The sequence below is a fragment of the Acinonyx jubatus genome, chromosome E1 (genome assembly GCF_027475565.1).
Source record: "Acinonyx jubatus isolate Ajub_Pintada_27869175 chromosome E1, VMU_Ajub_asm_v1.0, whole genome shotgun sequence".
In the NCBI taxonomy this organism is placed as follows: Eukaryota; Metazoa; Chordata; class Mammalia; order Carnivora; family Felidae; genus Acinonyx; species Acinonyx jubatus.
The window spans coordinates 54848722-55128853 of NC_069397.1; the positions used below are offsets into that span (position 1 = coordinate 54848722).

Sequence of the window (280132 nt, forward strand, 5' to 3'; positions counted from 1 at the left end):
AGAGAGCTCACTTCCTTATCTTCGAGATTGGACAAGTGGCGGCAGCCCCTGGGAGAGCCGAGACAGGAAGGCTGCCTTCCGGAGAGCTCCAAGTCTCTTCCTGGGAGGTGGTGGTCAATGGAGGGAGGGGGCAGGGAGAAAAGAGGTCTAGACTCCAGCCCTGGGAAGAGCTGGGGTCAGGGGAGGGCCCCTTAACCGTGGACAGGGGAGAGGGAAGCAGACCCCAGCTGGAGAAGGCAGGAGGCGGAGATTTGGAACATTTGAGCTTTGTCTCCTGTCTGCAGAAGCTCTCCTGGAAATAAACGAGCGCCACAGGAGGCCTGCACACGCCCCAGCGATTAAGGCTAACTGATTCACTGCAAGAAAACCAAGAGGTGAATTCCTGGCGTGACTGTCTAATGCCGAGTCAAATCAGCACCCAGCTCCCCAGACAGGGGCTGACACGCAGGCAGGAACAGCCTGATCTCGGAGATGTTCCTAGTCAGATGGCAGTGATCCTGACCCCCAAGACTAAAAGCACAGGAGAAAGGGAAGGGACAAAGAAAGAAAAGATGTAGGGCTTTAAATATGTGAGCAAGCCAAGTGTCACTGAGAAGGCCAGGATGGGACAGAGCCTCCATGGAGACCTGTACCGTCCCACACGGCAGCCACTTGATTTCAAAGACTCAGTACGAAAAGATGTAAAATATCTCATTGTTTTTTTATATTGATTAAAGTCAAAATATTTTGGATACACTGTGTTAAATGAAATACATTAAAAAAAATAGTTTTATGGGTTGCTTTTCACTTCGCTTTTAATGTACGTTTCCAGAAAACTTAAAATTACAGATGTGGCTTGCATTTGTGGCTCACAGTAAGTTGACCCTTGAACAATGTGGGGGGTACAGGGTGCCAGCCCCCCGTTAAGTTGAAAATCTCTGCATGACTTTTGACCCCCCCCAAACTTAACTACTAACAACCTACTGTTGACTGGAAGTCTTACTGGTAACACCAATGGTCGATTAGCCCAGAATTTATATGTGATGTGTATTATATAGTCTCACAATGAAGAAAGCTGGAGAAGAAATATTAAGAAAGTCTTTAGGAAGAGAAAATCTGTTTATAGTACTGGACTGCGTTTATTTTCTTAAAAAAAAATTTTTTTTTAACGTTTATTTATTTTTGAGACAGAGAGAGACAGAGCATGAATGGGGGAGGGGCAGAGAGAGAGGGAGACACAGAATTGGAAGCAGGCTCCAGGCTCTGAGCCATCAGCCCAGAGCCAGATGCGGGGCTCGAACTCACGGACCGTGAGATTGTGACCTGAGCTGAAGTCGGAGGCTCAACCGACTGAGCCACCCAGGAGACCCTGGACTGCATTTATTAAAAAAAAAAAAAAAAAAAAAAAGCCCCAATAAGTTGGCCTGCACGGTACACACCCATCTTTTTCAGGGGCCAACTGTACAATTCTACCAAGCAGCTCTGACCTGGAAGCTGGACAGGGTGTCCCAACTTTCAGGCTTCCCAGGCCTCGCCCCTGCCACATCTCCTTCTGAAGCAGGCAGGCCGAGCTCCACCTGGCTCCTTGTCCTGCCCCCAGGGCCTCCCCTCGCCTGGAGCTTGCGTCCTCCTCTGTGGCGTGAGCAGCTGAGGTGGACTAGTCCAAGGTCTCCCCCCAGCACTGTGCCAGCTACGACTTCAAGCGGTAGCTGCTTGCATCCCCCAGCCTGGAGCATGCAGGCCGAGTGACGTGGGCCACTCGCAGCTCGTGGGGCCGGAGCCCAGAGCAGGGCTGATCAGAACTGAAAGCCGCCCAGGTCCCAGTTCCAAGGCCGCCATGCACGCATGCAGCTGGGCAACAGGGTGGCAGCTGGGACCATGTGCCAGGGCTTATGTGCCGCCTCCCCCCCCCCCCCAGGCTCCTGCAGAGAGGGGCATTCTTCTGCCTGATGAAGCAGATGGTGGCAATTGCCGACTTTGCCCTGGGACCCATCACCTGCCAAGCTCCCGTGTGGCCCTCGATCAGGCCAGACTTGCATCTCTGCAAATTGCCCTCTTTCAACAGAAGCTCTGCCACCAGGCCCGTGAAGCCGAGCTGACTGATAAGCTCTCCCGCCTCGCACTTCCTTGGCCCGCTGAGGATCGAAGGTGCCTCCACCAGCTGGGCCTGGAGAGGTGAGGGCTGCCGGGGCAGGGCGTTAGGGATGAGCCTCCCTCTGCCTGCAGGCGCCAGGGGAGGCAGAGCTGTGGGCCCCGGAAACCAACAAGCCTGGAGGTCAGCCTGGAGACAAGCAGAAGGTGACCACGGCTGCCTAAGAGCAGAACAGGAGGAAAAGGAGCTCTTCCTTTTGGGCCTTGTACAGGAAGAGTCTAGCAATTCAAACCAACCAACAAACGAACCCCACCTATCGCGAGATTAGGGCCCCCCCATACTGGATGGCGAGACAGAGAATACAGGGTGACCTCAGGAGTCCTCAAGTCCCAAGTTGGCCTGAGAGGACAAGGTCAAGGCGGCCTTCTGATGTCTGTTCCCCTCTAGGAGTGACTTCCCTTCCCTAGCCTTGGGCCACAGAGGCCGGCCCAGTCCAGGTGCTGGACCAGTGCTGGGACGGCCCCGCCTCTGGGCCGCAGTGAAGCCTGCTATTGCACAAGCAACCCCTATGTTCCAGAAAGTTCCAGAAGTCTGCAGCTGCCCACTGTCACCCAGGAACTGCTGGGCCTCCAGGTCTCCCAGGGTGCCCAAGGGCTCCGGGCTGCCACCTTGAAGACCTGCGGCCCACCTGTGAAGTTCAGGTCTGGTGGAGGCGGCGAACCTGCACGGAGCCCCGGGCACTGGCCTGAGGAAGGACGAGGTTTACAGAACAAAACCGAAAGAGCTAGCAACTGTCTTCACAGCTGAGGAGCAGCCCTTCCTAATTAGTCTTCCCTGCCAGGAAATTGGAAGCACCCAGGACAGGCAGCTCTGTGGACTCGGCTGGTTGTCCTGGTGACACTGTTTAGACCCAGCAGGGCCCGGCTCTGGAGGGAGGGCGGCAGAGAAAGGCTGTGGGATGCGCTGAGGGAAGCCCACCCCGGCCAACTCCCTGCACGGCAGCCCCGCTTCCTGGACCCGGGGTTCACACTGTCCCAGGAGAGAGCCGCTCGCTGTTGGGCTACAGTGAGTCATAGAAGAGACTTCTATGAACGGGTCCGAGCTGGGCAGGAGCTCCTCCCGCCAGGCCCCAGGTCAGAGCCCCGAAGGGGCACAGGTGCCAACGGGCTACAGGCAGCACTGGAGGGAGAAGCACGTGTTCTAATGCCAGCTGCGTCCACAGAGGAGCGAAGGGAAGTAAATTCCTCTTTGTCAAGTGGCTGTTGGGTACTAAGCCCTGTGCCTGCTGTCCTTCTCCATTAGAGACAGACGCCCCTCTTTTACAGGTGAGGACCTCCACACCCTCTCCACTCCACACACGAGCCAGAGCGAGCTACCACCACCAGCTTTCGGGGACCGGTTACCTGTCTGCCTCCTGCCTGCCAGATGTGGCTCTTTTCCACGTGTGAGGAGTCCTTCAACCACAGACTGAGCATGAGGACACACAGTGACAGTTAATGGAGGTGGAAAGAAAGGGGACCACAGAAGCCGGGCTCCCCCTCCAACACAACGCAGAGGGTGCGGCCGGGAGGAAAGCGGAGCCCCGCCTGCTTGGGGTTTTCTGCAGGTCCTGGCACCTGACCAGAGCAGCTCGCCAGACGCACGGACGGGCTCTGATAGGGCCGTGGAGGCTGTCACAGTCCCGCCTTAAAGCAAAACTAAAAATCAAACCTTAGATCCTGAGATCAGTCCCTTAACAGTTCGAAATTGAAAAGGTCAGACAAAAGGTTCTCGGGAACATTCCATCGGTATTCATCATCCGAGATCCTATTTCCTCCAACTCCTACCAACTGGTAACACCACTAACATTGCAGAGCGCTCACCGTGCTGGGTGGTGCTTGCCGCCGGGCCCGTCCTGCCTGTGCCCCGTGCAGGCTCCCTAACACCTGGTAGACCCATGGGCTAGATTCTTCCAGCTGGGGCTGTCAGGATGCAGGCAGCTTCCAATTTATCTCTCGGCTTTGGAACATCGATAAATTTTACAGCTAAACCTGGTTTCCGTCTCTTCCGTAGCAACAAGTGTCTTAAAAATAAAACTAAAACCAACACATGTTTTTCCGATCTTTGGACATTTTCCTAGGCCTCTGAAGGTTCCAAGCTTGTGAAGGCTGTGGATAGCCATGTGCTGTTTAGAATTCTGCCATCAGCTAGCTTTTGGTACGAATGATGCCAGATGAGCCAAATCGGCATCACAGTGGCCAGGCGGAGCACAGCCCCTCCCGGGAAGTCCCCGGAGTCCATCATCCTCTCCTAGAGGGGGTGAGGCCACCGTGGGGGGAGGGGTGCACTGCCACCACAGGCTGTCACCTCAGGGCCATGGTCAAAGGCTCAGGATGCCACCAGGAGATGGGACCCAGCCTGGCAGTGTTTCATTTCCAACAGGGAATCCAAGAATTCTCAGCTTAATGTAAAACCAGAGAGGCCCAGTACCCCAGGACAATCACAAGAAAGGAGGAAAAAACGTAGGAAACTGGTAAGGCAGGGCTTGTCTGACCCCAGGTGTCTCAACGCTCCTTTTTTCCAAACAGGACCAACAGATTCACGGGCAACAAACTTGGCCAAATTATGTCTTTGAATCTGATGGTCAGCATTATCCCCTGGGAACTGAAGTTAGCTTTTCACTACTGCTGCTTCTGCAAATCAAGACCGCCACCACTCAACAGACAAGCAAATAGAAACCATGAGCACAGCAGCTGTAGGTCATGTTCTAAAAGTGCAGAGACCATGGGCGCCCTGGGCGGCTCGGTCGGTTAAGCGTCTGACTTCAGCTCAGGGTTCGAGTTCCAGCCCCGTGTCGGGCTCTGTGCTGACAGCTCAGAGCCTGGAGCTGCTTTGGATTCTGTTGTCTCCCTCTCTCTCTGCCCCCCCCCCCCCCCCACCACTTGCACTGTCTCTCTCTCTCAAAAAATAAACATTAAAAAAAAAATTACAGTGCAGAGACCAAATTAAGCTTCCCTTACTTTCTGCAACTTGGGAGACTGAAGTTCTGGCAGGGTCCAAACCTGCTGACTAAGCGTAGCTCATCTGGGTGGAGGGAGGGGAGCCACAACTGCAGGAACGAGCACAGGAAGCAAAGCGGGTGCCCGTACCCAAAACTTATACCCCGAGACCTCACTGCATCTCTCGTTACCTGTGCAGGAAGGACTGAGTGGCCGCTGGCGTTTCATTCTGTGACTCTACCCAGCAAGTTGCGCCGGCCCAAGGAGCAGCCCAGGGCTCAAGTCTGAACCCATTCCCAAGAAGAGGGGAGAGCTGCTTCCTGGCCCGAGGACAGAATGGGGTCCTGCTTTTGGCCCTCTGTCTCCCGCGACAGGCTGTTTAATGTCAAGGGATCCTGTGTGAAGGGATGTACAAACTAACCGGAGACCTCGGCCCTGCCAGGTCTGTCTTCTTGTGTAAACATGTGCTCTTAATACTAAACATATCTTGTTACGGCCTCACTGGCCGACCACAGCCACCACTACAGAGCAGCTGCCAGGGACACTGGGACAAAGGGAATTTCTGGTGTCGCCACAAGAAAGGAAAAGCTTAGAAAAGGTCAATCAGAATGACTGACTCCAGACTCTGATCCCCCACTGACGCCAGCACTCTAAAGAGAGTGGGAGGGGCAGGAAGGGCCATCTGCAATACAAAGGGACACCTTCCCAGATGGGGGCAGGAGATGCAGGCTGGAGGGCTGCCTGCAGGTGGGTGCCCCGGCCCGGCCCAGCTGTGGCTGGAGGGTCAGCAGAGAATGTGGTGAGGGAAGTACAGAACCTAGACCACAGCCTGGTGCTGCTAAGCCGGGGAGCCAAGAAGAGGGAGAAGAGGGTGAGGAAAAGGATAAAGGCCCCCAGGGCTCCCTCAGACCATTAGAGACACTGCTCCAAGCCTCTGGGACCAAAACCCAAGATGTCAGGCTCAGATCATCCGCGCCGTATCGTCAGAGGGGGGGAGGACACCCCTCGACTGCGTGGCACAGATGGGAAAACTTTCCATTTAGAAACAAAATCCGCCTCCTAAGGCTCTCTGACCCAGAGCAGATCCTGAGGGGAGGAGAGCTCACAATCTGAGCACCTGGTGTCCTACACAACATTCAACTCTAACACAGGCGGCTGATTTGTCTTCCAGTCTCACTTCTGGCAATACCCACCCTCTGCAGCTTCCCCGGGAAAACACAAGGCACCGTGGGTTCCATCTTGAAAGAACAGTCTCAGGCTTTCATTAACTGCCCAACCTTCCCTTCAAGCCGCCCTAGGAGGCTCCAGGTCTGTGCCGCAGGGAAGCCAACACTGCCCGCAGTGGTTCTGCTTTCCTAAGGGGTGAGTGTGCGTCCCCAAAAGGGATTCAGTGGTTTCAGATACAGCTCATGTCTAAATCATTTTTATTCCTAGCTTTCTTACACTGCTTTTGGGACTTCTGCTATTGACGCTACGAAAGAAATAGAAAAGGGTCACTAAGGGAGGAAGTTTAAAAAGCATGGAAATTGATTCAAATATCATTTATGGCATCTAAAAATCTTGATGGGGGGCATCTTCTCGAACACTGCCCTATCTGGCCTCGGACATGGCCGAGTTGCCACAAGTCGGGGTACGCTTGACAGGACGGGATGGGTGAGGACACGTAAAAAATGGGCACAGTCTCCAGCATCTTTGCCTTTTAATATAAGATTTGTTTTCATCATTTCTGAGTGTAACACATTTCTTCTAAAAATAGAGCTCTTTGCTTGTTCTGAAACTTAACTTCCACTAGGAGGTGACAGGGAATAAGGCTGACCGTAATTTTGGGGTGACGCTGCCAGTGTTTCCTGGTCACAGACCCCTCACGGACTCTGGATGCTCAAAGCGAGGAGGAGTCCATTTCAAATCCATGGTACTGAAGAAACATGACAGAAAGTTCCGAGCTCCCATCCATGCCTGGTGTGGACCCACCCGAACGCGGCTGACACGTGGCCAGATGGCAACGGCCCTTCCTCCAGGAGGTGCGGACAGAGGGATCCCGCACACGTCCACCGGAAGACAGCAGGGTCCCCTTCTAGCACACCGGTTAAGAATGTAAGTGCACGAACACACGAGACATAGGGACGCAGCGCTGAGGATGTTACACTCTGGCCCTGGGCCGATGCAGACCTGGATTTAATATCATGGACCTCGCTGGGGTTTTCTCACAATACAGATGAAGAGTGAGATTCTCCCCCTGCCCCCAAGAAGAGCCTAGTTAGCTCCTGAATCCAAAGATGCCCTTGATGTATCCAGTGAGGCCACTCTTGGTCTTCTGCTCCAACTTGTCCTCGAGGGGTGGGAAAGCCACATGGTTGAGGGCCAGGTCAAAGAACAAAGGCTTGCAAGGGATGGGTTGGAATCCTGGCGGGAAGTGCACGAGGTTGGCTTGCTTGGTCACAAGGGATGGGTCCAAGCAGAAAGTCTCAAACCGTTCGACCAGAGGCTGGAAGGCAAATCAGAGGGAGGAACCCAGGCGTTAACCACAGGCCACCAGGGGAGCGTCATTCACTACGTGCTGAGCATCCAGTTCAGAGCCTACAGGGGCTCCCTCACTTGATCCCCACAAATCTCCTATGAGGGTGCCGTCATGGTCCCATTTCAAAGCGGAGAGTCACTGAAGCCTAGGGAGGGTGAGCGAGGGGTGGGCCAGGACCGGGGCACAGGCCTACCGGACGTCCCAGGCAGAGCTCCCAGCCAGTGGAGCTGCCCTGCACAGTACACGTTCCTACACCACACTACACGCTCCTTGTCTGGGCCCACCTAGCTGGCGCTAACCTTACCCAAGCAGCTCTGAGGTCTCTGAGTAAAAGAAGGGAGACAAGTATGGTGTTTACTTAGAAGTTAAGGGTCCTCTGCTCTGTAACCGAGCACACATTCCTAGTGAGTTATGAATCCTACTCTTCATTCCTCAAAAGCCCCAGACGTACCTTGTTATCCTTTACTTGGGAGGAAGTCTCCGTTTGGTGGGAGTCACTTGCATCTGAAAGTTGCATAGGGACTCCGTAAGAAGAGACACTTAACACACCACAGTCACATATGACACCTGTCACACGTATGGGCTCTAAATCCCAAGAGCCAACATGTGGGGAAGTTAGCCCTCTCCTTCCTGGGCCAAACTCTGCTAAGCACTGCAGACAAGCACATGATAAACCCAGAAGTAACGTCAGCCCGGTGGAGCTCCCACGGCCGTACGAAAATTACTAGGGAGAAGAGACGGCCTAACAGTTTCTCTAAATTCTTCTACACAGTTTGATGCCTTCATGTGGCAGATGTAACAGCAGAGAAAAAGAAAAATCTTACAGATTAACCAAAACAGTAGTGTACGGGGTGGCAGAGAGGAGGGATGGCAGCGAAGGAAATTCGGGAACACAGTCAGCAAAGCACAGGCAAGTGGCTCACCCAGGATCGCTGCCGCCTGCAGAGAACACTTCTCTGACCTCACTTGTGTGATGAGCTCTTGAACGTCAGGCAGGTCCTGTTAACGAGTCAGAAAACAGGTTCTCACGAGCCAGGGCCAGGTCAGAGACGGGCACCAAACTAACCTGACTGCGCTAAGTGATCCCACTGGTATTTTCGTAGGCTTGAGACTTTATAAATGGTCTGCCCTATTAGAAAACAAAACACTAGCTTGGGGTGCATGCCTGGCTCAGTCTGTGGAACGGGCAACTCAGTCTCAGGGTCGTGAGTTCAAGCCCCACTTAAAAAACGAAACAAAAACTAGCTTGTTTCAAACAGGAAAAGCTATGCCGTGGCTTAAGTAACATTGCCCGGAGAGAGTTGTGATGGTAACAATAAATAAGCAGATCAGACGCTAAATGCACGATGGGCCAGGCTGTGCTGAGCAGTTCACATAACTGCTAATTCCATCTTTGCAATAATCCTGACATAACCTGCACTCCCCTTTGCGGAGGAGGAGACTGAAGCATAGGGGGGCCACAGAGCGGGCTGCAGTCTCACGCCCGGCAAAATTCGGAATGAGCTGAACCCTCCCGCTTCCATTCCCAGACTTAGGTCAGACGGGCATTTGTAAATGCCTCTTCCTCCTGGGATAACTGTCCGCAGAGTCTGCTTCCACATCCCAAGGGCATCCCATGGTTACAGTGCCACCGTGCTGGTCACACGCCCCCCCCCCCCCCCCCCCCCCCCCCCGCCGACTCCTTCCTCTCTCTCCACCTTCACCGGAGGACCTGCTCCTTCCTGCTCGCCAGTCTGTGACTGAGACAAAACCACAAGCTCTCTGAAGGCAGAAGCCAGGTGTGCACGTTACCCTGGAACCCAGCACTGTTCTGAGGGAAGGGGCGGGCGCTTGGGGAGCAGTGGGTCCCGCCATGGGTAGTCCCGGCTTGCCTTTCCAAGTAGGCTCCACCAGTAAAATGTGTCTGGATTCCTTGGCCCGGCCTATGCTATGATCTCCACTTCATCCCAGCAGTCCGCAGCTTAAGAAGCTAGCTGTCATTCAACAAGCAGTAATACGAACCAAACCACCAGGTACTTTCCACAGGCAGGCAAGCTTCGAGGAGGTACACCCAGATTGCCCGGGGGACTCGCTAAAATGCAGATTTAAACCAAGCAGGCTTGGAGTGGGGCTGAGAGTCTGCACTTCTAGTAAGTTCCCAAATGCTGCTGCTGGCACAGGCACACTTTGTGTGGAAAGGCTTCGTCGGTGGATCTCAACTTGGCTGTGTATCACGATCACGGAGGGGCATTAAAAAATCCCGGTGCCCACCCTAAACACCACACTGATTAGAACCAGCATCTCTTGGGGTGGGACTCAGCCACCTTTTAACAATCTTCCCAGGTGACTGTAACATGTAGCTGAGTCTGAGAACTGTACTTCAGCTTTACTTTAACCAGGGAATGGCTTTCCTTGTTAGCACGTGAGTCCATGTGAGGCCTGGAACGCCGCCAGGAGTTACAGCCTGTGGCTCCCGGGCCCTCGGGGGCACACTACATCCCACGGCGGACCAGGCAGGACCAACCTGAGGAGGGGCCTCAGCCCCCACGGAGCCTCACAGCACAACTTCTCTGGGCCTGGAAACAAGGACCAACGACTCACCTTTAGGCTGTTCTTGAAGGCTCCGGCGTCAGAATTTACTTCATTTGCGTATTTCAGGACTCTGTCATACAGGACAAGGGCTTCGCTCCACTTCTTCACCAACACATAGGACTGAGCGATGAAAAAACACCTGAGGGGAACGGGAAAGAGCCAGAGTATTCTAGAGCAACAGTTACCTGAGATGAAGGCTTTCCTTCAAGTTAAGGCTAAATTTTACATTTGGAAACAGGTTTGTTTTTTAAATTTTTTAAATCTTTATTTATTTTTGAGACAGAAAAAGAGAGAGAGAGAGAGAGAGAGAGAGAGAGAGAGAGAGAACGAGTGGGGGAGAAACAGAGAGAGAGGGAGACACAGAATCTGAAGCAGCTCCAGGCTCCGGGCTGTGAGCACAGAGCCCGACGTGGGGCTCGACTCACAAACCTTGAGATCATGACTTGAACTGAAGTCGGTTGCGTAACCGACTAAGCCATCCAGGCACCCCTGCAAACAGGTTTCTTAACCTTGGGATCACTGCACACAAGATCCCGACTCCTCATCACTGCATGGTGACCCCGACATCCTCCATCCGGGCTCACCAGGGTAACCTAGCCTCTTCCCTGCCACCGCCGGTGACAGTGCAGGTCCCACTCTGTGAAAGACCCACTGTCTTTCATCTACTGTCTGACTCTGCCGCTCCCAAAGGCATGTGGCAGAAGCGGGGACAGGCACGAAGGAGGAACGCTGCCTGGCTCAAATATGAAATCCACCCGCCACGCACACGTCCGGGCCAGCTCGTTCATCCCTGCTCATCTTTTTCAAAACCAAACCCGAGAATCCTTTTCCGAATGGAAACTACTCCACTGGGGTCAACAGGGCCTGGGGCTGCCGGTCCCTAACAGAAGGGTCCACGTGGACCAGGAGGAGGGGTGACAAGTGCGACAACGAGGCACGCTAGAGAGTTAGCGCTAGGGCATGAGAGCCAGAAGGCGGGGGCACAATTTCACAACCGACGCTATTCTGCCATCCTGTCCATGCCCATCTTGCTCCACACTGCCCACCTCCAAGTCATAAATAACATGATTCACTTAAAAAACAAAATAAAATAAAACAAAACAGAGGCTTAGCTTTCTCCCAATCCAATTCAGGTTCCGCTCTGGTTCTGTTAACTAAACCCTTCCTACACTTGTCCCTTTTCCACTGGGAGGAAGGAGGGGAGAGGAGGGAGAAGACCTTTAGCAGGGGCTCCCCCATCCCCCTCACCCCATCCAAAGAGCAAACGAGGTACCCTGGAAACTCCCAGCCACCACCTTCAGCAAAGACGTCCCCTGAGCACGCTGGGCTAACTGTTCTGACCGCGGGCCAGGTAGGCCTACAGCCAACAACCCGATCTTCTCGATTCTGGTCCACGCTCCCAAGGCTTCCAGAGACAGCACGCGGCACAGGGGAGCCCCATCCACCTCATGGGACCTTACCTGTAAGCCTTGAACACCAGCGTCCTCAGGCCTATCTCCTTCTGGAAGGCTCTGTCCTCCTCTAAGCCAGGAAGCTGGAGCAATTCCACCAGATTCTGCACAAGAGAGGCAACAAGAGAACTCATGAAGAGCAGGCCTCTGACTGGGTTTTTGACAGGAAACCCTGTAAAAAACACACGTGGGCAAGGAGAGCCCGGGCCAGGAATGACGAGAAGGTCTGCGAGGGGAAGCTTGGCAGCAGCCATGCCTGGTGTCACCGCCGTCCCCTCTCTGCTACCGAAAGCCCGCTTGTCCTTTATGCCCCTGCTCACATCTCCCCTCCTTCTGAGGCCTCCCGGACCAAGTCAGCTAGAGGAGGCCTCTTGCCTCCTTCATTTCAGAGCAGCCCTCTGTATGGCATCTCCCACAGAGGCCTGGTTTGTGTGCATGTGTCTCTTGATCTTACTCACCGGCCAACTCCCAGGGGGCCAAGCCGGCGTGGCCTCAGGGGGTCCCACGGCCTGTGGGGGAGGATCTCGCACAGATAACACCTAAGGGGTCACTGGCCTCCACACATCAGCACGTGGCGTGTCGAGGCCCAGACTGCTGAGCTGGTAGAACGAGACCCTTTTTCCCGAGACACTAACAGCTGCTGCCTGTCACACCCCCTTCACTGTGCAAAGCCGAGTCGTTCTGTGTCCAACATGCAAAGGACGGGCCCTGGCTTCCCTAGTGCTCGTGGGTCACCTGCAGGATGATGTCATAGAGGCGGATCAGATCCTGGGGCCGCGGGGAGCGCTTGCTGTCGTCTTCTGGCTGCTGCTGCAGCAGTGCCTTCTGAAGACCTTTAGCCATGTTCTCGTTCCGCTTGATGGCCGTTGACAGCTTGATGTAAGTCAGGTAGCTGGAATGTACCACACGTCAGCTCAGGTTATGCTCAGAGAAGCTGGCGTTCTGAGAAGAGCACTGGACCACAAGTTGGGACTGACCTAGGGGAAGGGCGTGGGGCGAGGGCGTGTCACACAGTAGGGCCATTTGGCCTGGGCCTCAAGCTCAAGGGGCCCACGATTCTGGCTGCTATTCAGTGGCAAATCTGCGGCGAGCCAGTATGAGACCTTACGATGAAATCTGATTTTAGCTTGAATTATATCCCTTGTTTCTTTCTTAAAGAGCCACAAAGCTACTAACTTCAGGAGTCACTGTTAGTCCTTGAGATGATCCATGGACGGCAAGCTTGTCGCTGGAGCAAGGATTAATGACGTGCTGGCCCACACTACGAGGACACTGAGCTTGCACGACAGCTGCTCCTACTCATCCGATGACCTTCTCTTCTCAGAAAATACTAAGGGACAACTTCTCTGGATGGTTATGTGTACTGAACACACGTACACACTGGTGACTATGCCTGCTTATTGTAACTGGACCGCCTGGAAAATCTCTTTTAATACTTGGGGATATAAATGTGGTAACAATCGAAGACTGTTTAAAATGTATTTAGAGGGGGAAAGTATTTGGGCCTCTAGATCTCTGTCTTACTCTGGCAGAAGACTGGAGGCATCCCTGGGAGAGGACACAGCCTGGGGACAGGCACACAGGCATAGCTGAGGTCAGGATTCCACAAAGAACGCTGGGGATTACGAGACTGTCAGGTCCTAGGTGCTGCCCCCTAGCCTTCCCCTACTCGGCTTGTAGGATAAGAGTTGCTGGTACATTCTGGGGATCTGACCCACCCAAGAAAACACCCTCCGAGATTTTGGAGTCAGGGTCCCGGATGAAAAGGCAGAACCAGAACGTCTGTAGCGAAGCCCAAGCTGATGAGCCCCACGCACAAGTGGAGTTCCCACCAGACAAGGCACATTTTTTAACAGATGTCGAACACCGCATAAAGAAAACATCTAATAAGCCAGAAGAGGCCAAAACCAAGGGGGAAAAACAGCAACTTGGAAGAATCAGACTTGGCAGGAAGAAGAGGGAGGGAAAACTTTCTGGTCATAAGCTTAGAAAGAGACACTAAGCTTATGGGACACCTGGGTGGCTCAGTTGGTTAAGCATCCAACTTGATTTCGGCTCAGGTCATGATCTCATGGTTTGTGGGATCAAGCCCCCATTGGGCTCTGTGCTGACAGCACAGAGGCTGCTTGGGATTCTCTCTCTCTCTGCCCCTCTCCCACTTGTACTCTCTCTCTCTAAATAAATAAATAAATAAACATTAAAAAAAGAGAAAGAGACACTATTTAAAAAAATCAATATTCAAACAATACACACAAGCTCTTAGAAATTAAAATGGTATGAGAAATGAGGAAGCTTGTAAGGAAGCCAGCTGGGAGGGACCAAAGGAAGAGCGCGGGCCATCGTGGGAAGGGATAGGAAATACCTAAATCCAACACACTCATGTCATTTAGAGACGTAGAGGTAAATACCAAGAGACTTTGTTTAAAGAATGATAAGGGGCAATCCCTATCAAAATAACACAAGCATTCTTCACAGAGCTAGAACAATCAATCCTAAAATTCTAATGGAACCAAAAAAGACCCTCAACAGGCAAAGCAATCTTGAAAAAGAAAACCAAAGCTGGAGGCATCACAATCTTAGACTTTAAGACATATTACAAAGCTTTAATCATCAAGACAGTATGGTACTGGCACAAAAACAGACACTCAGAACAATGGAACAGAACAGAAAACTCAGAAACGGACCTGCAAACATATGGCCAAGAAATCTATGAAAAAGCAGGAAAGAATATCCAATGGAATAAAGACAGTCTCTTCAGCAAATGGTGCTGGGAAAACTGGACAGCGACATGCAGAAGAATGAACCTGGACCACTTTCTTACACCACACACAAAAATAAATTCAAAATGGATAAAAGACCTAAACCAAGACAGGAAGCCATCAAAATCCTAGAGGAGAAAGCAGGCAAAAACCTCTTTGACCTCAGCTGCAGCAACTTCTTACTCAACATGCTCCAGAGGCAAGGGAAACAAAAGCAAAAATGAACTATTGAGTTCTCCATCAAAATAAAAAGCTTCTTCTGCACAGCGAAGGAAACAATCAGCAAAACTAAAAGGCAAGCAGCGGAATGGGAGAAGATATCTGCAAACGACATATCAGATAAAGGGTTAGTATCCAAGATCTATAAAGAACTTATCAAACTTAACACCCAAAAACCAAATAATCCAGTGAAGAAACGGGCAAAAGACATGAATAGACACTTCTCCAAAGACGACATCCAGATGGCTGACACATGAAAAAATGCTCCACATCACACATCATCTGGGAAATACAAATCAAAACCACAATGGAGGGGCGCCTGGGTGGCTCAGTCAGTTAAGCGTCCGACTCCAGCTCAGGTCATGATCTCGCGGTCCGTGAGTTTGAGCCCCACGTCAGGCTCTGTGCTGACCACTTAGAGCCTGGACCCTGTTTCGGATTCTGTGTCTCCCTCTCTCTCTGACCCTCCCCCATTCATGCTCTGTCTCTGTCTCAAAAATAAATGTTAAAAAAAAACAAACAAAAAAAAACCCCACAATGGATACCACCTCACTCATACCTGTCAGAATGGCTAGCATTAACAACTCAGGCAACAACAGATGTTGACAAGGATGTGAAGAAGATCTTTCTTGCACTACTGGCGGGAATGCAAACTGGGGCAGCCACTCTGGAAAACAATATGGAGCTTCTCCAAAAAATTAAAAATAGAACTACCCTATGACCCAGCAACTGCTGTACTATGTATTTACCCACGGGATACAGGTGTGATGATGTTTCGAAAGGGCGCATGCACCCCAATGTTTCTAGCAGTGCTATTGACAATAGCCAAAGTATGGAAAGAGCTCAAATGTCCAACGATGGATGACCGGATAAAGAAGACGGGGCATACATGTACAATGGAGTATTACTCGGCAATCAAAAAGAATGAAATCTTGCCATTTGGAACTACGTGGATGGAACTTGAGGGTATTATGTTAAATGAAATTAGAAAAAGAGAAATATCATACGACTTCACTCATATGAGGACTTTAAGATACAAAACAGATGAACATAAGGGAAGGGAAGCAAAAATAATATAAAAACAAGGAGGGGGACAAAACATAAAAGACTCTTAAATATAGAGAACAGGGCTGCTGGAGGGGTTGTGGGAGGGGGGGTGGGCTAAATGGGGCATTAAGGAATTCATTCCTGAAATCACTGTTGCACTATATGCTAACTAACTTGGATGTAAATTAAAAAAAAAAAAAAAAAAAAAAAGGACAAGTGGCTGCTTCTGAGAAATGGGAAAGATCATGAGATGGATTTTCCTAAAGCTTTTCAGAAAAATGAGATTCTCAAAACAAAGTATTATTCAGAGTGGTAAAGGAATTTAGATACATCTTTACAAAGTTTTATGAGAATACAACAGCTAATTGATTCGTGCTGTCAATTTACCCCAAAGCTGGCTTCTAGAGCCTAATTTAAATCCAGAGTCCTGGTACCAGCTAGTTAAAATAAAAAATTCTTTTTTAAATGTTTGTTTATTTTTGAGAGAGAGTGACAGAGTGCAAGTGGGGAAGGGCAGACAGAGAGAGAGAGAGAGAGAGAGAGAGAGAGAGAGAGAATCCGAAGCAGGCTTCAGGTTTTGAGCTGTGAGCACAGAGCCTGACACGGGCTCAAACCCACGATCCGCAAGATCATGACCTGAGCCGAAGCTGGACACTTAACTGACTTAGTCCCATAGGCACCCCATCCACGGTCCTGGTACCAGCTAGATGTGCAAGTGGGAGAATGGATTCAAAGGCATGGAGGCATCACAATTTGAAGGTTTTCTGAGTCCTGTTGAAGCTCAGGGTCTTTTCAAGGATAGGAAGTTGGATCAACTCCTGACTCCCGACTCTCTGTGGCTGTTAACTACAAACACGCTCCCTAACCTCCTGGGCCTTGGCTTTCTCACAGAACTGCTGCGATACAGGACATCAAAGAGACGTTCTTGTTCGATACCCCTCCGAGTCATCTGGCACTCAATTTGACATTCACGTAATACTGAATTCTCTAATGTAGACAGAGGGTGTTTGCACAGTTTTGTTTTCAAAAAAAAAAAGGGAGGGGTTAGGGGAATGGCTGAAAATAGAGCCAAGTTCACTAAAAAAGTTACGAGCAACAACTAAGTAATTAAGATTTCAAGGTCACGTGGGGTAGAGAATCTGAGAAGTGCAGTGTTCCCAGGTCACTTTACTTCTCCCCATGAAGTTCCAAAAAGGTCACTCTTCCTTCCATCCTTCTTCTGTGAAAGAAAATGAGCCATACCTTAAAAAAAAAATTAACCTGACAAAGTGATTTAAAAACGTATTATGAAAGAGCAAAGGGACAGAAAGAGTCCAGCTACGTCTGAGGAAAAACCTGGCGGGGGACCTGCTCCACCAGACACCAAGGCTTACTACAAAGTCACAGGAAATCACAGTACTGGTGTGAGTACAGAAAATAAATCAGCAGAGCAGAAGAGGGTCCAAAAAAGAGCACGTGAGGAGAAAACGGGATGCACGCCTGACCGAGCTGGCACTGTAGGTTAGTGGGGGAAGGATGGCATAGTCAATAAATTGTAATGGAACAATCTATCATCCTAACGGAAAAAAGGTGAAGCAGATCCTTATGCTGCACTCAAAATAATATAGAATTAAACTTAAGTTGAAATTGAACTTAAATGTAAAAGGGATGATGGAAAACATTCAGAACACGGAGGAGAGTAACTTTAGGAGTCTGGCACGAGGAGGAGAGTGGTTACCTGTAGAAGAGAGGGAGGAATAACCAGGCTGGGGCCACAGGGAGCTTTGGAGTTACTAGCTGTATTCTCGTTCTTAACATACGACACTTAAAATTATACGGGTCACAGAATAACATACAAATGCAGTATATATACTCTTTTCCTTTTTCTTTTTTTCCTAAGTAGGCTTCACACTCAGCGCAGAGCCCAATGCGAGGCTTGAACTCACAATCCTGAGATCAAGACCTGAGCTGAGATCAAGGGTTGGACACTTAATCAACTGAACCACCCAGGCGTCCCGGTATATATACTCTTATGATAAAACGTGCATACGTTTGTTAGTGTTATTTACTATATAATCTTAAAATACACATAAACGTTATATATACTCTTTCATTCCAATGATATATTTTACTACATTGTGAAAAAGTAAAAAAAATGACAGCCCTTACCTGTGCAGGTACTGAAGATTAGATACCTTCCCCGACTCCCCCTCAAGGGTGTAATCTCTCTGTTTCTGCGGAAAGCAATAAAGGTAAAGGTAAAACAGCCGACCCTGTCCTTGGCTCTGACCCCTCATTGCATGGTGTGGTCCCCAAAGTGCCATGGAGCACAGGCACAGCTCTAGTAAATTAGGGATCTTTAAATATCAAAGATCTCCTGGGCATATTCTAGAACAGCAGGGCCACTCGGTTGTCACCAGCACCTGAAAACTGGACTTAAGTAAGAGAATTCAGAGTTATGGCCAGTCAGGCTTCCTATCCACCGCTCCCAGTGTCCAGACCCAAAGCATGAACAACAGCCAGTCCACAGCCCGTGGCTCCATTTTAGGGTCTGCACCTCGGATGCGCGTTCTGAGATCCAAACTCTGGGCTGTCAGCTCAGCCTTTCGTGGTTGGCTGAACAACGGCTCCTACAGATGTGAACATCCTAACTCCAGGACTTGTGAAGGTGTTACCTCACATGGTAAGAGATGTGAAGAAGTTAAGGATGTCTTAATCGGCCTGGATTATCCAGGTGGGCCCAGTGTAATTACAGGCTCCTTCTAAGAGGGAGCCAGGAGGGCCGGTGACAGAGACAAGGTATTGGGACTGAAGCAGAGGTCAGAGAGGAGTGAAGGGGCCAAGCTGCTGGCTTTGAGCATGGAGGAAGGGCCCACAATGCAAGAAATGTAGGTGGTCTCTAGAAGCTGAAAAACGCCTTCTCTGGAATGCTGAGAATGGATTCCTCCGCTAGAACTTCCAAAGGGATGCAGCCCTAAGAACCAGTCTTACACTAAAGGCCATCCGAAGGTGGGAGAGAATTAGATGTGTGTTTTTCAAAACCACTCAGCTTGTGTAATGTTACAGCAGCCACAGGAAACTAAGACACCTTGGTATCACCATATTCACCACACGCCGTGAGGGGTCCCTGCAACTGCTGTGGGTTCAAGGTGAATGATGGAGGGTGGGGCTCTGTATATACCTATTAAGTGGATGAAGAGAAGTATAAAATACAAAGGTGGCTTAATGATAAAGGAAACAGGTCCACAGCCTAACAAGTATTTATTAATGTTTTTTACTCAAAGCACCACGGCAGACGCTAAAATATAAAGTTGCTTTTAATGTGCTTATAATCTTGAAAAAACGTATTTAACAAAGTAAATATAAAACAATACGTAAGATGTTAAAAGGTAATTCTTGGCAAAGTACCAAACAAAAATTACAGCCACCAGTGCTAGATGTTTAGAACACGGGGAGACCTTCATGGGCCAGGACGGTGCAGGCAGGCTTCCCAGAAATGGTGAGCTCTGAGCTGGACGCTGAACACCAGGGCGGGGTTTGGACAGGTGAAGAGGAAGAGGAGGGACAAGCCAGGTGTGAGCAGGGAAAGGAGACAAGGGTAGGAATGCACGGAGGCGGGAAAGGCCTGCTAACAAGATGGTGAATACAGCAGCTTGAGGCACAGGACCCAGAGGGGAGCAGCAAAGTACAATCTGGAAATGGGAAGGCCCAGAATCCAGCTCACGGGGTTGGAACTGCACTTGCTAGACCAGTGAGCTCTCAAGCAGGGTGCACACAACCCAACGAGTGTGGTGTAAGAAGAAAATGAGAACTTCTACTTATGTTTACCTCATTTCTATTAAATAATAAATTATATACTTACAAGTAAGCGTATCAGAGGTACATGCTCAATTTTACTTACTGGGTGCACTATTACAAAAGTTTGGAGACCACTGCTCTAGAACTGGGAGCATCATTGGGTTTTTCAGTGAGACAGTGACATGGGATCAAGAAAGATCCCACTTTTTGCTACCAGCAGGAAAGACCTGGAGAACTGAACCCAGACCAAGATGGTAAAGAACAGTCAGACCTCTGTGGCAGTCTAAGACGTAAGGCTAATCAGAAACGGGGTCGGGGTTTGGGGGGGGGGGGGGGCGGCGGTGGACAAGTGGAGACAGAAGTCACAAAGAGAGTTAGCAGGGTTGCTGGTGATATGAAGAGATAAAAATGGTTCCAAGGTTTTCAGCCCAGATGCCCGAAAGAATCACAGTGATATTAAAAAAGGGAGCACTGGAGAATTAATTACCTGGAGCTATGAACTTGAGACCAAAGGCTTAATATGAACCCATTAAGAGGAAGAGGATGGAGAGAAAAATCTCTCAATCTGATGGGAGTTCACAGGCATCTGTTTGTCAGCAGACCACCATAGCTAAAAATACCATGGCTAAGAGTCCCTGCACTCAGACCACTGGACCCCCTGCCCCACTCCCACACTGAGAATGAGACACACAGACTGAGAAGGACCTCAGCCCCGAGCAAGAGCCTGGGGCCCAGATGAGAGTCCTACCTGATCTGGCTTGAGCTCTTCTCGAACGGCCTGGAGAGCGTCCCGACACTCACTGAGCATGGATTCAAACAGACGCTCCTTGGTTTCTTCGCTTTCAGCCTACACGAAGACGGAATGAAGTAAAAGATTTTCTTCTGAGTAAGCCACAGTACTCTAACGGGAGGAGGGCATAACAGTGCCTTGATTCCCATTACACATTGAACACACACATCCGAAACACCCTAAATCACAGACCATTTCAATTGTCACTCTTCTCCACCATATAAGATTTTTCTTACAGTCTTTCTCATTATTCGTATGGAAATGGAATTTTATATATATTCACATATAAATATAAAGCGAACATACTGAGAAAGAATCTGCATAACTGATCTGAAACTGTCAAACTGTCAAACGATAGATGCTTTTTTCCTATCATAAAACTTTCCACCACTTTCCTCCCACACTCCTACCTCTCTACTCAGGACCTGCGTCTGACATCCTTGAAGCACAGCACACCCCACACTGAAACACAGCACGCCAGAACAAATGGTCTGAAACTCTCCTGTGCGCCAGCAGAACTGCCCTTACAAATGTAACCCCAAGACTCGCTGATTCTGGATTTCTATTAGGTCCAAGCAAGTGAGTAATAGTGCCAACCAATACCCAATGAAAAACAGATTTCTCTTAAGTATCATACGAAGCTCCCTTCACCACAGAAATCTTGCACCCTGATATTCCCTGTGGCTATGCTGAGGCTGACAAGCACTCCACGACAGTCTCTGTACAAGTTCAAGGGTGTGGTTAGCCCTCTGCCAGCCAGCAGGGATAAGGGAAAAGTGATTCATGAACTGAGTACCTGCCAAACCACATTACCATTGTAAAGAATCTGATTGAGCAGGCAGGAATGGATGAGAGGCAGAAAGGAGATGGACTTGTGTTACAGGCAGACCCACTGTGACTTTAAAACATCAACACTCCATTATTATATCTGACTTTCCACAGATACATCCAATCTAATCTCCTGACATTCAACTGACCTTTAAGCCCAAAAGAAAAAACCCAGTACTGCCCACTCCTTGAAGAGGCTGGTAGGGGCTTAGAGAAAAACCTTTTCTTCTCTTGAGAACTCTTATGTTTTTCCTGGTTTCCCGTGGGAAAAAAAACAAAAAACAAAAAACGTCCTTATGAATTACCCAATATAAATCAAACATACTTTTCTACTTATATTGACTTTCCTGTTGATCACTAACTTAGGAAAAAATCAAGGGCACATTCTATAAACCTAGAAAGGCAAACATGGCCACCACTAATTTGCTGAAACCTGAAGAGCACTGTCCAAGAGAACTTTCTGTGAGGGGACACCTAGCTGGCTCAGTCAGTAGAGCACATGACTCTCAATCTCGGGGCTGTGAGTTCGAGCCCCGTGCTGGGTGTAGAGATTATTTATTTATTTTTACGTTTTTATTTATTATTTGTTTTCATCTTTATTTTTGAGAGAGAGAGACACACACAGAATCCAAAGCAGGCTCCAGGCTCTGAGCTGTCAGCACAGAGCCCGACGCGGGGCTTGAACCAAACTGTGAGATCGTGACCTGAGCCGAAGTCAGACACTTAACCAACTGAGCCACCCAGGCACCCCAATAAAACACTCTTAAGCAGCACCTCAAGTTAGCAAGATCCTCTGCAATAACTGAATCAAACCTGCTGGCCAAAGGTTTTGAAGTGTGAACCCTGTGGGCTGGGGCGGCCACGTAACAGTTAACAACCGGAGTAAGACCTGTAGACACACTTGCCACCGACCACGACCATGCACGAACCTCCAGCCACACTGTTAGCAGGCAGGGTGAGCCTGTGCGTCCAGCCCGAAAAGGGTTTCGCCTTTTCGGGCAAAAGGTATATGAAGTTAAGAGAAGGGCAAGCCTTGTTTCGCCAGCTACCTGGGAGCAGTCTGCCTTCCTGTAGAGAGAGCGTGGCTCAAGTAACTAAAACGATGCAAAATGCTCGGCCTCTTTACTGCCGTGGGTCACCCCGTTCCCTCTGAGTAAGGACACCTCGGCACCAAGGTGCTGAACACAAGCAAACTTTCCCACTGCTCCCACGAAAGCCTCCGTTCCAGCAGGAGTTTTACAGAAGCCTTAAACCACACTGCAGGAAAAAGCCCACGGCAAGGGAGGGCCCGCGGTCACACGGCACAGTGACTCAGAGATCGCTAATCTCTGCAGCAGAGCTTCTCAGGGTTCGCCCGGGACTGGGCAAGAGGTCTCCAAACAGAAAGGCTGAAACGTACTTTGCTACTTTCACCCGTATTTATAAGCCTATCTGGGAGGCTAATAGCCCTGAAGAGACAATGGGACAAGATCCACCCTCCGTGGAGAGGCAGGATTCCTCAGGATCTACATGCAGACCCCTCACGTCTGCCATGGAACCAACAAGAACGCGCTCCTGTACTCAAGTGGCAACCTCCCTGCCTAAGAGTCTGTGGTAGGCCTGCAAGTTTTCCAGGTGTGCCTATGAGACAGAGAAACCTTAAGCCCAGAAGTAATGTGTTACTCGGACCTAATAAGCTAAAAAATTCGAATCAGCATTTATAGAACTTGGGACACCCCAGGATGTGTTTTTCGACAGCCTCAAGACATGTCTCAGGGCCATGTACACGTGCAGAGGAAAAGCAGCTGCTGTGTATCCTGGGGTAGAGACCAGACCCCCTGCTATTCAAAAGGGCTTCCAGACTGTTTTCACTGGTCGACAAAGACTGCTGGAAGGTGGCGGTGTGACTAAGAGACTGACAAGACGAGTCTGACCACATTCTGCACTGCACCTGCAGGAGAACCAAGGGGATGGGACCAAGCCTTCCCCAGGCCACTAGGGGCCAGGAAACAACACATGGAAATCTGCTAAAGGAGGAGAACACAAACCCCTTAAGGGACAGATTAAAAAAAAAAAAAAAAAAAAAAAGAGAGAGAAGGGGACAAATGGTCTCCCTTCCACTCACACTTTAAAATATTAACCATGACCCGAGGATAAGACTCATCAAACCTGCCATCCTCCCCAAAAGAGCTGCCTGACAACATTTTCACAATGCAACCACCAGTGACAATTCAGGTATGATTAAGTATTAACAAAACAAAACAGAAACAAATTATACAGTAAGGCAATTATTTAGCACACGAAGACGTAAAGTCTGGCTCAGGAGACCAAGAATGTTGCAACTGGATTTTGGCAGTGGATTTATTCTCTGCTCCAGTCTTTTTGGTCTAACACTCTATCTCCCTGAATTATTTCTTCCTTCCAGGCTTTTCTAATATTTAAATGGCATAAAAGCTCTACAAGCAAACATCACTGGGCCTACCCAATTCTTGCATTCCAGTTCCTAGAGAGGGGCAACAGCAGTACTAGTTAAGAAATGCTCAAGACGTGCCTGGCCGGCTCAGTGGGTGGAGCACACAACTCTTGATCTCAGGGTTGTGGGTTCAAGCCCCACGATGGGTGTGGAGATTACTTAAAATCTTCAAGGGAAAAAACAAAAGAAAAGCACTGAAGCATTGAAACCAGGAGTCTGCATCTCCAAGGCACAGCTCTTGGTTCCCAGGGCAAAGAACAACTCCACATAATGAGAATGGGCAAGGTGGACAGGGCCTGTGTGATATCCAGCCAAATAATCTGGCAGGGGCACAAAGGGGGAAGTGGTTCTTCTTGGGATCAACCTCAAATGGCCAAAGGGTATTTTCCATAGTTAATAACCCATGTTTGATTCAATTCAATAGACATGTAATCAGCTACAGTGCACGGCCTGACATCTAAGGATTTAAGTAAACTTTATTTCATACTGTACTTGAATTATTTTATTTACCCGCTAGATTTGGTATATGTGTGACATACGACATTAGGCACTGAACTGTTTCTAATGTTAAAACCTTACCAGGATTCTCTGGGATTGACACACTTTTGTTCGATCAAGATCTTTTACATCTACCACATTATCTGAAGATCTCTGATATTCAGAAGTGACCCTAATGCACTACTGTAAGGTCCTTAATACCCAGAGATCACTGTATTCACTGCAATCAGAACATCAACTAGGCACTTGACAGGGGCTAACAAACACTACACATCCTACAAACACTAAAATCATAAGGGAATGTTATAAAGTTAATGTCAATAAATTCAACACTGTACATGAAATTAATATACCCTTTTTAAAAATAAGATTCATCCAAAGGACACAAGATGAAACAAAATCTGAGTGCTTTATCTAATAAAAGAATTATATTTGTTGGGGCGCCTGGGTGGCTCAGTCGGTTGAGTGACCGACTTTGGCTCAGGTCATGATCTCACGGGTCGTGAGTTTGAGCCCCGCATCGGGCTCTGACAGCTCAGACCCTGGAGCCTGCTTCAGATTCTGCGTCTCCCTCTCTCTCTGCCCCTCTCCCACTCATGCTCTGTCTCTACCTCAGAAATAAATTAACATTAAAAAAAAAAAAGAATTATATTTGTTTAAAACAAGCAAAAACAGGGGTGCCTGGGTAGCTCAGTTGGTTAAGTGTCTGACTTCGGCTCAGGTCATGATCTCGTGGTTTGTGAATTCGAGCCCCGCATCCGGCTGTGGTAACAGCCTGGAGCCTGCTTTGGATTCTGTGTCTCCCTCTCTCTCTCTCTCTGCCCCTCCCCTGCTTGTGCTCTTTCTCTCAAAAACAAATATTAAAAAAATTATTTTTATGGCACAAAAACACTCAGATCAATGGAACAATACAGAGAACCCAGAAATGGACCCACAAACGTATGGCCAACTGATCTTTGACAAAGCAGGAAAGAATATCCAATGGAATAAAGACAGTCTCTTCAGCAAGTGGTGCTGGGAAAACTGAACAACATGCAGAAAAATGAACCTGGACCACTTTCTTACACAATACACAAAAATAAACTCAAAGTGGATGAAAGACCTAAACGTTAAGACAGAAAGTCATCAAAATCCTAGAAGAGAAAGCGGGCAAAAGCCTCTTTGACCTCAGCCACAGCAACTTCTTATTCAATATGTCTCTGGAGGCCAGGGAAACCAAAGCAAAAATGAACTACTGGGACCTCATCAAAATAAAAAGCTTCTGCAGAGCGAAGGAAACAATAAGCAAAACTAAAAGGCAACTGACAGAATGGGAGAAGACATTTGCAAACGACCTATCAGATAGAGTATTTTAAGATTTATAAAGAACTTATCAAACTCAACACCCAAAAACCAAATAATCCAGTGAAGAAATGGGCAGAAGACATAAATAGACACTTCTCCAAAGAAGACATCTATATGGCCAACCAATACATGAAAAAATGCTCAACATCACTCATCATCCAGGAAACGCAAATCAAAACCACAATGAGATACCACCTCACCTGTCAGAATGGCTAACATCAACAACTCAGGCCAACAACAGAGGATGCAGAGAAAGAGGATTTCTTGTACTGCTGGTGGGAATGCAAGCTGGTGCGGCCATTCTGAAATGGAGGGTTCCCCAAAAAACTAAAAATAGAACTACCTTACGACCCAGCAACTGCACTACTGGGTATCTACCCAAAGGATACAGGTATGCTGTTTCGAAGGGACACATGCACCCCAATGTTTATAGCAGCACTATCAACAATAGCCAAAGTATGGAAAGAGCCCAAATGTCCATCAATGGATGAATGGATAAAGAAGATATGGTGTCGGGGCGCCTGGGTGGCTCAGTCGGTTGAGTGTCCGACTTTGGCTCAGGTCATGATCTCGTCAGTTCGAGCCCCGCGTCGGGCTCTGGGCTAACAGCTCAGAGCCTGGAGCCTGCTTCAGATTCTGTACCCCCCTCCCTCTCTGCCCCAACCCACTCGCATTCTGTCTCTGTCTCTCTCAAAAATAAATAAACATTGGGGAAAAAAAAAAAAAGGATGTGTATGTACACAGACACACACAATGGAATATTACTTGGCAAACAAAAAGAATGAAATCTTGCCATTTGCAACTACGTGGATGAAACTAGAGGATATTATGTTAAGGGAAATTAGAGAAAAACAAACATATGACTTCACTCATATGAGGACTTTAAGATACAAAACAGACGAACATAAGGGAAGGGAAACAAAAATAATATAAAAACAGGGAAAGGGACAAAACATAAGAGACTCTTAAACATAGAGAACAAACAGAGGGTTGCTGGAGGGGTTGTGGGAGGGACGATGGGCTAAATGGGGCATTAAGGAATTTATCCCTGAAATCATTGTTGCACCATGTGCTAACTTGGATGTATGTTACGAAAAAACAAATTACAGAAAAAAAAATTTTTTTAAACAAACAAAAACAAATTTTAAAAACCTTCCCACAAGTATCAACTCATTATGTTGTATACCTGAAAGTATGTTTTATGTCAATTACATCCCATCCCAAAAAAGAAAAATCAAAAACTTCCTACAAAGAAAACTCCAGGCCCAATATTTTCACTAGTGAATTATAACAAGTATTTGAGAAAGAAAAATACTGATATTACATAAACTCTTTCAGAAACAAGGAAGGAAAATCTCCAAACTTGTTTTTATGAAGTTGTGTGTAACCCTGATACCAAATTCTGAAAAAAGACATTATAAGCCACTATTCCTCATTAAAATAGATGCAAAATTCTTAAATACTACCAACTGAAATCCAGCAGTATGTAAAAAGTAATGTATCACAGCCAAGTGCGGTTACCTCAGATATACAAGATTGGTTTAACACTGAAAATTAACCAATGAAATTCACTATCTTAACATTCTTTTTTTTTGTACAGTTTACCCATTAACTTCTTTTTTCAATGATAATTTAACACTATTTTTTATTTTTTAAAATTTACATCCAAATTAGTAGTATATAGTGAAGCAATGATTTCAGGAGTAGATTCCTTAATGCCCCTTACCCATGTAGCCCATCCCCCTCCCACAACCCCTACCATCTTAACAATCTTATCTTCAGCCTTTACTCTCCCAAATTGAAATTTTGGTGGTTTTTTTTTTTTTTTTTTTTTTTTTGATGTTTAAAAAAAACATCCTCATATGGCTCCTTCTCTCCCTTTGATTTCTTTCACCCTCCAACACTCCACCATATCCCATGGAATAGCAATTAAAAACCCATATGATCTTCCTGGCGTACCTGCACATTACAATTTTCACTGGCAGTGGGTCAAGCCTTATGTTGGGTTTTCTAATGACCCAACCTGACTGAGGTGCAGCTACATTTAGCAGTGAAAGCTTGCAGGAGCTGGGGCAAGAAACCTTGGCTACTTATCCTGACTTACTCTCAAAATAAAATCCTAGACCAGCTCTCTGTGGAACTGCATAAAACGTGTCCAGTGGGAAGGGCTCTTTCCCTTGCGTTAAGAAGCACCTGCATGTTCTTAAACTGAGTAACTTTAGGGGCACCCGGGTGGCTCAGTCAGTTAAGCGTCCGACTTTGGCTCATGTCATGATCTCGTGGTTTGTGGGTTTGAGCCTCACATAGGGCTGTCTGTTGTCAGCACAGAGACTGCTTCAGATCCTCTGTCTCCATCTCTCTCTGCCCTTCGCCTGTTCTCTCTCTCAAAAATAAACGTTTAAAAATAAATAAATAAACAAATACATAAATAAATTGAGTAACTTCAGCAATGTAAGTAACACACAAAGGATAATGGATAAATGAATGGCGGAGATCTTTAGAAAATGATAAAACACAACAATGCACCACCTTCACTATTGAGCCTTTATATTATCGCAAAGAGCTACTTACTGAAGGACAGTCTTCTTCTTAAGGACTTCAAATACCAGTTAACAAAACATAGCTTATGAAGAAAAAACCCAAACTATCAAATACACTGACCTTTTGCTATCCTTCCACTTCACTTTTTTGGGCACGCACTTACTAACAGAATTTTAAAACAAACATCACCTCCAGTACATCAAGATTGAAAATTCTTTGCTGTTTTTTAATGTTTATTTATTTTTTAAGAGAGAGAACAGGGGATGGGGAGAGATAAAAGGGGACAGAGGATCCAAAGCAGGCTCTGCGCTGACAGCAGAGGGCCCGATGCAGGGCTCGAATTCACGAACTGTGAAATCATGACCTGAGCCAAAGACAGATGCTTAACCGACTGAGCCACCCAGGTGCCGCAATTCTTTGTTGTTGTTTTAAAAAAAAATTTTTTTTTCATTTTTTTTTTTTAACGTTTATTTATTTTTGAGACAGAGAGAGACACAGCATGAACGGGGGAGGGGCAGAAGAGAGAGGGAGACACAGAATCGGAAGCAGGTTCCAGGCTCTGAGCCATCAGCCCAGAGCCCGACGTGGGGCTCGAACTCGCGGACCGCGAGATCGTGACCTGAGCTGAAGTCGGACGCTTAACCGACTGAGCCACCCAGGCGCCCCGTTTTAAAAAAATTTTTAATGTTTACTTATTTTTGAGAGAGAGAGACAGACAGAGTGCAAGTGGGGGAGGGGAAGAGAGAGAGGGAGACACAGAATCTGAAGCAGGCTCCAGGCTCTGAGCCATCAGCACAGAGTGAGTTCGATGCAGGGCTCAAACTCAGGAACTGCGAGATCATGACCTGAGGCAAAGTTGCCACCCGGATGCCCCAAGATTGAAAATTCTTAACTTAGATAACTTGATTCAATCAAAAAAAGAGATTTTTTTGATCTACATGGTAAGTCTACATGGTATTTTTCACTTTACACAATTTATCCTACAACAGTAATCCAAAATACAGAAAAGTCCATCTAGTTTTCACTGCACCATCGTTTACAGTGCTTAAAAACTGTACAGAATGCGAATGCCCAGTAGATGTGCTTTGATTAAACAGCATTTTAAAAAGCGCACTTGCCATTATCTGTGTATATTAAAACGGATATTAAGTAGAATACACTTAACTACACAAACGCAAACACTGGCAATGAGGTGAGAACACAGGACTAGCAGATGTACTGAGATGACGGACTCTGAATACAGCTGACCCTTGAACAATGTGGCAGTCAAGGGCGCAGGCCCATGAAGTCAAAAATCCCAGTAGAAGTTCTGACTACACAAAAACCTAACTACTAAGAGTCTCCTGTTGATAGGAGCCTCACCAATAACATAAACAGTCTATGAACACCTATTTTCTGTGTCAGATGTATTAATACTACGTTTTCCCCCTTTGTGCTTGCCAAAGCCTTTTAATTTTCCTTCGTCTTTTCACAAATATCTAACAATTATAATTTGTAGAGCTATTGAAAGCATGGTCCCTGGACCAGAAGAATTAGCACCACTTGGAGCTTATTAGAAAAACAAATTCTTGGGCCCCAACTCAGACTTACTAAATCAAAATCTCTGAGGGGTGGGGCCTTGAGTATGTTTTGTTTTTTTTTAATCACTGTATTATTTTTTTCATCATGGTAAGTGTACTTTTTAATATTTATTTACTTAATCTCTACACCCAACATGGCACGTGAACTCACAACCCTGAGGTCAAGAGTCACAGGCTCCTCTGCCTGAGTCAGCCAGGCGCCCAGGTAAGTGTACTCGTTGATCCCTGTCCTCCTTTTCACCCATCCCACCCCTCACCACCTCCCCTCTGGTATATACTGCATTCTACATAGTACAGTCTCTGTTACATCCTATATTCTTATAATAAAATAAGTCAGGGGAGAGAAAACATTAAGAAAATCGTACAGAAAATATGTTCAAAGCATTAGATTTATAAAAAAAAATCCACATTGGGGCGCCTGAGTGGCTCAGTCAGTTGGGCGTCCAACTTCGGCTCAGGTCATGATCTCGTGGTTTGTGAGTTCGAGCCCCGTGTCAGGCTCTGTGCTGACAGCTCAGCCTGGAGCCTGCTTCAGATTCTATGTCTCCCTCTCTCTGCCCCTCCCCTGCTCACGCTCTGTCTCTCTCATTAATAAATAAATGTTAAAAAAAATTTTTTTTTTTAAAAATCCACGTATAGGTGGACCTGCGTGGTCAAACCTGTATAGTTCAAGGATCACCTGTATCTTTTTTTTAACCTATTCAAGGCTGGAATAACGTTGTTATTTTCTTGTCAATACTATCAAACTTTTGGCCAATCTTGAACTGCTTTAAAAGGAGTGGCTACTGGGCACCTGAGTGGTTAACCATCCGAGTCTTGATTTCAGCTCAGGTCATGATCTCACAGTTCCTGAGTTCAAGCCCTATGTCTGGCTCCACATGGTCAGCGCCGAGCCTGCTTGGGATTCTCTGTCTTCCTCTCTCTCTGCCCTGACCCTGCTTACTCACTCACTCTCTCTCAAAATAAATAAATAAACTTAAAAAAAAAAAAAAAAAAAAAAAAAGGAGCGGTTATGATCTAAAGATCCAGAAGTCGACCCTTCACGTATACTAACACCTGAGTTTAAGAGTGGTCCTTTTAAACACACACACAAAGCTCAACTAATCATCACATGACTGAAATGATCTTCAATTTCAAAAGCAATGGCTTCACATGCAGTCATAAAATGCTTTTACTTCATCTAATTTAATTCAAGTTAATTTCACAAATAAGGCAAAAAGATCTTCCCCCAGATGAATTTTTATTTTCTAATTATGTGTACAAAGCAGGAGAAAAGATAAATTCAGATAAAACACCACTATTCCTTCTCCTCCCACTAACTACTGAACTGGAGACGATTCCCCTGCCAAGGACTTTTTCTTTTTTTTTCTCCTGCTCTTCCTCTCTTTTTCTTTTTTAAGTAGTCTCCATATCCAGCATGGAGTCCAATGTGGGGTTTGAACTTGTGACCCTGAGATCAAGAACTGAGCCTAGATCAAGAGTCAGATGTTTAAACGACTGAGCCACCCAAGCACCCCAAGGACTATTTGTTTCAGTGAAGGTTCTGCTCATTCAGTCTTTCCCAGGGAACCAGGACTCTGCTTGTATACTGCATTAAGTAAGATTACATTAGCTGTTCACCAAAGCCAAGTTAAATGATCCTGCTACTAGCCTTCCTGGTACGCAGGAAAGTTCAAGGAACATGAGCTTAGGAGTCAAAAGGGCAAGATTTTTTATTTTCTTTTTTAAGTTTATTATTTTGAGAGACACAGACAGCAGAGGAAGGGCAGAGAGAGAAGGAGAGAGAGAATCCCAGGCAGGATCCATGCTGTCAGCATGGAGCCCAACGTGGGACTTGAACTCACAAACTCTGAGATCATGACTGAGCTGAAACCAAGAGTCAGATGTTTAACCTACTGAGCCACCCAGGTACCCCCCACCTTTAAAAAAAAATTTTTTTTTAATTTGTTTATTTTGAGAGACCAAGAGAACAGAGGAGGGGCAGAGAGGGAGAGGGAAGGAGAGAAAAAATGGCATGGTTTTAAAGGCAAGCACTGTTTTCCCATCTGTAAAATGAGAGTATTACCCACTCCCTAGAGTTAAAAAGGTAAAAACACAAAAGCTTTAGACAGTGTATCTGGGACATTAAGGAGGACCGTTCCCCTCCTTTGGTTATCTCTGTGGTGTGTCTGTCCAGGTGACCACTGTGTATTTTTACACTTTGTGGACTGATGTGTAAGACCATGGAAAATCCTTACAACACGCTAAGAAAAACAGGATATAAAACTGGATCTCAGTATGATTTCAACAAGTAAAAATAATACTCGACATCTTTTATAAATATAAAAAAGACTAAAAGGAAGTACATTGTCCTTTTTATCAATATAATGCAACATCAACGAAGGTATATGGGAAGTGGGACTAAAGGTTGATCTCTTAAAAAAACATTTCTCTTTTCTAAACATTAAACTAAGTAACTTTTTTAAATTAACAAATGTTAGCTTTTCTTCTCATTTGCCTAATATACATCTGTGGCCCTATTCCCAAGGAGCCCCCCACTTAACTCGCTCCTGGGCCACTCCCCACCCAGACTGCAGCCTGAACCCCCGCCCCATTACCAATGACGCAGCTCACCTCTTCCGGCACGTACCGCCTTGAAACAAAAGAATGAACCCAACTACATAATCTACAGGATTGCTACCAGAATCCTAGTCCAGAAGAGATACTACCACACAGCAGTGCCGATGAAATGCTCTCCAAAAAAATTTCTCGATCTTTTAAAAAAAAACAAAGCAACTTACTGCTATCGTTCTAGTCTCCTGCTCTTCCAGCAAATGGAAGGGAAACAAGAGGGGCAATATACGACATAGAGACACAAAGAAATTCTTCCACTGTTGAAGGCTGCCCCCAGCCCAAAGTAGCTGTTTTGGAACAAGTCACCTAAAAGTCTGGATGCTTAAAACAACTCACGAGCACAACGAGCAAAGCACTCCTACGTACGAATCATTCAGGGTGCAACAGTTTTCTGCCACGTGGCAGGAAACGCCCCTGGATCCTGGGGAGGCTGGAGACACATTCAGCAGCCTGTTTGTTTGTTTTTTAATGTTCTTCACCTCACACAGAGGAAGAGCTCCAAAAAGGGCCTTCCTCGTACCTGTCTACTTTGTAAAAACCAAGATCGCCAGGATCTCTCATCTTTTGGAACTTATTTGGTTGTTCACACCCATAAACAGGTAATAATTATGTCAGTAAGCACATCAAGTATACCGCTTTACATGAACATTACGTAAACACCACATGTACAACAAGATATCCTGGCTTAGCTAGGTGCTCCTGAAAAGGCTCAGGAACAAGAGGTGGCCCCTTTAGGGACAGAAGGCTAGGACAAGAGGTCACAACAGCTAAGCTACTGTACCACCTACTGGGCTGGACGGGACTCCTTGCATTAAAAGCCAGCCTTACTGCTCCCATTTCCACGTCGATAGCAGCTACTGCCAATTTCTGTGCCCTCTGTACCTAAGAACTCTTCTCCAAGGCCAGCCTTTACAAAAATTTGGTGACCAAATCCCAAATAGCATTAAGACAAATTTTTTGTTTTGTGAGAAATGAACACCAAGAAAACACTACACCTGGGGGCGTCTGGGTGGCTAAGTAGACTGTATCCGACTCTTGATTTCGGCTCAGGTCATGATCTCACGGTTTCATGAGTTGGAGCTCCTTGTTGGCCTCTGTGCTGACAGCACAGAGCCTGCCTGGGATTCTCCCTCACACTCTGCCCCTCCCCTGCTCACGCTCTGTCTCTCTCAAAATAAATAAACAAATTTAAAACCAAACAAAACCAACCACTACACCTTAAGCATGCAAGGGCAACCTCAGACACATACAGAAGAGAGAACAGGCACTTCCTCCTCACCTGAGCAATGGCTGCTTCGTTATCAGCCAGTCCCAATAAAAAGATCCTCACTTTGTCAATCTTCACCGGAACCGTCCTCCCTCTCCATTCCACCTCACTCATGGTGGCTGCCTGTTTGGCTCGAGTCTGAGTGATCAACGCCTGGAAAGTAGTTTTAAAAAATTACAGTTTTAACTGGTGATGGTTAAAGTAAGTAGAAACTACTAGTTGTCTGTTTCTATAATCAACACTGTTCACTTTCTAAAGCAGAATATAAATTGTACTTAAATAATTCCTCCTTGGTTATCAACTATCTTAGCTTACAGAAACTCAAACATTAAAAGAACATAACTGAAGGGGCGCCTGGGGGGCTCAGTTGGTTAGGCGACCGACTTCGGCTCAGGTCATGATGTCACGGTTTGTGAGTTCAAGCCCCGTGTCAGGCTCTGTGCTGACAGCTCAGAGCCTGGAGCCTACTTCGGATTCTGTGTCTCCCCGTCTCTACCCATCCCCTGCTCACGCTCTGTGTCTCTCTGTCTCTCAATAATAAATAAACATTAAAAAAAAAAACAAACAGAACAGAACAGAAGGTTAAAAAGAGCAACACTGGGGCGCCTGGCTGGCTCATTTGGTAGAGTCTGCAACTTTCGACCTCAGGGTTTTGAGTTGAAGCCCCATGTTGGGTGTGGAGCCTACTTTAAAAAATCATAATAAAAAAACTTTAAAAACTTAAAAAATAAAAACAGTGATACTAAGGGTGTAAGGAGAAAAGCATATCCATATATACTGCAAGGAAAAATGTAAATTAGTAGAAACTTAAAGATATTTGTCAAAATGAATCAAAAACTTGTATTCAATTCCGTTTTTAGGAATGTATCCTAAGGAAATAAGTGCTCAGTGAAGCAGACTTCAGCACAATGGAGCACAGCACCACGTGGCTTTCAAAAGATGACACTTTTGCTTACTAAAAATGTGTCAAAACAAAGATGTTTACTAAAGTGGGGAAAAAATGCTTGAGATGTTTTATTTAAAAAGCATGTTACTGGGGCACCTGGGTGGTTCAGTCGGTTGAGTGTCCGACTTCAGCTCAGGTCATGATCTCATGATCCGTGAGTTCGAGCCCCACGTCAGGCTCTGTGCTGACAGCTCAGAGCCTGGAGCCTACTTCAGATTGTGTCTCCATCTCTCTGCCCCTCCCCTGTTCATGCTCTGTCTCTGTCTCAAAAATAAATAAACGTTAAAAAATAAATAAATGAAAAGCATGTTACTAAACACTATACTGAGATCCCATTTAAAAAATATGTGCCTGGGGCGCCTGGGTGGCTCAGTCGATTGGACGGCCAACTTCAGCTCAGGTCATGATCTTGCGGTCCGTGAGTTTGAGCCCCACGTCGGGCTCTGTGCTGACAGCTCAGAGCCTGCAGCCTGTTTCAGATTCTGTGTCTCCCTCTCTCTGACCCTCCCCCGTTCATGCTCTGTCTCTCTCTGTCTCAAAAAATAAATAAACGTTAAAAAAAAATAAATTAAAAAAAAAATATGTGCCTGTTTTTCCTATGTATATAAAACTCTTCACGTTATTTGTAGTGATTACCTCTGATTTTACCATGTGATTTTTAGTCTTCCCCCATCTTTGGTATTTCCTACTTTTCTATTCGTCTACGTTACTTGCTTAGAAAATAAATATGAGATAAAAAAATACTGAACACTTTTAAATATTCAACGAAAAAATTTTTGTTAAAAATACACAGCAGTCGTGGGGGGTGGGGGAGCCTGGATGGCTCAGTTGGCTAAGCATCCAACTTTTGATTTCGGCTCAGGTCATGATCTCAGGATAGAGCCCGACATTGGGCTCTGAGCTAAGCATGGAGCCCGTTTAGGATTCTCTCTCTCCCTCTGTCCCCCTCTCCCACTCATCCACTCTATCTAAAAAAAAGAGGGGTGCCTGGGTGGCTCAGTTGGTTAAGTGTCTGACTTCGGCTCAGATCACAATCTCGTATTTCATGAGTTTGAGCCTCACATATGGCTCTCTGCTGTCAGTGCAGAGCTTGTTTCAGATCCTCTGTTTCCCTCTCTCTTTGCCCCTTCTCCACTCGCACTCTCTCTCTAAAACAAATTTTTAAAAATAAATAAAATAAAATAAAATAAAATAGGGGCGCCTGGGTGGCTTAAGCATCCGACTCTTGGTTTCAGCTCAGGTCATGATCTTAGTTTCGTGGGTTCGAGCCCCACATCAGGCTCCACGCTGGATTCTCTCTTCTTTCTCTGCTCCTCCCCCCACATCCACTGTCTCTTTCTCAAAATAAAACAAATAAACTTAAAAACATATATATTCTTAAGCATCCAACTTCAGCTCAGGTCATGATCTCACGGTTCACAGGTTCAAGCCCCACGTTGGGCTCTGTGCTGAGCTCAGAGCCTGGAGCCTGCTTCAGATTCTCTCCCTCTCTCTCTGCCCCTCCCCCGCTCACACTGTCACTGCCTCCCTCTCTCTCTCTCTCTCTCTCAAAAATAAACATAAAATGTTAAATATATATATATTTTTTAAAATACACAAACAAATCTACATATATTAATAGCAATTACACTAGATGATAAGAGTATAGCTTATTTCTTTCTTCTGGACTTTTTCAAACCAAAGGCTTCACAAAAATGTACGGGCCAGATTACCTCCAATTTTTCAGCCAGGAGACCCTCAGTGCCCCCAGACCTCAATCTCATCTGCATGAGTTCATTGATAGCCGATTGGTCCCCTGAAAAGAGAGAGAGGTGTTGAGTGGAAAATCCTGAAGGGTCTCTTCTCTTGAGAACCACTAGATTCCACTCCACGGTCTTCCCATCGCGTGAGCACATTTCAGTGAATCCCAAGTCCTTTGACAAAGCTCTGGAGGAGCACACACGTTGGCAGGGTGGAAATAAAGCACAGGAATTGCCTTCTGCAACCCTAAGCCGAGCTGATTTCAATAGCTCTACTTTTCTCATTAGCCAAAACCCATGCCACACATGGATGCAAGGACAAGATAAGAACGGAAGTTCAATAAATCCTCTAGGCTCTCCCGGATGAACCACCAATAACCTACCCGTCAAGACAGCTCAGCCCTTGCTCACCAATGTTATATGCACAGTAGCGGATGTTAGGCGAGATCTCCTCCACACGTTGGTTGTACAGCACGGCCTGCTCTTCTGTGAAAGCACTGGCTAGCTTCTCATAGATAGTTCTGCGAGGAAAGAAACATCTGGTTTCACAGCAGCCTTATTTAAGAAAATAAAAAGGAACAGTGGCTGAAAACAAAACACGGCACTTTGCGGTCCTTCTACCAACTATGAGAACTGGCGTATTCTAAAGATGACTGAGAAAAATCAATGTTTCTAAAGGGAAGGGAAAAAATTAAATAAATAAATAAAACAAAAGAAATAAAAATCAAAGAAACTGTACTTTCGTAGAAACAATCACTAAGTTATCTGCTGCTTGAATGGGACTATGTACAATCAAAACTGGCCATGGCTTCTGGACCGGAGGACTTACTTGCATTTGTTAAAAGCCTCAATGGCAGCTTTCCATTCCTGATGTTCAAAACGCAGCATTCCTGAGAGGTAAGCCGTGTAAGCCTGGGAGGGTGGGAAAAAGGAAAGGCTTCAACACCCATGAGTCGATGCCACAGCTCAGCCTCCTCCACCTGCTTTCAGCTTTGACATCAGGAATATAGACATATTCGGGGTAATTTTAAAACAGGAAACTTATGGGCGCCTGTGTGATTCAGTCAGTTCAACATCCGACTCTTGATTTCAGCTGAGGTCATGATCTCACGGTTCGTGAGATCAAGTCCCACACTGGGCTCTGCGCTGACAGCCTAGAGCCTGCTTGGGATTCTCTGTCTCCCTCTCTCTCCGTCTCTCCTCTCCCCCTCAAAATAAACAGATAAACATTTAAAAAAAAAAGAAAGAGAGAAAACTTATTTAATAAGATGTAACATACAGAAAATTCATTATGATTCATTTACTTCCCAGGAGAGAATTTCAAAATAAAGAAAATCTGTTTCCTTCATTTAACAACCAGCTTCCAGGCTATGACCTTCAGTATCAGAAGCTGAATGTAAATGTTCAGTGTCTATCACTCTTTAAAAATTCATTTCAAAAGATTCTTATTTTGTGAACTTCCCAGATCTAAGATTCCAGCTTTCCATATCCATTTCAAGAGAAATAGGAGCTTTTTTTTAAAAAAAGTTAAAGCTAATTATTAAAAACCAAGAGTTCAAAAACAAAAATAAGAGATGCCAACTTCCCCTTGAAAAAGCAAGACCATGTTTTTGCCTCTCCTATCGATTTATAATATCGGGAAGCTGTTCTGTTTAACCATAAGGTCACGTCTCTAACCTCCACAATGAAGAAGCTGATGTAAAGACACTAACCTGAGCCTCTAACTTGGTCTTGGCATCCACGCGATTGCTCTCACACAAGCGTTCCAATTCCTCTGCGTGCTTCACGGCTTTGCGCAGGCGAGAGAGCAAATGGAACCGTTTTCGGGGTTCAGTATTGGCTTCCTGTTTAAGCTGCATGGCATAGCTCCAGGCTCGCTCAGCGTCCATCAGAACCAGAAGCAAATACCTAAACCAGAGAGAGAACAGGCAAACTGAAGAATGAAGGCCAGGAGCGTGAGACTCAGATACTCTTCAAGACACAATCTTCAGCCTCTCATCTTTTCTCCACATCCTCCTGGCCTTCTTCCTCAGAACTACTCTTCTCCTGGTATCAACTATGGCACTCAATCAGTATCTGACCAGGATCTGCCTCCACTTTCTAACCTCCTACCAAACAGGAGATCAAATCCCGCATCAGGCTCTGCACTGACAGCTCAGAGCCTGCTTGGGATTCTCTCTCTCCCTCTCTCTGTCACTCCCCAGCTCGTGCACACGCACGTGCACGCATCTCTCTCTCTCTCTCTCCCAAAATAAATAAACTTAAAGGCTCTAGAGTAGGTGTTGGCATCTCAGTGCCACCCCCACTAGCTATGTGACTTTGAGCAAAGTACTAATCTTTCTGTGCCTCCGTCTCCCATGCAGTAATACAGGTAACACATTTAAACCAGAGTCTGGCACTTACTAAGAACTCAGCAAGTTAGCTGATTTATTATGATGATGATGAATCTTTTGTTAAACTGCTGCCTTGATTAAATATCCTTAAACATCAGCTTAATCTTGTCTCTTCAAAATAAAGAATCGCACCATCATAAGAGACCCTTCCTAACTTGTTCTCGACGAATTTAACCAATACATCCTGCTGAATCCCACCGTGGTCTCGACGCTCTAGTTTTCTGTGTCTCCATACACCAAGCTCCCAGCCTTTCAACTGTCCAGAGCATTATAATTCCTATAGTGCATTCAGACACCATGGCCTGCTGTTTCCCCTCACACAATGTTCTTTCCTCTCACAAATCCCTCAAGGTCCAGCCTCCTCCATGCATGCTTCCTGGCTTCTCCATCAAAAACTCCCAACTAACATCTCTCCTCCAAGACTTCAGAATTCTTAAGAGTAAATGACACACAATATGGTAGTTTCCCTATCTCGCAGTGCTCTGTTTTGTACCTGACTGATATCACAGGCAACAAGGTTCAAGAACTATGCCTCCCCAACTCTTCTACATCTAAGATGGTGCCTCACTCTGTCTTGGCCATATATTAGACTAGCACACAACAAACATTTTTTTGTAAAGGGCCCAATAGTGAATATTTTAGGTTTTGTAGGCCATATGGTCTCTGTCACAACTACTCTGTTATTGTGCTACTGTAGCACAAAAGCAGCTGTAAACAACACCTGAATAAACGGTGTGGCTGTGTTCCAACCAAACTTTGTAAAAACAGGTGGCAAAAGGGATCTATTTGGCCCACAGGCTAAAATTTGAGAAACTGGCCTAGAGACCTCTAATACATACCACTTGACAGATTGATCCTTCAGCAAATATTAAGCATGGCTACATTCAGCACTGAAATATAAAACTTTTCTGGAATAACTTGCACACAACTTTAAGATATACTGCCTTAAGTTAGCCCGTACACATTGAAATTTGCATTCTAGAAACCCCACCTAATAACCACTTAGATTCTAATCACTGACTTTAACATTTAGCATTTCGCCCTAGTTCTTGAAAAAGTTACTGAACCTCTTTGAGCCTCAGTATCCTCATTTTATGGCACAAGTAAAAATGCACACCCCCACAGAGCTGCTAAAATAAATCACATCAGGTAATTAAAGAGTTTTGGCACACTAACATAGAACTGTTCAATAAATGTGTTAGCCAGAAGTATTTAACAACTACCACTGAGGAGTCAATACCTGTTATCAGTCAGAAGATCTTCAGTTACTTTTTTCCCTGTGAATTTGTGTCTGTTCCCCATCTTGAAGTTGAGAGTTTTCCGAAGGCGTCTTTGTCTACGGGAACAGTAGCCCCTGAAAGAAAAAAACAAAAGTAATTCAGACAAGCTGGTAGGACACTCAATAGCAAATTCTATAATAAAGTCAAGTCGGAAGTTTGAGGTGTTCTACTTATGGTTACCACTGATACCACACTTCATCTTATAAACATTTAGTGAACTAAAACCTGCAGGGCAGTAGGACTGGTGTCACAGAAAACACATTTCAAAGCTAATCTAAGGCGTCAAAAGTCACAATTGTGGTGACCTTTGGGGAGGAATGGCTTGTGACTAGCAGGAGCAAAGGGGAACTTTAGGGATGCTGGTAATGTTGTGTCTTAATCTGGGTACTGGTTACAGGTTGTGAAAAACTCATCACTTTCTGTATACTTTTCTGTATGTAAATTATACTTCAATAAAATGATTTAAAAATCCTTCAATAAAATATTTTCTTAAAAGGGGAAGGAACAGATGAAAACAAAAGGGCAAAACGCTGATCGCTATAACTGATTTCCTTAGTAATTAAAAAACAAAAATAAAAACAAAAACTCAAGTCATAATAGTCTAGTTTAAAACTTTTTCGTGGCTTCCCACCATACCTAGATTAACACCTGACCGAGTTACCCTGGCTTACAGGACCCTACCCATTCTGGCCCTGCTTAGTTCTCCCCCTTTACCTCCTACCTCTCCCCACCTTGCTCAAGCTGCCCCAGCGCTGCTGACCCTTTACAGCATGGCCGACTCCTTAGAATCTGCAGAGTGTTTTGTTTCGAAGTAACTTTAAAAGTCTGGTAGTCAAAGCCTGTATCTATAATATAAGAGAGTTAGATACTTCTGCTTCCAAAGTTCTGAACTGTACCGTACATTAGACATCTATTCTACTTTTTTAAGAGTCATATTAAATTTGTCTCCTAACTTGAAGACTGTTACAAAGTTTACCAATAAGTTGTAATGACATCACAGAATTCTCCTTATATAGGAGTGCCTGGCTGACTCAGTCAGTGGAGCATGTGGCTCTTATCTCAGGATTTTGAATTCAAGCCCCATACTGGGCACAGAACTTAAAAAGAAAAAGTAGGGGCGCCTGAGTGGCTCAGTCGGTTAAGCGTCCAACTTCGGCTCAGGTCATGATCTTGCATTCTAGGAGTTTGAGCCCTGCGACAGACTCTGTGCTGACAGCTCAGAGCCTGGAGCCTGTTTCAGATTGTGTCTCCCTTTCTCTCTGACCTTCCCCCACTCACATGCTCGGTCTATCTCTCAAAAATAAATAAACATTAGGGGCACCTGGGTGGCTCAGTTGGTTAGGCGGCCAACTTCGGCTCAGGTCATGATCTCATGGTTCATAGGTTCAAGCCCCACGTCAGGTTCTGTGCTGACAGTTTGGAGCCTGGAGCCTGCTTCGGAATCTGTGACTTCCCCCCTCTCTTCTGTCCCCTCCCCAGCTCATGCTCTGTCTCTCAAAAAATAAATAAACGTCAAAAAAAATTTTTTTTAATAAATAAACATTAAAAAAAAAGAAAATTTGCATATATAATGTTTAAAAAACTGAAAAGCTTTGTATTTAACCAAGACTCTACTGACACGGTTAAGTTAAAAAAAAAATGATTACCATAACTGCTTGCCATTTTCAGCAGAAGCCTCCAATGCATCTACAATATTGTGAGGCACAATGGATAAAAAGATTGGCTCCTTTTATTCATTATGAAATTTTGAACTTTACAAGTATATTCTGAGCACTCAATATATTAAGTTCAAAGTGAGACTTTCTACGGATACTTTCTGATACAACAAAATAGGTAGGATATTAACAAAAGCAAACCAAATCTGAAAATTCCACAATAATTTCCATACATCTTGCCCATGATATTTACCTATACCTCTGAAAATCTCCATGCCGTAAACCATGCTGCTGCTGGGATTCCTTGATAATCTGAAGAACTAGAGCCAAGATTAAGGAAAAGCTTACAAGAGTAAGAATCCAAATAAATCAAAACCGGGTCCTGTCAGTTCATACTTGTACCAAACCATCAAACATTTCTGAAATCCCTAGTACATTAGCTACTGAAACCTCTTATAATCATTTTCAAGAGCTATCTTGTCATAGGACAGGGCTAAGCATGTAAAAAAAAAAAAAAAAACTGCCTGAACTGTTACCAGCTTTCAAACTAAAAAAGAAGAGTATCATTGGCCACTGAGGATCACTGAAACCCAACAGCTTAAATAAAGTTGCTGGATTCTAACTGCTGATTGTAACTGGAGTGGTTCCCACTGATTTACACCTGGACCCAGTATTTTACTCATTCAAGCAGACTCAGGTTATAAATGACGTGTACTACTCCTCTATTTGCATAACTTCCTACATCTACCAAACCTACCTTTCCTGAACAGCTGTAATGCTACACGAGCCCGTGGTTAGCACATACTAACCAACCCAGACGATAGCTTATATAAAGTCATCAGTTTTTCTTTTAAAAGAAAAAAGCCCTGACCATACTCTTTTTATTTTTGTTTTCCTTTTTAAGAATCTTAAAATATTTTAAGATTATGTACCAAACATTAGGAAGTCTAGTGACCTTTATCTACAGTTTCAATTCTTTTAGTCCTCAGTGCTTCTCTATAGACACACATTAAAATACTGAACACTAAGACTATCTCAACAACTAAAAAGGGAGAAGCCATAAGGTTCTTTAAAAAAAATCAAGTTATTCTAACATTCATTTGGAACTACACCAGTTCAAAAAGTAAAACCCCCAAACCCTTGAAAACTTCATTAGGATGTCAAGCTAAATGTGTTATTTCAGAAACTCACCTACACTTTCTCCATTTCTTATTCATTACAAAAAGCCACAAACTAGTGTCTCAGGCACTCAATTGTGATATTCTGATGGAAAATACAGACAGATTCCTCCAGCTCAACTGAACGACTCTCAACCAGATAAAATGCCTGCAAGCCTATTAAGAAAGTTATACAACCGATGTTAATCTACGTTTATATTCAACAAGTTTTTCCACAGAGCAATCAATCTTTGCCTCCATAGTCAGGACAAGGGTCCCCACGGCTGTGAGACAGAAGTTTTAAGCCAAAAATGTCAACGCTGTAATTTTCCCTCCTCAGTTCAGTGACTCAAGGTGCCAAGACAGGAGCTCACTGGGGTGGCCACAGTGTCATCCCTGTCACCAGCCCTCCAAGCAGGCAACTGAGGGGGGGACACTGCAGAAATCTGCCCAACCTCCTGGGGCCACGAGAAAGAACCGGACGTTTCCCCAGCCTGGAAGGCGAATGAGATGCGAGAAAAGGCCTGTCGAAATACAGACCCTGGAACTCTGAGCGCCAGAAAGTAACGGCGAGAGAAACTGCAACCCTCGGCCGCTCCTGTCTGGGACGTGCCGGGACCCGCCGCGTCTCCCGCCCCGGCCATGCATATCGACACGTAGTCATTGCGAGTTAGGCCCGATTACTCTAGGATACTCTCCAAACTCAGGCTATCCCCGAATTCTTTGTTTGCCTTCGATCCGGCTGAAGGCCGTTCGTTTTCCTTATTTTCGTCTCCTCCGGCACCGCGTCCACCGCCGCTACCACCACTACCGCCGCCGCCGCTGCCGCCACCGGGAACCTGTTTCTCGGCAGCCATCTTGCCCCTGCGCCGCAGAGCCAGACGGGATAGAGGAGGCGGGACGACGGAGGAGGAAAAGAGCGAGGCCCGCCCAGACGGCCTGACGGGATAGTGGCGGACTCCGCCGCCGACGTCCCGGGCCGCAGGCGAGACGCGTTTGTTGGGAGTGCGCCTGCGCGTCGGCTGGGGTTGGGGCGGCCTGCCGTGATGGTGAGCGGGTTTGGGGCTCGTCCGTGCCGGGAGGCTTGGGAGGCTAGAGGTTTTGAGATCTTTTCGGAGCAAACCCTCCTCCCGTCCTCCACCTAAGGCTGAGGATCGGGAGATGGACCCCCGCCCCCAACTCCCCGCTCCTGCCTCCCTGCACGGGGCATCGGGCTCACGTCTCAAGCACAGAGGGAGGGAGCGGTTAGCTAAGGACTGGATTTCGGGGTGCCCACCTCCCTGGATACTCGAGAAATGGGGTTCCCGCTCTACCCGAATGAAGCACTCTCCCTGTGAGGGAACCGCCTCTACGCTTTCCTCTGGGGCCGACCCTGAGAATGCCATGGCGCTGGTGGGGTCAGGGGGTCAGCAAGCGGCCACCAGGTGGAGGAACTTAGACTGCAGGGGACCTGTGTCTCTGGTCTTTGGAGCGAGCAATTCAAGCAGTTCAGGAGGAAGAAGTGTTGGGGCGAGGGATACTGAATCTTTGCTCTGCAGTATGGCACTGTGGGCTTTGGGGTCTGAGTCCTACGTCTCAGACCCTGTCTCCCCCATTACTGGTCGGAAGATGTTGGGCAAATAACTTAGTCTCCCTCTAAATCTTTTCCCTCCCCTGTGAAATGGAGATAACCAATTAGGACGGTTTTTATGAAGATAAAATGAAGCAATTTAAAGTAAGTCTCTACTCAGTGTCACTAATCGTTAGGGAAATGCAAATCAAAGCCACAATGAACTATCACCTCACACCCATTAGGATGATTGCTAGTTTTATTTATTTATTTTGGATGGTTACTATTTTCTTAAAAAAATAACAGAAAATAACATGTATTAGCAAAGATATGGAGAAATCAGGACCCTGGTGCCCTTTTGGTGCCAACGTAAAGTGGTGTAAAACAGTATGACTGTTTTTTGGAAAATTAAAGAATTACCATATGATCTGGCAATCCCACTTCTGGGTATATATTCAAAAGAATTAAAAGCAAGGTCTCCAAGAGATATTTGTACATTCATGTTCATAGCGGCATTATTCACAAAAACGCAACAGGGAGAAGGAACCCAGTGGCCCTCAGGAATAAACTAAAAATGGTACACCCATACAATGGAATAGTATTAAGCCACATGCTACAACATGGATGAAGCTTGAAAGTAATTGTGCTAAGTAAGCCAGTCAAAAAAAGACTAGTATTATATGATTCCACTTATATGGGGTATTTAGTGTAGTCAAATTCATAGAAAGTACACTGGTGGTTCCTGGGGGGAGGGGAGGGGGGAGGGGAAGGACAAATGGGGGATTATTGTTTAATAGATACAGAGGTTTGATTCTGCAGGATTAAAAAGTCCTGGAGATTGGTTGCACAACAATTTGCTTGTGAATTTACTTAATACTACTGAATCGTATACTATAAAGTGTCTAAGAAGGCAAATTGTATGTTTTGTGCATCTTACCACAATTAAACATAAATCTTAAAAAAATAAGTCTCAGGGCATCTGGCTGGCTCAGTCAGTGGAGCATGTGACTCTTGATATCAAGTTGTGGGTACAAACCCCGCATTAGATGTAGAGAATACTAGAAAATGAAATAAAATCTTTTAAGAAAGTCTCCTGGGGTGCCTGGGTGACTCACTACGTTAAGCGTCCAACGCTTGATTTTGGCTCAGTTCGAGGTCTCATGGTTTGTGGGATCAGGCCCCAGGGCAGGCTCCACGCTGGCAGCTCAGAGCCTGCTTGGGATTTTCTCTCTCTCCATCTCTGCCCCTCCCCCGCAAGATAAGTAAATAAACTTTTAAGAATATGAAAAAATTTAAAAAATTAAAAAATATGTCTCCTAAATGTCCATCGACAAATGAATGGGTAGAGAGAGTTGATATGACCATACAATGGAATATTATTTGGCCCTAAAAAGGCAATGAAGCACTGATACATGCTACAATGCAGATGCATCTTTAAACTATTATGCTAAGTGAATAAAGTCACACAGAGGACCACATACTGTGTGATTCCATTTATATGAAATGTCCAGGGGTGCCCGGCTTAGTCAGGAGTTGTAACTGGCTGCCTACGGCTGAGGTGGGGGTGGAGATTGGAGGTTGATGGCTAAGGAGCAGGGATTTCTTTGGAGAACATTCTAAAACTGATTGTGGTGATGGCTGCAAAACTGTGACATGCTCAGTCAGCAGAGCATGTGATTCTTGATCTTGGGGTCATGGGTTTGAGCCCCACATTGGATGTAGAGATTAAATTTAGGGTTAGGGTTAGGGATTAAACAAATAAATAAACCTTAAAAAATAAAATAAATAAAAATAAGTTACATTTAAAAGTAAACCTATATATAATATATATACATGTATATATATGTATGTATATATATACACACACATCAATGTTCAGAAAAGGCAAATCTATAGAGACAAATCTGTAACTGGCTGCCTAGGGCTGAGGTGGGGGTGGAGATTGGAGGTTGATGGCTAAAGAGCAGGGATTTCTTTGGAGAACGTTCTAAAATTGATTGTGGTGATGGCTGCAAAACTGTGAATATATTAAAAACCAAATGCAAACTTTAAGTGGGCAAATGGCATGACATGCGGATGATATTTCAATAAAGATCTTTTTAAAAAGTAAGTCGGATGGTATTAATCCTCTAGCTAGCCGGAAGTCTGCAGTGGCCCCTCGTTCTGCTCAGACTGGAAGGCACGTTCCTTGCAACCAACAAAGCCCTACCTGTCACCTCCTCTCCTGTCAATCTCGTTTATCAACTCAAGCCATAGCAGCCTCCTTATTTAGGGATACAGGGCACACTCCTGCTTTGGGACCTTTGCACTGACTGCTGTCTCTGGAATGCTCTTCCCCCAGATATCTGCTACTCTAGCTCCCTCACCTCCTTCAAGTGTTTGTCTAAATGTCACCTTCCTAATGAGGTCTGCCCGGCCCCCCTATTTCAAAGAGCACCACACCTACCACTATGGTACTCCCAATTCCCTTACCCTGATCTACTTTTCCTGCAGGAAAAAATGACCTGTTACTGAAGGGGCACCTGGGTGATTCAGTTGGTTAAGCATCTGACTTTGGCTCAGGTCACGATATCATGGTTCATGAGTTCGAGCCCCGCATCAGGCTCTGTGCTGACAGTGCAGAGCCTGCTTGGGATTCTCTTTCTCTCCCTCTCTCTCTGACCACCCCCGGCTCAAGGGTGCGTGCACCTGTGGGCGCACGTTCTCTCAAAATAAATAAATAGACTTGAAAAAAATTCATACTGAAAAACCGAATGGCAAGCAACTCATAAACATGAGTATCTGTTAGTATCTTCCTATTCCATGAGTGGGCAGGCAGGGCAAGGGTCTGGATAACGTTTCCCTGCCCAAAGGTGTAGGAGTAGGGCTTTGGGGGCTGAGATCCTGGGGGGAGTGGGGGGGTGGGGGAGTGGAGAGGAAAAAGAATGTTCCAGACTGGGACCCCATGAACAGGGCAGGGAAAGATGAAGCAGAAACCAAGCGACAGTGGCAGAGGGTGGTGAATTTCGGACCCAGTGAACCGGGAGAGGGGAGGTGGGTAATTCTATAGAAACAGTAATGATTCTGCGTCACCAGCGCTTGATGCCTAATGTGTCAAAATTAGAAACAAATATTAAGTTTTATTGCAACCTAAACACCCTCCTGGCCTTGTAGGAAAATGCTCCTGGTGCATGGGACTCTGCTGTTTAGTATTTCCTTCATGTTTTCCCTTTTTGGATATCTGACTGGGGCAAGGAGACAGAGAGGAATTTGATTCACTGAGATTCAACGAACGGGCTTCAGTTCACACATCTCATTCCATGCTCACCAGAGCCCTCCCGGAAGGGACTATGATCCCATGTTACAGCTGAAGAAACTGAGGCACAGCGCCAAGGACAGAAACTGACACACAGAAGGGGGGCGGCAGTGCCGTTCCCCCTAACCGGATGGGGAAAGCCGAGTCCCCTCCGCCCACCTCCGCCTCTTGTCACCTCCTACCCACCCCTTAGGGGCCCCCGAGGACGCCCCCAGCCAGACCGGGGAGGCCTGGAGCGCCGGCCAGACTGCAGGGCGAGGTATGCGTGGTCCCAGGCGCGCGCTCCCGGCCCCACGGCGCGCCCGCAGGCCCCAGGGGCCGGTCCCCCCACCACTCCCGCGCACCGCCCGGAGGTCAGTTCCTCTCTCGGCGCGACACCGGCCGGCTGGGTGCTGGAGCGCGCCGACGGGGGGGCAGGCACCAGCGGCCCCTGTCCCCGGGGTGGGCCACCCGAGAGCCCTTCCCCCCCAGCGCGGGGCTCAACCCACCCCTCGGGCTGCTCGCTCCTCCCCCTGACCCCAGCGCACCCCCACCTCCCCGCCCCAGCCAGGCGAGGCTCACTCCGCCCGCAGCTCCGGCGACTCGCCTGCAGCGGCTGGAGCCGCGGGAGCTGCGCGCTCGCCAGAACTCAGACGGCGGCAGGAGCCCTGGCAGCCTCGGGGTCGGGGACGCCATGAATGGCTCGGGTGGCCCGCGGGCCGAGGACGCCAGTGAGGCGAATGGCAGGGACAGCTGGCAGCCCGAGGCGGTTATCGTGCCCATGTTGTTCGTGCTCATCTTCTTGGTGGGCACCGTGGGCAACGCGCTGGTGCTGGCCGTGCTGCTGCGCGGCGGCCAGGCGGTCAGCACCACCAACCTGTTCATCCTCAACCTGGGCGTGGCCGACCTGTGCTTCATCGTGTGCTGCGTGCCTTTCCAGGCCACCATCTACACCCTGGACGGCTGGGTGTTCGGCTCGCTGCTCTGCAAGGCCGTGCATTTCCTCATCTTCCTCAACATGTACGCCAGCAGCTTCACGCTGGCTGCTGTCTCCCTGGACAGGTGAGAGAGCGCCCTGGCGGGCCCCCGGGGGGGGGGGGTGGTCAGACACCCAGGTGGGGGCCACAGAAGGGAGCGGGACTCTAGGAGGGACACACGGAGGGTAGACAAGGACACTAAGAAGGCAAAGGGACCGGAAGAGAGTGAAAGACAAACTGACGTGGAGAAGGAAAAAGGGGAATAAGAATGGGGGACCGCGGTGTCCCCTTAGGTGCGTCCTCACCGCCTCACGCTGGAGACCTCAGCTCTCTAGCGCCACCGGCACTGGAGAGCGCAGCGTTTTCTGACACAGAGCGTTTTCCCGTGTCTCTTTTGAGCTCAGTGCCCCTGTGAAGTTGGGATGGGAGGGATTACCGTGCCCAATCTACAGATGAGATCGAGTTCAGAAGTGACTTGTTCAGAGTGGCCCATCCGGTAATCGTATGCGTGGAACCAATGGTCTGTTTCCTGGCGTCAAACTCAGGCACCTCCACCTCGCTAGCCTCGAATCCACGGTTTGCTGGGCGCAGTCGACTCTAGTCCGGACTGAGGAATTTGAGTCCTTCCAAACGGCCCAGGCCAAAGTTGAAGCTGGCACACCGGAGGGTCCCTAGACACCCTCCCACCACACACACACCCCTCCAGGCCCAGGGTCAAAGGCAGAGAGAAGAGGGCGCCGGAGGGTCTCCTCTCCGCTGGCCACCTGGATGGTTCCTGGGGAGGAAATCTGGGTCTGACTCCATGATTTCTCCAGGTCCCTCTACCCTCACGTCCTCCCGACCTCCCCTGGACAGGCAGGGAGGTGAGGCCACCTCCCCCATATAGCTCCCACTTCCACTGAGCGTGGAGTGTGTTGGTTCCAGTTCTGAGAGCTCTGGTGGGGCCCATAGAGCATTGGCTTCTCTAAGGAATTCCCTCCAGGTACCTCGCGGTGCCTCCAGGCTGTCCACTAGAGCCTCAAGGCGCCTGGGTCCTACCTCTCTGGGCACAGGCACTCTTGGGTAATGACAGCCTTCCGGAACCCCAAAGCCAGTTAAACCTTGGGGTGCCCTCCCTGGTGGACTCTGACGGTGGTTATAGTCCCGGGAAGACCAGATGAGTGACCTACACGCACTTTCCTGCTGCCGGTCCCGCCCCGCATTTTGAGGCAGCTGAGAGTGTCTCGGATGCTCTGGCCGGTGCGGTGCGACCGTGCGCTAGGGACCTTCTTTGAGAGAAGGTGAGGTCAAGGTTTAAAGGTCTGACCCTGCCCCCTTCCCCACCCCCCCACCCCCACCTCCACCCCCACCCCCGCGAATTCACCTGTTCACCTGTCTCTCTTCCGGGCCTGACGCACAGGTATCTGGCCATCCGCTACCCGCTGCACTCCCGAGAGCTGCGCACACCTCGCAACGCGCTGGCTGCCATCGGGCTCATCTGGGGGCTGTCGCTGCTCTTCTCCGGGCCCTACCTGAGTTACTACCGCCAGTCGAAGTTGGCCAACCTGACTGTGTGCCACCCGGCGTGGAGCGCGCCTCGTCGCCGCGCCATGGACCTCTGCACCTTTGTCTTCAGCTACCTGCTTCCCGTGCTGGTGCTCGGCCTGACCTACGCGCGCACCCTGCGCTACCTGTGGCGAACGGTCGACCCGGTGGCCGCCGGTTCGAGCGCCCGGCGCGCCAAGCGCAAGGTGACGCGCATGATCATCATCGTGGCTGTGCTCTTCTGCCTCTGTTGGATGCCTCACCACGCGCTCATCCTCTGCGTGTGGTTCGGCCGCTTCCCGCTTACACCTGCCACCTACGCGCTGCGCATCCTCTCGCACCTGGTCTCCTATGCCAACTCCTGTGTCAACCCCATCGTCTACGCGCTCGTCTCCAAGCACTTCCGCAAGGGCTTCCGCAAGATCTGCGCAGGTCTGCTGCGCCGTGCCCCACGTAGAGCCTCAGGCCGCGTGTGCATCGCCGCACAGGGGACCCACCGCAGCAGCGTCCTAGAGCGTGAGTCCACCGACGGGACGCACGTGAGCGAGGCTGCCGGGCCCTCCGCCCCTGTGCTGGCACCTCTCAGCAGTCCCCCGGCCTTGAACCTGGTACCCGGGCCATCCTGGCGGGACCAAAATGCCCCCAACGGCATCCCAGCCGTGAATGCGACCTGAGGGCACTTATTGAGTATGCTTTGGTGTTAAAGGATTGGAGTCAGAGGTTGGGGGGGGGGGGTGCGGGGGGTGGGGGAGGGAGCGGTGGTTAGGGGAGGGAATTAAATCTGTTAATAAAATACGCAAACCTTTTCACATGCGGTGTTGTGCTGTGTCTCCACACATCTCATGGTTACGAGGCTCCGGGTTGGAAGCCTCTGGGACTTCACAGGGGAGCTGTGGATGGATGGGTGCAACGTGCTTTAATGAACCACAGGGAAAGAGAGTGGCAAAGGCACCAGAGGCAGCCGAGTTAAAAGTCAGCATGGAAATCCCTGAATCCGGGAAGCACAGGAGGACCAAGGCTCTCCGCACATGGCCAACCTGAGGCGCCAAGTATATATAGATCCGCCAACCAGCAGCCACCTATGCGTGCGACAAAGGCAGGCAGAGCGTTTAAGCTGGCGAGATAAGTTGGTCGATGAGCGAGTGCAGTGTTCCTAGTAACGCTCCTGAGCCAGCAAGTGTGTGTGTGTGTGTGTGGCGGGGGGGCGGGGGAGGTCCCTCCCTACTCCCAGCCTTCTGGGGCTCCTTCCCAGTGTCCACAGACTGATCAGTGCCTACTTTCAGCCTTGGGGTTTCCTTCTGTCTGGGGTCAAGTCTCCGGCAGCTAGGTATTTCTTCTGGGCCAGGGAAGGCGCCCCTCACCCGCCGTGCTCCAGGGTACCCAGGAGCAGTTCTAAGGCACTGCTGGGCTGGGGCAGGCTGAGAATTGCATGCTGGAGCGGGAATGCCACAGGGCTTTGCTGGGGATCCAACCTCTGCCTGCCCAGGGTTTGCCCCTCTCTTGGACTTCTTGAGCCTTTCGAGGCTTTTTACACGGAACCGGTTCAGTGTTTGAGGAGAGGCAAGAAAACTCCCAAGGATGTACGTATCTCATGGTGTTAATTGCAGGGCACTTTGGCAAAGGCTCGAATACTTAACCAGCCAGGCGCCCGCTTGCAAAAAGGCAGGGAAGACCCGTGGCGTCTGCCCGGATTGGAAGGACTAGGTCAAGGGGGAAGGCGGGAGGGGGAATCTGTGCTTGCCCACTCCCCTTGGCTATCTCTGAAGGGGACAGCTGATTCTAGGTGATGGAAATGGAGCGGGGCAGGGAAGCCGAGGCAGGTGCAGGATGGGTGGGGCTGGATCCTGTGCTTTGTCTTCAGGTGTTTGCGGAACCCCGGGTTGGGGGTGGGAGGGTGCTGACTCCAAGGCCCCAGAGTCCTTGCACAGAGCAGCTGCCTGACTGACTGCCCAGTCCCCCAGCAAAGCAACTGAAATAGAGGCAGCAGTTTAGATCCTGTGGCTCCATCCAGCCTTCCATGCAGCCACTGAAGATGGCCCTGCAGCTCCTGCTCCATGTGGCCTTCCTCAGGCTCAGCGCCACCGCCGGGCCCTCGGTCCAGGGGCGGGACTTTAGAACACCGGCAGTTGGTAGGTGGAGAGAGTAAAGTCGTTTAAGCTTTGGGATTTGAACCCCAGGGCACCCACCCAAATGACCTCCACCTCCGTTCTTCAGCCTGGCCATCCTACTTCGACCTCAACTGGCCCCAGGAGGGTCAGGAAACCATCCAGATTCCGAACAACGGGAGCGCGCCCCTGCTCGTGGACGTGCGGGTGTTTGTGTCCAACGTGTTTAACGTGGTAAGTGTCCTCAGGCCACGGAGGGAGCAGGTGCTGGGTGCCCAGGGGGGCGATGGGTGGGGTCTCTTGCCTTCTTTTGTCCCATAGCGCCCAGCCCCAGGTGACACACTGCCCTGCCACTTCCTCAGGACATCCTGCGGTACACAGTGTCCTCCATGCTGCTGCTTCGGCTGGTGAGCGCCCAGGGGCTGGGAAGGTGGGATGGGAGGACCGTCTCTTCGTCCAGCTCAGGAGTACCAGCCTTCATCAAACTGCCCGGGGGCCTGTGTATCTATGGGAGCGGGAGCCTTAGTGGCTTCTTTGTGTCCCCAGTCCTGGCTGGACACTCGCCTGGCCTGGAACGCGAGTGTGCGCCCACGGCGTGCAGTCACACTGCCCTGGGACTCACTCTGGACTCCAGGACTCACCATCCAGGAGGCGTAAGTGAGGTGGGAGTTCTTGTGCCAGGAAGCCCTCCTTAGGGACTATCCCCCTCCTGGTGGCTCTGCCAGGCCACAGGTGCACCTCACTGCCCCAATTCCCCCTCACCCTTCTGGAACCCAGATGGCAGCAGAGGGCAGCTGGGCTACGCTGGGGTCTCCCCCACGTCCCCCTTCTGAGAAGGGGCTGAGCCTCTGGCTGTGTGTCTTCCCCGTGCCCAACAGGCTCTGGGTGGACTGGCAGGATCAGAGCCCAAGGGCCCGAGTGGACCCCGACGGCCACGTTGACCTGTACTTGACCCTCACCACCGAGACCAACTGTGATTTTGAGCTCCTCCACTTCCCCAGGGACCAGAGTGACTGCAACCTCAGCTTCTACGCTCTCGGCAACACTGGTGCTGACGGGACAGGAGCTGGGGGGAGGGGGGAGGGGAGGGGGGAGCCTCTGGCCTTCTGCCCACATCCACCCGACACAGACATGGGGGGCAGCCGGCCTGTGCTCACACTAGTCTAGGGGAGCTGAAAAGATCCTAGAACAGAGCATGCTTCTCGCCTGTACCTCCCAAGTGGCAGCCCACCTCCCAGCTCTCCCCTGCTCTGGCTGCAGCCCCCTTTAGTCTCCCCTCAGCTACCCCAGTGCAGCTGCCCTCAACGGCCAGGGCCAAACCGCAGTGTCTGGGCCACTCTGATGGAGCCTGGAGACCTAGGTTGCTGCAGCCTTATTCCTGGAAGCATTCCAAAGGTGTAGCCACCCAGTAAAATACCCCACGGACTCAAGGATGACATCCAGCTTGGCCCAGAAACCCCACCCCTTGCCTCACCACCCCCCCCCTCCCCCCGACTCCAGCTAGTCCCTGCACCTTTACTCCTGAGAGAGATTCAGGGACAGGGGTACCTCCTTCCTACTTGGCCACTCTCACCCTCACCCCTTCCAGCCCTGGAGCTGGAGTTCCGGGCACATGCGGTGAACGAGATTGTGAGCGTCAAGAGGGAATACGTAGTTCGGGATCTGAAAACCCAAGTCCCACCCCAGCAGCTGGTGCCCTGCTTCCAGGTGACGGTGAGTCGCGGCGCGGCTGACAGAGGGCTGACGGGGGCATCACGCGAGCAGTCAGAGGCCGTGGTGTCACCGTGCAAGTGCCCAAGCCCCCCTGTACACCCCCTCCTCCCCCCAAAGCCCCAACTTCCTTCCTACCAGCTGCGCCTGCAGAACACAGCGCTGAAGGCCATCATAGCTCTGCTGGTACCCGGGGAGGCCCTGCTGTTGGCTGACATGTGCGGGGGGCTACTGCCCCTCCAGGCCACCGAGCGCATTGCCTACAAGGTGACCCTGCTGCTGGGCTACCTGGTCTTCCACTCCTCCCTGGTGCAGGCCCTGCCCAGCTCCTCCTCCTGCAACCCACTGCTCAGTAAGTCCCGCGCCCCTCCCCCGGCCCTGGGCTGAGGCGGGCCTCTGCTCAGCTCCCTGGGTGCAGAGGTGCAGGCCTGGCCTTGACCTGCCCACCCCGCCCTCCTGCCCCCAGTTTACTACTTCACTGTGCTGCTGCTGCTGCTCTTTGCCAGCACCATGGAGACCGTGCTGCTGGCCGCGCTGCTGGCCCGGGGCGACCTCAGGGCCAAGAGTGGCCCCAGCCCGACCCCTAGAGCGGAGCAGCACGGTCACGGGGACTCAGAGCCAAATCCTGAAGGTGGGCAGGAGCCCCTTCCTGGAACGGGGTAGAGGGAGGAATAAGGGTAGGAGTGGGTGTGACAGGGCAGGGCCGGGAGGCCCCACACCCAGGGCTGAGGCGGGGGTCACTAGGCTGGCGGCTCTGCGCATTCACTCTGCTAGCTCCACGGTCCCTGGGCTCCACCGTGTCCGTCCTTAGAAGACGCGGGTCTGGAGCAGGGAGCCAGGTAGCTTCCGTAAGGGCCCAGGTGACTTCAAACTCCCGGAGATAGCCCTATGCCTCTAGGAGCTTGTCTATGAGGGTGTTTCTGCAGCTCAAGATGGCCTGGAATGGGCCAGACCCCAATATTCATTAGCTGTAAATCTAAGGAAGGCACAGATACAGGCGGACGGCCCCCAGGGTTCACTCTTCTGCTCTGAGCCGGCATGTTGGGCAAGCCCCGAAAAACACCGCCTTTTCCTGCATCTCCCCCCACCAGGAGCCCCCAGAGTGAAGGGGTCGAGAAGGAGCCAGGCCGAGGCTGCTGACCACGTCTTCTTCCTGGTGTATGTGGTGGGTGTAGTGTGCAGCCAGTTTTTCTTCATCGGGCTCTGGATGTGGGCGACGTGCAAGTCTGACCCAGCTCCCGGCAAGGCCGTGCCCCATGGTGGGCAGCCCAGGCTGTGACAGCTCAGGGCCCGGGGCTACGCACCCAGGGGAAGGGCCATGACAGCGTCTCTGGAGAAAGGAGGAGGCCAACTCTTCTCCGAAGCCCAGAGGATCCCAGGCCACCCTGAGTTCTCCCTTCTGATAGCCGTGAAAGCAGAGCGTGAAATAAACCCCTTATCACCCAAGTGATGTGTGCACGTGCACCTCAAGCATCTGTCTTCCCTGAACTGGCTACTCATTCCTGTGCTATGCAGGTGGGGCCGACACCTGCACACAACCCCTACCATGCTCCTGAACTTCTCACCACTGTGCACCAGGCATCTGGCCCCCATTTCTGTGACTACTGCTGTTGGGCCTTGGGCCAGGAGGCCCTGGGCACCAGGAGACAGGGGCCTGAGTCAGGCCACATAGGGTAGCCAGGCTTCTCAGAACTCCTTCTGCAGGGTGCTGGACCCTAGAGACCACGGAGAGAGGGCACTCCCACTCCAGTCACCCAGGGGATGCCTAGGAGGCAGAACACCCCGACTTCCAGGCTGTGGGTGAGGGGGAATACGTTTTCTGCACCGAATCCACGAGTGGGTCGGTCCTGCTTGTTTTTTCGCCACACCCTCTGGCTGCGCTGTGGCCTGCCCCTCACTGGGCCCTACCGACATTTCTGGGCTCAAGGGGGCGTTCTCCACCCCCAGCTCTGAACTGGGCCAGCGGTGGGCTATTCACTCTCCTGCTCTTGTACACATGAGGCAGCTGTGGCTATAGGCCTTGGTCTTTCTTCTTTGTCCTTTCCTGTCTGGAAGCTAGCATGTGGCCCAGGGAGGCTCAGGGTCACAAAACCTAAGGTGTGAGGGAACCCCAGGGTTCTGGGAGAGTGGTGGTCTGGGGGGCTCCAGGAAGAAATGCAAACCAGGACCCCAGGGCTCGGGGACAGGGCGCCGGGCTGGGGAAGGGGTGGAAAAAGGCCCCTGGCCCCAAGGATGTCAAACTCACCAGGCCCAGAGGCAAGTTAACACTGGTTTATCTGTCCAATAACATGGCTGACCTGGCAGAGCCAGGCAGGAGCAGTAGCAGGCTCAGGCAGAGGTGTCAAAGAGGCGCTCGATCATGTCGCCCACCTGTTCCACACGGTACTTGATGTACTTCTCAGGGTTCTTGGTGAAGGGCACGCTGCCATACCTGACCAGGCACTGAGGTCAGGAGGCAGGCTAGCAACCCCCCAGGTCGGTCTCAACCTAAGGCAGTCCTGACAGGGCGCCCCTGAGTGACATCCCCGTCTGCCCCCCAGCAAAGCCCAGGGCGCCGGCTCTGCCACCCACACCCCCCAGCCCCTCCGTGGTTTTTTGGAAGGAGAGCAGAGACCCAGCGAGGGGGAGCGAGGGGCGTAGGGCTGGGAAGGTGGGGACCGGAGGGCTCACCTGTGCAGAAAGGCCCCATAGGTCTCTCTGACGATGTTTTTCTGAGCTTGGCGAATCTTGTCTCTCTGCTCCGTGTCAGGAATAGCCCAGGCCTTCTGGATTTTGCACAATTCTTCAAGGCCATCGTTGAAGCCCTGGCCAGCAAAAAGGTGGAAATAGAAGCGACCCAAACACAAAGACTCTGGGTCTGTGTCCCTGCCACAGCAGCGGGAAGCAGTGGAGGGGGGAGGACCCCAGCTTACCTTGAACCGCTCCTTGATCATCTGCCGCTCCTTGTCCCTCAGCTGGGGGTGGCGAGAGAGGGCAGAGAAAGCGTCCCTCAGAGCAGAGCCGCCCTGCCACTGGCTCCTTCCCCAGACACCTGAGCCTGGCCCTTTCTCCCGCTGCCCTTTGCTCGTCCCGGCGGAATGCTTGTCCATTTTTCACCCAGAGACGTGACAACCAGTATCACATCTGCTGGACAACCCTTCCCAGCCCGGGCCTTCCGCCCACCTTGACTCCTGGTTGGAATACAGGTAGATTCTTCTCAGCGATGTAGTCAGTCACCTTTAACCAGCTGCCAGGAGGGGAGAGAAGCGGAAGGCAGAGAAGGGATAGCTTCAGGCTGCTGCTGCTTCCCAGGGGCTGGTTTGGGGTGTGTGTGTGTGTGTGTGTGTGTGTGTTTAATGTTCATTCATATTTGAGAGAGAGACAGAGTGTAAGCTGTCAGCACAGAGTCCGAGGCAGGGCTTGAACCCACGAGCCGTAAAATCATGACCTGAGCCGAAGTCGGATGCTTAACTGACTGAGCCACCCAGGCGCCCCTGGTTTGTTTTGCTTTTTAAATCTCTTGATCTACTGAGTGAGGGGGAGGTCAGCAATCAATTGGGGTCACAACCAAGCAGAACACAACTGAGATTTTTCCTTGGAAAAAGAAAACGTTCAAGCTGCTTGCTTTTAAGAACAAGAAACGGAATTCAATACGTTGAACAGATACAACCAGCTACACTCACATCGATTTCACGGAGCCTAAGGGTGGAGAAGCAGATGAGAAAGAAAGGAGGAAGCAGAGGACAAAGGAAGGAGGGAGACCGCTCACGGAAAGAAACGCGCAAAAAGAGACCCGCCAACCAAGAGGAGCAGGGAGGAGGAGCAGAAGGGGTGCCGCAGAGCGAGGCTCCGCCAGTTCAAGAGCTCTCGCAAACTCGCTCTTTGCCTGGCCTCACATCCCCTTTCGATCCTTCTTAGCCTGCAGCCCTGGCAGCCCACCCTCCGGGGAGGCTGGCCACAGCAGCCCCGAGGACAAGGGCTGCGGTAGGGGAGGCGGCTTCCCTCTTCACCCTGCCAGTGTGGTTAAATAGCAAGTGGCGGACTGGGACTGGGTCCACAGGGGAGCGCATCCCCGTGACTGACCCCACTCTGCCTGAAGCTCGGATAGGAAGAGGGGGTAAGAGGAGGGCGCGGGGGGTGGGGGGAGCCCACCTGCGCTGGTAGGTCTGGATCTGCTGCTCGATGTGCTCCCGGTAGGAGCGCTCGGCAGTCTTCTGGGTCACGGCCACCAGCTGGATCAGCTCGGATCTGGGGCAGGAGCAGGGAGAGAGCAGAGGGGACGGGATCGGCTCTCAGGGCCCAAAGGTGGCCGGCCTCCGCGGCAGCACCGGTGGGGCGTGTCTCACACCACTCCAGGTCCTGGGGCCACAAGGGGTAAGGCCCTGCCTCCCCGCCTGTCCAGGCAGAGGGCACAGGCTGCCCCGCGAGGGTGGGCAGGGGACCGGGGAGAGATATACACCGGCACCTGCCGCCACTCACTTCTCCAGGGCCTTGAGGATGTAGTTGTAGTTGTTGTGCAGGAAGATGGCGCTCAGAGCCGGGTCCTCATACACCTTGGACTTGCTCAGCAAGTTCAACTGCAGGTTGCCCAGGACTTTACCTGCACAGGGAAGGACGTGGCTACATCCACCATGGCAGTCTGACCAAAACGACCCAACCCCTGGGCCGCGAACCGGCTCCTACCCCTCGTCCTTGTCCCTCCCAACTTGACTCCACAAGCATCGGGGGCCCCCTGCCCGCCCGGCCCCTCTGCCCCTAAGTCGGAGGTTGGGTTACGATCCCAAAAGCCAAGGGTGCCCAGGAGTGGACCGGCAGTAGCAGGAGAGCACGAAAGAAGGAAGAGGCGGCGGATATGGGGGCGGGGGGCTCCTGGCCGGCCAGACCGCACTCACAGATGTACGTGCTCAGCAGGCGCTTGCTGAACTCAGAGCTGTAGCTGGTGGCTGAGGAACTGGTCTCTGGGAGAGGAGAAGGGCAGTTACTGCACTGGTGGCAGCAGCTAGGACCCTCTCCGGCCTTCCCTCGGCCCCAGGAGCCACTGTGGAAACCCTGGGAGGGGCCCCGAGCCTTCCTCGGGTAGACTGGGCGTGGAGGCGCTCGGGGCAGAGCTGGTGTCTGCGCAGCCGCTGGGCTCCCGCCTGCTGCAGGGAGCCCTCCCTCAGACTCTTCCTGGAGCCCAGGGCCAGCCCCTCTGCGGTGACAGGGTGGCATGGTGAACGAGCTGGACTGTGATCAGCAGGAAGGCTGGCAGGACAGGAGTGGGACACCCCGTGCCCCCCCAGCCCCGACTCATGCTGGGTGCTGTCTACAAAGCCCACCTATCCCATTTGTGGGCTCCCCACGGCCTCTGCCCCTTCTCCCCCACTTCCCACAACCCCCTCCACCCGGCCCCTCTGAACAAGCAGAAGGCCAAGGGGGAGGGGGGGTGGACAGGGAGGGAGGGGGCGCACAGGTGCTGGGCTAGCCTGGAGGGGGCACTCAGGGTGTCGCTTGAATAAGCTCAGGGACAGAAAGTGGCCCTGTGGGGAGCTGAGACCATTAGGAGTGCCCCGAAGACACCCATGTCCCCTCCGACCCCCACTCCCCAGTAGGTCCTGAGTCTGTCCAGGGGCCTCTGTCCCCCATGGGGCTACACAGGGGCAGGATGGTGCTGCTTACCTCGGGGGTCTAAAGGAATATTGTATGTGTCCCCGAGAACTACGGAGTGAAAGGCAGTGCACTCAGAGGGGGAGGGGGAGAGACAAAGAAGGAAGGAAGACGCAAAGTGCAAACACAGGTTAGAAACCGTGTCCCCAAGTCAAGCAGACCCCTCCCCGTGACAGCCAGAACACAGACACTGGACCCCTGAAGGCAAGGGAGCATGCAGCGAAGTGGGGGTCCAGAGAACCGCAGGCCAGAGGCCGCTCCTGGCTCCTCGCCCCGAAAACGGACACAGGGGGAGGGCCCGGGGGCCCCAACACATCGGGTTGGTTCTTGGTGCTCAGAAATGCCAACCTCCCCAGCTCCAGTGCCAGGGCAGTGATCAGCGGGTAGACACCAGGCCGGCCCTGAGACGCCAGCCCACGGAACGGTCAGCTGTGTGGGACTAACTGGGAGGACAGGCGAACACAAAAGCAGGTGGAGAAACGCGGAAGGAGGGGCGAGCCAGGCAGGGCATCTCCGACCCAGGGAGTGCCACTCTCCAAAGCCAGGAGGGCAGAAGGAGCAAGAAGGGGGGGAGGCTGGGACAGGAAAGGCACAGTCAAACCCCACTCCACAGGGCTGGAGGAAATCTCTTTCGGAGGTGGCCGGTAACCCCTGTGTTTCCAGACAGAGGGAGGAGTGGGGTATGGGGTAGGGGGCCCCACTGGGAGGTACCGAGTACCTTGGGAGGCCAGCATGGCACCAGCCGTCTCCTGGAAGTCCAGGAGCTGCTGTAGGAAGAGGATGGCCTGTGTGGGGAGGAAAGAAGGTCAAGGGCAGGACCTAAAGGTCAGATTACCTCCCAAACGCATCCCCTCTGACCATTCCAGGGCAAATGCAGGGCCAGGGGTCTGCCCAGGGAATAGGGTGGTCGCAATACTGGGGACGCCAAGTACTTTGCCATGCATCCTGCCACCAGCATGCAGCTCTGGGCCACCCTAGGCCCCCTTCCCTCTCCAGGCGACCTGGGGCAGCACCTACGTTGCTCGTGAGCTCATGCACGGTGCCATCCTTGGGCATGTTGTATTCCTTGTCCGGGTCATTCTGTGGAAAAAACAGCCCAACTTCCAGAACCTGCTCCCGAGGCCTCGCCTCCCTCCCCACCCCGCCCCCAGGCCCCAGGCGGCCCGCTCTTGGTGCCACCTCCTGGCAGACAGGTGTCAGGACACCCGTCAGACACAAAGGCGAGCAAGACGGGACAGGACAAGTGGGGCAGGAGCTTCACCCCTTGGGGGCTCAGGAGCCCCCTGGGAGAGAAAGGGAGGCCAGTGGGTGCTGACAGGAAGCAGGCCCCTGGTGGTCCTGCCCACAGCCCCTAGGGCAGCGGCAGCAGCAGCGGACAGCAGAGAGCACCTTGATGTTGTCAGCAAAGTCTTCCAGTGCCTTGGCTCCGACGGTCTCCATGGAGGTGATGAGGCCGGCCAGCTTATTCTTGGTGCTGGCGGCCGTTCCCTAAAGACGCAAACACAGAGCAGTGGAACCCAGCTCCTTGCCAGCTGTTTCCCTGCCCCTCACCCCAGGGCCTCCCCTCTTGTCCGGTCACCCCGTGAGTGTCTCCATGTGCCCAGGGCCCCTCTGAAGCTGCTTCCACTCACCCTGCGAGCAGAGGTGTTAGGGCGGAGAAGGCGGCTCCCTCGGGAGACTGTGCCAGGCGGCAGGATCCCTCCTCCCCATGTCTCCAGGGGGTTTCCTACCCGCATACCTGGAGCACTTGGTCAAACTCGGGCTTGGTCTGCTTGAGGTGCCGCAGGATGGGGAAGACGGTGAGCACGGCAGAGAAGTCGTGCCGGATGATGGCTTTCCGGGCAGCAGACACGATGTTCTCTCCTTCCAGCATCAGCCCATCCAGCGCATCCTGAGAGAGTGGGGCGAGGGCACAGCTGACAGAGGCGCAGGGAGGTGAGAGCTGGCTCCCAGGGGTGGCAAGGGCTCCCGGAGGGGGGTGGGGGAAGACGGCATGCCCCGCAGAGGCAGCCGGCAATGGGGAGGCGCCCCAGACGCGGTGGTGGCTATGATGAAGGCTACAGATGACAGATCTGGCCCAAACTCAAGCTTCTGCAGTGACAGCTTTTGCTGGGGCATCTGGTCAGGCCCCCGGGAGCAGGGTGGGGCGGGGCAGGACCTGGATCAGGGAGTCAAAGGTCTTTTTCTGATGGTGCTCGGGGATGATGTCCATCAGCAGCTGGTACTCGCTCTGGGCCAGCTTGACGAAGGCGCTGACGCAGTGAATGTAGGCGTCAGTCTCCACGTCCAGCGTGTCGTCTCTCCCTGGGGGGACAGCAGTGCCCCTGAGCGGCTGGTCTGGAGGCAGCCATTCTCCCTGCAGGGCGTGGCGGGGGGTGGAATGGGTCTCCCCAGCTCCTGGCCTGTAGCCCAGGCCAGCAGCACATGGGAAGGAGGTAGACCGTTCTGGCAGAAAGCTGAGAGGGCTCTAGCGGGCCTGACCGGTTCAAGGGGAAAAACGGGGCTGAATCCAGCCTTTGTCCTGGCTTCACTTTCAGCTCTGCTGGACAGTATTTATATCCCAGAGCATCAGGTACTCGAGGTGGTAGGGAGACGGATAAACGGATGCAGAGGCAAGAGCCCTAAATCAGCTTCCTGGCTAAGGTGCACCTGACCCCAGGACTGAGGATGGTACTAGAAAGAAGCCACCCAGCCAGGGTGGGTGAGCAGCAGTGCCCACCCGTCTGAGAAAATGCTGGGCCACTGAAGGCAGTTATCAGCCCAGCCAGACCTTCTAGAATGTCTCAGGCAGCGGTGGGCCATGGGCTATGAGACTAGCCGGCATGGGGTCAACCTTTGAGAAAAGGTGATGTGAGTCCCAGAAAGGGAGGAATCCCTGCCGGTCAGCTGCCCCAGGAGGAGACCCGGCCCCGCTATTGGAGGCTGGGACAGGGGCACCTGCAGGCAACCTGGTCCTATCAGCAAACGAACGGGCTCCGAGTCAGAGCTTTGGAGCTGTTGTTGGAGTCAGATGTCAGGGCTCCCTGCCCTGCGGGGAGCCACCTTCCAAGGAGCAGCAACTTCTCCCCTTGGCCCAGGCCCTGAGAGCCAGGCATGCACTCCCATCTGGAGAGAGGCAAGGAGACCTAGTGCCCAAAAGACAGACTTGAGAGAGAGACAGAGAGGCAGATAGGCCTGGCTCATCCTCAGAGCAGAGCCCTCCTCGGCTGCCCTCGGGCTGGGCTGCAGTACTCACCAGCCAGCGGCCCGTGCTTGTCGTTCAGGGCCTCCGACAGGTGCTTAACTCGGAAATCGTGCTCGTGACCTAGCGAGATGTCGGCCGCACAGACGCGAGCAGCGTTTATCCGGGGGCCGGGTGGGCTGCCCCTCGGGGCCAGGGAAGAAGCCCTCCATCTCCCGGGTGGGGTGTGAGATGGGGTGCAGGGGAAGGGGCGCCGGAGTGGGCTCTGAGCCCCTCCTCTGCCTGGGACCACGTTGGGAACAGCCGTTTCAAGCCTGACTTGCAGTGCCCCAGACAGTCCTTGAGAGCTGCTTCTCCAAGCCCTGAGGCCAGAGAAAGCCTATGGGACCACCAAGCTCTGAAGAGCTTCTGACAGCTGCAGAGGGTCTGATGCTTGGCCCCAGGGGGGTTATCGACCTCACCCTATCAGGGAGAGAGACTCAGCCAGAGAAATGTCACTGCTGCATGAATGGGACAGCCTTCTTTTGTTTCCCAGGGTTATTCTTTCAAAGGAGGGTCAGGTCCACCAGGGCAGGGCTGTCCTTCCTCTGACAGGAGACAAGGAGGGACATGACCTACAGGACAAGGATGGAGAGCCCATCCCCCTTGTGGCTCTCACTCCACTTTCTAAAGCTGGGGAAGGAGGGGGTGGCCCGGAGGCCTAGGCCAGCTTGGTCCTGCCACTGCTGGTCTGAGCGTGAAAGGGCTGCCCATGACAAAGAACTTGCTCTGAGTTCAAATAGGAGACAAGGACAGAGACAGGGAGGGGAGGGAGTAGGAAGCCTCAGGGAGGGCAGAGCTGCCGGCAGCCAGACAGGACCAGGCTGAGGCCGTGAAAGCTGCCCCTGTGCCAGCTGGGACGGGTGGCACCAGGGACTTGCTGTTCCCGCCCCCTGCTTCCCTCTCCAGGACTCTCCCGCGGCCCTCCTGGGGGCTTGGAGGCTCTGCCCTGCCACGAGAGTGGACACATGGAGGAGGAGGAGGGAACAGGAGAGGAACACAGAGTGATTACCTTCCAGAGGAATGAGGTTAGAGCCCCCCTTTTTCCCATCTAGACCATGCTGGGAATACTGTTTCAGAAGGTTCTGAGCCTTACGGATCGTCCCTGTCACCAGAGCCACACAGAGAGGAGATAAGAGGACCTAGGAAATGAGTGAGAGAAAACAGCAGCGGCCCTCCACCTGCCCCCCGCCCTGAGCCCCACACCCGGATCCCCGACAGTGAGCATGCCCACACGCCATCTCTCCAGCAGGCCCCTTCCCAGGACCACCGGAGACGCTGCAGATGGGCAGGAAGGAACAGACACGGGTCGCTCTCCACACGGGGCTCCTGATTCTGCTACTGACCCTCATCGTTCTGGATCGAATGCTTTTTAGAAAGTGCAGCGGGTGAAGGAGAGGAGATGGGCAAAGATCCATCAGGGGAAGCCAAAAATAAAAAACACTACTGAGTGGCATTTAAGTCAGAATAAACCAGGGCTCAGGACGGAGGAGTTGGTGACAAGGCTCTACACCCAGAGGGCACAGCCGGGTTGGCAAAGCCTGGGGACCCCTGGAGGCCAGCAGGCCCAAGGCCCGGCCTGAAACCCCAGGCAGAGTCCCCGGCCCCAGGCATGCTCAGTGCTGGGATGTGGCTAAACAGAGGTCAACAGAAAACAGAACCCGGGAGTTGGTGAGACAGCACTGAGCTTCCTGGGACAGCAATGCCCAAGACGGAAGGCTTGGAGACCCTGAGGCAGCCTGGCCCCGTGCACCAAAGCCACCTGAACCCCCAAAGCAATGGGAAAAAAACTCAGAAGCTAGGATGGGGGGGGGAGGCGTTAACAGAAGCCACGGCACAGAGCCAGAGGGAGGGCAGTAGAAAGGGTGCACGCTCTCGGCATGGGGGGAAAAAACAACAGTTAGTATCACAAGTGAAAACAACAACGAAAACAAAACTGCAGTGCCTACAGCCTCCAGGGTCAGCCACCTCTGCGGGAATGAGACATCTCAGGGCAGAAAATGCGGGCAAATGAAATAGCTTTTAAAATGGACGAGGACAGCTCCCTCGATAATGAAATGCATGGGGAGGGGGGACGAGGTCCTCGTAGCTAACTCTGGTCCATCTTCCCTGGAGACTCCTGTGTCCCCCCACCCCCTCCCATGTCTCTGAACAGAGTCAGGCGGCTTGGGTCCTGGCAGCCCCCTCCCCAAAAAAGCTGGGGGAAAAGGAGCCAGTTCTGGAGTGGCTCATTTCTTTCTGTTTGTACCACATCACAATTAGCTACTAATGACCAGGTTCAGGGCCTCAGTTCAGCATCTGTCTCCCTGTGCTCTCCCCATTCGGCAAGCGGTCCTGCTAATGAGCGAATCAGATTCCTGCCCCACAAGAGACCAGGAACAGATGGGCTTGCAGACAGGCCTCGAGGAGCCTAGATAGCACGCTGCCATGGGTGTGGACGGGGGATGCTGATCGGGCAGCCGCCAAACCCATCAGGCACCCAATTACCGCAGAGACGCTGAGGCTGGTATTAAATTACCGACCAACTGAGGCCTCCCTGCTCCTCTCCTCTGAGTCAGGAATTGACGTCCCAGAGGCCCGATTCCCTAGTTTCCAACATGGGTCCTAACGTACTGGCGGCTGACAAGTCTGGAAACCCCACAGCAACTGCAGGGATCCTCACAGCCAGAGTTTGCTTCTGGGGCCCATAAGCCAAGGACAGATTAGGCCCACTGTGAGCCCCGGCATGGCCAGCCAGCACTCTCGGGCCACTGCAGACCGGGTCCCGGGGCCCCCCCCGACGTGGGCCTGTCAGAGAAGAGACAGGGGAAGACAGCACAGACTGGCCGAGGCAGGCAGCCTCAGAGCCTCGAGGCCCCTGCCCAACCCACAAAGGCACGGGGATAGATTGAATGTGTGCAGGCAGCTGCAGCCCAGCGGGCTGGCTTAGCACAGTCACTGTTTGGAGCCGGGTTTCTAGGTGACCGCTGGGACAGTCACCCTGGCGGGGAGAAGGCGGCGCACTTCCTGCCGGGGCCACCAGGCCCAGCTTCCCCAGCCCTCTGCTCACTTGGGCCCTGAGGGGCATGGGCAGGTCGGGAAGGAATGCCCTACACACAGCCTGCTGTCACGAGACGGGGGGGTCCCCCAGGTCCCCCAGGCCACACAGGGCACGTGCCTGCCGCCGCAGCTCGGCAGTGTGGGCTAAGGTGGAAGAGGCCCCTGGTTTCACGAGCTTTCTCTCCCTGGTGCTGGTCACGGCAGCCCCTCGCCCTGAGATATCCTAGCCTCTCTTTCAGCCGAGGGCTGCAGCTCTCGGCAGCCTGACACAGCCAGGCTTGCCAAGCTGCGGCTGGCACGTGGGGACGTTTCACCTGGAGCACGGAGCCTCGGTGGACGGGGCTCGCTAGGTGGGTAGACACCTGCTCTCTGCCCTGGGTACCTACGGTCAGGGGTCACCGTGAAGAGAGGCTCTGGAGGACCAACACTGCTAACCCCAGGGCGGCCGAAAGCAAGGCAGGCCCCACGCAGCCTTCTGGCTGGGGCGGGGGCTCACCTGGCCTCTTGGTGGGCTTCTTGGTGGGCGTGTCTTTCCTCTTGTTGGGGATAGCAGGGGAGTAGGGCACCCCAGAGGAACAACTGCTCTTCCGGAAGTGTTCCTTCAGGCCCTTGAGGGAGCGGTCTAGCTGGCTGGAGCGAATTTGGTAGTAGACATTCATGAAATCTGGGGAGAGACGGGGTGACAGCGCTGTGGCAGGTCCCTGCCTCTGCCCTGCCATGGGACCCTCTCTCCCACCTCCATATGCAGCATGCAGGGCAACAACAGAGCCCACTGTTTCTGCCCGCTAACCCCTTTGTAGCACCTGCTGTGGCTCCCAGCCACCCACATAGCCTGATCCCAAATCAGGCTGTTTTTAATTTTTTTTTTTTAACGTTTATTTATTTTTGAAGGAGAGAGAGACAGAGCATGAGTGGGGGAGGGGCAGAGAGAGAGGGAGACACAGAATCCGAAGCAGGCTCCAGGCTCCGAGCTGTCAGCACAGAGCCGGACGTGGGGCTCAAACTCACGAACCACGAGATCAACACCTGAGCCGAAGTCGGACGCCCAGCCGACTGAGCCACCCAGGCACCCCATCAGGCTGTCTTTAGAAAAGGAAAATATCCCCCAGAAAAACCGATGATTACGTTTCAAAGCTACGTTTTTTTTAGATAAAAAAATAGAAAACTAACATCCAGATTCACCTTGGTAAGGGGACAAAGGACGTGAGCAATTGACAGGAGGCAAAGAGACAACGGAATGTCTTGGTGAAGGAAAAACACGCTCTATCTTTAGCTGTTAATGAGGTGCAAATTAAAAAAAAAAAAAAAAGGACTGTGACAGCCCTAGATGCGATAAATGAAGTTAATGAAGACGAAAGAGCCATGGGACCGTCGTGGGACTGTCAACTGGCCCTACTGACCTGGAGAGGAGCTCACAATGGCAGAAGGTTACAGATCTGTTTGGGCACTTCTATCCAATAATTGCGTCTTTGAGAAAACGCCCAACAACTCCCTACGTAAGAAAAGCAACCCACACAAGTATGCTTACTGCAGCACTATTTATCAATACCAGAAAACGGGCACATCCAAAAACTCGAGTGAGCAAGGAAACACGCCATGGTACATTTCAGCAGGTCCCAACAAATGGGTCACGAGGAGCCCCGATGTAAAAAATGGGCCAAAGCACAGAGGCTCTGGCTGAAGGGTGCTGAGGGGTCTGGAGGCTATGCACTGGCCTCCCTCTTCTCCCCGGAGAGCCCCTAAAAATGCCCCGCCGACCCCGAGGCCCCCCAAAGTGCAGCTTATGAGCCATGATGGGTTCACAAGGTAACCACCTGTAGCCCTGAGACCTGTCACCACGCAGTCCGTGAAGGAAGGAGAGGGTAACAGTAATGCACACTGACAGCGTGTGTGTACATGCTAACAAATAGAAGGAGGGCTTGGGGGGGCTAAAAAACCTTAAAATTGAATATTCGTTGGAGTTTTTGTTTTCTAAAATTTTTGCTTGACTCAAGATTTTTTTTTTTTTTTAAATTCTAGGACCGGCTAAAGAAATGACGTTACCACCATACCGCAGAACATATGCAACTGTTAAAAAGGACAAAGGCTTTCTGCACTACTTGAAGTCTGTGACTGGGGGCGCCTGGGTGGCTCAGTCAGTTAAACGTCCGACTTCGGCTCAGGTCATGTCTTGGTCAGGTCAAGTCTTGCAGTTCACAGGTTCGAGCCTCGCACTGGGCTCTGCACCAACTGCGTGGTGGAGTCTGCCTCAGCTCCTGTCTCCCTCTCTCTCAAAAATAAATAAACATCGGGGCGCCTGGGTGGTGCAATCGGTTGAGTGTCCAACCCTTGGTTTCGGCTCAGGTCATGATCTCGCGGTTCATGAGCTCAAGTCCCGTGTCAGGCTCTGTGCTGGCAGGGCAGACCCTGCTTGGGATTCTCTCCCTCTCTCTCTGCCCCTACACCACTTGCTCGCTCTCTCTCTCTTTGAATAAATAAGTAAACTTTAAAAAAATAAATAAACATCGGAATCTTCATAACTAATCAAAAAAGTAAAGAAATAGGAGATTAAGGTATATAAAGAAAAGCCTGAATTTGGCTACATTCACAATTTGACACGTAAACTGTAGATTATTGCTCATGTGTGATTTCCTACGAACCTCCTTTTTATTAAAAAAACAACAAAATCCAGATGGATTAAAGAAATAAACGGGGAAAAAAAAAAAAAACCCACTCCGTCTGGCCTTGTCACCTGGGCCCTCTCACCTTGGTTGCGGCCGTATTCCACCAGCCAGCGGGAGATGCGGATCACATCCTGGAGCACTCCCTCGGGCAGGTGCTCCAGGGGCACCTCCTCCTGGACCTCCAGCTCGTCCTCACCGCTGATCAGATCCAGGATGAGCACAGGGGAGACAACCTTACTGTGCCTGGTCATCAGGCTGCGGAACTCGGACTCCAGAGACTCCTTCCCCCGCTCAAACAGCAGTTTCTAGGGGGACAAGGGAAGGAAGGAAGGGAGAGGGTTTGAGGCTGCTTCGGCATTCAGCTGGCCCCTCCTCTGCCTTCACTTCCTTTAACCCCGAGAAGAAAGACCATGAAGCCCCCCTTGCTTATGTCTTTGCCTCGTGTTCTCTCAAAGTGTAATTTCACGGGTGAAACTCAAAGTTTTATAAGATACAGGTGCTTCACAAATATTGGCTGACTGTTTTCTCACTGAGCCATTAATGTGTCCTCCTGTCAGAAAATGGTTTGTAGGGGCGCCTGGGTGGCTCAGCCGGTTAAGCATCCAACTCTGAATCTCAGCTCAGGTCATGATCTCACGGGTTCATGAGTTCGAGCCCTGCATCGGGCTACGCACTGTCAGTGCAGAGCCTGTTTGGGGCTCTCTCTCCTCCCTCTCTCTTTGGACCTCCCCCGCTTGCGTTCTCTCAGAATAAGTAAATTAAAAAAAAAAAAAGGAAGGAGAAAATGGTTTGCAAAAGAAAAAAATAGATCAATTGAACCATGTCAAACGAAAAACTTCTGGGCTGCAAAGGACACCACCAAAAAAGTGGAAAAACAGGGGTGCCTGGGTGGCTCAGTTGGTTGGGCGTCCGACTTCGGCTCAGGTCATGATCTCGCGGTCCGTGAGTTCGAGCCCCACATCGGGCTCTGGGCTGACAGCTCAGAGCCTGGAGCCTGTTTCGGATTCTGTGTCTCCCTCTCTCTCTGACCCTCCCCTGCTCATGCTCTGTCTCTCTGTCTCAAAAATAAATAAATGTTAAAAAAAAATTTAAAAAAAAAAGTGGAAAAACAACCCACAGGATGAGAGAAAACGCCTGCAAATTGTATATCTGATAAGGAACAGATATCCAGAACATCCAAGAGAAGAGAAAACATGTGTCCACACAAAGAGTGTACATGAGGGTTCACAGCAATGCTACTCATAATAGCCAAAAAATGGAGAGTCCATCAAGTGGAGAATGGAGAACCAGAAGAATGTGGGCCATCCACACAATTCGGTATTATTCAGCCATACCCAGGACTGAACACTGACATACAACACTATGTGCATGAACCTTGAAAACATTATGCTAAGTGAAAGGCAGACACGAAAGGTCACATATTATACGACCCGATTCACATCAGAAGCCTGGAAGAGACAAATCTGGGGAAAGAGAGCACAGACCAGTGACTCGCAGAAGCTGGGTGAACGGGAAGAGGGGTGGAGGGGCATGGCCGCCAGTGGGTTCGGGGTTCCTGTTCGGGTGATCAAAGTGTTCTCAAATCAGTCCCAGGGACGTCGTGCAACTCTGTGATTATAGTAGAACCAGTAAACTGCATACTTTAAGTGAGCAAACGTTATGGTATGTGAACTGTATCTCAATAAAGATGTTTCAAAAATGAGAGAGGAGGGGCACCTGGGTGGCTCAGTCGGGTGGGCATCCGACTTTGGCTCAGGTCATAATCTCGCGGTTTGTGGGTTCGAGCCCTGCATTGGGCTCTGTACCGAAAGCTCAGAGCCTGGAGCTTGCTTCGGATTCTGTGTCTCCCTCTCTCTCTGCCCTTCCCCTGCTCATGCTCTGTCTCTCTCTCAAAAATAAGAAACATTAAAAAAAAATTTAATGGCAAATTTTATATTATGTTTTTTTTTTTTTACCATAGCAGAAAAAACACAAATGCACGTATAAAGATCAAATGCTAAATTTATGGGGCGCCTGGGTGGCTCCGTTGGTTGAACACCCGACTCTTGATTTTGGCTGAGGTCATGATCCCAAGGTCGTGGCAGCGAGCCCTGCATTGGGCTCCTTGCTGAGCACGGAGCCTGCTTAAGATTCTCTCTCCCCCTCTCCTTCTTCCCCTCTCCCCAACTTGTGTTTGCGCACTCTCTCTCTCTAATAAAAAAATAAGTATAAGAATAAAACATATTTATATTTGATATGTAATTTATAGTTCAGTCAAATTATAAAAACATACTAAAAATGTGTTATCTATAATTCCTGAGGCAGAAATCTTAATGCCTACAGTATGCATATCGTATTACCTACTAGTGTTTCTTCCATACGTTCTCTTTTAAGCTGGTCCAGTGTCCCTCATGAGACCAGGACAGGGGCTGGTGTCCCCAAACCTCCCACATTAGCCCGCGGGCCCCTCACCACTTTGTTGAGCTCTGGGCTGTCTGGGCTATTGTCCTGGAAATACTCCACCGCCTTCTGAATCTTGGCCATGCTCCCCAGATACTCTTCCAGCCTGCCTGTGGGGCTGTGAAGGAGAAGAGGTACATTAGCTTGGGCAGTGGAAGATGAAAAGGAACGACCATGTGAATGGTATTTGGAAGAGAAGAGAATTAGCACAGAGAATTCTAGGCTCAAATATTCAAGCCCTCCTTTCGAAAGCCTAGGGTCACTGGCCCAAGAGGTGTTAGCCATGTGACCCTCTGGCCCTAGCTCACCCCTCCCTGATGATTTTCTCAGTGTCACTGGCCACATGGTAGTAGCTGATGACGTGGTCCAGGCAGGATAGAGTCTTCTCAACATTCTCCTGCAGCCGCTGCAGGTTCTCTGTCTGCTTGTGCACAGGGATGATGGAATTCTCCAGCTTCATAAGGCGGCTCTCAAAGGAGGACAGGATAGACACCTGCGGAGGGCAGCCCAGTCTCAGGACTCAGGGTTGTCCCCGGACTGCTTCTACCCACCCACGGGGTCTTTGGCATTTGCTGCCTTTTCTCTGGCTTTCTAGATAATAAAGCCCATGAGGGAAGGGAGAGGGCTTACTTGTTCACCACTGTACCCCCAGCACCCCCCATGTGCAGAGCACAGAGGAGGCAGTCCAGATAAACTGGATGAAGTTTGATTTGAGGGCAGGCCAAGCATCAAATGAACTCCTTCTAAGGTAATCACCCCAGGATGGCTTCCCTTCCACCCTCTGAAGCCAAATCTCAATTTCACCTTCTCTCTGAAGCTTTCCTAGATTGAACGGGAAGTGGTTTCATACAGAGTAGCCTCCAATGCATTGCTCGTACCTTCAAAACCCTCTCTCTCTAAGGGCGAATCTCATTAAATAAGGACTAGAGCTTTATGATTGTGTTACTTAACACATACCCGAGTTTGTATCTACTCAATTTGAGCTTTCCCAGTCTCTTCTAGAAATAAGGAAGGAAACTCGTATTTGTTGAACACCTATTGTAGACCAGGTACTATGCAAGATGCATTCCCATTGGCTCCTATGACCTTCACAGCCACTTTGGGAGGCTGGCATCGTCTCTTAGTAGACGAGTTAACTAAAGGTCAGAGTTACCTGTCAGGAGCCACACACACATAAGACGATCTGTCTGATTTCAAAGCTCCATCTACCCCTAAAGCCCTCTGAGGTGAAGGCTGAGTTTACTCTGCCTCCGAATCTCAGGCTAACCTGGTCCTCTGATCATCACTTGAATTGAGGATGACACAGGACCAGTACTACCTAGCCCACGTAAATCAGTCTCGCTAAATGACTGAGGAAGGGGGAAAGGAAGAATGGACAGCTTGGACAGAAAGCCGAAAAGTCTGCGCCAGCAGGGGCTACGGCATCCCCAGTGAAGAGGCGGAAAAGGGGAAGAGAGCTAGATAAGACACCCACACTGTTGCTAGAGAAACCCTCACATTACCACCATCATAACCCCTGGCCTTCTGTACCGTTACCGCCAGGAAAAGGGCTCTCCCCCAGGGTCTGGAGACCTGCCTGGCCCTCCCACCCGAGGGGTTACTCACCATGTTCTTGGTGAGCTGGTCGCTCTTCTCCAGGCTGTCTCTGATGAAGGACAGCGTCTCTTCCTCCTGGGGGAAGCGGGGGGAGGACATCTCAAGAAGCCGGAGGCTAAAGCAGACCATCGCGTCCAACCTCACGGCCTCGCCCCCAACCCCTTCTCGCAGGGTGTGCTCCCTCCTAGCCCTGTCTCCTCCCTGAGTAGAAGCTCTGGCCCGGATCTCGGCCCCTTCCCTCACCTGCTTCCCAGCCCCAGCCTCACCTGCTTCAGCTTGTCCTCGATCTCCCGCCGCCGGGCGGACGCCTCCTGCGGGGGGATCATCGCCTCGGCCCAGCAGCTCCCACTCCCTTGTGCCTGGCCTCTGCGAGCCTTCTCGGCTCCCGTCTGTGCCACACCCACTTCCGCCTTTGGTCCCTCCCCGGGGCGCGCTGGTGGTGCCATGTTGGGAGTGGCAGTCGGAACTGAGCTTGCGCGGAACTAAGTAACGGGCGGGTGCAGGTGGCCATCTTGGGTGTGGCAAGGGCGGGTTGCCTGCCTTGTCCTAAAAGGTTCACAAGTGGCGTTGTATTGCGCGGCCGGCAGGACGGTGACAGCTCGTTTGCCGTTTTCGTATGCATGCTGACCCTTTGGACAAAGGCCGCTGAGGAAGACCACAAATTTGTTTCCCTAGACCGCATTTTGTGTCCAGGCACCGATATCGCGTTCCCCGCAGACCGCAGCACGAAGCGTGTCACACCGCAGGCCCCAATGTGTGGCCATTTAATGAACTAGGGGCTTGCGTAGTGGCTTCTTCCTTCGTTCCTACAGTACGCAAAACTTTATGGAGCGGGCCGTGTGTGCAAGCCCCGGACTGGAAGCTGGGGACAGAGTGATCGCTCATGACCCGGGTGTCAGCCATAATCATAATCCTGGCTTGTGTGGGGCAGGCCAAATTCCAAGCCGCACCCTACAGCAGCAGTTTTGGAGAGTGCTCTGGTTTTATTTGTTGGGGGCGGGGAGGGGGTTAGGGAGGAACCAGGCTGCGGGTAGAGAAGGGTCTTCTGCTGGGAGCTTACCTAGATCGGGAAAAGGTACAAGGGGGAAGGCTGAAAGATCCGAATCCTGCCTGAGGGCTTGAGGCCCAGCATCTTAACTATTATCAGTTAGGGAAAGATGGGCGCCTGTCTGCAGGGATTCAGACCCACAGGGAGCATTTTTCACAGAGGCTTTGGGGCAATGAGATAAGGCTTGGAAGGCTGGCAGGGCCCCTTCTCCAGAGTTCCAAAACATCCTAACTCCTCTGCCCAGAACTTCCACTAACCACAGCTGCAGGGGCCCTGCGTTCAAGGTCCCTGCAGAGCGCTGGATGTTCTGTATTCACAAGACTCAGCTCCTGCAAAACCTAATGTCACTCCTTCCTCCATCCTTTCCCTGCAGATGGGGCAGATAAGAAAACAGATTCATTGTGGAAGGGCACCTGGGATGATTTCACTGAGGTATTCATCATGCAATCCTAAGAACTACGTAACGGGGAAAGTTTAAACAGTGAGGTGCCACGGTACAGAATGAAGGCCAGGAGGGCTACCGTGGAAAAGGCTTTGAGCTCAGCGGAGCAGCCCAGAGGGGGCTCCTTCAGCACCTACTTCTCTGAACAGTTCCTAGCCCACAGGAGATGCTCCAGAAAAGTATTAATAACCTCATGCTCTGTAAGTCTTAAGATCCCTGTGGTTGTGAACAAATACCTTGAACTTTGTAAGGTACCATTGCATTTTTGCAAATAAGTTACAGGTGTATATGCTTTTTTGTATTTTCTCAAATCTCCCTAAGTGTACTTTGGTAGCCAGCTATCCTGTACTGAGAGCCCTCTGTTTGCCCATCTCTGTGACAAATACCATCCTGACTCCTTATCTCATCTAATCCTCACAATAAACTTACAAGTCAGGCACAGCTGTTGTCTCCCTTCTGCAGATGAGAGAGGTCAGGTGCACTAAGTCAACACAGCTGGCTGGGAGCGGGGGCAGCTGAGGCGGCTCCCTGCCTCTGCACCGCTGGGTGGCTCAGGAGTGTTGTTTGTTGCCATGCAAAACCGCCAATCTGATTTTCGAGAAAATCCATTGTAAAAAGGAGGTTATGTTTATGACAACCATATCTAGTAAAAGTAGACAGAATGAAAGACGAGTTTAAATCATTCTCAGCCCAATGTCAGGCGTGTGTTGACAAGCAAACAGTGATTCAGTGAAAGCTGTAATTCACCAACTATAGTCGGCATGAGCTGCTTTGGCAAAAGGAGCGAGTGGTGTTTTGTTTGGTTACAGACTCAGAAGCCTTGCTTTTCATTCGGAAATTTGTGCGGAACACAAAGGGGGCAATCACAGCCAAGCCCCCCCCCCCGCCCCCCGTCCACTCAGAGACTCTCTTTCCAGAAGGAAGGAGGGTGGAAGAGCCCTCTCTCCCCCAACAGTGTGTTCTTTCGTTTGGTAGCTTCCTAATTCCAGACTTTGTGCTCTCCCTGAGGAACCAAGTGTAGAATTCCTCCAAACCAATGTTTCCTGGCCCTGTAGTGATACTGAACTTGTGTGTGCCAGGAAATACATGGCTGGCCTTACAGACATTGAAAATATGGTTGATGAGCTGCAAGAAAGACTTCAGGAAAACACAAAGTACGAAAATGTAAGCAGAGTAGATGGGTGATTCCGTTTCTCTAGTTTTGAAACACAATGAGTTTAAATTACTTTTCTATTAAAACACTTCTAAGAAAACAAATTTTCCTTTTTTCAGTAATGATCAAAAATAGCCTGTCTCAGGGTGCCTGGCTGGCTCAGTCAGGAGAGCAAATGACTCTTGATCTCAGGTTGTAAGTTTGAGCCCCACGGTGGGTATGGAACCTACTTTAAAAAAGTGGGGGGGGGGGCGCGCCTGGGTGGCTCAGTCGGTTGAGCGTCCGACTTCGGCTCAGGTCATGATCTCACAGCTCCTGGGTTCGAGCCCCGTGTTGGGCTCTGGGCTGACAGCTCAGAGCCTGGAGCCTGCTTCGGATTCTGTGTCTCCTTCTCTCTCTGCCCTTCCCCCACTTGTACTCTGTCTCCCTCTGTCTCTCAAAAATAAATAAACATTTCAAAAAATTGAAAAACAAAAACAAAGAAGTGAAAAACGCAAGTGCTATCCCATTAAACATCCTTTCCTGTGGCCTGTACCTTCATTCAACCTCAATCATCTTTTAATATGAGTATCAGAGATCTCCTGCCTCCTTTGCATAGTATTTCACTGAAGAGATACGTTATAGCAAAGCCATCCTCCACTAATGGGCACTTGGGTTTCCAGGTTTTTGCTATCGGAGCCTGCCCCTTACATAGATGGCTCATACATCCTGCACAGACCACCCCTATATACAGACATCTACACATTCCTAAGTTGAACCATATACTTTAAATTTTTTTAATGTTTTATTTTTGAGAGAGAGAGAGAGAGAAAGAGAGAGACAGAGTACACATAGCGGAGGGGCAAAGACAGAGGGAGACGCAGAATCTGAAGCAGGCTCCAGGCTCTGAGCTGTCAGCACAGAGCCCGACACAGGGCTCGAACCCAAGAACCTCGAGATCATGACCTGAGTCAAAGTCAGATGCTTAACCGACTGAGCCACCCAGGTGCCCCAAACCATATACTTTAAAAAATCTGTATAGATGTGTACAAATTACCATCCCAAATGGCTGAACTACTCTGTACTTCGGACACCACTTTACAAATGTGCCTCCTTCCCCACAGGTAAACCCACACAAAGTACTATCAAATTTTAACATTTTTGCCAATCTGATAGATGAGGAATGGCATCTCATGTTTAATTTTGAACTAAATGAAAAGGAAAATGCAATTTATCAAATGTTGTGGGATGCAGTGAAAACAGTGCTTGGAGGGAAAGTTATAATATTGAATGGATACATTAGAGAAGAAAGACCTAAAGTCAGTACATCTGGGGCGCCTGGGTGGCTCACCCGGTTAAGCGTCTGACGTCAGCTCAGGTCATGATCTCGCAGTTCGTGGGTTCAAGCCCCACATCGGGCTCTGTGCTGACAGCTCAGAGCCTGGAGCCTGCTTCAGATTCTGTGTCTCCCTCTCTCTCTGCCCCTCCCCCGATTGTGAGCACATGTTTTCTCTCTCTCTCTCTCTCTCTCTCTCAGAAATAAATAAACATTAAAAAAAAAGAGAGGTAAAAAAATTCTTTAAAAAAATGAAAAAGAATAAAATTAGTAAATCTAAGTTTCCACTTTAGGGAACTAGAAAAAGAAAAAAACATTAAATCCGAAATAAGCAGAATATCAGAAATAATGGACATTAGAAATCAGTGAAATTGGGGGCACCTGGGTGGCTCAATTGGTTGGGTGTCCAACTTTGGCTCAGGTCATGATCTCACAGCTCGTGGGTTCGAGCCCTGAGTTGGGCTCTGTGCTGACAGCTCGGAGCATGGAGCCTGCTTCCGATTCTGTGTCTCCCTCTCTCTCTGCCCCTTTTCTGCTCACACTGTCTCTCTCTCTCTCTTTCTCTCTCTCAAAAACAAATAGGGGCGCCTGGGTGGCTCAGTCGGTTAAGCGTCCGACTTCAACTCAGGTCACGATTTCACGGTCCGTGAATTCGAGCCCCACGTCAGGCTCTGGGCTGATGGCTCAGAGCCTGAAGCCTGCTTCAGATTCTGTGTCTCCCTCTCTCTCTGCCCCTCCCCCGTTCATGCTGTGTCTCTCTCTGTCTCAAAAATAAATAAACGTTAAAAAAAAATTTTTTAAAAACCAAATAAACATTAAAAAAAATTAGAAGTCAGTGAAATTGAAGACAGAAAAGTAATAGAGAAAATCAAGGAAGTCAAAAGTTGGTTCTTTCAAAAGAAAATCAATAAAATCGATAACTTCTACTCAGATTAATCAAGGAAAAAAAAGGGAGGACACAAATTACTAACATCAGAAATGAAACAGGGGTCATCATTACTGAGCCCATGGACATTAAGAGGATAATAAGCAATATGATGAACAACTCTATGCTCTGAAATTTAACTTAGTGGAAACAGACCAGTTTACCGAAAGACACAATCTACCAAAGCTCACGCAAAGAGAAAGAAATAATCTGAATAGGGCTATATCTGTTAAAGATGTTTAATGAATAATTAAGAAACTTCCAAAACAGAAAGCACCAAGGCCAGATGGGTTCACTGATGAAGTCTACCAAAAATTTAAGGAAGAAATGATACCAATTCTCTACACTCTCTTTCAGAAAATGGAAGCAGAAGAAATACTTCCAAACCCATTCTTGGAGGTCAGCATTACCCTAAAACTAAAACCAGCTAAAGGCATTACAAGAAAGAAAAATTGCAGGGGCATCTGGGCGGCTCAGTTGGTTAAGTGTCCAGCTCTTGATTTTGGTAATGTCGTGATCTTGCGGTTCGTGGGTTTGAGCCCCATTTGGGGCTCCACACTGACAGCACGGGGCCTGCCTTGGGACACTGTCTCCCTCTCTCTCTGCCGCTTGCTCGCTTGCCTGCTATTTTTCTCTCAAGAATAAATAAACATTAAAAAAAACTGCAGAACAATATCTCTCATGAATACAGATGCAACAATACTCAAAATATTAGCAAATCAAATCCAACAATGTATAAAAAGAATTATAACACCATGACTAGGTGGGATTTATTCCAGGTATGAAAGGCTGGTTCAACATTTGAAAGTCAATTGAAGTAATTCATGATATTAAACATATCAAAAGATACAAAAAAAGCATTTGACAAAATCTAACATCTATTTGTGATAAAAAATTTTTCATCAAAAACCTAGGAATGAAGGCGCTTGGGTGGCTCAGTCGGTTAAGCATCGACTTCAGCTCAGGTCATGATCTCAAGGTTCGGTTTGTGAGTTCAAGCCCCACACTGGGCTCTCTGCTGTCAGCGAGGAACCCACTTCTGATTCTCTGTCCCCCTTTCTCTCTGCCCCTCCCCCCTCAAAAATAAATAAGCATTAAAAAAAAATAAAACAAAACCAGGGGCTCAGTCAGTTAATCCACCGACTTCAGCTCAGGTCATGATCTCGCAGTTCGTGAGTTCGAGTCCTGCGTCGGGCTCTGTGCTGACAGCTCAGAGCCTGGAGCCTGTTTTGGATTCTGTGTCTCCCTCTCTCTCTGTTCCTCCCCCGCTCATACTCTGAGCCTGTCTCTCTCTCTCAAAAATAAACAAACATTAAAAAAAATTTTTTTAAAGCAACACAACTCTATTGTTCAATACATTCAATACATGTAATGTTTCATATTTCCTTTGGGTCTTTTTTGGTCTTCTCAGAAAAACTTCCTAGGTAGTCTCCATTTTATTTTTAGTTCATTTATTTTATTTTTTTTTTAAATTTTTTTTTCAACGTTTATTTATTTTTGGGACAGAGAGAGACAGAGCATGAACGGGGGAGGGGCAGAGAGAGAGGGAGACACAGAATCGGAAACAGGCTCCAGGCTCTAGGCCATCAGCTCAGAGCCTGACGCGGGGCTCGAACTCACGGACCGCGAGATCGTGACCTGGCTGAAGTCGGACGCTTAACCGACTGCGCCACCCAGGCGCCCCAGTTCATTTATTTTAAAATGAACTTTAAAATCATTTTCACAATTGCCCACCGAATGTCCCCTGAGTAAACTGGTTGAATGGAGGTCTTCAAAGAGGCTGGGAGGTCACAAGGGGACCTATGCCCACTTGAGGGCTGCAGGCAAAGTGTGACCTTGGAAAGGGGGTCTGGACCAGAGCTGGGACCAGAGAATTCCTGGTGGAGCCCGTGAAGCGGCCAGCAGAGAGCAAGACCCACCACCAGGAAGAGCCCCACAGGCAAGAGGGAGGGCTGAGGAGTGGCCAGGCCCCAGGGAGTCCCGTGGAGGGCAGCTCAAAGGCAGGCAAGAATCAACTGGTCCTCACAGTTGAGTGACAAAAGCCAGAGGGAAGCTCGGCCTCCAGGGCTGGTGTCAGGCATGTGACAGGAAGGCCTGGGCTGGTCTTCTAATGGACCCAGCACCCAGCCTTGGTCAGACACAGGGACATATCTATGCTAAACAAATAAACAAGTGCACCATGGCTAAATCCAAGAGGACAAGGGCGAAGCAGGGCATGGAGGGAGCAACAAAGGGGGGAGATAAGCTCGTGGGTGAGTGTCTGGGAGTGGAGAATCGGGGGGCTGGGGTGGGGAAGAGTCAGGTGTGCCTGGTGAGGCAACAGTGAACCTCTGTGCCCTGGGAATCACAGCCACCTACGAGGAGCAGAAACACTGGCAGAGACGTGGCTGAGACGAATCCCTACCCCCTCCTGCCCTTTTCTGGACCCACACTGCCTTCCCACTCCCCCTTGTCACCTTACCCAGAGCAGGTCTTGGGAGAGGTCCGTGCAGAAGGTGGGAGTCTGGCTTTGGACGCATCAAAGGAGTATGTTCCATGCGGTGGTTGACTCCTGTTGACATCACCGCCGGACCTACGATGCCGCAGAGTGGGAAGTGAGAGCCCTGCATCGGGGGCAGACAGGCCTAGCCTGCTCCCGGCCCCGCCAGCCACTAGCTGTGCTGCTTAAAGCTAAAGTCCCCTCTGAATAACACGCCGCTCGAATTAAGTGACACGGCATATATACAGGGCCTGGCATACAACAGGTGCTCAAGAAACGTTCAGCGGTGTCCACCGGGCTCTTCGCTGGCCTTTCTGGCTGTAAACGGAGCATATTAGGAATTAAATAGGTTTCTACAGCTACCACTGCTTAGACATGTGTTCTAAATCTCCATACAGCTGGGGTGGGGGGGGGGGGCAGGAATATGTTCTGAGTTCCAAATTGTTGGCTTATCCAGAACCTTTAGAACGCCCTACCTCCTTCTGTCTGCCCCAAACCCGTCCTGAATCACCGCCAGCACCCGGAACAGTCTGGCTGGTGCCATCCGGTGAAGTCATTCTTGAAGATCAAGGAGGCGAAATCAACCAGGCCGTGAGTGCCAAACATTGGACGGGTTGTTTAAAGAGCAGAAGCCACCAGGTGCTGGCTAAGGGGACATGGGAGTGACATTTCCCGCATTTCCAGGCCAGGGAGGAGGCCTGTGATATGAGAGGACCACCACGTGTCTAGCACCATGCTGAGCCCTTGTAATGGCTACGCCTGGAGTCCTCACAACAAACTGTGGGGGGGAGAAGGGGTGGTAATTAGTGCCCCTGCAGAAGAGGAAACCAAGCTTCTAGAAGGTGACAGACCCAGACCCGGAAAGCAGATGCTGCACTTTCCGCTCAAGATTTTGCGGGCTGGCTCACACACAGACACGTAAATGACCTTCCTGGGATAGCCGGACGCTCCGGGGCCACGACCGGAGGCCCACATCCCGGCAAGATAGTGCACCTGGAGGTGATAAGTCAGGGTTACTGGGGAGATCCGGAAGTCAGCTTGGCCAGGAGCCTTTCAGGTCCCAAAGTGGGATAGTGGGTCAAAGAGGCACCCGGCTATCACCCTACTCCCGGCCGCCCATGCCACAGCCACTGTGCTGTTCCCGGGCCTGGAGAACTTTTGCCTCCCGGACACGGGAGAGTCCTGGCCACCGGCATGACACTGGCCACCAGACAAGAGGCTCTCCACTGTGTGGATCTGGAGGATGACCAGCCCTTGAGGGAAATTCACCTGTTTGCTTTTCAAACTCAAGCTCCGGGTCAGCTCGGCTTAGAGGACCGGCAGGGATTTGCTTCTGATCCCAGGGTCAAGGCCTAGCAGGGAGCCAGCTGAGGAGGCCAGTCCCTAAAGGCCAGATGATTCTTCATGGCTCCAGGGCCTCCAAGGTCAGGGGGCCACTCCGCATCCCTTTACTCCTGACTCAATTCCCCATTTCTGCCCCTGGCACAACTCTCACTCCTTTACCCTCCGCTTCATTTCAGACCAGACTTCCCAGCACGTCCCCGCGCAGGCTCTACGGAAAAACACGTGAGGAAATTCAAGAGGCATTCCTTCCCTCTCTCTCTGCTTGTAGCAACACCTGCCCCTTCCCCAGCCTGTTCTCCCTGGGGCATCTTCTGTCTCAAGGTCCCTTTCTGGGGACGCCGCCTTCAGCTTTCCGGAACCCTGTGCGCGGGGGCCCCTGGGGGGCGCGCGATCCCCGCCAACCCAGGAGTTGCACCTCCGCCTCCCGCCGAGAGGGGACCTGGGGGGCGAGTGCCAGGTCTCCTCCCACCCCCGAGGCCGGGCGCAGGGGGTCGCCAGGGGGCGCCCGACACCCATGGACATCTCCGCGGCTCCGGGGAGGGGGGGGGGGGGTATGCCTGGAACCTGCGAGAATGTCCAGGGAAGGCACAGAAAGGGAGGAGAGAGGCCAAGGGCAGGTGGATGGGTGGAAATGGAGAAGAGGCGGCGAGAGGAGCCACTGAGGACAGCAACGTGGAGTCCGGGAGAACGCCAACAAATGAGGAAGGCTCGGGAAGGCACGGGGCGGGGGGGGGGGGGGGGGGGCGGTAGGGGCAGAAACGGGGCGGCCGGGGCAGGGGTTCGGGGCCTCCCCTCCCCCTATCCCCCAGACCGGTCCGCAGAGCGGGGTCGGGGCCAGCGGGCACGGTAACGTCAGCCACCGGCACCCGCCGTATTTCGGTCCCGCGGCTCCTGGCACCCGAGGACGCCGGTGGCGGGGCTGCTCTGGGCGGGGGCGCCGGGCGGCCCCTCCCCGACGGCCCGTGATTCCCCCGCCCCCTCGGGCGCGCCCCCGCAGCCCCAATCCCCGGGCGGCCCGCGCGCTCCCGCAGCCATGCGCCCGGAAGGCCGGGCTCCCCCGGGGCCACGTGCCCTGAACGTGACTCAGCGCTTTCCGGCGCCTCCCCGGCCGCCCGCCCGCGAGCTGGGCGGAGCAGAGACCCCAGTCGAGTGGTGGGACCCGGCCTCTTGCCATCTGGAGCGAGGGCCCCGGAAGCGCCCCCAGCCGAGCCCTCCCCGCAGGCAGGGTGGATCTTTCCCTGCAGGCAGGGTGGGTCATTCCGGTTGGAGGACAGCTTCAATCATTTGTGCGTTAACTCAAGGGCGCTGACCGAGAACCTACCGGAGGCAGCAGACCGGAAAGGACAGCCTGCCTCAAGGCGCTGACAGCCTGCCCAGGGTGCATCCAGTCCCTCTTGCTGGCTAAATCTGTAGATAAAAAGATAGTCCTCTTGGACGCCTATGGGCACTTAGGGTACAGGGCAAGCCTGTGGGAAACAGGCCACAGGAAGGACCAAGGGCTCTGGGCCTGGGCTGTCCCGGCAGGGGAAGCAGCATCACAGCCACCTGGGTAGATCAGGGAGGCCTTGGGAGGCACATTGGTATGGCCTGGAATTTGAAGTTGAGAAGAAGGACCCCAGAAAGAGGGTCTAACTAGCCTTATAGAAGCTGGGAAGTAGGGAAGGGGTGTCCAGAGAGGACAGTTGAGTTTGAGTTTGGCGGGGAGTGGCCTTGGGGACCATCAATCAGCTAAGGGTGGACTGGATTTGGTGACAAGCTTCTGCGGGGTGGCCTGAGGCAGGGACACGAGGGAGCAGGCCACCGGACCCATCTGGGGGATAACTAGAGTGCACGCGGGAGAAGGCAATGAGAGAAAGTGGCCTGGTTCGGGTGGTGGAACACAGAGGGGACTCTACAGCTGTTAGCCAGGGCACAGGGGACACAGAGGATGCCTGCCTGGAGCTGGCTAAGGGCCAGATCTTTCCCTGAGGCTGAGGACTGACTGATGGACCCTGCCTCTGTGGTGGGAAACCAGGAGGTCTTCCTCCCTAACCCTATGCTGCCTTGAGGCAGGGGATTGAATGAGGTGACCCTGCCTTGGGGGTCCCCGGTGCACTCTTGGGACCCACTTGCTCTTGCTCTGAGCATTTGGTCTTCTGTTTGTACGTGTCCTTCACACCTGGGGAAGGGTCTTCCCATCTGTCTGAGATCCACTGAATGAATGAATGAATGCATGAATGAATGAGCAGAGAGAAGCCAGTGACAGATGCACCTGTTTCTTGGTGCGCATTACCTGCCAGACACCACACACAACCATGTCCTCAGCAGGGGCTTTTTAACAAGGTCAAGGAGGGGGGCTAGGGTGGGAGACAAGGCCTAGGGTTCCCGAGGGCAGGCAGGACAGACCCGAGCTGTCTGTCCCCTGGCTCCCCACTGGCTCCCTAGCTCAGCGCTCTGACTGCTGGATCTGGCAGAATTGGAGAACTGGGGCACCGCCCGTCCGCCCCCTCCATCCATGCCGCTACACTCTGCTGAGCACACGCCATGTGCCACTCCTGACTCTTGGCGGGTGCCGCGGAGAACCGGGCACTGCCCCTGCGCTCCCTGGAGCCCCCCTCCCCCCCGCCTCTTGCAGCAGGAGAGGCACACATGCTGTCAACATGGTGAAATAAAGGGGGCACTCCAGCGCTGCTGCGAATGGAGAGGTGGCAAATGTCCCCTAGCTAACAGAGCCCAAGAGAGAAGCCAGCCTTAGCTGTGCAGACATCCTCAGAACTGCTCCTCTCTCTGTGCCTCAGTTTCCTTACCTGTAGGTGGCACCAGAAGGCTCCTAAGGTCTCCGGGGGACTAAAGGTACGTGCGTCTATGACTGAGGACCATTCCAGCTGCCCCCCAGCCTCCACAGAGAGGGCAAACAGACCAGACTCTCCCAAGAGTCGGGGCCTGCAGATCCCTCAGACCAGGCTCAGAACCTTGAGTCTGCCAGAGGCCCAGCCAGCTGATGTGGGCCACCTTCCCCAACCTTCAGCCCAAGACCTTCCCCAACAAATCTGAACTCCGGACGGCAGCCAGGAGCACCGAGGTGGGCAGTCTATGCTGAGAGCGGGGAAAAGGCGGGAGTATGAGGCAGGAAGTGGACAGATCCCCTGATACTTGTCCTGACTTTGAGTCACGCGACAACCTGCAGAAGTGAAGCAGAGAAAGGGATCGTGTTGGAGCCCATCCCCCAAACAGAGTTCTAGACCCACCAGTTAAAAGGGCTCCAGGTCAAGGGTGGCCTCCAGAACGCTGGCCAGCTGGAGTCACAGTAAGTTCCAGGGACGCTCGGTCCTGATGCTGTTCCGGCCGCCCCTCCTTTAAGGATGTGGCAGTGCTGGTGCTGTCATTGGTTTGGGTACCAGCCTGGGGACCCTGACATGTGCAACCAACTGCCTTTTCAAGCAGAGGTGCGGAAAGGATTGGTGTGAGTTCTCCCAGGGAGTTGTTCTACCAGCTGGGGTGGGGGGCGGCACCGTTGGGGACTCAAACCGTGGGAGCCTGAAACTAAGTCATGTAGGGAGTTACCCAGGTGAAGGGGGAGAGAGAGAAGGGGTTCATTCAGGGCGGGGGTAGGAGGTAGGGTGGGGATAGTGACTGTGAGTAACAGTGTGACTGGTCCCAGAAGGAGGGACAGATGGGAAGATGAGTGGGAGGAGGGGCTGATCTTGGTCATATTTAGAGGGCCTGCAGGTGAGGGGAGTCACTGCAGTGTCCTCAAGGAGAAGTGACATGGCCAGAAGTGCTCCTGAGAAGAGCAGAACCCTGGCTGCTCACCCTCCCCTGTACTGAGCAAGCCAGGCTGGTTCCCTGCTCTTCCCATTCTGCATGTAACTCCTTTCCTCTCTGATTCCTGCAGAATCCCCGGGACTACCCTTAAGGTGTGCCTCGGTGGCTCAGGCAGTTAAGTGTGGAGTCTTGATTTCAGCTCAGGCCATGATCTCACCGTCGTGATAGTGAGCCCCCTGTCAGGCTCTGGGCTGAGCATGGAGCCTGCTTGGGTTTCTCTCCTTCTCTCTCCTTCTGTCCCTCCTCCGCTTGCTCTCTCTCTTTCTCTCTTTAAAAAAGAAAAAAAAAAAAAAAAGAATTAACTCAGGACAGACCAGTCGAGCATGACAAGTGGACCGCATGTGTTTCTCTTTCTTCCTGAGCCCTATCCAAATGAAAGGAGATTAAAAAAAAAAAAAAAAAAAAAAAAAAAAAAGCTATACTACAGAAGCCCTGTCCAAGAACGTTCATAGCAGCTGTAATCACAATAGCCCGGCCCTGGAAACAGCCCAGACAGTCATCAGGAGGAGACTGGATAAAAAAAGCTTCTAGGGGCATCCAATGGAATACTACTCCCCTGTAAAAAGGAACAAACTGTTGACGCCTGCAACAATATAAATTTCAAAAATTACACGCTGAGTCAAAGAAGCCAAACACAAAATACAAACTGTTTGAGGTCATTTATATGAAATTCTAGAAGAGGCAAAACTTACCTAAGGTGACAGAAATCAAATTAGTGGTTGGGCACCTGGGTGGCTCAGTTGGTTAAGCATCCTACTCTTGATCTCAGGTCAGGTCTTTTTTTTTTTTTTTTTAATGTTTACTTATTTATTTTCAGAGAGAGAGAGAGGGCATGTACACACTTACGTGAGTGGAGGAGGGACAGAGAGAGAGAATCCCAAACAGGTTCCTCACTGTCAGCCCGCATGGGGCTCAGTCTCACAAACCATAAGATCATGACCTGAGCTAAAAGCAAAAGTTGGACACTTAAGTGACTGAGCCACCCAGGTGCCCCTTGATCTCAACTCAAGTCTTGATCTCAGGGTCATGAGTTCAAGCTCTGCATTGGGCTTTGTACTGGGTGTGAAACCTACTTAATGAATGGAAGGGAGGGAGGGAGGAGAAAGAAAGAAAGAAAGAAAGAAAGAAAGAAAGAAAGAAAGAAAGAAAGAAAGAAAGAAAGAAAGAAAGAAAGAAAAGAAAGAAAGAAAGAAAGAAAGGAAGAAAGAAAGAAAGAGAGGAAGGAAGGAAGGAAGGAAAGAAGGAAGGATGAAAATTAGTGATTGTTGTTTGGGAGGGGAGGAGTGGAGGGGCCAGTAAGGGTTGACTAAAAAAAGGGGCATGGGGCAAAAAGATAAAGCGATAGAAGGTAAGAGAAAAAGGACGGTGCAATTTAATGTTTAATGTCTGAAAATAGTTGTCTCAGAAAAAGAAATCGGGGCACCTGGGTGGCTCAGTCAGTTAAGTCTTGGACTCTTGGTTTCGCTCAGGTGGTGATCTCATGGTTCATGAGTTCAAGCCTCACATCCGGCTTCATGCTGTCAGTGGGGAGCCTGCCTGGAATTCTCTCTTTCTCCCTTTTTCTCTGCCTCTCCCCTGCTTGTACTCTCTCTCTCTTTCAAAATAAATATATAAAAACTTAAAAAAAAAAGAAAAAGAAAAAGAAATCAAAGGGAAAGAAATGATCACAGAAAGACTTTGAGACATTGTCGCAGATTAAAAGGCTTCAATGGTGCACTGCAAGTGAATGAAGAAAAGGCCCACAATGAGGGCCACCATCATGGACTTTCAGCACACCAGGTATAAAGCACAGACCCTAAGCACTTTCTAAGAGAGATAAATCAAATGCCAAGGTTTAAGATTCAAGGGGTAGCAGATTTCATAGCCACAGCCATGACCATGGCTTCAAGTTTCTGAGAGCGATTTTATACCCAGCCCAACAGGCAATCAGATATGAGAGTTGGCTAAAGATATGCATACATATTCAAGATCTCTTTTTGAGATCTTGCACTTCCTGTGCACCCTTTCCAGAAGTTTCTGGAAATAAATCAAACAAAGGGTAGAAGTAGAAACAGGGAATCCAGTACAGGAGAGAAGCAAAGAGAAGCCATAGGATAAGTTTGATTGCAGCTGAGTGGGAAGACGGTGTCTGGGAGGGATGCCTGCAAAAAAGAAAGAAAAGTAAAACTGAGATTCTCTGTTGCAGCTAAAATTTCATATTGATACTTATATGCTTGTATAGGTGTAAAATATTCCTGGAAGTCTGCAGGAGAAACTAGTAACTGATTGCCTCAGAGGAGAGCTGGGTGGCTTGGGGTTAGGACAGAAGGGACATTTGCTTTTCACTTGTCACTGAAGCCCCTTTTTGTATCTTTCTCCAATTTTATAGCATGGGTATTTACGGATTATTTAAAAAGGTATTCGAGGGGGTGCCTGGATGGTTCAGTCAGTTGGTTAAGGCATCTGACTTCAGTTCAGGTCATGATATCATTGTTTGTGAGTTCAAGCCCTGCCTCAGGCTCCTGGCTGTCAGCACAGAACCTGCTTCGGATCCTCTGTCCCCGTCTCTCTCTGCCTTTCCCCCACTCACACTCTCTCTCCCCCCCCAAAATAAATAAACATTATAAAAAATAATAAAAATAAAAATTAGGGATACCTGGGTGGCTTAGTTGGTTAAGCATCCGACTTTGGCTCAGGTCATGATCTTGAAGTTTGTGAGTTTGAGCCCTGTGTCAGGCTCTGTGCTGACAACTTGGAGCCTGGAGCCTGCTTCGGATTCTGTGTCTCGGTCTCTCTCTGCCCCTCCCCCACTTGTGCTCTGTTTCTATCAAAAATAAATAAAATGTAAAATAAATAAGTATAAAAATTTAAAAAAGGAATGCACAGAACCATTATTACACTAGATGTTAACTTAGATTTAAATAATAAATAAATAAATAAATAAAGTAAATAAATAAGGTATTCACAGGAGCGCCTGACAGGCTCAGTTGAAAGAGGCTCAGTCGAAAGAGTGTGTCACTCTTGATCTTGGGGTTGTGAGTTTGAGCCCCATGTTGGGTGTGGAGATTAAAGATAAAATCTTTTTAAAAAATGGAACAAAAGGGTACCTGACTGGCTCATTTGGTTGGCCATCCGACTCCTAGTCTCAGGGTCATGAGTTCAAGTCCCCCCCCCCCCACTGGCTGTGGAATGTACTTAAAGTAAATGAATCCATTTTCAAAAAGGTGTTAACAGATAAGAGAATAGTATTGATAAGGATTTGTAAGACCTTCTGGAACGTTTGTTGAAGATTTAGCCATAAGGGAACAGAAAACTAAGTAACTGATGAGAAATGAGGCACTTAGGACCACCTACATCCTACATGAAAAGGACTTAGAGCACACTCTTGGCTCAGCAGGGAGCAGGGTGAGGGACCTTGTAACATCACGTGATCTCTGGCTGCTTAACCCCACACCTGACCACGTGGGCGAATGGAGATGAGCTACATAAGAAGCCAGTACATAATGTCTAGATAAGCTGAAAATCCAGTGCTGGAAGTATTAATTAGAAAGATGGCAAGGCGTATTCTGAACAAGTGGAAGGATTAAAAGCGGTCACGGTTACTTCTGGGGATTTGCTTGAAGGGCAGGAGATTTCTTTGTACGTACGTATGTATGTACGTCTATAGGCTTCAATGCTCTGTGCGGAGCCCTGCGTGGGGCTTGAACTCACCACCCTGAGATCAAGACCTGAGCTGAGATCAAGAGTCAGATGCTTCACAGACTGAGCCATCCGGGAGCCCCTGTTGTTTTTACATAATAAGTCGTTTTTTTTTTTTTCAATTTTATTGTGATATAATTGACATATCCAAATCTTTTTTTAACAAAGAGAGAATCCTTTTTTAAAAATACCTTATTTTATTTTTTAAATGTATTTGTGTGTGTGTGAGAGAAAGAGAGAGAGAGAGTGTAGGGAGGGGCAGAGAGAGAGGGAGACAGAAGATCTGAAGCCAGCTCCGGGCCCGGTGCGGGGCTTGAACTCATGAACTGTGAGATCATGACCTGAGCTGATGTCAGACGCTTAACCAGCTGAACCACCCAGGCACCCCAAGACAGAGAATCTTAAGCAGACTCCACACTCAGTGCAGAGCCTGACACAGGGCTTGATCCTACAACCCTGCGTTCTTAACCTGAGTCAAAATCAAGAGTTAGATACTAACCGACTAAGCCACCCAAGTGCCCCCCAAATCTTTTTTTTTAATTAAAAAAAATTTTAAGTATTGGCTCCATGCCCAATGTGAAGCTTGAACTCACAACCCTGAGATCAGGAGTTGCATGCTCTATAACTCTTCTCTTTTTGAAAATATCTTTTAATGTTTATTTTTGAGAGAGAGTGAGACAGAGTGCAAACAAGGAGGGACAGAGAGAGGGTTAGAGAGAGAATCCCAAGCAGGTTCCACGCCGTCACCTCAGAGCCCAGTGCAGGGCTTGAACTCATGAGCCGTGAGATCACGACCTGCCTAAGTCAGACGCTCGACCGACTGAGCCACCCAGGGGCCCCACTCTGTAAGTAACTCTTTTTAAAACTGATTTTTTTAAGGGGTGCCTGACTGGCTCAGTCCATAGAGCATGTGGCTTTTGATCTTGGGGGTGTGAGTTCAAGCTCCGTGTTGGGTGTGGAAATGACTTAAAAATAAAATCTTTAAAAAAATGTATAAAACTGATTTTTTAATAGAAGCACATGTATCGTTATGGTAAAAAATTAAAACTTATATAAAAAGAAAAAAAAGAAAGATCCACTGGCTATTAGTTGGAGAACATGCTGGAATGAAATGGGCACACCAGGAGTTCCAGTGAGAGGGGAGGTGGGCTTGGTGCCATCGTTCCCAGAATGGGGAATGTGGCAGGAAGGAAGCCTTTCAGGGAAGGTGGGGACTCAGGCGGGGGGGGGGGGGGTGTGGAGACTTTGAGGTGCCCATGGCACAGGTGAGGGGTGCTTGAGAGGCTTCTGGGTAAGGAAGGAGGGTTTCAGGAGCGCCCTCTCAAAAAAGGAACCATACCCTGTGAGCAAAGCTCTGAGAATAAAATTCCCATCCTGAAACAGATGACTGGGGTCCTGAGAAAACGACTCTGCCTGCCTCTCGGAGTGAAATCAGAGGTCACGGCAACCAGGCCACCCTGCTCCCCAAATCAGTGTGTCAGAAAGAGTTAGGGAGACAATCAGTTTGGGGAGGAAGTGTGGGGGAAGGCACACAATGGCCACTGACACCTGCAGTATCAGCCTGGTTCTAAACACCCCCCCACCCCACCCCACCCCCACCCCTCGCTTGGCTCCCCAAGGCCACAGGGCCAGTCAACTCTAGAGTCAGGGATGAGAACGCAGAAGTCAGTTTTCTCCTCTGCAAAAAGAGGGCCCTGAGCCCGCTCAATGTCCGTGCCACAGGGAACACTTTCCCCCTCCCTTCCCTCTCCTCCCCCATCTGATTTTCTCCCGAACTCTGCCTTCAGACAAGAGCTCCCTAGGCCAGAGGGGTGGAGTCTTTGAGGAGCCTTTGAGGGGTGGGGACTGACCTCCCTTAATGACCCACTTCTTTCTGTGTGGAGGGGGTCAGACCTAGTTGATTCAGATTCCTTCCTGGGCTGGGAGACCCTCAAGGTCCCTCGCTCTCAATAAAACCCACACGGGAAGTAGGGAGTCTAGAGAGACCCAGGGAACGTGGATGGGGGTTGAGTCCTGGCCCTCTGTGAGGTCCACCCTCTCACACCCCCGACACCCCACCCCTTCTCTCCAAAACTGACCTTGAACCGGTGGTCCTGACTTTGCCTGGCCTTGTGGGACAGTGCCTGCCCCTGCCCAGCTGCCCAGGCAGTTCCCGCCAGGCCAAGGTTAATCTTTAACCAAACACCAGGCTCTGGGGGCTCCCGGGATCCAGGGGTGTCTGGCTCAGCGGCCCCAGGACCCCGTCCTGGTGCACTGGGACAGCTGGGACAGCTGAGCTGGGCACTGCTCTGTCCTGGTGACCTTGTAGCTGGGGCGCGATCAGGCAAGAGGCCCGTTTGCCTGCCACGCGGGTTTAGATGGGGTAATAACAGGTGTGGGGGATCCCTGAATGCCAGGATGTCCACACCAGCCCGGTCTCTGGGCTTCCTGTGATTCTCATTCCCGGGACCTGGGCCCCCGGTGGGGGAGGGGCTGAGCGGAAGAGAAGGAGGAAGCCAAGGCCTCTTCTGCCTCCTGCTCCTTCCTCCTACCAGGGTCCCCCCTCCCTCACCTGGCTCACAGCTGCCACACACCCCACTTAGCTTCAGCCGGCCTTCAGGGCCCCACCTCTTTTCCTACCCCATCCCTACCCACAGGCTCAACAAAGGAGCCTCTTCCTTATGTCCAGAAGAGGGTGGCATGGGGCTTTTCTCAAAGATCCCCCTGGCCTGAGGGCTCTCCCCCTGCTATCTCTGTACCCTGGGGGCCTCAGGAGCCTCTTCACCCCCAGCCCCCGGAGAACCCCTAGGTGGGCGTTGTCTGCAGTGAATATTTTCGCCCAGGCTCCTGGCGTGTTTTTCTACCTTTTATCCATCTGCCTTGCCAGTACATTCACTCAGTACTTGAGAAGTTGGGCACTGTCCTTGATCCTGCAAATGTAGGAATGAGCTAAGACAGATTATCTGCCCAGAGGGGTCCAGACGTGTGGGTTCTGAGGCTGAAAGCGGAGGCAGGGCCTGGGTCCCACTCCGCTCCCCCCCCCCCCTTGCCTGCCCTGCCAACACAGGGCCACGGTTCACGGTAAGCAAGTTAGAGGGACGAGGGATGCCTTGTGGGGTGAGGAGGGGCTTAGTGCCCCAGTGAGGCATGAAGGGGGGCAGGGGGACTGGGGGTGGGAATAGGCCCACGGGACAGAGCGGCGGTGGCTTGGCCGCGGGCAAAGGAGACTGGGCAGCCTCCGGGCCTCAGCTCTGCTCCCTGCGCAAACAGTAGGTGGGAGCTCCCCTCCCCCTGCCCTTCCCCCCCCATACCTGGGGGAGCCTATGGGGGGGAGGCTGGGCGGGTGGGTAGGCACACTGCCTGCCCTCCCCCCTCCCCACTTCCTGGAGCTCTGACGTTCACCAGAGCTCCGCCTCCTTCCTTCGAAGGGAAAGGGGGTCTGGGGCTCAGCCCCAAGCTGCCGCCCTGGCCTTACGGTGACGGGGCTGGGCTGGGGGTGGGGGCAGCAGTGAGACCTTGGGCCCCGTCACTCCCCCTGGTTACTGTGCACCTTCCTCTCCCTGCCCTGCCACTCAGGCTCGTTGGCTTCTGGGGGACAGTGCCCTCCAGCTGGGCCCTGCCTGCTCTGGACACTCAGGGAAAGTCCAGGCCCCAGCACTCCCATCGGAGCGGCTCTGACCTGTCCCACCTGGGAGCCACAGATGGGGACAGACACGTGTGCCTCCAGAGGAGGGTGACCCCCTCACCCCCAGGGGCTCCTCGCATGTCTCTGGCTCGCACTGTTCAGGGCACCCCCAGCATGGGTGGCCTCACACAGCCCCGGGGCCCTTCCCCAGGGTCCTCCCCTTCCTTGTCACCTGTATTTTCCTCCTCATCACACAAGGCCGTGTCAGCAGGACCTGGGGCCACTCTGCCACCCCATTGTTAATGCAGGCCTCCCCGCCACATCCCCACCCCCGACAGGCCCGGGCCTGCCCTGCGGGCCAGCCCACTGCCCCCTGCCAGGAGTCCAAATACACCTGTTTACCTTTGGGCCTCAGCCCGGGATGGAAGTGTGCCTGACTCATGACCGCCTCTCCCCCAGCCCTCTCTCCCCTCCCTACCTTCCAGCCCTCCGGCTGTCTTCCTTCCGCAGGTGTGGGTCCCCGGAGCGCGGATGGGGGTGGCGTAGACAGTCCTGCCCTCAGCTCTGCAGGGGGCCTGGCCCATTTGCTCCAGGACTGCAAGGTGCTCCGGAATCTCGGGGACCTTCCAGACACTAGAGAGTCACTGGAGGGGGTGGGGGTGGGGGCTGTCCTGTGGAACAGGATTCCTGGAGCCGGGACGGGAGGGCCCCCAAGGTCTGAGCTCCTGTCTGCCCCCTCCCCATCACATTCCTGGCTGGGGGACCCATGGGGGAAGGAGAGCAGGGGAAGATGGTGCCTCTGGAGACCGAATGCTGGCTCCCTGCTTCGGGAAGGCGCTGTCCCCACAGTCGGGCACGAAGTGGTTCAGGGGCTTCTCACCTCAAAGGTGAGGATCAGAGGAGATAAGGAGCCTGCTGGGAGAGCTTGAGTCAAGGGCGCCAAGCCACACAGCCCGAAAGAGAGAGAACCACGCAGTGCAACGTGTGAGCCTGGCAGGGGGGCAATCTGCAAATCTGAATAGAGTCTGTGGTTCGAGGGACCACCCGTGAGCGCTGGTTTCCTGGCCGTGGGCGCGGCGCTAGGCCTCCATGGGAGCGTCCTTGTTCTAAGGAAATACACGCTGAAGTATTCAGTGCTGACAGGGCATCGTGTCTGTAACTTACTGGCACATGGCGCGAAATCTATTTAGATTGGGATTGCATTGAATTTATATATAAATAGGAGGTAAATGAACATGGTTAAAAACCCACCCAGCCAAGGGCCAGAGCAGGGATAGATCGGGCTCTCCCCACAGCCTGTTGCCCCGGGGGAGAGTTTGTGAAGCTCAGCGGCCCAGCCCCTCTATTGGAAACATCTGGAGACCCTTAAAATCGCTGATGCCTTGGTCCGACCCCACCTGTCAATCCAGAGTGTACTCCCTTTTGGCCAGGACTGGAGGCTGATCCTGGGGGTCAATGGGAAGGCTGGGGCCCCCTTGTTCCCCTCTACTGGGGACCGTGGCTAGGAAGGCTGGTGGGGGTGGTGGGGAGAGAGAGGGAGGGGTGAAGGGAGTCTCAGTGGAGGCAGCCGCCTCAGCCTGCTGTGGGGCCGGGGTGGGCTGGCTTCTGGGCTCAGGAAGGCCCCAACCCCCTGGCCCAACAGTGTGTGCGCCCTCCCGAAATATTTGGAATAATTAGCAAGTGAAAGCCGCAAGTTAGCACAGGGAATGCCAGGTTGGCCTAGAGCCAGACTGGAGAGAAGGGAAAGAAAGGGGTTTCGGGAGAAAGGGGTCTGTGGAGGCTGGGCAGGGTTGTGCGAGACAGTGCTCGTTTGTGCCCCGGGTGTGGGAGGGGGCTGGGTGGAGAGGTGGGCTCCAGACAAAGCTGGGGGGAGGGACTGAAAGGTGCCGCTGTGCATCACCCAAACACACATTTCCCGTGCCTCAGTTTCCCCATTAGGACTCCGGTAGGCTGGTCCCTCGTGGGGGACCCCCCTGGTGGCCTTTTCCTCCTCTGGCCTGCGTTGGGCCCGGGAGGGAAGGCGCCTGGCTGGGTGAGCACATGCCGCGCTGGGGCCCTCTGGCCTCACACCCTGTCCCTCCAGGAGAGGACCCAGGGAGGGTGATGCTGGAGACAGGCCCAGGCCAGGACCGCAGACTCAGGCCGGCGAGCCCAGGCAGGCCCTCGCGGTCAGGGACATGTGAGCGTGTCCCTGGGCATGCTTGGCCCCTGTGAGTCCCCAGGGCCAGGGAGGGGGCTGCGTCTCCTTTGTCGCCCTTTCCCTGGGGACTATGGGTACAATTCTCCCCATTGTGCAGATGGAGGTGCTGAGGCCCAGGCTGGAGGGGACCCCTGAGGACTGCTCCTCAGCCCCTTCCTCCCAGGGTACACAGAGGTCACGGAGAGTTCATCAAGGGGCACTCTGGAGGCCTCAGCGCCCCCACATCTTCCTCCCAGCCAATCCCCTCCTCCCAAACTGGCCCTCGCCTTCTCCTAAAGTTGCAAGCAGGTCCATTTTCAGATTTTTTAAAATTTTATTTTTAAAAATGTTTTATTGTAAATAACTTTCCATGAAAAAGGTTAGGTTGCCCCACAGGGCAGGAGGGTGGATGTGGGAAGCAGACTGAGGGGCTCAGGGGAGAGCGGGACACTCCCCCCTCAGCAAGCGCGGGCAGGGATGCGGGCGATCCGTCCCCCCCACCCCCCCCCCCACCATTCCTGGTCCCAGAGGTTCTAGCAAGCTCCATCCCTCCCAGTTAAGCCTCAGCTACAGCTACACTCACTACATTAGTCTGTCTGTCCCCTCCCCACTGCAGCTCAGCTGCCCCTGCCCCCAACCCCCAGAACCCCAACTCCCCCACTGCTCTCTGCCTCAAAGATTAGGGATTTACACTCTTTGCCCCCACCTCTAGGGATGGGGCCAGGCAAAGACCCCAGAGGCCTTAGAAAACCTCCTCGCCCACCAGGCTCCCCGACCTCATTCTGTCTCTGCCTTCTGTCCCCTCCCCCCTCCTTCCCCAGGCCCAGGGGGAAGGCTTTGCCCGGAGGGGCCTCCAGGGGGTTAATTTGCTGTCACCTAATTAGCATTTGTTGTACCTGGGATCTTTCTCTGGATAGAGACCTGGGGAGGACAGCGGGAGAGGAGGGAGAGGTGTCATAGTTGAGGCACCCAGGGGCGGGCCCTGTACTGTTACTCCCCAGCTCAGGCCAGTGCCCCTCCACGTGCAGCCCCCACTGTGCGGGGCCGGAGCCCGTCCCTGGGGCAGGAAAGAGGAGGATCAATGAAACACTGTGTGTGCGGCAAGGGGCCGGGGAGGCAGCAGTTCTGGTCCTGGGCCTCGGCTCTCAGCCTCCTGGGCTGGAATCTGAAGGCAGCCCGGGCTGGGGGCCGCAGGGCCTCGTGGGGCCAGCCTCGGGAGACCTGGCCCAGCTCCTGCCCGGGGCGGTAGGGTGTCCGTGGGCCTGTGCCGGGTGGGTGGGTGGGGGGGTGCATTCTGGGCCCTGACGCGGGCACTGTCCGGAGCTGGGGGCGGGGCCTGGCCTCTTACAAGAAGGCGCCCACGCTGGCCCAGTCTTGCAGGTCGGCGGCCAGGGTGGCGTCCCCGGCCTCGAAGAGGGGCTCCGGGGGCAGGCAGCCACTGCCGCTCTCGTCCCAGGGGTGCTGCAGGAAGGACGTGGCCAGGAAAGTCTCGTCGAAATCCAGGCTGTCGGCCGCCTGCTCCACCGAAGGCCCCCAGGTCGCGGGGCAGTCGATGTGGCGGCCGTGGACGGTGAGGTCCACGTCCCCGTGCGAGGCGGGGCTCAGCGGCGGGCTCAGCTCCAGGGCCTCCAGGGTGCCCAGCTCGCCGCCCAGAGCGCCGGCCTCGAAGATGGCCTCCCAGTCAAAGTTGCCTTTGAGGGGCTCCAGCTCGCCCTGCTCCTCCTGGGTCAGCAGCAGGGTGCTGGGGGCCCGCGGGACCTTGGCCACCCGCTTGGGCAGCGGCTGCTTGCGCTTGTGCCCCAGCCTGCCCTCGCCCGCCTCCCCGGTGGCCTCCTCAAACTCCCGCAGCAGCTGCTGGGCCTCGGTGTTCACGGTCAGCGGCCCGGCCCACGGGGCGGCGCCGGGCTCCTGCGAGGCCTGGCGGGCGAAGGCCGGGTGGATGTGGACCGGGGGCAGCCGCCGCTTCTTGAAGGCCCCGCTCAGCAGCCGCTCGGCGTACTGGGGGTCGATGCGCCAGAAGCCCCCCTTGCCGGGCTCGTCCTTCTCCCGAGGCACTTTGATGAAGCACTTGTTCAGGGACAGGTTGTGGCGGATGGAATTCTGGGCACGGGGAAGGGAGGGGGAGAGGAGAGAAAGAGGTCGGCTGGGTGAGCCGGAAGGGCCGGCGATGGGGGGGGGGGCGACTCGTGCTCCTGCCCGCAGGGGAGGAGGGACGGACACAGCGCTCTGACCGGTGGCTCTGGGACACAGGCCACAGGGCACCGGCGGCCAGGAGTGCGGCCGGGGGGCTTTTGTTCCCTGTTGCCGGGATATCCGCCTGCTCAGTCATCCGAGCCCTGAGCCGCAGGGTGGCTCTCAGGGCCACCCCGGCCTGCCCTCCCTCCCTTACCCCACCGCTTGCGGTCTCTGGCCAAAGGCTTCAGCTCCCCCAGGGCCTGGACGGCCATCTCACTCCGCCTGGGCCTGGGCCTGGGCCTGGGCGTGGCGGGCCCTGTTTGTGAAGAGTGGGTGGGTTGAAAGGTGGGGGTGGGGAGTGCTGGGCTGTGGAGGGTGTGAGGGTGTGTGCTCTGAGCGTGTGTAGGGATGAAGTGGGGGGATCTGATGCCTTGCCCTGTTTGTTGAGCCCCTGCTGGCCTGCCCTCCCCACTCCCCCCCCCCCCCCCCGAAGGCTGTGAGGCCTCAGTTGATTATTACCCAGCCTGGAGCACAGCACTCATTCCTGACGCCCAAGTCCCGAGGCCTAAGCTTCACGGGCTTGGGGGAGGAGAGAAGGGGGGGGGGGGTCTCTGCTTTCTCATCGAGGGTACAAATGACACTTGCCCCAGTCAGGGCCCCAGCAAGTGTGGAATGGCCTGGGACTGGGATTCTGCAGCCTGCTCCCGGTGGGTGCCCCAGGGAAGAGTCTGGGCGTTCTGGGGCCTCTCTCTCCAACTAGACCCTGATCTAAAGTGGAAGGCTCATATCTGCTTGGCCTCAAATCACCACTCTGCCTTGTTCATTCCTAGGTGCACAGTCTTGTCCAAACCACGCCAGGGGACAGGAGTTTAGGGCCCAGAAGGCAGAGCAGGTGGGTGGGTAGTGGCCCCCCAGTAAGGCTGGGATGTTTACATGGAGGCTCGGGCCCCTTGGCTGCTCTGTGCCAGGTTCCGGAGACTTGGAACATGAAGCCAGTGAGTGCGGCAGGGAGAGCCCCTGTGGAAAGCACCTGGCCCAGGTAATTGTCCCCCCGGGGAGGTTGACTGAGAAGAGGGGGAGGACAGGAGGCAGGAAACTGAGGAGGAGTTGGGTGAGGGGCTGGGGCAGCAACGTTACTTTAGGAAGGCCCCACAGTCCCTCCAGGGGGACACAGCTGGCCTTCACATGCCATGTCCCCCCACCCCCAGCCCACCTCCACTGGCCAACTGCAACAAGACAGAATGCAGAGCCTGGCAGGGGCCATGCTCCAGCATCCCATTCTGAGTTGGGCCTTGACAGACTGTCCTTGGGCAGGGCGGTGTCTAGGAATTCTAGGACTTGGGACAAAAATGTGTCCCTTAGTCCATCATCCTCTCTTAGAGGGCCATGTCCGCGCATAATCCGGCCCTGGTCTTCGGGCTGGGTCTACTGGATGAGCGACAGGTGTTTTCCCCATGAATTTTGGGATCTGCATCCTTTCTAAAGCCCTTTCAACCTCCTCCCTCCTCTCTCTCTGAAGTCAAAGGGGGGGGGGGGGGCAGTTCCAAGCACTGGGCTCCCTTGAGGTCCTTCCTCCACGGCCTTCCTCCCTTGGGGCCCTGCCTGCACAGCGAGCCTACTCGGCGTGCGGACCTGGGACCTAAGTCCAGTCAGTCTGCCCCGCGTGGGGAGAAAGGAGGTGAGTGGGGAGGGAGCGGCCGCCACCTGCACCTCCCCTACCTGCCAGGTGGGATCAGCGTGGCGGAAGTAGCAGAAGTTGTCCGTGATCCACTTGTAGATGGCCGACAGGGTGATCTTGGTGGCCTTGCTGGCCTGCATGGCCATGCAGATGAGCGTGGCGTAAGAATAGGGCGGCTTCACACTCGGGTTGGTGGCGTAGTCCACGTCGTCGGGGGGCGGGGCCTGCAGCCCCGGGGGAGCGCTCCGCGACGTGCATGACGACGTGGGCTTACCCGGAGTGTGCGGCTGCCCCAGGCAGGCGGGATCGGCCGCCAGGGGCGACCCCGGCGCGACCGAGCCTGGCACCTGGTGATAGCCGTGGGGGTCGGTGCCCCCCGGCGGCAGGGCGGGGGCCTTGGCGTTGAGAATGGAGAATTCCTGCAGCCACTGCAGGCTGGTCAGGCTGTCGTCCAGGGCGTCGGGCTCCTCCAGGCCGCCCTCCGGCCCCGCCTCCTCCGCCTCCCCTGCACCCGAGAGGCGTAGCCAGCTCTCCGCCATGTCTGCGGGGACCCTCCGAGGGGGCGGTCAACATCCACGGCTGAGCCGGGGGTAGCCCGCCGCGCTCTCCGGCCCGCTGACTCCCGCGGCTCCAGTTACAGGGCCTCCCGGACGCGCGCTTCCATCCCGCGACCAGGGGGTCGCCTCCTCGGAAGACCGGTGTGGTTCCTGCGAAGGACCACGGCGGGAGCTGAGCACTTTCCCCACCCTCGATGGGAGAGTGTGTGCGAGGAGGGGGAGGCTCCTCTAAAATCGTCCCCGCTGCTGGGGAGGATCTTTGCTGGCCGAGGTCTGGGAAACAGAACCAGTGCCCTGGGGTCCGACCCCCGCTGTGTCCATCGCACTCTTTTCCTCTCCGAGGTTTTAGAGGAGACTTTCTTTACTGGGTATCCGAGGCTATCACCTTCTCCCCCAGAGCAGGAGATCAACCCTCTCACAACAAATGGAAACGGGGCGAGGGAGCCCAGGAGGGCAGAGGCCAGAGACGCGGAAGTCGTCTGATTTTTGAAGAGATATTAGGATGGGGGGTAACGGGGAAGGAAGGAAACAGGATAGGAATTACAGGGGGCGAGAAGTAAGTGTCCCCCAAACTCAGATGTCATGCCCGGGTCCACCAATTCACTCGAGGACGGATGGGAGAGCGGGCTGGTACAGACACCCTCCCTTCCCGCGGCCAGCAGCCGTCTCAGTCCCTTACCTGGCTCAGAGCGCAGCCCGGGCCAAAGGAAGGTTCTGGAAGAAGTTCCTCCCACCCCCCGCGGCTCTCTGTACCCAGCTCGAGTGCCCCGCCAGCGCCCCTTGTCGCCCCCCCGCCCGACGGCGCCTCTCTGAGCGCTGGTGGCCCCCGGACCGGCATTAAGTAGCCGCTGCAAAGGCTTCTTCTGCTGCCATGGCGACGCTCCGCCCCCATAAACAGCTTCCGCTGCTGCTATTGGCCAGTGCGTTTCTAAGGAGATCGCGGGCTCTAGCCACTCTCTCTGGCGGTAACTCTCCTCGAACTCCCTCCTTCTGCCGCCCTCTCCCGCGCCACCCAGCCCCCCTACCCGCCACCGCGTCCCGGCTCCGCGCATTCCCGCTCGAGGGCCCCGCGCAGGACTCGGAGAAGCGCGCGGCTCTCACCCGAGGCCCCCGGCACGCCCGCGAGCCGTCCGCCGGGGCAGCCGCACTCCCGCCCTCGCTCCCTTCCTGTCCCGGCTGCTCCGGGCGTCCACGGCTCCGCGGACGGAGCCAGGGGCGCGGGGGCCAAGGCTGGGAAGGCTGGGAGCCGGCTCAGGCTCGGGAATCGTGTGCTTGGGGTTTCCTTTCCTCTCCTCTGGGCTCACGTTTCTGTGCCCTTTCCCACCCTCCCGACCCTGAGTGTCGTCTGGGTGCCCGCGGGCAGGTCTGACTCTCCGATGCCACCTGCCTCTCAGGCCCGCAGCAATGGCTGCACCGATCCCAGGCACACCAAGGCGAGCAGGGTTTCCCGGTAAGCGGCTCCCTCCCCACCCCTGCATTCGGCAAGGTTCCCGGAAGCTGACTTTCCAGAGGCTTCTGCGGAAGCGCTCTCCCTCCTTTTCAGATAGCTGAGGGAACAAAGCCGGCGAGTGAAACTCACAGAGGTCACAGACTTGCGGAATTCTCCTAGCAGGGTCATTCGCCCCGTTCATTTCACCAGCTTTCTAGTGGCATGGACTAAAGGTAGGGGGACACCAGGGGCTGCTTCCTCCCCTCCTCCTGGTCTCTGGCCGGTCACCAGCTTTCCTGCTCTTCAATTATTGAGGAGCTGCAGTGACGGAAGTTCTCCGGTTTAAGGGTGAGGGTGGGGTGAGGGCTCCTTACTCAGGCCTCTGCCCAGAAGCTGGAGGGCAGGGCGTGGGAAGCCCGTGTCCTCAGGGTGGCCCCTCAGCTCCCACCTCCCACGCGGAGCAGGTCTTTCCCTACTTTCTGCCTCCCCCACTCCGCCATCTGGAGATTCTCTTGAGGAAAAATGTTTGAGTGCTGGAGAAAGTCGGACAGAAACTTTCACAAATGAGCCAAGGACACAGTTAATAGCTCTCCTTCCCTTGTAAACAGTTTTATTCGTTTTAAAGAATCATGCAGCAGTCCATAAATATTGCATCCTTGATGTCCCCACTGTAGTGTGCCCACGAGTGTACTCCAGGGAGTGAGGGGTACACAGATGGCACAAACAGTACACACACACACACACACACACTTGCACACACCAGGTGTGCAGGTCCTAAAGCAAAGTGATCAACCAGCATGCCAAGATCAGGTGGACAGGACACCAACTCTCCCCAGGCGAGACAGCTCAAAGTGTGCGGCTCTATGCCCAGGAGATGCCCCAGTGCGGGCATAAACTCCAATGGGTGGAGCTGGGTGGGGAAGGAAGGAAGGCTCCATGCGGCCGGGATCAGCACACCACCTGGAGGCCACAGGAACCTCGGGCCAGAGTTGGCAGGAGAAGCCACAGGCCTCCAGAAGTCTGTGCCCTTGTGCGAGAGGCCAGGCCCCATCCCATCCTCACTGGGCCAACTGCTCATAACACAACTGTCTCCGGATGACGGACTGGGTGCGGCAGGGTCAGGAGCTGCCCTGTTCCCTGACCAAGCTGACTAAAGACCAGCTCCTTTGGATGGGATGTTTCTGCTTGCCTCAGAGCCAAATGAGAACAAAGAGGTAGGGGAGACAGAGTGACGGAGACACAGAGGGATCGGTCTGAGAAACAGGAGTGAAAGGGCCATTTCTGACCTGGGCATGTCTTGATTATGGAACCAAGACCTTAAAGAATCTTTCTGAGCCTCTTGCTGGGGGAGGACCCAGCCTGTGCTGTAAGGAAGGACACAGACCCTCCAGGAGGGGTGATGATAATGGTTTTCTCTCAGGGCTCCCGGCCACTGTGGCAACTGTTTACCTACATCTCCTTCATCTTGGGTAACACCACACGGTGAATACTACCTGCCGAGAGGGGAGGGAGGCTGTGGGCCGCTACCCCCGGCTGAGGGAAGATCCCCATTCCCTGGGGCTTAAACTTCAAGGAAATCAGGCAGTGGGGTTATTGCTCTGACCTCAACCGCAGAAGGGGCCGTAAGGATGTCGGGGGGAAAGGACAGGAGTCGGGCCTGAAGCAGCAGGGTCCAGAAGCCCCGGCAGGGCCTCAGAGAGGGGGACATGGGGACTCAAGACAGAAGCTTAGATTCAGGCATGACTCACATATCGTGTCTGTTGGGACAGCAGGCCTTCCCCCCACCAGGGCAGGCCCTGAGCCATAACCACTAGGCTGGGCAAGGGTCACCACCGCCTGGCAGTGCAAAGAAGCCACACGGAAGGGGTGAAGGATTCCCTGGGCACGGGGCTCACTATGGGGTGTTGGGGACGACCCTGAAAGGCTCTTCCAGGGTAACAGTTCCAAATACAAAGACAGGCCATCATGATGGTCAGAGCCTAAAGGCTCTGTGGTCTCTGGGCCTCATAAATTGCTGTATCTAACTCTGCTACTCTATCTCATGCTCCACTAAAAGACCACCTTTTCCCAAAGCCAACAGACACATCTGTGCAAGAACTGTGCGGAGCCACCAATGACAACACTGTCCAGAGAGGAGGAACTCCCAGCAGCTTACAGCCTGGCCTCGCTGTTTTAGACTTTTGTTGACATGCCTCGCATGGGGCTGAGGAGAGGTGGCAGGGGTGGGGGTGGGGATGGTGCATATGATCTGAACCACAGAATCTCTGAATCTCTAAAGAGCCTGTGGGAGGAGTGCCTCCCCCTCCCCTGCTCAGGCTCGGCAGGTCTGGAAGGCAGGGAAGGGTAACACTTGGGGTGGGGAGGCCCCGGCTCCACGTGTGCCACTTCCTGTGGGACTCCTGGGCACCGACTTGAGAATCACTGTTCCACCCCTCTCTCAACCTATTTCTTCAACTATTGACAAAAAGGGGTGGGGACAGGGACAACAGATAGAAGACCACCACCGGACCGGGCTGTGGTGAGGGAATGTGAGAACATCCGACAGCTCCTAACACAGGTGCCTGGCACACCTGTGGTCAAAGGTGTGGTCAAAGATGTGTTTTCTGAAAGGTCACCTTAGGATGGAGTCCCAGGCCTTCATGAACGCACCTGCTCCTAAATAACCCTCCCGAGGGTCATCACGTAACTGGGGGATTCTCAGATTCGAGGCCTCCTTCCTAAGCACACAGATGCACGAGGCACAGGGGACCAGCTCTGTGACCAGACCAGATGTTCCAGAGACCAGAAAATGCCAGAGGGGTGTTTGTAATGAAGCTGCCAAGACTCCAGGTCTTCTTGGTTGTGCCCCCTAAGGAGAAAAAGATGCACGAGGAGCAACCAGCCCGTGGACCTGAAGGTCAAGGTGGGTACCTTCCAGAGAGTCTCTGCAAGAGGTCTCATGAGCTGCAGTTCACGGAGAGGCTTCGGCCCACGAGGAGAGAGGAGGCTGCCAGTTCCTTCTGGGTGGGTAAGGGTGGGGATTACGGAGGACACTGGGCCGGGAGCGGGGGCAGGCTGACCTCCACGTCTAGCTTGCATCTGGGTGTAGAGAGTCTTCGAGGTTTCGCTGAGGATGCCGAGGAGGCCAGCAGTCCAGTGAGGCCGGGATAGAACGTGAGGGTGGCAGGGAGCCCAGGGACGGGCTGGGGCGCTCACACGGCCAAAGGACCCCACACGCAAGGCCTGTCCTGGGGGTCCTCCAGGCTGCCGGATGGTAAGCGCGGGCGCTGTGTGTGCCGACGACTGACAACGTTGTCATCGGCCTGCCAGGTGCCTGGAGAAGAGAAAAGAAGGGGATAGGAGCCAGACCCCCGGCCAGGTCCGGATGGCATCTGCAGCAGGACAGCCCAGGAGTTCGGCACGGAAGCTAGCAGGATGCGTGTTACCTGAGACCCCCATGTGTGTGCAGGCCACAGCGAAGGAGAGAGAATTGGGCGAGGTGGGCACCCAGGGGGCAGGGGGCTGTCCCTGTCCTAATGGGCTAGGGACAGTCACGGCCACCATGGACTGCAGAGAAGAACATACAGAGTATTTCTCGTTCTGTGCACCTGCCCTGCAATCCACTTCTGTGTCTTTGTTTTGAAGTTTGCCTAGATGTTATGGGGGGTCGGGCTGAGGTTTTCCCCAGGGCAGGAAGCAGTGGAGGGGAGTGAGAAGAGCGTGTTAATTTGGGCTCAGTGTCAGTGTTTGCCGTGGGAGCTGGGAGGGGCAGGATGGGGCTGGTTGCTCAGCAGGGTGCCAGGGACAGAAAGGGGGGGGGGGCGCAGGTGTGACGGGGCCACCTGCTGCTCTTCATCTCTGTCCACCCGAGCAGCCCTCTGGGGTCACCATCAACCCTGGGAGACACCAGCCTGAGAGCCTTGGGGTCGCCCAGGCAGCACCCACAAAACTCTTGTCCTCCCCCAAACCCGCCACGGCTCCTGCACAAGGAGCACTGGCTGCCTGGTCTAGAAGCCTATTCTTGGCTCCTCCGTCCTTCGTGCTCTGTATTTCATCCGTCACTACCTCCTGTCTGTCATCAGAAAACCCGGGCTTCTCTCCTGGCTCATGACTGACGGACTGACCGCGTGCTCCTGGGCGGAAGCCTTGATTCACCCACCCATCGAATGGGAGCAGAGTGCTCTCCTCACAGGGCTGCTGGGACGACAAAACAAGGTGACATGGGAGTGTGCTGAGCAGGGCGTGCCTTATCCAGGCTGCCCTCTTCTCTCCCCGGGGTCTCCCCTCAACTCTCGTGCTGGCCCCGACTGCCTTTTCCCAGTGGCGCCCTCCAGCGCAGTGCAAAGCTCCCTGTGACACAGAGGCTCCCGGGGAAGACCTGACTCCACGGGGCCCACCGGACCTCCAGGCTGCGCCCCCCCAGGTGGTGCCCCCAGCCCGACTGCGGCCACAGTGTGCACCTCAGACAGCGAGGGAACCGCCAGGCCCTTGGCCTCCTCCGTCAGACTGCAAGCTCTTCTGGGCAGGCCTGGCCCTCAGAGGACTCATGCAGGGGACAGGCTGGGCTGAGCCGGTGCAGAGGGAGGGCCCAAGGCTCACTGTGCTCGTGTTTGAGGGGCTCAGCCTCACGCCAGGGCCCGCCCAAGACCCTTTCACGGCCCGCACACTAGGACTGAGTAGCTATAAACTGCGTATCTCCCAGAAGTGCCCTGGTGTGATCATCCATCTAAAGGCTCTGGCGGCGGTGTGTGGGGGGGGGGAGGGGGGGGGCCGGCCCTGGGGCAGAGAAGTGAGTGGAACAGAAAATTCGCGGTGTCTCTCGAATCTAGATGGAAGCTGGAGATTTCAATTCCCTGGAGTCTAGGACATGGGCCAAAGTGCATTCTCCTCTAAGGGAGGCTCTCTTCAGTGTGACAGGATGGACAGAAGGCAAGATTGCCCTTTAAGTCAGGAACCCCCAAATACAATGAGATGTTTGTTCACTTATATAATTTGGTAGATCTCATACCTATTCCTCAATGTTTATGGGGCAGGACTCCGGAACTGCGGCTGTTCGGTAGGAAAGACCAAAAGCAAACGGTGAACGAGAGAGAAGACACACATGCATGCACAAAATAAAATCCACGCCACCGCCGCCGCCAACCAGCACGCCACGAAACACCGGACCGACAGGCCGCCCTCACTCTGAACTCACACGAGTGCCTGCTACAGACTCCACCGCTCTAGAACCCTGAGCCAGGGCCTGGAACCATCCTGCCGTAACAGACTCAACACTCAGACCTGAAGGATCTGTTCTCGCGGCTTCTTAATTCACTCCGTGGCGAGGGGAGGGTTAGCAGCAATCACGTGGTGCCCTTCCTGCTCCCCCCCTCCCCCCCAAAAGGACTCCGAGGGGCCCTCAGCAGAACCCTGCTGCTGCTCCCGGGTCACGTGTGCAAAGGGGGAGCCTGGCCGCAGAGGGCAACCGGCTCACAGACGGGGCTTCCCGAACACATGCTCCCACTGGGTCCGGCCCTTCAGCCAGAAACTGGAGCTTGTTGACTGAAAATCTGTCGCGGCGACAGATCAAGGTGCCTTTCCATTTAGAGGATGGGAAACAGGAGGGCAGAGAGACCTCTAGAGGTAGATTTGGGGAGCACATTTAGGGGAATTCTGCACACCCCTTTCCCAGCTCTACCAAGCCCCTGATTAAATAAATGTAGGCGCTCTGACAGTTTGATTGTCTTGTGGAGTTTCCAGGGGAAAGAGAAACCTAATTCAGATTTCTCCTTCACGTCTAGGAAATATGAACTCTCCTAGGTGCATCTCAGCCTCGGGTTATGAGGCTTGAAGACAGGAGGAAACTGGATTGCAAGTTTTTGCCGGTATTGCTGTGCTTCGCTGGATATGTCCCCTCCTGCACACTGTGGTCATTTAACAATGTATCTCTATTTCCACTAACACACCCAAATTATGTTGGCTTTTTTTTCCCCCCTATCACCTACACTACCCAGAACCTTATCACTTACTCTACACAGACTTGTCACTGGTCCTCTGGCCACTATGTCGCCACCTGCGTGGTATGTCATCCAATTCCTTGGAGCCACATCCACTCAGCATGGCTTCACGGTCCCAACCTGCTCACCACCTGCACCAGTCGACTTAGGCTCCCTCCCCTTGAGACCTTTTAGAACACTCTCAGAACACACCACCCCCTTGGTCTTGGAGCCCAAGAAGGCCCAGAAGCTTCTTAGGGGAAGAAGGGCTGGAAGGCCACGGGTGCCCTCTCAGTGACACTCCCACAAGTGGGATAGGAGTGGTGAGGACGGGGACCTGCGTGGTCTTCGTCACGGGCCGGGTCTCCCGGCAGAGCACACATGAGCATGGGGAGCGTGGCATGTGGGGCGGGGAGAGCGCGGGATGCTCCCCTTGGCTCCGCTTCTCATCAGCCCTCCGCGACGGGAGTGGCGCCACCCGGAGAGGGAAACCGACTCGAGCAGAGACCAAGTGCCTGAGAAGCTGTCCTGGTGGCCGCGGAACACGGAGCTGAGCCAGCCTGTGGGTATCCCAGAGGATGGTTTGGACTTAACAGCTGAGCGCGAAGAGGCCTATTTATTCCACTGGACCTACCAGAGCGGATACGCCTGTTATTAATCCAACAGATGCTTCCAGAGAGTTCCCCAGCAGGCTGCTACCAGTGTGATGCTAACGGTAGAACCAGAGGAACATTTGGCCGAGAAAGCAGATGCGCCTTCCCTCTCCTCTAAGAGCCCTTGAGACCTGTGGTGAGAGGGCACAAGGGGCCACCTCAAGTGCTTCTACCTGAGTCGCTCTCCCGACAGGCGTCACAGGCATTTGGCTGCACATCTGGCTTGGACTGTGAACCTAGCTTAATCCCAGCGCGCTGGCTCTTGAGAGGAACCCCGGGCGTCCTTTCGTCTTCCCGCAGTCCCGCAAGTGGAATAAATATCAACAAGCAGGTTGGCCAGAGAGAGTCAGGAGGCGGAGGGAGCGGAAGGAACAAAGTCAGTTTCCACCAGCATGGTTGGCTAAAACCGTTCCTGGCAGCCCCCTCTGCCAGAAAACGGGGGTGAGGGGGAGCCCCTCGAGGGAGACAGGAGCCTAGCAGAAGGATGGCTGCTAGTGAGCTGCCACAGACACAGGGCAGAGAGGACAGAGATGTCATCAGTCCCGACTCGTGCCCCAGGATGCCAATTCAAAACGACTCGTCCTCATAATGCTTGCCACAGAAGCATCCCCATTTTTTGTGGAACAGGGACTCATCTATTTTGACAAATATTTTTTTCTCAGAAAATCTCCTACTGAGTGCAGGCCCTCGCCAGTTAGGACCGGAGACCTAGGCAGAAGCCTCTGGCATGTGCACACGCCCAGCAAGCTTGGTGTCGGGCACAGCATGGCTGGCGGGGGGGGGGGGGGGGGGGGGCGCGGGGACAGTGCTGGCGCAGAGTGAACATGAACTTCCATACGAGGTCTACATAACATAAATGAGCTTCAAAAGAAACAAACCAGACAGACAGATTTACATTTGGCAAAAAGACGTGAAAAACAAACGGACAGACGGAAGCAAGATACGGAGTGGGAAGGCAGGAAGTGAAGTGTGCCTGGGCCCCACAGCTCCAGTCCAGGCCTGACACGGCATCTTTTGTCCTCACTGAACGTGAAGAGTCCTGGGCAGGATCTTCAGGACAAACTAAATAGAAAACAACCGGAGAGGCCTTTGAAAGGCTGGAGAAAACGCCTTCTGGGGATTACGGCTTCCCCGCCACAAGCCTGTGTGGGGCAGGGCGTGCGAGTCCCCGTGTCTCTCCCAGGCTGACGGAGAGCGGCCACCACAGGAGGCTGTGCTGTTCCGACGCCTCTAGCTGCTTCGCTGAGCGAGTAAAGCACTGGACCCATGATGTGACGTGGCTGTTCTGAAGTTCAAATAAGTCTCCATTTCAGGGGATGTTGAAGAGATTTACAGACACCACAACGTGGATGACCATCTCTGCTGTGAAACCAGGAGGGCGGTTTTGACCTAGTCTACCCGGCCGTGACTCGGCTTCAGAGGAGGGGTTCGTGGAGCCCTTGAACGAGCACATGGAATAGAAGGGGGTGGGTGCTTAGCGGGATTAATGCGGTTCCCGTATAGGAAGTTATCCCAGGTTCGGCTTAGTATCATGAGAGGGAAAAAGGGGGCCTATCGATAGTCCTGACTCAACTCAAAGTCAGGGCTCCGGGGAGCATAGTCACCCTCGACCCCTGACTTCTCCCCTGGGATCCAAGTCTAGTAAGTACAATGCAAATGTAACCCAAAGCTCACTGGATCACAGAGCCATTTGCTAGTCTAAAAAATGTCGGCTTTCAAATTCCTCCCTGTTCCTCTGAAGAGCTACGGATCCCCTTTCCAAAGGCTCAGGCTATCTTTCCAAGACCTTCTTAGAGAGGCGGGGTCTGCCTCAAACTTCCTGTTGATGAAAACAAGACCAGGCTACCTGCCACGGGGCCTGCAGGATGGGGGTGGAAGGCTGCTTGGTCAGGCCAATTCGGAAGAAGGGGGGTTTTTTACTCCTGTCGTCCTGTCCTCATATTCTTGCTCAGGGCAGGGTGTGCTCTCTGCACAAGTTCAAGGACTCTCCCGAGGCCGCCTCACTTCCTTTCAGCATCTGGCTTCCGGCAGCCTAGCACAGCCCATGCCTTCTTGTAGGAAGGCCGGGGCAGGAGACAGGTGTCCCAGGGTGAGAGCAGGGGTGCGAGCAGGGGAGTATCTCCCACCAAGTTCATGTTCAGCAGACTGCCACTCACCGGGTAAGCAGACCTCAGGGCACAGCTTATTGTCCAGTGCTTTCACGCTTGCGATGCCAAAGTCATTGTTATTGTCACACTCCATACCTAGAAATGCGCGTGTCCTCTGGCCTGTAAGGGAGTTAACGCAGTTAGAGAGGGGCTGGCGGTATTTTTTCTCTGCTTTGCTGTCCTTAAAAAAAAAAAAAAAAAAATCTTAAGGATGGAGACAAAAAAAACCAAATCATATGTTTAAAAAAAAGACAGTAATTAAGTGGGTAAAGAGTGGACAATAAAGGAATCAAATTGTGTGAGGCTGCCTGTGTGCCTGCCCTGTCCTGCCCTGTCTCTCTAACTGGCTGCTTCCCAGCAGGTGCTCAGCCTGCTGGAGGCCGCGGGGCACCGGCTCATGCAGAACCGCACTGGTGTGGACTGCGGCGGGGAAAGCTAGGGAGAGCATCTGCTGAAGCTACCCCTGCTCCTGCCTGGGTCTGGTGTGTGTGTGTGTGTGTGTGGTGTGCACGCACGTGCGTGTTTATGACCACAAGGCTCTGTAAGATGATAAATACATACAACAGACACTAAAAATCTCAGTTTCCATAATTTTGCATATAAAATCAGAATCACCACATTCACAAAATTATGTTTTGTTTTCCTATGAAACTTGTTATTTTGAGGCTGCCTTAAGGGTCTGACCAGAAACCTACAGACATGTGAGGGGAAGGGGAGAGTTTCAGAAGTTATTTTTTCTAGCTCCCCCTGTGCCGCCGTTTTTCTCTTGGTGAAAGGGAGAGGAAAAAACGTAAAACCACCGTGCGGGCCGTGGGATGTCAGGCAGAAACCGCTCGCCACCCTGCAGTTTTCAGAAGCGAGTATTCTATGGGCGGGAAGCAATCACAAAGGGCAACTCAGGGACCTTGAGCGCTGAAGGCATCCACCGAGCAGACGACGCGCCGGGCCCTGTCTTGGGCTGGCGTGCAAGCGTGGCAGGGGCACAGCCTTGGCGGCCGTCCCCTCCTCCTTCAGGGCTTCCTGGTCAGGGGAGAGTGGTCAGGCCAGCATGCACACCCCTGAACTCCCCAAGCAATGGCCAGCGCTAAAGCAGAAGCAGGTAGGATGACATCTGCGTCCGAGCTGCGGCCCGGGTCTGCTCTGGAGGTGCCCTTCTGAGGGAGGAAAGAGACGCTGGCCCCTGGAGCACGTGGTAGTCCATTCCCAGGGGGATTCTCCCAGTACCCCCCACCCCCCGACTCTTCTCACTTCCCTGATCTGAAGATCATTCCTTCTCTCCCAGCCTTGCTAGAAACAAAACTCTTCCATCTGAAGATATAATGGGGGCGTGAGTTACAGTAAAGAAAATTGTGATGATAGCCTACAAACGCTCGTCTACATGGAGCAGCTGGCGTCTGTCGCCTTCTCACCCCTGCTCTGCGCCTACGGGCTCCGAAGGTCCCTCCGCTAGCGAAACGTCAGCCACCTTCTTCACCAAAGCAAAACCAGACCAACTGCCTGACGGTCCTTTCTCCCACGTGGAGGAAACTGTTCTGCTGCTGTTCCTAATCATTGGGGCTGCCAGAGCAGCTCTGGGGGGGCGGGGGGAGGGCTCAGCTGCAAAGCGGAAGCGGGAAGGAAGGAAGGTGATGAGGGTCGCCCAAGAAGCTTCAGAACTTAGTCCACGCGAATTTAGAGCTCCCCGTGCGCTTTGTGAAGCAGCTCCGTCCTGATGTCCTCGGCCCTGAGGCCTCCAAAAAGCCAGGAAGATCGCTGCGGCCCTCAGACCCCCTGCTTGCCTTGATATTCCATCAAGAAGGCCGCCTTTCCCCACCAGGCGCACTGGTGCCACCGAGTCATCCCGGTGTCCCTTTCTGTACCCTTTGAAGAATCCCAAGAGGGGAAATCTAATAAGAGGGAGCGAAAGACCAGGCCTTTTACCATCTTCTTGTGGGGGGGGTCCGTCCTCTTCCTCCATAACATCATTTCCCTAGGACAGAAGGAAGGCGCTATGAGTCTGTAAAAGCAGTAAAATGAATCTGTTGATCAGCTGAAGACAGAAGTAATTGGCCTAATGGTATCTCACTCCAGGGCCTACGTCAATGGCATACATCTCCCGTCGTGTCTGAGGGGCCCGGGAGGCTGAGCAGAGACAGATTTTCCTTGGTGAGGCATGGTCTGCCCGCAGGGACCGCGTCTGAGGCCCGTCACTGATGTGCCCGGGGAATGTCAAGAATAGCCTTGGTAACAGTTTAGCTCATACTGTCTCTGTCTCTTGAAGGTGGAAATAAAAGTTGTCAAATGAAAAGGTAAATAGTAAGATCATGGAACTTTCAGAAATTCCTTTGGGATCCCAAACCCCAACGGGCTCTACTCCCGTGAGAGCATCTGGCTCAAGAAAGAGTGCTAGTGCCCTCACTGTGACCTGGGCCTGTCACGCACTTCCCGAATCCCTTCATCAGGGCATTCTCATACTGAATTGTAATCCTGTCCGCACCATCTGCCATGGGGCTTCTAGACGAACAGGACATTTAGTGACTCTACACACAACATGGGGCTCGAACTTACGACCCTGAGATCAAGAGTTGCAAGCTCTTGTGACTGAGCCAGCCGGGCGCCTCTGCATGAGTCTGTCTATACAGTCAGGGTCGGGGGGGAGGCCAACACCAGGTCACTGGGGTCTTTGTGTCATCCCGTGCCAGGAGGTGCCTGAGACAGTCATTCTGTGTAAATACTGAGCGAACGAAGGACACACACGCTCAGGTGGAGGGTCCGACCCAGAACAGTTCCCTCTAGGACCCATTCCACACCTGCTACGCTGGGACTGGCGCACGGTGCCGTGGGACAGTCCACTGACCAGAGTGCGTGGCCACTCTCCCCTGCACACCACACCCCACCCCCAACCGAGCCAAGCTTGCCACCTTAGGAGGCCTCTTCCAGAACAGCACCCATCCTACCGCGCCCCCCCACCTCCGCCAGCGCCAACAGCCCCACCATCGGCGTTACCTCTGCGTCCTGCTCCTCGGCGGCGAGGCCGACGAAGTTGCTGTCCGGAGATGCTGCCGGCATCACCTGCCACAGAGCAACAGAGATCAAGGCACAGACAGACCCAGCTCGCAGGGCCGCAAAACCGACCTGAGCCCTCGGCACGGAAGTGGCACCAAAGAGAAGGGTCAGAGGTGAGGGGTGTTTGATTCAACGACCCCACCTCGTCTGCCAGGCCCTCCTTCCGAGCCCGGTGGGCACTCGGCAGCTGTCCCCCCGGCAGACCGTGGGGCGAGCTGCCCTGGCCGCGTGTGCCGAGTCACGGCAGCAAGGACTGTCCCCAACCCCGGGCTCCTCCCTCACCTCTCCTTCTTCTGAGGGGGCCCTGCTGGCGGCCCGGGGCGAAGGGAGCGCCTCTCCCTCTTCTTCAGTGCCGGGGGCGATGTAAGAGCCGGACATGGAGGAGACCGTGTCGGTGCTGATCTGGGAGTGGCGGCTCTGGGAGGACACCATGGACATGACGGACTGGGCCAGACTGCTGCTGGCAGGGTCTGGGGAGGCCGGAGCGGAAGGAAGGAGACGGGAGGTCAGGCTTCGCGAGCGGACTGAGGAGCGGACCCACCTCCCTGTGCTCACGCAGCGAGGACCACAGCGGCCACACCGCACCCTTACCTAAAAAGCTTCGGGTTCAAGGTTTTCCGAGGTTCTGCCCCTTTGCATTTTAGAGCTCAGGACTCTACCCCAGGAGCCAGGGTTTGCTCATCTCTGACTTAATGTTACAGGAACCACTGACGGCAGGCCGGGAAACAGACGAGGACTCCTGCCCCCCTGCCTGGCTGTCAGCAGGACCCCTTGCCTCTGACTTTGGCCTCGTTAGTCACGCAACTTAGGTATCAACCTGCTGGCCCAAGTCCATCCTGGAGGAACTGTCAGGGGTGCTGAGTGCTGGGCCGAGGGGCCGAGCGTGCAGTCCCCCTCCCTCATGTACCTTCTGGGGAGGAGATTGTGGAAGAGAGAGGCGTCCCTGTGCAAGACGACTGGTCAATAGCTCCCGACGATGACATGGTAAGATTCTCACTTTCTGGAGTTATGCCACATTCCTGGAGGGAAACAGTTAAGTACAAAGGGAAGGGTGTAAGGGTAGGGGGCTGGCTACGGAGGGTGAGGGGGGCATCGGGGGCGCTGAGGGCCCCTCCATCAGGGGGCTACGTGCAGAGGAGGGGCGGTTTCTCTTGTCCTCACTTGTCTGCCGCCCTGGCCTGGAATGGCTGTCTCCCAGGGGAGGCGCAAACTTCAGTCAGCACATCCTGCCTGAGGCACAGCATCTGCTAGGGCCATACAAAGACTGCAGCTCAGGTGACACAGGTCACCCAGCAGCTGTGACACGGGAACACCCCAGGTTTCCCCAGGATTATAAACCGCTTTCCTTCTGAAGGAGAACACAAAACCAGCAGAGGCCTCACTGCCTGCCAGGCACCTCCGCTTGGATATCGGGTTAGTTCCAGCTCAATCGACCTAACACAAACACTACCTTTGCCTCCCCACCCACTCCCAACACCCCAGCTATCGGTCACCTGGGCCAGTACCCTCACCCCATCCCAGGCAGATGGGGATTCTGCCCCTATAACCTTTTCTCCAGGAGTTTTGTTTGGTTTTAAGTAGTCTCCACACCCAACGTGGGGCTTGAGCTCACAACCCTGAGATCAGGAGTCACGTGCTCTACTGACTGAGCCAGTGGGTGCCCAAGGAGCTCTGTGTTTATTGTAGCTCAAGGATTCCCTCCCACCTGGGCCAGTGGAGTCATCCTGATGGCCTGCTGGAATCTGGGCGACCACTGTGTGCCTCCGTCAGGCAGGCCTTCCTACAGCAAAACTCTCCCAGACAGTGGGCCTGCTCAGAGCCCCGGCCTCCGCCCTACACCTCTGTGTGCCCTGCCCTGGCCATCTCAGATGCTTCTGTCGCCTTTCTCTAGGAGTTTAAAACACGCTGAGAGTCAGCTCAAATGCTACTACTCCACTCTGCTCCCCTGGTTTATAACTGCTCCTGTCTCTGCCACAGCACTTTACTGTCCCTTCTTCTCTATCGTTAAAATTCACTCAACGGGGCACCTGCGTGGCTCAGTTGGTTGAGCGTCCGACTTCAGCTCACGTCACAATCTCTCCGTTCAGGAGCCTGAGCCCTATGTCAGGTTTGCTGCTGGCAGTGCAGAGCCTGTTCTGGATCCTCTGCCCCTCTATCTGCCCCCCCCCCCCCAATAAATAAAACATTAAAAAAGATTCATCTATTCATCCATTCAGCAAACAGTGCTAGGCACAGCACTGATACTTGTGTGTGCGTCCTGTCCCCAACCAGACACTGAGCTCCCAAGGTCAGGAACCACTTCATCAGGTTTGCCTGTTCACTCTCCCTAGCTCACCGCCGTACAGAGAGCGGGGGTAATGAACCTGTTCAATGAAGCCTGTGGGGGGCACGGGTGGCAAGCCCCGCCCTCTTCCACCGGCCTCCCAACGCACCTCTGCTGGGCCTTCCTGCTGCCTGTTCCCACGCCCGCAACCTGCTCTCCTCAGACATCTGCATCGTTCACTCTCTCACCTCCTTCCGTCTTGGTTCACAGACTACTTTTTACAGACAGCAGCCCCCACCTCTGGCCTTGAACTCCCTTGTCTGACGAGCCAATCCACAGCACGGTCTGACACACCCCTTTTCTCCTGTCTTTGCGTCCATCCTAGCCCCGGTAGCAAGAATATCAGCGCCACCAGGGCAAGGACTTTTGTAGTTTCCTTACTGCTACTGTTCTCAGCATACAGAACAGTGCCTGGTAGAGAACACAGGCTCAATATATTGTTGAAAAGATGGACGTAATGAAATCTTTGCTGCTGTCTCAAAGGGTGTTCCAAGGTGCCCGAGGAACGAACGAAGGCAGACGGACCTGGAGAGGCCTGTGGGACTTAAGAACCTGTGGTCCAACGTCCGAGAAACGGAGGGGAATGAAATTACCTCTTCAAGATGCTGAGCTGAGGGTCTCTGAGAGAGCGGTGTCTCTGACTCGCTGCAAGAACGCTCGTCTTCCTCTTCACGCAACACAGAAGAGTTCTGGGAAACAGACCTGTAACAGTCCGGAGGGGAAAGCATCTGGCGCCAGAATCCACATGAAGAGGGGGACTGGCTTGTACTCTCACGAGCCGGACTCCATGGGAAGAAGAGGCCCGAGAGGGGACAGAAAGGAAGCCCAGGTCTTAAGGAGGAGGACGGAGGTGGGAAAGAGCCCTAGGGGTAGCCTGAGTGCTTTTCGGGGTGTCAGAAAATCTGGGCTTTACCTTTAACTCCTTTAGTAACTTGTGTCTGTACCTGGGGAAAAGTCACTGACATTTTTAGGGTCTCAACATTTTCATCTATAAAATACGCTCCTTAACTCTGCCACAGAAAGCTTATCATGACTTGTGCCTAGTTGGATTTAAATGCTTATGAGGTACAGGTACAGATTACAAGGTTCCTTCAGTCTTTAGACTGAGCGACGCTCCCCACAGGCGTCAATGACCCTAGGGATGTCCTTTTCCCCCCCAAAACACATGAGATTTGCCTGTCTGGATTCTCCTAAGTACCCACAGGTACCGTAAGTATCTTCCTCACCTACGGAATGGGGTAACCTTCTGCCAGAGTGTTCACCCCAGGTCTTAAGTGGGACAAAAAAGCTCCGGGAAGGAGGTCTACGCTGCCCTGGGGACCCAGGACGTGAGCCAGCACTGAGGAGGTGAGAGAAGGAGTGAGAGCCTATCATCAGGGCCTTGAGGGGCAACATTGTCGAGCACCAACCACTCACTTGGAGAGACTCTTTTTGAGCTCGATTCCTTGGCTGCTACAGTCGGACAGGCGGTCGAGTGGGGAGAGCGTCCTGACAGGAGGCAGGTGGCCATCACTGCCGTACGAGGGGAGCATTCCCGAGAGGTGGCCGTCTCCAAGCACGTGAAGGGCAGGGGCCGCTGGGGATGGGGTGAGGGGCCCATTGAGTGCCTCCAGAAGAGACACAACTTCATAACCTGGTGGAATGTTCTCTGAGGACTAGGGGAATCAGAGACAGGTTGAAAAATTAATTAAGTACTCTTTGTTTTATGACATGATCATGTTTCTCACTCTACACTGAAAAAAAAAATGTTTTCTTTTACAGCTGGTCTGGCAAGAACAGCTTCTGCAAAGGAGGCCAAAGAAAGACACAATGTTAGGGAACCTGCATATTCCTACATTCCGCTTACAGGCGAACATCTTCTCAGCAATGTTTATTTTTCTGATTGTAATGGGAATACAGGTTCGTTACAGGGAATACGTGTTCATTACCGCGAGATCACAACCTAAGCAGAAATCAAGAGTCAGACGCTTACCTGACGGAGCCCCCCAGGCACCCCTATCTGTAAATCACAATTTTATATCCTGCTTTATTTTAGCAAATGTAAGTACTTTCCTTCATACACGTCCCCTTGTCACAGATTCCATGTTTCCAACCTGTTCTCTGCCCGGGATTTAGCTGCATCCACCATTTCCTACTGTAAGCAACATTTTGAGGAACATCCTTGTGTATAGATCTTTTATTGTTTTTGGAGATTTAATTGGCTTCATTAAGCAATTCGTGAAGCGGGCAACATCCCATCTAGCAAGGAGAGAGATGCTACCACAAATCTTTTTTTTTTTTTTTCCACATTGTTTTCTTGGTATTAAATTCTTAGATCTTTGATGACCAGATACAGATGTTTTTAAGGCGCTTGATGTATACAGTTATATGGTTTTGTTTCTTCAAAGAGCCTTCTAGTCACACTTCTATAAGCAGCACAGAAAACCTATTTCAACTGCTTCTCTGACAGCATGGAGTATCTTTAAGAAGCTTTCGAATCTGGGGGCGCCTGGGTGGCTTAGTCGGTTAAGTGTCTGACTCTTGGTTTCAGCTCAGGTCATGATCTCATGATTGGTGGGTTTGAGCCCTGTGTGCAGACAGCGTGGAGTCTGCTTGGGATTCTCTCTCTTCCTCTCTCTGCCCCTTCCCTGCTCATGTTCCCTCTCTTTGTCTCAAACTAAATATATAAAACTTAAACAAACAAAGCTTTTGAATCTGGAAGGTGAAAAATGGTACCTCATTTAATTTTTTTTTAATTTTTTTTTTTTTTTGAGAGAGAGAGAAAATGACAGAGGGGCAGAGAAAGAGAGGGACAGAGGATCTGAAGTGGGCTCTGTGCTGACAGCAGCCAAGTCCAATGTGGGACTTGAACTCACAAACCAATGAGATCATGACGTGAGCCTAAGTTGGATGCTCAATGGACTGAGCCACCCAGGCGCCCTGGAACCTCATTCTAATTGATTGGTATATGGTGGATCTCTAATGTGGTTGACTTAAAAAAAAAAAAAAAAAAAGATTGTTAACCAGTTAAGCATCCTCTTCTGAGAATTAAAAAAAAATATTGTGGGGTGCCTGGGTGGCTCAGTCGGTTAAGCATCCGACTTTGGCTCAGGTCATGATCTCACAGTATGTGAGTTCGAGCCCCGCGTTGGGCTTTGTGCTGACAGCTCAGAGCCTAGAGCCTGCTTCGGATTCTGTGTCTCCTTGTCTCTCTGCCCCTCCCATGCTCATGCTCTGTCTCTCTCTGTCTCTTAATAATAAGTAAATGTTAAAAAAAATTAAAAAAAAAATCCTTTGTCCATTTATCTACTGTTTTATCATATGAGCCATGGCAAAGACATTGTCTTTCCTCTGATATAAATGCTGAAGACATTTTTTTCTCTAAATGATTTGTTGTTTACCTATTTTAATTTTTTACACATGTGAACTTTTACATTTTTTATACGGTAAAATCTACCCTTCTTCTTTTTTTTTTGTACTGTTCCTCTGCTTTTAAGCTTAGAGAGTCCTCTCCCATGCCAAGTCAATTAAAGAATCACCTATAATTTATTCTCAGTCTTTAATATTTGGTTTGGTTTCATTTGCTTTAATATAGTTACTCTATCTGGAATGTTAGTTGTTAATCTGGTAAGGAATAAAGTGCTAGGCTGATTTCTCCTCCCTAAATAGCTAACTAATTATCCTAATACCATGTACTGAACAATGGCTCTCTTCTACTGGTGTATGAATCTGAAGACGGTCTCTGCTACGAAAGCACAGCTTTGAGGCTGCGTTCTAATGCCATCACTTATGCTGTGAAACCGAGGTGAAATATTTCATCCACTCGGGTCGCAGTTGCTAAAGCCATGAAATGGGATAAAGAAAACAGTTACCTTCTTCGAGGACTCGGATAAAGACAGTAAACTGTATTCAAATCCAAAACAATCATCCCCTTGTTCCTGCTTGGGGGGAGTTCCAGAGCTGGACCCCACTGGGAGGAGGCTGCACGCAGACAGCTCTAGGCGTCGTAAATATTAACTGGACGCCCAGTTCCCAGGGAGGAAAAGGGGGATTTAATGATCAGTATCCAATTTTCCGTGGTAATACCGGTTGGTTTTAACACAATGTGACCTCAGCCAGCTTACCAAATACTGCAGCGTGCCAGGGTTTAATTACTTGTTGCAAAGTCAGGTAAAGAAGGGTGAGAGGTGAAAAAAAAAAACCAGCAAGGAGAGCAGAACGCCTGCCTCACAAACGGTCACGGTGCCCAGCCCAACTTACTGAATGCTCTTCCGAGTCAGACGTCTGAGACGAGATGATGGGGTTAAAGCCGGTTGGGGACAAGGGGCCCAGTTTTTTCCTCATGGCCCGGATCTGAAGCAGTGCCCGGAAGGCTGGAAGAAGGAAACAGGCCATCGGGCCATCCTGATGCAGGAGTCAGGCCACACGAAAGCCCGGGCAGAAACCACAGTCCCCCCACCCCCACCCCAGTGTCGGTCAGTTCGCAGACCCCGCTGTCGGGTCCCGGCCTGCGGTTCTGGCGCTTACGCAGTCGGCAGATGGGGCAGTTGTTGGCCTGGTAGCGCAGGGTGTCCGCACACGTGTTACACAGGCAGAGGTGGCGACAGGGCAGAATCAAGGTGTCGCGGACATCCGAGAGACATACCACGCACTCAGCGCTGTTATCGCTCACTTCATCCTCAGCCACCTGTCCCAGGAGACAGAAATTCAGCCGGTGACACAAAGCCCTTCGTGTCCTCCATTTTCTTCACAAGCAGCTTTGCCTGAAGAGCTGAGACAAGTGGTAAGAACAAAACCTTACATTTGCTTTGGACTTAAAAAAAAAAAAAAAAAGTTTATTTATTTTTGAGGAAAAGAAAGGCAGAGAGACAGAGAATCCCAAGCAGGCCCTATCAGCACAGAGCCTGACGCTCTGTGCCGGGGCTCGATCCCATGAACTGTGAGATCATGAACTGAGCCCAAATTAAGAGCTGGATGCTCAATGGACTGAGACACCCAGGCACCCCTGCTTTGACTTGACTTTACCGTTCAGCAAGTGCGTTCACATACTGGTCAGTATCACTTCTTCTGGGAACTATTTATCTCAAGCTCGTCTTATGGGGCTCAGATCTGTCCTCTCCGACAGATCTGGCGGGGCCCTAGGAGACCACACCAGGAAGGGCAGGGGCCAGGTAACTGAGTGACCAGAACTCTGCAGAACAACTGATCCCAGCCTGCCTGTGTTTTTCATTTTGGAAGTGATGCAAGCATAAGCATCTGAAATAAGGAACAAGAGAACACCCTCCTAGGACCAAACTGATTCCAGAGTTGGTCATGCTAAACCCCGAGATCCCAGCTTCATCAGAGCATTTCTTACTCCGTCCCCAGGGAAAAAAGTACATTCAGAATTTCGGATGGAACTTGCCTTAGAATCCTGGGTGTTGTACTTGTTTTCAATTCCATAGATCTCCTGAAGGAGGTAGCTGACCCCATCTACCTGAAGAGCAAACAGAGAAGTTCAAGGGCAGGCTGACTCAACAGAGATAAGTAGGAACTTGCCCCTCAACCTTCCCTGGTAACCAAGGACTACTGATGCACAATGAAAAAAAGCAAAGGCCTAGACAAGTAAGGATGCTTTTTTTTTTAATTAAAAAAAAATTTTTTTTTAATGCTTATTTACTTTTGAGACAATGCGAGAGACAGAGTGTAAGCAGTGGAGGGCAGACAGAGGGAGAAACAGAATCCGAAGCGGGCTCCAGGCTCTGAGCTGTCAGCACAGAGCCCGACGTGGGGCTGGAACTCACGAACTGTGAGATCATGACCTGAGCCGAAGTCAGATGCTCAACTCACTGAGCCACTCAGGCACCCCAAGGATGCTTTTATTTACTTATGTTTTCTCTTTGACAGAGAAAAGGAAATCCAATGTTTGATTCACCCACCATTATACCCAACAGGGAACATGAAAGTTCACAAATACAACACTAATCTGTGTACTGCAGCTCACTATTCCAGACAGTTAAGAAGGGATAGACTAAGCAAATGGAAGAATGTGCATCAAAACAGAAGCATCAGCTATGTATCCAAAGTTAAGTGTAGACATTACAAAACCAAAGGAATGGAAAAGAGAAAGCAAGAAAGCAAGAAAGCAAGAAAGCAAGGCAAGGGAAAGAGGGGAAAGGAAAACATCTGAAGCAAAGAGAGAAAGATCTTGAAGGGGAGGCCAATGGAGCCCCTCCATCTGCACGAGCCACCGTCACCTACAGAGCCAAGGACCCCTCTTGGCCCTGTTCCTTAAAACCCCAAGTTCAATGCCCACTCCCACTAGCCTAGCCACGTCCGAGCCAAAGCAGGCCCTTTTCTCGTTTCTTTACACGAGCCCACTCCTCCCTCGGCTTCACCTCTGTCCCACTGATCCCCTCCCCTCAGACCTAGCCTGTCACTGATTTTATACCTCACTCTCCGGTGTGACAGAGTCAGTTGCTAATGCCAAGCTAGCAATAGGAAAATAGACCATTTACCTTGAGCTACCGTAGCCTTTCCATCCTATCTAGGCATTCTGGGAAATGAGGCCTCCCCGTGAGACAACTCACCGAAGCCTGGCCGTGGCAGGCAGTACTCTGGGCCCAGGATCTGTTTCCTCCTGTGTCTCTTAAGACTTGTTTCGACCTACTGATTCTAATGGAAAGGATATTATCAACAGATTTAGACTAAGGTGTTACTGACTACTATTGGCCTCATTAATGAATAACTCAGAATTTCAGACACCTGTCACCCATCTGCAGGGGAGGCCGGCCAGTGCCACTGGCACCACTCTCCAGGACTCTCCGCTCATCGTTGCAAGAGTGGGAAAAAAAGTGCTGGCACACAGCAGGGGTTAGGCCTTTGAGCAGACATATGCGTGACTTGCTGGTCATCCCGGAAGACGGCAGATGGCCAGGAAACTTGGAATTTTAGAAAAACACTTGGTGGGATAAATTAAGCCAAGGGCCCTAACTGGCTCTGAATTGGACCCCGACATTTTATCCTTCAGCTCGGAATGTTTCTCGCCCTGGCATTTTCAATGAAAAGAGTTCTCCCTAAACCTAATGTCAAGAGACAAATCCTGTTCTTTCCTTTCTCAAGACCTTTGCTCAGATAATGGCTGCCTCCACGCCAACAATTCTGGAACAAGAAAGACACCAAAGTCAGTATTCTTTTCAGGCCACCCAAGGAGTTTCTAACACACAAAAGCACTCTTTTTTTTTTTTTATTTTAACTTTTCTTGGATTAAAAAAAAGAGGGGGAGTGGAAGAGAAAGAAGCATGCTTAGCAAAAGAGAAAAAGAGAGAGATGAAAAGAAAGAAGTCTGGGGGGGGGGGGGGGGGCAACGATCCCCGGCCCTCAGATACCTACCACTTGTTTCTGTTTGAGGGGCTTGACACAGAATGACCCATCGGTGTGCTGGAATGAAACACGACCGTTAGGACCAGGAAGCAGGGGCAGGAACCAGGCGTTCTCGGGCACTCCTCTCAATGACACCTGCGTGTGATGGCACACTCCTCACGCCGCGGGGCCTCATGAGCATCTAGTCTGACCCTTCCGTCTCGGGAAGAGGAGACTGCGGCCTCGAGAGCTGCAGGTCAGGTCGCGCAGCACGCGGGCGGCAGAGCTGGACCGAGGCCCGAGGGCGGCCCCCAGTGTGGTGCTCCTCCCACTCCGTGGGGAGCTGGGCCTGTCCTGCCGCGCTCAGGGAGCCGGCCAACAGGCCGCACGCGTCCCCGCACGAAAGACAGCTAAACAGAACCGAGTGAGGCCCTGTGAAGCTACTCACCTTTTCAAAAGTGCCCAGCAGTACATGGCAATGGCCAAAATACTCTGAAAAAAATAAAGGCACGCGGATGAAGGAGAAAGCCAAACAGCACACCTTGCCACCCATCTATCTTCCCCGATTCCCCCCAACCCGGAAGACCAGACGCTCTGGGCCGTCAGGAGAAGGGGCCCGTCCCTTCACCCAGGGCTGTTCTCATCAGCCTAAGGAGTGCAAGGGGCATGGAAACCGGCTGCCTGATCCCCACGGAGGGGGCGTGTTGTTCCCGAGGCCACAGCGACTGCCCGGCCTGTGCACCACAAAAGGGCAGCGTGTAGAGCAAAAGAAGACAGAGAACGCCCATTACCGTCTCCTTCATCCACCACGGCGTGGACCACTAAAGGGTAAACCTCTCGGTCCAGATCAAAGCCAAGCTGAAGGGAAAGAAAAGGGGGGGGAGGGGAGGAAAGACTTAACACGTTTAAATGGCCCAGTAGTCCATCAGAAAGGGAGACATCGTCAAGAAGCATTAACTTCATCTCTGCTCTCATTCGTCAACTTCGTGACCACCTAAGTCTGTTTAACTGGAGGCCACCGTTGCTTTCTAAAGTCTCATGGCTGTGAAGCCCTCTAACTGGCAGGTTCTTCTCTTTGAACGTGACTTTCTCAAAACACCCGGGGTGAATGCGCTACTTTGGAACAGAAAAGCTATCGACATGAGGTGTGTTTTAAGGGCAAGGAGAAGTTACAGTGCTGAAGAACATGGCCTCCCAGCATCTGGGCGGTCCGGGCACTGCCGGCCGGAGTCCCGACTAGGTCCACGTGAGGGACCTGCCCCCACGCTTTCTCCCAGCAGCCTGTCACCGCCCCCGGAGGCAGCTCACCTCCTCTTCCGCCCACTCTGAGGGGTCCACGGTGTGGGAGGGCAGGCAGAACTGCTGGCCGACCCCTCGCTTGTAGTGCACCGTCTCCGACTGGAGGCTGTTGTCCTTGGGGATGTAGCTGCCCATCAGAGAGGGAGACAAAGCAAAAGTCAGTATCTAGCCCGGAAGGATCTGACCGCTTCCTCTGTCCCACGCCTGGTCTCAGTATCAACGGGCTCTAGGTACGGAAAAGGAAAGGAAATATTTCCTTCTAATGTGTCCTTTGCTCTTGCTTGGGAACGCCGTTAAGACTGTATGTCCAACCCACACATCCGCACAAAGGTGGCTTAACAGATTTTTAGCAGCATCTTGATGAAATGCAAGGTTGTGCCACCATCTGCCGCTGCACAAGCTCGCCCAGATTGAAGGGAAAAGGCAAAGAGGTGGGGCTCTGCAGAAGAAAGTCTGAGCTCAGGAACCAGATCTCACCCGGTCCGTAGGTTTTTTTCCCACAGGTGAGCGCGGAGGGCTCGCCTGTCTGGGAGGGATGTGGCTCACCTGGCCTCTCGTTCTTACCTGGCAATCCCGTTCTGGAACTCTTCCGTGGCCTGATAGTAGATGGTGATGGCCACCCGAGCGTCAGTGTCAAAGGTGAACTCCACATTGTAGTGGACTTTAGCTCTGCCTGCCTCTTCTCCCAGGGTCTTCACTTCCTCGGCACACCTAGAAAACCAGAAAGACGTGGCATTTGGGAGCTCGCAAACCAGTTTTCAATTTACCTTTTACAAATTTTTACACTTCATACATCGTGAGCTTCTCTCCAGGGTCGGAAACTTAGGCCTGCACCTTCATTTCGAGTGATGGCTGAACACCCCGTGAGCACTGCTGTTGGGCATTTAGGTGACTTCTGATGTTTTGCGGTGCTATAATGAACATTTGTGCATTTGCCAGACCTGTTTTTCTTCTTTTTTTCTTTAGTTTTGTCGTAATCGAAGTTACTAATCACATAGCTTCGTTTCCGCGGGGCTTGTTACTATCACAGCAGGCCCTCCCCCCTCCTTTCCCCCTCTTCAGAGACAATCTTTACCTCGTTTAGCTGATCATTGTCGCATTTACCTATTTTCTATACAACATGCTTAGATTATCCTTTTTATTTTTTTGAAATGTTTTTATTTTTACTTTTGAGACAGAGACAGACACAGACACAGAGCACAAACAGGGGAGGGACAGAGAGAGAGGGAGACACAGAATCCAAAGCAGACTCTAGGCTTAAGCTGTCAGCACAGAGCCTGACGAGGGGCTCGAACCCATGAACGCTGAGATGGTGACTTGAGCCGAAGTCGGACACTTAACCGACTGGGCCACCCAGGGACCCCACGTGGATCATTCCAGACTCTTCAGTTCCAGGTGCTAGCCGCTGACTTCGTACTATGGGAACCAGAATTTCTTTCTCTTTCCTCGCGCTGCCCCATATGCAGTACCCACCCCCCTCCCCCCAGTACGCTCTGTCTCGAATCTGCTAGTTCAGCACATCCGCGTCTGTCTTACTGTGATTATACGGACATGGTTCCCAGCTTAGCCACAGAGTAATCTCTGAGTATTTTTCTTTCCCTTTTTCTTAAGAGTTTGTGCTCATTTCTCTTTCAGTCGCTCGGTTTCCTAGGTACTTTCTCACTAATTCAGACCCTAGCCCTCTGCTGGCCATCCGTCTAAATCTCTCCATGTCCAGAAGTGCCGGGTGTTCCATGCATTTTGTCTTCTTGAGGGGGGTCCTACCTGGACCCCAGGCCCTCTGTGCCTGGGTGCAACCACCCGGAGCCACCCTCCCCCCGTTAGCCCGGGAAGTCCCCTCCACCTCTTTCCTGCATCTCCTGGCTTCTTCTTCCTTGGGGCACGCTTTCACTGTGGCAGAGCACCTCTTCCACTAGCCTCCTGAAAAAGGACGTGTTGGAGGGATCAACTTTTTGAGAGATTTTAGTCTAGTCACACCACACTAAAAGTTTGGTTGAGGGGCGCCTGGGTGGGGCAGTCGGTTAAGCGTCCGACTCTTGATCTCGGCTCAGGTCATGATCACACAGTTTGTGAATTTGAGCCCCGCATCAGGCTCTGCACTGATGGCGCGGAGCCTGCGGCTTGGGATTCTGCCTCTCCTTCTCTCTGCCCCTTCCCTGCTTGTGTGCTCGCTTCTCTCTCTTTCTCTCTCTCTCTCTCAAAATAAATAAATACACTTAAAAATGAAAAGATTATTTGGTTGAATAAAGAGTGCTGGGTCATAAATACTTCTAAAAAGCCATTTGAAAATATTGCTGCATCATCCTCCGGCGTCTAGCACCGCCTCCAGAAGCCATTCCAACTGCTGGCCCTTTTCCCTCTGATATATAATCTCTGCCTTATCATCCATTGAACTCAACACTCCAGTAGTCCTTTTTTTTTTTTTTTAATTTTTTCAAATGTTTATTTTTGAGAGAGAGAGACAGAACATGAGTGGGGGAAGGGCAGAGATGGGGAAACACAAAATCGGAAGCCAGATCCAGGTTCTGAGCTGTCAACACAGAGCCTGACACGGGGCTTGAACCTGTGAATGGTGAGATCAAGACCTGAGCTGAAGTCAGACCCTTAATCGATTGAGCCACCCAGGCGCCCCTCCAGTGGTCCGTTCAATTTAGAAACTCATGCCCTCTGGTTCTGGGAAATTTTCTTAAATTAGTTATGCCATTAATGATGATTTCCTTCCTTCTATAGTCTCTGTTCTCTTCCTAGAACCATTATTGGATATGACACCTTGTAAACTGGCACTCTATGCTTTGGATCTTTCTTCTTCTATTTGCTGTATCTCAACCTTTTTGGCCCACCTTCTAGAAAATTTCAACTTTTCTTCCTCCATTCTATTGACATTTTCATTTCTGCTGTTTTTGAGTCTTGTTTATTTCCTAAATGGCCTGTCATTGCGTCCATGAAATAAGACAGCATCTACTGTCTCTGAGGCTACAAATGAGCTTTTTCTCTTCCTGCAGTTTTTATTTCCACTTAGTTATATTTTTTCCTGTTGGTTTGTTTGGCCCCTATATTTTGTATTTTTTTAATGTTTATTTATTTTTGAGACAGAAACAGAGCATGAGTGGGGTAGGAGCAGAGCGAGAGAGAGACACAGAATCTGAGGCAGGTTCCAGGCTCCAGGCTGTCAGCACAGAGCCCGAGGCGGGGCTTGAACCCACCAACAGTGAGATCATGACCTGAGCCGAAGTCGGATGCCTAACTGACTGAGCCACCCAGGCGCCCCTCTTTTGTCTTTAAGTAGGCTCCACGCTGGGTGTGGAGCCTAACTTGGGGCTTGAACTTAGGACCCTGAGATCAAGATTGGAGCTGAGTTCGAGAGTCGCACACTTAACCGACTGAGCCCCCCAGGCGCCCCTTGCCACCGTCTTTCATATTATAGGCACTCCCTATGCATCTAGGAATCTTTGGTTGTCTGCTCATATTTAAGAAATTAAATCTCCAGTTGGAAGTCTGAATGCATGGTGGGGTTTGGGGACCCTGGGCTTCCCCAGGGACCAATCCGGGTCTTTGGAGGAATCTCCAAGGCCAGTCTCTTTGGTCTTCCCATCTGGGAGAGTCCTGCTCCTCAGAGACAGTGTTCCTCTCTTTGGACAAGGGCCTGGCAGCCAGCATTCTGGGGGCAGACAGTGTTGGGTGGTGGGCAGGCTGGAGGGTTCAGCATCCAGTGTGCCCAAACTCCCTTAACCCCCATCTTTAGTACTGAGTCTAACTTTAGCCGTCCCTGGGTCTCCCAAGTCCACAGAGTCTCTGTTTTAACTTTGCACTGAGAATCGCCTGCCGGCCTTCTGCCAGGGTGTGCAGAGGGCAGCTCTGGCTGTGTGGCAAAGAGAGGATCCGACCGCCTCTCGAGCAGGCTTCCCACCAATGCTCTTCATGTTGGCCTTGCACCTCGATATCCAGAGGTCCTGGTACTGCCATTTCCTGAGCCTTTGGGGGGGTCACAGTTCCACTGGGTGATTCTCAGCTTTTCCTTCGGCTCACTTGGGATCCTGATTTCACAGGCCTGCTGCATTATTTAACTCTTACCATTTGTCCCAGCCTCTAAACTCAGAAGTTTAGTTTTTGCAGTTACTCCTCTCCCATTCCCCCACTTCTTCTGGATTTATGCTTTTTAAAATTGCTTTTTTTATTAAAAAAAATTTAACGTTTATTTTTGAGAGACTGAGTGCAAGCGGGGGAGGGGCAGGGGGAGAGGGAGACACAGAATCTGAAGCAGGCTCCAGGCTCCGAGCTGTCAGCACAGAGCCCGATGCGGGGCTCGAACTCACACACCGCAAGATCATGACCTGAGCAGAAGTCGGACACTTGACCGACTGAACCACCCAGGCACCCCAGGATTTATGCTTTTGAAAAAAAAGTTTGTTTATTTATTTATTCTGAGAGGGAAAGAGAGAGCATGAGCAGGGGTGGGGCAGAGAGAGAGTCAAAGAGAAGGAATCCCAAGCAGGCTCTTCACTGTCAGCACAGAGCCCATGCGGGGCTCCATCCCACAAACTGTGAGATCATGACTTGAGCTGAAACCAAGAGTCGGAAGCTTAACGGACTGAGCCACTCAGGCACCACTGGATTTATGCTTTTGAAAATACTCTTATTAGTGGGTTTTGACAGCAAGCGAAAGATGTTCACTCCTCCATTTTTACCTGGAAATCTGTGAATCAGTATTTACCCTATTCTCATAATCTCAGAAAAACAGACCCAAAACACCCTTCACCTTAATATTTATTGAACAGCAGGTGTTTTCTTCCTGTTATCTTGCTGAATTCTGACAAGAGCCATTAAAGGTAAAGTGTGGTGTCGCTCTCTACGTTACGGATGGATGGGAAAGGACTTATAGGGTGAGAGAAAGAGAGAGCGGCCGACAGCCGCTGGCTCCCGAGGGCTCACGGGCCACAATCCACTCTGCTGCGGCGGGAGCTGCCCCACGGAGGGTGAGCCCTCGCCTGCAGGCTGCTCTGTGCACAGAGCAAGCACCTCCTTGGCTGCCTGGTCCCCAGAGTTGACTCCAGGGCTGGGGAAATCGTTGGGGAAGCAGTCAGAACTTCAGGGACAAATGAAATACTGTATATAAATCAGGAGAGAAACACAGAAGTAAATTAGTGGTTGCTTAGGCCTGAAAGAGGGGTTTCAGGAGAAATGTGGAGTTACCACCAGTGAGTTCAGGGTCTCTTTTGGAGATGATGAAAATGTGCTAAAATTAGATGGTGGTGATGACTGCACAACCCTGAATATACTAAAAACCACTGAACTGCACACTTTAAATGGGCAAATTGTACAGCATATGAGTTACATCTTAAAAAGAATGATCAGAAATAAAACTTCCTACTGCTAACAGGACTGACCTATACGGGCATAAAATGGACTCATGAGTCATCTTCCTTGTCCGTTCAGAAAAACCTGAGATCTGCGATTTGCCCTAGCCAAAGCTGTCTTCCCAGGGGACCAGTGGGCATCAGATTAGCATGCTACCTGGAGGGCAGCATCAGTGTAAAAATTACACTATCTTACGGACTGTACAGAGAAGGTAAATGTTGAAGATACTTAATAATGATGATGATGATTAACCAACCAGACAAGGACACAAGGAGTTCCTCTGAGGAAGGACACATGAGATGAAGAATAAATTGAAAAGTAAATATAAGCAATAAAATAATGCTTTTATATTCCAACTGCAAATATCCCATTTTTCCACAAGCTTGCTGAGGTAGCTGCAAGATTCACTTTTTCCCCTCAATAATTTTATTTATTTATTTATTTAGAGAGAGATAGGGGCGCCTGGGTGGCTCAGTCGCTTAAGCGTCCGACCGGCTCAGGTCATGATCTCACGGTTCATGGGTTCGAGCCCCACGTCGGCTTCTGTGCTCGCAGTTCAGAGCCTGGAGCCTGCTTCAGATTCTGGGTTTCCCTCTCTCTCTGCCCCTACCCCGCTTGTGCTCTGTCTCTTCCTCTCTCTCAAAACTAAATAAGCATTAAAAAAAAAAAAAACTAAGAGACAGCGAGCACGAGTGGGGTAGAGGAAGAGAGAGAGGGAGAGAGAATTCCAGACAGGCTCTTTGCTGTCAGGAGCTCAAACTCATGAACCACGAGATCATGATCTGAGCCGAGATAAGAGGCTCTGACACTTAACCAACTGAGCCACCCAGGCGCTCCAATATATATATATATATATTTTTTTTTTTATCATAAAACAAGAATAAAGACTGCTTCTGGGAAAAGGGAAAGTCTTTCATAAACACAGACTCTCACATAAAGTTCTGGACAATCTGGATGCGGGAAGACCTAATCTACGTGGACAGGGGCTGCTCGATCACTGCCAGGGCAGTTCACATCCTTGAGGCCAGGGGAATGAGACTCTGGGTCTGGCAGCAAACTGCTCTGCTAGTCTCTTGAGGGGTGGGGGAGGGGAGCTGCTCGGCACCTAGAACCGGGCCTGGGCCCCAGCCCCAGGGGAACTTACTTTACAAGTCTTAGTGTGTCCTTTCGGATGTTGATCAGGCTTCTCAGAGTCTTCACAGGTTCTTGGGGAGGTGGGGCGGCATAAGGAAACTGTCGGAAGCAAAGTGAGAAGGCAGCATGTTTATAGAGACCAGTCACTGTCCCCGGCTGGTACACAGCTTCAAGGCTGTCAAACAACAGCTTTGGGAGGTGAGATGGGAAGGCGCCACTCTCCTAACTAAGTGAGGACACCCAGACCTGACATGTTAAGCGAACTTGCCCAAGGTCACAGCTAGTGGTAGAACGGGGATTCGATTTGGCGTCAAAAGGGCGAGATTTCTCTGCTTTTTCCATTAGATGCAGTTCATTTGAGTCAGGATTCAAAATGTGAGTAACTAATAAAAACTCTCACTGAAGTTCCAAATACCAAAGGACATACTGTGGCCGAGTTAATCACAAAAGGCTTTTCCATCTGACCTGAGACAACAGGGAGCCAGACCTGCAAGGTTTTTCCTTCAGTGAAGCCACATGGTGTCTTCGGGATTTAGGGACCGTAAATAAAAGAGAAGCCCATCCTGTGTACAGAGCTGAGGCTGCAAACAGTGAAGAACAAATTTTCCCTGCAGCTGGTTATATAAAGCAGACTCCTTTAAAATGTGAGCCAAGAGCTATTTTGGGGTCCTAAGAGGTCTGTGCTTGCCCGTCATTTACCTTATGCTTTCACTCTTGCCCCATTTAGAGGGCTGGATTTGGAGTTCTGTATGATGATAATGTGATAAGAAAGGGAAAACAGTAGAAACGTTAAGCGAGACTTGCTTTCAGACAGTTAAGAATGACTGTTCTAGTGTTACCTGGACAATCTACGTTTTTTACATATAATTCACAGAAAACCCACCAGTCTCTGTAGCTTGGCCAAACTGTGGTACTCCTGGGCTCTAAGAGTCTACCTCCTAGTGCTGGGATCAGAAAATAGGATACCCACATTATACTCTAATCGTGCCTTCACAGATTTTTGATGAATGTGGCTCTTTTTCTTGGGAAACATAATTTAACCCGCGGTACGTGTGATTTTATGTATTCAGTATGACTGCTGATAATTCACTTGTATGAAATGGGCCCCTTAAGAAAACACATTCAGTCTACAATCATGCGCCTTCAGATTACCCACCTTGTGGGTGTTAGATAGCAACATTTTACTTTTTCATGGATACATTAAACATGTATTCTTTCAAAATACAGGGTGGTTGGCTTTTCTAATTATAAAGCAATACGTGTTCAAGCAGAAAATCTGAAAAACACGCAAAAACTACAAAACCAGCCATAATTTCAGCACTCAGCAACACCAAAGTTAACACTGCAGAATATGTGTCTCCAGACAGGCATCTATCCCCTCACTCATCCATCGGCCCAGCTCTCTGTCTACTTACCCACCCATCTCTGTATCTCTGCACTGTTTCTGTGCAGAGATATCTATGCAGCCGTGCCCACTAATTTTTTCCGTTTTTCATTTAGAAAGATGCGGTAACCCTAACCCTAACCCTAACCCTAACCCTAACCCTATAGACTTTTAAAGTCTATAATCAATCTGCCAATGTGGCTACACACATCAGAGACAGCACTGTACTTTCTTTGACCAATTCCATATTATTCAGTGCTTTCCATTGGCTTTTTCTTCTTCTTCTTTTATTTTTTGTTTTTGCCGATACAAATGTTGTGGTGAGTGCCTTGTCCCTACATTGCTGCATGCTTGTTTGATTACTTCTTTAGGACAAATTCCTAGAAGTGGAATTACTGGATCAAAGAGTAAGCATATTTTGAAGACTTTAAAAAATATTTTGCCAAATTGTTTTCCAGAAAGCTGATTCCAATTTTGCTCTCCCACTGGCAGCGTACGAGGGGGCTTTTCTATAGGAAAGCTTCAATTCTGGTTCAGATCCTCTCTGTGGCCTGTTCCCCTCCCCCCCCAACTTCCCTAGGCTGTCACACTAAAGGAATTTAAAACAATTTTAAAACAAGCTTAAGCAAAAAGTAATTAGGCGAGAAAATCCGACACAAGTGCTAGTCTATTCTAAAGCCAAAATAAATGACTTTGGGATTAAAATTTTTTTCTGGAGTAGCAAAGTTAATCATATTCATTTGTACAGGTACTTGGGAGTTATCCATAACTCCTGAGTTTAAAAAAAAGAAAAAAAAAGGCGATTCTTCCTTCTTTCTTTACCCTTTACCCTCTATACCCCCAAAAAAAGAAAAACAAAAGGAAAGTGAAAAAGAAAAACTAGTGCTCTTCGTCCTCCACCTCGAATAATCCCTGAGCCTCAATTCTCGGTCATAAAGGTACTGACCTCAGAGGTTTTGTCCGTCAGTCCCTGACCAGACCAAACTTAATTCTTTGTCCACTAGTCTTTACCTAAACCCTGTCTTCGTTATGAAAAGTGAAGCAGAATCCCAGAAACTGCACTTGGGCGTCCCTCGTGAGGCTGTTCAGTTGATGTACTCCAGGATGATGCCTGAGGAACAGGAAGGCATTCCATACGCCCATCTGGAGCTTGAGGCGAGAAGTCAGGATATGCCCTGCAGAGGCTCGACAGTCTTCCTCCATCGGTGGGCCTGGTGGCATGCTTTGTCCAAGACAGAAAAGGCCACTTCTTCCCACTGACTGGGCTAATTGTGCCAGGGTACTTGTATCTAGTGGTCTTCCTTGTCACCACTCACTCCCGAACTCAATGGATGGTCACCGAGTGGATCCTGAGTCTACTATGTGCCAGGATCATGCTGGGTTCTTTGGATATTTTGTTTTTCATTTTACTTTACTTAATTGTGGTAAAATACACATAACATGAAAATTTTCACCTTCACCTTTCTAAGCACACGGTTTGGTGGCCTCCAGTACATTCACATGCCGTGCTTCCATCGCCACCATCCGTCCCCAGTTTAAATACATTTTTATTCAATAGGCTCAACACTGGGAGACGTGTTTGCCATGTACACTAGATTGTAAAGTCCCGGAGGAACTCAAAAATTATGCTGGTTGATGGGATAAATGAAGAAAGTCAGTATTAACATCCTCACTTTGCAGATAAAGAAACTGAGATTCAAAAGATTGTCTGATTACTGAAGATCCAGGCCTAATAGCAGAATCAGGATTTGAACCCAGAACCAAGAGTTCTGGTTCTTTCTCTTGTAGCTGCCTCAGGTAGTGCAGGGCAAGTCTATGGGTTGTTCTGATCCCGGGAGTATTCTAGGAACCTGAGCAGAGTGTAGAGAGCCTGATAGTTAAACACTCATTGCAGAAGGTACCGCATCCTGTTCAGGTTCTGCAAGTTAGAGTCGAAACCCTGGATCACATCCTTACGCTTACTTAGCCAGCAGTACATACAAAAGCATACCTAATGCCACACTCCTTTTAAATTCTAACAGGAGTATCTAAGGTCTTCTCAGAGAAAAGCTTTCTCGGAGCACAGCAAGACAAACTCCTTTTGTTTGTAAGATCTAACAGCACCTGCAGGAGACACAAATGTACATTCAGGGTATGGCCACAGCAGAGGCAGTCACTGCTCCTCTCCTGCCCGAGGTGCTCAGACGCATGGCACTGAGAGATATTTCTAGAGCACAGTGGGTTCCTCTAAACCATTTTCAAAGCACAAAGATGGGTACCCATCCATTCAACACTCTCGCTTCATCCTGAGTACTCCATGCTAGGCCTGGGATTCAATGAGGGACCCGGCACACCTTTCCTGGTCCTGCTTGTAAGGGGCCCAGAGCTGTGACAGCTTTTGTTGGGCCACTGCGCTCACTGGCCTGCTGCTTCTGCACTGAAATAAGACCAAATCTCAGAATAATTTAAACCCCAAACACCTCATGTCCAGGATAGGAGTATGGTACAGTCTCAGCCAAATGAACCCTTTCAATGAGCCCCAGGGGACTGCCAATCAGGGTTCCCTGTGACTACTGAGCAAGTTCCTCTTTGGCCTTTTATCCTGGTGTTCATCAGTTTCCTTTTACGTTAGCCTTACGCTGGCCAAGTGCCACCTAGTGACCAAATGTGGAACTGCCAGTTTAGACTCAACAGAAGCACGCGTTGCTGGGTGTGTGAGTGTGTGTGTGTGTGTGTGTGTGTGTATACGTACAAAGTATACACACGTATATATGTGTGTGTGTATCAACCATATATCCTAGACTTCTAAACCATTCTAATTTTCAAGTATTTTGTTAAACCACCCCAACGGATGCACACATTTTGTCGTAGAAAATATGGTCACAAGGCATATAAGGTAATAGCATATCTTATTTTAGTTGTAAATTATTAGGCAATTCCCAGTAGTCTATAAAAAGGGCAATAGCCATTCATAAAAATAAGTAATTAACTTCAATAAAAAAGTTTTTAAGTACATAATTTGCTAACGTTTACTATTAGATTTAGGCCTGATCAGATGCATACAGCCTCCCAGATTTGGCTGTGGGGGGCTCCTTCAAGGTGGTTACTGTGTGCTTTGACATGCCCCCATTGTTTTCTGAGCATTTCCTTACTTTCTGGTACCACAAGATATTCCAGGTTAATCTTGTGTTTTTCTCTGATCCCCGGAATTGTTCCAAGGGGCCCTGGGGTTCTTTGAGAGAAGTCTACCTCATGCCATGACTTAGTCACTAATCGTTCACTAATGAACACTTGGTCTGTTTCTAGTTTTCACTGTTACAAACAGTGATGCCATGAACATTCCTTGGAAGGAATCTTAATAGAAAAAAGAAAAAAATAGGGAAGAAAAAAAGTGGGGGGAGAAAAGCAAATTAAAATGCACTAATGCAGTTTTTATTTAGGAAAGCAAAGGCCCCAAATGCCAAAAACCTGCTTCCAAAGAGAGAGGATATTATTTTAGCCAATCTTCTATGATTAAAATAGAAAAGAACTCATTTAATATATTAGCAGTCTTGTAATATTTGTACTAAAGGATCAAGTAATAGTTACTATGGAAACCGACATCTGGGGTCAGACGAATAACTCATTTACAGCAGTACAGAAACCCTGTCTTTTATAGATTTTTTGGATTTTTATATGTAAATGTCACCTCCTTTTTATTTGATGTCTGCTTATGTTCTCAGCTTTCACTATTTCCCCTCTTCTCAGATGTGTAGTGTGTCCTAGACTCACCAGTGGGTATTTTTAGAATTGCGATGCTTTAGAACATTTTCTTAGATCGGTGTCAGGGGAGAACAGTTTAGTCTCGGCTTGAGTGCTCTGAAACGAATTTGCCTATTTACCAGCTGCAGCGCTGAGACAGACTGTATTGTCCCTGCTATAGACCAGAGCATCAAATAAGTTATATTCACAGCTGCTAAAAACCCCTTTTCACGAATCTCCCATCCAACCCTCGTGGGGAGTCAATCACCAGTGTAGAAAGACTGGCAATCACAAAGCTGACAACATACAAGACACTCTTTTCGCTTATATCAGAAATGTGAGCGACACACCAAGAGGGTGTCACACGATGACCTTAACACAAAGATGCTCTGTGTTCAGGGTTGGTTACCAAAGGAATCAGTCCAAGAAGGCAGCCTATTTATAGTCCGTTGACTCTTTTGCAAGGTCCCCTGGCAGGAAGCACACAGGACCAATGGCATGGCCATGTGACATCACATCTTATGCTGACCTTTCCCAAAATATTTAAACCCTAGTATGAGTGTGCCCAATTAACCGAGTCTCTCCAATCCCTCTAACCGGTGATAAGGAAAACATGGAAAATCCACTGCAGAGTAAAGCATCCACCATGAAACCACACGGATCTAGGTCAGTGACCATTGCTATGTACTGCTTTGGTGACAAATGAAACCTACTCGACTTTCAGTTCCCCACTGACAGAAAGCCCTCGCCAAAACCAGGCCCCTCCCGGGAGGGATCAGGACAAAGCACAACCCAATCCTACTGTGCTCCTAAAATAAAAGTACCCTCCTGAGGATGAGCTGTTTTTAGATATACAGGGTTTTGCCTAACACCAGCTCATTTTAAGGGGGGTTAAAAGGGAAGTAGTCGTGCTTTTATTAAAGCAGACACAGTCATCTTTTCCCTCCAGGCAAGTTGGTAAATAATGACTAATGGCCAGAGAAACCTACTCTCAGACAAGCACTCCATTCCAGACGCCTGACTTCCGGATTGCATCTGGTCAGAAGACTCATAACCCAGCTCACAAATAAGAATCCACTTTTAAGCAAGAGATTTTGAGATGCCTGACACTGTATGTGAAGAATGTGTCCAAAGAGACAAGCAGCAGTATTAGCTGAAATAGGTATTTTAATATACAACACCTATTTCTCCCCCAGTGAAGCATATGAATGTTCTAGTGCCACCAAATGCTAGTTTTCTGGTCATTTTTTAAAAATGTTTACTTCCGTGTTTTTAGAGACAGCATGTGCACGTGGGTAAGAGGCAGAGAGAGAGGGAGACAGAATCCCAAGCAGGCTCCTCACTGTCAGCACAGAGCCTGATGTGGGGCTTAAACTCCCCAATTGTGAGATCATGACCTGAGCCGAACTTGGGACGCTTAACGGACTGAGCCACCCAGGCTCTTCGTTTTCCAGTCATTTTGAGACAGGCATTTTCAAGAGGCCAATCCCTAAGAAGGGCAAGAGGAACAAAGCCTTCTTCATTCCATATTTCAAAAAACAAAAAACTGGGGCGCCTGGGTGGCTCAGTTAGTTAAGTGTCTGACTTCGGCTCAGGTCATGATCTCATGTTTCTTGAGTTCGAGCCCTGCATCAGACTCTCTGCTGTCAGTGTGGAGCCTGCTTCGGATCCTCTGTCCCCCTCTCTCTCTGTCCCTCCCCCGTGCTCTCTCTCAAATAAATAAATGAATGAATGAATGAATGAATAAAAAATAAACATAAAAAAAAGCAAAACCAAAAAACTGTAAACTGCTCTGCTGTCTTTCTGTGCCCCCACTGAAATATACGGACTCTAAAACTATATAAATGAGGTCCAAGGTTAATCACAAGAGTTGTCAAGTCTCCTCTCACATTCCTGGAAAGAAAATATGCTCTTGCTTGAAAAAACAACAGTATGAAATACGGAAATAGTTAAGTTTATAAGCCAATCAGTTACAGGATTCTCATCCCTGGTGCGGTCTGGAGACTTTGGCGAGGCTATCTATTCACAGATATAGCCCTAGGAAGAAGGCCATTACTCTGAATCGGTGACCCTAATGAGATTTGATTTTCTTTAGCTAACCACAAGATATGGAAACCCCATATAATTCGAACTAAATAGCATACAATAAAAATCTATAGCTCATGTCTGATGGTTTTAATTTGTGAGTTATTAACATTACGATCTGTAGTCTGCAGCTAATTTAACAAGGTGATGAGCTCCATGTTGCCCTGCTAAAGTTCCAAAAGTTGTGAGAGCTCTGATTATTCTCCAGTCACTCCTTAGTAGCAGTGAATATCCAAGGTTCCATAACCCAACTGAACTACTTTATTTGGCTCATATGAAAGTCTAAGCTCATTCAAGTACTGTATATAGTGAAATCCAGCAGCTAGAACCGTAACTATTGTCCTGGATGGTGAGTCTCAGAGACAAAATGCATGTATTACAATAAACCATGTTCAGAGTCCGGCCTAAAGTTCGATTTTTGTCACTGGCTTCCCTCTCTTCGTGGGATCCGTCCCCGTCCCTTCCTTGGCCTCCTACCTGAGATCTCTGCACCTCTCCGTGTCTGTCATCTCTCAGCCTGTTCTTGCAAATCTCCACTTCGTCAGCCACACGCTTTAACATCTCCAATTTTCCTATTCCCAGCAACCGTGTCTCTATGGCTCTTCCTCTTTTCACCGATTTCCTGCATGCTGTGAAGACCCTGAGCTTCCGATTGTATTTCAGGGCTTGTCAGAGGTGATTCCAGTTCATCAAGAACAAATAGGTGTCCCAGTGTTAACCAAAAGCTTCCTGAGACTAAAGACGGCCAAGTTCCAAGTTGAACCATGGTGGGACAGAAAGATGGACACAACGGATAATAATTCCCCAAGAAGCACTACGCCATCGCATCTCCCAACACCACGAATCTGACTCCTAGGTTTGTAATTCGTGGCCATGAACACAGAGATCCTTTAAGCGCCGGATAATAATCTGTTCGGAAAGCACAGCCCCATAATTAAGTGGGCAGTCAAACGTACAGCACGAGGATTTGGTGGCTGGCTTCTAACAAATAAATTATGGAAAAGGAAAGGCGTAAAGTGGGTAAACCTGACAGATCCCACTTGGACCAAGTGATCAAGGCCACCATCGCCAGTAGTAAGTCATGAGCTATCAGGTACCTCTGAGGTGATGCGATCAGAGGAGCACTTCCCTCTGTGGTACTCTTCCCCCAAATCTGCAGCCTTGGTCTAATTACCAGAAAACCCAAACCAAGGGAAGTTCTAGAGAATATCTAACGGTACATCTCAAAATTGTCACGGCCGTGAGAAATAAGGAAACACTAAGACGCTGTCACAGATGAGAGGTGACAACCAAAGGTGATGTGGGATCCCGGATTAGATTTGGGAACGGAAAAGAGACATGGAAAAACTGGGGTGGTCCTAATAAAGCCTGTAGGGTTTTTTGTTTTGTGTTTTTTTTTATGTGTGTGAAAAGAAAGCTGGGTAAAGTCTGTAGTTTAAAATAGTAATGTACCTATGCTAATTTTTAGTTGGGATAAATGTACCGTGGTGTGTAAGAGGTTAACAGTAGCAGAAGCTGGAGGAAGGGTATTATGGGAATTCTCCACTATCTTTACAATTCTTCTGTAAACATAAAATTATTTCTTAAACAAATGTTTATTTTTGAGAGAGCGAGTGGGGGAGAGACAGGCACAGAGAGGAAGAGACAGAGGATCCCAAGCAGGCTCCACACTGACGGCACCAAGCCCAGTGCGGGGCTTGAACTCACGAACCGTATGATTATGACCTGAGCCAAAGTCGGACACGTAACCGACTAAGCCACCCAGACGCCCCAGGATAAAATTATTTTTTTTAAATAAGTTCGGGTGGCACCTGGGTGGCTCAGTCAGTTAAGCATCTGCCTTCAGCTCAGGTCATGATCTCACGGTTTGAGTTTGAGCCCCACATCAGGGTCTCTGCTGTCAGTGTAGAGCCTGCTTTGGATCCTCTGTCCCCTTCTTTCTCAGTCCCTCCTCCGCTCATGTGTGCATGTGCGCGCTCTCTCTCTCAAAAATAAACAAACAAACAAACAAACAAACACACAAATGGAAAGTAGAGGATCTCAAAGTGGAAGGTGCAGGTCCTGGCTCGTGTACTACTGGTTGTGTACTTTCAGATAAATCACTGTACTTCACTTAAGTAAGTCTCCATCCCTCCCCAGTAAAATATGCCTCACAATTTGTGACATTAAAGGCTGTATTCATCAAGGGCAGATTAGGAAAACAGAAACCACACTGGTTACTTTAACAGAGAGAATCTATTCTAAGGCACGGGTTAAACAGGCACTGGAGAACTAAAACACGAGAAGGGGACCCTGAGCTGACAGAGGGTGACCTCAGGAAGCAGCTACCTCCCCTAAGGGCTGGGAGAACAGAGGAGAGAGTGGGGGTTATCAGATCCCAGAGGCCCTGTGAAGCTGGGCTCAGACTGCTTCTTCTTTTTGGATATAGCTGACAGAAAGAAACTGAAGATGACACAGACCGAAAGGCAAATATTCCATGCTCATGGATTGGAAGAATTAATATCGTCAAAAAGTCCACGTTACCCAAAGCAATCTGCAGATTCAGCGCAATCCCTACTAGACTTTTGAGGTGGGCCCTTCTCTTCCTCCAGCCCTTCCAGCGCTCCCTGTTGGTAGAGCCTGGCAGGGAGCAGCGGGTAACGGAGAAACATGACCCCTGGACGCCAGTTCCAGCCTCTGGGGTGGTTAGGGGCCAGGAGACAATAGCTTAGCTATTAACTGTGAGATAGTTTTGTAGACAGTAAACTCTGCCCCCAGGTATTTATTATTATCATTACTTCTATGAAGTGCTTAGGCTCACTCTGTGTTCTCTTTCTTTTAAAAAATATTATTTATTTTGGGGGGCGCCTGGGTGGCTCAGTTGGCTGAGTGTCCGACTTCGGCTCAGGTCATGGTCTCGTGGTTCATGAGTTCAAGCCCCGCACCAGGTTCTGTGCTGACGGCTCGGAGCCTGGAGCCTGCTTCGGATTCTGTGTCTCCCTCTCTCTCTGCCCCTCCCCTGCTGGTGCTCTCTTTTTCTCTCTCCAAAATAAATAAACATTAAAAAACATTAATAAACATTAAATAAATACTATTTTTTATTTTTAAGGTTGACAATATACACTTCTAGTGTTTATAGCATTTAACATTTTATTTTTTTTATTTTTATTTATTTATTTTTTCAACGTTTATTTTTTTTTGGGACAGAGAGAGACAGAGCATGAACGGGGGAGGGGCAGAGAGAGAGAGAGACACAGAATCGGAAGCAGGCCCCAGGCTCTGAGCCATCAGCCCAGAGCCCGACGCGGGGCTCGAACTCATGGATCGTGAGATCGTGACCTGAGCTGAAGTCGGACGCTTAACCGACTGAGCCACCTAGGCGCCCCCCCCCCTTTTTTTTTTTTTTTGCATTTAACATTTTAGTGAGTAGAATATATGGCTAGGAACTACATTCTATTCTATTCTTAGAGCAACCTTTACTGCAAAGCTTGCTTATCACTGTTCCTTCTATAGATAAAGCCTATGTCTGATTGACTTCTGTAATAATCAGGGCTATTTTATGTGATTGACCTGGTAAGGCCACTTGAGAGAATGCAGAGAGCGTGCTCCTTAGGGATGCTGGTATGTACGTGTAACCAACTGTTGTTCGACTCAGAAGCCTTTGAGTTTTATAGAATTTGTGGAACAGCTTCATGACGAAATAAGGCCACTATGCATCCCTTTAAAAGCTGAAAAAATTAACCAAAATTTTCTTTGAAATGCAACAACAAGAAGCATAGTTTCCCGTAAGGTGGGGTGGACGATGACAACAGGAAACAGAGGTGAGAGTGTGTACGCTTGGCTTCAGTAGGTTTCAAAGAAATTTCGAGGAAATTCCTCCAACACAGAGGCTTTAGTTTCACTGCCGAATACCACAGCAGTTCTTAGCACTCTGGTTTGTCAAGAAACAGCATTAAACAACAAACCACAAGTTCAAGCGCTTTAGTGGCACTTTCCAAGTCCGCAACACTGATGTCGTAAAGCGCCTTTCTCAGGGCTTCTGTGAAACTGTACAATTCGCGATCACGTCCTCTCTGTGTGGTCTGTGTCTGCTCTTCCTGCGAGATTATAAACTGGAGGGAGAAATCCATGTTAGAGTTGTCTTTGTATGGCCCAGAGTGATTAGACCAGAACACGGACAAGACAGGAGGAGGGATCTGTAGAACGAATACAAGAGTAAGATCTTCAGAAAAGCATGTGTCCACGGTGGCTCTCAGGATTCTGAACATTTGCCCCTCAGGCTACGTGGCAGGCTGGCACAGACTGTTCACAAAATAACTGGACAATGCGCACTGCCACGTGTTTTTTAATAAAGGTTTGTGGGGCAACATTCATTAAGTTTAATGAGGCGTGAAGACCCTCCGGTCCTGCCAGTGAACTGTGTGCAAGACTGGAGAAGGAAAATGAAATTATTTCACGAACTGATGGCAACACCAGGAGCTGGAAGACCCGGTTTCGTGCCTCGGTTCTCGCACTTACTGGTAAGTGAGACCTCGGGTGAATAATTTATCGTCTCAGCCTCAGTTTCCTCGTCTGTAAAATGGGATTTACAGCCCTGTCCATCTCCTAGGGCGATTAAAACAAATAAGAAATGTTTTAAAAACCATACAGTGCTATGAAAATACTGGTGATCATTAGCGACCACTGTTAGTGATAATACTGTCTCTTCTTTAAAGAATTCTACCTGTCATGCAATCGTGGACACAGGCATACTTCGGAGAGATTGTGGGTTCGGGTCCAGAATGCTGCAATAAAGCAAGTCAAACGAATATTTTGGTTTCCCAGTGCATACAAAAAAGATGTTCACACTATGCTGTAGTCTCTTAAACATGGAATAGCATTCTGTGTAAAAAAACAAAAACAAAAACAAATGATGTACATACCTTAATTTAAAAGTATTTTATTGCTAAAGAATGCTAACCATCTTCTGAGCTTTCGGTAAGTCATAATCACTTATCCCAGATCACCACAGCAAATATAATAATGGAAAAGTTTGGAATATTGTAAGAATTACCAAAATGTGACAGAGACATGAAGTGAACAGATGCTGTTGGAATGTGCTCGACGCAGGGTTGCCACAAACCTTCAATTTATTTATAAAAAACTCAACGTGTGCCAAGTGCAATAAAGAAGCACAATAAAACGAGGTACGCTTGTGCTTAGAAAAAAGAACGTACAAACGAAACGTCGGCAACTCGATCTCCCTCTCTTAACTGTGAATCCCGAAGCACTCGGGAGTAAATACAGTTAGGATGCATCTCACTTTGTTGTGACCCAGGAGAATTATTCTAAATGTGCCACTTACTCTATTGGAATTCTAACTCCTGGGAAGAGCAAACTCCCAGGGAGGTACGGAAGTTCCTACCACAGTGACTGGTAGGCTCTTTGAGGTTCTCAGCTTGTGATTAGACGGAAATGGAAGAAGACACTGGCTAAAGTAAAAGGACAGTTAGGCAAGCTCTCCTCTTGCTGTGTCCCTGGTGGCCGAACACACAGGACTTCTGCAGCATGACCCCAAACAGTCGTGAACCAATGAAGAAAACAAAGCACGGGTCTGGGACGAACAGCTTCTGTCCTGCAGCGAGACACATGCACCCGTTGCTGGGGAGCTGGGATTAATGGCTGTGACCGAGGGCTGCCCGTGACCGAGGGCTGCCCGTGACCGAGGGCCGCCCGTGACTGAGGGCTGCCCGTGCAAAAGCCAGGCTGACCTCCCACCCCTCCCACCACCACACTGGGATCTGCGCCTGTCCACAAACAGGGGCTCCCTGAGCTACGTGGAGACCAGGCCTGAGAGAGAACGCTGGCATATCTATGAACCCCCGCTCCCTTCCAAGATATATTCTTTTTTAAAGTCAGGCTTATTGGGGCGCCAAGGTGGCTGAGTCAGTTAAGCTCAGGTCATGATCTCGCGGTCTGTGAGTTCAAGCCCCTCATCGGGCTCCGTGCTGACAACTGGGAGCCTGGAGCCTGCTTCGGATTCTGTGTCTCCCCCTCTCTCTACCCCTCCCACGCTCATGCTCTGTCTCTCTTTGTCTTTCAATAATAAATAAATGTTAAAAAAAAAAAAAAGTCAGGCTTACTGAGATATGATTTACATCAAAAGTAAAATTCACCCTTTTCAGTATGCAGTTCTATGAATTTTGACAAACACATACAGTTGTGTAACCACCATCATAATCAAGATACAGAACATTTCCACCACCCCTAAATGTTTCTTCATGCCCTTCTGTGGGCACCCCCTCCCTGCACCCCCAGGCCCTGGCAACCACTGATCTGTTTTCTATCCCTATAGTTTTGCCCTTTCCAGAATGACAAGACATATTCTTTACAACACTTACATAAAATAGCCAAAGGCCTCTTCCAACTCGCACACAATGCTGTGTGTTCAGTTGCCTTATGACCCTCTTGCGTATGCTAGGAGGGAGAACCCAGGGTCTGAGGCTTACAAAGGGCAAGAAAATTCACTGCATCTTGAGAAGCCTACACATGGTCTCCTGAGAGCAGGACACATCCTGGTGGGAGGGGGAGCCGCTCTTTAAAGTCCAAAAACAAAGGCCTCATTTTAAACTGTCCCCGTGTAAACCTCCCAGCTTCCTCTTCCCTGACTGCACAGCATTAGACACAACTAGGTTTCCTTCCGGTTTAGATGAATTTCTGGGTTAAAGGAAAACGTGAATTACTGTGGCTGGAACTGGATATAGATGAGTAAGAAAATTCTGCTAGGCTAAGAAGCTTGAGTTTCAGTAGAATATTCTTCCTGTCAGAGCTGGCTTGACCTCACACTGAGTTATTTGGGCCTTGCAAAAGACTGAAGTTTTACTGAATTCTGCAGGAAGCGCTCAAGACCTAGGCTGCTCTTGGGTTAGGGTTGAGGTTAGGGTTCTATGCACACAAAGGAAATAATTATGTGACCTGATAGAGATATTAGCTAAAGCTACAATCATACTGCAATATAAAAATATATCAGATCAACACACTGCATACCTTAAACTTACACAATGTTATACGTCAATTATATCTCAGTTAAAATACATAAATTAAAAGAAAGGGAGAATGAAAGGCCAGCAGAGACTTTGTAAATATAAACATATATTTACATACATCTATCTGAGAAAGGACTCCTATTTTCTTAGTATTTCCTTACCAAGAAAGAAAAAGCAGATGACCTTGTAGAAAAATCAGATAAGCTAATGGAAAAGATTTGAACGGACACTTCACAAAGGAGGAATCCAAATGGCCAATAAACAAACATAAAGGTGCCCGTCCTCATGAGTCATCAGGAAAATGAAAATTAATTCCTGGGGCACGTGGGTGGCTCAGTTGGTTAAGTGTCCAACTCTTGATTTCAGCTCAAGACATGATCTCTCAGTTCATGAGATGAAGCCCCACTCTGGGCTCCGTGCTGACAGCGTGGAGGCTGCTTGGGATTCTCTCTCTCCCTCTCTCTCTCTCTCTCTCTCTCTCTCTCTCTCTCTGAGCCCCTCCCCCCCCCCACTGTCTACCGATTTGTGCTTTCTCTCTCTCTCTCAAAATAAATAAATAGAAGAAAAAAGAAAAACAAAATTAATTCTACACACCCACCAGAATGAGAAAGAGAAAATACGAGGTGCTGGAGATTTCTAAACCACGCAAAATTGGTGTCAAAAAGGTGTGGGAAACGGTTCAGCAGTTATCCACAACAGCGTCCTCCCGTGCCCTGGCAATGCCCATCCCAGGTATACTCGGAACAGACGTGGGTCCACGTGCGCAACAAAATACACACAATGGGATGGTCACAACGGCACTATTCGCGACAGCCCGGAACAGACGGCCGAATGCTGTAAACCGTAGGGTGGATAAACTGTGGTGTACTCACACAGGAAACACACATGCAACAAGCATAATCGCTACATGCGATGAGGTGAGCAAATCTCACAAACACTGAGTGAAAGGAAGCAGACATAAAAGGGCCATATGCACGGTTCCACTGACATAAAGATCAAATCAGGAAAGAAGAGAGGATAGAGGACAGGCTGAGTTACAGGTAGTGATAGGAAGGGGTATCAGGGCAGCTTCTGGGAGGCTGGCCCTGTTCTAGTTCTTGATCTGGATGCTGGTCATAGAGGTGTGTGGGCTTGTGAAAATCAGGTGTACATACGATGTTACCTTTCAGTGTATCCGTTATACTTCAGGAAGCATAATTTTTACTTTTATTTAAAAAAAATTTTTTAATCTTTATTTTTGAGAGAGAGACAGTGTGTGAGCAGGGGAGGAGCAGAGAGAGAGGGAGACACAGAAACTGAAACAGGCTCCAGGCCCCAAGCTGTCAGCACAGAGCCCGACGCGGGGCTCGAACTCACAAACCGTGAGATGATGACCTGAGCGGAAGTCGGACGCTCAACCGACTGAGCCACCCGGACGCCCCCAGAAGCATAATTTTAAAAGGACAAGCCAGCCCCATGTAAATAGATCCGGAATGATCTCCAAGATGTGCTATTCGATTAAGAAGCAAGAAAAAAAAAAAACAACCAAGGGCTGAAGTGGGAATGGGGTGTGCAGTGACGCTCTAACACCCGCCTCCAGTCCCTCCCGGCATTCCCACTCTCCAGCTGCTGAGAATGTTGGCCACTGACAGCCCACTGCGGCTCCTTCGCCAGGAATCAGGAACCAGAGCCTCCTGGTCCAAGAAAGTGCCCTGGACTTCCCCTTCATCAGACCACCACAGGGCAGTCAGCAACCAGCGAGACCTGGGCAGGGCATACGAAAGGCCAGGCCCCTTGCCTCAAGGTAGGGCGACGCTGTGACCCAAGTTGTCTTCCAAAGCTTCCCAAGGAACCAGGCCGAAGCGAGTGTCTACCAAGACCCCACTGTTGTTCAGTTTTGCTCCCCTGCCCCACCTGGCTTCTGCTGTCCCCGTTCTCAGGACAGCCTTCCTTCAATAAACAGATTTCACAAAGGTCTCCGTCTCACGTTTGTTTCCAGAGAACCTGGTATCAGCAGCTGCCTAAGGAAGCGGACTCTGCGGGTGCAAGTTGGGGGTAGGTTACCTACCAGCCAGATGGCAAGGAGGACCCATCCCCCGACACGGTCCCTGGCGTGTTATGGTAAGTGTACCACTGGCTGGCTTACGGGAAATGCAAGTGAAATTGTTTCCATAAAACTGTAGAAGTGGGTGGCTATTATTAAGACCCATCCATTCACCAAAACGGGAAGAAGTCTCGGACACAGCAGTCAACAATTTAAAGCCAAGTAGGACAGGCAGTCAGCCTCCTTTGGCAAATTTTAAAGACCGCCATTTCCTGCAGCCACAGGGACCTAACTTTAAGGAGTGGAGGACAAAAAGAAGGCTGTGCTCTTAGCCCAGGTAAGTCTATGAAGGCAAAGTCAGGGCTCTGATGGGGAAAAAGTGGCCTCTAAGGCTTGAGAAGGGGATATCTATGTATACTCACTGGAGAACCATGAACCCCAGAGTCCCTCGACTCCCTCTCCTTGGAAGACAGGCGACACGGCGCTCTCACACAAGACAAGCTCCTTACAAGACAATGCTTGCCCTGCAAAGGACCTGCCCATCTTCCGTCTTCCCCCATGGCCATAGACCATAATTAGGGTCAAATCTCAGCATTATTCGCTTGGGGCCCGCTAGGCCTGCTAAGGGTGGGGCGGGGGGGAGGGGGGGTGGCACGCAGATTTTTATGCCAAAGATGTGCAGGCCCAGGCTAACATGGACACAGATAGGACTAGAAGCATACGTGGGAGTGGTCCGAGGGCACTGGGGCAAGGAGTGTGGAATATAAAGCTGGATGAGGGACAGCCCACTGGTTACGGGGACATTCTCTCGTGACACAGAATTAGCACCTTGGCAAGCTCCCTGGGTCTAACGTGCTGGGGAAGGTGGCCTCTTGGGAGCTTAGAAAAGCAACGGACCATACTAAATGATATCAGAACTGGTGCAGCAGTCGCCGGAAGAAAAGATCAAAGCCTTGCAGGAGCAGGTACACTAGGATGGGTCTGCCACACAGGAAAACCCACCAGCTGGCCATGTCCTGTGGGGGAGCCTAGAAGAGCCCAGTTACCAAAGGCTAGATGCTGCCGCTCACACTGGTTGCCAATGTGAATCCTGCCTCACGTATCAGGGCCTTCCTCTTCCTTGGCCCTGCAACCCGAGAGGAGACCTCCATCAAATCTCATTTGGACAACTGGCTCTCCTTCACCTGTCCCCACAACCCCCTAAATCATCTTCTACACTGTCATCTGAGTGATCTTTCAAAATGTGTATTATATGACACCCAGTTTAAAACCCATTAGTTGGGACACCTGGGTGGCTCAGTTGGTTGAGCATCCCCACTCTTGATTTCGGTTCAGGTCATGACCCCAGGGGTTGTGGGATTGAGCCCCAAATTGGGCTCATGCTGAATGTGGAGGCTGCTGAAGGTTTCTCTCTCTCTCCTTCTGCCCCTTTCTCCCACTCATACTCTCTCTCCAAAAAAAAAAAATTTTTTTTAAACCCATAAAACCCATTAGAGGTTCCCCATGGCTACCGGAGAAAAGTCCGAAGCCTGCAGAAAAGCATACAAGGTCCCTCCGTCTAGGTCTGGCTCCACAGCCCTCTGGATGCTACACTTCAGTTAGATGGAATCATCTGGAACACACAAACCACCTTCCCTTCTTTAGATGCCTTTCTGCCTTTGCTCATCAGCCCCTCCTCCGACATGTTCAGGTTTCCTGGCTCGTGGATAAGTTCCTTAGGGCAGGGACTGCATTTGCTCTGCCTTTGTGTCTCTCGTGTTCACCATTAGTCTGGAATGTCACAAGTGTTCAATAAAATGTTAAACGAAGGAAGGAATGATTGAGTCAGTCAATCAACGATCTGTGTCACGGGGAGGGGAGAAAAAGATCAACAGCATGGTGTAATGATTAGTAAAGAAAACTGTATTCTCAACCAGTACGGACACCAAATTAAGGCAAGAACAGAAAAGAAACTATTTCTTCCTCTTCCTTCTCTACTTCTCCCTTTTATAGTTCCCTTCCATTTATAATCCAACCTGATTTTGAAGTACTTTTTTTTTGAGCTTTATTTATTTGTTTTGAGAAAGAGAGAGAGAGAAAGTACGTGAGAGACAGCAGGGGAGGGGCAGAGAGACAGACTCCTAACAGCTCTCTTGGAGCTCGAACTCACCAAGCATGAGATCATCTGAGCCAAAATCAAGAGTAGGATGCTTAACTGACTGAGCCACCCAGGAGCCCCTTGAATATAGAGAAGGTAACCCACTAGCAGTCAACAGCTACTAAAAACTACTGTTCCTCATTCATCTCCAGCAAAGTTTCTTCTCCAGAGAATTTCTCTCCTTTCTATCATAATCTCAGGTTACGCTACAACTGCCTTCTATAGCTTCTCTTCATATTACTATACCCTGAAGTCCGCACACCAGACAGATAAAACCACGATCCCTGTCTTCCATCTCAAAGCAAGGCAGTACGTCTAACATGGAACATCCTGTTTCACTAACCTTGGCCAATGCAGAAAATGTAGCTAAAGGAAGGAGCAAACGTAGTTGATGTTTTTTTGCATTAAAAAAAAAAAAAAAAATCCAGGCAGTACTTGCAAACTATCTTCCCCAAGATACTTATCATTTATCTGCACAAAGCTGTTATTTAACAAAGTAATACAGATACAATCAGGGTTAGGCACGGGGAGGTGGTGCTGGCAACATTCCACTTTTTGATCCGGGTGGTGGGTAAAAGGGCGTCTGTTTACGGTTTCTTTAAACTGTAGGCATATGGTTTACATAGTTATGAATATTTCACAAGTCACAATAAAAAAGCGAGAAGAAAACTCATAGGAAATAAATTAAAAGGAGTTGTTTTTTAAAACAAAAAAAAGAAAGTAAGGGGTACCTGGGTGGCTCAGTGGGTTGAGTGTCTGACTTCAGCTCAGTTCGTGGTCTCGCAGTTCATGAGTATGAGCTCGTTGCTGTCAGCATGGAGCTTGCTTGGGATTCTCTCTCTCTCCCCCTCTTCTCTTTCTGCCTCTACCCTGCTCACAAGCTCTCTCTCAAAAAGAAATAAGCTTTGTCCATCTGGGTTGACTCAGTCGGTTAAACATCCGACTTCAGCTTGGGTCACGTTCTCACTGCTTGTGAGTTCGAGCCCTGCTTCGGGCTCTGTGCCGGCAGCTCAGAGCCTGGAGCCTGCTTCAGATTCTGTGTCTCCCTCCCTCTCTGCCCCTCCCCTACTCACAATCTCTCTCTCTCTCTCTCTCTCCTTCTCTCTCTCTCAAAAAATAAACATTAAAAAATTTTTAAAAAGAAGGAAATTCTGACACCTGCTACAACATGGATGAACCTTGCAGACATCATGCTAAAGCCAGACACAAAAGGACAAATACTGTAAGATTCTACTTATATGAGGTAGCTAGTCAGATTCAGAGACAGAAAGTGAAGGGTGGACGCCAGGGGCTGGGGGTTGGGGAGAATGGGGTGTTAGCGTTCAGTGGGTACAAAGTTTCAGTTTTACAAGATGGAAAGTGTTCTGGAGATCTTGCACAAGTTTACCGCTGAACTGTAGGCTTCAAATAATTAACATGGTATGCTTTATGTTATGTGTATTTTGTCACAATTTTTAAAAAAACTATTAAAGCTCACTTATTGAATTGAGCAGTATGGTCACCGCTGGGAGGAAACTAGGAACAGGGAATAATAAGGAAGCAGGAATATTAATAACGAAGCTATTTTTTTAAATACTTAAGTAAGGGGTGCCTGGGTGGCTCAGTCAGTTGAGAGACCGACTTCGGCCCAGGTCATGATCTTGCGGTCTGTGGGTTCGAGCCCCACGTCGGGCTCTGTGCTGACAGCTCAGAGCCTGGAGCCTGCTTCGGATTCTGTGTCTCCCTCTCTCTGTCCCACCCCCACTCATGCTTTGTCTCTCTCTGTTGCAGAAATAAACATTAAAAATAAACAAATAAATAAGCAAATAAGTAAGTAAATAAATAAATAAATAAATAAGTAAATAAAATACTTAAGTAATACTGTCTATAAAGCTCTAAACCGTATTTAAAAAACGGGATTATTCATTCTCCAGTTTAGGCGTTTCATAGTCTGGATTTTCTTTTACTCTCAGATTATTAAAAACTAGGCTGTATCCATCATGAATCAAATGGTTCTAACAGTGAATCATTGCACACTGGCACCAAGAGGATGAAGCCACCTGATTCCATATTCCTCTTCATGCTGATTCTGATCTTGTTACTGTTCTCCACAAGCCCCCAACCCCACTCAGCAAGCCACACCCTTTCTGTAGTTCACTAAACAATTAAACCATTATTTTATTAATTTCCTTAATTTTCCCACTCTATGTATTTTCCTAGAACTGTCTCCTTTCCTGCTCAGCAGTGGGCCCTTTTCCTAATTTTTTTTTAATGTTTATTTATTTTTGAGAGACAGAGAGTGAGCAAGGGAGAAGCAGAGAGGGAGACACAGACTCCGAAGCAGGCTCTAGGCTCTGAGCTGTCAGCACAGAGCCCGACGCGGGGCTCGAACCCCACGAACCGTGGGATCACGACCTGAGCCTAAGTCGGACGCTTAACTGACAAAGCCACCCAGGCACCACCCTGTTTTTTTTTTAATGTTTATTTATTTTTGAGAGAGAGTGAGCAGGGGAGAAGCAGAGAGAGAGGGAGCCCTTTTGCTATTTTTACAAAAAAAATTTAAATGCTTCTATTTTAAAAAAAATTTCAAATTCAAATATATATTCACACAGAAAAATACAAAGTCAGGAGTATGTACCTCCCCTCACTGATGTAGCCCGAGAGTTACCACTGTTAACGGGTAAAATGCATTATTCTCTTATGTATTTTATGCACCTACAAATATAAATACACAAAAAAGCATACAAATACACATATATTGTTATGCACTGCAATTTTTATCAGAAATGAAACTGGATTCTATAGGATACATAACAACTTGCTTTTTTCAGCACACCATGTGGTCACAGACGTATTTTTATCTCAGTGGGGTACAAATCTACTTTATTTTTGGTTGAATACCAGTTCTTAGTGTAGACACACTATAATTTCTTTAACAACTCCTGCCTGATGTGTGCAAAGCCCACATGTCTGGTGTCAAAAACGAGTTAGCATTGTGGCAGAATATTGAGAGAAGAGGAGTAAGTTTCTCCTTTACTCAGAGATTCAGAGAAATGAAACAGGTTGGCTAAAGGGTATGCATAACTAGAAATGTAATAAATATGGCCAAACTAAATGCCAAAGACAGCTGTAGTACAATTTATAAGGGAAGGAGGAAGGAAAGACAAGAGCATGCAAAAGGCAAGTAACTCAATCTACAACACACACCCACATACACACAGAAAAGAGGCACATTCCTGTCATGGACTCTCATATCAAAATTCTTATGTTAAAGCCCTAACCCTCAATGTGACTATATTTGGAGGGGAGGCTTTTGGGAGGTGATTAGGGTTAGGTGAGGTCATAACGGTGGGCCTCTCAAGATGGGATTAGTGCCCTTATAAGGAGGGAAGAGAGAGAGCACTTTCTTTCTGCCATGTGGGGACAGAGCAAGAAGACAGTCACTTGCAAGAAACCCTCACCAGAATGAAATCTGCCAGCACCTTGATCTCGGCCTTCTTGCCTCCAGAACCTTGAGTGATGGATACCTGTTGTTTAGCCCCCTAATTTATGGTATTTTGTTTTAGTAGCCTGGGTAGACCAATCCAGGCTCTAAGGCAACGCATGCCAGGGTACCTGTATTGTGACCCACCTGTCTGATTACACTGGGGCCAGGGCACAAACGAAACGGCAGATAGGGGGCGCCTGGGTGGCTCAGTCAGTCTGACTCTTGATTCCGGCTCAGGTCACGATCTTGCAGTTTTAAGATCAAGCCCCAAGTGGGGCTCTGCACTGAGCATGAACCTGCTTGGGACTCTCTCTCTGCCCTTCTCCCACTTACGTGGGCTCCCCCCACCGCCCCAACAAAATAAATAAATGTTTTTAATGTTTATTTATTTTTGAGACAGAGAGAGACAGAGCATGAACGGGGGAGAGGCAGAGAGAGAGGGAGACACAGAATCGGAAGCGGGCTCCAGGCCCTGAGCCATCAGCCCAGAGCCCGACGCAGGGCTCGAACTCACGGACCGCGAGATCATGACCTGAGCTGAAGTCAGACGCTCAACTGACTGAGCCACCCAGGCGCCCCGAAATATTTTTTAAAAAGAGTAAAACTGCAGGGGCTCCTGGGTGGCTCAGTCAGTTGAGCCTCCAACTTTGGCTCAGGTCATGATCTCACGGTTCATGGGTTTGAGCCCCATGTCGGGCTCTGTGCTGACAGCTCAGAGCCTGGATCTTGTTTCAGATTCTGTCTCCCTCTGTCTCTGCCCCTCGCCCACCCATACTCTGTCTCAAAAATAAATAAACATTTAAAAAAATTTAAAAAGGAGTAAAACTGCAGATAAAACCCACACATGGTATCCAGTTGAAGTGCTAGCTGTCCCACAGAGGCTGTTCCTCGTGTCCTTAACTACGCCCTGCCTTCGGTTCAGACTGCCCACAGTCCTGGAGTCTGAACCATCTTTACCGTTAACGCCACTGTTCTAGTTCAGGCACCGTGTATCTTCCTTCCTATCTAAAACAAACCACGACCTAACTGGCTCCTTATCTCGTCTTTCCAATTCACTCTCTACACCGTGAGATGATTTAAAGAATTAATTTTCTGGGGGCACCTGGGTGCTCAGTCAGGTAAGCGTCCAACTTCGACTCAGGTCATGATCTCAGGGTTCATGGGTTCGAGCCCCACGTCAGGCTCTGTGCTGACAGCTCGGAGCCTTGGAGCCTGCTTCGGATTCTGTGTCTCCCCTCTCTCTGCCCCTCCCCTGCTCACATTCTTTCTTTCGTTCAAAAATAAATAAACATTTTTAAAAATGTAAAGAAATTCAGTCACAGTAGGGTGCCTGGGTGGCTCAGTCGGTTAAGTGTCTGACTTCAGCTCAGGTCTTGATCTCAAGGTCCATGAGTTCGAGCTCCGCATCAGGCTCTGTGCTCACAGCTAAGAGCCTGGAGCCTGCTTTGGATTCTGTGTTCTCTCTGCCCCTCCCCCCAAATAAATAAACATTAACAAAAAAATTAACTTTCTGGGGGTACTTGGGTGGCTCAGTCAGTTAAGCATCCGACTCTTGATTTCGGCTCCAGTCACGATGTCAGTTATGAGATTGAGCCCCAAGTCGGGAGCCTGCTTAAGACTCTCTCTCTCCCTCTCCTCCTGCATCTCCCCAGCTCATACACACGCATGCTTTCTCTCTGTCTCTCAACAACGAAAAAGAATTAACTTTCTGAAAGGCAAATCAAATCATAATAGCTGTCATTTTTGGAAAACTTAAAATATATCTGCAAGATAGGTATTTTTATAGATGGGGAAACTGAGGCTCCCTGATGGCTAATATGTTAACCAACACCAAGAAGCTACTCAGTGGCAAAGCAACTTATGACTATGACCTTCTTTACTGCCTTAGAAAGAAAGGCATAAACTTCTCAATACGACCCTCATCGCCCTTCCAACATGGGCCCAGTCTGTCTTTCCAGCCTCACCTCCCACCAACATACCTCATGACCCAATCCTTACAGCCTGCTCACCCTTCTGGAAACCCAATCTTAGTCGCTTCCTCACGTTGCTTGTTAATTCTGCCTTAGTGACCTTCCCGACACCCACTAGGGAAATCCTGCTCATCCCACCCGGTTCAAGGAGTCGTCTCTCAGAGCCAGCGCCCTGGGTGGAAATCATCCTCACTCCCCTCTGCTCCCAGAGCACTCTGGCCCTGTCTCTCACACAGTCACACAGGACTTACCGGAACACATCACAGTCGGGAGCAACCTGTCTACCCCATCATACCGCGAGCTCCTCAAGGCAGGGGCAAGCCTTCTTCATCTTTGCACTCCCAGCTGCTAGCGCAGTATATGACCCACAGATATTTACTGAACAAATGAATGATCGTGACGGACACAACGCTCTGTATGGCCCAAAGTCTACTTTGTAAATGGATACATTGCCAAGTTGTGTTAAATAGCTTGCTCTCCCTGCACACCTGTGGATAAAAGGGCTGAATTTACAGAGACTTGATGCAAGTACAGCTTTTAGGTGTATCTCTGTTGGGGGAGAAGAAAGACCCACCTGTGCCTACCTTGATTCTTACGGCCAGCCGTGCAGCCCTGGCTGCAGGGAGCAGGACACAGAACCCGTGTCAAGGGGGTCTGGTGACACAACACGCGAGATGACGCATCAGAGGCCGGACTGGAACTCAGCTGCTTTCCTCTAAGGTGAGATGATAGATCTGAACTCAGGTAGGGTCGAGGTATCACTTGATTCTTGGACAATCCTGAGGTCACCACGCCTCTAAATAACTTAGAGTTTTAGCAGTAATCTGCCTCAACAAAAGAAGCCCTCGCTCAGTAAAGGAGCAAAAAATCAGCACCAGCTCTTCCACCCCGTAGGAAGGCGAAGGATGGTCTTTATTTAACATTTTACAACGGTGATGTACAAACACAGGGATCTCAGCTCCTCTATATATGGGGACCAGAACAGAAAGACCATCAGAAGCCCTGTTGACCGCTTAAGACAATTACTTAAAAACCAGTGACTATTCTCTCCACGCAAAACTATCGGTAGCTGCAGAAATAACCAACCTGAAAGGGTAGCAGTACAGCCAACATTGTTTTTACCCTGGCTTCTTTTTACCCAGCAATCCCAAGACATTCTTCAAGCATCACATTCCCATAAAGTCAGAACTTATCCCCTTTACCAGTGGGTAATCTGAGAGCCTCAGTGATAGATTTGCCAAGGTTGCAAAGAGTCTAGTGGTTAAGATGTAAACAAAACCTGAAATCTTGACTCCAGCCTCTCTTCAACCATCCATGTCTATGCACGCTCTAGTTCATTAAATCTGACCCCTGGGACTTGATACTAAATTTGACGTTGACGGATTATCCCAAGTGGGAGATCGGCAGGGCTCCAGTAAAAACTACAGGCTGAGTGATGCGGTATTCTTTTTAGTTTGACCATTCAGAAATGACAGGAAATACCACAAGTCCCACAAGCCAGGAAGTCTATGGCACTTATATTTTATGTAACAATTTATTTCAACATCTTCCACTCCTTATCTTCATTCTCCCTCGAAGGAGGAGCTGCTCGGTGGCTTTAAAAGGTTGTTCCCGGGGTGCCTGGGTGGCTCAGTCAGTTGGGCGTCCGACTTCGGCTCAGGTCATGACCTTGCAGTCCGTGAGTTCGAGCCCCGCATCAGGCTCTGGGCTGACAGCTCAGAGCCTGGAAACTGTTTCGGATTCTGTGTCTCCCTCTCTCTCTGACCCTCCTCTGCTCATGCTCTGTCTCTCTCTATCTCAAAAATAAATAAATGTTAAAAAAAAAATTTTTTTTTTAAATAAAAGGTTGTTCCCTTTCCTCCGCAACCAGATGCCCACATACTGACCCTGGGGGACATGTTGCTAGAGAGTAGAAGTCAAGTCCTCAGAACTCAAGCTACAAGTCCATGTTCAATCTCTGGGCCGTCCCCCAAACAGGTATGATGTGCAGTAATGACAAAACACAGAGGTCAGACCAGCAGATGGAATATACACCAAACAGCAGCTCTCTCAAGGGACACTCAGAGAGAACATGTCCCTGCCACTCGGTCTACTTTTAGATCTCTGTCTGCATCTCACAAATTACACTTGATGATCTACTAGGACAGACTCACAGACAGGATATGCACAGAGTTCCTGAGCACACGTGCTCTGAATAGCAGAAACCGGAGTGCTTCAGGCTCTGGGGCTGGACGGCTAGGTTCAAATCCCAATTCAACCACGTACAGGCTTAGTGATCCTTGTTTAAATTCTTTGCGTCCATGTTCCTCATCTGTCAAATAAGGACCTTCCTCACCAGGGTGTGAGGACAAAATGACATAACATGTATGAAGAGCTTAGAGCAACCAGGCCTGACAAATAGTAAGTGTTCAATGAATGTTAGCCATGATCATTATGAAATAACGTGTGGGGAAAGAAAAGGAAATGTGCCACGTTTGTTCTGTATACCTTCTTTTTTTTTTAATTTTTTTTATTAATGTTTTATTTTTATTATTTTTGAGACAGAGAGAGAGTGAGCCAGGGAGGGGCAGAGAGAGAGGGAGACACAGAATCCAAAGCAGGCTCCAGGCTCTAAGCTTTCGGCACAGAGCCCGAAGCGGGGCTCAAATTCATGAACCGTGAGATCATGACCTGAGCCAAAGTCCGATGCTTAAACCATTGAGGCCCACAGGCGCCCCCTGTATACATTATTTCTATATATATCTGAAGTTACTCCAATTTGCTTTATTAACCTGAAATGATGATATCTCCTGAAAACATCTGCTCTTACAACATTAAGCATATTTAATGATGACTACATAGAAACAACAACCAAAATGTCAATACTCCTTTAGAAAAAGCCTCAAACTTCAGGTCAGGGCTGCTCTTTAGGGCTTCAGGAAGACCTCAGTCCTTCACAGGCTCACAGAGAAGCATAAACAGGGCAGCTGAACCAGGAGTCTGCCAGCCAGAAAAAACCTCAGTAGGAATCAAAAGAAGTATTTATTTGTTTTAAAATAATCTTTATGGGGCGCCTGGGTGGCTCAGTCAGTTAAGCGTCCGACTTCAGCTCAGGTCATGATCTCACGGTTCGTGGGTTCGAGCCCCACGTCGGGCTCTGTGTCAACAGCTCAGAGCCTGGAGCCTGCTTCAGATTCTGTGTCTCCCTCTCTCTCTGCCCCTCCTCCACTCGCATTCTGTCTATCTCAAAAATAAATAAAAACATTAAAAAAAAATCTTTATGGTCTGAAAAGGTCAAAATTAAAAAAAATAATACACTATTCTCACACAAGAAGAAAGAGGAAAAGAAAGGAAGTAATTGACGTAAAAAGAAAGGGCCATTTTTCAAGCACGAATTGACTCCCAGGGAGGGAGGCACAATTCTTACCTGTCTCTGTCAAAACAAAACAAAACAAAACAAAACAAAACAAAACAAAACAAAACACCAAAGATTCTTCTACTCTAACTGCTAAGGCACCAGTAACAAAATCAGAGAGCGGACATTTGGTGAGCATGAGCTGGCATGACCGAATACGAAGCAAGAAGGATGTGGTATTTTGAAAGCACTCCTGGTCTGTGAATTAGGGGAGGGGGTCACTCCAGATAGAAAGGGAGAAACCAGTGAAAACCCATCATCAAAATATGTTTTTTAATTAAAGCTCAAGATGGGAGACAGTCACTGGATGAATCTCCCTAAAGGAAAAAAAAAAAACTCTCCAGGTCACTTATCCACCTAAAAGTCTTCAATATTCCCCACAGCCTACAGGTAAGAGTCAAAAGCCTTAGGGGTAATGCAGCCCCCACCTACCTTTCCAATCGTGTCTCACCATCAGGAAATGTCTACCCCTGCCAGCCTGGCTTCCTTATTTGTTCCCAGGAGAAACAGACCATGCTCATTTCAGCTTGGTGTCCCCAGCGCCCATCACAGTACCTGGCACACAGCAGTCGCTGGGTAAAGGTTTGCTGATTTGACAACAACGGGAAAACATTCGGGCCTGTGCTCTGCACCCGCTCCCGGAAAGCCCCTTCCCCACCCGTCTGGTAAAAGCCTAGGCCTCTCCAAAGGCTCGCTCAACACCGTCCGCCTCTTCTCAACACGAGCATGAGGGGGTCAGGCCTGCCATTCTCCTCTCCTGCTCGCAAGCCCCACAGCATCCAATCACTTCGGACCTCTGCAGCTATTTACGCATCTCCTGTTCCTGTGTTTCATCTGCCCCACTGACCCAGGAGTTTCTGGAGGAAGGCAGGGCTTTTTGAAGCAATGAGAAGCAGTGGAAAGGTCATCGACCTGTGGCCAGGCAGACCTAGTTATTGGAGTTTGGGAAAACTTTATGTAAATAAACACTTAGAACAGTGCCTGGAACAGAGCATGCACTATCATTGGTCATTTCTTAGAACCTCAGTTCTCTTGCTTATGAAACGGGATTAATAATTGGGGCACTGGGTGGCTCAGTCGGTAAAGCGTCCGACTTCTCAGGTCACGATCTCATGGTCCAGGAGTTTGAGCCCCCGCTTCGGGCTCTGTGCTGACAGCTCTGAGCCTGGAGCCTGCTTCAAAGTCTGTGTCTCCCTCTCTCTCTGCCCTCCCCAACTCACGCTGTCTCTCTTGGTCTCTCTCCAAAATAAATAAACATTAAAAAAAATTTTTTAAAAGGATTAATAATAAATCTTCTGGTGCACCTGGCTGGATCAGTCGCAGAGCATGATCTTGAGATCATGAGATCATGAGTTCAAGCCTCACATATTAGGTATAGAGCTTACTTAAAAATTAATAACAATAAATCTTCTGTCAGGTGGGTCTTACGAAGATTAGGAATAATGTCTGAAAAGTCTCTAGGACCTTCCTTAGCCACTCACTAGCCATATGGCAGGCTATTCTTCCAAAGCCTCGGGCTGGGTGTGGAGAGGATGCTACATACGTTTATGGAATGAGCTGAATGAACAGAGACATAGCCTAGTATCAATTCAGATATGAAGGGAAACCTTTTCAGTCATTCATTCAACAGCTCTTTAAGGGCTTGTCAGTACGTATCAGGCTTTGTTCTAGGTGCTAGGACGCAACAGTAAAAATAGTCCTGACCTGTGAAATATACATTCTAAATTTTTTTTTTTTTTAATGTTTATTTATTTTTGAGAGAGACAGAGACAGAAGGCAAGTGGGTTAGGGGCAGAGAGAAAGAGGGAGACAGAGTCCGAAGCAGCTCCAGGCTCCGAGCTGTCAGCCCAGAGCCCGACGCGGGGCTTGAACTCACAAGCTGTGAGATCATGACCTGAGCCCAAGTCGGACGCTCAACCGACTGAGCCACCCAGGTGCCACCCCCCCCCCTTTTATTTTAATTTTTTTTTAATGTTTATTTATTTTTGAGAGAGACAGAGACAGGATGCGAGTGGGTTGGGGCAGAGAGAGGGAGACACAGTGAAATTTACGTCCTACAAGGAAGGGCAGATAAAAAACAGAGGGCGAGACAGAGAAATACAAGCTTATATGGTATTAAGTGTTATGAAGAAGAGAAAAAGAGGTGGCATTTAGCAGAGACAGGAATCTTTCGGACATCCAGACATCGGGAACCTGTGAGATGTCCTCCCCCTTAGGCAGACTCCCGCAGTCTTTCCAGGGGTCAGCCTCTAGTGACTGGAGACCCAACGCCAGCCAAGGGGCTGTGGCCTGGCTCCCAGGGACCCTCTCAACTCACACCGAGCTACAGACACCTCTGAACCAATGATTACAAACTTATTTTTATAAGACTGTTTGTATTGGCCACTGAAGCCCCACGCGGAAATAAACAGGTCATAACCATACCGCTACTGGTCTGTTCCCCAGAAAGTTCAGATCACTGTTCTCTCCAAATAGGTAACCTTCGGGGTGCGTGGAGTCAAACTTCTCTCCTCCCATAATGAAGTGGCTGGCAAAATAGCTTCCTAGACAGGGAGACACAGAGACATCAAACAGAAACCAGTCAAACTAAACCAGGTAAAAAAACTGACTCGAAAAAATGTTAATCCTTCCAACAAATAATCAGTGCAACAGTTAATAACTGTTAGGGATTTTCTCTTGATTTGGGACAATGGCACAAAGTACGCCAAACCACAGCAGCGAAAACCCAAGCTACCAACCATAAATAGATGAATTTTCCTTTTAACGTTGTTAATCGAATCCTTATTGTGACCTTATTATTTTACCATCAGCCAAAGACCAGAAGGCCCCACAATGCACATTAATGAACACATGTACGTATTTTGTCCCTGTTTTTTTCCCTTAAACTTGAAGTGGTTATTTTCTATCCCCTGTATATTCAGGGATCTTAACTATAGGCACCAGCATGTACACACACACATACATTTCTCTGCCTGGATCTTCGTAAGCCAGTTCATACCTAAACACACACGTCTCAGTACCTGCCCACTACTACATACGTAATTCCATAACCCTCTACAATGCAGGCTCTTTCCTTTTCACATTTGCTTCAAAATGATTGTTGTTGTTTTTATTGAGAGAGAGAGAGAGAGAGAGAGAGGACACATAAAGGCGGAGACAGAGAGGAAGAGAGAGAGAGAGAGGGAGAAGCAGGGCTCACCCAAAGCAGGGCTCGTGCTCATCCCACGTGGGATTCGAACTCACTCACTGTGAGATCATGACCCGAGCCAAAGTCACATGCTTAACCGACTGAGCCACCCAAGTGCCCCAAGATGATTACTAAAATGAATTTATATAATACAACTGTCCTTGGGGGCACCTGCGTGGCTCAGGCGGGTAAGTGTCCGACTCTCGATTTCGGTTCAGATCATGATCTTGCAGTTCATGGGATTGCGTCAGGCTCTAAGCTGACAGCACAGAGCCTGCTTGGGATTCTCTCTCACCCACCCTCCCTGCCCCTCCCCTGCTCTTGCACTCACACTCTTACTCTCTCTCAAAATAAATATCTCAAAATAAATAAGTAAACATTTTTTTAAAACATAGCTGTCCTTGGGGCTCCTGGGTGGCTCAGTCGGTTGAGCGTCCGACTTCAGCTCAGCTCATGATCTCACACTCCATGAGTTCGAGCCCCACATAGGGCTCTGTGCTGACAGCTCAAGAGCCTGGAGCCCACTTCAGATTCTGTGTCTCCCCCTCTCTCTGCCCCTCCCTTTCTCATGCTCTGCCTCTCTCTGTCTCAAAAATAAATAAAAACATTACCAAAAAAATGAAAAAAATATATATATATAGCTGTCCTTGACTTTACCTACCAATTACCACACAGATTATGGAGTTCGACAGGACAATAGTTTAGAACTATGAAAAGACACATGTGCACACACACACACACACACACACACACACAAAACACACACCCTCAGTCCCAAATTCACTAACGGTGTGAATGGCCAGGGTTTCAGAGACATCAGTCATGTCTTGGCCCCACCTTGACTGAGGAAGCAGGGATATTTTTAACACTACAGTAACTAGAGGCAATCGGTACTCAGGGGTCAGAATCCCCATCTGCCTCATCCAGACAAACTAAGGAACTGTACCAGGACGTGAGGGCACTGATAAGTCACCAGGGGAGGCTTAGGTAACACTGCAAATTCCACCTGGGAATACTTTCCAACCTAGACTTAAATGAATGCCTCTTAACATAAATTTCTTTCTTTTTTTTTTAAGTTTATTTATTTTGAGAGAGAGGGAAAGTGGGAGGGAGGAGCGGGGCGGGAGAATCCTAAGCAGGCTCTGCGCACTGTCAGCGAGGAGCCCAACGTGGGGCTTGAACTCACAAACCGTGAGATCATGCCCTGAGCTAAAATCAAGAGCTGGACGCTTAACCGATTGAGCCAGGCAGGCACCCCAACCCAAATTTCCATAATCTAATTATCCCATGAAGATAAGCCATCCGAAGGAAAGGATTTATCCCCCAACACGCCTTCTCACAGCTCTCCTCACATACCCCAATTCCTGGATGAATTCAAAAAACGTATGAAATGGTGAGAGGCTTCGTCGTTATCTGTCACACAGCAAGAGTATAGATACATTTTCTAAACCAGTTTCAATTTTTGTCGAAGGTTTATAGCAAACTAAACACAGTGAGATTCAGCACTTTCAGCTGTGAAAAAGCCATAGGAAGGAAGACAGAGAAGCAAATTCCAACAGAAAAACTGAACCACATGTTCATTCGCGGGTGTTCTTCCCATGCAGCTTTACAAACACTTATTACACGAGGCAATGTGGATAAAAATCACTCACCACAAAGTGAGGCGATTCTTTAATTGAACAAAAAGTAGGAAAACATTATTTGAGAGAAAAAGCGGCCAAAATCAAAGCATCACTGAGGAACTCGCGAGAGTTACCCACCAAAACCGAAAAATACAAAGTGTATGTATCTGCGGTGACAGTGCAATTCATCATTTGGGAAAGCTTAATTATCAATTATTTATGTCTCGCACTTGCAAGCCCTATTTTCCAAGTGCATAATTTATAGAGGGGGGAGGTGCCGAGTTGCCCTAAGTAGAAGCTGCCATCTCAAACAGTGGAAGTCATTTGCTGTTGAACCTTAGCAAAATATATTTTCTATACGTTAGAGACCATATAGTTATCATCCATTCGCTGAAATTTTAGAAGTTAAAGATTTTGGGGCGCCTGGCTGGCTCGATCGGTGGAGTGTGCGAGTCTTGATCTCTGGTCAGGAGTTCGAACCCCACGTTGGGGCAAGAAATGACTTAAATAAATAAATACCATAAGATAAACAAAAAGTTAAAGGTTTCACGCTGAGGGATGGCTTGCCCAAGTCATGAATAAAGAATGGAGGGAGGAAGGTTTGGTGTCTGAACTGTACTGTTGAGTTCAGTATGGGACACGCTGAGTTTCCAGTACCTGTGAACAGTCAGGTGAGGGATATAGGGACAAAGAAATCCAGATAATCAACTTACCGATGGTAGTGATTATCCTAGCAAGAGAAGAGCACTGATGTCTTGGGGGGTAAAGGGCTAAAGATGGTGACAGGGTTCTTTTGGAAATGCCTTTTTTTTTTTTTTTGCCATAATATTAAAAGAGAAGAAATTACCAAGAAAGTAGGGTACAGCTAGCTGTACCTTTGCCTTACATTAAAAATCAAGAGCACAAATATACACAGATTTAAAATTAGGGTCAATATATCACAGGTGAAAAAAGGACTTCTGCATTTCAGTAGAAGAGTCGATGTAAAATTCCTTTAAAAAGATGATCTCTGGGGGCGCCTGGGTGGCTCAGTGAATTGAGTGTCCGACTCTCGGTTTTGGCTCAGGTCATGATCTCACAGTTTGTGGGACTGAGCCCCGCACTGGACTCTGTGCTGACAGTACTCTCTCCCTCTCTCTCTCTGCTCCTCCCCCCAGCCCGTGTGCATACACACGCGCGCGCTTTCTCTCTCTCTCTCAAAAATAAATAAACTTAAAAAAAAAAAAAAAAGATGATCTCCTTGGTGCACTTAAAATACAAACACCTTCTCTGTTAAAAAAAATAATAATAGTAAGCTTAAAGCAACCAAAAATTTGCTCGTTCCTCTCTTTGAAACGGACCCCTGTAATAACTTGCCCTAATTAGACTGGCAAGAAAGAGCAAATCTGCCTCTGCGGCCTGGATAAAGCCTTCTGTCTATCTGCCCAGCTGTCTAAAGGGACAGATCAGCGCACAGTCATGTGCCGCTACCGCATCAGCAGACGGTAACGCCGAACACACTAACGGTCTCTGAAAACGATGCCTTTTGGCATATTTGTGCACAGTTTCACTTTTCAGCATGAACTACACTCTAAAATCAGAAATGGTAAGGGGGAAAGAACTGTACTCAAATACTTTGCCTGTTTGCTAACAGGAACACACATGACTAATGGATAAACTGCAAGCTTTTCATTATGAGTTAGCTAGAATTTCTTAATCAGAATTCGTATTCAAATTCTTTGTGGGCTTGAAGAAGGTATATCTTGTGGTAATCATTTTACGAGATAGACGTGTGTCATCTCATCGCTTTGTACACCTTAAACTTCTACAACGTCAATTATATCTCAGTAAGGGGGGAAAAAGAAGACACATCATACACGGATCTCCAACATTATATTTAAAACACAGCACGAGTGGGAGGGAGAAGGGGAAATGGTGTTTAATGGGTATAGAGTTTCTGTTTTGTAAGAAGAAAATTTCTAGAGATCTTAACACTACTGAATTGTACACTTGAAAGTGGTTGAGATAATAAATTTAATGCTACATGATTTTCACTACAGTAAAGAAAAAAATAATAATAAGGTTTGGTCCAGAATGCCCAACACTAATTCAAGTTCAGGATTAAAGGAAAAAAATATTAAAGAAAAAAAGGCATCCAGGCAAAAAAGTAAAACTATTTCTAAGGGAAGAAAATTACACTAGCACTGTTCCTCCAGATCAGGCCTGTCCAATAAAAATATACCACAAGCCAAAAGTGCAAGCCCCCTACGTAATTTTTAAATTATCTAATAGCCGCATTTTTTAAAAAGCAAAATTAATTTTAATATATTTTATCTATCCCAATATTGGATATCCCAATATCCCAATAGATCCAAAATGTTTTATCAACATGCAAATCAGTGTAAAAATTATTAACAAGCTATTTACATTCTTTTTTTTTTAAGTATGGAGTCTTCAAAATCTGGCACATATTTCCTACTGTTTACAGTGCATCTCATTTTGGACTGGCCAGGTTTGGTTTTTTTTAATGTTTATTTATGCATTTTGAGAGAGTGAACGAACAAGCAGGGGAGGTGCAGAGAGAGGGAGAGAGAGAGAGAGAGAGAGAGAGAGAGAATTCCAAGCAGGCTCCACACCATCAGCACAGAGCTGACATGGGGTCGTGAGATCATGACCGGAGCTGAAACCAAGAGTCAGACGCTCAACCAACCGAGTCACTCAGGCGCCCTTGAACTTGCCACATTTCAAGTGTTCTACGGCTACATGAAGCCAGTGGCCGCCACAGTAGAGAGCACAGCTCCAGACACTATTCCTCATCCTCTGATTTAATCTTTGTCACCATCAACACTTTCTGGCTCTACAAAAACTTCAGAGTAATTCCAAAGGAACTTGTGTAGTACCGAAGGAATCCTACCCTATCAAAGACAACTTTTGAACCAAGAGCTCAAATGAGTAAATTGACTTCAACTGTCCACAAAGAAAAATACAACTATTTGTTCCTTATGTGAAGAAGAGAAAAACCTCAGTTTTTCTGAGAAAACTGGTTTTCTGGTTTTCAGAAAAACCAAAGAGAAAAACCTCAGTTACAATTCACTATCTTAAACAATTTGCCCAATGAATTTAAGCTATTGGGCCATATTCCGAACATCACAGTGAAACTAAATATTGCTCAATTGATGCCATAATTTACATATGATCCAATGAGACATTCTGATATATGCCACCAAACTGCTATGAACTATAACATCACACAATAAAGAACAATTAGACCCACTTCCCATTTTCCTGCAACTCTGTATGCCTTTTATAAGATATACATATATCAAATCATCACATTGTTCACCTTAATCATTATGGGTACCCTATATATTAACAAAAACTCTAATTTAAAAAAAAAGGGGGGAGCTGGCTGGCTCAGTCCCTAGAGTATGTGACTCTTGAGTCAGGGTTGTAAATTTGAGCCCACGTTGGGGGTAGAGATTAATGAAAACTAAAATGTAAAAAAATAAAAACTGAGCCCGGGTGGCTCAGTCTGTTAAGCGTCAGACTTCGGCTCAGGTCATGATCTCACAGTTTGGCAATTCGAGCCCCGCATCAGGTTCTGTGCTGACAGCTCAGATCTGGAGCCTGTTTAGGATTCTCCCTTTCTCTCTGCTCCTCCCCCACTTGTGCACAATGTCTCTGTCTCTGTCTCTCTCTCAAAAATAAAAAAATAAACATTAATAAAAAAGATTTCAAAAAATAAATAAGAACTTTTCTCTCCAAATCCATGAAATTACTGAAATGTCTGCCTACAGAAACCAGGTGTAGGAAAAAAAACCCAACTGTTTAGGCCTCTAAGTAATGGCACATTGCAAATCAAAGATTTTAAACTCAAGTCATGGAAACTTTATATTTTACAAAACAAACAAAACTCAAAGATGAGCAAGCAAAAAATTTTGATAATTTATGTGGAGTAAATGATAAAGTAAAACGTATTTGGGATTTTAGCCCCTATCTTAGGCTAAGTGGGAGTTTTTATTGCAAGATTTATAAACAATCTTCCCTTCTTTTTGCATTTTGGATGATGTCACATAAAACAACTATTCTGCCTATAAGTGAAAAATATTAATCTTCAACTTAATGGAGGTGTATGCTTGATTATTGCAAAAAAATGGAATTATATTTAAAAATAACTTTAGGGGTGCCTGGGTGGCTCAAGGTTAAGCATCAGATTTCGACTCAGGTCACGATCTCCCAGTTCATGAGTACAAACTCCTCATCCGGCTCTCTACTGTCAGTGCAAAGCTGGCTTCAGAGCCTCTGTCCTCCTCTCTCTGCCCCTCCCCCATTCTCTCTCTCTCTCTCTCTCTCTCTCTCTCTCTCTCTCTTTCAAAAATGAATAAACATTTAAAAAAGTAAATAAAGGGGCGCCTGGGTGGCTCAGTCAGTTAAGTGCCCGACTTCGGCTCAGGTCATGATCTCAGGTTTGTGAGTTCGAGCCCCACATCTGGCTCTGTGCTGACAGCTCAGAGCCTGGAGCCTGCTTCGGATTCTGTGTCTCTCTCTGCCCCTCCCCTGCTCGCTCCCTGTCTGTCTGTCTCTCTCTCTCAAAAATAAATAAACATTTTAAAAAAATAAATAAAATAAAAATTAAAATTAAAAAAGTAAATAAAATAAATTAAAATAACTTTAAAAATAAAATAATAACTTTATACAAAATTTAAATATGAGAAAATTGGCTATAGGAATCCTATTAGGTTTCCATGTATTTGAAAAAGCTTCATCTACACAATATTTAAATAATATACTTTAAGCTTTTGGTCACAAAAATGAAAAAACAGTAACAAAATTTTTTCAAACATCTCTAACTATTCGACTCAATTCTTTAAAAAAAAATTTTTTTTAATGTTTATTTTTGAGAGAGAGAGAGAGACAGATTGTGAGCAGGGGAGGGGCAGAGAGAGAGGGAGACACGGAACCCGAAGCAGGCTCAGGAACTGTCAGCACAGAGCCTGATGCGCTGCGAGCCGTGAGATCATGACCTGAGCCGACTAATGCTGTTCACTCAATTCTAATGCCACAGCACTACTTTTGTTATTTATGCTTTTATTCACTTAAAAAATTACAAAGGGCACCTGGCTGGCTTAGTAGGTGGAACGCAGCGACTCTGGATCTTGGGGTTAGGAGTTCGAGCTCCATGTTTGGTGTGGAGATTACTTAAAATAAAGCCTTTTTAAAAATTACACAAGTAAAACATATCCTTTGCAAAAAATAAAAAACAAAAATACACAGAAGCGCGTAATTTAAAAAGTGATAATCCAACCCGGTTATCCGTTCTGTGAGATGTAACTCTGCTATTAAGAATTGGTTTGTGGCCTTCCAGATTTTCCTACACAGATGTAAACACACTCGGATTTTCTGTTTTACTTTGTCTTTTAATTTAATTGGAATATACACATATCGATCTGCAAGGTTTTTTTTGTTTTTGGGGGTTTTTTGCCTATCGCACTCTATGCATCTTTCCATGTCTGCCCTTATAAATCAAACTCATGGGGCACCTGGGTGGCTCAGTAGGTTTAAGTGTCCGACTTCAGCTTAGGCCATGATCTTGCGGTTTGTGAGTTCGAGCCCCACATCGGGCTCTGTGCTGATGGTTCGGAGCCTGGAGCCTGCTTCGGATTCTGTCTCTCTCTCTCTGCCCCTCCCATGTTCATGCTCTGTCTCTCTGTGTCTCTCAATAATAAATAAACGTTAAAAAAATTTTTTTTAATCAAACTCATTATTATTATGACCACATTATAATACCTCATAATAATAACCTCAATGTAATAACCCCATATCGAGGACTCACTCTATACCAGCACTGTACTAACAAGTACCACATAGGTTATTCCTCACAACAACCATATAAGGTAGGCGATACAATCTTTTTTATTTTGCAGAAGAGACGGTAAATGCACAGAGAGGGTAAGTAATTTGTCCAGGATCACACAGCTAGTAAGAGGCAGTGTCAGGTCCCAAACCCAGCTATTTTTGTTACAGAGTTCCTATGTGTACTCTTAACCATTGTACTATATTCCCATTGAATGCCCAGATTTAATGAACCGGTTCCCTACTGATAAACATTCCCTACTTTCTAGTTTACATTGCTTGCATGCTTTTTTCCCCCCTCCTGGGTATTGTTGTTGTTGCTATTTGATCTGAAATTTGTCCTTATAGACTGTGTGGGATAAGGGGTTAGTCTTTTTTTTTTTTTTTTTCCAAACGGGAAACTTTACTAACACCATTTATTGAATATTCCATTACCCCCACTAAACTGAAAATCTATTTTTATCATGCTATATATACATACCTAGCTCCAGACTCTATTCTATTCTGAATGAGCACAATGAAGTGTTTTTGTTTGAGTACAATATAGTTTTGTTTTGTTTTTTAGTAGGCTCCATGCCCAATGTGGGGCCCAAACTCACAACCCTGAGATTCAGAGTCGCATACTCTACTGACGAACCGGCCAGGTGCCCCTGAGTACAATATAGTTTTAACAACTGTAGCTTTCCAATATTTAGAGCAAGGCGCACATCGACAGAGCCAAGCCTTCCCCCCATTTTCAAGGTACCAAACCTGCCTCTTCCACTTTGCGACATCCCCTCAAAATCCTTCAACGTCACAAAAGCTTCACCACCTCGGGGTGCCGGGGTGGCTCAGTGGGTTAATCATGTAACTCTTAACTTTGAGTCAGATCATGATCTCACAGTTCTTGAGTCTGAGCCCCACGTCTGGCTCTGTGCTGACAGTGCAGAGCCTACTTGGGATTCTCTCTCTCTCTCTCTCTCTCTCCCTCTCTCTCAAAATCAATCAATAAAAAAATCCTTAAAGAAAAAAACAAAAACAAAAAACCAAAGTTTCAACACCTTCCAACTTCCCTATATTTCTACCCATACATTCTTCCGATCTCAAGAAGGTAGTGCTTTCCCCATTCCAAGGTTAACTTTTCCGCTTGAGTTCCCATTCCCAACTGCCTCTCCCTCCTGGAGACCTCATCAGCAACCTCCCTCTTTCTCAATATTGCTGTTCCTCTGTCCACCATCTTTTTACTTGCCTTGCGCTGAAAGCATATTCTGGTCTCCCCAACTTAAAAAGCAAATACAAAAAGAGTTTCATCTGCCATGCCTTAAAACCCGCCCCCTGGGCCCACATCCGTCATTCCTGCCTGCTCCCACCCACGTCCAGTAACTCCGCAGCTCTTCCAGTGGTTTCCGCCGCTCTAAATTCTTCCCTGCAACACCAGCGGGCCAAGTCTGTTCTCACACTTCCTTCACCCTTTTGACCGCTCAGAAGACTTCCACACTCATTTCTGAGGCTCCTTGTCCCTTGGCTCCCCAAACCCTCCCGGTCCTGAATCTCTTCTTACCTACCACTTGTTCCACGCTTTTGTGCAGCCCACAAACGCGGAAGTGTCTCTAAGAGCTCAGGTCTCTCCTTTCCTTTCATTCTTTCTCCCTCTCTCTTCCTCATAGAATCAAAGCAGAGGCTCTGACTTAAGGCACACATGAATTTGCTCCTGGTGCCACCTTCTACCACTGTATGACCTAGGACAACTTATTTAACTTTTTTGAGCTTTGGTTTCTTTATTTGTAAAACGGATAGTAACACCTCTTTCAAAGGACTGTTGTCAGGCCCAGGGAGCAATCAATACACACGGGCTCCTCCTTTCCCATAACGCGACTCCCAAACATTTTCCTCTGATCCTTCTTTGGAGTTTCAGCCCAAATCTTTAACCACCTGCTGTATCTTTTCATCCGGGTAACCCCTCTTTGCTTCAAGTTCAATGAATCACCTTTATTGCTGGGAGGAGGGGGAATAAAGAGCATTTTATCTCAAGACCTGTCAGCACAACTCCTCTGGGTGAAGGCACAATCTTTTTTTTGGAATATACCTTAATGAGCTTCTGAGAATGAAGAACAACACACCAAGGGTCTGTGTCCTTTTGTTACTGGTTGCAACTCAAACTGTCTTGTAACTTTTCTTCTCAGGAGAAAGGGTGAGAAGAAGAGTCAAAAAGGCAGAGGAATGACAGGATGAGAAAGGCTGGGGCTGGGGAACCTAAGAGCCAGTAAAACTCCGTAGCTGAAGTTCAGTTTAGGGCGATGCTGCTTGCTACTCCTTTGTATTTCTGCGACGTAAACCCCAACTTCATTGCCCTCCACAGATCTTTAGCAGAATCTATACTTTGTTGGGGGTTTTTTATGTTTATTAATTTATCTTTGAGAGAGAGAGAGAGCGAGTGCTCGTGAGCACAAACATGCATGTGAGCAGGGGAGGGGCGGAGAGGAGGGAAAAATCCCAAGCAGCTCCAAGTTGCCAGCGCAGAGCCGGACTCGGGAGGGATCGATCCCACACGACCCGGGAGATCATGACCTGAGCAGAGACAAAGAGTCCGATGCTTAACCGACTGAGCCACCCAGGCGCCCCAGAATCTACGCTTTGAGGGCTTTCTGTGAATGGAATTTTTTGGAGAAACTGAAGAATGGACCGAAGTCACATTTACTGTGGGGCAAAGACAGCAAGCTGGAGCTCCGGAGCCAACATGACTGTACCACGGGACATGCAGGAATTCGCAGAAATCTTGGAAGTGGCATTAGAAGTCTACACTCTATGATTTGGGGGGATTGGGGGGTTTCTGTCTAATTCTTCTAGATTCTAAGGAGCAGTAAAGCCCTGGATGACATTTGGAACTCACTTTAAAATTCTTTTTTTATTTTTTATTTTTGAGAGAGAGAGAGGCAGAGAGAAAGGGAGACACAGAATCCAAAGCAGGCGCCAGGGGCTCGAACTCATATCATCACGTGAGCTGAAGCTGGACATCTAACTGACTGAGCCACCCAGACGGCCCGTTTGGGACTCACTTGAAAAGCAGTTTCTTCCCCAGATTCTCAATTTCTGTCAATGGTGCTCACTTCTCTGGTCACCCAGCCTAAAAATGTCATAGTCATCAAAACCACAAAAACACTCAACGTGTGCTTTGTGCCAAGCATCCTTGTCAAGACCTCAGCCCTTTCCAAGTTCGGTTACAGTGGATTATCAGGTTATACTTCCCTAGCAAATCTCCATGCTTCTAGGTCTTTTTCTCCCTACAACCTATACCTCTAAGAGATAAATCTTCCTAAGAACACCACCTGGTTCCTCTCTCTTTTGGCTCCTACCCACCTCCCAAATTTTATTTCACGCTATCTTTCTACTAGAATTCCCTGCCTCAACCAACTAATCTATTCGGTATTCTCTAAATCCATCAAGAATACTGGCAAGTACACCTGAAACTTATACAACACTAGATGTTAACTGACATTAAAACAAAAACGTATAAAGGCCAAAACAAAACAAAACAAAAACAAAGCACACCAGCAAACTTCCAGGCCATTACTAATACTATTCTCCCTCTTGGGCTATTTGAGTGTTCTACCCTGCCTTCGATGTGTTCAGAACCATTGCTTTCTAGAACTCTACGCTTACTGATCAAGCTCTTTTCTGTATTTTACTCACTTAGCAGAAACCCCTGTGTAGTTACTTTTTTTTTTTTTTTTGAAAAAAAAATTTTTTTTTCAACGTTTATTTATTTTTGGGACAGAGAGAGACAGAGCATGAACGGGGGAGGGGCAGAGAGAGAGGGAGACACAGAATCGGAAACAGGCTCCAGGCTCTGAGCCATCAGCCCAGAGCCTGACGCGGGGCTGGAACTCACGGACCGCGAGATCGTGACCTGGCTGAAGTCAGACGCTTAACTGACTGCGCCACCCAGGCGCCCCTGTGTAGTTACTTTTAACAGCTTTACTGAGGTATACTATACATCACATAAAATTCACCCATCATGGGGCACCTGGGTGGCTCAGTCGGTTAAGCGTCCGACTTCGGCTCAGGTCATGATCTCACGGTTCGTGGGTTCGAGCCCCGGGTCGGGCTCTGTGCTGACGGCTCGGAGCCTGGAGCCTCCTTCGGATTCTGTGTCTCCTTCTCTCTCTGCCCCTCCCCAACTTGTGCCCTGTCTCTATCAAAAATAAATAAATGTAAAAAATAATTTTTTTTTTAATTCACCCATCGTACATTTTAATGACTTTGGTAACTATCACCACCATCCACTTGAAAACATTTCCACCACCCCCAAAATGTTCCCTCGTGCCCGTTTACAACGAATTCCCACTCCCTTCCCCAGGCTTAGGCAAACACTGCTGTTTTCTAGCTCTATAAATTTGCCTTTTCTAGCCATTTCGTATAAATGTACTCACACAATATACAGTCTTAAATCTGGTTTCTAGCACTTTGCACAATGTTTTCGAGGTTAATCCGTGTAGTGCAGCATATATCACTAGTTCATTCCTTTAAATTGCTGAATAGCATTTCATTGTATGAATTTATCTCATTTTATTAATCCATTCACCAGCTGATGAACATTTGGATTACTTCCCATTTCTTGCCTATTCATAGATACAATGCTGCTATGGACATGCACATACATGTCTGTGTGTGAATCTTCTGGACACATTCGTTGAGAGCGGAATTCTAGATCATAAGGTAACTTTATGTTTAATTTTTTAAGACACTCCCAAACTCTTCCAAAGTGGCTGCTACCATTTTACATTCCTTTCAGAGACGTACTAGGATTCCATTTCCATGCATTCCCACTAGCACTTGAGATCTTTTTCTTTTTTTTGACATCTTCTTTCTTATTGTAGCTCTCCTAGTGGTTGTGAACTGCTATCTCCTTGTGGTGTTTTTTTTTTAATTTTTTATTTATTTATTTTTGAGAAAGAGACAGAGAAAATGAGTGGAGGAGGGGCAGAGAGAGAGGGAAAGAGAGAATCCCAAGCAGGCTCCGCACTGTCAGCACAGAGCCCAATGTGAGGCTTGAACTCACAAACCTTGAGATCATGACTTAAGCAGAAAGCAAGAGTCAGAGGCTTAATCGGTTGAGCCACCCAGGTGCCCCTCATTGTGGTTTTGACTGTATTTTCCTAACGACTACTGGTAGTGAGCATCATTCTATGGGTTTATTAGCCATTCCTATATCTTCTTTGGGGACATACCTATTCAACTCATTTGTCCATTTTTAAATTGGGTTGTCTTAACACTGTTGTTAGGGACGCCCGGGTGGCTCGGTTGGTTCAGTGTATGACTCCAGCTCAGGTCACGATCTCACCGTTTGTGAGTTGGAGACCCGCATCAGTCTCTGTGCTGACGGCTTGGAGCCTGGAGCCTGCTTCAGGTTCTGTGTCTCCCTCTCTCTCCATCCCTCCCTCACCCACGCTCTGTCTCTGTCTCTCTCAAAAATAAACATTATAAATAAATAAATAAATAAATAAATAAATAAATAAATACTGAGTTGTTAAAGTTCTTGGTATATTCTAGATGCAAATCCTTTATCCATGTGTTTTGCAAATATTTTCATTCAGAAGATGGCTTGTCTTTTCATCTATCTTAATGTTTTCTGAAACAGAAACATGTTAAATTTTGGAGAAATCCAATTTATCAGTTTTTTCTCTTCTGGATAGTGTTTTTGGTGCTGTATCAAAGAACTCTTTCCCTAATCTGAGTCAAATAAATAATTTCTCCTGTATCTATATCTTCTTTTAGGGGTTTTAGAGCTTTAGTTCTTACATTTAGGTCCATTTTTTTAAACAGCTTTATTGACACATAATTCATACACCTTACAATTCACCTATTTAAAGTACACTGTCCAGTGGCTTTTTAGTATATTCACAGAGTCATGCAACTATTCACCATGATCGTATTAGTGGACATTTTCATGATCCCAAAAAGAAACCCATTAGCAGTCACTCCCCATTTTCCCCTCCCCCTGTCACTGACACTCACTAATCTACTTTCTGTCTCAATGGATTTGTCTTTTGCAGACATTACGAATAAATGGGATTATTCAATGTATACCATTTTGCATCTGGCTTTTCACTTAACATTAATGTTTTCAAGGTTCATCATGGTGTAGCAAATACCCTGTTATTGCCACATAAAGTCCCATTGTGTGGACTTGTCACATGTTATCAGTTGTTCCATTTGCCAGTTGACGGACATTTGGGTTATTTCCACCTTTTAGCTATTACGAAAAATGCTGTCACGAACATTCATGTACATATTTTGGTGTGGATTTTCCCCATTTTTCTTGGGCATATATATACCCTATGAATGGAATTGCTGAGTCATTTAAGGACTGTCAAACCGTTTTCCAAAGCAACTGTGCTCTTTTACTTTTCTACCAGGAGGGTACCAGAATTTTAATTTCTCTACATCCTCACCAACACTTATTATTTCTTATATTGATTATGGCCACCCTAGTGGTTGTGAAGTGGTATCTAACTGTAGCTTTGATTTGCATTTCCCTCATGGCTAATGATGCTGTTTTCATGTGCTTATTTTCCATTTATGTATCTTTTTTTGGAGGAATGTCTATCAAGACCTTTGTTCCTTTTTTAAGGTCTGTCTTTTTCTTTTTTTCTTAATTTTTTTTAATGTTTTATTTATTTTTGAGAGAGAGACAGAGCATGAGCAGGGGAGGGGCAGGGGAGAGGGAGACAGAATCCACAAAGCAGGCTCCAGGCTCTGAGCTGTCAGCACAGAGCCTGACATGGGGCTTGAACTCACAAACCGCGAGATCATGACCTGAGCCAAAGTCAGAATGCTTAACCAACTGAGCCACCCAGGCGCCCCAGGTTCTTTTTCTTATTGAATTGTACAAGTTCTTTATATATTCTTGATACAAATCCCTTAACATATATATGAATTGCAAATATTTTCTCCCATTCTGTGACTTGTGTCTTCATTCTATGATCCATTCTGAGTTAATTTTTGGTGAGGTAAGAAAGAGTTTAAGTTTATTGTTACTATTATTTTTTGCTTGTCATTATCCAAATGTCCCAGCACCATTTGTTGAAAAAAACTATTCTTTTCCTGTTGATAGGTCTTGGTACTTTTGTCAAAATCAACTGACCATGAACATAAGGTTTTATTTCTGCCTTAAAATTCTGTTCCATTGATCTATATGACTTTTGTTGTGCCAATACCACACTGTGGTTTTATAGTAATTTTTTAAATTGGGTAGTGCAAGTCCTTTAACTTTGTTAGTCTCTTTCTTTCTCTTTCTCTTTCTCTCTCTCTCTCTCTCTCCCTCCCTCCCTTCCGTCCTCTCTTCCTCCCTTCCTTTTTTTAAGATTTTTCAGGGCACCTGGGTGGCTCAGTTGGTTGAGCATCCAACTCTTGATTTTGGCTCAGGTCATGATCCCAGAGTCATGGGATCGAGCCCTGCATCAGGCTCTGTGCTGAGTGTACAGTCTACTTAAGACTCTATGTCTCCCTCTGTCTCTGCCCCTACTCCACTCGTGCTTGGCCTCCCTCTCTCTCTCTCTCTCAAAAAGAAATGTTAAACAAAAAAAAATTAAAAAGAGAAAAAGAATCAGTTGGTCAATCTCTTTAGAAAAAGTTTGTTGGGATTTTGACTAAATTTTTAGATCAATTTGGAGAATATTGGCATCTTGACAATACTGAGTTTTCCAACATGAAGTGTTTAATTATTTAGATCTTTTAAAACTTCTTTAGTTAAAGCATCAATCTCGGTAACATTGTAGAATTTTCAGTGTACAACTTTTATACTTTTTAAGTTTATTTATTTATTTTGAGCCACAGTGTGTGCAAAAGCATGCAAGAGTGAGCAGGGGAGGGGCAGAGAGGGAGAGAGAATTCCAAGCAAGCTCTGCGCTGCCAGCACAGAGCCTGAACCAGGGCTCAAACTCACGAAACCCTGAGATTATAACCTGAACCAAAACCAAGAGTCAGACACTTAACTGAATGAGCCACCCAGAAACTCGAGGATGAATTGCTTTCTTTCTTTCTTAAAAAAAATATATATATATTTTTTAAATGTTTATTTATTTTTGAGAGAGAGACAGAGTGCAAGATGGGCAGAGGCAGAGAGAGAGGCACAGAATCTAAAGCAGGCTCCAAGCTCTAAGCTGTCAGCACAGAGCCTGATGCTGGGCTCAAACCCACGAACCACAAGATCATGACCTGAGCCAAAATCCGACACTCAACCAACTGAGCCAGCCAGGTGCCCCAGCTTTCTTAATTTCATTTTCAGATTATTCCTTGTGTATAAAAATGCAATTGATTTTTATATATTGATCTTGAATGTGCAATCTCCCTAACTCATTTATTGATTGTAGTAGTTTTGTGTGTGTGTGTGGGTTCCTTGGTACTTTCTCATACAGGATCATGTCACCTGTGAACAGAGTTTTACTTCTTCCTTTACATTCGGGTGCCTTAAAAAAAAATTTTTTTTTAATATGTACCTGTGTTTATTTTGCCGTACTAGTCCGAATTTCCAACCAACCCTAAATGACAAAAGCAGACATCCTTGCCTTATTCCTGATCTTAGCAGGAAAGCATTCTGTATTTCATCATTAAGTATGATATGAGCTGCGGGCTTTTCAGAGATGCCCTTTATCAAATTGAGGAAGTTCCCTTCTATTCCCAGTTGGCTGAGTGTTCCTCATCTTGAAAAGGTTGGATTTGTCACGTTTTATCTCCATTTATTGAAATAATCATGTAGTTTTTATCTTTTATTCTACTAATATGATATATTAACATTAACTGATTTTCAGATATTAAACTAACCCTGCATTCCTGGGAAATACCCCACTTGGTGACGGTAGTCTGTATTCTTACTTACCTCTGTATGCCTGCATTCCACTTCTGACACTAGATTATAAGCACTGAAATTCTGGAAGAAGTGTAATTTTTAAATAATGATTTCTAAAGGTTATAACTTTTAATTTTTTTTTTTTTTAATAGGTTTTGGGGCACCTGGGTGGCTCAGTCAGTTAAGCCTCCAACTCTTAGTTTTCAGAGGCTTGGTTTCGGGTAAGGTCATGATCTTGCAGTCTGTGAGTTCGAGCCACATCTGCACTGTCAGCACAGAGCCTGCTTGGGATTCTCTCTCTCTTCTTCTCTCTGACCCTTCCCTGCTCATGCTCACTCTCGCTCTCTCTCTCAAAATAAATAGATAAACTTAAAGAAAAATTTTTTTTAAAAAAGAGGTTTTCACAGCACAAGTACTCTTTCATCAATTAAAACCTCGAGCTTAGCACCTACTTCACAAGAATAATTAGTTAAAATAGGAAGCCACTATAGTTGTAAATTTTATGTGTCTTGGCTGGGCTGTCATGCCCAGCTGTTTATCCAAACGTTAATCTAGATGTTGCTGTGATGGTATTTTGTAGATGTAATTAACATTTACAATTAGTTGACTTTAAAGAAAAGAAATTACCTTGATAATGTGGATGTACCTCATCCAATCAGTGGAGGCCTGTAAGAGCAAAAACCGAGGTTCCCCAGAGAAGAAGGAATTCTGTCTTAAGACTGAAAGAGAAATCCTGCCTGAGTTTCCAGTCTGCTAGCTTGCTCTACAGATTTCAGACTCATGACTACATCAATTCCTGTCTGTTTCCAGCTCCCTGGCGGGCCTTATAAATTTTAGACTTGCCAGCTCCCACAATCACAGAAGACAATTCCTTAAAATAAAAAGTAAACATAAAAAAATAAATCTTTTTATTTTAAGGAACATACATATATTTTTTAAATATACATATATCTCCTATTGGTTCCGTTTCTTTGGAGAATCCTGACTGATACTGCCACCAAATAGCTTGTGTTGTTAATACTCCCTTCTGTGACCCATATCATGAATTACAAAGTTGATTTGAGAGCTATCCTGCTGCTTGCCAAAGGAATCAAAATCACTGAGCACAAGGATCAGAATCTATATACTGGTGCACAGTACAATGCATGATACATAGCAGGTGCTCAGTAAAGGTACATAAATGGTAATAAACAGAAAGAGAAAACATGCTAAAGAACAAAAGGACACAACAACCATCATATAAGGAAATCAAAGGCCCTAAATCTTAGAACAAAATCAAGAAGTAAAAGAAATCGGTCTGCTTTTAATGAAGTATAAATAAAACAAAAACACTGGAGGTTTCAGGGGCACCTGGGTGGCTCAATTGAGTGTCTGTCTGACTCTTGATTTCAGCTCGGGTCATGATCCTACAGTCGGGGGATTCTCTCCATCTTTCCCTCTGCCCCTCTCTCATACTCTTTCTCTCTATCTCTCAAATAAAAAATAGAAAATTAAAAAAATTAACAATAAATACTGGAGGTTTCAAGAGGAAAATCACTACATTTTAAGTGTTTGAAAAATAATGCTGGCATTTGAACTCTTGACCTTGATGACCATCATTAAATGGAGGAACGTTTAGGTTTTTTATGGTATTCAGTGTATTTACTATGAATTTCAGATTACTTTCTTTTTTTAATGTTTATTGCGGGGGAGGGGCAAAGAAAGAGAGAGCCTATCAGAAGTGGCCTCTATGCTGACAGAGTTCATGACCTGAGCTGAAGTCAGTTGCTTAACCGACTGAGCCACCAGGCACCCCAAGGAACTTACTTAATTTTAAAGTTATCAAACTGTCCCAGAACTGAACAATTCTTTATTTTGTAGTGAGTTACATATTTTCAACTCCTTGGCTTCGAAACTAATATTAAATTGATGTTCCTAAAAACTAAGAGAAATTGTTATAACTATTTCACAGACAAGAGACGTTATCCCTGCTTAAAAAACTGCTCTTGGGGCACCTGCGTGGCTCAGTCGGTTGAGCATCTGACTTGATTTTGGCTGAGGTCGGGATCACAGGGTTGTGGGACAGAGCGTTGCTTCTGGTTCCACACTCAGTGTGGAGCCTGCTTGGGATTCTCTCTCTCCCTCTCTCTCTCTCTCTCTGCCTCTCCCCTGCCCACACTTGCATGCTCTCTCTCTAGCTCAAAATAAATAAACATTTAAAAAATAAAATCTTTGGGGTGTCTGGGTGGCTCGGTTGGTTAAGCATCTGACTTTGGCTCAGGTCATGATTTCACGGTTTATGGGTTCAAGCCCCACATCCAGCCCTGCACTGACAGCAAGCAGTCTGGAGCCTGCTTCAGATTCTGTGTCTTCCTCTCTCTCTCTGCTCCTCCCCCTCTTGTGCTCTTTCTTTCCAAAATAAATAAATAAACAAACATTAAAAGTGTATACAAAATAAATGATAAATAAAATCTCTACAAAAAAAGGTTTTAAAAAAAGGTGCAGAACAGCCTAAATAGCATGTTATGCTTGTATTCGCACAAGAAACTGGAAGAATTCCAAAGAAACCAAAAGTGGTTACACAGGGATGGGAGGAGGTGTATGGGGAGAAACTGGGTGATGAACAGAGCAGTGAGAACAGGACTTTCACTTTATGGCTTTTCATTCTTTTAAACTTTGAATCATGTAACTTAGATTACTTATTCAAAAAATAAATAATTATAAAACAATTTAGGCTATCTCTCTCTAAAAAAAGAAACCTAATTTTTTAAAGAAACTTCAGTTTCAACATGAAATCAGCTGTTTTCAGTAATTTCTAAAAAAATTTTTTAGGGGCGCCTGGGTGCCTCAGTCGACTTCGGCTCAGGTCATGATCTCGCAATTTGTGAGTTCCAGCCCCGCGTCGGGCTCTGTGCTGACAGCTCAGAGCCTGGAGCCTACTTCAGATTCTGTGTTTCCCCCTCTCTCTACCCTTCCCCTGCTCATGCTCTGTGTCTCTCTGTCTCTCAATAATAAACGCTAAAAAAATTTTTTTTTAATTATTTTAATATTTACTTTTGAGACAGAGAGCGAGAGACACAGAGCACAAGGGGAGGGGGGGGCGTGCAGAGAGAGGGAGACACAGAATCCGAAGCAGCTCCAGGGTCTCAGCTGTCAGCACAGAGCCCAACACGGGGCTCGAACCCACAATCATGACCTGCGCTGAAGTCGGATGCTTAACCGACTGAGCCGCCCAAGCGCCCCTGTTCTCAGTAATTTCTAAATGTTTCCATTTCAATGAGCATACAAAACTAAGGGGTTCCTCTAAAGACACAAACAAAAGAAAGCAATTTCTGCCGGGCACTGTAACTATCATCACAGGGCCAGATGACAGAGTTGCTTTCTGAAACTCTTCCACGGGCAGCAGAGTCTGAGACTTTCCAGGGAGTCAGGGCACGGTCTCAGTTTAGCTGGTCGCCTGGAGAAAGCTGACTCTGTTATCTGCTTTGTCCTACTATCAGTACTGAAGATAAGAAGGCTTAAAATCAACCCAGTCTGATTCCTCAACAAGGACAGGCCTTTGAGTTCTGTTTCAGTCCTGATGCAGAGCAGCCTCCTTTCCACAAGTCAATTCCTTTGCAAAAGGCAGAGGCTGATGGCTTAGAAAGAAGTGCCCTAACTTGATGGGTGACCTGGCCAGACTAATTTACATCTCTGGACTTCCACTTTCTTACCACCGACATGAGTGGGTCTTGGGCCAAATTCTCTCAAAGGTCCCTTTCAGGTCTACAATACTATCATCCCCATAAAAAGCCAAGTCGGTTTAAAGATCAGATGAAGGAAGGGGCACCTGGGTGGCTCAGTCGGTTAAGCGGCCGACTTCGGCTCAGGTCACGATCTCGAGGTCAGTGAGTTCGGGCCCGAGTCGGGCTCTGTGCTGACAGCTCAGAGCCTGGAGCCTGTTTCGGATTCTGTGTCTCCCTCTCTCTGACCCTCCCCCTTTCATGCTCTGTCTCTCTCTGTCTCAAGAATAAATAAACGTTAAAAAATAAAAAAATAAAATAAAGATCAGATGAAGGGTGGGAAATGTCTCCAGACTAGAGCATATATGCAAGTTCATGGAAATTCTCAAGTACACAAAGATGTGCTGGCTGGGACATGAATGTTCTGGTTCTTATCTTCTGTGTTTTATCTTCAACACAAATAATTTGGCCCTTTTGCTGTAAAGATTTCTCACATATAGAACTTCCAATTAGAAATGAGCTACGACTACTTAGCACTTTTAAAAGACTGGTGGAGTGGAGAGGATTACGTCAGACTGTCAGTACAAAGTGTGTTGCATAAGGAAAGTTTTAGTTTGGGGATACCTAGGTGGCTCAACTGGCTGAGGGCCTGACTTCGGCTCAGGCCATGATCTCCCAGTTCATGAGATCGAGTCCCGAGACGGGCTCTTCACTGACAATGTGGAGCCTGCTTGGGATTCTCTCTCTGCTCCTCCCCCAGCCTCTCTCTCTAAATAAATAAATAGACTTAATAAACAAATCTTTTTAAAAAGTTTTAGTTTGGTCCATTTTCCTTTTATGATCATCACCCAAGGCTCATACTTGTATTAATATCCTTTGGGGAACCGCCTTCTAGAGATTTACCCATGCTAATTCCCACACGTGAAGGGAGGGTGAATCCTCTTCTGAGACTGCAAACTCTACTGAAAACTCCAAGCTCAGCAAAACATGTTCCATACTCTGATCAATAAAAGCTAAGTGATTTCGGGGGGGAAAAAATCCCCCCCAAATACTTGTGCATATTTCTGTCCATTAAAAAGCAAAGTGCACGCTTCTAGGAGCATTTTTTCACACAGTCCTAATTAGCTAGGGTTTTATTAAAACACTAGAGATCCCGCAGCTTTATCTTAGACTGTTCTAAAACAGCTCTTAATCATATTCAGCAAGGATTCATTCTTTGGCACAGCAGCAGCAAGAAACAGCGCTGGCAGACAGTCTGCAGGGCGCAGGTTCATTGTCTGGTCCCTGCTTCCACCTGGCACACACTGGACACACTGCTGAGAAACCAGCTCATCTCATTAGCATGTCTTTACCCTGAGGCTCCCATCCTGACACCTCTCCAAGATCGCCCAAATCCTCATTAGGTCCCAGGCCAAAGAGAAGATGGTAGCCATCCGTCCCCCAGAAGTCTTGGGAAAAAGCAATGAAAAATCGCGAGCAAAGAGATCATGCAGCAAGCAGTTCAGAACTGGCCGGTGCTCAATCCACTTGGGATCCTCTCCCCCTCCCTGGCAAAACCCTCCTCCACCTCCAACGCTTAGGCCACAACCCAGGGGCTGCAGACATCGCTCTTTTCAATGATTCTGACCACACACATAGTAACTTCTAGACATTCTAAATGCCTGTGCCCGGTCCCCTAGCTCTCCCCATTCCAAAAGCCAGGCCTGCCGCCACTCTGGCAAAGGGACAACCCGGGTGACTCTGATACTCAGATGCCCAAACGTTTCTGTGAAACACTTCTTTCTGCTTCTGACAGCTTCCTGAAAAGCGCCAGCCTGCAAACGCATTCTGGGCCTCCATCCTCCCGCAGGCAATGGAAGCTTTCCGCCCCCCCCTCCCCCCCTGCCCCCTCGGCCACTCCACCCCTCCCCGAGAAACCTACTTCAAACCTTGCGTCCGCGCCTCCCTCTCCAGAGGCCTGGATGCGCGGCCCCCGGCCCTCGGCCCCCGTTTCGGACGCCAGGCCCGCCTCACCTAGCCCTCAGCACCCCCCCGGCGGAAAAGGCGCACCGGGCGCCAAGAAGGGCCCCGCGGGCACCCCGCCCCTCCGGAGCCGCAGTCCCCGCCGCTCGCGTCTCTGTCACCGGGCAGACGGCCTGCAGGCCGCTCGCGTCCTCGGGCGGCGGGCCGGCCGGCCACCGCGGCTACCCCGCCAACGGCCCCGCCGCACCGGCCCGCAGACCTCCCCACCCCCCGGCCCCGGGGCGCGCCCAGCCCGCGCCCGCCGGCCCTCACCGGACTTGGGCGGGTAGCGGTACACGGAATTGGACGGGATGTCCACCTCCTCCACGCCCGCGTGCTGCCGGCTCGTCAGGGCCCCCATGGCGCTGCGCCCGCGCCGCCCTCTCGCCTCACCGCGGCCGCTCGCCCCGCGCGCGGTGCGGGGGTCGGCTGTCCGCCGCAGCCGGCTCCGCCTCGGCGCTGCGGCTCTGGCGGCGGGGAGCCCCCGGCGCGCCGCGCACCATCCTCCGCCGGGCCCCGCGGCGGCGCCTCTGCCGAGGGGGGTCTGCGCGCTGGGCCGGGGGCGCAGCCGCCGCCGCCGCCGCCGCCGCCGCCTCGGGCCGCGTGATGTCAGCGGCAGCTGGAGCAGGGGGCCCGAGGCGGCCGCGGCCAATGGCGGGGCGGGGCGGGACGGGGCGGGGCGGGGCGGCGGCGGCGCGCCAGCCAATGGGCGGGGGGATGCGGCGCGAGCGGCTGCCATCCGGGCGCGGGGAGACGGCCGGGGGCTCGCGGCCGCGGGCTGGGGCTGTGGGCTGCGGACCCGGTTCCTCCGACCGCCCGGCCCGGAGCCTGCTCGCCGTCGACCCAGACACCTGAAGGCGGCGCGAGGCCGCCGGGCGGTGGAAAAGCTGCTCCAGCCCCGCCCCCGACACGAGCGAGCCGGCGGCCAGAGCCCCGCAGAGGGGCGTCCCCAGCCGCAGCGGTCCGAGCGCGCTCCAAGCAGAGGACTGCGTGGCATCGGCGTCTCTCTCGCCGCCCCCCACGCTCACCGCGCCTCTGCTCTAAAGTGCCCTGCTAATCCCATCTCCCAGGGGCCGGGGAGATTACTCAAGGCTGGAGACCCGCTATCCCTGGGTCGCCAGGGGTATCGCCATCCCTCTCACGTAGCTCCTTTCGGAGCGCCCAACTCTATACATGCTCCCTGTGGGTCCCTGGGGCGGCTCCTGCAGCTTCGAAGTTCGGAGAGCATCAACCCACGTTAAGATCAAGACATCCAAGCTCTGATTGCACCTTTTGGGGGCTCTTGAGGACTGCGTGTGCGAAGAGTCAACGCAGGGGAAGGCGAATGGGGCCAGGCAGAGCAAGGGGCCTCTCTTGATGAAAACACTTAAGACAGTGAGAAGCTGGGCAGAAGGCGTCATTCTAAAAACTTAATTATAGACATTTGTATTTTAAACCTTTTATTTTATTTGTGGGTCGGGTGTTTCGTTTTGTTATGTTTTTCTGAAAAGGTGGGCTGATCAGCAGAAATTTCAACTGCCAAACTATGACTTCAACAACTTTTCACAATGTTTAAAGTACCGTGTGGAGTGTCCAGTTCCCTTGATTAGGTTTGCAAAGGCTTTTTATAGTCTTTCCTGGTTATGTTTTGCGTTGTTCATTGCCCTCTTTTGGTGCTAAAGTCACCTAGGACAAGTTGTCTTGGTTTTCTCCAAGGTCTCCAGGATGGCAGGAACATGTCTCTGTTATTTATGTTGACTGATGCTATGAGGAGGGCTTGAGCTACAGGGTAAGTCCCTGGCCCAGACATGTTGGTGGGCAGCCTTCTCCCAAGCTCCAGGGCTCCCTGGCAGAGTCCAGAGCCTTCCCTCCAGCCCCTGGCCCCAACCACTAGTAGGCTCGCAGACATATCTCTGGGAGGGAACTGGTGTCCTCCTCGATACTCCATTCCCCACATGCAGGTCCTACCTTATAGTAATAATAAGGTAAAATACGAGTCATGAAGAATCTACAACAACCTCAAAATAGAAGGCCTTCAGCACATCGCAGAGTAGAATTTAGCCTTATAATCTTGGGCTCCATTCAGAAACTTTTGTTCTTCCTGCTCTCGGCATTTTGTAAAGGGGGTACTGTCCTTTTTATGAGTTTCTCTGCATCTAAGGGTTTCAGTCAGAGCCGGGGGGGGGGGGGCGGGGGGATGTGTCTCAATAGGCAGCTCAGGGGCACCCGGATAGTTCAATCATTAAGCATCTGACTCTTGGTTTTGGCTCAGGTCACAATCTTGAGATTCGTGAGTTCAATCCCCATGTTGGGGTCTGCACCGGCAGCACAGAGCATGGTTGGGATCCTATCTCTCCTTCTCTCTCTGCTCCTCCCCTGCTTGTTCTCTCTCTCTCAAAATAAATAAACTTTAAAAAAAAAAAAAAAAGGGCAGCTCAGTTCTGTTGCTTGCAAGGATCTGTTCTGGTCCCACCTCAGCCTGCGCCGAGTCTGGGAAACAGGTTCATTCTTCATCTTGGATAACACTCTACAAGCCTGTAACCTGCTTCCTGCTCCCATGAATAGTCAGGAATCCAATGCTTGGAAGAGTGAAGAAAAACAGGGCATAGCACAAAAACATTAGCAGACATTAACTGAACACTTTCTATGTGCCATGCCCTATTTTAAGTGTTTTTACATATTAAAACATTCATCCCGCCACAGCAACCCTACAAAGTACGTGCTATTAACCCTTTGGTTTTACAATTGAAGAAACGGAAGCAGAGGAAAAGCACGGACTTTCAGTTGGACAAATCGAGACCCTAGCCAGTTATGTAACTTTGGACTAGGCTCTAATCAAGTCTGTTTCCTTGTCTGTAGAATAGCCCGGCCTTCATTGGTTATAAAAGAACCAATGAGTGAATCAAGAGGCAGTTAAAAAGAAACCATAGAGGTGGTGCCTGGGTGGTTCAGTCGGTGAGGCATCTGACCCTTGATTTTGGCTGGGGCCATGCTCTTACAGTTTGTAAGTTCGAGCCCCATGTTGGGCTCTCTGCTGACAGTGTGGAACCTCCTTGGGATCCTTCTCTCTCTGCCCTTCCCCCCACCTCAAAAATAAATACACAAACTTTAAAACTAAACAACAACAAAAAAGAGAAGCAATAAGAAAAAAGTAAACATAAATAAATAATTAAAAAGCATCAATAAGGGTGCTTAGCTGGCTCAGTTGGTAAAGCATATTAATTCTTGATCTCAGGGTCATGAGTTCAGGCCCTACGTTGGGTGTGGAACCTACTAAAGAAAAAAATGTTTTTTAATTAATTACTGTTTTCACAAAAGGGGTAAAGGAGCCTCAGATCAGCCTTTAATCAATTCAGATCAGTTTGTACCACCAAATTTAGGGTTTTCTGAATGTCTGGGGTTTTAGGAGTTGCAGATAAAAAAAAATAGTGGAGATCGGGGCGCCTGGGTAGCTCAGTTGGTTAAGTGTCTGACTCTTGGCTCAGGTCAAGATCTCACAGTTCATGAGTTCCAGCCCCAAGTCAGGCTGTGTGCTGGCAGCCCAGAGCCGGCTTGGGATTCTCTCTCTCCCTCTCTCTCTCTTTGCTCCTGCCCTACTCGCACTGTCTCTGTCTCTCTCAAAATAAATAAATAAACTTAAAAAGAGAGAGAGAGAGAGACTTTCTGTGAATTAATTGGGTTAAAGTCCCACTTTCTACAACATAATCACATAATGTTAAGGTTTGGGAAAAGAGAACTTCAGCCAGTGCCCAGGGCAAAGGAGAGAAAGCTATGCAACCAAGCCTTGGAGCAGCCACCTCTGGGGGGGCCAGTCCTGCATTCCTCTCTGGTCCTTCCTTGGCGCCACTTGGCCCCCTCGCCAAAGATCTGGGCCAGGGAAAGGGCCCGAGGGAGAAGACGGCACAGACAAGAGGAAAAATCCAGAAGTGATTGCCATCAAGAGAGCCATAAAAATGCTTTTAACTTGAATAAACGGTCTGGTGAGGGGTGGCAGAGCAGTGAGTGGGGAAATTACATGCAAATACCATGCATCCTTTGTGTAAATAGCCTCACAGCATCCTCTCTATTTGCATGCTACAGATGCACCCTTGGGAAAATCCCCGCAGAGAACCCAGCATTTAAGGGTCTCAGGGGCTTCCTCTAAGCATCCACTCAAGGCTGGGAGGTAAAAGCCACATATTTTATCACGTCCCACCCCTTCTCAACCTTGGGTCTAAGGGAGAAAGGAGAAGCAGGGAGAGGGAGCACAGGGATTAGTAATTTCGAGGTCAGCCGGTCCCTTAGAGCTTTCAATTTTGTTCATTTGGGCTGTCCTGATTTCAGCTCAGATGTTCATTTTCCACCTTTGTAACACATCCACTCATTTGAACGATTCTCACAGATTCCTGTAACGGGAAGGAGAGAGAGCCTGCCAGTGAGAAGCTGACAGATGCTGGTCTGTTTGTAGCACAGCATTCCCATGATAGCAGGGGAAAGGGGCGGGGGGGGGGGGTGGGGATGCCTCCTGGGAGCCAGAGGAGCTAAGACAGGCCCCTTATTGGCTGTTGGCTTGGCCCTTCCGCCCCTGGTAGGGCGATAGGAAGAATAGCCCTCTGGCTGTTCTGAGCGAGTGCAAGGTCTCTCCAAAAATGGGGCCCAAGCAGCAATATACGGCCCCTGATCCCTCTCTAAGTCCATGGGCCATGGTTTCAGTGGGTTAAAGCTCAAGCAACCAGAAGAAAATTTCACACGCTACCCCAGATCAGCCGACTAGGCTGACACTGACAGAGGGGTCCGATCCTAAATGCTTTGGGACCCTGCAGATGGTTCCTTCGGCAACCTTAAGGCTCTCCGTTGAGGAAAAGAACCTTGTCCGTTAGGAAATCAGCGATCAGGCTTTCATATCTTGCTTCTTGCCAAATGTGAATTCCTCATTGTTAATTTCCTCCTCAGCTGCGAGCCGCCGCTCACAAAGGAAAGCTGTTCAAATGGCCCCGAACTTCGGTTGGGGTTCGTAGCTTCTTAATCTACTTTTCCATTCCAGACTGTAACCGAAGACGATGCTTGCACTGCCCAGTGTGGCCGAGCCCTGGATGGGGAGAATAAGGTGTTAGGGTGCATGACCCTTATGTGGCGCTCACACTCACCGCCATGTGGGTGCCTCTGCTGCCTCTCCCTAGTTTTAGCCCTGCTGCCTGGGCATCTGGCATTTGCAGAAATGAGGCACCTAGGACATGAATCCCATTCAAGAAATTAGGAGAGTCCATTCTACTTTATTATTATTTTTTTTAACGTTCATTTTATTTTTGAGACAGGGAGACACAGCATGAACGGGGGAGGGGCAGAGAGAGAGGGACACAGAATGTGAAGCAGGCTCCAGGCTCTGAGCTGTCAGCACAGAGCCTGACGCGGGGCTCGAACTCACGGACCGCAAGATCATGACCTGAGCCGAAGTCGGATGCTTGACCAACTGAGCCACCCAGGCGCCCCTATTGCACTTTATTTTAGTTTACTTCCTGACTGTTCTACCAAAATACCAGACCCTATGTAAGCTTGTTTCAGTACAGTCACTGCTGCCTTCATTTGTCTGGCCCTGCTTTTGTATTTGAGCTCAACCCCACCTGAGGCTGCACATTCTACACGATGAAGTCAGGGTAAAAAGAATGCACCTCTAACATTTCAGCCCAGTGTCCACTCAACTGCCTCTTCTGCCCTTCTCAGGTAAACACACCAACACCGGGCAGGCAAAAAGCCCAGCATCTGTCACCTGCGACACAGAGAAGCCGGAATGTGAAAGAGGCAGGGAGGCAACAGCCCTCAGACCTCCCTTTAACAGACGTTCCCCTGTGGTTACTTAGACAAATCAAAGGAAGAAAGGAAGAACAAAGGCTCTTCCTTCTCCTAGGGCTTCCTGACAATGTGTGTCCTGGCTGAAGCATCAGATCTGGAAGAACTCTAAAGGTCATCTAGTCCAGCCCCCTCCCCTGACAGATGAGGCAGGTGCAGCCTGGAAAGGGAAAGGGGGACTGGCCCAAGGCCACACAAGTGGCAGCACGGCTCGGAACTCAGGGATCCCAGGCTCTATGCGCTGGGCCCGGCAAAGGGAAACCCATACTGCTGGTTTGGTTTCTATTTATTGCAGGGTAGACTGTCTTCTAGAGCCAGTATACGAGGACAAATCAACTCAAGGAAAAAGCTCAGACACCCAACGCAAACACAGTACCAGTATGGACGCGGATGTGATGTGCATTTGCCTGGAAGCTATCCATAACCATGCTCAAGTTGGAATAAGAAAGCCATGGAGACTCTCTCACCTGGAGTCTCCCCACACTCCCCCTCTACTCCTTGGAAACTGGAACGGAGGTCAGATCTGTCACCTAACTCCTTGCAGGCAAAGGAAGCAAAGCTCAGATGAGAAAAGGGAGGGAGAGCAGCCACCACCGAAGGGATCAGATTCTTATCAAGCGGGTTAAAAGTGTCCTATCCCACTGATGTGTCTCTGCTAAAGCCTGAGCTAAAGTCCAACACAGGCCAGGGATTCGATGACTTCATTTACAATGACACATTCATTCCTGAGCTAATTGCTTATTTATTTAAGTGATAACTACTGTCCTCATTAGGGCACTTCAAAGACTGTGTTGAGCTGAAGAGTAATCAACAGAGATCCTACCTACTGTTGTGGTTCTCACAGTTACTGTTGCAAACCCTAGATCTTTTTTATGCACCATGAGGTGCATATTTATTATATCTCTTGGTTGTATATACTGTTGTCTTTTATATTGCAAGATGAAATCTGCGCATGAAAAGTGGTCTGGCAACTTCATTAGCTTCCTCTCTGGTCTTCCTGCCTCTTGGTCCTGCCCCTAAAAATTACTCTCAGGGGGGCGCCTGGGTGGCTCAGTCGGTTAAAAGCATCTGACTTCGGCTCAGGGTCATGATCTGACGATTTGTTAATTTGAGCCCCGCATCAGGCTCAGCATTGACAGTGTGGAGCCTGGAACCTGTTTCAGATTCTGTGTGTGTGTCTCTCTCTCTGCCCTTCCCTGCTTGCGTGTGTGAGCTCTCTCGCTCTCTCTCAAAAACAAATAAATAAATAAACTTTAAAAAATAAAAATAAATTGGGGTGCCCGGGCGGCTCAGTCAAACATCTGACTTCGGCTCGGGTCATGATCTCACCATTGCTGGGTTCAAGTCCCGCATAGGGCTCTGTGCTGACAGCTCAGAGCCTGGAGCCTGCTTTGGATTCTGTGTCTCCCTCTCTCTCTCTCTCTGTGTCCCTCCCCTGCTCATGATCTGTCTCTCTCTGTCTCAAAAATAAATACACATTTAAAAACATCGGGGGAGGGGGGAGGGCGCCTGGGTGGCTCAGTCAGTTAAGTGTCCAACCTCAGCTCAGGTCATGATCTCACAGTTCATGTGTTCGAGTCCCACATCCGGCTCTGTGCTGACAGCTCAGAGCCTGGAGCCAGCTTCATATTCTGTGTCTCCCTCTCTTTCTGCCCCTCCCTGACTCTCACTTTGTCTTTCTCTGTCTCTCAAAAAACGAGTAAGTGTTAAAAAATTTTTTTTTTTAAATTAAGTTAGCATTCTAAAAATGGTGGGGGTGGGGCGTGCCTTGGTGGCTCAGCGGGTTGAACATGAGACTCTTGATTTCAGATCAGGTCATGATTTCACAGCTCGGGGATGGAGCCCCGAGTCAGACTCCTCACTGAGCTTAGAGCCTGCTTGGGATTCTCTCTCTCCCTCTTTCCATTCCCAGCTTGAGTGTGTGTGTACTCGATCTCTCTCTCTCTCTCTCTCAATCTCTCTCTCTCAAAAAAAAAAAAGTTAGCATTTATTGAGAACATGCTCTATGCCAGGAACTGTGCTAGGGCTTTTTTTTCTTTCCAAGATTTTATTTAAATTCAAGTTAGTTAACATATCATGTAGTACTGGTTTCAGGAGCAGAATTTAGTGATTCATCACTTACATATAACACCCAGCGCTCATCACAAGTGCCCTGCTTAAGCCCATCCCCCTGCCCACTCCCCTCCAGCAACCATCATCAGTTTGTCCTCTATGGTTAAGAGTCTCTTTACGGTTTTTGTCCCTCTCTGTTTTTGTTGTAGAGTGGTTGCATTTTAAAGGTATTTTTTATGTCAGAAGTCAGGATTTCTGAGCCAGGATGTGCATTCCAGACCCTGCCTTCAGTATGCACGTGGTAAAACTGAGGTTGGCATCCCCCTTGGCTGAAGGCAGCGCCCAGGGGTTGGATCCCCTGAGATACCATCTTCCCGTGCCCATTGGAACTCCAAACGCCAGGGACGCATCTCCCCCATCACGCTGCTGAATGGCCAGAGAAAAAGCCAGGTTTTTTTCCTCCTCAAAATGCAGCAGCCTGAGTCCTTACACTCAACGATTGCCACCCTAAATAGCCCTGTAGCTCCTACAATCTGGATCAGCCCTCTGTGGACAGGCAGGGGGAGGGTGTATCTGTGAGTCTGTAATGTTAACTTTTCACTTATGTGTCATTTGCTAACTGGAGAGAAAGCTCATTGGGTTGGGGCCTGCTCTCTAGAGCTGATTGTTCAGTTTTGCCAGCCAGTTGTTAAACTGTCAGTAGCTTGAAATTGGCCGTAATGAGACTATTTAAACCACAGAAACCATCAAATGCTGTGTATCAGGGCTTCGCCCACTCCCTGCTTGGGTTTACCGCCCACTCCTGGTCTTAGGTTTCTTCGAATTCACCCCCTCTACATACACACAAGGACTGGACACATTGTTTCCCATATATAAGTACTCATTACATACATAGCTATTGAAATACATATGAAGAATAATCTTTTTTTTTTTCAAGAAAAAATTTTTTTTTTTTTTACTTGTAAGGAATCTCTGCACCTAATGTGGGGCTCAAACTCACAACCCTGAGATCAAGAGTTGCATGCTCTACGGGTGGAGCCAGCCAAGAGCCCTAAAGAATAACCATTTTTTTTTAATGTTTATTTTTTAATTTATTTTGTGTGAGAGAGTGATAGAAAGCGAGCGGGGAGGGGCAGAGAAAGAGGGAGACAGAGAATCCCAAGCAGGCTCCGGACTGTCAGCGCAGAGCCCAATGTGGGGCTTGAACTCATGAACCTGACCTAAAATCAAGAGTCGGCACCACCCAGGCGCCCCAGAATAATCATTTTTGAGCAATCACCCCATCTAAGCATTTATTGAATAGATTATTTCATTTAATCTTTAAACCAAAACTAAGAGATAATGCTCCCATATCCCAGATGGGGAAACTGAAGCTCCCTCAACTACAGGTAGGGAGCAAGAACTTGCCTGAGGCTCATCTGAGTCCAAAGTCCCCAGTCTTCCCCACAAATTGCCTGTCCTACCAGCTTCCATGGGTACCCTGGTCCAGGGCCAGGCCTGCTGGTCACCAAGCCAGCAGAGTGGCTCTCTCTGCAGTGGCACCAGTAATAAAAGACAATGCATGGGGACTTCCCTCCCTCCAGCCCCACCTTCCCACCTTGCCTCTCTCCATATTTAACCTGCCTTCCTTATCCTACCTACGTCCTTCTACATCATCGCCTTATCTGAATTAGAACACTTTGTATTTCTTAGGACCATTTTTCAACAAGCTTGATGCTCCAAACCCCCTATAGAAATCCTTTTTGGCCTTCAACTTCTCTCCAAGAGCTCCGGCAGACGAATAACCTCCTGTAAACTCTGTGGACCCTGTGCTTTGTAACTGTCTCCAGACCTGGACAGACGCCCTGTCTTCTTAAGGAATCCCTTCCGATGGCTGGGCTCCATACACAATGTGGTCAGTGGGGCAGCTCCGGTCTGGAGGCTCCTGAAGTGCAAGGACATGGCATTTTCCCTGACTGCTCTCAGGCCCCAGGGGCATGCTAGGCATGGATGCTGCTGGTGATGAGGAACATTCTGGTGGTTTCCCAATTCTGCTGTGTACAACCCAGTGCTCTCGTTCTCAGCAAATACTTCCTTCCTCTTTATGCAGAAGACTGTCCTGTGTTTATTTACAGCACCCGTGCTTGGTCCAAAAAATGATCTGTGTGGCCTGGGCTTTTGGGGTCAGGAAATAGCACGAGTGTATCCTTTGCCCCAAGGTGCCCTGTGTTCCTGAAGAAGGGCACCTATCATTGCCAAATTTGAAAAAAAAAAAAAAAAAGATCAGGGTATTTATTTCAATCAAATGCTTCTCTTCCAGGACTTGCTAGCTTTTTTTTTTTTTTCGTGTACCCTGACTTCCTGTGTTCCTGAAAATTTCTGAAACCTCAAGCCACATCTCATCAGAAATTCCAGACCTCTTCAACATTGCCCTCCGCTCTGCTGAGTCCTCTGCAATTTAAAATCCCTCTGCAGCTCTGGGATTTAGAGATAAACAGGTAAAAATAGGCTCATCCTCACTGCCCAACAGTCTGGTGCCTGTGGAAGAAGAGCCCCACGGTGGTTGTTTAGACTAATGCTCATCAGTACTCTGGGCTCCCCTACTTTTTGCTTCCCCCTGAGTTAGGAGAGGCCGTGTGATTCTTCTGGACAAGGAACCATGAACAGAGGCGTGTTACTTTCAGGCTAAAGCAAGGAATTGCCAAGGCTTGACTCTCCAGCACTCTCGCTGCCTGCCTGCAGAAGGTTCCACGTAGCACAAAGGACAGATCGGAAACCTTTTAGGCTTTGTGATCCATCCCGCAACCATTCGGCTCTGCTGTAGGATAAAAGCAGTTATAGATAACACAGAAACAAATAATGGGTAGCCGTGTTCCAATAAAACTTTATTTGTAAAAACAGGCAGCCGCCCAAGGGCCGGAGTTTACAAACTGGGAGCTACAACATGTGGAAACTCCCACAGTCTGGATCATCATGTCCCTGCCCAGAGGGCAGTTCTTGAGAGTTACCAAACTTGTATTGGTGAGAAGTAGAATTTTAGGATTGCAGCGACCTCGACACAGCTCAGCCTAACCTGATTAACTTCAGGAGTCTCTGCAGCACCTTGAGAAAGCATGTGCCATTTGGGGGGAATAAAGGAAAGGATACTAACCACCCTCTTCCCCCACTGCCCACGCTAACATTTGCCCATCCAAGCTTAGCGTCACCGCTACCCCACTGTCTCCCAACAGATGCCCCCAACAGTCCTTGCTATAAACTCGCTTTCAAAGTAACTTCTGTGCTATAGTTAGCACTGTTTCCTGTTCTGAAAAATACCTTTCGTTCTCCTTTCTACCTACCCCAATCCTTCCCAGCTTCACTTCTTCCTCCTCAAAGGAGCCTCCCTATCTCCTTACCACCTGTGATGCTAGTTTGGATCAGAGCTGCTGTCTGGGGTCATGGAAAAGAGAACAAGAGAGCCAGCCCCATCTGCCAGCGGCCCATATTGGTAAGGAGGGTCCACTGAGCTCACCCAGCAGAGTTAATAGAGGGAGAGACTAAGCACACAAAAGGGGCGAGCCACTTATGCAAAGGAAGCAATCCAATCAGTCACACCCACAGTGCATTGTTTGGAGATACCTACATACAGGATTAAATGACAAAGAAAAGCAAGGGAATGATTAATGCAAATTTGAGGTTTAGGAGTCTTTCTGGGAAAGAAAGAAAGGTATGCATTTGGAGAAGCTCTTAGGAACGTTTTCAAAGGTGCTAGTCTTGGACATCTTAAGTTCTATGTTGGGTGTGTGGGTGATTGTTCGATATTCTTCGAACTGTGCATAGATTATGCACAAACTCTTGGTGTATGATATATTTCTCAGAAATCAATCAATCAATCAAAGGGTGGGTCAGGGGGCGCCTATGTGGCTCCGTTGGTTGAGCTTCTGACTTTGGCTCGGGTCAGGATCCCATGCTTTGTCAGTTCGAGCCCCGCGTTGGGCTCTGTGCTGACAGCTCAGAGCCTGGAGCCTGCTTCAGATTCTGTCTCTCTCTCTCTCTCTCTCTCTCTCTCTCTCTGCTCCTCCCCTATTTGTGCTGTCTCTCAAAAATAAATAAATATCTTAAAAAAATTTTTTTAAAAAAGGAAAGTTGTCCTCTGCCCTGCCTTTCTCTCCCCCTTGGCAAAGACCTAGCTTCTGGCGTCCCTTCGATAAGTTGCCAGAGCCTCACCTACCGTGAGACATACCTGGCAAGCAGGGGCAGGGCCTCCTTATCGCTGGGCTGGCGTAGGACAGAGAGTACAGGCCATCAGGGCTGCTTTTGGGAAATGCCATTAACTATGTTGGGAGTGGTACGGCCTTTGTCCCTTGTGGGACATGTGACATTTGGTGAAAATGTAATCTGGTATAAACCAGCAAGAACTCATCACCTGGGGAATGGCCTTGACCTACCTGCTACTTCCAGCAATGGAGACAAGCTTTTCGATGATCTGATCTTTTTAGTACCACTAAGGGAGACGCCAAAGTGGATTCCAGGGGAGTAGGCAGAGCTAGAAAGTAGCATGTGATATTTAAGAGCACCAGGTTTGGGTGCAAACACAGGTACCTGAGTTCAGAGCTCAGTTCCACTCTGAGCTAGCTGAGTGACCTAGAGCAAGTCACTTAACCTCTCTGATCCTGCTTTTCTCACTTGCTAATTGGGGGTGTACAGGGTTTCCCACCTCACTGGGTTGTTATGTCAGATCAAGTAATTCAAACAAAGGAGTCAGCACAGAGCTGGGTTCATAGTACCTTCTCCACAAACACAAATCTCAGTTATCAGAGTACTGGGATTTGCCTGGAGTAGAGGAAGCACTCCTGTACTAGTCCCCATCCTCTTTAAGGAGACAGACCAGAAAAAACTTCATGCTTCAAAGTGGCAAAGTCAACCGAACCTTCCATATAGTAGAAATAGCGTACATTTCCACCGAAAAGGAGTAGCACGAAATAGGTTGTGTTAAGCAAGCAAAGGCTAGCGATAAATAGCATGGGAAGTCCGAGACGGGGGAAGGGAGCCATCCCACACCGGTCAGTACCTGAGCCCCACTTGCTGAGCCGGCCCTTCCCTTCCTCCGCCAGCTGATGCCCCCTTTTCCCCACCGGGGGTTCACTCAGTGGAAATCCCAATGTCCTTGACAGCCCTCGTGTGGAAAGGGCAACCACTCCGGCACGAAGGCGGCCAGCGTGCTATAACGGGTTACCGCGAGGTTCTGGAACTAGTCTGGAGCCAATGCCTCACCCCACTGCTTACTACTGTGACCTTGGGGAGGCTCCTCCCCTCCCAGGTGCCTTACCTGCCCAGCTGGTGCTAGGGGACTCCGGATTGTGTGGATTGAAAGGAGTCCACTGACATCGAACTCTTAGAAAGGTGCCTGGCCCACTAGAAGTGCTGGGTAGGCGGCAGTGGTTTGCTGCGGTCCAGCTGTTGCTGTCCTGTCTCAGCACCCAGTCTCAGCACTCGCCGACTTACATTCACAATTTCCTTGTGAGCCGCCCGAGGAAATACTGGCTAGGTCTGTCTCTCTTCCAGGTGCCGCATCACGGCTCGTTCTGGAGTTTAGACCATTGATGGGACCAAGAGTTTGTTCCTTCGGAGGCTCCTACTGTTTTGTTATTAATGGGCATGTTTTTATGGCTCTGTTTTACGTGCTGCACATGGTCCTCTCAGATTAAAATAATGATACCTTCAGTTAATAATACGTTGCACTGGGAGAGTCGCTTTCATCCCAGCAGCTCAAAGCCCTCTACAAACATGACCTCACTCATTCTCCCTGCGCTCCCAGGACAGGGACACTCCTATGTTAGCCAGCCTGGGAAGAAGACGCCCTCCCCCCCCCCCCCCCCCCCCCGCCTCCCCCGCTCATCTCCAACCAGAGTCTCAGAAGCCAAAGTATTGACAGAGCGTTTCCACCTCTCACGGCCACAAGTCAGAGGCAGAACTCGGTTGCTCTCCCTCTCTCTGCCCTGAGTGGCCTTACGCACACACAAGTGGAGCCCCTCTGGCTTGGGGGGGGGGGGGGGTTGTCCTCTACGCCTTTCTCAGGTGCCCGCAGCTGTGATCAGGGTACCTGCCAATGGTAAACCTTGAAGAAACCTTCAGAATTAACTGCCTTGAGAACCGGAGTGGGGGTGGGGGCAGGGGAAGGTTTGGCAACCTTGGCGTTTTCAGGATTCTTGTCTTTCTGGAGAATTTCTTCATTAAGACCTAAGGGCTCCTGCAGGCTGAAATGCCTCTGCCCGGGTCAATCCTACTACTCACGGTCCTGACACGTTTGCCGCCTGTATGTACTTGTGAAAACTAGAGCCCCACAATGACAGTACTTCCTTGTTCTGAGGCTGCTTGTGGCCTGAGCTCCCTGGCAATACAAGCTGCTGGCTGCTCACTTTTGTTTTCACCTTGCAATTACTGGAAGGGAAGGGCTGCAAGCCGTGCTCGACTCTCCAGCCACGCTGGGTCTCAGCCCATGTGCACTTAATTATGGCGAAAGAAGCAAAGAGCTGACTCCTTCCCCTTCAAAATAAACAAACAAGCAAGTAAACAAACAAAAAGACCGAACGGGATAAGCTCACTGTGACACCCGAGGCTGGGGCTGTTTTACATCAGGACATAAACACTGGGTGTAATTTCTTTCTTATTTTTATTTTATTTTTTTATACGGTCAGGTTTTCTTAGCTAGAGACTTAAATCCGCTGTAGGCAAAGTCAAAACAGACCCGTGGCTTGCTTTCTTCCAGCCTCCTATTCTGCAGACTCTTAACTGATTTAAAAAAAAAAATTTTTTTTAACGTAATATTTTATTTTTGAGAGAGAGATACAGATGCAGCATGACTGGGGGAGGGGCGGAGAGAAAGGGAGGCAGAATCTGAAGCAGGCTCCAGGCTCTGAGCTGTGAGCTGTCAGCGCAGAGCCTGATGCGGAGGCTGGAACCCACGAACTGGGAGATCCTGACGTGAGCTGAAGTCGGACACCTAACTGAGCCACCCAGGTGCCCCAACCCTGAACTAATTTAAACATAGTGTGTAATTGGTATTTCAGATCCAAAACTTACCAAGTTTTTCAGAAACTGAAATTCTAACAGTGAATCCCTAGTAATATTTACCTTCCTAACTTCTCTGTCCCTTCCTTAATCCACTTAAACTCCTAGTTCTTTCCCCACCCCCACAATATCCAAACAAAGCCTGGAAGGTCAATCCTTTTTTTTTTTTTTTTTTTTAAGATATTATTTTTAAGTTATCTCTACACCCAACCTGGGGCTTGAACTCACAACCCCGAGATCAAGAGTGGCTCGCTCTTCCTACTGAGCCAACCAGGTGCCCCTAAAAGCCAAATTTTTATCCAGAAGATGATAGCTCAGCACATATAAACAAATCTGGTTTTTAAATGGCTAGGGTTGAGAGCCAGTAGCCATATAGAAACACTGTATTCAAAAAGATGGTAGAAATTTAGCTTCAGCTAGGCTAATTGATTTAAGGAAAAAAAAATTCGCAGCTTGGGCTATTAGTGACTGAGAAAGTCTCATTTTTCCCCCCTTGCAATTATACTTAGTGTATGTTAACATCGGTTTATATCTTTAGAGAGCAAAAGTTTTTGGTCTAAAAACCAGGAAAAGTTTGTTTGGCCTTTGGGGAGGGTAATGATCGAAAGGCAGAAAGTAGGTAACTTATATTTCAATAAAAGGCTAAAAAAAAGGAGAGCTGTTCGAAAGTTTTAAAAAAATAAACAGCTTTGAGACTTGAGCAGCTGCAAAGCCTCTGTTTTCTATTTTGATCATTCTGTTTCTCGAGATGACCACATCTTTCAGAGGAAATGAGTCAAAGCCACTCTGTCTTGCTTTTCCAGCTGAGCATGTACAGTTTCAATGAAGTAATGAATGAACTTGGCCGCACCACCCCCAAGCCTACAACAGCAAACACAGGGCCCTCGGCCAATCAGCAGACACTCAAGGTTTTCAAGTTGAGTTCAAACAGGCCCACGGGAGGCCAATCAACGAGCGCGGCTCCGCCCCAAACTCCCGGCCGCGGCCAACCAGGAGCCCGGAAGAGCCAAAACACAGCGGCCGACCAATGCCGGGCGGCTCCACGGCGCCGAGCTCCGCCAATGGGCGCGGCCGGGCGAAAAGAGAAACAGTGCGGGCCGCAGGCCGCAGGATTCGAATCGAACGTCCGCACCGGAGCCGGGCGCAGGCCGAGCGGCGCGGGCCAATCAGCGGCGGCGGCTCGCGGCCCCCGAACGTTGGGACAGCGGCCCCGCCCCGCGCCGTTGTTTGTGGTGTCGGCGGCCGCGGGAGCCGGGCCGGGACACTCGCCGGGCGGGCGGCGGGCGGCTGGGGGTCCGGAGGCCGCTGGCGGGCGGGCGGCGAGCGCGAGCCGAGAGCGGCCGGCTTCCCGCGGCCGCCGAGCCGGAGTCGCGCGGCGGCCGGAGCCATGTCGGTGAACATGGACGAGCTGCGGCACCAGGTCATGATCAACCAGTTCGTGCTGGCCGCGGGGTGCGCGGCCGACCAGGCGAAGCAGCTGCTGCAGGCGGCCCACTGGCAGTTCGAGGTGCGCGCGGGTCGAGGCCCGGGGCGCGCGGCGCCGGAGAGGGGGCGCTCTATTTGTGTCGCCCCGTCAGGCGATCCGCGGCCGGGAGGTGTCGCGTGGGGCCCGGGGCCGGGGGCGGCGCGGAGGGGCCCTGCCCGCGGGGCCGACGGGTCGGCCGGGGGCCGATGGTGGGAGGGGGGGTGGCTTCCCGCCCCCGTCCCCGTTAACCGCCGCCCTGCCGCTGTGTTTGTCCGCAGACCGCCCTGAGCACGTTTTTCCAAGAAACCAACATTCCCAACGGCCACCACCACCACCAGATGGTAAGCGCGGCCGGGTGCCGGCGGGCGGGCGCGGCGCGGGCGCGCACCCCGGCCCGCAGCTCACCCGGAGCCGAGGGCGCGGGCCGGGGGCCGCTGTCAGCCGCGGGCGGTGACAGCCATGTTGCCGGGGAGCGCCGCGCCGCGATGTAAACAAAGAGCCAAAATGTCTTCCAGGAAAGAGCGGCTCCCGGGGCCGGCTGGCTCGCCCAACTTCGTGGGCCGGCCTCCCAGGCGACTGTACCTCGACCTCGGGCCTGGGCCGGGAGCGCTCCCCGGGGCCGGGGGCCGGGATGGCCGGGGGATGGGGCGGGGGCTCGGATGGGATGGTAACGGGTCGTCTGGGAAAACTGGGAGCCCGGGTGAAGGACCCTGAGGGGGCTGGGAGCTGGGGTGTCTGTGTTTGCGGAGAGCTCCCCCCCGCCCCACACCCCAGCCAAACAACCCAGCCCTGCAGGGAACAGGAAAGGGATAAATCCACCCAGGCTCGGGTAGAGCTAGGCTCTACCCGGAGAGGTATGTTCACTCTTTCCTGTTGTTGGAAAAGGGACTTGCCCTGAGCGTGGAGGACATACGGATTTAGACAAGATAAGGACAAGAATTTGCATTTAACCCCAGTACGTAAAGACACATAAAAGTACAGGAAACAGAAGCGGTTGGGGTCTGGGTTTGCTTTCTTTTCCAAGCCGGCCCCCCGGGGCCTGAGGCTTTGCCCTCCTGGCCAGCGGGGGTGTCCTGCTTTCCAGGGGCACAGGACGAAGCTTTCACTTTAGAGGCTTGAATGCCTTTCCCTCCCCACCCCTAGTTACCTATTAGCTCTGTTGGGGGGGGGGGGGCGGGGAGGGACGGGGCTCCGCAGTAGGGATTGTAAAACATTATTCCCCAGGAGATCTGTTGTGGCTTTTGGAGTACATTTTTGGCATTTTAACACTTGGTGTCCTTGCCCATGGCTCCCTTCTCAGCTGCTCCCTTTCCTGCACGTGGTTCTGTGTTGTGTCTTATCCTTGGGGCCCTGTTTTCATCTAGGTGAAAGGACAAGTAGAAGGGTCCGTCTTGACCTTTTAACCAGCTTCTCAACTTGGAATGGTTTATGCTGTATATAAATCAAAGGACAAAAACGTCTTGGAATATGAGGGGAGAATTGTGCCAGCTGCAGGGCTGTGGCAGCTAAGGCCAGGTTCCTTGTATAAACCGTGAGGGGTCATCTCCAGGAGACCTTGCCCTGCGTGTGACCATGGGAAAGCTCTGGCTTCCACCTTGCACTAGAACCTGGGAGCCCCCTGCCTCCCATCTCTCACAAGAGCCTTGGGGTTTGCTCCACCAACTGTAGCCATTCCAGAAAGCCCAGGGGCTTCCAGAACAAGCATTTTGTGGTGCAGTGAACAGGGAGAGCTGGGACTAGCGGCCCTTTTAGGTCCTGTAGTTCCTTCTCTGCAAATCCCAAGGGATTATAATCTCCCTCCCTCTCCCTCTCCCTCTCAATCTCTGTACCCCACGTGAGGCTGGAACTCACAGCCCCAAGATCAGGAGTCCCATGCTCTTTCAACTGAGCCAGCCAGGCGCCCAGGGATTATAATCTCTTAAAAGCTTCCCTCAAGGCAGGCGGCAGATTTTGTAACAGACTTTATAATCTTGGGTATCCATCAGCCCACCATGTATTGAGTACTTAATCAGCACAGTGGAGAATGCCATTCCTGCCCTCAAGGAGTCTAATTTTAGAGAGAATCCAAGGAAAAAATTTAACAACAAAGAGAACAGTAGTGGCATAATACCAGAAGTGACCCAGGGCACAGGTAGCTGATAAATGATTGTCCTGTAAATTACTATACAGTCACACAGCTATAGGCATCTTCCCAGACAAGGCGGGGGGTGGGGGTGGGGTGCTTTGGGCAGCTCTAAGAGTAAGGTACTGCATCGCAAGCAGGGTGCAGTGGACACTGGGTGTGCTTGAGGGCTGGAAGCTTCGTCCACAGTTGTTAGAAGCAAGGAGCTGCAGGGGCTTCGGGAGCATGTGGTCCAAACCCCTGCGTTTACCAGAGTAGAGAGAGAGAACCTCAGAAAGGTGAAGGAACTTGCAGGAGCTCACCCAGCCAGGTGGGCACGGGATGCGCCCGGTCCCCGCGAGCCAGACCATTCTCTGCAGCGGGGTGGTTCATCGAGGCCAAGCTTCGCTGGCTTGGTCAACGGGGGAAGTCACGATGCTGTGATGCAATTGGCCTCTACCCCCACCCCCCATTCATTGTTTCCTGCTGCCGAGAAGTCAGCCCTGGGGTGGGGGGCGGGGAACAGAAGGGAGGAGGGAAGCGGTCGGTCTGGGTGGGGCCGCCCCTGAGGAAGACAATGGTTGGTGCTCCCTAGCTGCTGGTAGGGAGCTGGCCCAGTTAATAGGACTGCTTCTCCCTCCTCATTTCTGCCTGGGATTTAAAAGCAGAGCTGTGAAAGCGCCCTCTGCGAGGTGAAGAACCCTAGAATCTTGTCTCCCCCGCCCCCCCAGCCCCGTGCCTGGGGGAGGGGCTGGTGTTGCTAAAATTAGGAGAAATTCAAAGAAGTACTCTCCTGGCTTCCCCGGAAAGGGAGAAGCTGCTGGTGAGGTCAGAACAGGCTTTGTGTAAGGCCTTGCTCTCTGCTGCCCTGGGCCGGGTGCCCCTGTGGGACGCTTCTAGGTGGCACCCTCAGCCCCACCACGCTGCACTACCCCTCCCCCCCATAGGCGGGGAGAGTCCGCCACCCTACCCCAGCCCTTGGCCCTTCCTGGCGGGGGTCCCTGATCAGAAAGGGTGGCGGATACTGGAGAGTTCGGGGAGTTTCCCTCCCAGGGTCGTGGCAGAAGACAGCAGGTTTTGCGGTGTTTGTAAAGGTACCCCCAGGAGGCGGGCTGAGGGACAGAACAGGCCGAGACTTCTGGCAGCCTCTGGCTGCCACATCATGGGAGAGATGCTGGGGACACAGGAAACCCAAATCCCTCCCTGGTTTTTGTCCTCCGGGAGCCGAGGCATGAAGTTGTACTTAACTCTTAAGTGCAAATGACTCAGGGTTGGGTAGAGATTAAGAGCTGGGGCCAGGAAGATCTGGGACCCCACCCCCAGGAATTCGAGCCTGGGAATCCCATCTTCTCAGCGTGTAGTCTGCCGCGGTGGATGTGCCTTGGTCACTTGACTTGAGCTCCGGGCCTCAGTTTCCCCATCTGTGCCCTGGCGTCGTGAGAAGTGGGATAACAAAGTGTCCAGGGCCTGCTGGCTGGTGCTGTTAATGCCGAACGAACCCAGACACTGAGAAAGTGTAGCTTCTGGGCATCGGAGGGAGACCCTGGGTCTGGCCGCCTTCCTTTGACCAACAACCTCAGAACATCTGAGGGCGGATTATTGAGGGAGCCAGCTGGTTTCTTACCCAGGGTGAGGCGCTAAGCAATGGTGTCCCGGGCTGCTCTCTTGTCCTCACTTGAATCTGACACCCTAGCTTCTGGTTGGAATTAACCCTTTACTTCTGACGCTCCTCGGGATGTCGCTTCCTGGCATCATGAAACTCTCTTTGGTTTTGATGAAAATCGTTGGGGTTTGTGTGTATCGATTGGCTCAGGGTGGAAAGGGTGCCTTTTTCCTGTAGAAGCTCCTGGTGGACTGGAAAATGGGAATAACGGAGGGGCTGGCCTTGGGGGAGCACCACCAGAAGGCTCCGGGCCCAGGGGGCGTGGCTCCACGTTGGGGGCGGGGAGTGTGCCGGTAACCCTCCCCACACCTGTGTTCTCTTCCAGCAGATGTGCACCCCCAGCAACACACCTGCCACGCCGCCCAACTTTCCTGATGCACTGGCCATGTTCTCCAAGCTTCGTGCCTCGGAGGGCTTGCAGAGCGGCAACGGCCCCATGACGGCCGTGGCCTGCTCCCCCCCTGCAAACTTCAGCCCCTTCTGGGCCTCGTCCCCCCCTGGCCACCAGGCCGCTTGGATCCCACCCTCCTCGCCCACGGCCCACAGCTTCCACCACCTGCACCACCCACAGCCCACGTGGCCCCCCGGAGCACAGCAGGGGGGCTCCCAGCAGAAAGCCATGGCCGCCATGGATGGCCAGAGATGACACTGGATGCTGCCAGGCGCTGGGCTGGAGCTGGGGGGCAGCCCAGGGTCGCGGAGACACAGGAGGGCCAGGGTGGGGGGAGCTGGGGCGGGCGGGGGTTTCCTGAAGATCGCACTGGAAGATTTTATAAAAAGAATTGTTGTGGGGGGGCGGGGCTAGTAAACTTCCTGAGCCACTTGGGTCCTTCAGGAGTTTCTCTTCAGGCAAGTTTTTTCTCTTTTTAATATATAACTATAATATATAAATATATAAATGTAACTAATGTATGTGAGAATGGAGCTGGCTGGTCGGGGTCAGCAGGGAAGGGCTGGAGCGTCCTCCCCTTTGGGCCAGCACCCCTCCCTCCACCCCTGGTGCCGGGGCAGGTGCTTGGGGGCCAGGTGTCTTGCTAGCTGCCTCCCCTCAAAGGTCATGCCTTCTGGAATCAGAAGAGGACCCCCGTGGAGCCACTCCAAGGAGTTCCGTGGCGGCAGGGGCTCCCAGAAGTGCCCGGCGGCCGGAGGGGTGGAGGCCTCCTCGCCATGGGGCGCTCTCCCCACCCCTGCTTCCTCAGCGGCCCCGCAGCTCCCGGGGTCCCCCCATCTCCAGCTGGATGTGCGGGGCTCGTGCGGAACTAAGGCGCCGGCTTGGGTCAAAGGCCCAGGCTCTGCCTAGCCGGGGGACCCGATTCTCCACGGCCACCCTGCCTCTCCCGCTGTGCGTCCCGTCCGAGTGGGTGACAGAGTGGAGAGCTTGCCTTTGGATTTAGTTCCCAAATCAATCATCTCACCAGGGTGAAATTTTAATTTAAAGACTTAAAAAGAGACTTTTCTAACTTTCCTGGTTTGCGGTGCCTTTATTTGCCTTGGTAGGAAAAAAGCGCTCTCCTGGGGAAGGGGGGCCGGGGCGCCCCGGCTGTGCTGTGGTTGGAGGGGAAGGGCTTCCTTGCTAGGTGGCTGGGCTGGATATTCTGAGGAGGGGTGTCCAGACCCCGGCGCTGAGAGGACAGGCTGGGTCCCGTTAAGTATGGAAGGGAGAAGGGGAGACGGGGCCTGACTTGGTGACCGCGACCCTCTCCCCTCTCCCCTTGGCCCTTGGCAGTGGGGAGTGGCTGGTGCTCAGCCCTGGAGCCCTTGTCTTGTCCGCGGTGAGGGGAGCTACCCCTCCACTTGGTGGCAGCCCTGTCCTCTGCCCCTGGCCCCAATCTGGACCCATCCCTAGTATTCTGTCCTCGGCCTTCTTTGGGGCAGCCTGTCCCTGAGTGCGTGTTGACTGGCCATACCCCAAAGGTCAGCCCAGGCTGTCAAGGATCCAGAGAGACGTGTCCCCACAGGAACTGACCTCCTTTTGTTTCGTGCCTTCCCCACAGCCTCCAGGCAGTAGAGTGGAGGCAGAGATTCCTGGCCCAGTGGGCCCTTTCCTCGGGTGACCCTGCCGTGCGGGTGGTCTGGGTGGCAGGAGCCTATTAGCTGGCTGGAGGAGTGGGTGGCTGGCCCCAGGGTCGGGGCTCCTCCGTGAGCCTCATGCTAGGGAGGAGGGATGCTACCTTGAGTCCCTTGTCCCCCAAGAGCTTGTTTTCTCCCTCTGAGCAGCCAGAGCCCGGGAGTGGGCCCCCGCTGTAGCTTGGGGACAGGAAGGTCTGGGAGTTCACACCCAATGCCTGCTAAGCCAGCCCGCCCTACTCCTGGGTCTTCCCGCACCTTCTCTCGCCGGGAACCCTGTAGCAGCTCCCCTCTGCTTGTGATGGTTTAGGGGCTGGGTCCGTCCTTTCGGTTTTGTTTCCTGGTTGGAAACCCCTGGGGCTCCTCCTGGCCTCCCCCCACCAGCCAGCCCACCTGTGCTTTCCCAGACTGCCGGGGAAGTCCCTGCGGGGCACGTGGGTGGCCTCGGGACCACAGCCCGGGTGAGGGTGGGCGGCCGGCCCAGGTGCGGGGAGGAGGGTGGGCCTCCATTCCCTGTCCTTTCGTGGGCGTGGGGGAGGCCTGGGTGCGGCGGGCCGGCTGTCCTGCTGCTGCCGCCCTTCCCTGCCAAGCTGGTGAGTTTGGATTCTAGGCCAGGGACACGGAGCCAAGCAACCTTCTGACATTTCTCAGGGTGCGAAATGGGAGCCCGAGCAGGAGCAGAGGGGCTGGCCCTCCCCTGCCTCCTGCTCCAGGAGAAAAGGGCACCGGCTGTGAACCCGGGACCCCACACCCCGGACCCCGGGGTTCAAGCTGCTCCCCTCCTCTCGTCCAGAGCATTAGGTCATGCATTGCATGATGCGTGAAGGTGAAAGCATCTCAGGAGATGGGGACAGGAGGGGGACGTCCCCTCCCGCGGGGAGCCAACCCCACCCTCCGCTTGCCCACATGGAACTGGGGAGAAACCCTTTTCTGGGCAGTTTCCTGCCACACTTTCCTTTACGGTGTGATTTGTCACCCCATCTTCTCACACCGTAAAGCAGGCCTCCGGTGTCAGACATCCCTTTCCCATGTCCGGGAGATGGGGACTGGGGCGGGGAGGGGGGGGCGGCGTGAGAACAGACCTGAAGATGGTTAAAACTGCTCTCAGGACTTCAGAGGCCTTAGTGTGAGGGCGGCCCCCTGCCCGGGGTTGGGGGGGGGGGTGCTCCTCCCTTGCGATTGCTGTACCTGCTGAGCTCAGCCCTGCCCTTGCCCCTCTGTCCCCTCAAACCTGCCGGGACCTTTAGCACAAAGGACTCGGGATAGCAGTGAGAGCTCTCTTGTCTGTTTGGGGCTGGTGGAGCAGGACAAGGGCTAGGCCTCGAGGCCACCTGGCAAATGGCTGTCACCAGGCTAACCCCCTCCTGACACACTTCTCCGTCTCCCTGGGGAGGGAGGAGGGGAACAGGGAACCGGCCTAGGCCAGCCAGGCAGCACCCCGCCCCCTGCCTCGTCTAAGCCCCTGCTTGCCTCTGCAGCAGCCACCCAAGGGTACACTGCACAGGACAGCAAGCAGGAACCTTCCCGGGCGCACTGGTCCCCCCTGGGACGCCGTGCCAGGAGCTGGGCACTGCCAGAGCCATCTGTGGGGGAGCAGCTGCCGGCTGCCACCCTCATCTCTGCTTCAAGGTACAGACACTGGGAGCCCCAACCTCTCCAGAAAGCCCCAGTGGGCCCAGACGGGAAGGCTGCAGCCTCTGGGCCCAGCTGAGGTCCAGAGTGAGCTGGGGTGTGGCCTCTGTTGCCCCTGCCGACCCCTGGTGCAATGCTCAGCCCTCCTGAAGCCCTTGGAGGGCAGCTTCATCTGTTGGGTGAGGGGGTCGCGGTCTAATTCCCAGGCTACAGGTCATTCCTGGTTCTCCAAGAGAAGCCCCCCGCCCCCGGACCTGGGGGCAGTCTGGAGGTGCCTGGCCTGCAGGGGCCCCTCCCTTTCCACCCCATCTTCCTGAGCCCAGACCAGAGAAGCCTCGCTGCCCCAAGCTTCTTCCTAAACATTTATTTGTAGCTTTGCTCAGTGAGCAGTGGTGGACCTCGGCCCCCGGGTGGGCTCCTCGAGACCCTCCCCCGGCGGGACATCCAGGTGCGCGTCCACATCCGCTGGCCGGTTTCCCATCTCGCTGGGGCTGGGCGGGTGGGCCACATTCGGCTGGGAGAGGAGCCCCTCGGAGGAGACGGGTCTGTCTTTGCGCTGATGGGAAGGAGCTGGGAGACACGGGTGGCTCTGTTTCACTGCCCACGCCCGCCGCAGCCCGCCACAGCCCTCCCCAGCTCGCCCAGAGCCCGGGGCGGGGGGGGGGGGGGCGTCAGGAGCAGCCCCACTAGCCAGGCAAGTGGGGGCATAACGCCAGAGAGGGGGCCCATCGGGCTGGGGTGCTCAGCGCAAGCCCTCATTGGAGCTCCCGAGCAAAGCTCCTTTATAATCTCCGTGAGTTAAAAATAATCAGGCTCTCCGTCAGTGGCCAAGAGCCTGCCTCTTAAGTAATGTTTCCTCTATTAATACAGGGACTATTTAGGCAATATTCACATAAATAGGTGCAGGAGTTTTTCCCAAGACTGCCCTGCCTCCCTCTCCTGCTCCCGTAGCATTTGAGGTGCCCTCACGGTGGACAGTGGGATGCCAGGGAGAAGGAAGCAGAGTTCCCCCACAAAAACCGTTTTGGAAGCCAGGGTCACAGACCTGCACCCTCCGTCCACTACTGAGTCCTCTACCCCACCCTGCTACCCTCTGTTACCAGGGCAGGTTCTGGAGGCAGACAACTTGGGATGGAATTCCTAAGAATTTAGTTCTGCTGCTTCCTCCCTGTGTGACCTTGGGCAAGTACCTGAACCTCTCTGTGCCTGTTTTCTCAACTCTAAGTGAGGCTAACGATTAGAACGCGTTCCTACATGTAAAGCTCCTCACAGTGGCCCAGCTGGTGAGGAGCCCTCACATTCAGGTCCCCTTTCTTGGGGGCCGTGACACTAAGGGCACCAATCCAGCAGCGCCCCTTTATGGACAGATGAGGAAACAGGTCTGGAGAGGGGGGAGGCTTGCTCAGAGTCACTTGAAAGTGATCTGGCCTCGTGGCTCCAGGCCAGTGTCCTTCTCTGGCCCCACATGTGGCTGGACCCTGGGGGCCCCTGAGCACCCCCCACCCCCCGACTTTCAGGAGAGATTTAGCCCCTCAGGGGAGAACAGGGACTCTAGGGACCTTTCAGGCCTGGGAGTGAGGAGAAGCTCCTCCCCAGACAGGGTCAGAAGGAGGGATTCTCGGTGGGGAGAACCACCCATGCCCACCAGGAGAGGGAGCACACAGGAGTGCGGTGGGGGGGTGGGGTAGGGGTGGGGAGGAGGGCTTGGGGGGTGTGGCTTGGGCCTGGACCCAGAGCCTTGGGCTATAGCCCTGCCCCTATTTCCGGTTCAGTGAGATGGGGAGAGTAACAGCATCTACCCCACAGACCTGGCGTGTGTGGAGAACTCAGTAAGGACGATTTTCTCTCTCCTCCCTCCCATCCCCTCTCTCAGCTCCCAGGCGATTCTTCTCTCCAGGGAATTGAGGGCAGCTACCAGGCCTGGGCCGGAAAGGGGGCCGGCAGGGCAAGGAGGAGAGGCCCCGGGGGAGGAGGGCAGTGGTGGGGCCACCTGGAAGGAGGCTCCAGCCAGAGGGAAGCTACCTGAATTGTTGCCAGCCAGCATCTGAGCACTTTGTGGCCGGGAGGGCAGCTGGCTGCTGACGCTGACGGACTGCTGCCGGTGCGTGTGCGGCCGGGGCTGCTTGGCCTTGTGCTTTGTCATCCCCGAAGCTGAGACCGGGGCTGGTGGGGACAGAGGATGGGAGGGTCAGTTCTGAGACACTGAGGGAGAGCTCTGCGGGGCCCCATGGGGACCTGGAGTGGGCTGCAGGGCAGATGGTCACGGCCGGCCCCAACTGGGGTCTTTGTAAGCACACCATTCATTCCTGTGTCTGTCCGTCCATCCGTCCACCCGCCCAGATATCCTCTGAGGACCCACGCGCACCAGCCCCGTCTTGGGTGCGGGGTGAGTTCTGACCGGGGCTCACAGTTGAGGAGGGGAGGCAGCGAGACAGGTGCACACGTGGCTCTGAGACCAGGTGGGGAGTGGGGGGGGGGGGATCAACGGGGCCCCGCAGGTCTGGCCAACTGGAGGTGGGCATCATGGGGACGGGAGATTCACTGAGTGGTGGGGGGCTCAGGAGGAGCATTTGGAGCTTTGTAAAAGGGGTAGGAACTCGGCCCCGGTGGTGCTGGAACAGGGGCTGAGGCAGTGAGGAGAGGGAGCCTGGCATAAATACGTGGCCGTGATGTCCCAGCTCATGGGCTGAGGCCGGACAGCTGTCCCCCACCCGCAACACTGACCTGGAGCTTTCAGAGCCCTGAACGCTTGGGATCAGGGAGGCTGCAGAGGAAGGCAGGCAGCCAGATCCAGTGGCCCCATGGCCTTCCAGGAACTGGACAGAACCCCGGGGACCCTTGAGCAAGGAGGCTGAGGAGCCTCCGGGCCACCTGGACACTCACTGTCTTTGCTCGGGATGCCCGGCAGCCTTGTATCTATCCGTCCCTTGTAAATATGTCCATCCAGGCCCAAGATATCCACCTCATCATGCTGTGGGGATGGGTGGGCATCCGTTACCATGCGGCACCTTAGGGCTCGCCCTCTGGTCCTTCCTCCACGAGGGCCTGGGGCACCGAGTGACGTCCTCTCCCGACTCCCGGCACCGAACAGTGCTCAGAACCCTCCCCAGGGCTCTGGCAGCACCAGGATGAAGGGAGGGCCCACGGTGGGGTGGGGGTGCCAGATGGGCTGGCGGCCAGGATGCCATTTCTCCCAACGAGGCACGAGGACCAGAGGCTTTAGCTGGGACTGTTTAAGAAGCGGCCTCAAGGCAGAGGGCTGGTCATCCGCCCTTCTGGCGACTGGTGGTGGTTTTTCTAGAATGACTGGAGAATTCGGGGTCATGTCAGGGCCCTGCTCCCAGGCAGCACCCCCAACCTTCATGGCGATCTGGATCTCCTCGGTGGGGTACATGCCCTGTGACAGGTGCTGCAGGCGGTTGCGGCGGTAGGGGTAGGTGAGGGTGTGGCTGCCCCCGCAGCGCCGAGGTGCGCTCGAGTAGGTGTAGTCGGCCATATCTGGCACCCTGGGATGAGGACAGCAGGGTCACCGGGAGCAGCTGTGACCTGGGACACACCTAAGGGGATGGGGCAGTTGTCTTGGGCCGGGGCGGTGGGGGCGGGGGGGGGGGTGTCTCTGGGAGCCAGGGCAGGAGCAAGGGATAGGAAGGGGCGAATGCATGAGGAAAGCGATCCTGAAGACCACTCTTTCTCCCCCTCACCGCCCCCCCACATGTGCACGCACACCCACACGCACTCTCCCTCCCTCCTTCTCTGGCAGGGCTTTCCCCAGCAGTGGGTGAGACATTCACAGGGCCGTGCCGTGGGCGGGCCGAAGCCGAGCCCCATGGGGGGACGGGGGGCCGGTCCCTGTGGTCCTACCGTCTGTGGCAGGGGGAGCTCAGGCACTGGGCCTGCAGCAGCTCACGGATCATCTGGCTGCTGGCCTTGACTGAGCCTCCAAAGTGGATCTGCACCTTCTCAATGTCCATCAGCATCTTGGAGTGCATGGTGCGCAGGCGTCCCACGCTCCGCTCCGTGTGCGCCAGGTCGCCCCGAGGGAAGGGGGCACAGCCCAGCTTCAGGCTGGGGGGGGTGGTGGTGCAGGCAGATGGAGGGGTCAGGCGACTGCAGCCACCTGAGCCCACACTCACACAGACCCTGGCCCCCTCCCTCTCTGTATGCCTCTTTAAACAGGACCCTGTGTGGGCAGGAGCCCTTTCCATAGCACCCTGAGGGACCACAGCCAGGCTTCCCCAGGAAGGATTCCTGAGATGAGATCGTGCAGAAGAGCCAGATGGGGAGAAGCCCAGCGACTCCAGCTAAGGCTGGGGGTCCTTGGCCCCGCACACTTGGCCTTGCCTACGTGGAACACCTATAGGGCTCCAAAGCGCAGTTTGAAACGATCCTTACTGCTGAACCCCCAGCCTTGGGAGGAGGAAACGCAGTGGGGAGGAGGGCAGGAGCCTGAGGGCGTGTGCAGTATGTCCCCACCTTCTCCCCCCACATTCACTGAGCCAACCCTCTGGCTGGCTGATGTCGGACCCCTGCCTTCCCCCCACCGTGCTGGGGTTGCTGAGACAGCTGAAGCATCTGGGGGGTTACGGGGAGGTAAAGAGGAGCTCCCCCAGCCAGCCAGCACCCTTGGCAATGTCCCACCGGGACCCCCAACAGGGACTTCAAGGCAGGTGATTACGCCAAGGCAAGTAAGATTACTCTTACTCCTTCTGCGAAGAGCTGGGGGGGGGGGGGGCGGCTAGCCCAGAAAGTACTCTAGTGGCTCCCACCATCCCAGCCAGGAGAAGGAGCCCTCCACACCCACCTTCCAGCCTCGGCCCCTGCCTCCCTTGCAAAGGGGACCCCGCTGCCCCGTCCGTACTTGCGGCTCTGCTGCCGGACCTGCTCCAGTTCAAAGACCGTGTAGGGGCGGATGGAACGGTGCCCGGGCAGGCCTGGGCCCATGGGAATCACAGGGATAATTCTGGGCAGGGACAGAGGGGAGGAGGAGGGTTGGAGAGTGAGAAATCCCATCGTCCAAATCTGGCACTCCACGTTCTACGTGCCTGAGGAGCCTTCCTGTCCAGGGTCTGGCGGAGGGCAGGTCGGAGGGCCGGCAAGCAGTCAGGCATACAGGAATGGACCCATGGGAGAGGAGACGAGACGAGGGAGGACAAGACTCGGAGGCAGGTAGGGAACAGGCGAGATACAGCCCCCCTGTGCCCGCCCTCATTATGGCCACCAGCTGGGGTTGGCCAGGGGGGAACACTCACTGTCCGGTCACAGGTGTCTCCAAGGGACGGTCGCACGAGAGGCAGTGGAAATGTGCCAAGAGCTGCCTGTGGGGAGTGGGATACACACAGAGGGTGAGAGCCCTGCCCAGGGGCTCTGGAATGGGAGAGGAGAACGCAGAAGGGCTTGGCCCCCTGCAGGCCAGGCAGCTGGAAGCTCGGCTCACCAGGGTGGCAGACCCCAAGCCACCAGAGGCAGATCCAGCCCTGTTCCCTGGGAAACACACTAGCTTCTAGCCGTGCCTGCTTCTGGGCGCTCACCCAGCACCCACCTGCCCTAACCCAAAGCCGGCCGGGTTTCAGAGGGTCCCTGAGGACCTGTGTGAACCTCGGGGGCCCTCTGGCGGCCAAGAGTGGAGCCTGGGATTCGAGCCTGCTGTGGGCTGGGCCCCCCAGGGCCAGGCTCAGACCTGCGGACCTTGGGCCCCTCCCTGTCACAGCGACCCAGCGGAGCTCGCCGGCTAACCGGAAGCCTTAGCCTCTCTCCCCTCCCTTTGTCCACTGCGGTCGTCACTAGCCTGAGCTGGAAGAGCTTTTCGAGCTCTCAGATTCAGTCACGCCAACTTTGGGGGGGTCCGGTGGGATCGGCCATCCTCCCAGAGCACACTGCGTGGGAGCTGTTCATCTGGGGACCCCCAGAACCCACCCGCCCCCCCAGTCCGCAGCGTGTGCCAACCCCGCCCCCACGCGTGGGCCAGGCCTCACTTCCGCATGGCCGCTGCCTCGTCTGCCTGGTAGAGGGGAGGGCGCTCTTTAAGCTGTTGCCGCAAGGCTTTCCACCGATCCTCCAGCAACTGCTTCACGGGGTCCAGCTCCAGGCGGTCCAGCTGCGGGCCGGGGTGGGCCACCGGTGAGCTCCGGGAAGGCGGGGTTCGGGGCGGGGGGCGGTGGGGGGGGCGATCTGCGGCCCCTGGAGAAGAACTGGCATCTGCCCTCACCTTGCTGTCCATCTCCACCAGCAGCTTGTCCAGCATTTTCTGCCAGTCCCGCTCCTGCCCGCTCATTTTAGACGTCAGCTCCTGCATCATGTGGTTCAGCTGCTCCGTGGTGGCGTCAAACTGGACCCGGCTCACTTTGGCCTCCAGGGCACTCTTGTCAGCTTTCTGGCCGTTAAGAGAGGAGGGGGTCCCCCAGATGGGAGAGAGAGCCACGGAGGGGCCGCATGGCCCTGAGGCACCAACCCTGGACGTTGAGCTCCGCCCCCTTCCCCCGCCCCAATAGGCTCCTCCCCTCCCGGCCTTCCAGAGCTTCCAGAGAACGACCAGCGAGATCTCCTGGGACACAGGTGGCTCTTCCAGGCCGGGCCCTTACCACGTCAATCTCCATCTCCAGGTGCTCCCTGTTGGCCTTCTCCTTCTCGAGCTTCTCCAGACCCTGGTACAACACCTGGGAGGCCGAGGGAGCAGAGAATGAGGAGCGGGAAGTGAACGGCCTCACCCCCCGCCCCCCAGCCGCCCTGCCGGCCCCTCACGTCAATGTCCTTCTGCTTCTGCCGATGGTCCTCGATGAGGCTGCCGGTGGTGATGTTGAGTTTCTCGCAGTCGCCCTGTACCTGCAGGATGGCGCTCTGGATGTGGCCCAGCAGCTCTTCGTCCTGCGGGGAGGTGGCACACAGGTGTTGGGCGCCGCCCCTTAAATCATCGCCCAGCAGGTGACGCTGACTTCAGACCCCTTTTCTGGCTCTCCTCCGCAGTTGCCCCCTGCAGTGGGGAGGCTCTCTGCTTTTTTCCAAGTGTCCCCCTAACTGGACATGAGCTTCAGTCTCCCACCTCCCCACGGACTAGCCTCCAGGGAACTGGCCCCCCTTTGGGGGAGACCAGAACAGGCGATCGAGAGGCTCCGGAGTGGCTCCCGAGAGCTGGGATGTGGCCTACGGTCTCCCCATCTGCCCTGAGCTGGATCTGAACTCCAGAGTCCAAGAGGTAGGACTCAGGGATTTGTGCCTGTCCCTGCCCCCACCAGCAAGCCTGCCCTTCTGTGGGGAATTAAGAACGGTGCTGGAGGGCTGGCATGAAAGGGACTTAATGAACCCTAAAGCTATGCCAGCGTCCCCGAGGCACACGAATACATGGCTCTTCACCTCAGCCGGCTCTGCCGTCCCACCCCTACAGAGCCAGCTCTTCCCCATGGTCTCCTGTCCCCAGAGCCAGCTCTGTTGCTGCCCCCACTGTGACCCCGTGAAAGGACCTGGGACTGTTGTGGGGTCAATAAAGAGCTCCACAATGGAAAACTGGCCCTTAGGCCTGTTAAAGCTCCACCAGCCACTCCCTGCTCTGTGGGCCTCTGAGCTGTGGCTCCCCCGCTGGGGGCCGTGTGTGGCCACACGAGGAGGGAGGCCAGCGGGAATCACCTGGCTCTGCAGCTTGGCTTTCTTGGAGGGCCGGGTGGCAGCCAGATTGGTGACCATGTCCTGGAGCTGCTCGTAACGCTGCACCAGCATGCTGACCTGATGGCCCAGGTCCAGGCTGCAGGCCGGGCAGGTGGTCTCAGGGTCGATCTGGCTAGGTGCCGAGGCTGTTAGGATCTTGCGAGGAGTCATGCTCATGGACAGCAGTGTGGAGGATGAGGCCAGCATGCTCTCGATGATCGTCCTGAGCTTGTCCAGCTGGGCGCGGGCGAGAAGGCAGGTGCAGGGCGGTGAGTGAGGCACGGCCACCTTCTGTCCACACTGCCACTGCTAGCGTGTGCTTTCTGCCCCTGGCCTGTGCGATGCAGGCGGTCGCTGCAGCCTCACAGAGAGTGCGGCCGATGGGAGATGCCCGGTGCCTGTCCTTTGAGTAGTGAATATGGTGCTCAGGGAGTGAAGCATTAATGCTGAATAAAACCCTTGCAGGAGGGAGGTTTCGGGACCTTTCTCCAGCCAGCTCATTGAGTCAAGGCAAGGACATAGCTCTTCTAGCTAAACCCTAGGGTGGTGATGTCAGTTAGCCAGTCCACAAACACTGAGAGGAGCCTGACGACACGCAGACACGGCTCCGGGCCCTGGCGACAGGAGGGGTGGGCTCACACATGCTCTGTCCCCATCCAGCGTGTTGGTAACAATAAATCAGTGGGGTCAGAGCTACTTCTGCCGTGGGGGTCTCTCACGGTCTGGGCGGGAGCAGGTTCCTTCTACTGGCTCTCTTGCTCTCTTCTGTTCCCCACAGTCCCGGTTTGTCACCACAAAGGACTGGTCTCAGGTCAGCACCCGATTTGGGGGCAGCCAGTCCCACAGGCGTTTGACCTTTTGCCTGGCTCAGAGAGGGGCTGGGCCAACCTAACCCCCTCTTGGAAGTGTGCGACGTTGTCGGGCCTTGGCAGCCACTGTGGGCCGTGTGTGAGAGATAAGAAAGCTGGCCGAGAGTCCCGCGGAAGAGAGATGTGGAGGTATTTGAGAGAAATGGAGAAGGACAGGGACACAGAAGCACAGGTACACACAAAAACAGACACAGAAAGACAGACAAGCGGGGGGGGGGGGGGGGCCGGTGAGACTGCCCCCTGGAGGTTCCGCTCTTTCTGAGCCCCCGTAACCCTGTGCCCTTTCAACCGAGCTCCCTTTTGCCTGAGCTCAGTGAGACTCTTTTGCTCGCGCCCGGAAGAGCCCACACTCTTCTGAAGAGCCCATGATAGCATGTCAAAGGGCCCCTGGGATAAAAAGGATGGATTAATTCTAGAAGAGAGGATGATGCAGTGGAGTTGGGAAGAACGAGTAGCAGTCGTTTGGGTAAGAAGGGGTGACGGGGACATTCCAGGGAGAGCGGCAGTGTGTTCAGAGAAACGTGGGAAGCCCAGGTGGCTGGAGAATCGGGCGTGTGGAGGCTGGGGCCTTGAAGAGGCTGTGGCAGGAGGCCAGGCCGGCCCAGCAGGGAGCGGCTTCTCTCTGAATATGCCCTCCCACTCCCACCCCTGACAGCCCAGAGGTGGCTAAGCTCAGACATGAGCTTTGGAGTGACGACTCTGGGACACATCTGCTGCTCCTCAGGCCCCACACTGGACAGCTGGCTTTGGGGTCACGAAATGGAACACGCAGGTGCTCTGGCAAACTTGGAAATGGCCCAGAATGGGGCCTCCAGCACCGAAGGGCTCCTGACATGAGTCCCCTTGGCCCAGTGGCTTTTCCTATCTGATCCTTCCACAAGTGCTCAGAGGGCTGTCCAGACACTCCTCAGTGGGGACCCTCCGGGGTGACCAACGGTTGCATCACTCAAGATTTAAAGGTAGACATTGTCAAGAGCGTGTAAAGGGGGGCGCCTGGCTGGCTCAGTAGGTTAAGCGTCCAACTTGGGCTCAGGTCACAATCTCAGAGTTTGTGGGTTCGAGCCCCGCATCAGGCTCTGTGTTGACAGCTCAGGGCCTGGAGCCTGCTTTGGATTCTGTGTCTCCCTCTCTCTCTGCCCCTCCCCACTTGTGCTCTGTCTCTCTCTCTTAAAAATAAATAAACATTAACAAAAAATTAAGAGCGTGAAAAGAGAGTGGGAGAAAGTATTTGCAAATCATATGTCACGTAAGAGTCTAGTAGCCTCACCGCCCACGGCCAGCTCCGAGAAGGGGCCTGGTTTCTGCCCCTGAAGAGTCTAGAATCCTTACCTGGTCCTGCAGGTAGAGAGAGGCTTCGGAGACTGAATGTTCCATGCTGACCTTGCCCCGCTCTTGGCTCTCCCTGAGCTCGGCCAACTCCTTCTCAATGTCGGCCACGGTGACTCTGAGAGACGGGCAGGAGGGTTGGCCTGGCCCCACCGGCCGCCCAAAGGGCCCAGGCCCACCGGGTCCACCAGGGGCAGAGTAAGATGCACACCAGGCCTCTCCCAGCCACCCTGCAGCAGGTTCCGTCTCGGGAGTCCCAGGTGCTGCGTGTCCCGGAGGTGTGTGCCCCCGCCTGCTGGCCTGAGAGGTTTCTAGGGGGTGAGACCTGACATCACAAAGTGAGGGCTCTTGAGGGGCTCTGGCAAGTGCTCTCCTACAGCCTCCGACTGGGGAGAGAGACTAGCCTCTTTTTTCCTTCCTAGCCCTGGTGCTGAGCTGTTTTAAGAACTTAGGAAATTTTCACCAGCAACTTGAACTAGACACGGACACCCTGAAGGGCAGACACAGCCCGGGTCAAAGACAGGGCCCAGTTCAGACTGTGAGTGAACCCAAGGCTCCTTGCCTGGGAATACGTGATGCCAGGACACAGGCTGCCCTTGGCAGGGGCGTTTTACCTGAGGATTCCCAGCTGCGTGCTCAGCTGGTCGTCTTTCATTTCTTTTCCGATTTCCTGTTCCCTTTCGCCCTCCAGGAGCCTCTGTATCTTGTCCAGCTACAAACCCAACAGAAGAGGACGGTCAGGCGGGCTTGAGTTCTTTGCTTTCTGAACATGCTCCTGCAGCCCGAACAAGCCCCTTTCCCCAGTCCCGGTCCCGGTCCTATCCTCTAACAAGAGCCATCCATCAGGGTGTCCCTTCCGGACATCCATCGATCCATCTGTCCGTCCATCCTGGGCATGTGGACAGCTGGCATTAAGAGAGCAGCTGAAGGTCTAGCAGCTCCTTGCCATGACCACTGGCCCCAGACAGTCCCACAGACTTGGCTCCAAGGCTGCTGCAGAGACAGTGGGCTTTGCTGGAAAGGGCCCCATGTGATGCAAGGAGCACAGGCCTCCTCGTTGGCTCGGCTGAATCTTAACAGCTTTGAGCGTCAGGTTTTAGATGCAGGAAATGAACACGGTGATGCTTGAGGTGCGTTTCCTATCTGATGGGTTTGTAAAGATCCAACGAGATGATGTCAGCGAGAGGACTGTGTAATCTATCGAAAGACAAGTGCAAAGTGGGATTGCTGGCTCTCAAAGGCAAAGTGGGTGGACCTTCCCTTACTTACTTTGGCTCTTTCCTGCCGCACTTCTTTGGTCAAGGCCTTTAAGGTCTTCAGCTGTTCGTGCAGGTCAGGTGGTATAGTCTTTTTGACTACGAAAAATGGAGGCCTTATCGTCAGAAGGGTGGGATCGCCGGCAGGCCCCCCGTCCCAGCCCCCCCACAGTGAAACTACCCTGGAAAGAGCAAGATGTACCTGCTTTTCCTGGTGGCTGGGTGGAGGCGACGGGAAGAAAGCAGAGAGGGGGTGTTTTCACCCCATAAAAACCCACCTGATGCTTAATATTCTAAAGGGCTTTGGGACTACTGACCCACACTTTCCACCCAGCTCTCAAATCTTAATTATTCTCTGGTCCCACGGCTGTGAACAAAGGTGAAGTTGAATCCTTCCAGGTCCCCCCACCCCCCCCCCCACACGCCCCTGGGTGCTACCGCCACCCTTGCCCGCTGTCCTGAGCTGCTGTCCAGAGAGTCTGATGAGGCATCGGAACCACCTTACTCTTCTGCTGAGGCTTCTTCACCTCTACTGGTTTAATTCCAGCTTTTGGCCCCCAAAGGCTATGGTAGAACCCAGAATGGCTTTTCAAGAAAGGATATGCTATTGGCAACGACTCAGGAAGAAACTCAGCTGCCAGGAGAGGAGGCCAGGGGGAGGGAGGTTACAACACAGTGGTCCCTCCTCCACATAAGTGGTACCTACCCATGAGTGAAAGCAAGTACTGTAACTTCTCTAAGTCGGTCTGGCCAGCCTTCTCCTCATCCAGCTCCTTCATGTTCTCCTTGAGCTCTACATAAAGGCCAATGAGCTCTCCCATCAGACGAAATGTTTCCACTGCTATAGGGAAGCTGGGAGACAATTTATCCAGGGAATCATGTCTTTCGCTCTGGATATCGACCCTTTCCGATGAGGCTCGGTAGAGATCGTTGAGAAAGACTGTACTCTTGGCAAAGGTGGCTTCTTGGCTTGGGGTAGTCCGGACAGAAATTCCAGCTCGGTCTGAGGTATATGTTTGTTGTGGATCCACACTGACCTGGAGCTGATCTGCCCCAGGAAAGCCTGGGCCCCGAGGGCCAGGATACGTGAGGTCACGGGATTCTGGGATAGAGTATGACTGGTCGTGCTGGTCTGCACCTGGTTTTATTTGGCCGCCCTGGTCTGTGCCCGGATGTATCACGCCTGGCTGGTAAGTTTCTGATAAACCCTCTTGGTCAGTACCTGGTGGTGCCAAGCCTTGGCCGGAGAGGAGCGGTGACACCCGGCCATGCTGACCTCTGCTAGGAGGCATTACACCATGCTGATATGGATGTGGTGATATAAATCTTAGAGACTCCGGGTGGAATGCTGGAAAGCCACGAAGCTCTGTGCTTGATGGTATTGAGCCTTGCTGATCTCTACCGGGTTGCCTCAAGCCACGCTGATCAGTAAGAGGCTGCATGAAACCACGTGGAAGTGCACCAGGCTGGACCAAACCACGAGGATAGGCACCAGGTGGAACCAAACCTTGTGGATAGGCACCAGGCTCTACGGAACTGGGAAGATATGCACCTGGCTGTAGCACACCAGGTGGATAGGCACCAGGTTGAAAAACGCCACGTGGACCTGTGCCAGGCTCTACCAAACCACGCTGCCCCACTCCACGTTGCACCAAACCAGGCTGACCTGCACCAGGTTGTACCAAATCAGGCTGACCTGCACCAGGCTGGACCAAACCACCCTGATCAGCACCAGGGTAGACCAAACCACGCCGATCCATTCCAGGTTGCACCAAACCAGGCTGACCTGCACCAGGTTGACCCGCACCAGGCTGGACCAAAGCAGGCTGACCCATTTGAGGTTGTACCAAACCAGGCTGACGTGCACCAGGTTGGGCCAAACCATACTGACTCGTTGCAGGTTGCACCAAACCGGGCTGAGCTGAACCAGGTTGGGCCGAACCACGCTGATCCATTCCGGGTTGCACCACACCAGGCTGACCTGCTCCAGGTGGGACCAGACCAGGCTGTGCTGCACCAGGTTGTGCCAAAACACGCTGATCCATTCCAGGTTGGACCAAACCACCCAGATCCATTCCAGGTTGCACCAAGCTAGGTTGACCTGCTCCAGGTTGGACCAAGCCAGGTTGACCTGCTTGACCTGCTCCAGGTTGCACCAAACCAGGCTGGGCTGCACCAGGTTGGACCAAACCACGCTGGGCTGCTCCAGGTTGGACCAAAACAGGCTGAGCTGCACCAGGCTGCACCAAACCAGGCTGGGCTGCACCAGGTTGGACCAAACCACGCTGGGCTGCTCCAGGTTGGACCAAACCACGCTGAGCTGCACCAGGCTGCACCAAACCAGGCTGAGCTGCACCAGGTTGCACCAAACCAACCTGAGCTGCTCCAGGTCGGACCAAACCACGCTGACCTGCTCCAGGTTGGACCAAACCAGGCTGAGCTACACCAGGCTGCACCAAACCAAGCTGAGCTGCACCAGGCTGCACCAAACCAGGCTGACCTGCTCCAGGTTGGACCAAACCAGGCTGAGCTGCTCCTGGTTGGACCAAACCAGGCTGACCTGCTCCAGGTTGCACCAAACCAGGCTGAGCTGCTCCAGGTTGGACCAAACCAGGCTGAGCTGCTCCTGGTTGGACCAAACCAGGCTGAGCTGCTCCTGGTTGGACCAAACCAGGCTGACCTACTCCAGGTTGGACCAAACCAGGCTTAGCTGCTCCTGGTTGCACCAAACCAGGCTGAGCTGCTCCTGGTTGGACCAAACCAGGCTGAGCTGCTCCTGGTTGGACCAAACCAGGCTGAGCTGCTCCTGGTTGGACCAAACCAGGCTGACCTACTCCAGGTTGGACCAAACCAGGCTGAGCTGCTCCTGGTTGCACCAAACCAGGCTGACCTACTCCTGGTTGGACCAAACCAGGCTGAGCTGCTCCAGGTTGGACCAAACCAGGCTGAGCTGCTCCAGGTTGCACCAACCCAGGCTGAACTGTGCCAGGTTGCACTAAACCATGCTGATCCATTCCAAGTTGGACCAAGCCACGTTGATCCATTCCAGGCTGCCCCAAATTGTACTGATCCATTCCAGGTTGGACTGAATCTTGCTGACCCAATCCAGGTTGCATCAAACCAGGCTGATCTGCACCAAGCCGTACTAAACCAGATGGATATACATCAGGGTATACCAAATCAAGAGGATAGGCACCAGGCTGGACCCAGCCAGTGGCATATGCACCAGGACGAACCCAATCAGGTAGATAAGCACCAGGCTGAACCAAACCCCTTTCATCTACAACAGGCTGCACCAAACCGCGCTGATCCATTCCAGGTTGGACCAAACCAGGCTGGACTAAAGCATTCTGATCTGTGCCAGTTGGTCCCAAACCATGCTGAGCGATGAGATGTGGAACCAATCCGTGCTGATCCATGCCAGGCAGTGCCAGTCCTTGCTGATCCATGCCGGATATTAAAAATCCATGCTGATCCACGTGAAGAGGTACCAATCCACGCTGAGCCACATCAGGCTGTTGGTCTGTGCCAGGAAATGTCATGCCGTGCTGATATGTGCTAAATGGAACCATACCAGGCTGATCTGTGCTAGGTAGCTGCAAGCCTCGCTGATCTCTGCCAGGTACCAGTGGTGGCATCATACCACGCTGATCCATGCCAGGTAGCACCGATCCCTGCTCATCCATTCCAGGTGGCATCATACCAAGCTGACCCATGCTGAGGGGTACCACACTGTGTGGGTAAGTGCTATGATTGAGCGATGCAAGCTGATCCGTGCCAAGCGGTGCTATTCCATGTTGGTCTGGCCTTGGATAGATTTGACCGTAGCGAACGTGTACCCCCCCATGCTGATCTGGGTACACACGAGGATGCTGATCTCTGATCGCGGTGGCTGAGGGCAAGTCCTGTTGAACTAGACCAGGGTGTGCCTCTCGTTCATCTTTTCTTAGATATGCTGAGGTGTGCGGCTGCAGCTCTCTAGTCCTGTGACGATCTGACTCTAGTCTGAATTGGGACACAGATGGGTGACGGGACTTTGCCACGCCAGCCTCGTCACGGGCCCTTGGGTGCTGTTCTCTACCAGGGGATGCAGTGGTGGGGGTGCTTTTCTTTTGTTCCCTGCCAACTCCTTCAGAGGGGTATCCCGTGGCACTGATTCCTGATAAGGTCCGATCGGAACCATGACCATGTGCAGAATCCACAGTTGGGTCAGCACTTGAGTGCTTGGTGGAGGCTCCATCATCTGATGTTAAGGAAGTATGCTTTTTGCGTTTAAGGAGTCCCATTGTTGTCTCTGAGCCCTGGTTGAAGTGGAAGAAAGAGGTCAGTAAGTGTAAGTAGAAAGTCCTCACTATAAGACACGAAGGAAAGAAAACCTGGGACATCTGACAAGGATGACTTAGGGCCTTTGGAGAAACCTCTGGTCCCTAAGACTAAGCTGGACACAAAGACTTTGACGTTCTTGAAGGACAGGTCTCCAAAGCTTTGAGAATCTGCACATTTGCAAGTGGCCTCATAAGATGTTATTTTTTCAGTTTCTTTATTTGAGAGAGAGAGGGTGCGTGTGTGCGCGAGCGCGCGTGCACATGAGTGGGGGAGGGGCAGAGGGAGAGGGAGAGAGACCATCCCCGGCAGGCTCTCCACTGTCAGTGTGGAGCCTGACATGGGGCTTGGACTCACGGAACTGTGAGATCATGACCCGAGCTGAAACCAAGAGTCAGATGCTTCTCCGACTGAGCCCCTCCCCCCCCCCCCCCCCCCCCCCCCCCCCCGGTGCCCTGCCACCATAATATGTTAATTCCCTTCATAAAGGACAGCGGGAACACTACACAATACAAGTGATCCACTCCAACTATTGCTGGGTCTACAAATAAAGGACATGAGTAATTTTATTAAGTTTAAAATCTAAAGTCTACCCCATCAGTGGCCCATTGCTGATGGCAAAAGTATACACGGCAGGGCGAGTAAACCATGTCTCCAAAATGTGAATGCACCAACTCTTGTACCCGGAAATTCCATAGGTAAGATTTTCTCTGCGGACTCTTACAAAGGGCTGCCGGGATATATATACAGTCTGCAGCACTGTTTATGAAAACAGATTATCAGTAAGGGGCTGATCGAGTTAGGGGACACACTCATACAGGAGAATACTAAGAATCCGTTAAAAGAAAATAGGGACTATTTCCATTTCCAGCCCAAATGAAGTGACAGGAACTGGATTTACCCTCCTGTCTGTAATAACCAAAAATCAAAAACCAAAAGCAACAACAATGAAATAGACACGCTGGATACCGGCTAGTGAAGGCTGCCAACCCCGGAAACATGGGCAGGCCAACTACGTGAGCTCTACTGCCTTAAGAGAGTTTCCAGGCTACATACAGTGCCAGGCGAGGGACTCCCCGAGTTGGGGAGAGAGAGTTGAGCCTTCAGGGAGACTGAGGCCACAAGGGCTCACAGGACAGAGTATCAGAAAGAAGGGACATGCACCTAGAGAGGACTCCGGAGCTCTGCAGAGGGCCCCCTTTGGGTATCCAGCACAGAAATGATCAGCATGACTATGTGAGGAAGCTACCCAAGGTTGGGAAGGGAGCCATCTGCAAGGCTGCAGGGAACCGTGCCCAGACTCTCCTGGGGTTGGGAACGGTGCCGGTTTCTATCAGCCAGTTTGGAAAAAACTCCTAATTCGGGGGAGAGTGCTCAGAAAGGTGTTGCCTCATTAATGGAGAATAAGCGGCTCTATGCCGAACGCTGCTATGAACCCCCTAAGAACCCCAAAACATATACAGAAAAAGAAGCAAGGGAATGAAAACAGCGCATGAGAATACATTTATGTAACACCAAAGAGACGCGATTGAGGAATGGGGGAATGGAAAAGACCTAAGATATATGGAAAACACATAGCAAATGGAAGACGTAAATCTATTTTATCAGTAATTAAACACCCCATCCAGGAGGCACCTGGATGGTTGGTTAGGTGTCTGACTCTTGATTTTTGGCTCAGGTCATGATCTCACAGTTCATAAGATTGGGCCCTGCGTTGGACTCCATGCTGATGGTGCAGAGCCTGCTTGGGATTCTCTCTCTCTCTCTCTGTCTCTCTCTCTCTCTCCCTCCCTCCTGCTATGCCCCTCCCCTGCTCATGCACGCACTCTCTTTATCTCCCAAAATAAATAAACTAAAAAAAAAAAAAAAAAAAAAAAGAGGAAAGAAAAAAAGAAGCACTCCAATCTGAAGTCTCCCATCAGAAGGAGATTTGCAGAATGGATTTAAAAACCTGATCACCGTGGGGCACCTGGGTGGCTCAGTCGGTTGAGCCTCTGACTTCGGCTCAGGTCATGATCTCACAGTGTGTGAGTTCGAGCCCCGCATCGGGCTCTGTGCTGACAGCTCAGAGCCTGGAGCCTGCTGCGGATTCTGTGTCTCCCTCTCTCTGCCCTTCCCCTGCTTGTGCTCTCTCTCTCTCTCAAAAATAAACATAAAAAGAAAAAAAAACTGATCACCGTGTGCAGCTTTTTCTTTTTGCATCTGGAGGCACATGAGACCTTGGCCAGGGAGGACACAGCAGCAAGTACCAGCGTGTGTGTCCTGGGCAGGGGTGGTGCCGGCACAGTACGTGTTCACCTTAAAGAGGAACGTGAGGCAGAAGTCCAAGATCACTGAGATGCCTGTATCCAAGCCCTGCATCTCTGGATGTTGCATATTGTCTATGCTATTGTTCTAGGACAAGTTTAAGAACAGAACTCGGAGTGCCTTTAAGGACAACTAACCAAGAAATAACTAATAAAAAAATCTGCTGTGTATGTGAAAATGAGGTCAGAATTCCAAAAAAGTTCAGGTCATATCAGGAGCCTTATAAGAAATGATCTGTGGTCTTATCAAAGAAGGACCCTGCCAGCCTTCAGGTAATAATAGACCCCGATAGGACTCTAAGTGGGTTTTCCTAGTTCCTAAAAAGGGAAAAGATGCTCACCAAGTCATAATATCATTGACAATTATAAGCTGGTGACAAACGGAGGTCTAGAAAAGTTACTTCAACAAAAAGGAAAAGATTATGCTACAAAAATTGATCCTGTTCCTACCATAGAAGAGAAGTACCCCTAATATGGTTGAATGGAACCCTAAATCACAGGGTTTGCTTATTAAACAAGCTCTACCAAGAGCTAAACTGAAAGAAAGAGAAATTGTGGCAGAATCTGATGTATGTTCAAGGAAGGATACAAGAATTTGATAGTCTTTGATAGTCTTTGATAAGCTCCAACGACACAGTCTCCCTGTGTTCAAATTTCAGCTGGGTGCTGATGATGTACTGCAGGAAGTTACCCATCAGGTTGGCGTTTATCACCCAAATGTCAGAATCATGACCGACTTCATGGATTTTGATGAAAACGGGGTGTTCGAAGGACTTAAAGGAGAACCAATTCATGAATTTAACAAACATGGTGCCTTGAACAACACAGAACATTTTGATCAACTACAAGACAGTAACAACATAATTCTGGGAGACTCCCAAGGAGGCTTGAGGATGGCAGATGGTAAACAGCCAATGCTGAACACATTCTGGAAACTGGATTTCAAAATGATAGGGTGGGTGAACTCTTAGAAAAGTACATGCACTCTTATGATATTCCTTTAGTAAAAGATGAATCATTGCACATAGCCAACACTGTCTTACAGAAGATTCTATAAACAAGCATTCTTCAAGAAGACCTCTTTCCTCTGGAGGCAACTGATACAAGACCTGCTTGTCCATTCATCTTGCTACAAAACTCTCATTTATAATATATTCTTGCCCTTGAAGGTTTCCTTTGCACTACTCAAGTATCTTCAGACACACTGAATCTATCGACTGGAAGTTCCTTTTTCTTCACCTCGCTCAATACACTCCTCACCATATTTTTTGACAGATTAAAGAAACAAATAAACCTTAAAGCAAAATTTGAAAAGTAACGCCCAACTTATCCAAAAATTAATTTTGTAGTTCATGTTATCACAAAGTTTTTGAAGACTTTCTTTTTTATACTGGCCAAGTTGGTAGAAGTTAAAACAGAAGTTTTATGAAATGGTGAAATAATGTGCATGATTCTAAGTATTGTTCTTTTTATAATTTGGTGAATTATGCTGATGCTATATATTATCCTGAAATTGTGTTATGTGTGATTATTTTGTTTTAGGAACATATTTATCAGAAATGATTGGCACTTGGTGTTGAAAAACTCTGGGTGCCCACATGTCACTGATCTTCACAAAATGTTCTATAGCGGAAGTGCCTGGGTGGCTCAGTCAGTTAAGCATCTGACTTTTGATTTTGGCTCAGGTCATGATCTCAGGGTTGTGAGATTCAGCCCCTTGTGGGGCTCTGCACTGGGTGTAGAGCCTGCTTAAGATTCTCTCTCTCCCTCTACCCCTCCCCCCTCACTTGCACTCTGTCTAAAAAAATAAATAAAATTTAAAAACCCAAAATGTTCTATAATGAAGCACTGATAATACACATGAAATGAAAAGCAAAAACAAAAAACCAAAACTGATTCATGACCCAATTATATGCTGTCTGTAAGAGACATATATTAGAGTCAAAGAAACAAACAAGTAGAAAGTAAAAAGATAGAAAACAATAAACCATGCAAATACTAATCAAAAGAGAACTGGAGGGATGCCTGGCTGGCTCAGTCAGTGAAGCATGCAACTCTTAATCTTAGGGTTGTGAGTTTGAGCCCCATACTGGGTGTAGAAATTACTCCCCCCACCCCCAAAAGAAAAGAACAGAAGAGAGCTGGAGTGACTGTACTACTATCAGACAACATTGTTAATAGAGACAAAGAAAGACATTTTATACTGACACAAGAGTCAATTCATTAGGAAGACATAATAATTTTTAAAAAATATATGAACTGAGCAACAGAGCTCTAACATACATAAAAAAACGGACAGGATTAAAGGGAGAAATAAACAATTTAACAATAATAGTTGCAGACTTCAATACCCCACTTTCTTTTTTTTTTTAATTGTTTAATGTTGATTTTTGAGAGAGAGAAAGAGTGCCAAGTGGAGGAGGGACAGAGAAAGAGGGAGACACAGAATCTGAAGCAGGCTCCAGGCTCTGAGCTGTCAGCACAGAGCCAGACATGGGGCTCGAACTTATGAACCATGAGATATGCTGGGTGGGACACTTAACCGTTGACTGAGCCACCCAGGCGCCCTGATACCCCACTTTCAATAGGGATAAAACCAATAGGTAGAAGATCAACCAGGAAACAGAAGACTTGAACAACACCATAGACCAACTGTACCAGCAAATATCTGTACAACACTTCACATAACAAGATCTGAATAAACATTTTCCACAATAGACCACATGTTAGGCCACTAGAACGCAAACAAAACACAAAACACAGGAAAAAAATAAAGATGTTTTCAGTCATATAAATACAAGCTGGAATTCATCAGCAGCAGACTCACACTATAAGAAATGTTAAATGAAACCCATCAGGCAGACAGAAAACGATACCAGATGGAAACCTGGATCTACACAAAGGGACAAAAAGCACTGGAAATGGAAACTACATGGATGAATCTATAAGACGGTTTTCTTATGACTCAAATCTCTTTGAAAGATAATTGACTGAACAAAATAAGAACAATGTATTGTAGGGTTTATAACACATGTGGAAGTAAAACGCAAGACAACAATAGCACAAAGCATGAGCTGGCAAACAACGGCCACGGGCCAAATCTAGCCCATCATCTGTTTTGTTAATGATAGTTTATTGGGACACAGGCACACTGATTCATTTATGTATTGTTTATGGTTATTTTCACATAATAACAAGAGTTGAGCAATTGTGACAAAGACTATATGACCCACAAAACCTAAAATATTTACTTGCCTCCTCTAGAAAAAGTTTGCTGACCCCAGAAATAAAAGCCCCTGGAAATATGCCATTGTAAAGTCCTTATACTATGTGAAGGTGGACTGTGATTAAGCTAAAGAGGTACAAATCTATAAACCCTAAAGCAACCACTAAAATAACAAAGACTTGGAGTGCCTGGGTGGCTTAGTCAGTTGAGTGTCTGACTTAGGCTCAGGTCATGATCTCACAGTTCGTGAGCTGCTGTCAGCGCAGAGCCTGCTTCGGATCCTCTGTCCCTCTCTGTCTCTCTGCCCCTCCCCCCACATGCTCTCAAAAAAATAAATAAAACGTTAAAAAATAACATAAAATAACAAAGACTTATAGCTAATAAGCCAACAAAAGAGGTTACAAACAAAAACATTCAAATAATACAAAAGAAGAAGACAAAGAGGGAAAAAGGAACAAAAAGCAGATGGAACGACAGAACACTAATAGCAGGACGATAACTCAACCCTAATTATATCAATAATCACACTAAATGTAAATGATCTAAACAGCCGGATTAAAAAGCAGAGATTGTTGGATTGGTTAAAAAAGCAAGACCAACTCCATGTCACTCGTAAGAAAAAAACTTCATATAGAGAGACACAAATAGGTTAAAACAAAAAGAATGGGAGAAAGTACACCACACTCACACATGTATAAGAAAAAAAAAAGCTGGAATCACAGTATTAATATCAGACGAGGTAGATTTCAGAAAGAAAAATATTACTAGGGATAAAAAGGTGATTTCTTCATATAAGGAGATCAATTCATGAAGAGAGCATAACAATCCTAAATATTTGTGCACCTAATAACAGAGCTTCAAAATATGTGACAAAAAACCTGACAGAACTACTACAAGGAGATATGGATAAACCCACAATTATAGTCAGATATTTCACTACCTTTCCCTCAGTAATTGACAAGTAGGCAGAAAGTCAGCCAGGACACTGTCTTCATTTTCTGGAGCTGTTACAACAAACAGACTGGGTGCCTTGAACAACAGAAATTTGTTGTCTCACAGCTCTGGAGGCGAGGAGGTTGAGATCCAGGTGTGGCAGGGGTGGTGCCTTCTGAAGCTGTGAGGGAGAATCTGTTCCATGCTTTCTTCTAGGCTCTGGTGGCCTCAGGCATTCATTGATGGCTATCTTCTCCCAACCATCTCCGGACAATCATCTCTCTATATGTGTCTCTTTCTGTCCAAGTTTCCCCCTTTTATACAGACTCACTTATATTGGATTATGGCCCACCTTAATGACCTCATCTTAACTTGATCTTCTGCAAAGACCCCATTTCCAAATAAGGTCACATTTACATTGCAGGGTTAGGACTTCAACACCTTTTGGAGGGGTGGGGGTGGGGGGACACAAAGTTTAACCCACCAGATACAGTAAACTTGAACAAAACTATAACCCATGTGACTTGACTGACATTTATAGGATACTTGCCCCAAGGATAGCAGAGGACACATTGTTCTCAAGTGCACACAAGCATTTACCAAGAGAGACCATGCTCTGGGCCATAAAATATACATCTAACAATTGAAAAGGATCCAGGTTGTACATATTATATTTTTTTACCATAATGGAATTAGAAATCAGTGACAGAAAGATCCCTGGAAAATCCCCAAATATTTAGAAACAAAATAAGACCGCTAAATAGATCATAGATGAAAGAAGAAATCAAAAGGGATATAGAAAGTATCTTGAACTGTATACTAGAATTTGTGGGCTGCTGCTAGAGCAATACTTAGGGACATATTTATATAGCACTAAATGCCAATACTGAAATAGAAAAAAGTCTCAGCTTGCACTTCAAGGAACTAGCAAAAGAAGAGCAGATTAAACCCAGAACAAGCAGAAGAAAGGAAATGTTAAAGGTCTGAGCAGAAAGCAGCAAACAACAAAGAAAATCAATAAAATGAAAACACGAGCTATTTGGGTAAAGCAACGTGATTGATAAACCTCTAGACACACTGATGAGGAATAAGAGAAGACATCGATTACCAACATCAGGAATGTCATCAAGGAAATGCAAATTAAAACAATACCACTACACAACTATGAGTATGGCCGAAATCTGGAACACTGACAACAGCAAATGCTGGCAAGGATACGGAGCAACAGAACTTTCCATTCGTTGTTGGTAGGAATGCAAAATGGCACAGCCACTGTGGAAGACAGTTGGCGGTTTCTTACAAAACTGAACATATTCTTTCTATATCCCAGCAATCACGGTGCTTGGTATTTACCCAAAGGAGTTGAAAACTTATGTCCACACAAAAACCTGCACACAGATGCTTACAGCAATCTTATTTATAATTGCCAAAACTTGGAAACAACCAAGATGCCCTTCAAGTAGGTGAATGGATAAACAAATTGTGGTCCAGCCCAGATAATGGAATATTATACAGCGCTAAAAAGAAATGAGCTATATCAAGTCATGAAAAGACATGGAGGGAACTTGGGGCGCTTGGGTGTCTCAGTGGATTGAGTGTCCGACTCTTGATTTCGGCTCAGGTCATGATCCCAGGGTTGTGGGATTGAGCCCTGCGTTGGGCTCCATGCTGAGTGTGGAACCTGCTTCATATTCTCTCTGCCTCCCTCTGCCCCTCCCCTGCTCATGCTCTGTGTCTCTCTCTCTGTGTCTCAAAAACAAGTAAACATTAAAAACAACGTCACTTTGAGTGACATTATGAGCCCATGTAGGTTCACCAGTTGTAACAAATGTACGCTCTGTTGGGGGATGTTAGTGGGGGAGGCTATGCAGGTAGGTGTGGGCAAAAGGCAGATGGGAAATCTTTATACCTTCTTCTCAATTTCTTTCTTTCTTTTTTTTTTTTAAGCAGGCTCCATACCTAATGTGAGGCTTGGACTCACAATCCCGTGATGAAGAGTCACATGTTCTACTGGTGGAGTCAGCCAGGAGCCCTTATGCCTTCCACTCAATTTTGCTGTGAACCTAAAACTCTAAAAAGACAGAGTCTAGGGGTGCCTGGGCGGCTCAGTCGGTTAAGCATCCGACTTCAGCTCAGGTCAGGATCTCCTAGTCCGTGAGTTCGAGCCCTGTGTCAGACTCTGTGCTGAGAGCTCGGAGCCTGGAGCCTGCTTCAGATCCTGTGTCTCCCTCTCTCTCTGCCCCTCCCCTGTTCATGCTGTCTCAAAAATAAAAACATTAAAAAAAAAAAAAAAGATAAAGTCTATTTTTTTAAGTCAATTTTTAAACGTGGGGGGAAAACATGCCATTCCATAAGTCCCACTACCCTCTTTCAGGCACATCTAATCCTGACCAGAGGCTGTGTTGTGATCCCCATGACTATCATTTTTTAGTCAGGATCCAAGTTCCCGTGATTATAATCTTTATTTTTTTCTCCTTGAGTTTTTCTTTTAAGCAATCTCTACACCCAATGTGGGGCTCGAACTCACGACCCCAAGATCTAAGAATAGCATGCTCTACAGACTAAGCCAACCAGGGGCCTCCACCCCCGCCCCTCCCCCCAACCCCCAGTGATTATAATCTTAAATGCCATCTGCAACTTGTTCCACATCGGTTGAGCAGCATCTGTAAAGCTGCAAAAACGCACAGCTCTCAGTAGGGGACCCTGGCCAGGGTGAGGCTGGCACCACCCAGTGTTAGTGTGTACTTACTCCTTGGACCCTGGGAGACCTTAAAATCTTTGCGAAACAATTTCCTACTCTTCCCAATCACCTACAAGATCCCAGGAAGCACGAAAGATTTACAACGTCTTAGGGCCTCACCTTGGCAGAGCGCAATACTTCCCTCTGAGGTCAGGAGCCTCACTGGTGACACTTGATGGCCCACCTGCAATCCTAGCTCGGGAACTACTCGGTGAGGCCCCAAACCATTTAACAAAAACACCAGTTCAACGACCTGGACTCGTTTTCTCCTGCCGTCTCACAAATTGCCACAGACATAGACACCGAAAACGACACGAGTTTAGAGTTGATTATCTCACTGTTTCCATGGGTCATGAGTCTGGACATGTTTTATCTGTGTTCTCCATCAGGGCCCTCAGCCTGCAATCTAGGCCAAGCTGCGGCCTTATCTCAGGCTCAGCATTGTTGCCAGAAATCAGCTCCTCGTGCCCGGCTGTAGCTCTTAGCTCCTAGAGGCCACTCTCGATCTCAGCCACTCGGCCCCCTCCACAGGGGCCAGACTCGGGTTTCACTTGCTTGAGAAGGGTTCACCTGATTAGGTCAGGGCCACCCAATCCCTCCTGAGATTAACTCAAAGTCAGTGTATTAGCAGCCTAATTATGGGAGAGGTACCAAATCATATCCACAGGTTCTGCCCACACCCGAGGGGATTATACAGGTGTGCGCAGCAGAGGGCAGGAGTCTTGGCAACCATTTTAGGGTTCTGCCTGTCACCTAGAGAGGCCTACTGGAGTTAAAATCAATCACTGCAAACAACAACAAACAAAAGAGGAAGGGAGGGAGGGAAGAAGGAAGGAAGGAAGGGAGGGAAGGGAAGGGAAGGGAAGGGAAGGGAAGGGAAGGGAAGGGAAGGGAAGGGAAGGAGGAGAAAATTGCATGCAAAGATTTTGAAGGCAAATCTTAAAAGACACCCAATGTACTAATGTATTGCTCGTGTCAGAAAACCATTCCAGAACCAATTGCTGTGGACTTTGTGTCCGTCCAGGTTGCTGCCTGACATTCAGAAACAATATCGGAAAAGTTCAGCTAAACCTACAAGACTTAGACAATCATTCATGAACTGCCCTCAAGAGGAAGAAGGGGACTGTATTAACCTGCTCCTGATGGCTGCCTTTACAAACTACCCCACAACTTAGTGGCTTCAGAGAGCACAGATTTCTTATCGTACAGGTCGGAAGGGCAGAATTCCAAAGCTAGTTTCACTGGGCTGGGGTCAAGGTGACTGGCAGGTGCTGACTGTGCAGGCTCTCGCCTTCTCCAGCTTCTTAGACTTGCTGGCATTCCTTGGCTTGTGCCTGCATGGCTCCAATCTCTGCTTCTGTGGCCACATTTCCTTCCCCTCCTCGGTAGTAGAATCTTCTGCCTCCCTCTCATCAGGACCTTTGTGATCACACCACTGGGCCCACCCAGATGATCCAGAATAAGCCCCCATCTCAAAATCCTTAACTGCTTCACATCCACCAGGTCCCTTTTCCCACGTAAATCAATGCTATTCAGCTTGCCACAGTGCCTAAAACTAAAGCTACAGTTTGCAATCCTGGAAAAATGGATATAACAGTTATAGTGGGGGGATGGAATGGGGTTTTCAAAGAGTTGGTCGTTTTGGTTTTGGGGGCGCCTGGGTGGCTCAGTTGGTTGGGCGACTAACTTCGGCTGAGGTCATGATCTCGCAGTTTGTGAGTTCGAGCCCCGTGTCGGGCTCTGTGCTGACAGCTCAGAGCCTGGAGCCTGCTTCAGATTCTGTGCCTCCCCCTCTCTCTCTGCCCCTCCCCTGCTCTCACGCTCTGTATCAATAATAAACATTAAAAAAATCATTAAAAAAAAAAAAAAGAGAAAAGTTGCTCGTTTTTGTTACTGGCGTCAGATGAGACCCACATCATAGCTGAGGATCACGGGAATTGAAAATAATGGGTGCCAGGCCTGACCTCCTAACATGAACCATACTTCAGACTCATCTCCTAGATTTCTAAACAACACACTGTAACTACTCACCCCCCCTCCAGCTGGGAAAATCTGGAAAACAGCCATCTGTGGCTCTGTCCCTTACACCCTGCACCAAGTTCAAGGATCTTGGAGGCAGAGATGCCAGGTGCTCTATGTTAAGACCACTTATCAACTCTCGCCTTCCAAGATAGTCAATACCATAGGACTTTCCTACCAAAGTGTATCTCGTGCCGGCTCTCCTCACTTCAGCAAGCCTAAGGTGGTGTCGTTTATGATGGACCATCAATTTACGTACCGGTAGAAAAAGGAAAATGCTGCCAATCAATTACAAAATACCATCAACTCAAAGACACAACCTGATTTCAGAGACGCTAAAATATGAGTGGGGGGGAAATGTACATCTTGGAATCAATGGGTCTATTTCGAGTCAAAATACATTTCTTTTTTTTTTTTTTAATTTTTTTTTAACATTTATTTATTTTTGAGACAGAGAGAGACAGCGCATGAACGGGGAAGGGGCAGAGAGAGAGGGAGACACAGAATCGGAAGCAGGCTCCAGGCTCTGAGCCGTCAGCCCAGAGCCCGACGCGGGGCTCGAACTCGCGGACCGCGAGATCGTGACCTGAGCCGAAGTCGGCCGCTCAACCGACTGAGCCACCCAGGCGCCCCAAAATACATTTCTTTTAAGCCCCTCCTTCCCTGTTAGCCCGTTCGGTTGTGATCTGAACGAGGAAGGATTCATCTAGCGCTCCCTCCTGGACTGGGGCTTTCAGTCCTTCCTGCCTTAAATGAGATCTGCACCCCCAATCCACAGAACCTACCTACTATGTCCATGACGCCGAGACATTACGACATTTTAATTCCAGTTTCCCCGGGGATGGGCCATTTTGCCCAGGTAGAGGGGAGCAGGGTCAGTCTTGCGAAGCCCTTCCTCACGATTGCTCCACTGTTCTTTGGGTCCTGAAGCAGAAGATATCTAAATGCTGATCACAATTTCACAGTTGTACTGGAATACAAGTTTTAATTTTTGCTTTCTACTCTGTTTAGAGGCCACAAAGCTTTGAAGAGAAATAGCCCTTGGACATGCTATTTCTGCAAGAGAACGTCTGTGCTCAAGGTCCGTGGGCTGGTAAAATGGTTGCTGAAAAATTCTTCCATCGTTAAATGCCCGTCACAAAGGGATCTAGCTGGAAATTCAGATTCGACACTGTGATGACAGGAAAGTGAGGAAGCTTTTTCCTCCCTTAACGAAAGTTTTGATTGGTGGGCTAGGGTAGGCTCTTCTTGGTTCTGACCCCTAGTAGTAGGACAGGAGGAGGGAAGAAGGAGAAGCAGCAGAAGCAACATCATCATTCTTGGATATATGGGAGAATTAAAGCCACCCACCCAATCAAAGGAGGGAGGCAGAGACTCCGAGCACAGTGAGGCGAGGTGTTGATCACCAAACCTTAATCAATGTCCTTACAAGAGTGGGCATCTGACGGACGGGCACACTCTGGGCAGTTACAGCAGACAATTTACCTCCTAGCACGCAAGTCCCTCCCCTGGTTCCTCATTGGCTGAGTGCTACAGAGGTGAGTCCCTCCCCTGATTCCTCACTGGCTGAGTACTAGGGAGGTTACAGCCTTACCCGGAAGTCGCCTATGCCCATGTAAGGCAAAAAGTAGTCTGACTGGAACAAATGTACATTCTTTGAGCTGACGCAGAGACTTCAGTTTTTTGGCGCATGCTCATTGCAAAGACCACAAAAATAAGGCCTCGAATCAGAGACGGGAAGGGGGGTGGGGTGGGGAGAACCAGGAAGTGACGTGTCTAAAGGTTTGGGACTCCATTATGGCGGGGGGAGGGGGGGTGGTTCATACATGTTCCAATAGATTGTAAACCTGTTAGCACAGCTTTTATCTGGTATTTCTGAGAACGAATCATCTCCCTTACTTCTTACGGTATACAAAGTTGTAAAGAACACCCTGTTGCCCATCAGAATACGCCTTTGGCTGGCACTGGGCTGTGTCCCCAAGTACATTCAACTCCTGGGACGGGCACCTTCCTCCTCAGTTCTGAGCTCCCATAACTGTAGCTGCTACGTGTGTGCTTGCAGCCTTCCTCCTCCAGATCAAAACACAACTCCTTTCCCATGTCTGGCGTTCCAGATATGACATTGACTCCTCTGTGCTGATCACCCCTGTACTCACCGTCCCAGTGTGTGTCCTGACCCCCTACTTAGGATACAGGCAGATGCTGTGCCTCAGCATCGCCTCAGAGCTACCGCCCATCGGCCAAAACACATAGTTGACCTTAACGATGCTGAGTTTTGGGGCGCCTGGGTAGCTCAGTCAGTTGAGCATCCAACTCTTGATTTTGGCTCAGGTCATGATCTCGCAGCTCATGGGTTTAAGCCCTGCATCGGACTCTGCGCTGATAGCATGGAGGCTGCTTGGGATTCTTTCTCCCTCTCTGCTTGCTCTGTCTTTAAAAAAACTTTAAAAAAAAAACCACGCTGATTTTTTAAATCCTAATTTCATAAAGGGTCCCACCAACAGTGCAAGAAAGATGGGGCTCTGGCATGTCTGTCGTGTTTTCTCAGCCTGACACAGGGACGCTCTCCACGCGTTCATTTTGGTCTGTGCGGCAGGTGGACTCGTCATTACCAGAACTTGTTCTCAAAGATGTTTTCATGTTTATAATTTATCCTCATTTGCTCCTGGGGTTGTTCACAATTACGAGCAACTGTCAAAACACACACACTTTCTTACCTCCAGAGAAGCGAAAATGTCTAAAGGAGCTTATATTGTGCTTAGTTTTAGGTCTGGCAGGTGTCTCCTATGGCACCTTGAAAAAATGCGTAGTTCACTTAAAACAGGATACTCATACGTGCACAAAACCTTTGGCTTAAAACACACACACACACACACACACACACACACACAGAGCAAAAGCAGAGGCAACCTTTTTCTAGGCCATTCCTTTCGTTTGCAGGGTCCTCTTCCAACTCCTCTGAAGATGCACCCCCATTCAAAAAGCACCCACGTAATAGTGAACGTACCCCAGATGGCCACTTGGTGGCGCCAAAAGGTCCATTGTCTCCCTGGTTTGTGTGAGTAGTGGGGTGCGGGGAGAGGGTGGTCCTTTCTGAGTAATCCAGAGGCACAAGCCAGGAGAAGGGGAATGTCCAGACCAAAAGGGCAACTGATCCTCGTCCTTGAGGGCCATTTGAGAATACCCATTTTATTCAGGCGGAGACAGGGTGGGGATCTAAAAACAATTTGGTTATCCTGTGCACTTAGGACGGACAGATGATTGCATGCACCCATGTGTCAAAGTCATCAGCACAGGGCCCCCTAAAGACGTTTTATTTCCAAGGTTGGTCATCTTTGTCCACTAAGAGTGAAGGGACTCAGGCATCTCAGAACAGACTGTAAAGGAACTTTGAAAAGCTACAAAAGCAAATCAAAACTATACTCAGGTACCATTTTCCATCCAATTGGGGAAAAAACGGGTACTGGAAGACAGGGCTGGTGGGAACTCAAGAAACAAGTTCTCTCCCACATTGTTGGTGGGGGGTTAAATTGGAAGCATTTCCACGGAGGACTGTTTGGCAAAAATTAGCCAAATCACAAACCCACATTCCATTTCTGGGAATCTGCCCTGAGGGTATGTTTGCATGTGTGAAGGTCACATTGGAGCGTGGTTTGTTACAAGATAGGAAAAAAACCACATAAAACACCCATAATAGGAAACATGAAATTATTAACATCCACGTAACGGAATATTGTGCAGTAGTAAAAAGGGAGAGAGGTTCAGGGGAGCCCCACCCGAGACCACGGCCCAGGTCCCCCCCCCCCCCCCCAATTTGTTCACCGCTTGTGAGGCCCTCCAGCCATCAGTAATTGCTTGCTCTAGCTCCTCCCAGGTGACCATGGTGACTTCTTCTCCAACAGGCATCAAACTCAGCTTCCGGCCCACTAGATCCTGACAGTAATCGACAACAAGAAGACAGACAGACAGACAGACACACACCCCTAGTTTAGTCTCTGAAAGCTTCAGGAACAGAACTGAGCTAACAGAACCATAGCTCTAGCCCTGAGGACAAGTCACTGTCCTTCATGTGACCAGTGACTCTTGGGCAGCCAGTTTCCTGTCCCATGACGGCTCCTTGTGGGACACCCGGACAGGGATGGGAAGGATTTCCCCTCAATCCAGGGGCAGTGCCCAGAGGGCAGAAGGCATCATCAAACCCCAGAGGGACACAGACCTCTGGGGTGGGAGTCTAGACATCTTCCCCTGCTGCCTCCTTGAGGGCCCTTTGTCACAGAGCTTGCCCATATTACCAGGAATTTGTCCCGTTCTCTGATTATCTTCTCTAGTTCATCCATCCGTTGGAAGGCTTTCTGGAAGAAGAGTTCAGAGACTGAGGATCAAAACAGCTCCTCTTGTGCCCCCCCCCCCACCCCCCGCACAAGGAGAAGAAGAAAGGAGGTGTGCTGATCTAGGAGGGGAGGAGTAGAGGTGGGGCTGGTTAAGTCAAGGCTCTTCTTTTCCTTTCCAGCCAACTAGAGGAAGGGAAGTGGGGGGGGGGGGGGCACTGGAGGAGGGACTGGGGGACAGCGGGTCAAGAGCAAATGCTAGCACAGGAATGGAGCCTTGGGTCCCGGGATTCATTTCATCCTACCCACCAAGGAAACATCCCAGCCCTGCTGACTGAGGCTGATTAAGCCTCTCAAGGACAAAAATTATCAGGCACTTCCAGGGTGTCTGAACGTCTGTGTGGTTGAAAGAGAAAAGCACCCCGAAAGAGCCAAGACAAATTGCTAAAACTTAAGTTGCTCCGTATGACTTCTGCAAACCTCCAGAATGTAGGAATCTCAAGGTAAAACAAGCCTTTAGTCTAAAAACAAAAACAAAAACCACAACACCCTACCCCCAACCCCCAACACTACATTTCAAAAAGAAAAGCTTCCCAGAGTGAAAATGAGTCCCGCTGGGCGCTCAAGGCCTGGGACCCGAGGTAGAATGTGGTCACTGGCTCCCACCGTCTTCTTTGAGCTGTTCTGCGCACCGCCCCCCACCCCCCAGCCTCGGCGGGAGAGGGGGAGGGGGGTGCTTCTTCCTAATTGCCCCTCCTCCTCCTTCCAGCTCCGAGCCCCTGGGTGGCACTGCCTCGTGCTTCCGGTCCCTACAGTGCGTCTGAAAGTTCCACTTCCTTCTCCAAGGAAACCGAGACCGAAGTGCAGGAGCGGATGCCCGCGGCTGCTGTGTGACCACGGCGCTCTCTCCATCTCGGGCCCTCCTCTAGGACGGAGATTGGGCTTTCACCCACCATCTTACTTTATTCTTGTTTAAAGGAAATTGGCTCAAAGAATATTCTGAGAGGTTGTCAGCTCCCCGCCCCCACCCCCCATGCCCCACCCTGGGCCGGCTCAGGATCCCTAGGTGTCTGAGAACTGGTGGTGGAGCGACGAGGAAAAGCGCCGCGTGGGAAGGGGCGACTCATCCGCGAGGTGGGGGTCCCCACCTCCCTCACCAGGGGACCTCACCTCGGAATGCTCCTGCGCCTTTTCCTTGGCTTCTTTCAAGGCTTTCACATCTTCTGCGACATCGTGCAGCAGCACCGTGGCCTGCAAGGTCGAGAAGGGCCGCTCGGTGGTCTGGCGCCCCAACCCCTCCGCTTGGGGAGAGGCCTGTTGGCCACCCGCGCTCACCTTGGTGACGCTGGCCCGCTCGCCGTCCTGCTCGCCGTCCTTCCCGATTTTCATCGACCCTCCTCGAGCCCTGTCCGGCAGCAGCACGGCCATCTCCTCCTCCAGCCAGTCCTGGGAGTCCACGGGCAGCCGGCCCACGGGATAAGTAAGGTGCTGCACGTGGCCCATGATGCCCTGCACCTGGCTTGTGACGGTCTTGAGCTGCTTGCTGAGGTCCTTCACCTGGCTCTCCAGCGCCGGCGGCCTGGCCGAGCTGCTGCGCGGCTTCTCTTTGGGCACAGCCAGCTGCGGGGCGCTGAGCACGGTCCGCGGGAGCTCCGAGGAGCGACTCGACTCGGGCGACGGCGACTGGAAGTTGATGCGCACCTCCTGCAGGTTGAGGCTCCGGAGCATGGCCACGATGAGCGTGTGCAGGGCCGTGAAGTTGACGGCGCCCACCTCCGGGGTGCCGATGGCCAGGTCGGCCAGCTCCCGGAGGGAGACCCTGGCGGTCGCCGTCGCGGGCGGCATCGTGAGCCTTCTCAGCGGGGGTCCACGCCCGCCACGTCCCCCTCACTGCCCGCCGCGCCCCTGGCGCTCTCCGGAGCACGAGTCACCGTCTGCAGCCCTCGGGAGACCGAGAGGAAGGGCCCGGCCGCCAGGCTTCCCACTCTTTGCTCCCAGGGACGGGCGCCCGCCTCCCCGGCGGGGTCCGGACGCCACCTGCCCTCCGCAGTCCGGTCTCCGCTCTCCCGTCTCCCAGCTCCGCGAGCTCGAGCCCTGGGCCGCCCTCCCCTCGCGCAGGGTCGCGGCCGGTGGACGTTTGGAACAGGAGGGACCGCCCCGTTCGCTGTCCGGTTGTGGACGCACGCCGCGCGCGGAGGGTTCTGCCAATGAACAGGCCCCGCCGAGCGCCTTGCGGGACCTCCCCGTACACGAAGCCACCCGCAAACTTGCAAGGGGAGCCCATTCTAGTGGGGTCCGGGGAAGCCTTGGCCATATCCCCAGCACACCACTAACTGTTACCAGTGAATGCTCCTAAAGGGGCTTCGGGGCTGTGCCAAGGCATCGCTATCGGGAGCACAGCATTTGGGGGAGGGGGCGGCCTCCTAAGGCTCACCTAGATTCGAGCCATCCCTTAACCGCCCCATTCGTTCACTCAGCCACTGGGAACAAAGATTTAAGGGACACCATGTGTGTCCTTAGCTTGTTCCATTATTCAGGGCAGTGGCACATGTCTCAGGGGTGCAGTCCTGAGACCTTGGCCTCTTGGAGACAGTTCCCATCTCACTGTGCTTCAGCAGAAAGGAGGGGAACTTGGGAGAGACCACTCACTACCCAGGCAGCTCTTACCAGCCACCACATGGCAGGCCTTTACTGTGCCACCCTGGCCCAGTTCATCTCAAAAACGACTCATCTGGTCAAATGCCAGCATTTCAGCTCATTACGAGGCAGGATTAGACAGGACTAGAGGAATTTGGTGCTCTTGGCAACTGGGGCTCGACTTCCCCATACCAGAGTCTTCCAGAAAACAGAAAAATTCAATGTTTAGTATATTCAGGAAGGGAAAACCTGTGTATCTGTACTATTTGAACTACTTTTCAAATCCAGATTTTTAGTCTGAGCTGGTAAAATTTAATTGAAACCCTTCATGCACGCCCCCCGCCCCCCAGCCCAAGTGTTCCCTGGGAGAGAGGTGAAACATCAGCCTATAACCTGCAGGAAGGTTAACACCCAAACATTCTTCTTCATCGTCATAGTCCTAGCACCTGACACCCTGTAGGCCTTCACACGGTTGCTGATACTGTCAAAAGAACAAATTCTTGGGGCGCCTGGGTGGCTCAGTTGGTTAAGCAACTGACTTCTGCTCAGGACGTGGTCTCACAGCTCATGGGTTCGAGCCCCACATCAGGCTCTGTGCTGACAGCTCAGAGTCTGGAGCCTGCTTCGAATTCTGTTTCCCTCTCTCTCTGCCCCTCCCCACTTATAGTCTGTCTCTCTCAAAAGTAAACATTAAAAAATTTGGGGACGCCTGGTGGCTCAGTTGGTTAAGCGTCCAACTTTGGCTCAGGTCGTGATCTCCTGGTTCGTAAGTTGGAGCCCCGCATTGGGCTCTGTGCTGACACACAGCTCAGAGCCTGGAGCCTGCTTCAGATTCTGTGTCTCCCCCTCTCTGCCCCTCCCCCACTCATGCTCTATCTCTCAAAAATAAACATTAAAAAAAATAATAAAAAAGAACAAATTCTTTGTGTACACTTGAGGCCAGATCACAAAGTTCAAGCCTTGCGATAGAGCATCCGCTGTCCTGGAGGGAGTAGAACGTGGGCTTCTCAATTCTAAGTTGGGTGATTTCCAGAAGGATGTTACCCCTTGCTCCTGCTACCACTACATTAGCTCTGGCCAGAGCGTCAGCTCCCCGGGTCCTCATGGTTTCATTTCAGATCCCTGAGACTTGGCATCATGCCAGTCACGTATCAGGACCCACTAAATGGCAGTGGAAAGGGCGTATATGAATATATTCTAATTCTAATCTGAGGAAATATATTCTACTGAATGCTTCTGCTAAGTAAGTACATATAAACACAGGAAAGTGAACATTCACTGGCCATATAAATGGAATTTTGGAATTGGAAAGGACGACCTCCCTTAGCTGTTGGATCCAAACCTCCCTTTTTCCAACTGATGACAGAGGCCCAGAAAGGACTAGTCATCTGCCCGACATTATGAACAAGAACTGGTTTCCTGAGTAATCGTCTACGGTTCCTCCTCTACCATTTCACTATCTGATAATTAAGTTCTTGCTCAAAATTCCCCTACGTGGGACTCTCAACAGAAGGCGACCTGTGTGCTGGAAAGAGCTAATGGGCTCAAAGTCTTGACTGCGGTTAGGGAATCTTTCAAGTCATTAGGAAGAGGGATACAAATGTCAGGGAAACGTCCCTGCAGGGAAATACAATTGTACAACGAAGCAAATTATCTTACTGTCTCATAGGAACAGAACCAACAGCAATTCCAGCTCGCTGCCCAAAAGACACTGCCCCTTCCTGCTACATTCACTCCTGCCCTGGATTAGACAGAAGGTTTAAAAGGTCTACCTGACACGTGTGCTATAACTAGAATTGTAATTTTATTACAGGGGAAGGACAGAGACAGAGACAGAATCCCAAGCAGACTCTGTGTTGTCAGCGCAGAGCCCAACGCGGAGCTCGATCTCACAAACCAGGAGATCATGACCTGAGCCAAAATCGAGTCGGGCGCTCAACCGCCTGAGCCACCCAGGCGCCTCGTGGCCAGGTAAGTTTAAATGCTGCGTAGAAAGGTCCAACGCAGCCCTAGGTAATGCAACACATGTGTCACCTATCACCCATGAAAAGGCATGGCGAGTTCTATTTTTTTTTTTTTTTAACTTAGATTTTTAAATCTACTATTCCGACAAGGACTGGATTCCGTTGCTTAGGAAGGGGATGGAGCCTGCAGGCGGAGACTCACGTCTAGGGCTCGAGACCAGCCGTGGACCTGGAACGCCTTTTATTTTGTACCCGCTGTCTCCTGCACAGCCTGGACAGAAGTCAGTCACCGTGAAGGCAGGAGAGTGGGCGGCTCTGCGAGGCAGTGAACAGACCAGCAAGAGCACAAATACTTTTATTTGCAGTTGAAGAGCAACGCAGGTATCCAGAGACGGGATGCTACTCTCTAATCGGACCTCCTTGCTAGGGGTCGTGCCACACACGCTTCGTTGTTCAGCGGCTGGAGGCCCAGCAGCCTCTCACAGAAAAAGAGGGTTTTCTACGAAAGGCTTCTGTGAGGTCGGACGGGGAGAGGACAACTAGAATGGAAGACAGTGCCGGGCGCTCGGCTCCCCTAACCAAGCTCCACACCGACACACGCAGCTCCCCGCGCTGCCGACCGCCGGTTACGGAGTTAAGACCTTACCTGCCTTTAACTCCTTTTCCATTTCGGTAAGATTCAGAGCTGCTTTTCAGGAAAGCGTAACTTGTGTTTAAGGAACAGAATGAGGGTGGCAGACGTTAAGGCCATTTATCCATGAGCTCTGTCCTCCCCTTGACCAGCTCAATGCCTCCTACCTCCCGAACTTGGCAAGACAGACTACACGGCTCCAGGCTGTCTGCAGTCCTCCCCTGGAAGGAAACACGGGGATGGAAGTCGACGGCACCGCTTTCCCCACGTTTTCCGCAGGAGCCCCGCAGTCCAGGCGACCGTGGTAGCTAGTCATCCACAGTGATGTTGCGGAAAAGGTAGGCCATGGATTCTCCGTTGTGGATTCTCCGAATCGCTTCAGAAAGGATCAGACTGATATCCACGGTCTTTATCTTGGGACACTGCAGCTTCTGCACCTCGTGAGGGACGGTATTCGTCACCACCACCTAGTCATCGCGGCAACGGGGGAGATAAACACTGTTACTGATGTGCATGCCCCGACGTGGTCACGCAGAAAAGTTGAGCCAGCCGCCTCCCCGAGCTCCAAACTACAAGACCTCATTCCACTGAGTATAGTTTTTACAAAGCAAACTCAATCGACATTACACAAGAAAAAGGTGACCAGAACAGAAGATTGTGAATGTCACGGTCTGCTCACGCAGGAATGACAGGGCCCGGCGCCTTGCTGAACCTTCCTGTGGTCAGGGAAGAATTCGAGGCTTCAGAGAAATGCCACCAGAGTACCAAATTACACCGCAATACAAACTACATGAAGTACATAAAGCAAAGCTTTATGCCAACAGACACATGTTCCCAACTACACGTCTGGCCTAACAAACGGCCGGCCGGCAAGGCCACTACCTCACAGGCCCTCCAGGGAGCAGCTCGGCAGTATTGATGGAGCCACCTTACTATTCACAGAAAAGAGAGAAGCCAGTTTGGACGCAGGCTTGGTGTGCCAAGAAGCCCCTTAAGAGCAGACGCACCTCGTCAATGGAGGACTCCTCGATCAGGCGGGGGGCCTCCGCAGACAGGATGCCGTGAGTGGCCATGACATAGATCTTGTAAGCGCCTCTCTCTTTCAGGATCTCCGCAGCAGCGACGAAACTTTCCACATCATCAATTATGTCATCCTGAGAAGAGAGCAGACTTAGCAGTAAGGAGCCACCCTCTGTCTCTCTGGACACACGCCTCTCTGCTCTTCTCTGCGCTCGGTTTCAGAGGATCTCCAACTGGAGATCAGAGAGGTCCACCTGGGCCCCAGACTGAACATCCCACAGTGGCAATAGAAGCGTGTGGACGGTGCTTCGTGTGGCTGTCAGTACTCAGAGTCACATGTGACACGTACAGCTAGACGTCGGGACTGCCAAGGCGCATTTCTGTGTCCCACTTACTTGTTTTCTTTCTTTTTTTTTTTTTTTCCCAAGAAAAAGTGAAATGCCAGAACACAGAAATAAAGTGAGCCATTGTAATCAGGCCCAGCAACGGCATTTAGAGCTGGGAGCAAATCGGTCGTGCTAACGTACGAAGAACAAGGCACTTGTTCTCATTCGTAAAAATGGAAGAGCTCATCTTTAGTTCATCTCGTGGCCCTAAAGCTGAAAGTTGAGTCCCAGACCCCTGAAGACAAAGGTTATTCATGGGGTTGAATTCTCTTACGGGAGTTCCTGTGTTCTTTTTACATCTGTAGGTTGTAATAATCCCTGTTCAACTAGATAAACATTTCTACTTGTCCTAAGGGAGTGTGGATGAGAAAGGACACACGAATCCATTTAATAACTCTGTCATCCTCACTAGAAACATACTCCCAGAGTGGACAACCTACTAAGAGGCAGCAGTGTCCTCCCTGCACACGAAGGACGACACATGACCACGACCATACCACTATGATTGCGATGCGCCCGCCAACATCTCCGACTACAGTTATCGGTGGCTTCTCTTTGGCCATCATCACTAGCAAAACAAAACAAATCACAAGTTAGTCACGTGTCACTAAATAAGTATAATCGCAACCGCATTCCCTGGAAGTGGTGGAAAAAAACCCATTATTTAAAAAAAAAAAAAAAAAAAAAGAGGAAATTCTCCTAAATGAACCTAGGGTCTCTGAAACAGACTGCCTAGAGCAGGGCTGTCCAGTAGAAACAGGTGAGCCATATGTAATTTTATGTAAAATTTTATGTAAAAAGAGGGGTGCCTGGCTGGCTCAGTTGGTGGAGCACAAGACTCAAGGTTGTGGGTTCGAGCTCCTTGTTGGGTATAGAGATTACTTAAAATCCTTTTTTTTTTTTTTTTTAATGTGTGTGTGTGTGTGTGTGTGTGTGTGTGAAAGGGGGTGGGGAGGGGCAGAGAGAGAGGGAGACACTGAATCCGAAGCAGGTTCCAGGCTCTGAGCTGTCAGCACAGAGCCTGACACGGGACTTGAACCCACAGACTGTGAGATCATGACCTGAGCCGAAGGTGGACGCCTAACCGACTGAGCCACCCAGGCACCCTATAGAGATTACTTAAAATCTTCAGGGGCGCCTGGGTGGCTCAGCCAGGTTAAGTGTCTGACCTCGGAGGTCATGATCTCACAGTTCATGGATCCAAGCCCCACATCCAAGTGTCCAACTTCGTGCTGACAATGCAGAGCCTGCTTGGGATTCTCTCTCTTTGCCTGTCCCCGACTTGTGCTTTCTCTTGCTCTCAAAATAAATAAACTTTAAATAAAATCTTTAAAAAATCTTTTTTTTAAGATTACTGTTGACTACGTTTTTTTAAATGTTTATTTTTTAAAATTTATTCTTTTAAAGTTTATTTATTATTGAGAGAGACAGAGAGCGAGCACAAGCAGGGGAGGGGCAGAGAGAAGAGGGGACAGAGGATCTGAGGCAGGCTTCGTGCTGACAGCAGAGAGCCCGATGTAGGGCTTGAACCCACGAACCATCAGATCATGACCTGAGCCAAGGTCAGCTGCTTAACCGACTGAGCCACCCAGACACCCCAAAATGTTCATTTATTTTTGAGAGAGAGCACAAGCAGGGGAGGGGCAGAGATGGAGGGAGACAGGATCTGAAGCAGGTTCTGCACTGACAGCACAGAGCCCGAGGTGGGGCTCAAACTACTGAGCCGTGAGATCGTGACCTGAGCTGAAATCAAGAGTCAGACATTCAACCCGCTGAGCCACCCAGGTGCCCCTAAAATAAAATCTTTAAAAAAAAAAAAAAAGAAAAGAAAAGAAAAGTAAAATTAATAGATTTTATTTTACCCAGTATATCCAAGATATTATCATTTCAGTATGTAACAGATATGCAATAAATAAATAAATAAATAAATAAATAAATAAATAAGGGATGTTTTGCTTTTTTTTTTTATACTAAGTCTTTGATATTTGGTGTGCAGTGTCCATAAATAGGCACTGGCCATGTTTCAAGAGCTTAAGAGCTACACGTCACTAACAGCCACTAAGAAGTCTTCAGACAGCACAGGTCTAAGGACAGAGTGAAAGAGCGAGGAAGATCTTATCGACAGAAGAAGCCATGCTGTGATGCCACGCAAGCCAGAAATATCTGACTCTAGCTGAGACTGATACAGAAATGTAAACTCAATCCCACTCTGTAGAAAACGAAACTGGTAAAGGTGCCAGATAAGAGAGCCAGCTTTGCTTCACTGTCTTCCAAAGTGACTTTATTTGGACAATGTAACCTTATTATCAGATTATTATCAGATAACTGGCCTATTGACATCATCAGTTTCCTGAAAATTAGGAACTTGAGGACAATAACCATGACTCCATCATCTCTTCCTGATTTGACTGGTCCTTAAAAGAGAGGCTTCTTATCTCACTGGACAATTTACACGTGGGAAGGCCCATCAGTATACAAACCTAACTATGGGGTAGAAAAGGGAAACAAGAATTCACCCTCAAAAGAAAGTGAGCGAACAAAGAAAAAACAAATTTCAGAAGAACAGGCTAAGTAGTCTACTTTTTAAAGCTTTTTGTTATGCTGAAATATTAAACCAGGAGGGGGAGAGGGACACAAGAATAAAACTCAAGGTAGTCCTATAGGTTAGTAATTATCAGCAAACAGTCCATTTTAACGGATTCCTCTCTACAGGTACGGCGACCCTCAAAGAACAGGCGTGCCTCTCTACCTACCAGCAATCGGCCAAGCCGAAATCCAGCACTATTTTACTGGCCAATTTCAACCAACATTTCCTGATTTCCCATCCCAGAAACAAGGGCAATTTTTTTGAATCCGGGAAGTTAAAAAGGCTCTGCATATACATAGCACCTAAAAGAGGGAGAAAATAAGCCACCGACATTAGGAAAGGCTTCCCTAAGCTCTGTCTTTAAATTAGACCACGCGAGTAGGTGGTTGTGTTGGCCTACCCACTTCTTAGAGAGATGTGGTCCCTGTTCTTGACCATTTTCCTCTGTGAAAAAAGAATTGCAAGCCAGTGTCCCTCACCCAAGGCCAATAAAAACTCAGCTCAAGTTTGATGCAGAAAACATGTCACAGTACTCCTGTTTACTTTTCTGTAATTCTGCTTCTCCCAAAAAACTTCTATCCGTTTGGAATGAAAACCAGGCATGGCTATAGGATGGAGCTTAAAAGGCTTTTTTTTCTTTTGAAAAGCAAGCATCCCTCCTGGTAGGCTCATTCCCTGCTCTTAACTGGGTTTGAGATCCGGATAAAACTGAACATACGATATGGTCGCTACCAAAAAACAGAGACTTTAGTATAGAGTCAAGGGAAATGAACAGCACCTCACAAACCCAAATTTCCTAACAGCTTGCCCCAAAAATAAAACACTGAAAATTCAAAATTTTCAGTAAAAATTTTTAGACATTTTCTGTATGTACTGAAGTTTAAGGGTAAAAGATGCTCAAACTACTGTTTAAGATTCTGTTCTCTTGCCTCATTTTCTCCAACAAAACCCAATCTATTTAAGGATAAGATGAACTGTGGGGTACACCTGGGTAGTTCAGTTAAGTCCAACTCTTGATTTAGGCCCAGGTCAGGATCTCACGGTTCGTGGGATCAGACCCCGCGTCAGGCTCTGCGCTGACAGCATGGAGCCTACTTGGGATTCTCTTTCTCTCTCTGTCCCTCTCTGGCTCATGCTCTCTCTCTCTCTCTCTCTCTGTCTCTCTCTCTCAAAGTAAATAAACATTTTTTTTAAAGTATTAAAATTTATTTTATTTTATTTTTAAAAAAAAATTTTTTTTCAACATTTTTTATTTATTTTTGGGAGAGAGACAGAACATGAGCGGGGGAGGGGCAGAGAGAGGGGGAGACACAGAATCGGAAACAGGCCCCAGGCTCCGAGCCATCAGCCCAGAGCCTGACGCGGGGCTCGAACTCACGGACCACGAGATCGTGACCTGGCTGAAGTCGGATGCTTAACTGACTGCGCCACCCAGGCGCCCCTTAAAATTTTTTTTAAAGAATAAAATGAATTGTGCACCATCACTTGTGGCCAGAAATCACTATTAAAACTATATCAACTCACTGCAGTGAAAATGTCAATTTATCAAATGACTTCAATACGAAGAAAGTAGGAAATTATCTTTTGCTTTTAAAATTAGCATTTTGCAAGCCACGTTTATAACCATCCTTAAATTTTACCTACTCGTTTACTCTTTCCCCAGAGTCAATTAACCAAAACTTCCTCTCTTGAAATATAGAGCAAGAAAGAACCAAGAGGAATTACTCATTCCTTATGCAGTTTGATCTTGTTCTATTTTTAGTTCAATGGAAGGTCAAACTTTATCAACAGACTGACAGTAAAAAGAGATATAAGAAATAAAGGTCTCCAGTAGAACCAGAACTGAGGTTATTTTCAAGCTCACGACTCCGTCCACACGCAAACAAGTCAAAACTTACATTTAATTGAGGCGCATGTCTGTTTTCACTTTAGTGGTGAAAACCACATCTTCACTTGTAAAATTAACAACCCAGGAAAACCAAGCCAGAAAAGGAGACGTCCTCTCCTTTTTGTGATCCAAACTCTTTAATTTTCACCAGTGTGGCAAACACAGAGCCGTCTTTCGCAGAACCACTGGCCTACGATCCTTTCAAGTTCATTAGATGCCCTTGCCATCAGGACGGATTCAACTCTACCTTATAAAACAGAAAAATTTATACGACTCCACCTGTTTTTTAAAGTTTATTTTTGAGAGAGAGAGAGAGAAACAGAGAGTGCGCGGGGGAGGGGCGGAGCGCGAGCGGGAGACACAGAATCGGAAGCAGGCTGCAGGCTCCGAGCCGTCAGCACAGAGCCCGACCCGGGGCTCGAACCCACGAACCGTGAGATCGTGACCTGAGCCGAAGTCGGCCGCTTAACCGACTGGGCCGCCCAGGCGCCCCTCTAAGACTTCACTTTTAATAAATGACTCTACAACACGGTTCCTCAGGCTCGGCGGCGCTCCTGGCATTCTGGGCTAGGTAACTCTCATGTTGTACCGCAAGGATGTTTAGCAGCTTCTCTGGCATCGGCTCAACAAGACACCGGTGGTACCCGCCCTCCTTCGCGGTCGAGACAACCGGAAAGGCCTCCGGACCCTGTGAAATATCATGGGAGCGGCGGAACCACTCTGGGTGAGAACCACCGCTGGTCTGAAAGAACGGGTTCCGGAAAGATAGAATAGTTCGTCTGCCTAAAAACTGCGAAGACTCTGGTCCCAGCAGTCCAGCATCGTCATCCTCATTACCATTAAGTAAGCCCTTAAGACGTACCGGAAGCATAACGGACGTATAAATATAAAGCATATTTAATTTGGAGGGTACAATTACACATACAAAACTAGCATTTTTTTTTTTTTTAAAGCATCCCCTTGGCTAAATCTGTAGGAAGAAATCACAAACGATCCCACGGCAACTATAAAAAGTGGTCATGTGAACACACCTGCATGTGGATGAAGGAACACACTACTTCACACCAGCATAGAAAATACTACGATAATTTGGCAACATCTATCAAAATAACCTTTGACCCAGCATTTTGTTTGCCAGTCTTCATCCTGTAACTACATTCGGTCACTCAAGAAAGAACAGAAGTCAAGGTTAGTCACAGGTAGTAATGTGACCCAAATCTTGGCTAGTAAAAACCACTTTCCACTAAAGGAATCGGGGCTCCTTGTTAGGACGGTTGATTCCAGGGCTAAGAGAGTACACGATAAACATGGAACGTCTAGTTGTACCAGACAGTACGGAAGTATCAAAAAATGATACGGACATGTCAAAAGAACGCGGGAGGTGGCTCGAAGGCGTCCTCTTTGGCCAAGTCTAAGACAATTTGAGCATTACAATAAATAGTAGTGATGGATTAGAGAACATGCTGAACAAATAAGATTCCACGAATCCATCCCGATATAAGTGAAGGAACGAACAGGGCAGAAGGGGAGTTGGAAACATCACCATGTGACAACAGTCATAGTAACTGATTCAACCTAATGTGAAGAAATACACAAGCCCCAGTGAAGGGATATTCTATAGAACTGGCCTGTACTCTTCAAACGCGTCAAGGTCATAAGAGACCAAGAACAGAGGAGCCATTGCAGATTAAAGAAGACTAAAGAGAAACGTCAACTGAGTCCGATGTATGATCTTATACTGGGTTCTGGGCCAGAAAGAAATGATTTCCCTTTGCTCTAAAGGATCCTGGTGGGACAACTGGTAAAATATGAGTAAGGTCTGCAGATTAGGTAATAGTATTGTAACAATGTCAGTTTCCTGAGTCTGATAACTGCACAGTGGTTACCTAAGAGAATATCTGTTTTTATGAAATAGGTACTGACGCATTTAGGAATACAGGGGCACTGTGTCTGTAAATCCCTCTCATATGCTTCAGAAAAAAAGAGTATGTACATAAATGTTAAATCTGGGGCTCTGAGTCAAGAGTAGAGAGGAATTCTGTATTATTCCTTCAACTTTTCTCTAAGACTGCAGTTTGTTCAAAATAAAAAGCTGAAAAATGGATCCTGGATCCCGCTGCTTCACTCCAAACCCTGGCTCCACCAGCTCCGGGCCGGGTCTCCGTTTCCTCACTGGCAGACTAAGCGATAACACAAGCACTTTCACAAGGTCGTGTGAAGACCACATCTGGAGATCTACTGAAGGGCTTCGAATATCTCTTGACACATAATAAGAGCACAAAAGATGTTTATTATCACTGGTGCTTTGTTTTTCATAACCAAAGCCTGGGAAAACTCTACATGTTCGACAACAGGGGACTGATTCAATAAATTATGGTATATCCAGGAAACGGGGCACCACGAAACTGTCAAAGACCGAGAGATCTGTATAGACTGATAGGGAAGGGACGGAGCAATGTGATATACTACCACTATGTGAAAATGAGAGAACATGAGATACATATAGTCTCTAAACGGATATAAGAAGCCAACTATCTGCAGGTCAGAGCAGCTGGGGAGGAAAGAGAAAAATCTAGGAGGAAGATAGGGGAGTGGGGTAGGAAAGTTTTTTTTACTGGAAAGAATTTTATACTTTTTGAATTCTGAAGTATTATCAATGTATTGCCTAGTCAAGAACTTTAATTATGAAACCTTCAAATAAAGTAAAATGCTACGGTACCAAGAATTTAAATTGACAGAGTATATTGCTTGTTTGTCTTATACAGAAACCTCCAAAGTTGAAAACAAAGCAATGGAAATTCGATAGGGGAAAAAAATCAGTTTACACCTTTGACAGGAGTCTAAGTAACCTGGGGTATAACCATTCTGATATTTTCCCACTCTATTAACCTCTGTAGGTTTCTGAGGCATGGCAAATAGATGCAGATTTGAAAAAGAAATAATCTTTGGGGTGCCTGGGTGGATCAGATAGTTGAGCATCCGACTCTTGATTTCAGCTCAGATCACGATCTCACCATTTGCGGGTTGGAGCCCTGCGTCAGGCTCCGCGCTGTCAGCACGGAGCCTGCTCGGGATTCGCTCTCTCCCTCTCTCTTTCTCTGCTCCTCCTCTGCGCTCTTTCTCTCTCTCTGTCTCAAAATAAATAAGTAAACTTAAAAAAAAGAATCTTGTCCCTCTAAAAAGTATATTATATATTATAGTATAGGATGCCGGTCATTACCACTCAAAATCCATGGAAAGAAATAGCCTCCACACTGTTGGACTAATTAATAGCAAGTTAGTCAAGCATCAGGTCGAAGGGCTACATTACTAAAATAAGTGCTAAAAGTTACCTGGATCGCCAAAGACTAGTGCATGATCAGTGGCTGCTACTGTCGACCTGACCAAAGTATAGAAGTGTAAGATTTCGCACCATTACACATACAGCATTTTCATTAGAGCTAAAATTATTCCACACTCTCTGAATGCTAAGTGCCACCCAGATTAGTTCCATTGTCCTCACATGGTCTGTGAATGTAACACAATCTCCTTTTACCAAACGGGAAATCAATGCAATACCATTCAATTACTGGAAATACCAAGATAGCTTACATCCATATACGTATTAACTCCTAGCCAGTCACACTACTCCAAACTTTCTTCCATTTACAAGTGAAATAAAAACACAGATCTAATCTTACAGGGCAACTCCAGGCCCGGGTGGACAGTGGCATTTTTGACCATCGGGGGAGAATGACGACCGTCATCCATGTCCAACTCTGTACACTGGGCTTCTCCGTGGATTACAGCCAGCCCCAGACGGAGTCTCTCCGCATATGACTGCGCCCTAAGAGAAAGACGGAAGCAGCAAAATTCACGGGAAGAAAACCCAAGTGTCACTATCTCATTACTCTATTTATCATAAAACGAAAACATCACTCAGGCTTTTAGGGACACACAAAGGAATTATTTCTACAAATCAGAGGCCTTACTGAGGCCTAGACCAGAACGTTAAGTGCCTCAAGAGGCCCAGGAGTTGACATGTGGGCCAGCATCTGATCCTGGATAATTTTGGTTCTGCCCTTTGTCCAATATTGTAACACTCCTAGGGGCGCTTGGGTGGCTCAGTCAGATAAGCGTATGACTTCGGCTCAGGTCATGATCTCACGATTCATGGGTTTGAGCCCCGCATCAGGCTCTGTGCTGACAGCTCAGAGCCTAGAGCCTGCTTCGGGTTCTCTCTCTCTGCCCCTCCCCTCCTCGCACTCTGTCTCTCTTTCTCTCTCAAAAATAAATAAAACATTAGAAAAAACAAAAACAAAAAAACCCCACTGCCTGAAAAATGCTCATATCCCTTTGTTTTCCTTTTCCTGAGAACCTGAAAGGAAGAACTTCCTTTTCTCCCCCAGGAAAACGGAGTAATTCAGAGAGTGATCTGTATTGTTGGGAGACTAGAGACAAAGCTGTGGTGGGGACAAGACAATAATGGGAAGGGGGGTGGGGGGCGTGCACTCAAGCCAACGAGCCTTTCCGGGACACATTATGACAGACCCTAGATTCCAAAACAGCTCATTCTGACTCAGAAGCACCCAAAAGGAATTTTTACAAACGTCTAGCTTCTTTACCTTTTGGCCGCATCAGGAGACTTCGCTACAATGACTGCATTCCTGTAATTTGGGATCTAGATTTGGGGGAAAAATAAGAAAATACTGGAAAGTTATCAAAAATAACACCTGGATGCTGGCATGACACTTTTTCCTCTCCTAACAGTGACCCATACTAGCCATCGGATACGCTAGGATTTCATTTACACGTTTAAAATTCTTTTAACACTTATCAATGAACATCATTGCCAAAGTACTGCTACATCAAGAAGCTAAATAATTAATTCTTAACACCTTCATTTAAGAAAACATAGGTAAATTGCTAAATATACTTAGAAGGAAATCTATTTTTAATGGCTTTACAAAATATGATCCTCCTTGCCTCTATGCTGACCCTATCCGGCTGCCTGAGGCAGGAAGACTTAAGGGAAAGATCATTCGATGTGCCCTTCCATATTGAAATCTGATACCAGAGAAAAACTACATAGGATCTCTTTTGAGGAAAATGGGGTGTTTGCTCGTGCTCCTCACTTCTTCCTGGATATACTGAAGCAGGAAAGGTGAGGCTCTAAGGTTGTCCACAGGAAAGCTGAAAAAGCCTTGTATTTCCTTTTGATGAAGATCCATAGTGATAATGTGAGTTAAACCTGAAATTTTAAAACAAACAATTACAAAGTTCACCCCTACAAGTTACTGGCTACAGTGGCCACAAACTAGACGCCCACTCCTGTTCCCTAACCGAAGGCTGAAAGCAGGGAACGGATTGCGAACAAACACCGTAAGCTACAGAGACTTTATTTGCGACCTTAACAAAATTGAATGGACTAAACAATGGGTCAAGCCTCATGTGAAAGAGCCTATGCCTTCCACATAGACAAAGAGCGCTAAAGCGGAGAAAAAGTGCTCTCCTTTACTATCATAACTAGCTTGGTCCCGAAAATGAAGAAAAACCAGACAGAAGCAAAGATATGAATATGTGATTAATAAATACTAAAGAAGTAATGGGTGTAAAAAAAAAAAAATAGTAAGGCCTTGACTAAAGAGTCTAGGAAGAAATGTTAAAAGGCCTGTGGCTGAAGCAGAAGGAATAAGAAAACAAATCCAAAGTAACATACCTATTAGAAGAAAAACTCATATAACACAAAGATAAGACATTGGAGTTTGGAACAAGTTCTAAATGTCACATAAGAATGGGTCAAGAAGTATTCTAGAAAAACAAGATACACTCTTACAGTCAACAGTGCTGATCGAAAAAAGGTACACGTGTAAAAACATTACAAATGGCCAAAGGTCACTGCAAAACTTCTAGGGCAGTATTTCTTGTTCCTCCCCAAAACATTACACATTTTTAGAGAATGGAATTCAAATGTCTTTTCTCAGGACTCAAATATATATTGGAGTTTTTAAGTAAACACGCCAGGCAAAAATCCCAGTAACTAGAAAGTGTTTTTACATTTGATTCATAGGCCAAAAAGCATGTTACCACTACAAAAACACAGAATGAAAGCAATTAAGAACGAGCTGCTAGACAGAGAGACAATCAGGGAGGGGGGGAAAAAAGAGCAGTATATAAACTGGAGAAGTAGCAAAAGGAAAACCTGGTTTTAATATTATGCACATGAACAGCATTTAGCTAACCGAGGCAAATACATAAAACCTAGACCTGGAGCTCAAAAGATCCCCTACGGATGCCAAGATCACAGCTAAAGTTTTCATGGTCAGATGAAGTGAAAAGAAGTGACAGATGACGGAAAAGCCCAAGATTAGAGAAGAGACGAGGTTGCACTCAAGTAAGACAAAGAGAAAAGAAAAAGATGAGAATCTACACCTAAGCTCACATATCCCTAACCAGAACTATCAAAAGGGAACAGAAGAAAGTAATTAGTGAGCAACACTTAAAACCGGTCCCGTATTAGCTCTGAGGGAGGGACTACTCTCAAGCAGGAAGAGTCCTAAATGAGCACCCCAAGGTCCGCGTCCACACTCACCTGCTTTCGCCAGCATGGACGCCAGGAGCTTGCACACAATGGAGCCCCTCTTCCTCATCTTGCTCTGCTTGCTGTAGGGGAAGTAGGGGATGACTCCGATAATGTTCCTGGCACAGGCCGTCTTCAGCGCATAAGCCATGATCAGTAACTCCATCACGGCGGTATTCACATCTCTGAAACAGGTAAAGTTTGTATTTGGGGGGGAGTTTCATTTACTAACCCCTAAAAGAGATCTGAACGTCAGTGCTGGCACACGGGCCGCCAAGATGGGCGTCACAGGCATTTTTATCGTCACCTAGCTTATGATGGCACCTTGTGAATACAGGGGAAAGGCTGTTAGCTCTTTGCAGCTGTGGTTGTCATCTGTGGTTAGGTAAATCCGTAGCACAGCTACCCACACTCACCTACGCCCGGCTCTTCTGTCAGTGATGCTATCACTGGGGTGGCATGTGAGGCAGACGTCAACTGCTGGTGGCCAGAGTTAAGCAACACCCGCGGGCACCATCCCAGGCACGGGGGACTCAGCCCCTGCGTCCTGCGAACGCCAAGGGGGGAGGCCCACTGTCCTGCTATGTAGCTGCCATCGCCAGGAAGGATTTGGTCTGTTTGTTCTTCCAGAGGTAGCGGGTAGGGTGGAGGATGGGGAGGTCTTGGAACTAAGTTTTCAAAAACCTCATCCCTTTTTTCTCAAGTACACAGATTCCCAGCAGAGGTTACTCAGAGAGAGACAAAGAAAGAAGTATGGATCTGAAAGATATTCAAAGGAAAGGCTACTTTCAATTTTAATGAATGTGGATTGCTACTCTTCGCCAAGGCTGATGGTGCCCAAGAAGGGCTCTGCCCTTAAAATAGGCGAGAACCAAAAAACCCAAAACCAACCAACCAAACACACACACACACACACACACAAAAGAGGTGAAAACCTTAGGGCAGAGGGAAGCTCCGAGCTGAGTCCCTTGTGTCACTCCACTCCAGGTCACCTGGGAAGGTCTGAGACTGGAAGCCAAAAGCGGCCCCGACAGGGTCCTCCCTGAGTTTCGTGGAGGCGAGTTCCCAGAGAATCTGAGACAGGGCCCACTGGGCAGGAGACTGGGCCGAAGACTCTGCCCTTGGGGAGGGGCCTGGCGGATGCCTCCTTAGCTGTAGCTTGGAACACACTGGGCTAGCAGAGTGAGTTCAATGGCTGGGGGGAGGTACTCTGCCCTCATAACCCAGTAAGACTACTCTCCCCTGTTCACAAAAAAGAAAAAAAAAGAGGTGAGAGCCTTGAAATCCTTCAGGATGTTCTTCCAATGGTCCTTGGATTATTCAAGAATCGTCAAACACCCTCTCTCTGGAGTCAGGAGTGTATCTCCTTTGCCTTCCTGGGAAAGAGGATCATTTCCCACGTCTTAGTTTCTATCCATGTGCGCAGCCGGCCCTCTGGGGGTCAGTTCTTGAACTGTCTGATACACAGCAGCGACGCCCTCATTTACAGCAAAACGGAAAGCCTGCCATCAACACGGTACCGACTTCGTTGAATAAGATACTCATCATGGAGATTGTTTTCTAGCCTGAAGGGCGGTCGGGCCAATTCCTCTCAGTCTCTGAATTCGTGTGTGTCCCTCTCTCTGAGGGCATCGGTCCTCAGTGCATCTGGGAGTGACACGCTGCAAAGACATCCCTGTGCTCCAACAGCGTTTACTTCCACATTCAACTTCTAGAACTTCCGACCTCACCTTTGTAATTTGGATTTTTCATAAATATTTCAGGGTTTGGTCACACAAGCATTTCTCCCAGAGCATGGGTATAGTTGACTCAGGACTCAATTTTGAGACAACTCTGACCTTCCTTCTGGACTGCTGACAGGTTACGGTATTTTCCAGTTATTTCCTTCCTCTGAAATAAACTGGAACATTCTTCCTTCTCATGCTCCCAAACTAATACTGTCCCAAGTCGGGCATCGCAAGGTTAGAGGACACACAATCTTTTGGCAATAATCAGGACAAAAGATTTACCAAACACTTTCAAGGTACTTTGGAATTCGTTAGACCTGGTCAATGTTAGTTCATTCACATATTCAACAAATATTTATTGAGCAACAGGAATCAGGCACTGTTAGGTGGGGGAGTTAAAATGGCAAATGGGGCTGACCACAGGGGAAGAAAATGCCAGAAGCCCACACTGGATCACCCTCGTGGTAATCACGTGTCCCAAGAGGGGGCACGTCTAACTCCACATTCCCCCTCCCAGACTTTTATTTTTTTTTTAATTTTTTTTATTATTATTTTTTAATGTTTATTTATTTTTGAGACAGAGAGAGACAAAGCATGAGCAGGGAAGGGGCAGAGAGAGAGGGACACAGAATGTGAAGCAGGCTCCAAGCTCCGAGCTGTCAGCACAGAGCCCGACTCGGGGCCTGAACTCACGAACCGTGAGATCATGACCTGAGCCGAAGTCGGACACTTAACCGACTGAGCCACCCAGGTGCCCCTCCCCTCCCAGACTTTTAGACTTCATTCCACAGAGGGGAGAGCTGCTCTTCCCCACTGGATCACCTGAACTGGTGCCTCGTGGGCTCTGAATGTTAAGCTGGAAGGTTACACAGTACCTGGAGGCCAGCGTGTAAATAACTCAGGCGTCCACATCTAGACTAAACACCAGGCATCACATCTACTATAGCCAAAGTCCTCTTTCGCATACAGACTGCTTGACAATGTTGGAAATACAATTAGAGCTTTCTTAACCTTCCAGGGGCGTGATACTGTGCGGTGTTGCAAAAGTTCCGCCGGCTGTGGTTTCTTCCATCAGACCTCAATGTCAGCAATATGGTTAGAGTTGAAGTTAATAGATTCCGAAAGAGTTATCTGCCCAGGTGGCTGGGCTTTTAGCTGGCTTTGTAATAGCATTTATAACACACAACCATAGGATGCAGTGAGGTTTGGGCAGCACACCTCAAGGCCCGCCCAGATAGTAAGATGTTAACATAACAAAACGAACAATTTTCAAAGAGCCTGGATTTCAGCAAAACTTCCCTTTCACTAATTACTAATTTCTGCCGTGGGATTTCATTTTCTACTTTTTCCTCTTCCTATTGACCTATGCCAAGGGATTCAACATCCTCCAGCCCGAAGCTGAGGAAAGCCTCCCATGCCCCACCCGTTCGGTCAGGAAAGCAACAAAGGAGCCTCTGTCACACTGGCTCTCCCCGTTCCCTGCGGGACACTAGACAAACCGGACAGCAGGCAGTTAATCTGTGGGCTAGCAGGGTGAAGAGAAGCTGGCTGGCAGCCTCTGTTTTGTTTATCTGTTCCCTAAGACTGTTCCAAGTACATCCTGGCTAGTTTTCGTGGTCTTTGTATCTAAGTAGGACAATCTTAATTGTTTACCAACTGACTCGTTTTTCTTTCCCCTAAGATAATCACATCCTATATTAAATTCGACCCTTGTTGCTCTGCCGGTTTTGATAAACAAAGATAAATGAGACACGAGGAAGCAGACATGGTCTGTATACCCCGGTCGAACTGCGCATGACCGCAATGACAGGCCAACGCCATAATGGAAGGAGTGACAACATGGTAACGGGGTGGGATTTACCCCACCTCCGACCCCACGACTTAATCATCTGAAGCAAATAAGGTATAAATGTTCTTCTCTTTTTTAGTTTTTAAAGTTTATTTCTTTTTAGAGAGAGAGACAAAGGCAGGGTGAGCAGGGGAGGGGCAGAGAGAGAGAGAGAGAGAGAGAGAGAGAGAGAGAGACAGACAGACAGACAGAGGGAGAATCCCAAGCAGGCTCTGCACCGTCAGCACAGAGCCCAATGCGGGGCTCGAACTCACGAAACTGTGAGACCGTGACCTGAGCTGAAACCGAGAGTGAGACACCCAACCAACTGAGCCACCCAGGCGCCCCGTAAATGTTCTTTTAATGACTCTTCTTACATTACATCAACACACTAGGCCTTGTAACATAAACACGGAAATTGTGCTTCAAAAAACACTCTGTAAGCTTCACATCCATTTTACTTCCTTCCCTCGCTCAGTATATTTGGAAGCTCCTGGAGTACTGATGTGAAATGTTGGGGTTCGGGAGCAAACGGTCAAAAAAGAATTCTTGAGACGTCTTCAGTGCAAAAAAGGGCGTTTCATGAAAGCACGGGGACAGGACCTGTGGGCAGAAAGCACTGCACCGGGGTTGTGAGGAGTGGCTGATTATATACTTTCAAGTTGGGAGGGGGGTCAGGGACAGCGTTGAGTCTCGAAGGAATATGGAAGCAAGGTGTCCAGGACCTTGAGGGGCTAGCTCTTATGAGGAAGAGGTCATTTCCTCCAGTAAAACCGCAGTCATGAGACCCTGCAGATGTCTATCAGTAGGCCAAATGCTTGGAGAATGATTGCTAGTCTATATCTTGCGGCTGGGAGGGGGCAGTGAGAGATAAAGGAAGTTTCCAAAGGGATTTTTTATAGGATCCTGGAGGTTGGACAAACGTCAAGCTAAGACTGCCTCTTGCCTCTAGCAAAGTATTAACGTGGAGGCAGCTAAGCTCCCTGAGGAAGGTCACTCTGCGTGTCTCTAAATACCTGTCACTGAGCTGTAAGTTGTGAGGAAGTTCAATTTTTTTTTTCTTTCGCCTTTGTTCTCCACATCAAGTATCAGACATTTAAATCATGCAACATAGCGGTGCCCGGGTGGCTCAGTCGGTTAAGCGTCTGACTTCAGCTCAGGCCATGATCTCATGGTTTGTGGGTTCGAGCCCCGCATCGGGCTCTGTGCTGACAGCTCAGAGCCTGGAGCCTGCTTCGGATTCTGTGTCTCCCTTTCTCTGTCCCTTCCCCGCTCTCTCTCTCCCTCTCAAAAATAAACATTAAAAAAAATTTTTTTTTTAAATCATGCAACATAATCACTTCATTCAGAAAGGCTTTTTGCCATTTCCAAAAAATTGAATCCACCCTCAACAATAAAAAACGTGCGATTACTGGAGCAAAGGGAATATGCTGTGGGCTCTGAAGGGGGGTTTGGAAGGTGAGCCCCACCTCCGGGGCTATTGGTCAGCAGCACCACCAACAGGGGTGATGACATTAGTCTCCCCTGGCGAGCACAACACCAGAGGGCAGCCTCACGGGTGACAGAGCTCCCACGCTCCCGCATTTCGCCCCCAGACAAGACCCTCAGGTCTTCCCCTCATTTAAAAAAAATTTTTTTTTAATATTTATTTTTGAAAGAGGGAGAGGGGGGGAGAGAGAGAGAGAGAGAGAGAGAGAGAGAGAGAGAGAGAATGAGCGGAGGAGGGGCAGAGAGAGAGACAAAGAATCTGAAACAGGCTCCAGGCTGTCATTGCAAATCCCCATGCGGGGCTCGAACCCACAAATGGTGAGATCATGACCTGAGCGGAAGTCAGGTCAACCGCCTGAACCACCCAGGTGCCCCCTCCCCCTCATTTCTAAGGTGCAGCATCCAACAAAAGCACGAGGCAAAAAGAGTGCCAGGAGCGGGAGGAAACCAGTACAAAACCAAAATTGCCGGAGGACTAGTGGGCAAAGTCACTATCAAAGTATCTATCAGAGCCGCCTTATCTACCAATACTAGAGGCATGGATGTTTACACCCAGCAATTCCATTTCTTGGAATCTTCCTATGGAAATACCGGAAACACAAGATGTCCAGGCAGGGTATGTGCTGCAGGCACTCGGGCACAGGCTTCTGAGGACGGATTCACCCCCGTGGGGGAGGGAGGGGCTGAAAGTTCCCACCCTCTATCCTCTGCTGACTTCCCCAGGAGCCCCCCTCTAGTGGTTATCTAGAGGCTTCCCAAAAACCATCTCAATATCGTCAGCTCAGGAGTGGCTGTAAGGGGCTTGCTATGAATAACAAAAGACACCTTTATTGCTCTTATCGCTTAGGAAATTCCACAGGTTTTAGGTTTTAGGAGCTCAGCACTGGGAAAGGAAGACCAAATACACACACACACACACACACACACACACACACACACATCTTTTTTTTTTTTTTTAAAGATTTTATTTTTAAGTGATCTCTACACCCTGGGGCTCGAACTTACAACCCTAACCGAGATCAAGAGTCGCATGCTCTACCAACTGAGCCAGCGAGGCGCCCCCAAATATATATTTCTTATTACAAGTCACATTTTCACTGAGGCTAAACTTAGCTTCCATGGGGGATTTGGGTGAAGGCTTAAAGAAGATACACGTAAGAGCCTCACCCCGATGGCCTCCAGTGCTGTTCATCTTTTTTTTTAATGTTTATTTATTTTTGAAAGAGAGACAGCATGAGTGGGAAAGGAGCAGAGAGAGAGAGAGAGAGAGAGAGGAAGACACAGAATCAAGCTGTGAGATCATGACCTGAGCCGAAGTTGGGTGCTTAACCGACGGAGCCACCCAGGCGCCCCAAGTGCCATTCTTACGACGACCACAGTCTCAGGAATCTCAATAAACCAAGACAGGAAGGTCTGCACTTTCCAGAGACATACACAGATACCATCTACACCAGAGCAGCTTGAAATGGGCCACTATGCAAAAAAAAAAAAAAAAAAAGTGCAAAAAACTGTCTTGCGAGGTACACATCGGCAGGGGCCATGCATCGGATTTAACAACAAAAAGCTTTTCGGAGCGCCTGGGCGGCTCAGCTTGCTCCGGGATTCTGTGTCTCCCCCCTCTCTCTCTGCCCCTCCCCTGCTCATGCTCTGTCTCTCTCTGTCTGTCAAAAATAAATAAACATTAAAGAAAAAAAAAAGAAAACGGAATTGTTGCTTTTACGATAACAGAATTCTATCGCTAAGATTTTTAGAGGAAATCTTACCTCTAATGCTAATCTTACCTGGGTATTGTTTGTATAATGAAAATATCTTGGCCACGAACAGATTCTTTTATTTCAACTCTTGTTTCTGAAAAATAAAAAAAAGTCCAATAGTTTAGGGAAAGCACTTTGTGATACACTAATTGGGCAGCACATGGACGGAGCCAAGATGAAATCTAAATCAACACTTCACCTAGTGCACCCAAATAATTCTGCAAGAGATCTCAGAATGACAAGCATCCGTATAAAAATAGTGAAGCTGAAGGGAAAAAAACCCAAAAATTAGCTAAAAGGCAAAAAAGTAACACAAACAGATCCACATAAAATCTCGGGGTCCAAAAAAGCAAACCCATCACCGAAATAAAGACGGGACGCCTGGGGAAAAGTAAAGAGGTCAAAGGTTAACTGCCTTCTTCCCACAAATGTGGTGGCCTCGGGCCCTGTCCTGAGGTCCCCAAGTGGAAGACCTGGACCAAGCAGACGAGGACTGATCCAGGAGAGACAACGCAACGCCAAAGGCTGGGAGACTTTCCAGGCTAATGTGACAGAAAGAGACCAAGAGATGGGGCGCCCAGCTGGCTCAGTAGGTAGAACACGCGGCTCTTGATCTCAGGGTCGAGAATTCGAGCCCCATGTTGAACATGGAGCCTACTTAAAAACAACAACAACAAAAGAAAAAGACCCGGAGAGCGAATAGTGGGGTTGGTTAAACCACCTTCTCGTCCTCAGGTGCTTCATCTCAGGAGCTCCCCAGATGCCATCACCATAAATTAAAATTGTTCCTGCTAAACAGACTAGCTCATCTATCTGCTTTCAGCTTTAGGTTTTTGAATACCACTATCTCCTGACTTGTCTTGACGGTAGATGAAGTTTTTAAAGTCACCAAGTAGAAAGTTACTAAGTGCGGGGGCGCCTGGCTGGCACAGTCGAGCGCGCGACGCTTGACTTCAGGGTCGTGAGTTCGAGCCCCACGTGGGGCGTTGAGATTAAATAAATAAAACTTTTAAAAAAAGTGACTAAGGGGCGCAGTGACTCTTGATCTCAGCTCAGGTCATGGTATCACAGTTCATGAATTCGAGCCCCACGTCAGGTTCTGCGCCGATAGTGCGAAGCCTGCTTAGGTCTGTCTCTCCCTCTCTTTCTCTGCCCCTTCCCCACTTGTTCTCTCTCTCTCTCAAAATAAATTAATAAACTTAAAAAAAAAACAAGTTTCTAAGTGTGGAAGTGGGATGAAGGATATCTGGGGGTTAATTATACTGCACATGGAACTTACAACATTTTGGGCACATGTGTTTTCCACTAAACCGGCCACTAAATCACCTTTCCTTTTTCAAATACCTTCCTTTTTTAGATGCCTGAACATCACTAGATCTTAGTAATTTACCTCCTCAAGCTACTTACACCACAGATAGTTCTACCTTAGAAAGAAAAAAGGAAGCAAGAATCATAAACCTAAGCTTTCAACTTTGCAAAAATAGTCCCAAACTATTTTTTTTTTTAATTTATTCATATTTGAGAGACAGAGAACGAGTGGAGGAGAGCAGAGAGAGAGGGAGACACGGAATCCAAAGCAGGCTCCAGGCTCCCAGCTGTCAGCACAGAGCCCGACTCGGGGCTTGAACTGTGAGATCACGACCTGAGCCGAAGTCGGACGTTCAACCGACTGAGCCCCCCAGGCGCCCCAGTTCCAAATTATTTTACGCTAACTTGTCTTCACAGGGCATTGTACAGCCTGAAGTACACAGCCCCACTAGATTTACGATGCAGCACTCCTAGGACACGGGCGATCAACAAAGTGCTTTGAAGCGTTATCATTTAATGTCACAATTTTCCATGGAAACTCAGAGGGCAGCAAAAGTGGGTTACCAACCCAGGATGAGAGTCTACAAGAGAACTGAGAAAAAAATTTAGGCTGAAAGAACTCAAAGCTGGGTTTGTTTGGTTTGTTTTTTATTTTTATTTACTTATTTATTTTTTAATTTTTTTTTTTTTTACATTTAGTTATTTCTGAGAGACAGAGAGAGAGACAGAGCACAAGTAGGGGAGGGGCAGAGAGAGAGGGAGACACAGAATCCGAAGCAGGCTCCAGGCTCTGAGCCATCAGCACAGAGCCTGATACGGGGCTCGAACTCACGAACAGTGAAATCATGACCTGAGCTGAAGTGAGACGCTCAACCGACTGAGCCACCCAGGCGCCCCTGGTTTGTTTTTGAATTTTTTTTTTTTTTTACATTTATTCATTTTTGAGAGGCAGAGAGACGCTGCACAAGTGGGGAGGGGCAGAGAGAGGAGACAGAATCCAAAGCAGGCTCCAGGCTCTGTGCAGACGGACGTGGGGCTCAAACTCACAAACCGCGTGAGATCATGACCTGAGCCGAAGTCGGACGTCAAAGCTGGTTTTTTTAAAAAGTCATTACTACCTGGTACCAGACTGCTCTAGATGCCATTTGATGACATAAGGAGACACAGATGTAAAGGGCATTTAGCAAACGGAGCCCAATATAGAAGAGAAAACATATTCTTTACATCTCTTCTTTTTTCACTGTGAAATGACAAGACAGTCACATTATCCTGGAAACAGGGAAGGAGACTTTAAGAAAGAGAACAAAGAAAGAAAGATTTAGAGGCAAGTAGTGAATGATCTTAAAGAAAAATGTTTTCATGTTACAAGGGAATAGTATCAGCCTTTTAAAAACATGTCAGTTTAAGGGCTCCTGGGTGGCTCAGTTAAGTGTCCAACACAGGTCATGATCTCACGGTTCGTGAGTTCAAGCCCCACGTCGGGCTCTGTGCTGACAGTGTGGGGCCTGCTTGGCAATCTGTTTTCCTCTCTCTGCTCCTCCCCCACTTACACGTGCTCTTTCTTCCTAAAAAAGGAAAAAAAAAAAAAATAGACCAACGATTGAATTTGGCTCAAGTCATGATCTCCTGTTTCCTGAGTTTGAGCCCCATGTCAGACTCTGCACTGAAGCATGAAGCCCGCTTGGAATTCTCTCTCTCTCCCTCTGTTCTTCCCCCTCTTGCTCTCTCTCAAAAATAAATAAACATTAAAAAAAAAAAAAAAACCCATGTCAGTTGACTAAACAGTTTAGAGAACAAAGGATGTTTAAGAAATCATTTTCACTTACCTCCATTGGTCTCTTGATAGACCACAGATTTCCCCAATTCCGCACCAAGACGCCTATGGGGGGGGAGGGGAGGTAAAGGCAATAAGCTCTTTAAAAAAAAAACTTCAGTTCCTATGTGTATGTTTAACAAAAAGGCTAAAATAACTAGACTAGCATTCTTTCCCCCAAACCCAGAAAAGTTCAGAAAGTTTAATGCATTAAGAACCACACACCCTCCACTGTTCCACAAGCAGCTTCAAGGGCCCACCATTTTGTAACACGCTGCTCTACCGGGAGGGAGGGGAATCCGCAGCCAAAGTTTAATGTCTAGTTCATTGTTTTCTGAATAACGGTCTTGGAAAACCATTCCCAAATAGACGCGTGGCTACTGACACCAATTCCAAAACCACAAGTCACAGGTAAATGCAATGGCCAAAAGCGAATAGACTTCAGTGTCATTAACCAAATGCAGTGTGAATGTTGCTTGGGATCCTGATTAGAATAACTAGGCACAAAAAGCCATTTTTGACACAGGGGAGGGAACTATGAACAAGGGCTTGATACTAAATGATATTAAGGAATTAATGATGTCATAGGTTTTGCTTTTTTTTTAAAAAAGATTTTTATGTAATCTCTATACCCTCTGTGGGGTTCGAACTCACAGCCCCAAGATCAAGAATTACACGCTCCACTGACTGAGCCAGTCAGGTACCCCGTCATAGGTTTTCCTGGTTATCAGGTAGCATTACCACTTTAGTGAGTGAAATGCTATGATGTGAGGGGGGAATCTGTTTAGAAATACTCCAGCCGCGCACGCAGGACAGCGAGGAAGGCCGCTGGGTAGAGGAGGTTGTGGCTTTCTGGTGCTTTGAGGAAACGTCAGATGCGAGGCCTTCTGGCCAAGTGTCTGAGAGTTTAGACTGTGGAGGATTCTTATATCCTAGCGGGCTGCAGCCTTCTCTCCAGGTTGCTGCGGCGGAACCAAGAAAGAAGGCATAGGCAAATTTCTACAGAAATTATGATTCCCTGAGAGATTCTGAGGTGAAGAAGGCTGGTGCCTCTCCGGGTGCAAAGTGGTTTTGGAATGTAAAGAATTTCTTCGGGTTGGGTTCCATGGAAGTTTGTCACTGACCTGGGTTTCCTAACTATGAAACACGGATATTGGGGTATGAAATAGTTTCTCTTGATAAGCAAACAACGAACAAATACTGTGCACAGTATAAATAGAATTATTCCAGTCAAGTCTACAATAGGATATTATTCAGCCTTAAAAAGGAATAAAATTCTGATACATGCTATAATATAGATGAACCCTGAAAAAATGATTCTAAGTAAAAGAAGTCAGACACAAAAAGACAAATATTGCATGATTGCATTTATAAGAGGTACTTAGAAGAGGCAAATTCAGACACAGAAAGGAGAACAGAAATGACCAGGGATTGGGAGGGAAGGGATCGGGGAGTTAGTGTTTTAAGGGTATGGAGTTTCTGTTCCGGATGATGAAAAAGTTCTGGAAATGGATACTGGTGACAGCTACACAACACTGTAGATGTTTTTACGGAGTTGTACTGAGTTGTACGCTTAAAATGGTTAAATGGTGTGGTGCTGGGGTGGCTCAGCTGGTTAAGCGTCTGACCTCAGTTCACATCATGATCTCGTGGTTTGTGGGTTCAAGCCCGGCGTTGGGGCTGACAGCTCAGAGCCTGGAGCCTTCTTTGGACTCTGTGTCTCCCTTGCTCTCTGCCCCTCCCCCGTTCGCACTCGGTCTCCATCTCTCTCTCAAAAACTGAATAAACATTAAAAATATTTTCAAAAAAAGGTTAAATACATGGTACATTTTAAGTTATGTACATTTTACTGTAATTAAAAAAAAATCCTTGGGGGGTACCTGGCTGGCTCAGTCGGTAGAGCAAGCAACTCTTGACCTCCAGGTCATGAGTTCAAGTCCCACATTGGGTATAGAGCTTAGTTCACACACATATATATATATATATATTTTTAAGTTTCTTTATTTTGAGAGACAGAGAGAGCATGTGTGCAGGAGCAGGGGAGGGGCAGAGAGGGAGAGAATCCCAAGCAGGATCCCTACCATCAGCATGGAGCCTGATGTGGGGCTTGAACTCATGAACCCTGAGATTATTATCTGAGCCAAAATCAAGAGCCAGATGCTTAACCGACTGAGCCACCCAGGCATCCCTAGAGCTTAGTTTAAAAAAAAAAAAAAAAAAAAAGAAGACTCTAGCCCCCCAAAAAGTGAGAGATAGGTAAAGTAAATGAAATAAGACTAACAAAAAGTTGTTAAATTGAAGCTAGATGAAGGGGGTTAATTATAACACGTATGTAACTTACACACATCCTGGGAATCCAGCACACCTAACTTTTCTACTGATTCAAGTGTATAACCAAAAGTGTTTGAAAATCCCTGCTTGGAAGTTCAGATCCAAAAGCAGTCATGGAAATAAAATATCCTAACGTCAGGGACCTTCACACTCTGCTCAGTGGTAAAAGCCTTTTTTCAAATAAAGTCTTACTCAGAAACTCAACATATGAAACAGATAAAGGAAGTATTTACAAATATTATTTACAGTAATTTAAAACATTTCTGGGGGTGCCTGGGTGTCTCAGTCGGTTGAGCGTCCGACTTCGGCTCTGGTCATCATCTCGCGGTCTGTGAGTTCGAGCCCCCGCGTCGGGCTCTGGGCTGATGGCTCAGTGCGGAGCCTGGAGCCTGCTTTGGATTCTGTGTGTATTTCTCTCTCTGCCCCTCCCCCACTCATGTTCTGTCTCTCTCTGTCTCAAAAATAAATATAACCATTAAAAAACACTTTTTTAATAAAAAAATAAAAATAAAACATTTCTGGGGGCGCCTGGCTGGCTCAGTCCAAAGAGCGTGGGACTCTTGATCCCAACTGGGGTCGTGAGGTTGAGCCCCACATTGGGGGTAGTGATTACATTAAAATTAAAATCTTTAAATATTTCTGGAACAAGGCAGAGAAGAACCTATCATTAAAAGATAAAAGCAAAACCATTGACCTTTTAAATGTGCCCTCCTCCATCTGCTTTCTCTCAGCAAGGTCACTGGTGAATTTGACCCAAAACAAACATGAGCTTTATATTTAAAGTTAGCATTTTAGTTGGCCTCAAAAAGCCAACATTTATCAGGGGTTAGAAACAGAAACTAGGTAGTAGATTGCAAAAGGATTTACTCTTCTAATCTCACTTAAAACCCCCAACTGAAAAGAAAATAGGCATTGCTGAGAAAATAGGACTGAAGTTTCCCTTCGACATTTCCATCTAGAATCCAAAATTATATCCTTGCAATTATTCATCAACTCTGAAAAATCCAGAGAAACTCTAATGTAAAACTGTTTCAAGATATAAAAATGACTTTAAACGTTAAAAAGCAAGCTATTCATTTGTATACCTTAGGTTTTTTAACAAGTTTATCTGGAAAGGGTTCCTAAGGCTCTTCCTTTGCATTAGAGCTCTGGGACTCTCCAAGAGCCAACTAGAAAAGAGTGATTATTCCGAGGGCCACTGTGAGCCTCTGCTCAGCTACAAGCTTTATCTACATTATTTTGTTCCTGCTCACGATGTTCCTGCCCGGTAGATTAACAACGCCGTCCCTATCTTACCAATGGAATTCAGAAAATCAAGTCTCTTGCCCAGTGCCCCAGGGTTAGTAAGTGGCAAGACTGGGGAAAGACATCTCAGAGCTGTCAGACCCCAGAAGCCACTTGAGATCACAGGCTTCCTTGGGTTAAAAACACACGGAAGGGCAAAGAGCTCCCTTCAAATGACTGCTCGAATCCAAAGCGGACTTAAGAAAATACGGTTAGACTTATTTCTATCAGCAACTCTGACATATCTGCTCCCCTGGAGTTGTCCTGTCCTCGCTGCTCTCTCCGCCACCCCGGCTAGGGTTGGTGCACCCGGCGCCTGCCACCTGAAAGGCCCTCCCGCCGCCCCCCGCCCCCGCGCAGCCCCCCTTCCGGGCGCAGCGCCCCCCATCGCCGGGTCAGCGTGTTATAGCCCGGGGACCTGCGGGCCTCGGGCCCACCGAGGAGACCGGGGAGTGGCGATGACCCGGCTCCGAGGTCAACTCCCACTGTGGGGCAGGGGGCCGCACCCAGGGTCCCCCTCCGGGCCCTCCCTGCGGGGCGACGGCAGCCTCGCCCCTGCCCGGGAAATGGGAGTGGGGCGAGCGGTGCCGCGCAGCCTGCGCGGGGAGAAGTCAGAGTCCGCCGATCGCGTCTCGGGTGCAGAATGGCCACCCGCAAGGGTCGGTCCGGCCCGGAACAGGCGGGCCCGCGGCTCCGCGGCCCGGGTGCAGGGCGGCGCCGAGGGGAACGGGCGTCCGGACGCCCCCCCCTCCCGCCCCCGCCCCCGCCACGGCCCGGGGCCCCGCCCCGCCCCCTTACTCGGTTATACGCTTGGCCAGCTCGGTGCAGGCGGCCGTGGAGTTGGCCGAGAAGACCCGGTAGCCGGTGCGGGCGGCGTTCATGGCCGGGCGGGCGGCGGGGCTGGCTCGCGGGGCGCGGAGAGTCGAGGACGCCGAGAGCGGGGGCAGCAGCAGCAGCTTCTTGGGCATCGTCCGGCCCGAGGCGCGGTTACAGCCGGCCGGCGCGGGGCGGCGCCCGGAGCGGCTGCGGCTGAGGCGGCCGCGAGGCCGGGGATCCGGCTGGGGAAGGGGAGAGGCCCGAGACCCCCCACGTCCACGTACGCGAGGCCACCAAGGGCTGGGGCAGAACCCACGCTCGTGGCGACCGGCGTTGCAGCCGCCTCAGAGCCAGTGGCGAGGCCGCCGCCCCCTCTGGGAATTGGAGAGGCGCCGGCTAGAGCGCCCGCGGAACCGCCATCTCAGATGAGGGCAGGGCGGTGGGCAACTCTTTGAAAGCTTGTTCAGCCGAGAGGAGGCTCGCGGATCGCCCCGCCGCTTGCTTTTGTCGCTCCCACGGGAGCTCTTTTGCGCTCACATTCCGGGGCGGTGCGGCCTGGCTTGGTAGTGGTCCCCGCCGTTTCCAGCTCTTCTGCCAGGATCCAAAATGTCTGCGTCCGAGGAGGGTGACCATCTAGCCCCGCGCCTCTATGCTAACACAGCCAGAGCGCCCAGCTGGGATTGATTTGAAAAGCGGAGGGCGGGGTTGTTTTCCGCCGGTCGCGGGCAGTGCTGAAATGCCCCCGAGGTGGTGTGTGTCCCGGAGCCTGATCTTTATTCCCCAAACGGACCCTAGCCTCGTATCTGCACTTAAGGCAAAGTTCCCTGGGCGGATGAAAGCTACTCCTGCCAATTACTGCTTTGCTCTCAAGCGCAAAAGCCCTTCCTCCTCTCCCACATGCTCCGGTCCCTCAAAGACCTACTCCGTGTAGCATCGGCTCCGCGGAGTCTCGCCAGATCACCTAATCACAGTCAGCCACCCTCCGCCCCCCGGACTGTACCGTGGACGGAACCATGCATAGTTGCTTGTGTTTTGATTTACCGTTGTGAATTCCCAGCTAGGATGTAAACGCTCTTTGGGCAAGATCGTGAGTCACTTAGCGCTTGGGATTGCCCAGGGTCTAGGGCAGTGAGTGCTGTGGGTTCCAGATGCAGGCAATCAGTACATGTTGAGTAACATCCGAGAAGAAAAGTGAAAATCGAAGGCTTTGAGTCGCTGGTTACCAGCTGCCCCAAGACTAGGGAGGGAGGCAGGTGGAGTGCTTCTCACACGCACAGCACCAGCTTCTGAAAATGTCTCTTAGGGACTCCGCCTGTTGTAACATTGGGCCAGAGGGAACAGTGGATTGTGACTTATCACCTCAAGAAGCCTCACAATCCTGAAGATTCAGGATTTGGAAATCTGCAGCCGTCTGATCCACATTTGGCTGGCTCTCCAGAATTACTGCCCCACCCACCCCCTCTCTCCTTGGGGTAGGTTAAATTAAAAAAAAAAAAAAAAAAAAAAAAAAAGTATGTGAGCTAAATAGCCTGGGCCAAATTATGGTTAACCATAAGCCTTGTTATCTTCTAGAACAGAAGGAAATCACTTCCTTTCACATTTTCCTATCTATATCCCCCAGAACCCTTGTACCATCTTCATATTTTCAGGTCTCCTTGGAACTGTGCTGCTTCCTCTATTCCCGCTGTGACTGATCATAACCTTGAGTTGATTTCCCAGCCAATAAATCCTGGAGTTAACTTTTACCCCTTTCATTCCCCCCCCACCTCCCATTTCTACATCTATCCACTTATCCATACGTTAATGGTTACTGAGCACCTATTTGCCACGCCCTTTTTAGGTGTTTGGGATACTTAAGAAAAAACAAAAAAGCTCCTATCCTGGGGGTACAATCTAGCAGGGGAAGAGAGAGAAAAAATGAACAGGGGCTGGGCGCCTGGGTGGCTCAGTCTGTTAAGTGCCTGACTCTTGATTTCGGCTCAGGTACGATCTCCAGGTTTGTGAGTTGGAGCCCCACATCGGGATCTACACTGACAATGTGAAGCCCGCTTGGGATTCTCTCTGCCCCTCCTCTGCTCTCTCCCTCCTTCCCTCCCTCTTTCTCTCTCTCTCAAAATAAATGAATGAATGATTGAACACATACATAAAATAAGCCTAAAAAAATAAAAGCAATTAGATCTTCAAATTTAAAAAAGAAAAATGAACATTTGGGTTATACTGTTGAAAGTTTTGGGGGCACCTAGGTAGCTCAGCTGGTTGAGCATCTGACTCTTGATTTTGGCTCAGGTCATGATCTCTTCGTTCGTGAGATCAAACGCCACACTGGTCTCCACACTGACAGTGGGGAGCCTGCTTGGGATTCTCTCTCTCTCTCTCTCTCTGTCCCTCCCTCCCCCTCACTCGCACATGCCTTCTCTGTCTCAAAATAAATAAACATTTTTTAAAAAAGGTTTCCCCAGTTTCTTTTCTTTTTCTTTTCTTTTTGTAGATTTTTTTTTAAGTAATCTCTACACCCATGTGGGACTCGAACTCACAACCCTGAGATCAAGAGCTCATACCCTACTGACTGAGACAGCCGGGTACCCTCCCCCCCACTCCTGTTTCTTTTCCTTTTTTTTTTTTAACTTTTTAAAATGTTATTGTTGAGAGAGAGAGAGACAGAAACAGAATGTGAGTGGGGGAGGGGCAGAGAGAGAGGGAGACACAGAATCCAAAACAGGCTCCAGGCTCTGAGCCGTCAGCACAGAACCCGATATGGAGCTTGAACCCACGGACCCACAGACCCCGAGATTATGACCTGAGCCGAAGTCAGAGGCTTAACTGACTGAGCCACCCAGGCGCCCCTCCTCCAGCATTTTTAACCCACCCTCCACATCTGCGCCCCAGATCCCCTGGTTAAAGGTCTCTGGGGCTTTCCACTGCCTGCAAGATGGAACTTCTCAGCCAGATCTGGCCCAGGTCTCCGAGCCCAGCTCCTGTTTCCCACTGTAGGCCACACTCTGGGTGTGTGGATTCCGGAACAGTTTGCCACTTGTTGAAAATAATGTAGTTTCTCGTGGCTGAGAAACTTTGCAGTTGCCGCTGTGATTTCTTCTTCTTCTTCTTTTTAAGTTTATTTATTTATTTTGAGAGAGACAGAGACACTGTGAGTGGGGAGGGGCACAGAGAAAATCCCAAGGGGGCTCATGAAAGTCATGAAACTGAGATGATGACTCTGTCCTATGTGTCTCATGCTACTTTCTGCTGGGTTACTTGGAGCCTTGCCAGGGATTTGTACGGTTTAGGAGTCAGTCTGCAACTGCAAAATAATTTGTTCGCGGAACTGTGCGGTTCGGGCCTCTCCGAGAATTTGCCCCCTGGAGTCCCAGCCACTCTGGTGGCTCAGATTCTGACATCTGTCTCTTCAGCTAAAACTGCTTTCTGCTTGGACTTTACTGACCCTGGTTCACCCCCGCAGTGTGGACGTGGAGACACCCTCAGGGCAAAGGCCAAATGACTGGAAACTTTCTTCAGTGACTTTGCCCCCATTAAGGATCCCAGCTCTCAAGCCTTCTCTTCCCTGGGTGCTCTGTAGTGCTGTCTATTGAACAGGAGTTTCGTATGTTTGTCCAGCTTTTTTTTTTTTTTTTTTTTTATTTACTTTTGGGACCTCCAGAGATCTTTTTTTTTTTTTCAACGTTTATTTATTTTTGGGACAAAGAGAGACAGAGCATGAACGGGGGAGGGGCAGAGAGAGAGGGAGACACAGAATTGGAAACAGGCTCCAGGCTCTGAGCCATCAGCCCAGAGCTTGACGCGGGGCTCCAACTCACGGACCGCGAGATCGTGACCTGGCTGAAGTCGGACGCTTAACCGACTGCGCCACCCAGGCGCCCCGGTGTCCAGCTTTTATTAGGTGGAGAGATTAGTTTGATACCTGCTTCTCTGTCATGGGTGGAATCAGAAGTCCTGAGTGTCTCTGGACGTGACATCTGGACTCAGAAGGCCCATTCCCAAGATCATGCAACTGGAAAACTTTTTTTTTTTTTTAATTTTTTAAAATGTTTATTCATTTTTGAAAGAGAGAGAGAGAGAGTGTGTGTCTGAGTGGGGAAAGGGCAGGCGCAGACACAGAATCTGAAGCAGGCTCCAGGCTCTGAGCTGTCAGCACGGAGACTGACGCGGGGCTCGAACCCACGAACTGTGAGATCACAGGGGGGCGCCTGGGTGGCTCAGTTGGCGGAGCGTCTGACTCTTGATTTCGGCGCAGGCCGCGAGATCGAGCGCTGTGTTGGATTCCGTACTGAGCGTGGTGAAGCCTGTTTAAGATTCTCTCTCTCCCTCTGCCCCTCCCCCGCTCGCTCACTTGCGCTCTCTCTCTAAAAAAATAATAAATAGATAAATAAATAAATAAACAAACAAACAAACAAACAAACTAAAAAAAAAAAAAAAAAAGAAGAAGAAGAAGAAGAAGAAATGACCTGTGTGGGGCGCCTGGGTGGCTCAGTCAGTTGAGTGTTGGAATCTCGACTTCAGCTCAGGTCTCGATCCCAGGGTGGTGGGATCGAGCCCCAGGTCGGACTCCATGTTGAGCGTGGATTAAAATTCTCTCTCTCTCCTTCTGCCCCTCCCCAGTTCACTCTCTTGCTCTCTCTAAAAACAAATTAAAATTTAAAAAATTTACAAAAACCGATCTGTGTGTATTTCTGTGCAAAGTGCGAGCTGCCAGGTCTCAAGCACTCAGGCATCCTCACTGCTCACGCAACTGGGGTTTCAGACTGCAACCCCTGCAGGTCACAACCTGGAGAAGCCGGGGAGTGAAAACCCAGCCCCTCACCGCTCCCTGGGGACAACACTGTCTCCCAGGGCTCCCCGGCTGTCCTCGGCCATAACCTGTGCAGTCACACAACCCCCCTTTTGCCATCTTCTTTCTCTTCCTGTGTCCCCCCCATTGCTGCTTCCTGGCTTTGCTTCCCACGTAAACCACTCACACGTTCTTGTCTCAGTGCCTGCTTCTGGGCGGCCTCAAGCTAAGACAAGGTTGTACCTACAAAGCTTCTGCTCATTTCTTTCTTCCTTGGGCAAATTCCTAAGGGTCTGCAACGGTTCATTTGATGTATCAATTTGGCTGGGCCATGGTGCCCAGAATGAACATTTGAATTTGGTGGATTCTGAGTAGATTACCTTCTGTCATGTGGGTGGGCCACATCTAATCAGCTGAAGGTCTGAAGAGAACACAGATTGACCTCCTGGAGCAAAAGGGAATTCTGCCAGCAGCTGGTCTTTGGACTCAAACTGCACCTCTTTCTTGAGTCTCCAGTCGGCCAGCCTCCCCCCATCAGTCGTGGATGTACATATATATACAATGATATATACACAATGCTTGTACTGTATATAACGTTGGCTCTGTTTCTCTGGAGCACTGTGACTAATACAGGGTCTGACGTTAGGAGAAAGGGGCCTCTGCTCATTTTGTAAAGAATGTCCTCTTTGGGGGCGCCTGGGTGGCTCAGTCGGTTGAGCGGCCGACTTCAGCTCAGGTCACGATCTCGCGGTCCGTGAGTTCGAGCCCCGCATCGGGCTCTGTGCTGACCGCTCAGAGCCTGGAGCCTGTTTCAGATTCTGTGTCTCCCTCTCTCTGACCCTTCTCTTGACCAGTTTCAATTTTTGTTGGTTCGTTTGTTTGTTTCCCTGGCAGACCTGGCTCATCCTTAGGTCCCAGATCTGCCGAACGTTTCCTGCAGGAACAAAACAGCTCTGGTCAGCACAAAATGACGTTTCCCATATTCAGACCAAATTCAATTCTCAAGTCTAAAAACAATGCTGCCGCTGTTGAATGGGCCGCAGGTTCAGCAGGAGCGGTAGAAACGTGATCTCCTCTGTTCTTACAAATGTGTAGACCAAGGGGGCACAGGTTCAGATTGGACGGGAAGACTTGGCCAAGAATGGTCTGGACAAGACAAAGAGAGGTATGTCTGGGATTGCTCAGCCTTCTCCCCCGAGGGACGGGCAAGGTCATCTCTGCAACCAAAGAGAACATTTCGGGCAACGATGCGGGACTTTTGCCTCCACCTTGTGCCGCTCCAGCTTGAACTTGGGAAAAACACGAGGGCTTTCTCTGTTTTCGTTCCACGAGCAGGCCTCAGCAAGCTGAGAAGGAATGATCTTTATTTCTAAAAATAATACCAACTTGGATCTCTGAGCCGAATCTCGCAACGGGGCACCAGAAACCATGCTGGGGCAAGAGCAGAATATTGAGCAGACAGAGCCAAGCACGCAGGGAGTGACCCTTCCCAACTTCTGCAAGGACAGTGGTAGCGCGAGGCTGCTGGGATGGCCGCTGGAAAACCCGAAATGGAATCTCAGTGCAGGGTGTTCAGTAGGACAGAAGCCACCTATCTATGATGGGGTTTTCAGTAGCTCTTGGTGGAGGCCTTTGGAGGCACGTACAGGGTCTCACAAATACCCATACCTCATCGAAGACTTTGGTTCAAGTAGAAACCATCTGGTGCTTTCTAGTGCCTTCTAGAGCTTCTGCGAGCTCCTGCCAAACAAGAGAAGATTCCTTGCCCACATCACCAGATTTCTAGCAGCACTGGCAAGATGGGATCAAAGAGAGACATGGAGCGGGGAGAGAAGCCAGGGGCAGAAGAGGCTGAGAGGGTAGGAGATGAACATTAAGGAGACAGGCTATAACAACTCACGGGCCAAATAACTGAGAAAGTCACAAGGTTCCTGGCTTGAAGAATGCCAAATTTCAGGTTCAAGAGGATTTGGGCTCTACAACAGCTAAAATCTGCAAACAGTACAAATGTCCAAGAGTAGCTACGGTCCATTCACAAACTGGGACTTTATTGGGGTGGGAGAGAGAAAGAGAGAGAGAGGGAGAGAGAGAGAGAGAGAGAGAGTGTGTGTGTGTGTGTGTGTGTGTGTGTGGTGTGTGTGTAATGCCCCAAGGACTCTCCGCGAGGCCGCTGGTGCACAGAATGGGCATTGTCTTTGGGAACCAGACTCTGGGAGGCAACTGTGACCTGGAGAAAATCATTATGTCTTTGCCTCTGTTTTTCTTCTCTACAGTGGGGATAATAACAATTGCTACCTAGAAGGGCTTTGCGATGGTTAAGCTTGTTAATACATGTCAAGCAGTTAAAACGGGGTCTGGCATATGTGAGTCATTGAGTGAAGAGAGTTGGAAAGTGTTTACACATACTTATTAGTCAGGAGGCAATCAGGAAAAGGAACCACATTCATTATTTTAACACAGACTTAACACAGAGAATTGGTGATAATGGATATTGCAGGAGAAAAATGGCAGAAAGGAGACGCTGGGGGAAGGGAGAGAGAGTAACGGCAGGGATCAGTGGCCCCACCTCGGCGCCTGGCGACACTGGATTGGAGGAGGAGTGGGACCCTCAGCAGTTGATTTGAAGGTAGGTCTGGGGGCGCTCGGCCGGCTCCGTCGATAGAGCATGCAACCCTTGATCTCAGGGTTGTGAGTTTGAGCCCCACCTTGGGTGTAGAGATGACTCAAAAGAAATAAAAATCTTTAGAAATAGACGCACCTGGGCGGCTCAGTCGATTAAGCTTCCGACTCTTGGTTTCAGCTCAAATCACGATCTCACGGTTCATGGGTTCGAGCCCCGCGTTGGGCTCTGCGCTGATGAGCACGGAGCCTGCTTGGGATCCTCTCTCTCTCTCCCCTCTCTCTCTCTCTCTCTCTGCCCCTCCCCCACGCATGTGCACTCTCTCTGTGTCGCAAAATAAATAAATAAACACTAAAAAAAATACTCCGATAAAAAATAATCTTTAAAAATAAAGGTAGGCCCGAATGAAAGTGTGGCGGTAGGTGGGAGGAAACAGGACAGTTAGGCACACTGGACTTCGGCATTGGAGAAATGGTGTGGTCCAGCAGCAGCTGTGAGAGTCGGGACTGAGGGTGAAGAATGTTCTAGGTCAGAGACAGATTGTGGCAGGGGTCCCGTTCCCAGATCCCGGATCCCAAGGTCCTACGCATTCTCAGAAGCAGTGGGAGCCGAGAAGATGGTGAGCGAGGACCCGAGATGTCCCCGATGAGAAGAGGGGGAGGCCCTCACCCCCACAGCAGAGCGTCAGAGCAGGGACAGTTTCGCAGGAGGGAGACGGGTGGTTTGGAGGCTGTGTGGGGAGCCGGTGGGGTGAGGCCAGCTCATCCGTGCCTGTCAGGGCAGGAGGCAGGGCACCCTCTGACCCATGAGGGGGCAGCTTTAGGGCCTGAGGCACCTGCCCTCGGGTGTGGTTTCTACTGGTTCACCTGGGCCGGTCTCCAACCCGCGCACCTGTGTTTCTTCCTCTGTAAACCAGTGGTCACAACACTACCTGCCTTAGAGTTACGAGATGCTGTGTGTGTGACAAGGTGGAGGGAGGGGCCCAGTGGGATCTCTCCTGTTCTCCAAGTATTACCAGACTCCACTACCAAGGAGAAAATGCACCCCAGATTTTAAGTTCAGAAGACTCCAGCTGGTGGGCTAGCTGACCCTATAAACCCTGTGTGTAATCAAGAACTTGGCTGGGGGGTGGGGGGGCACCTGGGTGGCTCGGTCGGTTAAGCGTCCGACTTCAGCTCGGGTCATGAACTCGTGGTTCATGAGTTCGAACCCCATGTCGGGCTCTGTGCTGAGCGCCTGGAGCCTGCTTCAGATTCTGTGTCTCCTCTCTCTCTCTCTCTCTGCCCCTCCCCTGCTTGTACTCTCTCTCTCTCTCAAAAAAATAAATAAACATTAAAAAAAGAGATTAAAAAAAAAAAGAACTTGGCTGGCCTTCGTCCCCAGGTCCTGAGAGGTCACCTCTAAATCCTTGGAATTTCCCGAGAGATAGGAATGTCTGCTATTCATGCTGGGCTCCCCAATCCCTCCAGAGAGTTTATGATAAACCGCGTGATATGAGCTCAACCTGCCGGAAGGAGAGGGGGCTGGAGATGGCATTCGGACGAAGGTCAGGAAAGGAATCAAAGTGCCTATGCGATGAAACCCCAATAAAAACTCTTAGGTCGCAAAGCTGGAAGGGCCTTCCTGGTTGGCGTTTCTCTGTAGATGGTCACATGACGACGTACAAGAACGTGTGACTCAGGGGAGCCCTTTGGAAGAGAGTCTCTCGTGGGCCGGCCGGCAGGGCCCCCTCTTGTCCACAGCAAGTCTACAGAGCACTGGGTCTCAACCAGGTTGGTTGCCCCGAGGGACATCTGGCAATGCCTGCAGACATTTTTGGTGGCAAAGCTTGGGAGGAGCTACAGGCGTCCATTGGGCAGAGGTCAGAGGTATTGCTACACTGTGCACAGGCCAGGCCCCCACGACCAAGAATGATCCAGCCCCCCAAATGTCAATAGCGCAGAGGATGGGGAATCCTGTTCTAGAACATGAGCTAGATCGGCAGTGATGGCCCAGAGCCCGAGGACGACCACAGCACGGCCGCCGGCCAGTCACCGCAGGGAACACGGGTGGTTTTCCATTTCTCTCCTCTTGGCTTCAGCCTCATAGAAGAGAGCACAGAGGAGGGGACACAGTGGTATCAGAGACATACAAGTCCCTGCTTCCTCATGCCGGGGCCTCAGGCCTGACCCGTGTAGGGAAAGGTGGGGGGTAATCCGAGATAAGTTTTGGCTTTGTTTTTTTTTTTTCCACTTATTTTTTGAGACAGAGACAGTGTGAGCAGGGGAAAGGACAGAGAGAGAGGGAAACAGAGTATCCCGAGCAGACTAGGTGCTGTTAGCACAGAGCCCGATGCAGGGCTCGAACCCACAAAACCGTGAGATCATGACCTGAGCCGAAACCAAGAGTCGGACGCTCAGACCGACTGAGCCGCCCAGGTGCCCCGAGACAAGTTTAAAGGAACAGATCTTAATCAGCAGAGTCAGGCTGTGTTAGCAACCAGAAATGACCAGAAAGCAGACTGAGGTGCCTTAAATGGGGAGCCTTCTTCCCCGGGGGGAAAGGGGATGTTGACAGGGCGCAGCTGGTGGGAGCCATTCGAGTAAGAGCTTTTGCTGATGTGCACCTTCAACAAGACCCATTTCCTTAGTGAAGGTGGCTGCCCGTGAACGCGGCTGCTCGGCGCGAGTTAGCACACTGCCTGACACAAAATAAAAGCTTGATAAAGGTTAACCACTTGGAGTAACAGGGAAGTGGGAAATCAGCAGCGTCCGGCAGGGAGAGGGGTTTAAAGATGACTGTTGTCACAGAGACAGCTGGTTTCAGTTAAAGCCCAAAGATCAAGGAAGCCGGGACCTTGACCAACAAGGCACCAGGGTTCCTGAAAACATATTTGAAGGAGTCTCCCCTCCTCCTCCTCCTCCTTCTTCTTCTTCTTCTTCTTCTTCTTCTTCTTCTTCTTCTTCTTCTTCAGATTTTTTATTTTTAAGCAATCTCTATATCCAATGTGGGGCTTGAACTTACAACCCCGAGATCGAGAGTCCCATGCTCCACTGACTGAGCCAGTCAGGCGGCCCTGAAGGGGTCTATTCGTAAGCTGCAAACCAGTTTCCCGAAGGGCAAAACAATTCTCTAAAGTTGCCCCATTTCTTCCTTCCTGAGGTAAGTTACCAGCGCTCCAAAGATGGCGGCCATCAGTTCCTTCTCTCTCTGTAAGCCAACCCTACTCCTCACACCAAGGGGGAGGGGTCCTAATTCCCTCCCCCTGGGATCTGGGCAGGATTTAGTGATTTGCTTGAGCAGGGCAGGGGCAGAGAGAGAGGGAGACACAGAATCCGAAGCAGGCTCCAGGCTCCGAGCTGTCGGCACAGAGCCCCACGCGGGGCTCGAACTCCCAGACGGTGAGATCATGACCTGAGCTGAAGTCAGATGCTTAACCGACTGAGCCCCATGTTCTGGGACTTCTGAGGCTGGGGCATGAGAAGCCTCGTAAGTTCTGCCTCAGTCTCTTGGAATGATTGCTCTTGGGACATTCCCTCTTAGAACCCAGCTGCCATGTCACATGGAGAGACCACAGGGAGTTGCTCTGGCTGACAGCCCCAGCTGAACTCTTCGATGACAGCCAGCCACAACTGTCACCACATGAGAGAGCCATCTCAGACGTTTAGCCCAATGACCCGGTAACCACATGAGTCCCTAAGTGAGAACCACCCATCTGAGCCTAGTCAACCCAGGGTGAAGCCAATAAATGATTGCTTCGAGCCACTAAGTTTTTGGGTGATTTATTACTCAGACACAGATAAGCGGAACACTTCCCTAGGGAGTCAGTACTTTCAGACACATATGTTCCTTTCTTGGATGAAAAATTAATTGTCTTTCTAGTAATTGCCCAGGAACGGTTCGCACAAGTGGGATATCGGGGCTGATGGAAAGATATAAGTCAAACACCAACACAAGCCCAAGTTCCAGCTTATGTATAGTCCCAGCTCAGAAGCCAGATAACCTCTGATGTAAAAGCATCTCATCGACTCCCTTCCCTTCCCCACCCAACGATTTCTTCTTCCTTTCCATTCCTCCATAAATTTCAAACCGCTGTCCCCAGTCATGACAGAAACATAGGTGCTTGGAAATCTGATTCTGGAAGGAACAGCGTGGCACGGTGGAGGGGGCTAGACACTTCAAGGCTCACATCTGAGGCTTAGCCACCAGGGTGAAGTGTTTAAAGTCCTCATATAAAGGGAAGGTAATCTTTCATTTACACACAAGGGAAAATAGAATCCCCTGGTAATTAAATACTAATTAGACATTAAGAAAGTTGTATTACGATTCAACAGGGAAATAAGACTTAACCGAGCTTTTTTTTAAG

At 50.0% G+C, this 280132-nt stretch overlaps 10 protein-coding genes, 1 long non-coding RNA gene and 1 pseudogene across 44 annotated transcripts; 5 read left to right on the forward strand and 7 right to left on the reverse strand.

The window, feature by feature from the left end:
- Nucleotides 1–6731: 6731 nt before the first annotated feature.
- Nucleotides 6732–43361, reverse strand: SRP68 (signal recognition particle 68). Its single transcript, XM_027052449.2, has 16 exons — nucleotides 43169–43361; nucleotides 41571–41637; nucleotides 39623–39736; nucleotides 37702–37897; nucleotides 36819–36901; nucleotides 36401–36510; nucleotides 35963–36045; nucleotides 33317–33457; nucleotides 20140–20238; nucleotides 17763–17827; nucleotides 12325–12481; nucleotides 11599–11693; nucleotides 10148–10277; nucleotides 8491–8566; nucleotides 8019–8071; nucleotides 6732–7534 (listed from the first exon to the last, which is right to left on the reverse strand). The coding sequence occupies exons 1-16, from the start codon at nucleotides 43329–43331 to the stop codon at nucleotides 7307–7309; spliced, it is 1860 nt and encodes a 619-aa protein (XP_026908250.1). The 5' UTR covers nucleotides 43332–43361; the 3' UTR covers nucleotides 6732–7306.
- Nucleotides 43362–46925: 3564 nt separating this feature from the next.
- GALR2 (galanin receptor 2) lies at nucleotides 46926–50523 on the forward strand. The gene is made up of 2 exons (XM_027052468.2): nucleotides 46926–48359; nucleotides 49674–50523. The coding sequence occupies exons 1-2, from the start codon at nucleotides 47992–47994 to the stop codon at nucleotides 50470–50472; spliced, it is 1167 nt and encodes a 388-aa protein (XP_026908269.1). The 5' UTR covers nucleotides 46926–47991; the 3' UTR covers nucleotides 50473–50523.
- A 1013-nt stretch (nucleotides 50524–51536) lies between these two features.
- On the forward strand, nucleotides 51537–55091 carry ZACN (zinc activated ion channel). The gene is made up of 9 exons (XM_053212391.1): nucleotides 51537–51927; nucleotides 52013–52137; nucleotides 52266–52310; nucleotides 52450–52556; nucleotides 52782–52951; nucleotides 53492–53616; nucleotides 53755–53965; nucleotides 54080–54244; nucleotides 54705–55091. Exons 1-9 carry the CDS (start codon nucleotides 51816–51818, stop codon nucleotides 54890–54892), a joined length of 1248 nt encoding a protein of 415 aa, XP_053068366.1. The 5' UTR covers nucleotides 51537–51815; the 3' UTR covers nucleotides 54893–55091.
- A 778-nt stretch (nucleotides 55092–55869) lies between these two features.
- EXOC7 (exocyst complex component 7) lies at nucleotides 55870–72619 on the reverse strand. 9 transcript variants are annotated; one of them, XM_027052451.2, is made up of 21 exons: nucleotides 72462–72619; nucleotides 72205–72270; nucleotides 70908–71092; nucleotides 70612–70717; nucleotides 68243–68465; nucleotides 65994–66161; nucleotides 63471–63563; nucleotides 62474–62542; nucleotides 61397–61542; nucleotides 60977–61129; nucleotides 60628–60726; nucleotides 60256–60318; nucleotides 59957–60023; nucleotides 59251–59289; nucleotides 58485–58550; nucleotides 58072–58192; nucleotides 57745–57840; nucleotides 56776–56839; nucleotides 56526–56567; nucleotides 56284–56417; nucleotides 55870–56044 (listed from the first exon to the last, which is right to left on the reverse strand). In XM_027052451.2, exons 1-21 carry the CDS (start codon nucleotides 72519–72521, stop codon nucleotides 55942–55944), a joined length of 2163 nt encoding a protein of 720 aa, XP_026908252.1. In that variant the 5' UTR covers nucleotides 72522–72619; the 3' UTR covers nucleotides 55870–55941. The 9 variants fall into 9 exon arrangements, with proteins under 9 accessions (XP_026908252.1, XP_026908255.1, XP_026908254.1 ...); XM_027052454.2 differs by lacking the exon at nucleotides 63471–63563 and having other exon boundaries at nucleotides 72462–72618; XM_027052453.2 differs by lacking the exon at nucleotides 62474–62542 and having other exon boundaries at nucleotides 72462–72618.
- Nucleotides 72620–73650: 1031 nt separating this feature from the next.
- Nucleotides 73651–85781, reverse strand: LOC128313495 (WAS/WASL-interacting protein family member 3-like). 2 transcript variants are annotated; one of them, XR_008294291.1, is made up of 3 exons: nucleotides 84863–85781; nucleotides 79540–84061; nucleotides 73651–74273 (listed from the first exon to the last, which is right to left on the reverse strand). XR_008294291.1 is itself a non-coding variant. In XM_053212390.1 (2 exons), the coding sequence occupies exon 2, from the start codon at nucleotides 82157–82159 to the stop codon at nucleotides 81218–81220; it is 942 nt and encodes a 313-aa protein (XP_053068365.1). In that variant the 5' UTR covers nucleotides 82160–84061; nucleotides 84863–85781; the 3' UTR covers nucleotides 78769–81217. The 2 variants fall into 2 exon arrangements, 1 of the variants encoding a protein (XP_053068365.1); XM_053212390.1 differs by lacking the exon at nucleotides 73651–74273 and having other exon boundaries at nucleotides 78769–84061.
- A 9012-nt stretch (nucleotides 85782–94793) lies between these two features.
- FOXJ1 (forkhead box J1) lies at nucleotides 94794–99874 on the reverse strand. The gene is made up of 3 exons (XM_027052569.2): nucleotides 99256–99874; nucleotides 98061–98726; nucleotides 94794–96266 (listed from the first exon to the last, which is right to left on the reverse strand). The coding sequence occupies exons 2-3, from the start codon at nucleotides 98556–98558 to the stop codon at nucleotides 95511–95513; spliced, it is 1254 nt and encodes a 417-aa protein (XP_026908370.1). The 5' UTR covers nucleotides 98559–98726; nucleotides 99256–99874; the 3' UTR covers nucleotides 94794–95510.
- Nucleotides 98364–107361, forward strand: LOC113597048 (uncharacterized). Of its 5 annotated transcripts, none has more exons than XR_008294297.1 (3): nucleotides 98364–100026; nucleotides 100120–102907; nucleotides 103315–105697. It is a non-coding gene; the product is annotated as an uncharacterized LOC113597048 (long non-coding RNA). The 5 variants fall into 5 exon arrangements; XR_008294293.1 differs by lacking the exon at nucleotides 98364–100026 and adding an exon at nucleotides 106626–107361 and having other exon boundaries at nucleotides 102771–102907; nucleotides 103315–106521; XR_008294294.1 differs by lacking the exon at nucleotides 98364–100026 and having other exon boundaries at nucleotides 102771–102907; nucleotides 103315–104199; nucleotides 104306–105697.
- Nucleotides 100586–182186, reverse strand: RNF157 (ring finger protein 157). Of its 7 annotated transcripts, XM_053212384.1 has the most exons (20): nucleotides 181862–182186; nucleotides 158843–158961; nucleotides 129246–129334; nucleotides 123311–123457; nucleotides 122756–122873; nucleotides 122239–122305; nucleotides 121896–121939; nucleotides 121474–121525; nucleotides 119511–119578; nucleotides 118634–118793; nucleotides 118367–118479; nucleotides 115544–115782; nucleotides 114721–114829; nucleotides 112712–112823; nucleotides 112087–112274; nucleotides 111745–111810; nucleotides 110680–110728; nucleotides 108769–108879; nucleotides 104993–105033; nucleotides 103180–103318 (listed from the first exon to the last, which is right to left on the reverse strand). In XM_053212384.1, exons 1-19 carry the CDS (start codon nucleotides 181947–181949, stop codon nucleotides 104993–104995), a joined length of 1980 nt encoding a protein of 659 aa, XP_053068359.1. In that variant the 5' UTR covers nucleotides 181950–182186; the 3' UTR covers nucleotides 103180–103318. The 7 variants fall into 7 exon arrangements, with proteins under 7 accessions (XP_053068358.1, XP_053068363.1, XP_053068362.1 ...); XM_053212383.1 differs by lacking the exon at nucleotides 104993–105033 and having other exon boundaries at nucleotides 100586–103318; nucleotides 181862–182185; XM_053212388.1 differs by lacking the exons at nucleotides 104993–105033; nucleotides 181862–182186 and adding an exon at nucleotides 176514–176750 and having other exon boundaries at nucleotides 100586–103318.
- A 15579-nt stretch (nucleotides 182187–197765) lies between these two features.
- UBALD2 (UBA like domain containing 2) lies at nucleotides 197766–203164 on the forward strand. Of its 2 annotated transcripts, none has more exons than XM_027052518.2 (3): nucleotides 197766–197981; nucleotides 198218–198280; nucleotides 202029–203164. In XM_027052518.2, exons 1-3 carry the CDS (start codon nucleotides 197862–197864, stop codon nucleotides 202347–202349), a joined length of 504 nt encoding a protein of 167 aa, XP_026908319.1. In that variant the 5' UTR covers nucleotides 197766–197861; the 3' UTR covers nucleotides 202350–203164. The 2 variants fall into 2 exon arrangements, with proteins under 2 accessions (XP_026908319.1, XP_026908320.1); XM_027052519.2 differs by having other exon boundaries at nucleotides 202032–203164.
- A 1907-nt stretch (nucleotides 203165–205071) lies between these two features.
- Nucleotides 205072–240804, reverse strand: QRICH2 (glutamine rich 2). 14 transcript variants are annotated; one of them, XM_053212560.1, is made up of 22 exons: nucleotides 237699–240804; nucleotides 237534–237614; nucleotides 236328–236387; nucleotides 235858–235968; nucleotides 218668–220789; nucleotides 217195–218598; nucleotides 216502–216587; nucleotides 215847–215944; nucleotides 215236–215350; nucleotides 213020–213274; nucleotides 212141–212263; nucleotides 211981–212055; nucleotides 211608–211772; nucleotides 211375–211496; nucleotides 210652–210717; nucleotides 210261–210362; nucleotides 209264–209467; nucleotides 208761–208908; nucleotides 208286–208373; nucleotides 207425–207565; nucleotides 207211–207322; nucleotides 205072–205972 (listed from the first exon to the last, which is right to left on the reverse strand). In XM_053212560.1, the coding sequence occupies exons 1-22, from the start codon at nucleotides 238206–238208 to the stop codon at nucleotides 205540–205542; spliced, it is 6621 nt and encodes a 2206-aa protein (XP_053068535.1). In that variant the 5' UTR covers nucleotides 238209–240804; the 3' UTR covers nucleotides 205072–205539. The 14 variants fall into 14 exon arrangements, 12 of the variants coding, with proteins under 12 accessions (XP_053068535.1, XP_053068536.1, XP_053068537.1 ...); XM_053212561.1 differs by having other exon boundaries at nucleotides 207211–207565; nucleotides 217195–218619; nucleotides 218899–220789; XM_053212562.1 differs by having other exon boundaries at nucleotides 207211–207565; nucleotides 217195–218568; nucleotides 218878–220789.
- Nucleotides 221970–227705, forward strand: LOC128313525 (cytosolic 5'-nucleotidase 3A-like; annotated as a pseudogene).
- A 499-nt stretch (nucleotides 240805–241303) lies between the features above and the next one.
- PRPSAP1 (phosphoribosyl pyrophosphate synthetase associated protein 1) lies at nucleotides 241304–269018 on the reverse strand. Its single transcript, XM_027052514.2, has 10 exons — nucleotides 268367–269018; nucleotides 263967–264019; nucleotides 260860–260926; nucleotides 254048–254220; nucleotides 252591–252706; nucleotides 252081–252136; nucleotides 251157–251302; nucleotides 243499–243569; nucleotides 242603–242749; nucleotides 241304–242062 (listed from the first exon to the last, which is right to left on the reverse strand). The coding sequence occupies exons 1-10, from the start codon at nucleotides 268534–268536 to the stop codon at nucleotides 241904–241906; spliced, it is 1158 nt and encodes a 385-aa protein (XP_026908315.1). The 5' UTR covers nucleotides 268537–269018; the 3' UTR covers nucleotides 241304–241903.
- Between the last annotated feature and the right edge of the window lie 11114 nt (nucleotides 269019–280132).

What these genes read in the sequence shown, in the direction of transcription:
- PRPSAP1 (XM_027052514.2), bottom strand. Translation starts at nt 268,536, where the DNA reads ATGCCCAAGAAGCTGCTGCTGCTGCCCCCGCTCTCGGCGTCCTCGACT. An exon ending in ATTATACAAACAATACCCAG is followed by an intron (nt 254,221 to 260,859) that starts GTAAGATTAGCA and finishes TACCTGTTTCAG; the next exon opens with AGATGTGAATACCGCCGTGA. An exon ending in TTCAGTATATCCAGGAAGAA is followed by an intron (nt 252,137 to 252,590) that starts GTGAGGAGCACG and finishes CCCCAAATCTAG; the next exon opens with ATCCCAAATTACAGGAATGC.
- SRP68 (XM_027052449.2), bottom strand. Translation starts at nt 43,331, where the DNA reads ATGGCTGCCGAGAAACAGGTTCCCGGTGGCGGCAGCGGCGGCGGCGGT. An exon ending in CTGGTGTTCAAGGCTTACAG is followed by an intron (nt 10,278 to 11,598) that starts GTAAGGTCCCAT and finishes CGTTCCCCTCAG; the next exon opens with GTGTTTTTTCATCGCTCAGT. An exon ending in CCTTCAAGAACAGCCTAAAG is followed by an intron (nt 8,567 to 10,147) that starts GTGAGTCGTTGG and finishes ACTCGTTAACAG; the next exon opens with GACCTGCCTGACGTTCAAGA.
- RNF157 (XM_053212383.1), bottom strand. Translation starts at nt 181,949, where the DNA reads ATGGGGGCCCTGACGAGCCGGCAGCACGCGGGCGTGGAGGAGGTGGAC. An exon ending in CCGCTACCCGCCCAAGTCCG is followed by an intron (nt 158,962 to 181,861) that starts GTGAGGGCCGGC and finishes CTCCCTGTCTAG; the next exon opens with GAAGCTATTTTGCCAGCCAC. An exon ending in CGTGGTGGATGAAGGAGACG is followed by an intron (nt 121,940 to 122,238) that starts GTAATGGGCGTT and finishes TATTTTTTTCAG; the next exon opens with AGTATTTTGGCCATTGCCAT.
- EXOC7 (XM_027052451.2), bottom strand. Translation starts at nt 72,521, where the DNA reads ATGATCCCCCCGCAGGAGGCGTCCGCCCGGCGGCGGGAGATCGAGGAC. An exon ending in CAAGCACGGGCCGCTGGCTG is followed by an intron (nt 61,543 to 62,473) that starts GTGAGTACTGCA and finishes CTGTCCCCCCAG; the next exon opens with GGAGAGACGACACGCTGGAC. An exon ending in TATGGGGCCTTTCTGCACAG is followed by an intron (nt 56,045 to 56,283) that starts GTGAGCCCTCCG and finishes GTGCCTGGTCAG; the next exon opens with GTATGGCAGCGTGCCCTTCA.
- UBALD2 (XM_027052518.2), top strand. Translation starts at nt 197,862, where the DNA reads ATGTCGGTGAACATGGACGAGCTGCGGCACCAGGTCATGATCAACCAG. An exon ending in CGGCCCACTGGCAGTTCGAG is followed by an intron (nt 197,982 to 198,217) that starts GTGCGCGCGGGT and finishes GTTTGTCCGCAG; the next exon opens with ACCGCCCTGAGCACGTTTTT. An exon ending in GCCACCACCACCACCAGATG is followed by an intron (nt 198,281 to 202,028) that starts GTAAGCGCGGCC and finishes GTTCTCTTCCAG; the next exon opens with CAGATGTGCACCCCCAGCAA.
- ZACN (XM_053212391.1), top strand. Translation starts at nt 51,816, where the DNA reads ATGCAGCCACTGAAGATGGCCCTGCAGCTCCTGCTCCATGTGGCCTTC. An exon ending in TGCCCTGCTTCCAGGTGACG is followed by an intron (nt 53,617 to 53,754) that starts GTGAGTCGCGGC and finishes CCTTCCTACCAG; the next exon opens with CTGCGCCTGCAGAACACAGC. An exon ending in CTCAGAGCCAAATCCTGAAG is followed by an intron (nt 54,245 to 54,704) that starts GTGGGCAGGAGC and finishes TCCCCCCACCAG; the next exon opens with GAGCCCCCAGAGTGAAGGGG.
- GALR2 (XM_027052468.2), top strand. Translation starts at nt 47,992, where the DNA reads ATGAATGGCTCGGGTGGCCCGCGGGCCGAGGACGCCAGTGAGGCGAAT. An exon ending in GCTGCTGTCTCCCTGGACAG is followed by an intron (nt 48,360 to 49,673) that starts GTGAGAGAGCGC and finishes CCTGACGCACAG; the next exon opens with GTATCTGGCCATCCGCTACC.
- FOXJ1 (XM_027052569.2), bottom strand. Translation starts at nt 98,558, where the DNA reads ATGGCGGAGAGCTGGCTACGCCTCTCGGGTGCAGGGGAGGCGGAGGAG. An exon ending in ACGCTGATCCCACCTGGCAG is followed by an intron (nt 96,267 to 98,060) that starts GTAGGGGAGGTG and finishes CCCCGTGCCCAG; the next exon opens with AATTCCATCCGCCACAACCT.
- QRICH2 (XM_053212559.1), bottom strand. Translation starts at nt 238,208, where the DNA reads ATGCCGCCCGCGACGGCGACCGCCAGGGTCTCCCTCCGGGAGCTGGCC. An exon ending in CCAGCGTGGTTTGGTCCAAC is followed by an intron (nt 218,599 to 218,667) that starts CTGGTGCAGCCC and finishes GCTTGGTCCAAC; the next exon opens with CTGGAGCAGGTCAACCTAGC. An exon ending in ACGCAGCTGGGAATCCTCAG is followed by an intron (nt 215,351 to 215,846) that starts GTAAAACGCCCC and finishes CCCGTCTCTCAG; the next exon opens with AGTCACCGTGGCCGACATTG.
- LOC128313495 (XM_053212390.1), bottom strand. Translation starts at nt 82,159, where the DNA reads ATGACCCACCCTGCCTGCAGGGAAAGATCCACCCTGCCTGCGGGGAGG.